The following is a 257,423-nucleotide window of genomic DNA, read 5'->3' as shown; positions in this document are numbered from 1 at the left end:
CTTACCACTAAGTACAGCTACTGAGTACAAAACTGAGGCTATGCGGAATACCCACAATTTCTTGCACTTAAATTATTTAATAATGTTTCCTTGGTCAGACGGAACATACTGTATGGGGGCATTTAAATAGTTGTTATTAAGAATTATGTATTAAGAATGTAGTATTATTTATGTTGTTTTCTTGCAAATAGATGTTTTGTGTGATGTCAGATTAAGGTAATCTCTGTCCTCTTTAGTCAAATTGAACCCTGTTAACAACACTATTTTCTACTTGTGCATGTGCAACTGAAGTACAGGCATATATGTATTTCTCTGGAGAAGTAAGTTTATTTAATGACTGACACAGAATCAGTTATAATAAAAACATTTTAAGGGGTGTTATTATACTGTATATCCTTAATTTGAGTCCATTCAATTAAAGTTTTTAAATTAAAACAACATTTAAAAGCAATTCAGAGTTCCCCATCTGTCGCTCTCTCCACGTTGTGTCGGAGAAGCGACACTAGGGGTCTCTCTTGAGCGCCGATATATACCTCTGTTCTATGAAAAAAGGCCAATGAGAAGTTGGCAGATGGTATTTGCATATCCCGCCCCCGGACATATGGGTATTTAGGCGGGGCAAATACGGGAGTTCATTCAGAAAATTTCTTTGGAGCCGATGGTCGTGCATGCAGTCTGCTGCGAGTCACACACCAGTTCCTGTTTAATCCTCTGACGCTCTGCATGCTGTTGGATCTGATGGCGCATAACAGCGGCTTTCTCCTTCCTTGCATGGCTGTGCATTGTTGCCCCTGGGTGCTTCGACAGCGCAGACAACTCGAAAGAGTTATTCTAAAAGAGTAATTTCGCTCTAAAAAGAGCAAAATACAGCGCGTTGAATGTCCTTCTCAGGACGCGTCTTTTTAAAGACGTTTTTCCGCCCCTGTGTAGTTTCTGGATGCGGTTGATTTCTCCCCACCTCTGACGGTCATGAAAACTGCCTCGCGTACCTGGGTTGCGATCACACGCAGGCAGCGTTTTTATGAATGGTCTATGTTTTCAGTACGAGAACATAGCCACGACAGCATTGCGGTCGCGGCTTTTTCTTGTAGTGAGAGAAAGCCACTTCAGCCGCCCCCCACGCCTTGCCTCTTTCCTACAGGATTGAGGCAGGCGCTGCGGGCGATGAAGACGATCTGGGGACAATGACGGGCTCTGTTTCTCCAGGTGAAACACTCGAAACCCCCCGCCTCCCCAGCACGCTTGCTTGTTTCCATCCAAGCTCGGGATGAGCATTCTCTCCAATGGGTTATGTTTTCAGCGTGAGAACATAACCGCGGCAGCGTTGCAATCTCTGCTTTCTCTTGTAGTGAGCGATGAAGACGATCCGGGGAGAATAACAAGCCCCCCCCCCCCCCAGTTCCTTCCCGGATGTGCATCCCTGCGCAAGGAGATCACCTCACTTTTACTCAAAGATGCGAGAGAGCCTGTCCCTCCAACCGAAATTAAGAAGGGTTTCTACAAAGCCCTTACTTCATTGTACCCAAGAATGGCAGCGGCTTACGACAGATCTTGGACCTGCGAGTTTCAACCGGGCTCTGTCCAAACTCCCATTCAAAATGCTCACCCAGGAACTGATTCTGTCTGGTGTCCAGCATCTAGATTGGTTCGCAGCGGTAGACCTGAAGGATTCAATTCTGCCACGACACCGACCCCTTCTATGGTTCGCATTTGATGGCCAGGCGTATCAGTACAAAGTCCTACCCTTCGGCCTGTCTCTGTCCCCTCGCGTCTTCACGAAAGTCACAGGGGCAGCTCTTGCCCCGCTCTGAGAAGCCGGCATACGCATAAACAATTACCTCAACGACGGGCTCATCTTGGCCCCCTCGCGAGAATTACTATGCGCGCACAGAGACCAGGTGCTTAGGCACCTCAGCCATTTGGGGCTTCAGAGCATCTCTTTTCTCAGCATGGAGTTAGACTCAGTCTCAATGTCAGCACGTCTCTCCAACGAGCGTGCACAGTCAGTGCTGAAATGCCTTCAAGCCAGGCACTGTGGTCCCTTTAACGTTTCCAAAGGCTCCTGGGGCATATTGCATCCGCCGCTGGGGTTGATGCATATGAGACCACCTCAGCACTGGGCTCAGACTCGAGTCCCGAGACGAGCATGGCGCCGCGGCACGCACAGTGTGAGAATCACCACCGCCTGCGCCAAACCTTCAAACCCTGGACAGACCTCTGCTTTCTACGGGTAGGAGTACCCTTGCAGCAGGTGTCTCGATGCGTCCTGGTCACAACCGACGCCTCCAAATCGGGTTGGGGCGCCATGTGCAATGGGCACGCAGCCACGGGCCATTGGAACGGGGCCCCGCTGCGCTGGCACATCAACTGCCTAGAGTTGTTGGCTGTTTTCTTTGCCCTGAGGAAGTTTCTCCCGTTAATTCGAGACAAACATGTCCAAGTCAGGTCAGACAGCACCTCAGTGGTGGCCTACATATATCGCCAAGGCGGAGTACGCCCCCACCACATGTCACAACTCGCCCGTCGTCTCCTCCTTTGGAGCCAGCAGCGACTCACATCCCCGGCAACCTCAATGTGATAGCGGACGCGCTGTCACGACAACGCTTGCCCAGTGGGGAGTGGAGGCTCCACCCCCAGTCGGTCCAGCTGATCTGGGAACGGTTCGGCAAGGCCCAGGTAGACCTGTTTGCCTCCCAAGAAACCTCCCACTGCCCGCTCTGGTATGCCCGAACAGAGGCTCCCCTCGGGGCAGACACATTGGCACACAGCTGGCCCACGGGGCTGCACAAATACGCATTTCCCCCAGTAAGCCTTCTTGCACAGGTGCTGTGCAAGGTCAGGTAGGACGAGGAGCAAGTCACCTTGGTGGCCCCCTATTGGCCCACTCGGACTTGGTTCTCGGATCTCACGCTTCTCGCGACAGCCCCTCCCTGGTGAATTCCCCTGAGGAAGGGGGTCTTTCTCAGGGATGGGGCACACTCTGGCACCCGTACCCAGACCTCTGGAACCTCCACGTCTGGCCCTTGGACAGGATGCGGAAGGTCTAGGCGTTGTAGACACAATCAACCAAGCCAGAGCCCCTTCTTCCAGATATCTTTATGCCCTAAAGTGGCGCCTGTTCGCAAATTGGTGTTCTTCCCAGGCTGAAGACCCACAGAGGTGCACAGTTAGGTCAGTGCTTGTGTTCCTACAGGAGAGGCTGGAGGGGAGGCTGTCCCCCTCCACCCTCAAGATGTATGTCGCCGCCGTCGCGGCTCACCACGACAGTCGTGGCTCTATGCGAGAAACATAGAGAGAAAAGAGGCCCAGCCAGGCTTGGCCCGTTCCCAGGTTGGCAAGCGTCACCTTGTTCCCCTCACTAGGGTAACCAGAAGGATTCTGATGACTTTAATGGGGCATTGGGGAAGGGTACGTGCAGCCTGATACCGCTGGTCGCGTTTGCACATAAGAATACCTGCCTGCTCCTGTATCAGCAGATCACGTACACGGCTCAGTGCATGGCATGATTGAAGTGGGACCCCTAGTGTCGCTTCTCCAACACAACGTGGAGAGAGCGACAGAAGGGGAACGTCTAGGTTACGTACGTAACCTCCGTTCCCCGATGGAGGGAACGAGACGTTGTGTCTTCCCCGCCACGTCGCTGAGCCGAGCCACTGTTGTGGCCGGACCATTTCCGGCTCCTCAGAAAAATCCTGAATGAACTCCCGTATTTGCTCCGCCTAAATACCCATATGTCCGGGGGCGGGATACGCAAATACCATCTGCTATCTTCTCATTGGCCTTTTTTCATAGAACAGAGGTATATATAGGCACTCAAGAGAGACCCCTAGTGTCGCTTCTCTGACACAATGTCTCATTACATAAGTATCCTAGACGTTAAGTGTACATGTATCTAGTTACTTTAACATAAATAGTCAATTTCATTCTATATGAACACCAAGTTATGTGAACTTAATTACACGGGTTTCGGAGATGCCATTCGGAGAACAATTACACTTTTCTCAACTTTCTGGACACAGACCCTCAAGATGCTGGACACAGCCACATACTGTATAGTAGCCTGATGTCAACATCACTCGTGTCACCGGAAGTTGCCAGGTCTCACTTAAAACAAATTAGATCATGTCACTTTGTTGCTGGAAGTCCCTGCATGTGCGCAAGGGGCTTCAGGGTTTTCAGTGTATGGTGCCCCGTGCACTGACTTTGTATCATGATTTGAACAGATGGAAGGAAGCATTTTTAGTGAATATGACTTTTCAGTCTTTTCAGATTTTTCAGAATACAGACATTTCAGTTGGTCCTCACACAAAGCTATTGCATGGCATCAGTAGACTTTGAATATCACACATTCGGACTAATATTATGGTGCTTTTTTGTTTTTTCTGGCACTTGGCAATCCCAGTCGCCATCCAGTTTTGTTGTATGGGAAAAACTAATTGTACAATCTGCTTAAAATCACCTTTTATGGTCCACAAGAAAAAAATATTATACAGTTTGCATTAGCAGGGTAAGGGCCTGGGCAACACTAGGACTGGCCTACTGGATTTTAAGCCACGAATGTTTTATCATTTTGTAGGTATGTCAGAAGTGCTTCTGTATTGAGTTGATACTAAAACATATAATATTTTAATATTTAAAAAATATATTTGAATATATATATATATATATACTGTATATATATTCTGAAATACAGCGGGGGTATTTCTCCCTATTTCGCGGTAGCCGGTACACAAGAGTTTTTCACTATAAAAACCACAATGTCCTTGACCATTTTAAACAGTGTGTCCACTATATGTGGAAAGTCCGATAAGAGGTAAGCGCCTTCAGTTTGCGTAATTAATCAGTCTGATGTGTCTCTCAGCTATGATGAGCCATAATGCTGAAGTTGTCTTTTTAAAGCTGTTTAAAGCTATTTCCTAGATTTAGTAGCGTAGTAGTAATAAGAGTGATCACGGAGTGCTGTATGTAAACACTGGCTGATGCGGATTCACTTTACGTCACCTAACTGGCTCATATTACACATAAAAATTATCTTTTGCTACCACTTGCTGGCATATCATAACATATATAATGTCCAAAAAATACATGTATAAAAACAGTAGCTCTTAACATATCTGCACTGCTCTTATACTTTAGTTTAGGATGCCACGAACACAAGCGGAGTGATACACACAGTGAAGCGTCGAAGTTTTGATGTTGTCAGACCATCAGTGCTCATGAAACATCTCTCGTCCAATCAGATTCAAGGACTGGAACTTACTGTTGTATATTGAAGAGCGGAGGGTGGGGCGCACGCCCAGTCCCCAATCAGCCTGATGGGGAGCGCGAGGGATAAAGTCGGCCGGTGACGAGAGAGAGAGAGAGAGAGAATTACGGGCAGCTGCCCTGTATGTGTTTGTGTGTGTCTTTTTATTTAATTAAACTATTATTTATATTGTCATGCCGGTTCCGGTCCGCCCGGGGAGGAGCGGCTGTCACCCGCTGGACCACGCCAAGGCGCATCAGAAAACTGGTGAGTGAGCTGCTTCTCTCTCTCTCTCCTCTCTCTCTCTCTCTCTCTCTGTCACTCCGTGCTGGCCTTTTCCCTCGTCTATTTAGTTTTTTGTTATTGTTTTTCCCCTCCTGTCTCCTACCAGGTCAAGGAAGGCAGGGATGACCAGCCGGCAGACGGGGCTCAAGGCACACCCCTCCCCTCTATGCCAGGAGGAGTGTAGAGCGGAGGGGTCAAGGCCGGGCTGGAATGATGCACACCCGGTCCCCAATCAGCCTGATGGGGCACGCGAGGAATAAAGGTGGCCGGTGACAACAGTAGGATAACATAATTAGTTTTATAGACTCATTACAGTACACACGCATCGTGTTGTTGGTAGCTCCATCACTCATGCATATGTGCATGCTGGCAAGATGAGCGATGCAAAACCCTCGTAATCTAAAGGCAAATCTAGCAAATATTTGTTCCACACAAGAATATATTTTAGCCTGTTTACAGCCTGTTATCTTCTATACTAATTTTCAGCACCCTATAAATTAATGATATAAAACTGTCAACTGTACACAATGTTCATCAAACTACAGAAAGCCAAAACAGACAATGTAGTTTACATTTACTACATTACTGTATATACAGTGCATTCATAAAGTATTCAGACCCCTTCATTTTTTCACAATTTGTTATGTTGCAGCCTAATGCTAAAATGCTTTAAAGTATTTTATTTTCTACACCCCATACCCCATCATAAAAAAAACGATTTTTGATAACTTGGCAAATTTATTAAAAAGAAAAAACTGAAATATCACATTGACATAAGTATTCGGAACCTTTGCTGTGATACTTGAAATTTAGCTCAATTCTATACTATTTGTTAGTATAATATTTATATATTTAGGGTTAAAAGCATGCAATTTCTGATCTTGTAGCATATCTGAAGCTGAGACAAATGTATGCTGGACCTTTTAATTTGAGTAATATTTAAAGATAACATTTAAACTTTTGTTATAATGTGTATTATATTACAATATTTAATCAAAGGATGGCCACATATGTATCCAGAGGTCTGGGCAAAGCCCCAAATATCCACTTACTCTGACCCACATCTGCGTGAGCGTGATGACGAAATGTTATGTTTTGGGTGAGCTATTCTTTTAAAACTTTAAAATTATTATTTACATGGTTATTTTTGTTGTTAAATTAAGACATTGAGAATCGCTGGTATTACATTTTCAAGAAAGCTTACTGATAGTAAAGAGGTGGAATAACATAAACAATATATATATATATATATATATATATATATATATATATATATATATATATATATATATATATAAATAAAATAAAAAACATTATGTTATAAAGTAAGGCAAACTATCCCTCAGTGGATCAAACACATTTTTTACATTGCTTGTGAGTAAAACATTCCCTATGAAATTCATCATCATGCTACGCAAACACACCTTTCAACCATATGGGTGTGTCTACAGGCCACTTCAAAAGAACATGTCATAAAAACAGTGTAATGTTCAGCTGCTGCATTAAGGAGTGTCTTATTTTATAAATGTTGGCTCATAAACAAGGGTGGACCTGTCCAACGCGTCCCTAATCTTCCTGACAGCCTCATCTCTTAAGCCCACTCTGTAATGGAGTCTTTGTGGGAGGTGTGAATTTTCTTTGAGATGTTTATCACCCTCACAGAGCTCATAGAAGGATCATAAAGATAACAAAGCATAGAATAAAGGAGCTCACAACCCTTCTGTGTTCTTGACAAGAAACACATTTCCTTGTAATTTCCTGTGAGAGTTTTAAAGTTTATTAATAAAAGATTTCCTCTTTGTGGTAGATGGTGTTTATGGCTCCATTGAAGTTGCCTTTCACTGCTGATGAATCTCTCATTATCAAGGATGACCAAGCTCTAATGTTTAAATCTCAAACTTAAAATCCCATTGTTTTTCCTTCAACCCAGAGGAAAACATAGCTTTACTCTCAGCTCTTTCAGAAATAGAAATATATCAAGTGTGACTTAAAGTGCGAAGCAGAGGGAATGAGTAATTTGTGCTTTTTGCAGAGAGTGGGCAATATACTCTTTCCTATTACCAATCAATTTGCAATCTCCAAAATCGACTATTTTGATATACTTATCCTAAGAAACATTACAAGAGCAAGCCAGTCAATTTTAACAGCGTTCCCAACCTAAATCTCCTGCTGTTCAAAATCTTGGTCAAGCAGCAGGTGTAAATTGTTTCACTTTGAGACCAAAACTGGTGCAAATTAAAAAAGGATCAATAATTACATCAGTCTCTGTTTGACTGGAATTCATTTGGGCAACATCAATTTGGAGACAAAAATAGCAACAGTTATTAATGAGCTGTGAATTTATTTAGATTCAAGATTTATATGAATATATAATAGTTTGAAACCACTAAAAATGACGATCAGAAAGAAAATATCCTGAGATAGTGGAGAATCTTAAATATGTCTTCTTTATAATTTTTTTTTTAATTAATTAAAAAAATGTTTTTTTATTTTTTATATTTTATTATTTTAAACAGTTTTGTTTTTCTAATTTGTTTTAAATAATTTAAAATCCTTTTCTTTTTAGTCTTTTTTTTTTTTTTAAAAGACTGATTATTTTATTTTCTGTGCTAACTAATCTGCTTCTGCCACACAAATATGGATCATAAAATTTTAATCACAAATGTTTTCATGGATCACAAATATTTTTATATTAAAAAAATGTAGAAGCCTCTGCCAGGACTTTCATGAGTCTGCAGGCATGCCAATTCTCCATTCCTCCCATTTGATTCCACAGCTGTACCTTTTTTCCTTTAGATGCTGATTAGTTGTGCAAACCTAATAGGGTGTATACCTACACCAGCCTGTTTGGCTTTAATTGATTTGTCTGAGGTAAAAATAGCAAAAGCTCTTAATAATTTAAGGAAGAAAAATTCCTTACTAGGCCCGAGCTATTTCAACAGATAGATTTATTTTATACTTAATGCTTATGTTCACAAAATCAAAATGATTTATTATATACTACAATGCATTGTCTCAAATAAGCATAAATGTTTGTGCATTTCCATTTTGTGCATCTTCAAAATGGGATGCAAAGAGATCACAATTCTCTAAAATATTTCACAAATATCTTTCAAATACCCTAGTAATACCTTACATACACCGATCAGCCACAACATTAAAACCACTTGAGACGAAGGTCCACAGGACACACATTTTGATGTTGCTGTCAAAGCAAATGCCTTTGGCAGACTTACTATTGTCTACTGCCAACACCACATACAGAAACTTTGTTAAACACCAACAAATCATTGCTTGTGATTTCAATATCTGTTGATTTGTTTTGACATGGTGTTTTAAAAGGAGTTTGCAAATGTTACAATAGAAACTATTATTATTTTATCATTGTGATTTAATGCATAGGCTACACATTTGTTCAAAACAATGAGTCTCACCTACAAATAAACAGACATTTTTTCTTTTACTGGTAACAGTTTTACTGTTTGTGTTGATTAGTTGTTTGAGTGGTCAAAATTATTTTGTTATGCAGCATTTACATATAGATTTATGCATTTGGCAGACACTTTTATCCAAAGCAACTTTCAGTGCACTTATTACAGGGACAATCCCCCTAGATCAAGCTGGAGTTAAGTGCCTTGCTCAAGGACACAATGGTGTTGGCTGTAGGAGTTGAACCGGAAACCTTCTGCTTACCCATTCTGTGCTTTAGCCTACTATGCCACCACCACTCTACACTGCAGCAAATAAGGAATTGTCATTAACTATATCCAAAATGGTCAAAAAAGACAGCCCGTTTTTATGTGACAGTATCATTTTCTCATAGGTGAGATGAACTTTAACCTGAATCCATTGAGGTAGCTGCTAAAAACACTGAAAGACTTATATTGGAACAGGCTGTACACCTAAAGACTGCTTTGCTGCGAAAAAAGGAAATATTTGTTAATGTAAATACAGTGGCCCATCATCCACAAAAGCATCCTGATAGCACAGATGGAGTTGAAAACCTTTTAGATGCACTTTGAAGATAAATATTAAAGAGTAAAGCCATGTTCACTAACAAACTTAATATATAGCAAGCTTTTATTAACATAATGACATTCATTGAAGAGCAATGTGTTAAACAGGCCAGGCTTTCATATGTTAATTTTTATTCTGTTTTTAATTTGCTTTATTTGTCTGGTTATGGTGTCTTCCTAAGAACTGCATAGATAAAATGTGTTGGTCCCACTCTAGATTAGGTGTCTTTAACAACACGTTACCTTAACACTATAGTGTATACTGTATAATACAATGTATTTATTGTGTTACTACATGTTGTTCTGCAAAATTCACATTTGCAGCATCTGAGGTTGAGGTAAATGTGTGCATTCCCGCAGAACTCCCGCAGGACCCGATTAGATTTCTTGTGGAGCAAGTTGAAGGTGGGAGTGAATGGTATTTCCATGAGATGTGAGAGTGTGCTGTCAGAAAATAGCCTGAAAAATCCAATGCGGTTATCTTTTTTTATTGTATTATGTAATTAATGCAAATAAATGATAATAATAATTTTATTTTGCTACTAATTTAGTTATGATAAGAATAAACAGAAAATGTAACGTAAAAATGTGCATACAGCACGTGTATCAAATAATCCCAAAAAATTCTCCCACCAATAAAATGTGAATCATACAACTTTATTACGACTCAAATAACGCACATTTCATATAGAAGAATTATTATAAGTGCTTGAACAAAAATGGAATCTTCACATTTCTGCTTTCAAACCCTTTAGAACCCTTGACTCACTGACTTCTATTTCAAGTGCATTAATGTAAATGAAATTTTGTCACAGGTGCATCATGTCACAGATGCTGTCAATAAAGCTTAAATTGTATCGAGGAATTGTATTTCCTTGGGACAGTAAGTAACCACCTTGCAACAACTCAGAGCACACTAGTAACTAACAAGCAACACCTTAGCAACCTAACCGCAACCTATTTAGTGTTTGTTTCTATTTCTCAAAGTGTCAGAAAAAGTTGACACCAACAGATTTGGCACTTGGTCAAGATATGAAGGATTGTGTCATTTAAATGTTTCCCATCACAGCTCTAATTTTAAAAGTGTTTTCTTGCATTAAATGGGCTCAGCTAAAAATAAAGCATATTGTTTTTTGGAAATGGTTCCCAAAAACACAAAAGGAAAAAGACACGTAAGCCAATGTCAGTATTACATAAACTCAGCTCCACAACTTCTCTCTAAATGTATAAATGTATCGATTTTCCAAAGACTGTATGAAAGGTGTATTCATAACATTATCCATCTCTGTAAATGTCCCTCCGAACAGCTTGTGCCCGGACAGACGGTAAATCAAATAGGCCTACACACAAAATCTCTTCCCTCAGAGGCCAGCCAGTGGGAAAATATAAGATACTGGCACATCAAATGGAAATGTACACAATGATGTCACTCAAATACAAGAATGTGAGTTAAAACTATAGGTAGGTGATTGACCACTAGTCATTCTAGAGTCCCCTCATTAGAGTGTGAGATCAAAATAGAATGAAGTTCAGCTTTGATGCAAATAAAGCAGCATGCATTGTGTAAACATTTGTAAACAGCGACTGAATGCCTCATTCATATCTGCAAAGTGACCATTAAGTCACAATAGATTTACTCTCTTCCATGCTTCTATGCATTACTTGATGCAAAACAGCCTCAGAACACTAACTAGTACAGACGTTCTCATTTTGTTACTTTGCGTACAAATGTTTTGCTTTCTTCAGGCAGGCGAAACATACTTCAAAGGACTCATAGTCAAACGCAAATCTCTCAAACCCGTGTTCTCTGTCTGATCGCTTGGAACAATAAAGCGTGAAGCTCAGAGTCTTGCTTGTCACACTGTGCTGTCGACGCACGGCCTGTAGTTGATGAAGCGGAAATGATCTACTGCACACCAGAGACCCAGAGTTGATAGCAATCATTTTCCCAAAGTCATTAGATGTCAGATATACATTCAGTCCTGCTCATTATGCATACATTGATTTGATGTTAACGATGCAGTGTCACGCAATACAATGCTGGACAGTGTAAGTTTTGTGGGTTAATAAATTGCTTTCCTGTCTCCACAGAACAGACGCTGCCTGAATATTAGGTGTTCGTTGTGGTCTTCAGCTTTCAATTGAAAATCATAAGGTCAAGATCATAAATTGTGATGAAAATTCTAGAAAGCAGTGAAATCCTTTGTTGTTTATTTAGAATTTGACTGAATATAGAATCTTGATTTGCTAACAAATATTAATAGAGCTGTTAATTGTTAAAAAAGTATTTGATAATTAAATAATTACAAAATAATTCCATATATCAATATTTGATGAGAAAAGCACTAAATGAAGAAAATAATTCAAGGACATTGCATTATTGTGGACAAGTAAAGCCAACATTACAAAAGTGGCTTCAGAAGTCAATATATTGGATTTCCATACCATTGAACACAAACCTATCACTGGCCTACAGTCCACAGCAATCCATTTTGGAATCAAGTTTGTTAGACTAAGGGTCCGTTCACATGTTCTTGCATCCATCGGCACTATTTTTAATTGTTGGTCTAGCTGCATATATTTCAAATAGATGTCTTGGGCTATTTTGTCTTGTTTTGCTGTTTCCCCCATAATTCTTGGTGTAGTGTTTGACAATCAATTAAACTTCACGGACCACGTCGCGAAGATAGCTCAATATTGCATATTGGCACTTTACAACATTAGGAAGATCAGGCCTTTCCTATCTGAGCATGCCACACACTAACTTCTTGTCCAAGCTCTTGTCATATCTAGACTGGACTACTGAAATGATCTTCTGGCAGGACTTCCTGCATGTGCAGTCAAACCACTGCAAATGATCCAGAATATGGTGGCACGTTTGGTTTTCAATGGGCCCAAGTGAGTGCAAGTCACACCTCTTTTCATCGAACTGCAGTGGCTGCCAATGGTTGCTCGCATCAAGTTCAAAACACCCCCTTTTAAGTCTATAACCCCCCCTCTGTGTCAAGAATGTGTCCTGTTTGAATGATTACTTCCCTAATCTGTGCTTTTTTTAAATATATATATATATATATATATATATATATATATATATATATATATATATATATATATATATATATATATTTAAAATAATTAATTGTAATAAATGTAACCTGTTTAAATGACAACCCTTCTAATTTGATCAGATCATAAGCAAACATGCATTATGTACGATGGAATTGCATTGTATGATTTCTTTTCCACTAAAATAGTCAATGTGAATAAATAGGTCCAACTTTTGTCTGGGATGTTTTAGAGAGTAATGGTATTGGAGAGACGTGTTGTCCAGCACAAGCATAGAGAATTCTGGGCACACAACCTACTAAACCTCTTGTGCAGCTTACAAATGGATGAACTGGCAAGACTGTCAGGGCCATTCTTTCAAAGAGCTGTCAAAGCCCATTGATGTGATGCACTGAAACCCAATAGGTCGAGCACTGTCTCACCTCAGTCTGCTGTGCAAGTAAAGAGCATATGTTTGTCTGCTGTTCAAGAGTAAACAATAGGCCTATGTCTGCTTTCAACATTACTGCCAGTTACATTATTCCTTGCCATGCTTAATGTCTATACAACATTATATAATATCTGTTCCAGAGAGTGATGTGAAATTATGCTTGATTTACTTTAACCAAAATGAAACTGTTTGCTTCTGCATGCCACAAACAGTAGTTTCTGATGACTCTCAAAGTATGTCTAAAATTGAATTTTATCCTTCATCGATACAGGCACAGAGGAATGATGTAACAAAAGAGTGGTTATAACAGAATAGTCTTATAAATAGTGATAAACATTTTTCAATGGAATAAAATAATGTAATCCTTGAATTCCTCAGCAAACTAAAGAAATGCATTAAAATATGCATTGGATCAATGACAATTAAAGAAGTCAGAGATGATGAAATGGAAAAAGTCTTTTATCAAAATGTGCCAAAAAAAATCTAAATGTATCAAGTTCTTAAAAATGTAATCGTTGTGTTTGTATTGAATTCATACATTTTTATTTTTATTTTTTTATAGCGTATAAAAAAGATTATGGTCACCTTCATGTAAAAAATAATAAAATATTTGACATGTGAGTAATCTTAAGCAATATTTTCAAATCATGTTCAAAAACACCTTTCTAGGTAATATCATGAATTTTCAAATCATGAATATCATTTCAATTTCTCAAGGGTTTCCCATTTGACATTTGACAACCTGAGATAAACTTAAAATTTAATTAAAGTATCAAATTACCAGACATTTAAGAGACTTACTGACCTTGACACACAGTCATGATGGTCTAAAGGGGCCTTCTCAGTGACATCATTTCCTGTATAATATTCGTGCACCATGCTTTTGGTAAACAATGCATGTGTAATTCTCAAAATATGCAGTTAAAATAAAACACACATAGTGACGTAACAATATTTGCATTGGCCTTTATTATATACACACATTGTTCTGTTCTGCAATGAAGTAACTGGGAAATCTAACATATAAATGTCATGCAAATCTCTGTTTCATTGTGAATAGGAAGCACTATAAATAATAATAAATGTTGTCATGTTTTTTAATGGGATTTTGTGCATTCTCTGGGGGACTGAATCTACAGGAAGTCCTCACAGCTGCTATTTTATTTGATGGAATATTCCTCTGATGTGAAGCCAGGAAGAACAAGAAACTGACTATTACTGTCAATGACATACAAAGCTAATATTCTGCACTCGCTCAGTATTAACTGATGGTATAAAATCTATACAAAATCAACCCTCACTAAATCACTGAATGAGTGTTGCATGTGATTTGTCTGCACAGGAAAATTATACTCACAATGCACTCCAAATGATAAAAAATACAAGCTGTGAATCGAATATCACAAACAATTGAAAACATGAAAATACTGTCATTGTTTTCTAACTGGTTTGCTTCTAATCAATGCAGATATGCAGCATACAAATGTTCCATTCCATATGTAAAAAAAATATATGCCAACACTTAAATCAACATCTAGTTCACAGATTGATATTTTCAGAATTAGAAGCAAATGTGTCATAGAGTAACAAGCATGACATTTTCAGAATTGTTCATATTTTACCTCTCAAAATAAACAGGACTTAATTACGGTCAGTCAAACATTGAGTGCCTGTTTTGTTACTGTCTATTACTGTGAGTCCAAACTGAAGAAACATTGATATACAAAAAAATACTAATGCATATGAATATACATTACGAATAATCCATGAAGGAGCAAACAAGACCTTAAACATACTAATCCATTATTAAGTGATATCATATATGGCAAACAGTACCAAAGGTTGCGCTAAGGTGTAAGAGGAATAGGAGACTGAGTGCACCAGAGTATCACCATTGCTTGCTGTATCTGAAATAAACATATATTTCAATTATGTCTAGTTGACAACTCTTTCACTGATTATGTTCGAAATAATAAGATATTCTCAAGGGAATCATGCATAACTGAGAGAGAAATAAAGCTGTCTTTATCATCTTCTATGTTTATTATATTTCCATGAACACAGGATCAAAGAGGGGACAGTGTACTGTTTTGTTTCATATACTTCTTCTCTCCTTGGAACCAAGTGAATAAAAATAATAGATTCGGGAATGGAAGGCATCTCTTCTCATTCCAAACTAACTGGTTCTGCTGTTTCAGGGGAGATGCAACATAAACTAGCAAAACATTTTCTCCCCTCCCTTGTACCTTTAGCCTGATTTGAATAATAATGAAAATATACAAAGACTAGGAATTAACCCTTCAGAACCATATTGAATGCAGACCCTTACTTGTGCAGAATGAATAAATAAAGAAAATACTGTATTGTTGATGCAGTTTAGTCATCATTTTATTGTAATAGCCCTGGGCCAATAAGGCTTCCTGTGTCTCTTATAAGATAATACCAAAGTTCGCAACACAGTGTTTGATTTATTGAAGCTGAAATATTAAGAAATGAACTCTAAATAAAAAATAATAAACAAGGTTTCTGATTTTAGTTGATGAAAATAACAGATTGCCCAGTAGATCCCATTTTAACATTTAATATCAAGATATTCCATACTGGTGAAGTAACTTAGAGACTGCTATACTTTCATTTTTAAGATGGCTTATAACAGTGGTTCTTCACTGGTTTTGCTTACGGACATTGATGTCTCATCTTATGGGACCCAAGACAGTACATGTTGGTACCACACTTGTTCATCTTGACAATCTCAAAACCTTAGTTTATTGTACCAAACATCAAACGTAAACAAAAATGTCCATTCAAATTAAACGTTGAAGTGTATTACTATTACATATATTAACATGAATGGTCTAGGCCCAACAATATGATATTGACTAAATAGGAAAATTGACAATTTTTTTTTAAAATTCAGATTACTCTCGATAGCTAATAATTCAGAGCACAAAACACATTGTGGTTGGCACAAACCATGCTTATTCTCATTGAAATTAACCTGTAGTTATTAGACTTGTTTCTACACTGTTTCTGGGATGAGGGCATGCCATGCAACCTATCCATGCTGGTATCTGCCCAATTTACCAATTCCAGATGAATGTGCACAAAAATGTTTATTGTTTGACTGGACACACAGCATTTGATGCTAACAAGAATAGATATAGGTTCCATTTTGTCCTTCCTTTTAAAAGACTTTGCTATCCTAACTATGCACGATTAGAGTTAAAAGTAAGTAAGTAAGTAAGTAAAAGTTTATTTATATAGCACCTTTCACAGGTATAAGGCCACAAAGTGCTTCACAACTAAAACATTTATATCATAAAATACACACAATAAAAGCATATACAGTACATGATCATATCAACCCACAAGCAGCTAATTAAAAGCCTGAACAAATAAATGGGTCTTTAGTCTGCTTTGAAGGCATCAACAGAGTCAAGAGAGCGCATAGACGGTGGGAGGTCATTCCACAACCTAGAGGCAACAGCATGAAAAGATCGGTCACCTTTAGTACGATAGCGAGTGCCTGGAACCATCAACAGGTTCTGATCCACAGACCTCAAAGCATGCACAGGAGTATAACGCTGAATCAAGTCACTAATATAGGGAGGTGCCTGACCATGCAAAGCTCTGAAAACTAAAACCAAAATTTTAAAATGTATCCTATAAGACACTGGTAGCCAGTGAAGTTCTTTTCGGATAGGGGATATATGAGACCTCCTATTTGTACGTGTTAAAATTCTGGCTGCAGAGTTTTGCAGTAATTGCAGTCGAGAGAGCTCCTTCTGGTTTAGGCATGAAAATAAACTATTGCAATAGTCTAAACGCGAAGACACAAAGGCATGAATGATAAGCTCCAAATCATTTTGTGAAACCATATTTCTAAGTTTCGAGATTTTCCTTAATTGAAAGAAGCAGTTTCTCGTCAGCTGCTTGCAGTGATGCACTAATGACATGTCTTTGTCCAGGATAACTCCCAAATTTCTAAGTCTTGGCTTAGCAGACTGGCCTAGATCACCCAAGTATTGTTTAATCCCAGAGACTGCAACCTCCGGGGCAATGATCAGTGTTTCTGTTTTGTCTGCATTTAACTGCAGGGAGTTATCACTTAGCCATTTTTTTATTTCCACAAGACAAAGGAGCAAGGAGTTTAACTTACAGATATCTGATGGCTTAAAGTAGCAGTAAAGTTGGATATCATCAGCAAACAAGTGAAAAGAAACATCACTGAACCTTTGTATGATCTTTCCCAACGGGATCAAATACAACAAAAATAAAACAGGACCCAGTACGGAGCCTTGTGGCACTCCACAGAGCAAGGCCGCAGACTCAGACCTAATTTGGTTAGCTGTAACACTGAAACTACGCCCAGATAAATATGAAGTGAACCACTGCAGAACTGACCCTGACAGCCCTACTTGGTCCCTTAATCTTTTCAGCAAAACCTGGTGGTCGACGGTATCAAAGGCTGAGGACAGATCCAAGAGAACCAGAACAGTGTGTTTTCCAGAATCAGCAGACATCATAATGTCATTTATATTCAATGGTGGAAATTGGCAAGATTCATTGGGGAACACTAGCTGGTGAATTAGGGGCATTAGATGTTTTGGATGGCTAGCTCTCAGTTTAGTGCTCTGAAATCAGTAATCATTAAATCATCGTAAAGAAACATCACCAGTAAGAACAGACAAATCTTACTCTGAATTCGGCGACAGCAGGTTGAAAGTTTTAATTCTAATTACTGCCCCCAGTGGCCAAAGTGGGAAGTGTATTTTAATGTATGGACATGTGTTAGCTCCAGATTCTTTGTGAAATATCCACAGAGGGGTGCCAAAAGTGAGCTTTAAAACAAATTGTTTTTAGCTGTCAATGATGTAATACAGTGAAGAGGAATGCCTATTTTATTAACTCTACCCCCAAACCCAAAGTTAAACCTAACCATGAGTGGCATAAAAATGTAATCTTAGAGGGGGAAATGAAACCTCTGAATGCCACTCATCACATCTGAACTCAATTACTCCCAAACCCAGGTCAATGACGCTGCTGACCCATCGTGTACTCAGTCGGTTCAGTTTGAACTGGAACTGTGACTTCCCCCCTATAAATTCACTCCCTGGACTTAAAAACAAACTATATATACTGACTTATAAACAATTACCTTTTTAGTTGGATCATTCAGTAATATAGCAGATATATCTGACTTTGCTGTTTGAGGAAGACACAGTTGGGTTCAGTCTCTTCATAAATGGAAAGATAAATCAGTCCTCCATTACTGGCTTCTTCTGATCTCAGATTGATAACACACTACATGGATAGAAATGTCTCTTTTGATAGGTCTGGTTCATAGTACCATTGAGCATTTTTGTTATGATACACAGTTTCCCATCGGAGAGATGATTGGTTGAGCTTGTTTTCTCTCCAGTGCTTCTCCATCGGGAGTCGAATGTTATCGCTTCATGCAGGAGAATGTCTGTGATGTATTGTCTTAGTTAGCTGCTAGACTACTGAGCTGTATCATTAATAACAGCAGTCCTATTACATAAAACAATGTTTACTGCTTAGACAAGGAACTAAAATAATGTTGGCTCCCTAAGGCTCAGCATACTTTTTTTTTTATAAGTTGCACATAAAAGGAGTTAACTACAAACAATATCTGTTTTCTTTTAGATATGTGTTGTTTAGTATTTAGTCTAACACTAACCTAAGTGATGATGTGGTTTGCATGTTAATATGATGCATCTGTTTTCTGATGATTATGGCAACATTTTGCATCACATCTTTCATAAAGCTGAAGAGTTAATAAAGGTTGGCTATATAAGGAGAGTTGCACAACATGTTTGGAGCTTGTTCCAAAGATCATATTTCTGCCTGACTTTGTTGTGAGGCCAAAAATTAATCCTTGTAAACAGCCTCTTGGTTTCTATCATATCATACATAACCATGTATAATAGAAGAAAAATAATATTAATAATAATTTATATTTAAAATTTTTAATTTATATAGTGTCTTTAAAGGACCCAAGGATGCTTTGCAAAACAGAAATTCAAATATAAACAAATTTCAAGCATGACAACAGATTTATGGGGATCAGTCAGTTGAAAACATAGTGTAAATAAGTTTTTAATTGGGTCTTAAAAATCTGGAGCGATGTAGTTTCACAGAGGTTTTGGGCAATGTATTCCAGAGTCTACCACCAACATTATATAGTCTAAATTTAGGTATGACAACCAAGTTTCCAGCACTGGATCTAAGAGAGCAGATGGAAACAAAATGATGGGTTAATTCTGTCAAATATGCAGGTGCTAATCCATGACTTGGACTTGACTAAGACAATAATTTTGAACTGTATGGCGGGGCCAGAAGGGTGGCATGGGGTGGCAAAAATTTGCTTTGCCACCCCACTTGCCACCCTAACTCGGACCCTGCTCGTGTCCTGGAGATGATGTGCGATAGTTTAGCCTGTCCGTGTCAAGCATGGTTCATAACAACGTTCCGCCCATGTCAGGGAGGACAGTAGACAAATCACCCCAAATAACAAGGATTATCGAATGGCAAACAGTATCAAAGGCTGCGCAAAGCAAGAGGACTAGGAGACTGAGTCAGATGAGAGGAGGATGCCATTTGCTACCTTTAAGAGGGGCGTCTCTGTACTTTGAAGTTGGCAGAAAACTGATTGAAAGGTTCATAAAGTTGTATTATTCCAAATGAGACTGTAACTGAGTAGCGACCACCTTTTCCAATATTTTAGCCAAAAAAGGCAGAAAAGGTCTAAAGTTACTCAAAACTGTGTGATCAAGTCCTGGTTTCTTGAGTACTGGAGTGACAGCAGCAATTTTTAGTCTAAGCGGTACATAAACAGTAACATGAGATCTGTTAATCACGTGGGTGATAGGTGAAATAATAGCAGACAAGGACTATTTAAGGAGATGTGTTGGTAACAGATCAAGCTGGAAGGAGGAGGTGTTTGATTTACCAATCAACTCTGCGACCAAGGATGTACTGGTAAGTGAAAAGGCCATGACGGGGTGGACCGAGGATGCAGGAGAAAATTTTGAGGGAGGGAAAGCCTCATATATGGTGCCAATTTTATCTAGGAAAAAGATAAATTGAGTCAGTAAGAGTAGCAGGTGGAGGTTTGAAAGTTTATTAATAGCAAATAAAAGTGTTCTGGGTTAACACTTGAATTTACTAATGATAGAGGATAGGTAGGTGGAGCGTGCAATGTTAAGAGATGATTGTATTTTAACATATGATTCAAAAAGGCGATAACATGAACATAAAGGCATTTCTTCTTGTACAGTTGTTCAAGATGCCTGCCCTTAGCTTTCATTAATCAAAGTTTGAGGGTGAACCATGGAGAGCAATGAGTGGCAGGAATGAGCTTACTCTTAATCTGGGCTAGTGCAGAAAGTACACTAGAGATGGCATCATTATAGATTGAGAGAATTTCATCATGACAGGACAGAGGATGGTAGAGAGGAGACAGAGATAGCAGCAGAGAAATTGGAATTGTTTATGGATTTTAGGTTATGATAAGACAGTGTTCTGTAGTTTTCATTTTAAGCCTTTCCGTCTTTGTGTGATTTCTGGATGCGGTTCATCCTTCCGCTTTCTCAACGCACCCATCTCCCATATCGGCCTATTCGGAGACACCGTTGAAGACTTTGCTCAGCAGTTCTTGGCGGTGAAGAAGAACAGATGGAGGCCATACAACAGATCTTGCCCTGACGTGGCACAAAATCCTGTATCCCGTCTACTCGCCCCTGCGAAAGCCCAGGCGGCTCCACCACAGACTGAGCTTAGTTCTCGTCCCCAGCGTAGAGGCCCCCACAGGAAGCTGACACCCCCCACCTCATGACCTGGCAAGAGGTCTAAGTGCTTGATGCAAGTGCAAGAGATCTAAGAAGACCTAAGTGCTCCTAAGCACCCCTGAGACAGACGACCCAAACATTTTTTTTTGTACTGTCAAAAAAATAGTGGTTTTCACACTCTTGTCACGTCGACCAGACACCGAGCACTCACAGCCAGGGCCCTCGCCATTGCAAGCCTGGCCGCACCACACCTACAACCACGGCCAGCCTGTTGTGACGAGTCTTGAGGATGGCCCAAGAGGCCCTCCTCCTCTGTCGCTAACCCGCCCCTATGTTGGGTACGCGGAGCAAGGTAAGTGCTTCAAGGTTCCCCTCAGCACAGCTGCCTCGGGACATAGCAACGCTCCTTGACGTGGTGTTGCCTGCTCCCCCACGCTTCTTGGACCGGCCAATCTTGGACCTGCGAGTTCTGAACCAGACCTTACACAGATTCCCATTCAAGATGCTGATGTGGAAACACATTTTGGCGTGCGTCCGGCATCAAGATTGGTTTGTGGCGGTAGACCTGAAGAATGTGTACTTTCATGTCTCGGTTTTACCTCGACACTGACCCTTCCTACTGTTTGCTTTCGACGGCCAGGCGTATCAGTACAAGTTCCTCCCATTCGGCCTGTCCCTGTCCCCTCACGTCTTCACAATGGTCGCAAAGGCAGATCTTGCCCCGTAAAGGGAAGTGATAGTCTGCATACTCAACTATCTGGAGGACTGGCTGATCCTAGCAAACTCTCGAGAGTTGTTGTGCACACACAGGGATCTGTTTCTCATGCATCTCAGCCATCTAGGGCTTCAAGTCAACTGGGAAATAGCAAGCTCTCCCCGGTTCAGAGCATCTTGTTTCTCGGCATGGAGTGAGACTCAGTCTCAATGATAGCACGATTCACAAGCAAGCATGCCCAGTCAGTGCTGAACTGCCTTAAGTCATTCAGGTGGAGGACAGTGGTTCCACTGAAAAACTTTTAGAGGCTCCTGGGGCATATGGCATCCTCGGCGGTGGTCACGGCGCTCGGGTTGATGCATATTAGACTGCTTCAGCACTGGCTTCAGACTCGAGTCCCAAGATGAGCATGGTGCCACGGCAGATATCTTGTGATTATCACGCCGATCTGCCACCACTTATTCAGCCTTTGGACAGATCTCATGTTTTTACGGGCAGGAGTCCCCCTACAGCAGGTGTCAAGATGCGTCGTGGTAACCACAGATGCCTCCAAGTCGGGCTGGGGCACCATGTGCAACAGGCACCTGGACAGGACCACGGCTGTGTTGGCACATCAACTGCCTAGAATTGCTGGCTGTACTGCTCGCCCTGCGGAGGCTATTGCCATTGATCCGGGGCAAGAATGTGTTGGTCCGGTCAAACAACACAGCAACAGTAATGTATATAAATGGCCAAGGTGGTGTACATTCTACTCGCATGTTACAACTCGCTCGCCATCTCCTCCTCTTGAGTCAGCAGCGGCTGAGTTGCTGCGGGTCACACACATCCTGGGCAGTGGATGGATGCGCTGTTGTGGCAGGCGATGCTCAGCGGAGAGTGGATATTCCAACCCCAGGTGGTCCAGCTGATTTGGAGTCGATTCGGCAAAGCACAGGTAGACCTGTTCGCTTCCTGGGAATCCTCCCACTGCCAGCTCTGGTATTACCTGATGGGGCCCCCCCCTCGGGACAGGCGCGCTGGCACACAGCTGGCCCTGGGGGCTGTGCAAATACGAGTTTCCCCCAGTGAGCCTACTTGCACAGACATTGTGAAAGGTCAGGGAGGACGAGGAACAAGACACCCTTGTGGCCCCAGACTTGGCTCTCGGACCTCACACTCCTTGCAACAGCACCTCCCTGGCAAATTCACCTGAGGAAGGACCTTTTTCTCAGGGACGGGGCACCATATGGCACCTGTGCCCAGACCTTTGGAACCTTCATGTCTGTCCCTTGGAAGGGACACATAAGACCTATGGCAGTGGTAGACACGATCCCTCTACGAGGCAGCTCTATGCCCTGAAGTGATGTTTGTTCATGAGGTGGTGTTCCCTGCAGTCAGGTCAGTGCTTTCCTTCCTGCAGGAGAGGTTGGAGGGGCGGCTGTACCCCTCCACCTTGAATGTATGTCTTGGCCGTCATAGCAGCCAACCACAATGCGGTGGAGAGTAAGTCCATAGGGAAACACGACCTGATCATCAGATTTCTCAGAGGCACCCAGAGGCTGAATACTCCCAGGTCACGCCTATTCCTCTCGTGTGATCTCTCCATGGTCCTCCTGGGCCTTCGGAGAGCCCCATTTGAGCTGCTAGAGTTAGTCAAGCTGAAAGCCCTCTCCTTGAAGACAGCCCTCCTGATTGCTCTCACCTCCATCAAGAGGGTTAGGGACCTGCAAGAGTTTTCTATCAGCGACACCGGCAAGTTCAGTCCGGCAGATTCTCATGTGAACCTGAGACCCCGGCCGGGCTGTGTGTCCAAGGTTCCCATGACCCCCTTCAGGGAGACCCAGCCCTGTTGTTGTTGTGTCCGGTGCATGCTTTGCGCATCTTATTGGATCACACGCAGAGCTTTAGATGCTCTGAGTAGCTCTTTGTCTGCTTCGGCAGACAGCGGAAAGGGAACGCTTTCTCCAAACAGAGGCTTGCCCACATGATCATGGATGCCATCGCTTTGGCATTCCAGGCCCAGGCTGTGCCCGCCCCTTTGGGAATATGAGCACACACTACAAGGAGTATGGCATCCTCGTGGGCACTGGCCAATGGCACTTCTCAACAGATATCTGCAGAGCAGAGGGCTGGGCAACACCCAATACCTTTGCAAGATTTACAATCTCCGGGTTGAGCCGGTTTCGAACAGGTATGTTTCAAACAGGAACAGCTGGCATAGTAGAACAGTAGCATGCAAATTCTACTTGCCAATTCTCATTGGCCTCATTGGATCTGAGGTGTTTTGGGGCTCTCACGAGCGACCCCTAGTGTCACTACATCGACACAACATCTCGTTCCCTCCATCAGGGAACAGAGGTTATGACAGTAACCGAGACGTTAATTACTGCAGCCAGGCCACCGCTCCTGCCAGTGAAATGGGGATTTGACAGGTGACAGTATCCAGGGGAGTCAGAAGGTTTAGTTCCATAAAGTCATTCGGTGTTTACCAGGTTTCAGTAAGAAATCATATATCGATATATATATTTGAACAGGTGTTCAAAATTGCAAAGTTGTTTCTTTGTTACATACTAGTACGCACACTACATTGTGGGTAAGATACATCTTTGACTAGAGGTGTGATAATACGGGTAGTAATGTCACAACGAGGACTAATTTCTGTACGATGGCAATGCCTCACCCATTAGACCAGATCATGGGAATCAAAGATGGAGAGGGTCAGTCATGTATCCACCAGCGCCTCGGAGACCAATGGATATAATGGGTCCAGAGAGCAATTTCGAGAGACTTACACACATTAAAAGTTGACACCATTTTGACAGAGATGACCAGAATGAGCTTTTACGGCCAGAGGTTTGTTATTGGCAGAGAACATCACCATACTCAAGCCGAGATGAATGACACTGAAGAGTTTTATAAACAAGCCATGCCACACCACATTAGCCAGGCCTGGATAGACACAACAGACAAACCCACACAAAGCACAGCTCAATGAGAAAGTGAAGGCTCACTCACCAGTAATGCCAAGTGGTAAGGTGTGTACTGTTGGACAGACTGGCAGAGGGCTCGCAGGGGACTGTGAAGTGAGGGAGTTGGATGTCTCGGACAGCAGGCAACGCATGTAAAAAACGTATTCAAGTTTATTAAGGACAGGTGAAGAGAAGTCACAAAAATAGATTGTGTTGGTGATTGTTATATCCAAACGGGAAACAGTAAGTGATGATGACAATACAGGTAAATCCAAAAAGTCAAAGTGAGCAAAAAACAAGGAGTCAATGAGACACAACAGCAGGTTGAGCACAGCATACACTTGATGATAGTATATCTGCATTGATGATTGAAGATTCAAACAGCGAGAGAGTGAATAATAAACAAGACAGTAATCCAAGCGTTCATGAAACAAAAAACAGCAAGGAAAACACAAAAAAACAACATCAATGTTGATGAGAAGCGGCGGCCAAGTTGCACACAGCGTACTTTTATTGGAAACCCATCAGAAAATCAGTCTGTACTCTGTCCACATAGTAAAATATGCTGTTTTTATACTGTAAATTAAAATTATTTTTTATGGTACATTAAAGGTCGCTATACATAACAAATTGCCACATAAAAAAAAAAAAACATGTTTTAATAGAAAGCAATATAAATGATATCTTCATTGCAACAAAGTTTTGGATCAGAGAGCAAATGGGCCTCTTCCACTATCACTGAAATTTAACAAAACGCAGCTGGCAACTTATTGTAAACAAACGTCACATTGGTATTGGTATTGGTCTAAGTTTCAATGACTCGACATGAGGTAAAAGTACATTCGAAAAAATTTAAAAACATTATGGATGTTCATTTCTCCACTCTCATAAACATTAAGATAGGCCAGGAGCCCAGCGTGGTAGGGAATCTGGAATGGTTCAGAGGCAATATCAGGCTTTACAAAACTATAAACAACATTGGAGAATGGTGGATCCTTGGTCTCAGAATGTTAACATGACATTCTTTCAACATGATGACAGGTCTGATGTGCAGCAAAAACATGAGCATTTTCCAGAAAATGATGCAGAGTAGAAAAGTGTCTATGAGAGAAAGCAACAAAGTGACTCACTAACAGCTGAAAAATAGACAATAAGCACAAATGTGTCCATCTTTTTTTGACAACATGAAGAGCTACATTACCTGACCATGTTCTACATGTCACATCTCTCATCGATTGTGATCTCTCTTGAGTATGTGAGGGCCATTAGCTGGATTCTTTGTGGAGAAAAACAAGACAAACAAGGCATCTCCACATCATCACTTAACAGGTCACCGTGTTGATGCTCTACTGGGTGATATAGTCCACAACATCAGTGCATTAACAGGTCAGATTCAGAAAAGAGACTGATATGAAAAATGAACATCAAACAGCCTAAGTACTGAATAACAGAATGATGCATATGGATCTAAACTGCATGAATAATAAAGTGACCTTCAGGTGGTCTACTTTTTAAAAGGAATTTCTATAGATAGAGCTGAAAATTCAATTTGACTTGTCAATACTTTCATTAAAAAAGAAAAGAGAAAATCTGGGATACAGTAATGCACTTACAATGGAAGTGAAAAGGGCCATCCATTAACATAAAATGCTCACTGTTTCAAAAGTATAGCCACAAGACAATATTCGTGCTAAAATGGTTTTTAGTGTGATAACATCATGTAATGAGACCTTAGTTCGTGGGCAATGGAGTAGTCAAGAGAAAATGAAGCAGGTTCAAGGTCAGTCTTTGTATTCTCGTTTTTTTAACAAACTCGACGGTAACCATTGACAACCAAAGAAAACGTCTTTAAATAAATCAAAGCACTCCAAAAAAAAAAAAACTCTCTCGGAGCGTGCTTGTTGAGCCTTCAGGTCACTCTCTCTCCTCACTGACACTCTGGCATCCCTTTTTGGTCTCCCTCCACATCACTATAACGAGAGACAGGTGTTAGGGATAATTGTGAACCAGGTGACGAGGCTTGCCGCACTCTCTCTCCCGCAGACAGACACATGACCACGCCCCCATGCCACATGCCCCAACCGCTGAAGAAAAGGTGAACGCTACCATGAGTCTTGTGTCGTGCCAACAGTGAAGCATCCTGAGAACTTCCATGTGTGGGTTTGCTTTTCATCCAAGGGAGTAGGTTCTTACAATTCTGCCCAAAAACACTGCCATGAATAAAGAATGGTATCAAAACGTCCTACAAGGGCAACTTCTCCCAATGATCCAGGAGCAATTTGGTGATGATCAGTAAATTTTCCAGCATGATGGAGCACCATGTCACAAGGCCCCTGGGAGATATTATTAGGAATCGTGGAATAAGTTTCCACTGTTATGCCGACTATACCCAACTTTATATTTCTTCAAAACCTGATTGGATTTCACAATTCTCCAAATTAGCAGAATGTATCAATGAAATGAAACTTCATTATACTCAATTCCAACAAAACAGAGGTACTAATTATTGGACCAAAAACCTCTAAAAACAAGATGCTAAAATATAATTTGACTCTCGATGGATGTACTGTTACATCGTCTTCAACAGCAAAGAACTTCTTGGTGTTATATTTGATACTAATCTGTCCTTTGAAAAATAATATTTCCAACGTTCATAGAACAGCATTCTTCCATCTCAGAAATATTGCTAAATTACAACACATGCTCTCTGTTGCTGATGCTGAAAAACAAATTAATGCGTTCATGACCTCAAGATTAGATTATTGGTTCAAAATGCAGCAGCCAAAGTGCTGATTAGAACCAAGAAATATGATCATATTAGCCCCATTTTATCATCGTTACATTGGTTACCTGTCAAATTCCGTATTCATTTTTAAATTCTGTTAACTACATACAAAGATTTGAATGGTCTTGCTCCACAGTACTTAAGTGACCTTCTACCATGCTATATTCCATCACGTTCATTACGATCGCAAAACTCTGGCCTGTTAATAGTTCCTAGAATATCAAAATCCACAAAAGGAGGTAGATCCTTTTCATATTTGGCTCCTAAACTATGGAATAGTCTCCCTAACACTGTTTGAGATGCAGACACACTCACTCATTTTAAGTCTAGACTAAAGACTCATCTATTTAGCCAGGCATACACCTAATTTATCCTCCAACCCACAATTAGGCTGCTTTAGTTTAGTCTACTGGAACCAGAAACCAGAAACATTGATCATGATTTATAACGCTGCAATAAATTGAATGGCATCTATACTTATATTATTTTATTTGTTTCCCTGTCTCAACCTCGGGACTCCTATACTGAGGTCACCAGAACTGGCTGAATCCAGCACCATTCCTGCTTCGTGTTGGACTCCACTGCTACTTGTCTCTGAGTGATGACGACTAAATGGAGCCGGTGCCAGCCAAACATCACTTCAGTCTATTACGATGGACTTCAGAGGATAAACTGATGCCAACTCCAACCATAAGACATGGGATACTTCATATGCCACTGTTTGAACCTTGGATTTAGGATGGACCACACCGAATCTCACTGAAATTACCGGCCAGGTTAAACTGCGTTTCAGATCCCTGAACTCTGCCTGCATCACCTCGGTCTATTGATGGACTACGATCTTGAAATGGAATACATAGACTAACAATTGCCAACAAAAGCATTCATCAGCCAATTAACAAGGACAATTGCATTTATGTGAACATCTGCAGTTAATCCAGGATGGACTTCAAAGACATTGGTCATTAATCTTAAAATTCAAACAAAATCGATGTTTAAACACTGACCCTTAACACTTACTTAGTTTAATCATTTTAAACCATGACTTTAACTATTCATAAGTAATATTTACATTATATTCATGATGTTAGCCAGAGGGGAACTGGCCCCCACAGGGATTCTGGTTTCTCCCAAGGTTATTTTTCTCCATTAATCAACATTTTATGGAGTTTTGTGTTCCTTGCCACAGTCGCCTTCAGCTTGCTCAATGGCGTTATTAATACAATTATTATTTAATTACTTATTTTTAAACATGATTAACAATCATATTTTATCTAATTACACAATGATGATTCATCGACATTATAGACATTACAGTTTTATCGTCTGTTAATGCCTGATCTTCTGTAAAGCTGGTTTGAAACGATGTGTGTTGTGAAGGTGCTATACAAATTAATATGACTTGACTTGACTTGTTATCCAATGAATAATTCCTTGTTATCAACCAGACTTTGATTTACCAGAAGTCTTGAAATGCAGACCTTATGAAATCATTCAGCACTTATTAAGTGTGACAATCTTAGTTTCACATTAATAATAGGTCTGAAATGCATTACACAGCCTGCATTATGTCAATAACAGGCAACATGGATGGATTTCAATCATCAAAGACATAAAAGATTTAGATAAGGATTTGTTAAACTGCTTGTTTAAATATTCCCTTGCTCATCACAGTACAGAAATCTTGCATGAAATGATTATTGTATAAATAATGGCTGACAGCTAGACTGTACTAAGCTGTTTATGTAGCAAAGAGCAAATGTTCCTCTGATTTAAAAAATTTAATTGTATAAGTACACACATATTTAATCTGCACATTTAACCCTAGAATTAACTAATCAAGAAAACAAGTCACAAATGCAATGCTGTTTGTTTATTAATAGAGATCGTCTAGGTTACGGATGTAACCTCCGTAGACATTGTGTCTAAGACGTGACACTAGGGGTCTCTCTTGAGCGCCTTTTGCATCTCTGATCTATGAGAAAAGGCCAATGAGAAATTGGCAGACATAATTAGCATGTCCCTCCCCCGGACATATGGGTATAAAGGAGGGAAATGCGTCTGTTTCATTCAGGATTTTTCTGAGGAGCCGACAATGAGGTTCGGCCGCAACAGTGGCTTGGTTCAGTGACGTGGCCAGGAGGACAGGTATTTTACATGCCAAAGCGACCAGCTGTGCCAGGCTGCATGTACCTAAAATCGTCAAAGCCTTCTGGTTCTTTACCCCCGACAGGGGGGAACAAGGCGACGTGCCAACCATGGGAGCAGGCCGTGCCAGCCAGGAAAAGAGTGGTGAAATACATCACATGGGCTTTTAGGTCACATGTGGAGAATGGCGCGGTGGTAGATCCTATCTCATTGGGAGGTGACCCAAACACGGCGACCGGGGGTCCGTGAGGACTGCCCAAGGGAGACGCGGGTCCGCTCGCAAGGGGACCGTACCGTGGAAAATATGCACAGGGGGAAAAGTCCACGTGGGAGTCCGTCCTGTGGAGCACCTATTCCAGTACAGGGTAAATTGAGTACCCTCATTGGTCTTGGTCGGCGAATTCCTCCGCTAAATTCACGGACCAGAGGGCTAGGGAGGAGTCATCCAGGGAGCCAAGTTCGTGGGATCTCCTGGGGTAAAGGTGCACTGTATTACCTCAGCGGAGGGAAAGGGCGCTATGTGCAAGCAGTCCACCCGGTCAGTTTGTCAGCGTGTACCGAGTTCTACCGGCCTGGACCTGAGAAAACACAGGATGAAACCGACTCAACCCTGAGATTGTAAAATCTCGTAAAGGTATTGGGTGTTGCCCAACTCGCTGCAACTCTGGCCAGTGCCCACGAGGACACAAAACTTCTTGTTGAGTGTGCTCAGACCCGCAAGGGGGGGGGGTCACGGCCTGGGTGTGATAGGCCAATGTAATGGCGTCAACTACCCAGTGTGAAAGCCTCTGTTTAGAGACAGCGTTACCAAAGCAGACAAAGAGCTACTCAAAATGTCTAAAGCTCCAAGTAGGTACGCAAAGCACGTACCGGACACAGCAACGAAGGGGCTGGGCCTGCCTCCTCCCGGGGCAGCGCTTGCAGGTTCACTACCTGGTCCCTGAAGGGAGTAGTAGGAACCTTGGGCACGTAGCCCGGTCGCGGTTTTAGGATCACATTAGTGTCTGCTGGACCGAACTCCAGGCAGGTGTCGCTGACAGAGAAATATGCAGGTCCCCGACCCTCTTGATGGAGGCGAGCGCGATCAGGAGGGCCGTCTTCAGGGAGAGGGCCCTGAGTCCGACTGATTCTAGCAGCTCGAAGGGAGGTCTCTGATGGCCAGAGAGGACCACTGAGAGATCCCAGGAGGGGAAAAGGCTTGGCCGGTAGGGATTTAACCTCCGCGCACCTCTTAGGAACCTGATAATTAAGTCGTGCTTACCCAAAGTCTTGCCGTCTACTGTGTTGTGGTGGGCCGCGATAGCGGCTACATACACCTTCAAGGTGGAGGGGGACAGCCTCCCCTCCAACATCTACTGCAGGAATGAGAGCACTGACCTAACTGCGCACCTCTGTGGGTCTTCAGCGCGCGAAGAACACCAATTCGCGAACAAGCGCCACTTCAGTGTGTAAAGTTGCCTGGTAGAGGGGGCTCTGGCTTGGTTGATCGTGTCTACGACGGCAGGTGGTAGACCAGTTAGATCTTCTGCCCGTCTAGGGGCCAAACGTGGAGGTTCCAGAGGTCTGGGTGCGGATGCCAGAGCATGCCCCGTCCCTGAGAAAGAAGGTCCTTCCTCAGGGGAATTCGCCAGGGAGGGGCTGTCGTGAGGAGTACGAGATCCGAGAACCAAGTCCGAGTGGGCCAATAAGGAGCCACTAGAGTGACTTGTTCCTCGTCCTCCCTGACCTTGCACAGCACCTGTGCAAGAAGTCTCACTGGGGGAAATGCGTACTTGTGCAGCCCCATGGGCCAGCTGTGTGCCACCGTGTCTGCCCCAAGGGGAGCCTCCGTTCGGGCGTACCAGAGTGGGAAGTGGGAGGTCTCTCTGGAGGCGAACAGGTCTTGAGTTGCTGCTGGCTCCAAAGGAGGAGACGACGGGCGAGTTGTGACATGTGGCGGGAGCGTACGCCGCCTTGGCGATTTATGTACGCTACACTGGTGGATCTGTCTGATCGAATCAAGATGTGTTTGCCCTGAACTAGTGGGAGAAACCTCCGCAGGGCAAAAAGTACAGCCAACAACTCTAGGCAGTTGATGTGCCAGCGCAGCGGGGCCCCTTTCCATCGGCCCACAGCCACGTGCCCATTGCACACGGTGCCCCAACCCAATTTGGAAGCATCGGTAGTGACCACCTGCTGCAAGGGAACTCCCGTCCGCAGAAAGCAGAGGTCTGTCCAGGGTTTGAAAGTTTGGTGGCAGGCGGGGGTGATGATCACACGGTGCATGCCACGGTGCCATGCTTGTCTCGGGACTCAAGTCTGGAGCCAGTGCTGAAGCGGTCTCATATGCATCAACACCAGCGGTGCGACCGCCATGGAGGACGCCATATGCCCCAGGAGCTTTTGGAAAAGTTTTAAAGGGACCGCCGTGCCCGGCCTGAAGACGGCGAGGCATTTCAGCACTGACTGCGTGCTCGTTGGTGAGGCGTGCTGCCATTGAGACTGAGTCTAACTCAATGCCGAGAAAAGAGATGCTCTGAACCGGGGCGAGCTTGCTCTTTTCCCAGTTGACCTGAAGCCCTAAACGGCTGAGGTGTCTGAGCACCTGGTCCCTGTGGGCGCATAGTAACTCTCGGGAGTGGGCCAGGATGAGCCAGTCATCAAGGTAGCTGAGTATGCGGATGCCGGCTTCCCGAAGCGGGGTAAGGGCTGCCTCATCGACCTTCGTAAAGACGCGAGGGGACAGGGACATGCCCGAAGGGGAGGACCTTGTACTGATACGCCTGGCCGTCAAACGCGAACCGTAGGAAGGGTCGATGTCGAGGCAATATTGAGACGTGGAAGTATGCGTCCTTCAGGTCTACCGCTGTGAACCAATCTAGATGCCGGATGCAAGTTAAAATGTGTTTTTGCATGAGCATTTTGAACGCAACGTTGCCATGGTCATGTTCTCGCAGTGAGAACATGAGCCATCCACAAACGCTGCCTTGGTGTGATCACAGCCCAGACACACGTGACAGCGCCTGTGGCCGTCAGAAGCGGAGAGCGCTCTACCGCATCCAGGAACTACACAGGGCATCTTTATAAAGACGCGTCCTGAAAAGGACGTTCAACGCCGCTGTGTATTTGCTCTTTTAGAGAAAATAACCCTTTTAGAGAAATAACTCTTTTAACTGTGCTGTCGAAGCGCCCAGGGGCAAAGCTGCACTGCCGTGCAGAGAAGGAGAAAGCCACTGATCCAACAGCAATCGCACTCAGAGATGGGAGGAACAGTGTGTGACTCGCAGCTCGCTGCATACACAACCGGTCGACTCCGAAGAAAATTTCTGAATGAAACAGACGCATTTCTCTCCCTTTATACCCATATGTCCGGGGGCGGGACATGCAAATTCTGTCTGCCAATTTCTCATTGGCATTTTCTCATAGATCAGAGATGCAAAAGGCGCTCAAGAGAGACCCCTAGTGTTGCTTCTTTGACACAACGTGAACTAACAAATAAAAGATAAGTGTCAGGTTACAAATAGCTTAGAGTAATGAAAGATATGATTTGTGAACGTAATAAAGTTTATGGTTCCATAACTAAAAGATGAATAACCTCCAGCCCTGATCATAATTAAAACTGCCCAATAATTGATGGCAGTCATTTGAGCTATTGGTGTTGAAATCCTTGTGTGTTTGAAAAGAGCTCCATCATGTTGGCCACATAACTATATTAAGGCAAGACCATGGAACACTGAGTCTTTACTATGAGCACAGTAAAACATAAAATGTAAATAATCCTAATAGCTAATAAACAAAAAACGATTTAGATCATTTAGACCAAACTAATTGTTGGTAATTTCACAAATAAAAAAATTATTTTAAGCATGACATGTTTTAAATATTTTGTTTCTACTGCAGCCAACTGTGAAAAGAATAGTTGAATAACACCATTTCCACTCCCTCAAGTAGAAGCTTGAAGGAAATTTCAGAGCTGCAGAGAAGATAATTTGCAAATAACAAATTCAAGCCATCACATTGCTTCAGAAGATCTGGAAAATAGAGCACGAGTCATATGATGATGTTTATTATGATGCACAGTATCCTATTTGACCGTTGATTGGTTGAACATGATTGGTTTTCTCCAGCACTGCTCTATCAGGAGGCGAATGTTAACTTATTGCCTCATGCACGAGAATGTCTCTGATTTACCTTTGTCCTTTTTGGAACTTGACAGCCCCTGTTCACTATACGCATTGTGAACATTCTTCAAAATGTATCCTTTTGTGCTGCACAGGGAAAAAAAATTTCATACAGGTTTGGAATGAGGTAAGGGTGAATAAATTATGACAAAATTTAGATTTTGAAAACAGTATAACAAAAAAATCTGTATAATTCTAATAGGACTTGCACAACACCAAATCAGATATATACATTTCTGAATTATTAGAGTGCTCATATAATTTTTCTTCTTGGCAGCCCCAGTGAATTAATATTGAAATGAATACAAATGTTAAAAATTATTGTCTCTCTCTGCATTCACCTGGGATCTCAGGGGATAATGCATTCTGTGGGAGCTCTGACCTTGGAATAAACAAGCCATAGGAAATATGGCTGTGGAAGAGGTCTCAGCCAAAAGTAAACAGCCAGAAGCTGTCTTTATTAAACACAGGGGCTACACATGGTGTTATATTTCATTTCTAGGCCTGACAGGAGGATGTGAGATAACTGGCAACCCCAGCGGGTTCATCCATGCTGCTGAAACAAAAAGATCCCTGCTGAGGAGTATTTAGTGTATGAGACATTGGCCCCATGCCTCCAGCCACACACACACACACACACACACATCACTGAATTCAGTACATTTGCACTTTCCATTTATAACAGTGACAGAAAAGCAACTCAGGCTTTCAAATGGCTGTCAGCTGGTGAGGCTCGCAGCTGGTTTATCTACATATTTTTGACATTTTTTCCCCAAAATTAATATGTTTTCCAATATGAGATTTGCCAACTTTATAGTGCATAATTATGTATAAAGGTTTAGGGTTACTTAATCATTCTTTATTATTATTATTATTATTGTTATTATTTATTATTATTAAAGTCATCTCAACTATGGAATAATAGAAAAGGAAATATGGGAATTATGTTGTGACTAAAAATATAAAAAAATAAATCAAAACTATGTTATATTTTAGCATCTTCAAAGTGGCCAAACTTTGCCTAGATTTTGCAGAAATGTTCTCTTGGCATTTTCTCAACCAACTTCTTGAGGTATCACCCTGGGATGCTTTTAAACAGTTCCCATCTATATGCTGGGCACATAGTGGCTGCTTTTCTTAATTATTCGGCCCAAGTAATCCATTTCAAAAACTTTCTTTTTTTAATCAAATTTTAGTTTTGTAATAAAATAAATTAATATGTTGGCACAATTATATTTTTGTCTACAAAACTAATTTCAAATATTTAAGCATTTGCCTTCAGATCAAAGGGTTTTTAAGATCATGAGAAACATTTCAGGCAAGTGACCCCAAACATGGTAGTGTACAGTACAAAATGTCCATTAACACTGCATTAGTCATTTTCTTAATCAGTATTTTTGTTTTGTTTTAAAAAACAAAATTTGTAAATAGCTAAATACAGTTAAAACAATAAATGTACTTTATCTAAGTAATTTGATGTTAGATGATAAGACTTGTTTTATGCACAGTGTATAGTATTGTTATGATGTATGCAGGAGGAGACAGACAAGGGGCTGGATCTACGTGCGGTTTTATTTTATAAATGAAAGTGAATACAAAATAAACAGGAACAAAAGAAAACATCCACGGGGGGATAAAACTGAAACAAAAACACGAGCACAACGGAAGAACACGGAACTAGGGAAACACATGGCTGGAACGAACACGGGAAGACAGGCAAGGTAGGCAAAAGATAGGAGCGTAAACATACAAACATCTACCAACAAGCATCAACGAACGACAAGGGATAGAGGAACAAACAGGGTTTAAATACACAGACACACTAATGACTAAACGACATACAGGTGAGAACAATGAAGTGCATGGGCAGTGATGAAGGCAGGGAACTATGGGAAATGTAGTGCATGACAATAGACAAGTGAAACACGGGGCAGACAACAGGGGATCGTGACAAGTATATACAGCATATATAGGAACATTATAGTAATACTGGGTAGGGCCTCACTTTGCACTGAAAACAGCCTCTATTCTTCGTGCCATGGATTCCACAAGATGTTGGCAGATTTGTCAGCTGCACATTCCTGCTGTGAATCTCATGTTCTACCACATCCAAAAGGTGTTCTAATGGATTCAGATCCGGCTACTGGGAAGGAACTAAAGAACAGTGAACTCATTGCTATCTTCATGAAACCAGTTTGTAATGAATTTTGCTTTGTGATCATGCTAGAAGTGGCCATTGTGGCAATGAGTGGATGCACATGGTCAGCAACAACACTCAAATAGGCTGTGGCATTCAAGAAATGATTGATTGGTATTAACAGGCCGAAGAGCAACAAGAAAACATTCCCCACACCATGACACTACTGCCACCAGCCTGGACTGTTGACACAAGGCATGGACTCATGCTGTTGGCACCAAGATCTGACCTTACCATCTGTGTGCCTCAGAAGAAATCAAAATTCATCAGACCAGGCTACATTTTTCCAGTCTTCAACTGTGCGGTTTTGGTGAGCCTGCAGCCTCAGCTTTTTTGTCTTGGCTGACAGAAGAGGAACCCGACTTAGTTTTCTACTGTTGTAGCCCATCTGCCTCAAGTTTTGGCATGTTGTGCATTCTGAGATGCTATTTTGCACACTACAATTGTACAGGGTGGTTATTTGAGTTACCGTGACCTTTCTGTCAACTCTAACCAGTCTGGACAATCTTCATTGTCCTCTCAAATCAACAAGGCGTTTCCGTCTGCAGAATTGCCACTCACTGGAAGATTTTAATTTTTGGCACCATTCTGAGTAAACTCTTGAGACTGTTGTGTGTGAAAATCCCAGGAGATCAGCAGTTACAGAAATACTCAAACTAGCCCATCTGGCACTGCAATAATACCACAGCCAAAATCACAGAGATCACATTTTCCCCCATTCTGATGGTTGATGTGAACATTAATGGAAGTTCCTGACCCCTATCTGCATGATTTTATGCACTGCACTGCTGCCACACAATTGGCTGATTAGATGATTGCACGAATAAGTAGGTGTACAGGTGTTCCTAATTAAATGCTCAGTGAGTTTCTTGGCTTCTTGATTTTTGTTCTTTTTTAAATTGTTATTCTATCAAAATTAGAGAGGTTTAAACTTAAGACAAAAAAAAAAAAAATGTGTCAATGGGGAATGAAAAATAAACTTAATAAAGTCTTTATTTTTACTGAAAAAAGAAATAGAAATACCGATTAAGAAAATAGCTTTTCGCACTGAAGATGTGAAGTTTTTTAGCAGCATGAAGTTGGCTAAAAGGCCTCACCTATTCCAGAAATGATGAGGAAAAATGTGATTGAAATACATTAGTGAGGGAAAAGTTACAAAGCTATTTCAAAGGCTCTGGGATTCCAAAGAACCACTGTGTGAATCATGATCTCCAAATGAAGAAAACTTACATAGTAAGTTGTTACACAGTCGTGAACCTTCCCAGAACTGGCGGGCCTCACAAAATTCCTCCAAAAGCTACGACTCATCCAGGAAGTCATAAAAAAAGCCAAGGATGAGATCCAAGTAACTGCAGGCCTCTCTTGGGTCACTGTTCATGACTCCACTATCAGAAAGACACAAGCCAAAAATAGCATCCATGGAAAAGTGGCGAGGTGAATACCACTGCTAACCCAAAAGAACATTATGGCTCGTCTGAATTTTGCCAAAACACACCTTGATGATCCTCAAAGCTTTTAGGATAATGTTCTGTGGACTGATGAGTCAAAAGTGGAACTGTTTGGAAGACAGGGGTCCTGAAATGGAACCTTCCAATAATGCTTGTTAATGAATAGGCAAACGCGATTCATTCCTGGTTTAAACGTGGGACGAGGACCCTGTTCACCCACTCTGGCGACATAATGCACATCAGCCACGACACAGGAGAAGGTAAACACACATGATTTGATGCACAAATGTCTGATGGAAGACACTGCTTGTCAGTATCAGCAGACTTTCCATGTTGTTCTTAATTTGCAGAGACTATTGTAAGTTAACCTTTAAGAGTTGATTTCCTCAAAAACGGTAGACTCTGCATCTATGTGGCACTATAAAAATATTACTTGGATTGTTTGAGCGATCCAGCCAGTCTGACACAGCAACATTGACAGCATTAAACCAGTGGCATGAGTTGTAGACGGCTATCTTCTCCACTGTGTGATGTCAATAAACAATGGTATGACATCATGCATGTCTAACATACTTTCTGGTAAATCTAAGGATCTCCAAGGTGTTCTGACTGTTCAAAGTCTAAAATCCTGACCACCTAGAAGCTTATGGAACAAAGCAGTATGTCCAGACATAAATGTGTAACTGTGTGAGTCATCTACCAAGTACTGCTTTAGTAAAGCTTTTATGGTAGTAAATCCATCTGGAATGTATGAGGTCACACTAAAAGACAAATAAATTAGCCTTGGTTTATTTATTTAATACAGTGCCTTTGGCATCGATATTTGTTTTGGTAGCCCACAAGGCCAGTTTGCACAACAGCAGTGTGGGATGCTGAACCTATTCTGCCTGACAGGAAGCTGTGGCTTACTCATACACTAATACAGAGAGATTAGCAGGTTTGACTTTTCTACATTTTACTTCTCTAAAAGTGATTCACACAAATATTCTTGTTGAATCCAAATGTTTATACACTGTCCACTGATAACAGCTATATCTGTAAAAATGCCCTAGCATCAGTCTTCTGTAGACCACCTACACACTTCAGTTTTCACTTTGTTAGAGAATGCTGCGAATCAATTCAATTCAAAATGGATGGTGTGATTTAAGAACAAGGACAAGGAAAAAAAAAGAGAAAAAAAAAGAGTCATCTTCAGAACCTCTCTTGACCAGTGAAAATTTCAGACAGGTTGGTGCAGTTGTACTTACAGAAATCCAATTTGCTGTATTCATTCTTGATTTTAAACTAGAACTGCTCTTTCCACAAATCTTAAGCGTTCCTATCCATCAAATGCTCCATCTGAGTTTCTCCAGTGAGCCCTCATTCTGACAGTAGAACTGTGGTTTGAAGAGCTGTTGTCTTAGAAAATCTGCTTGAGTCCCATTCAAAAAGGTCAGTGGTTTTCAACCTTTTTTTTATGAATGCCCCCCTACTTCATTCCTTTATTTTAGCCTATTTTTTTTGTAGGATTTACGCATTTCAAAAAAAAAAATAAATTGTATTTTGCATTTGCCCTTATTAAAATTCACATTTATTTATATATTTATTTTATAGTTTTTAACAGTGGTATTTGTAACAAGGCCATAGTAAGCACATGGAAGCATGTATCTTCTTCACTATCGTGGTTAGATGTAGCATGATTTCTATAAAACAAATTATGGCATTTTTGTAATTACAAGCAGTAGGCCTACTCTAAACACATGTAAAAACAATAAATACAAAATATTAATATTTATAAGTTGTAATAAAAAATAATTATATTCCCTCACTCCCCTAATGTAAGATATGACAAATTAAATAAAGTTGAAATAGTGATGTGATAATATGTAATATGTATTATAAATCTATTTCAACCTAAAGTACAGTTAGCGTTACTATAGTGAATCCAAGGGTGGTCATTTAGAATTCTGTGCCGAATTCAAATGGTTTCCGTGTCTCACTCCGTGCTTCTCACTGGTTCTCGCAGTGCTGCAATGATCAGATGTGCATGTTTAAGAGCTTGAGACAGGTCTGCGAGTAAAAACGCACCTGTTTTGCACTCCTGCTGCTCTGTCCATTGCCATATCCACCTACAGAGCCATACAGGTGCATTAGTTGAGGTAATGAGTGGGCTGTTTATTTTACGCTGCTAAACCAGATACTGTACTTCAGATGCATTGCTAGACTTCAGGATCAGATGAACCACGGTACAAATGCATACCAACCCATATAATGGAGTCTAGTTAAACATTTTATTGCAAACAGGAACTTGACGACTGATTTGATTAACATGATTGATAAACAGGCCCCATTTGTAACCTAATGCCCCCCTCTCTACTTATTTGTTCTCAGCGCCCACTTACATCCTTTGAATGCCCACTGGTTGAGAACCCCTGCTGTAGGTATTTTCCACACATAGACAACTATTTAAACTGTTAACTCTTTAAATTAAACTGGCCTTCCAGTCTAGATTTCTTTCTTTTTTTGAAGACCTGGAAATAGTAGATCTGACAGTAGTACATCCTGAAATAAGAAGCCTTTTTTACATTAATACCTTCACATTCAATGATTCGCAAGGACAGACGGTATATAACGGAAACCCTTTAGGAGCACTATAATCTGAACATTCCAGGCTCAAATTGCTCAAATTGAACACCATTTATCAACTATTGAAATGGCACACATGAAATTTGCCCACTCTAATAATAAGCTGAATAATGTCAGACAAGCAGAGTCGATATCTGGTCTCCTCCACATGTTCTGTTGTCTCTTTTCCATCATCCTTCAATGTGATCAAACCAAAGCCCCTCTGACATTTATGCCATATAGAGACATATAATGGGAATAATTGTGAGCCCATCCTCTGCCTTTTTGCTGCTGATCACTGTGTGAATCACTGCCTTTTGTCGGGTGAATGTATTTCATGAGACTTAATTTGCTGTCTTCCTGCCCAGGAGAGCAGTAAAATTAATCTATGTCCCTCTTCTCCCTCTTATTTTTCACACCTTCCCCACAATTACAATTTTTGCTTGAGAAAGGAACCAATCAGTGCAATGTGTAAGATCCTTTCTGATGGGATTGATAAACCTGTTTTTGGCAGTGGGTCAGTGCATCCATCCGGAGAGAGAGGAAGCGGTAAGGGCGCTTGCACTTGAGCTAGATTATGTCTAACACCTGTCTCTAATTCCAGTGAGCATGGGGAGAGCATCATATAAACAGCCACGCCACGAGCAGAGAGGGAGAGAGAGCCAAGGCACAAGGAATTCCATGGTGTCTGTGAAGCTAATGAGTTTGTGAAACTATGTAACTGTGAAGCTAATGAGTTTTTTGAAGCTGTAAGCATTGAAGTTGCCAATATATAATCTTACCTGTGCCAGGAGAAGCCTGTTTCCCTGTGTCCTGCTTTCATTCTGCTGTGGACCCTTTTATACTGGTGCCACAACCCGGGAATTGAAGTTCGAGGAAGTACACCCCATGGAGTCCTCCCAGTTGGCAGAGATCATCAAGTCCTTTGCTGGTCTACACCAGTTCCACCAACAATCCCTGCTTGAGCTCTGGCAAGATCAAGATTGCTGGTTTTTCGAGGTCCTTCGAGCTCAAGCAGAGGACCGGCATGCGATCCGGGGCCTTCTCAGCCAGGAGAGAGCCCCGGCTGCATCCCCGGACAACCACAGCCCCATGCCCCTGCCCACGCTCTTGAAGATGGGGGCGGAAGATAACCCAGAAGCATTCCTCGATCTCTTTGAGCACACCGCTGAGATCTGGGACTGGCCGCATGATCAATGGGAATCAGAGATGCCCTGCCAAAGCTGCCAGAGATGGCTCCGCGATTGTGATGTCGAGGGAATGATCGATCAGGTGGTACTGGAGCAGCTCATCCATTGGCTTCCATGTGGAATGGCAGAATGGGTCCAGTGCCACCGCCCAGCGTCGCTGGAGGAGGCTGTCCGATTGGCGGAGGACCAAATGGCGCCGTACCCGAGGGCGGAAGAGCCATCCAACTCTCTCTCTCCGCTTCCCCTGGTTTCCCTGTTCTCTTCCCCGTCCCATCTTCTCTCTCACTCTATTCAATCTCCCCAGAGCCTGTTCCTGCTCTGCTGAGTCCTGCCACTGAAGCCAATTCCCCGCACGTGGGGGTTTGCACCACCCACAGCATCAATGGTGCCCCATGGCTCTCCCCCTCAGGTGATAATATCTGCAGGTGCGGGTGTGGCACCTGGGCCGACTGCTGGAGTTGGGGGGATCCGGGACACTTTCGGGATCAATGCCCTTTGATGGAACTGGGGATGGTGGTCCAGATCCCCGACACTCCACATGCTGCCCCCGATCGGTCCGGTGTGTACTGGATACTGGTAAAAGTCAAGGAGGGTACTCACAAAGCATTGAAGAAGCGAGTGTTTGTAGAGCAGAGTGAAGTAGGAAGCTCAAACAAAGGAAGAGACAACCCAGCTCTTAATATCACGGAGCCATCGGGAAATGGTGTTCCAGGTGGCTCATTATAATCACATGGCGGGTCATATAGGGGAAAGAAAAATACTGAACCATCTAATCTTTATTGGCCGGGCATTGGCAGCGATGTCTGCAGGTGGTGTGTGGCTTGCCGTGAATGTCAGATGGTGAACCCGCCGGCCACCCCAAAAGTGCCATTGCGCCCCCTTCCACTGATCGAGGTCCACTTCAAGATAATTGGCATGGACCTCGTCAGGCCATTAGAGCGGTCAGCACGTGTTAGTCCTAGTGGACTATGCAATGTGCTAGTAGTGTTGTGGAGGCACTCTTCAAAATAATCTCTCGGATGGGGATTACGAAAGAGCGATTTAATAAAACCCTTAAAAACATGATTTGTAAATTTGTGCACGAGGATGCTAGAAATTAGGACAAATGGCTCGATCCCCTGTTATTCACAGTACGAGAGGTCCCACAAGCCTCCACTGGGTTTTCCCCATTCAAGCTGCTGTTTGGCGCCGCCCGAGTGGGTTGATGTCATAAGCGAAGCTTGGGAGGAGGGACCTTCAGGCGGTAAGAATTAAATTCAATACGTTCTTGATCTTAAAGCAAAACTACACACCTTGGGGCAACTAACACAGGATAATTTGCTCCAAGCTTAAGAACAACAGAGCCGATTGTATAACAGGGGTACTCGGCTGAGGGAATTTGAACCAGGAGATAAGGTACTTGTATTACTCCCCACATCGAGCTCCAAATTACTCGCCACGTGGCAAGGACCCTTTGAGGTCACACAGTGAGTGGGGGATCTCGATTATGAGGTAAAGTGAACCGATAGAGGGGGCGAACGTCAAATATATCACCACAACCTCCTGAAATTATGGAGGGAGGTGGTCCCTGTGACGTTAGTTCTGGAGAGGGTGAAGTTTGGGCCGGAGGTGAATACAAAACACAATCATATCACCCCAGTCACTTGCGGAGACCACCTCTCACCGTATCAACTCTCAGAGGTTGCCAAGTTGCAACAGGAGTTTGCAGACGTGTTTTTCCCTCTGCCGGGTCATAAAAAAACCTTATCATGCACCACATGGAGACCGAGCCAGGGGGACATAGCCATTTTTCTGGGAAGAATTGGATGCAATGCTTGATATGTGGGTAATAGAGGAATCCCACAGCGATTGGTCCAGCCTGGTTGTAAGCAATGGGTTGGTACGGTTCTGTGTGGGTTATAGAAAAGTCAATGTGGTGTCTAAATTTGATGCGTACCCAATGCCTCTCGATGAGTTGCTCGATCGGTTGGGCACTACTCGATTTTATTTGATACTGGATTTGACAAAGGGTTATTGGCAGATCCCCTTGACTCCAATTTCTGGTGAAAAAAAAACAGCCTTCTCCACAGCATTTGGATTACACCTATTTGTGAAACATCCATTAGGTTTGTTTGGGGCCCCTGCTACGTGTCAACGTCTCATGGACTGAATCCACAGACCGCATTTGGCTTAGACCGTTGCTTATTTAGATGACATCATAATTTACAGCAATGATTGGCAGCGGCACATGCAGCATCTGAGGTGGGTCTGAGATCGCTCAGGGGAAGAGCACCCAGTGCTGTGCATAAGCCACAAGTTCTCACTGATGGAGACTAAGTACAGCACCGTAGAAAAGGAGTGTCTCACAATCAAGTGGGCGGTCCTCACTCTCCGGTACTACCTGTTGGGGCAGGCTTTCACCCTCTGCTCGGATCACGCCCCACTACAATGGCTCCACCGTGGATCACCCGTTGATATCTGGCTCTTCAGTCATTTAAGTTCAAGGTGGTCCACAGACCGGGAGTGCAGATGGCTGTCGCCGGCTTCCTTTCCAGAAATGGGGGAGGGGCGATAGACAGGCCGGATGTCCCCCCAGCCTGAGTCCGGTGGTGGAGATATGTGTCAGCAGGGGGAAGGTCAAGCATCTGTCTGGAGAGAGAGGAAGCGGTAAGTGTGCTTGCACCTGAGCTAGATTATGTCTAAAGTCACTTTTCCACTGCACGTTACGTTCAACTCGCCTCAACTCTACTCACTTTACTTTTCTGAGCTTGCATTTCCACTTCAATTTGGTGCCACCAATTTGGTTGGGATTATAGGCTGCTTGTCATAGTTGCACCGCCTCAACTGCCTTGACAACATCTTAAACACGACACAAACTGACCAAAACAATAACACGACTGCTAGCTGTTAGCTACTATCTCATTGTGCTGCATAAAGCAGTTGTTGCATGGTGATTTTACACAAGTGTAACAGTTAAATTGGCCTGGATGTTTAAGAAGCAAGCTTCCAGTAGCTTGTCAACTAAATAAAGTTAAGCTTTCAAGCAGAGAATAGAGTTAACATAACAAAACATACCATCGTGGATCAACGCCAGTCCAGGGCACTCCCCCTGCCATTGCTCGCCGGTTTAGATAGCATACATTTTTGCGCACAGCCATTTCTTTTTTCACAACTCGAAAGTCACGTGAACAAATGATACTCTTATCACTGTTGCTAACTTTAAAACTAGCAGGTTGATGTCACATGTTGGAAATCCAGTGACGCTGGAAGTGACGATTCTCCCTGACCAATCAGTGATCTGTAGGATTTTGACATCACATATAGTATCAGCTCGGCTCGCTTGGAACCTCGACCGAGGTGGTACTAAAAAAACTATCAGGTACCAGGTTCTAACCACAGTGGAAAACCCCCAAAAAGCAAGCAGAGTCAAGTTGAGTCGAGTTGTACCATGCAGTGGAAAAGCCCCATAACACCTGTCTCTAATTCCATTGAGCATGGGGAAAGCGGCATATAAGCAGCCATGCCACCAGTAGAGAGGAAGCGAGAGCCTGGCACAAGAAAGTCCATGGTATATGTGAAGCTGAGTTTATGAGTGTTCATAACTGTGAAGCTAATGAGTTTGTGAAACTACGTACCTGTGAAGCTAATGAGTTTTGTGAAGCTGTAACCATTGAAGTTGCCAATTTAAAATATTATCTGTGGCAGGAGAAGTCTGTTTCCCTGTGTCCTCCTTTCATTCTGCTGTGGACCCATTTACACCGTTGATCCACTTTGATTTGCAATGTCCAAAGCATCCAAAGATTTCACACTGTAAGAAATGCAGTAACTTTATATCAGCATTCTTTTTTCAAATACTATAATATGTAAATTAATTTCTATTACTTAGAAACCCAAACAGCACACCTCTATTCAATGATAAAATTTAAGCTGTTGTTATTATTTAATAGTGTAGAGTTTTGGGATGTTCAAAAAAATTGGGATGTTCATAATTTTCTCACCCTCATGCCATCCCAGAAGCGTATGACTTTTGTTCTTCTGCAGAACACAAATGAAGATTTTTAGAAAAATATCTCAGCTCTGTTTGTCCTCACAATGAAAGTGAATGGTGGCCAGAATCCAGTTGGTTTTGGGTGAGAACAGACCAAAATATAACTCCTTTTTCACTTTCAAATCTGGCCATTGCAGTGTAGGCACGATAATGATAATGAGGCACGAGCATTGCCCCCCGGTGGCTGAAACGGGTAATTGCATTTTTTCAACAAAAAAAAATTATTGCATTGTTTAAAATAGATATTATAAATATTTTAAATAACACAAAACAACTAAATGGTGGTAGGTAATACATCTGATTTTATATACTGCTTTAGTAAACAAAAAAAAAATTCAGGGCTCTGGGTCATGTGATAGGCCATGTAATAGCGCAGTTATGTGGTCGGACTCGTTACACCAAAATATTGACATAAGGAGATTTTTAAAACGTAGAGCTCCAAATGACACAAATAGTCATTCATCGGGATCTAAGGATACAACACAAACAACAGTAACCGATGATGACGATCTGCAAACAGACACTGCTGTGAAATTGGAGGGAACACCGAGCAGCTCTGGATCAGCAGCAGCAGCAACCGCTAGCAGTCCTGACGTTCACTCCACGCCCACAGATGCGCTAGCTGCAGGTAACACCAACAAAGATGATCTTGGAGAAAAACACAGCTGTCCCAAATGTTTTAAATGTTTCATGAAGTAGGCTACAACAAAATGCGAAATATAACTTTGCCACAATGTGTTTCAAAAGTGGAGAGTATTGTGTGATTGTGTTAATTTTTCCCTCTCAAAATGTTTTAAATGTTCCATGAAGTACAACAAAATGCGAAATATAGGCCTAACTTGTTTTTTAATCCCTCTCATTACCACAATGTGTTTTGAAAAAAGGAAAGAAAAACTTTAAAAATCTTTTCGTTTTGGTTGAAGATAATATTTTAACAGTGCAAAAGTGGTCCACATTTCATTGATCCTAATTGTGTCCGAAGTTCCGAACGAAGATGCGATGCGAAGTCAAGTGGCTGTTTATGCGAAGTTCTACCGGTTTACAAATATGATTGTATTGTAGGCCTACTGTTTTTTCTTGGGTTAAAAATAAATATGTGTTTATTTAGCATGTTTGTTTTGTCCATATGTGCTAGTGCTGAGTTCCCCAATAGACCTTTTTCACAGACGGCGATGACGCGTTTCCGCCTTATGTAGCAGCGTAAATCTCACGAATATATGTTCTTTGCATTAAAAATAATAATAAAAAAATATATAAATAACGGTAAAAAATAATTTGAAAAAAAATCTCAGGAATATTTTTATTTTATTAATTTTTAAAATATTGAGAGTAAATTTATAACATTATGCTTTGTGTTATATTACCATGGAATTCGTTAAAAAAATTAATTACCACAGCTGTGAGGGGGTTTCTATTAAAGCTGTTGAGGGAGTGACAGTAAATTTGGCATCATCTCAAATTTTAACGTCTTATTCCACCACTCTCTATTTTTCTCCTTATATGGAAAGTCAATCAAACGTAATAGTTGATTTTTTCTTTTGGTCTTGGGGCAAATGGGTAAGTGAAAATAATATTTGCTGTGATCTCCCATTCACCGTTGTCGAAGTTTACCCTGCAATCGTTTACTTCCGCGTTCCAAAACCTGGAGTGTGAAAAAGGTCTATTGATAGGACATGCAGGTCCCAGCTGCTACAATTATTATTATTTATTTTTTTTTTTTTGCCCCCCCCCCTGGCTCGAATGTCAAACTCCGCCTATGGCTAGATGGCGCTATAGGAAATGTAATTGAGCTTGAAATCACGATCGCCAAGTAGACTGCTTGGTCTAGGATCACGACCCGGCCCCGCCCTCCGCCCTGCCACATTTGCATTTAGTAAATAAACAAGGAAAGCCACCGCAGACAATTATTATGACAGTTGTTGAGAGAATTCTCAATGCATCATGTTGCTTTGATTTTTCTTTTAACATTTTCTTAGCAATTCATGTTTTAAAGTGTAGTGGCATAAAAAGCAGCCCACCTGACATGGTCAACTAAATGGTGAGAAAATATCAACAACAAGCTTGGTCACTGTTCTCCAGTGCATCATATTAGCTTTTTTTTTGATATAGGCACACATAATGAGTGGTGAGAATACATCCTGTTATATGATGTACAGTATGTCTGCTGTTTGTCTGTTTACAAGCCACCTGCTGATGGCAAACCAACTTAGGAACCTAACCAATGACTGCTCAAAGGGGAATGTGGCTCAACACATCTTATTCTAAGTATGCACAATTGATTTGGAAGTGCGCACCAGGCTGTCTGTCTGTGAGAGAGGCGATTGAGATCTGTGAAAGCACTTTGCTTATACAATCAATTCTGTTAAACATTCACAAAATCTGTAGCTGTGTATTGTGGTCATAAACATCACTGTAGGTTTATTGATTTTGAGATCTGATGTAGAGAAAGTAAATGCATGAGGAATGACTGATGTTTTCATGTCCTTTATACAGAACACACATAACCAGGAATTGATTTTTTTTTTTTTTTTATGCAATTGTCTACATTTGCTGTACTCTGAACGTATCCAGACATTCTTTTCCAACTGCACATGGAACACTGATCATTTTTCTCAATCTAACTTTTCAGCTTAAATGAGTTCACATCTGAGCTGTAAAGCTGTACAATTTTGACAAATGTAAATTTTACTGTAAAAGAACAGATGTGGTTGCCAGAAAATCACAGTAAAAAATACTGTGACCATGTATCAGGCATTATGGAATGTTGTGTTGGTGTCTGCACTGTATATTTTACAGTTCAATACTATATACATGATTAAATTAAATAATGTCAATATACCAACACACTGCAACTTTGAAATTCTGTGTTGTACTTTTAAAATGTACTGTTAACCACCATGGTATGACGACTTAAATTTAAACATGAGTAGCCTTTCCAGGAGCAATGGCCAATAAATGCATATAGACAGTGCACATTGTCAGTCACACAAACACAAAACACCAAATACAACACTAAAATAATGCAATTAACATGAACTAAACAACATAAAATGTAACATAAATGAAACCCAAATGAAACGTACATTTTTCAAAATGTGATGGATGATGCAGTGACATCCAATTATTGTTTTTCACTGTAAATGTAACAATTGTTTACCATAAAGGTACATGTATTGTCTTGTTATAATATAAATACTCATTGTTAATTATGCAGTAAATCATACTACATTCTAATATATATATATATATATAATTACAATATTTTACTGTAAAATACTTTTAAATAAAATATTAATTTTCACAGTATATGGTAAAGTAATTACCAGTTAACCGATTAATAGTTTTTACTTTAGCATTTTTACATTCTTTATCCATTAAATTTCTACATTTATTTCTACTGTTGGTACTGTATGGTTTTGAGAAAGTGTTTTATAGTATTAGACAATGTAAACAGTGTGAAGCCTATTAGTGAGGTGCCCTTCATTTGGCATCAAAAAGGAAGGACAGGAAAACATTAAACTCATTTGCATCTTGCTTTCCAGAAATTATGATATGGAAATACAAACCAGAACATTTCCATATTTTACGTTGACATTTCTCCATGCAGAATCACAATTATGAATCACTATAATGTAACTGTATCGTTTATCTAAATAATTTCACTCAATAACTGATATAAAAACCACAGAGTAGCCAAAGTTACTGTGCCATCTATTAAGAGTCCATTTAAAATTCTGATGACTTCATTTTTTCTTTTAAATAATGGAGAAGCAATTATGCAACCAGCATATCAAATGGAAATACTGTGGCTACTGTGATACTTGCCCATATATACAGTACATTCATGCCATATGTTGGAATTCAAATATATGTCTTATATAAATTATTTGTGTTCATGCTGGCATTTTTTTTTAAAAACATTTATACCATTTTATCAAATACATTTTGATTTAATCACTTAATCACACAAATTTATTCAAAATAATATCACATGTAAGTATTCACAGCCTTTGCTCGAAATTTGTTGAAGCACATTTGGCACAAATTACAGCCTCAAGTTTTTTTGTGTATGATGCTACAAGCTTGGCAAACCTATTTTTGGGCAGTTTCTCCCATTCTTCCTTGCAGGACCTCTCAAGCTCCATCAGGCTGGATGGGGAGTGTCGGTGCACAGATATTTTCAGATCTCTCCAGAGATGTTAAATCGGGTTAAAGTCTGGGCTCTGGCTGGGTTGTCCCGTAGCCACTCCTTTGTTATCTTGGCTGTGTACTTAGGGTCGATGTCCTGTTGGAAGATGAACCTTCGCCCCTGTCTGAGGTCCAGAGTGCTCTGGAGCAGGTTTTCATCAAGGATGTCTCTGTACATTGCTGCATTCTTCTTTCCCTCGATCCTAACTAGTCTCCCAGTTCCTGCCGCTGAAAAACATCCCCACAGCATGAGGCTGCCACCACCATGCTTCACTGTAGGGATGGTATTAGCCAGGTGATGAGCGGTGCCTGGTTTCCTCCAGATATGACGCTTGCCATTCAGGCTAAAGTGTTCAATGTTTGTTTCATTAGAGCAGATAATTTAGTTTCTCATGGTCTGGGAGACCTTCAGGTGCCTTTTGACAAACTCCAGACAGTCTGTCATGTGCCTTTTACTGAGGAGTGGCTTCCATCTGGCCGCTCTACCATACAGGCCTGATTGATGGAGTGCTGTAGAGATGGTTTTTCTTCTGGAAGTTTTTCCTCTCTCCACAGAGAAACGCTGGAGCTCTGTCAGAGTGACCATTGGGTTCTTGGTCACCTCCCTGACTAAGGCCCTTCTCCCCTGATCGCTCAGTTTGGCTAGGTGGACATCTTTAGGAAGAGTCCTGGTGGTTCCAAACTTCTTCCATTGACGGATGATGGAGGCCACTGTGGTCATTGGGACCTTCAATGCTTCAGAAATTTTTCTGTACCCTTCCCCAGATCTGTGCCTCGATTCAATCCTGCCTCGGAGGTCTACAGACAATTCCTTGGACTTCATGGCTTGGTTTGTGCTCTGACAGGCACTGTTAACTGTGGGACCTTATATAGACAGGTGTGTGCCTTTCCAAATCGTGTCCAATCAACTGAATTTACCACAGGTGGACTCCAATCAAGTTGTAGAAACATCTCAAGGATGATCTTTGGAAACAGGATCCACCTGATCTCAATTTTGAGTGTCATGGCAAAGGCTGTGAATACATGTGATTTTTTTCATTTTTTATTTGTAATAAATTAGCAAAGATTTCAAACAAACTTCTTTCACGTTGTCATTATGGGTTGTTGTTTGTAAAATTTTGAGGAGAATAATGAATTTAATCCATTTTGGAATAAGGCTGTAACATAACAAAATGTGGAAAAATGTAAGCGCTGTGAATACTTTCCGGATGCACCGTATATATGACTTTAAATTCATAAATTGAAAACATGACCATTATAGAAGTATACAGTATATTCATCAAGTTTATTTAGTAATTGTTTTGCATACTACCCATACTTTTCATACTACTTGTGCAATATCTGTATATGGCAGAAATAGTAAGAGAAGTATGATAATATGCAATTCCGAACTCAGCTATGACTTTCTTTCTTCTGCAATCTCCACCTATGACCAGCCAGTAGCTGGCAATATGCACGAAGAATGTGAATCGATAAATATCAAAAGAAGATGAATATGGAAGTGAAAGTTGAGATTTATATTTTATAAATAACTTAAGTATTTATCTGTTTCTCACCCACACATATCATTTCGCTTCTGAAGACATGGATTTAACCACTGGAGTTTTGTGAATTACTTTTATGCTGCCTTTATGTCCTTTTTCGACCTTCAAAGTTCTGGCCACCATTTACTTGCATTGAATGGACCTACAGAGCTGAGATATTTTCTAATAATCTTAATTTGTTTTCTCTAGAAGAAAGACACACGTCTGGGATGGCATGAGGGCGAGTAAATGATGAGATAGTTTATTTGTATTTATTTTTGGCTGACCTATCCCTTTAAGTGTAAGGCCTACAGGGGCGTATATTCGATTGCGAAATCCATGTTTCGCAATCAATTTTCAACGTAGGATTAGAGATATAAATTGCGATAACGGAGTTATCTGTACCTGCAACTTATTACGTTATCATGTGGTGTTACGCACGTCTGCTGCGCTCTCTTGCATTTCCTTGGTGATAGAGCATCTGATTGAGGAGACTATTGCATCGGACGTTGTCTTCAGTTAAGGTGAACGTCAAACCTCACAGAATCGACTGACATTTGTCTGGACTTAATTTTGATCCATCTATAGGCTGTCTTGATTGACTCTTGCACAGGTGTTGAGTCACGCTGTCCTGATGAACTGTGACCGAATCTAATGCGCTGAGTAGGCTATGTGCTCGTAAAGAGTCTGAAGTGACTCATTTTGGATCATTTTGGAACTGGACTACCAGACACTCGAGACGGGACGTGATGATGATGATTATGCCGCGGATGCATTTAGGAGAGATTCCGATCCTCACAACTTCTTTATTCATTATGCGCAATGTAACTTTGTCAGCGAGATGTAACCCAGAATAAACGGCCAGCTTTGAATGAATGCTCCGTATTTTTAAACCTGGGATTCTTCTTTTATCCTGTTCAACAGACGTTCTCGTACACCTCGCAAGGATGCCCGATGTCCTTGCTCTTTACATTGGCATGGAGGTGCTCATTGCCCTTTCTTCTGTTATTGGCAATGTGATGGTGGTCTGGGCTGTGAGAATTAACCGATCTTTACGGGACACGACCATTTACTTCATCGTCAGTCTGGCGCTGGCGGACATTGCGATCGGAGCACTTGTTATCCCTCTGGCTATAACCATAAGCATCGGATTGAAAACTCATTTTTACAGCTGTCTGCTTGTGGCATGTACTGTACTGGTACTAACTCAAAGTTCAATACTTGCCCTCCTGGCTATTGCTATTGATCGTTATCTGAGAGTCAAGATACCAATGAGGTAACATCAAGATGCCAGTTTGTATTATTTACTTTATTCGTTTCACGATTACATTTTTTCTTTTCTGTCCTTCATTTTATATTCTCAGTTCTGTTTTGACTGATAGTATGAAATGCCTGTTATTATATGCCTGTTTTTGTTTTGTTTGTTTTTTTAGTTGAGATTACAAGCACTATTTCACAGTTTCGAAATTCAAGCTTAAATTGTGCGTCAATTTAAAAAAAGTTACACAAGTGGCCCTTTGAGGACAAATGTGTCATCGTCCAAAAACTGCCATATTTTCCACTTTCACTAATTTAAATATTTAGCTAACATCAGTCATGATCATTACTAACAAATATTCATTCATTTTTAGGATTTTAACCCTTTAAATGCCAGTTTGTTTACATAATGCCACTGTTGTTTCACACACACACACACACACACACACACACACACACACACACACACACACACACACACACACACACACACACACACACGTAGTGTTTCCATGTTTTATGGGGACTTTCCATAGACATAATGATTTTTATACTGTACAAACTTTATATTCTATCCCCTAAACCTAACCCTACCCCTAAACCTAACCCTCACAGAAAACATTCTGCATTTTTACCTTTTCAAAAAACATAATTTAGTTTGATTTATAAGCTGTTTTCCTCATGGGGACCGACAAAATGTCCCCACAAGGTCAAACATTTCGGGTTTTACTATCCTTATGGGGACATTTGGTCCCCACAAAGTGATAAATACACACACACACACACACACACACACACACACACACACACACACACACACACACACATTTCCCAATACACACGTACAAAACACACTCTCAATTGTCCTGCAGTACTCTATAATACAGAAAATAGGAAAAAAGCATGTATTTGCTCCATTGGCTACCAGGTGCCATCTGGTGGAAAATATTTACAAAAAAAATCTAATTTCTAAGCCAGGGCTCTGGAATGAAAGCATAACACCATATAATTTGTGATTGTATGCTTTAATGGCATACATTATTTATAAGGAATAATTGACAACGGACTGTTGAATTGTTGAAAAATAATGCACACCCGTGTTACAGCTCGGGTGTGCATTATTTTTCAACAATTCAACAGTCTGTCATCAATTATTCCACTTATACCATGGTTACCACACCTAAAGACATTTTCTGGTTCCCTTACGACTTCAGTCCACTTGACATTGCGTTACTAACGCATATGGGGAGTGCCTTCATACACAACCTATTTGAAGGAAGAAATTCACGTTAGAACTAGGAACGGGCTTTACTCGAGGACTTACTGGAGTAACACTTTAGTGCGTTTACACACGTGTGTGTGTCTGTGAGATTGTATTTGGGGGATCGAAAGAGAGAAACTCAAAAAATTAGAGAGGGTTAGGGCCGCGGGTTCTTCCACTATTGCTATGTGAGGTTGTTTAGGGCGAAATACATTGAAACATTAAAAAATATTTTGGATAATAGAAATTGTTGTATTGATTAAATAGTGGGGGTGCAGCTCTATTTGTCGGTCGCGACACGAGTCTCAGTGTGTGTGTGCGCGCTTGTGTAAGTGCGAACAGACCCATGGTTTAAAGTCAAGTCAAGTTGTATTGATGTATTATATACGATGTATTATAGGGACTGAGGTTGAATTATCAAATATCAAAATTACCCTAAAAGAGAGAAATTCCCCTAAAAATACACACCTTTGGCAAAAATTAATCTGTTGGCATTAACGCAGCCAACATGATCGAAAGAAAAAAAACCCCGAAGAAGACAAAACTGTCCCAAAGGTCATACAAGGGTTAAGACAGATTTAACCAATAGATAATTGGCTTTTTTTAAATTTTATTTTATGCATAGTTCCTGAATTTATTGCTGGTTATGGAAGTTTCTTTTAATTCACCATCAAACGATAACAGCCTAATTTCCTGCCCTGCCTTTTTTGTGTGAAGACAATGAAGCTGTAGTTCCATGTTTTACATAAGTTGTAAAACCAAAAAATATTCAAATGCATATAGATGACTCTAAACAAAGAAAGAATAACAAAAAATGACACTTAAGAGAGACTGTTGTACCTTCTTTCTGTGTCATGTCACAGAGGAAAAGATAAAAAAAGTAAATCGAATTCTAACATTCTTAACCTGGTTTGAGTTTGTGTGCTGTAATGAAACTGGACAAGTGCATAGTTATTTGCTTGTTTGACTTGTGCCAATTTGCCAGCTGAGTGGATGGCATCCTTCACTAGCCTCATTTGTGCTATCTGTAAAGACCTGCTGCTCTTTGTACAGAGAAGGTATTGTCGATGAATCTGAATGTGTGTCCGCCCTAGCAGAGTTTGTGTAGTGGATCACTGACCTTTAATTTCCATACGATTATTCAAAGGGATCTAAATTATTTACTCCATATTAAGAGGCTGTCATCCATGCATTTGCAGTTCCAAAACAAATTTTAAAGTTAAGACTAGGCACTTCCTTAAAAATAGACCTAATTTTAGTCATTAATGTTTATGCATACTTTCATATATTGCTTGTATTTTTCTTAAAGGTGCACTCAGTAATTTTTCCCCAATAAAAATGTTTTACTCCTTAAGGAATTCATTGTAATTTTTAAACATATGTATGAATTCTTAGACATCCAAATAAGAAGAAGACTCCAGTCATATCAGTAATCTTATAAAAGTTTTTTTTAATTAAACATTGGGAGGGTCCCTTCAAGGGGGGCTTCCATTTTAGGATCACGTGACCAGCCGAATAGCCTACTACTTGCTTAATCTCAGTAACCGCCCTGTTATTGGACACTTTCACTCAAGGATTAAATTAATTATGGCTCTCTGTATATAGTGAATTTCTGGCATCTGTAACTAAAAACTATTGATGCATCTTCCAGGACCTAGGGGTCAGTGTAAGTCCTTAAGTACTTAGTGCACCTTTAAGGATAGTTCACCCAAAAATGTTCTCATCATTAACTCATCCTCATGACATCCCAAATGTGGATAACTTACTTCTGCAAAACACGTTTTTATAGAAGAATATCTCAGCTCTGTTAGTCCATCCAATACAAGTGAATAGCTACCAGAATTTTGAAGCTCCAAAAAGCAGATAAATGCAGCATAAAATTAACCTATATGACTCTAGTGGTTAAATCCATATTTCCAGAAGTGATGTAATAGGTGTGGGTGAAACAGATCAATATTTAAGTCATTTTTACTTTTGTGCTGCCTTTATGTGCTTTTTGGAGCTTCAAAGTTCGGGACCAACAGAGCTGAGATATTCTTCTAAAAACGATTGCTTATGTTCAGCAGAAGAAAGAAATTCATACACAACTGGTATGTTATGAGGGTAAGAAAATTAGAACATTTTCAATTTTGGGCGATCTAACGCTTTAATTGTCAATTTTGAAAGTATAATTTCCCCCCCCCCACAGCTATAAAAGAGTGGTGACTCCTAAGCGTGCAGGCACAGCTGTTGTGGTGTGCTGGATGGTGTCCATTGTAGTCGGCCTGACGCCTATGTTGGGCTGGAACAATCTGGAGAAGCTACGGCAGACCAACGGCACTCTAGGAGCTGACCTTCTTGTAACCTGTGAGTTTGAGAACGTCATCAGTATGGAGTATATGGTCTATTTCAACTTCTTCGGCTGGGTACTGCCACCTCTCGTTCTCATGTTGCTAATCTACGCTGAGATATTCTACATGATCCACAAGCAGCTTAATAAGAAAGTCACTACCAACCAGACCGACCCTACTCGATATTACGGAAAAGAACTAAAGCTGGCCAAATCTCTTGCCCTGGTGCTTTTTTTGTTTGCTGTTAGCTGGTTGCCTTTGCATATCCTGAATTGTATCACTCTCTTCTGCCCTAATTGTGACAATTCCATGTACATGCTCTATATTGCTATCTTACTCAGTCATGGCAACTCTGCCGTCAATCCCATTGTTTATGCGTTTCGCATTAAAAAATTCCGGAATGCTTTCGTTAAGATCTGGAAACAGTACGTGTGCTGCACGGAGGTTACACGTTTGGATGATCGGCCCAGCCTTCGAAGAGATAGCAAAGAGAGAAGACTGCGACACAGCGACATCTGACTAAACACTAAACATGGTTTCTAGATGAGATTTTTTTTTTTATCTATTATTTTAGATGAATTCTTCAAGAAATGCAGTCTGAAAAGTATGCTGGCAGTTGCCAGAACTCAGAAGTCATATGCTATTGCAATGGAGAAAAGTGGATGTGACATTAGTGGAAGTGTTTCCTTGAAAAATTCAGTTTTCCAATCAATGGTGCACAGAATAAATGGCATCATTAGTGAGAGACCATTAAATAAATGAAAGTGGCCTCTTTCAGAGAAATAGCCACATGGTCCAATTGGCACTCACATCTGTGGAAAAAATATTTGTAATGTTCATTGTGTTCTGACTCACACATTTTAATATGGCTACCATAAAAGAAAGAGCTTTATGTATTGACAGCAAAAGAGCTCACAAAGTTTCAAAGCTGGCTTGAGATGACAACCAACTTCACCACTATTTTGCTAAGTCAGTTGCATAGCAGTCTTCTCATAGAGAGGGACACTTACCTTAAAAAAAGGACTATGTTTTTTTTTTTTTTGCTTTTCAAGACTGGTGCAAGTCCTCAGTTTTCAGAGAGGGAAGTAGACCCATGCTACATTAAGCAGACCTTTGATTGATCTTACTGGTCCAGATTCTGGTCCAGATACTAGAAATGTTTATTTTTGTTCTAAATGAAAAGGTCCATTGGTGTTACAAATGTAACCAAAATGACTGGCGTGTTACATTGTAATATTTGTTTTTGTGATAATTAAAACATATTTTCATCAGTATTAGAAATGCAGCCTTGGATCTCACTGCATAATGCTGAAATGAAACAAAAATGTAGATAGGTCTCTACACACTTAATATTTAGTGAGCCTGATAAAAGCTGTGCACCAAAAAACAGGAAGGAACTATATACATCTAGATTGAATGATACTGCCTGAGGTCTGATGTGCTTTTCTGCTTAATATTGAAGTGCATTGTTATCATAAATTATGCATAACCTGTGAGGGTAATCACAGTTGGATCATTCAAATGTTCAAGCGTCCTGTTAAAGGGATAGTCCACCTAAAAGTAAAAATAAATCTCTAATTTTGTCACCGTCATTTTGTTCCAAACCCATATGACATTGTTTCATTGAGCACAAAAGGAGCTGATAGAGAGGAAGTCATACAGTTTTGGAACAGGGTGAGTAAATTATTATTTTCATTTTCTGGTGAACTATCACTTTAAATTCAGAGCTTTCATTTAAATTGTTTATTCCTCTGAATGTAAGTGGACCTGAATTTGCAATGTTGTCACCAAGTGGTGCTACAACATCTAACAACTTGAGTATGAATCACTCCTGCTTTGAATGGACTCGTTATACTTTGCTGCTTCACAGTTTTGACTCTGCACCCTTGAAATAATGTGACAGTTCCTAATGCGTCCACTGAACAAAGTTGTTTTAATCTATTGAGTTGCTTGACCTTTTCAGAGTAACAAGGACTGCTCAATCTTGGGAAGTATACAAGACAGAATAAATTAATTCCACCTCTTGTGTGGTGCTTCCTCTTAAATTAACATTCCTAAACTTCCTGGGTTGGTCTTGAGGTAGAGATCAAAGCTTATGTGACCTTCTGAATTTCCGAATCTTGAATGTATTCAGACTACACAGATGACCCCTCTTTCTATGGCGCCCCTATTGGGGGTTTTCCACTGCATGGTTCAACTCGACTCTGCTCGCTTCTTTGGGGTTTTCCACTGTGGAGGGAACCTGATACTTTTTTTAGCACCACCTCGTCGAGTTTCCAAGCGATCTGAGCCGATACTAACTGTGATGTAAAAATCCTGCAGATCACTGATTGGTCAGACAGAATTGTCACTACCAGCATCACTGTATTTCCGACACGTGACATCAACCCGCTAGTTTTAAAATTAGCAACAGCGATAACGGTATAATTTGTTCATGCGACTTTCGAATTGTGAAAAAATAAATGGCTGTGCGCAAAACCACACGGTGGTTAATAAACGAGGGGCAGACGGTCCACTTGTTAGCGATGAGCGAAACAAAGTGTATCAGCTGTTGGCCACACGGCTACTACCACACTTACCAACAGTGTAGGGAAAAGTTAAAACAAATTTAAAGTGACTACAGAACTATCAAGGAAATGTGAAAGTGATTCAACCAAATGGATGCCATCTAAACCGGTGAGCAATGGGAGGAAGAGTGCACTGGACTGGCATTGATCCACGATGGAGGATGGTATGTTTTGTTATGTTAACTCTATACAAGCTTCACTTTATTTAGTTGACCAGCTACTGGAAAGCTTGCTTCTAAAACATCCAGGCCAATTAAACTGTTACACATATGTAAAATCACCACGCATCAACTGCTTTATGCAGCACAATGAGCTAGTAGCTAACAGCTAGCGGTCATGTTATTGTTTTGGTCAGTTTGTGTCGTGTTTAAGATGATGTCACAGTGGAGGTGGTGCAACTATGACGATCAGCCTATAATCCCAACCATGTTGAGGTGGCACTAAACTGCAATGGAAATGCAAGCTCAGAAATGTAAAGCAAGTAGAGTTGAGGCGAGTCGAACCGTAACTTACAGTGGAAAAGTGCCATATGTTTGTGCCAACCTGCCTGCAGCATTTAAAGGTGCAATTTTTTCCTCATTTAAAAACATTTTACTCAAAGACAAGAAATGTAATTCTGAAACATGTATACAATCATGGGCACTCACATCAGTAACATTAATAAAGCGGTTTTATTCTATATGGAAAGGGTCCCTGATGGGGCTGTCATGTTAGAACCAAATTACCAGCCCAATACTACTCCTTAATTTCAGTAACCGCCCTATTATTGGACACTTCCACCAATGCATAAAATTAATCGTGGCTGAATTTTTACAATGGCATCGGTATCCGAAAACTATTGCGTTTGAATAATGCAGCATCCATCAGGGCCGGATTAAACATTTAGGCTTTTGGTCACGTGCTGAGGGGCGCCAAGTCCAGTGGGGCACCATGCCATGGCATTTTAAAATGTCCATTTTTATTTGGAATGTTTATTAAAGTTTTCTAGTCTCATGAAAAAAATCAAAAGCACGTAGACGGTGCTGTCACGTGCCTGATGGGCCAATTACAGTAATTTATTATTACTGGATGAGAATTTTAAAAATGCTTTTCTAGATAGAGGCAGATTTCCATTCACAGGTATGAATCCTTGCAATGGTCAGTTTTGATTAAAAATCACTATCCAGTGTTTTAATGTCTCCAATAAGAAATAAAAACGTTCAGAGGTGTCAATAGAGGATTCTGTTTTCTGAGCTGTCAAGCGCCCCTGCAGGAGGAAACATTTGTCTCATCGGTATTTCAGTTAGTAGCTGACAACATCTGTAATTTCGATCAGTTCCTCACACAAAACTCGTTTGAATTTAGAAAACATGAAATATATCACATGAGTCATACGGAGTTTGGAATAACGACTCTGTGTAATTACAAGACACTATACAACATTAAATGTGATTCCATTAAACTCTGCAAAGGAATAGTTCACCCCAAAATTTTAATTCTCTCACAATTGACTCACCCTTATGTCATGTAAATGACCACCTACTGTGCAGTTGCGCAAATATAATGTATTATTTTACTTTGCTGTTGTTGTTTTTTTTTTAATTCTTTTTTCTCCAGAAGGCGGCAATATACACGAAAATAGTGCATCGCTAAAAAACAAAATAACAAATCTGACCTCTCGTGAACATCCTGGAGAAAGTATGAAAGAAAGTCATACACATCTGATATGGCATGAGTCAATTTTGAGATACATTTTTGGTTGAACTATCCCTTTAACCTTTTTTTTTTTTGAATGTAACAAAGTTGTGGAACAGAAAATCAGCATGGGACTTGTGGACATAAAAAAAAATCATAATTTAAAAGCAGCTTCAGAATGTATTATTATTATTATTATTATTAAGGGCCAATATTGTCCAATGGGAAATTATTTTGAGGGGATTTTTTTTAAACATAAAAATGATCACCATTTATGTTAAATAATAACTGAACCAATCCATTGATGTGCTTGATTCAGTTTACTGAAGCAGCCACCAAAGGGTAAATCGGTATGGTGCTGCCCTCTTGTGGTGGTAAGACCAAAACAAAAAACACTAAGGTTTATTAGAAAACAAATCAAGATAAAAATCAAGCAAGGAAATTTACTGAAAGAGGAACTTGATTAGGTTAATGAGTTTACACTATTGTGAATGAGGCCATAAATGAGTCACCTTGTTTTTCCTCATAATTAAATGATGTGGGAAAATAATAAAAGGGGACAAATTAGACAATTAACACAATAAATCAGTAAACCACTAAAATAACAGAACATTAAACAAAGTCTTTGCATGTTTAAAACATATACATTTTTGTATTTTATTAACCATTATCTGGTTTAGTGCAGGAAGTCCAGCAAATGAAAAGTGTCTTCTATAAGGCCACATCCACACTAATAAGCCTTCAGTTGAGAATGTATTCATTTTGATATGTATATGCCTCTTATTCACACTGGAATGATGATTTCCTTCACTGAAAATTGAGACTTTGGAAAATGCTGACGTTATGAAAAAAAAAACGTATTAGTGTGGACATGATGGCCTAATTTATTACACATTTATTACATTATGTTCAAATAACATACCAGCTTTAGTCCATTCACACACATTTTGGTTACAACACAATGTCACCACTCACCAGGGTGGGATGGAAGTACAATTTCTTTTACAATTTTATTGTAAAGACTTTTTTATAAGATAACACCATTTTAAAAAATGTATCCCTGCAAAAAAACAAAAAACAAACACCTTTCAGTGCATCACAGTATCATTTTCAAAAGAAAAGATCTGTAGAAATGGCTCTTCAGATTGCTGGTTTTGTGATTGTCTTACAAAAGTATCTTGAAACCTTGGGAGAGAATGATGTCCAATCATCTCAAAGTGTGCTTTTCTTAGAGACAGAGACCTGGTAATGGAAAATTAAACAAATGTTTAACAAATGTTTATGTTTAACAAAATCTCCAACATGCAACAGTTAATTTATGTGAAAGTGTCCATACTCTACCGAATCCTAAAGTAAAAAAAACAATATTGTGAGTGGTACATACAAAACTTCTTTAATGCTGGGGTATTTTGGGAGAATTCCAAGAGCATTACTATGCAGTAATTATAGTGTTCTGAGTGGTTGCTTACTGGCCCAAATCAAAAAGAGCCCAACCCCTAGTGTTTATGATATTTTCGTCTTCTAGATATGAATTCGTCCCTCCAAAGTAAGTCTAGATAGATTTTTTTTTAATCATTATCCACCATGAGAAAATAGTAAGTCTGATCAATTCAAAAAGTAAAAGTACACTTCTATAAACAATCAGCACATTTTGAGATATATTTATAAGTCCAGATTGAATTTAATAGGGTTAGGGGTTTGTTCAAATCCCCAACCCTCCTAAATATGAGCAATAATGATAGTGATGCTAGCCTTAGCACAACTAATACTGTAATGTTGATACATTCCTAAAACAAAGTGGTCAAGTACATTATAGTAATAATAACATTTGTTTTATTTGTATACCTCATTTCCAAAGCTCAAGGACACTTTGCATTCCAAGATATTATCATAAATACCACAAACAAAAGAATTGAAACAGTAAATAAAGGCAAAACAAGCAATTCATACATGACAGAACATTATCAAAACGGAGCAAAATAAAACAAAAAAGCATTAGATGGAGATCACTTCAAATATTTTCAAGTAGGCTTAACATATGGCATGTAGCCTATTTGGGTTATTCAAACTATAGACTAATTAGACTAACAACTGCATATGTTTCTAGTTTTCTGAGAAGTTCAGCAGTGATTGACTTGTTGTCATTTCAAAGCTTATTAGCTCAATGTACGCACATTTTAAGAAGAATGTTAATAACCATAATTTTATAAAATTTTATAGTAACTGGTTAACGTTTAGAAAGGAGGTCCCGGAATCCTGGATCCGGCATGCAAACACACCATGTCTAATCCATGATTAAAAATAATATTTCATCTATCAATACAAATCTGATAAAACAGTCCTTACCCAGCCACCCTGCTCAGCGATCCAGTTGGTCAGACGATTATTGACAAATCCAGCCATAGCCACCTCAATCACATTTGTCATATCAGGGCAGTTCTTTTTCATTACGAGTCCCAGTGTGACAGCAGCCTTGAGGAGTTGCTTCTCTGAGGCTACTTCTGCTCTCTCCACAACCCACGACTTACAAAGACTGTCCACACTATCAGCGAATGCAGTCACCACCTACAGGACACACAGGTGTCAAAGTGTTGCTCCAAGTCAAATGGACAGGAGAGTATGAACATGAATTCTGAAACATTATATGCTGACAACTCGGTGTTGACAATTCACACTTAGTCATGCAGTCATCACTTAATTCAAATGAATTCCAAGTAATCAGATCTAAACAGGAAATACAGCATACATTCTGTGATTGTTCAAGTTTCACTTTGACAGCAGTACTGTTGAAATGCATTTCATTTGCTTCCTTGAAACTAGTTAGAGACCTACAGATCCTTGCAATATAAGAATATTGTCCTGTTGTCTCAGAATCACTAAGTGATACAAAGTGTCATTGTCTACTAAATCTTATACACTGCAAAAAAAATTAGTACTTTTGACTTGTTTTCAAGTACAAACATCAAAACATTCTTCAAACAATATACATTTACTTAACAAGCAAAGTGGCATAAGACACTCTGAATTGGAAAGTATCTAACCAAATTTAGTGAGGTTTTTGCCTAAAACAAGAACATTTTAAATTGTGGTAAGAAAATAAACTTACTTAAAAGGGAAAACTAGTTGATTTTTCTTACCACCTTTGGCATAAAGCATAAAGTTGACTAAATTTGGTCAGATTTCTCAGGAAACAATCCTTAATATCTAATGCCATTAGACCCCCCCCCAAAAAAACAACAACAAAAAAACACCCTCATTATGAATTCTTGTTTTTTTTATTTGTGAAAGCCGCTAAAGTTCAAATTTTTTATTATAGTCCTATTTTTGACGTAAATTAGTTGATTTAATTATAAGGGTGAGAGGTTTTAAATTTGATCATTTGTATTAATGAGTTAATTAAGTTACAGATTAGAGACAACTTATTTTTATAAATGGTTAGATCTTTTTTGCCCTCATAAAAGGTAAAAACAGAAAATCAAATCCAGGGGCCAAATATTGCCCCTTAATGTAAAAATACATTTTTGACACCGTTCTAAACCCGTCTGTCCATGGAACACAAAATCAGGTGTTAGGCAGAATGTAAGGGACTGACAGACATTGTCACCATTCACTTTCACTGAATTAATTTAGCAGGGATGGAAAGAGTATTCATATTCAAGCAAATGTACTGTTAATATAGTTTGAGTAGAGTAAAATACATATCCTAAAAACTACTCAAGTAAGCGTAAAAGAGTAGCTCATTTAAAAGTACTCATGAGTAGTGAGTATTGAGTACTGAGTTGATATGTAAATTGTGTTGTGTAAATCTGTTGTTTATTGTAAATTGGTATATGTCTCGTCACTTTCATGACTGCTATGTTGCTCGGAACTGCACACAAGACTTTCACCTACTGTTGCACTTGTGTATATGGTCGTGTGACAAAGTGATTTGATTTGCGAAAGCTATGCCTCTTTAAAATAAAAACTCTAAGCTGCGATTTAAAAATGTAACACACAAAGACAAAGATCCCCCATTTAGCCTTAACAGACTGTAGGGGCAAGTGCTGTTAGCGAGCACCTATGAAGGCCGGAACGGTACACGAGGGGGTGGGTGGCCAGCACCACGCCCGACCGCCTTTGTCTCCCCAGTGGCGATGTTTTACACACCGCACCAGGTACTCATTTTAGGCTGAGTCGACCTAGGGGAGGCCCGGGACCGGTTCAGATAATCATCACTGGTGTTGGCCATGAGCGGGAATGGAACTCGGGTCGCCAGGTTCGTAGCGCGCTAACCGCTACACTACCGCTCCACCTACCCACACCCACACACACGACTTGATAACAGAAATTAAAAGATAATACATTATTTTCAATATCATAATGTATAAAACAATTACATTAAAATCAGTTTAAGTGTAGGGTCTAAATTTCCCTTAATCTGACTGAGTTATTGTTACACAAAAAACATGTTCAAAACATGCAAGGAATGCAAAAAAACCACTAAAAAAGGAAGGTCACTTGGCGCGTCATGTCCCGCACAATAGAGGAAGTACAGCAGTTGTTTGGTACTGGGGCAACATCATTTTCTTTCTTCAGCAGGACACAAATTAAGATATTTAGAAGAATATTTCAGCTCTTTTGATCCATACAAAATCACATAAATCAGCATAAAAGTAACCCAATCCATGTGACTCCGGTGGATAATCCATGTCTTCAGAAGAGATATGATAGGTTGTGTGAGAAACTGATTTGACTATTAATGCTCCTCCCTGCTCAATCAATCTCCACTTTAACTTTCACTTACTACTAATGTTTTGGTGATTCACATTCTTCATGCATATCGCCATGTGCCGAGCAGGGAGAAGAATTTCAAATTTTCTAGACTTAAATATTGATCTGTTTCTCACCCATCCATTCACTTGTATTGTATGGACCTACAGAGCAGAAATATTCTTCTAAAAATCATAATTTGTGTTTTGCTGAAGAAAGGAAATCATACCCAGTAAATGATAAGAGAATTTTCATTTTTGAGTGAACCATTTCTTTAAGTAGCACATGGGGGCCACATTGTCCTCCTTTTGAGATACAATGTTCCACATTGATTTAGTTCTTGTATCTTTTAAGCCCAGAAATAGTTGTGTTCTCCTTCTCAAGCATGATGTACCATTTTCTGAAGTTTGTGACTGGTGGAAAGTTCTACCTGAAGTATTGCTCTACAAATGTTGATACTTTTCTATCAAGCATTAGAAAAAACTTGATAAAGGCTAAGCATAAGTTTTTTTATCATCTCTACTTTCCTGGTAATTTGTTATACAAATTAACACTACATCAGGGGTCAGTATTATATATTTTTTTGTAAATATTATTATTAAGCCATGTTATTATATGACATAGCTATGACAGAGCACTGTGTCTCTCGGTGGCGAGAAGCAGAACGGCTGTGGGCGGCGCGTCTTGGGTGGTGTGGGCATCGGAGGAAAGTTCAAGTGCGGACAACAGTATGGTAATGAGCTTTGACACGGTTCGGCGGCAACCTATTGGAGTATAGAAGTGCTCCGCTCTAGCGAAGTCTAGAGAACACAACCGTGTAAACTTTGGTTCCCACCAAACATTAGTTCTGAAGACAAAATGGAGGAGAAAGAAACTGATTATTGCTGTGGCGGGTTTTCCCGTAATATATGACCTGTCCCTGTTTGCGTACAGGGATAAAAAAAATTAAATAAAACATGCGTGGACAAAGGTGTCTGAAATTGTTGGTGTACCAGGTGAGTTGATGAAGTCGATATTATGGTTTATATAATATTATGTAATAATATATTAAAAGATTTCATGAGGATATACGCTATTTGTGATATGTTGGCAAAAAGATACCAGTCGACATGTCTGGATGTTTTGCGGCCCCTATAAATATAGTTCACAAAACCGCCTATTTCAAATACGTCAAAGCATCCACGAATCTTCGATAGCGTTGTTGGCAGGGCAGCCAGAACGAATTGATGCTCTCGCCGCCTCTGGCCTGATCTTATCATGTGGCTTGTTGAGTGCGTTGCCGTGGAGATATAGCGCATGTGGAAGCTTCACACTATTCTCTGCGGCATCCACGCACAACTCACCACACACCCCACCGAGAGCGAACCACATTAAAGCACGAGAAGGTTACCCCCCATTTGACCCTACCCTCCCTAGTAACTGGGACAATTTGGTTGCTTAGGAGACAAGGCTGGAGTCACTCAGAACACCCTGGATTCTAACTCGTGACTCCAGGTGTGGTAGTCAGCTTCTTTACTCACTGACTACCCAGGACCCATCACCCAACCCTATTGATAACATTGCATTAATCTCTTACATCAACCCAATAATCTCAGTGATAGATAGCTAAATTACATTTATCTGGATATATCCAAGTGGTGGTGGTGTAGTGGTCTAAAGCACATAACTGTTAATCAGAAGGTCTCTGGTTCGATCCCCAGAGCCACCACCATTGTGTCCTTGAGCAAGGCACTTAACTCCAGGTTGCTCTGGGGGGATTTTCCCTGTAATAAGTGCACTGAAAGTCACTTTGGATAAAAGTGTCTGCCAAAAGCATAAATTAAAAGCATAAAATTAGAGGCAGGATTAAAGTTGATATCTGGCTTGAGCAAGCAAAACTCACATGATACAATAAAGCAATTGGCCTTTATCACTGCGAAAAGCCCTTTCAGGAGTGGCCGAGATTTTCAGGTGTTGAAATGTGTTTGAGCCATCCTCCACATCCATAACAGTTGGCGCCCAATCTACAGCTGCCATTCAAGTTTTTTTTACGTGTGATTTGATTTGACGGGAGTCACAAGACTCTCCCTAGCCAATCATGTTGATAAGAGTAAAATTAAATCCGGACAGGGAAGTAGCGAACACAGACGGTGGGAAAATAGCGCATTAAAAGTATAGATACAGCACTTAAAATGTACTCAAGTAAAATTATACAATTTTAAACTATTTAAAAAAAACAAAAAAAAGTACAATTCCTGGGAGAAACTACTTAATTACAGTAACGTGAATATTTGTAATTCGTTACTTAACACCTCTGGAATTAAGAGCAGCATCAACATTGTTCTAAATTTCTCCACTTGTGATTTATTAAGGAATGAAATTTATGATGACAGAATTGTAATTTTTGGATGAACTAACCCTTTAGAGACATTTCTTTTGAAGATATCTGTAGATCTTCCATTATGACTCACCTGATTAGCAGCAGCTTTCTGAACGTTCTTGATAAGTGGCTGGATCACTTTCTCGTCATAATCGTCACCCAGTTCCCTGAGTTTTGAAGCTATTGTAACTGGGTCAAACGCGTTTTCTGGAGAACAAATTATTTGGGTATTAATAGTGTTAACATTGAGTCCTTGTAAGCAGGGATGTAATAATTCAAGAATCAACTACTGAAAATCCCATTGTGGACGACCACTTTTCTGAATATTGAGGGGTAAGATCAATGTCCAATGAAGAAATATTAAATGGCTATATCCCATATATCCTTGGGACCCAAGAAAAGACAAGTTGGGATATCTCTCCATAAAGGACATTCTAAAACAAATTAATACATCTTGAAAACACGATGACAAATCAATGCTGATCAGTGGAAGTTCTCTCTTATTTTCCCAATTGAAGATGACACTTACCGTCTTCAGGACCATCATGTTCTACCATATCGAAATCCCGTTCATTTTGTAGGAGGCAACTTATAACAGCATATGTTTGTTGCTGGATGTCAGCGGGGGCCATTGCGCTAAACAGGAGAGCTATAACTAAATAGGTGAACACCGGGATATGCTGTGTCACAGTCACGTAAACGCCGAGGCCACGCCTGTATCTGACGGTAGGCTATCTTAAAAATGAATTTATGAACAAAAAAGCCCAAAAAACATCTATCTTTCTATGTCGGTTACGGTTAGCTTTCTATACGTCAAAATAACAGCAACGTTCATATTAAACAACACCGACTGATGGTTTTAGTTCTACGCTTTCATTTCTTCTCAGACGTCCACTGTATGTATGTTTCCAAACAGCGGAAATGTGTAGTGACGTCATACTACTGATTTCTATTTAAATGGCCAGAAGAGGGCGCTAGTGTATCAGAAAATATTGTTATTTTATTATCTTACGCTAACAGAGGCAACCACACCCCATGTAGCCTATCTGAAATAAAGACTTGAAAAATTGACGAGCCTATGTGGTTTTAGGATAGGTTACATATACAATTTTATCATGGCTGCGTAGCTGTGAGGTAACTAGTTGTTGGAAATAAAATCCCAAACAAACAAATAAACAAATTGAAAGATCTATGTAATGAACATGATACAAATCGATTCATTAAATTCAAATGTATAATCAAGTCTTGCTCAATATAAATGTTGCATTGAAACATTACTATGAGGATATACAGTACAGGATATATGTATATGAAAAGATGGTATGTAGATTTGTAGTAGTAGTCTGTGAATTTATGAAGGAAAATGTAAAAATGTTATTTACAAATAAAATACTTATTTTCCTCACCTGTTGTCCACTGAATACAGCATGGTTAGAAAATGTCATGTTGTGTTTCAAATCTAATATATACAGAAGTTATTCTGTACATTAGCATTGTCATTTGAATGCTCTGAATACTCTGATTTTAAATCTGAATTTTGTCTTGGAAAATTTGAGGCCATTAATGGTAAAGAAGTCTTGCATTGGATTTGCATACTAAATGACTTCAGTGCACTGCAACATTGCATTTTTTGATCATTTCAATAATTATCTATTTAAATTATTTTCCTGCATGTTTTTTTTTTTTGCCTTCAAACTTTTAATTTAGTCAACAGTATCTCTGTGTAATTAAAATGACTTATCAGAAAATAACAGAAAGAACCTTGAAAATATTATTCTCATTATTGCCTCAAATAGAGTCTGTTGGTTATCAGCCTGTCTGAATGCAGCTCTTGACGTCACCTTTAAGTCTAATTTACATTGTCCTGTTCATTATCTGTGAAGAAGTGTTGAGTATGTCACAGGTTTCTTGCATGGCTTAACAGTAATGGGGAACAGCAAGTAAGCCAATGAAGATGATAGTTCCTCAGGCAAACATGTGATAATGGTGTAAGCCTGCTGCTGACCCTCTCAATATCAATCAATATAGATTCTCTAGAGATTAAACTGGGCAAGAGTTTGTAAAAGTGTTCATTTCTTTTATTGATATTTAGTTAAGGCATCTCAATACAAAGCATTTCACAACCCACCATATGACAAAGATCATGTACAATAGAATTTGTTAGGAGCAAACATGCAAAATAAATAATATTAATAATACTTATAATAAGTGAAAATAATCCTAACGGTGAAAACAAACTATTAAACATAACATGAAATATTATCTGTTAATAATAATTTAGAAGCTGTTTTAGAAAAATTTATAATAATAAAAATAGAGAAATAACCCTAAAAGTAAAAACTAACATTAAAACATTAGTGGTAAGTTAGAATGTAATTGTTGTTTTTACTATATATATATATATATATATATATATATATATATATATATATATATATATATATATATATATATATATAATGGAATTTATATAAAAATAATACAAATAATGGTAACATCTTACAATAAGGTTCCATTCATTTACATTAGTTAATGGATTTTGGGATCATGAAAAACAATTAACAATATACTTTTACATCATTTATTTATCTTTGTTAATGTTAGCTAATAAAAATAAAATTGCTCATTGTTAGTTCATGTTAGTTCATATGGCATTCACTAATGCTAATAAATACAACTTTTGAAATTTACATAAAGAAACATTTGACATTTTCTAAAAGTATTGTTCATTGTTAGTTCATGTTAACTAATGCTGTTATTTTAACAAATGGAACCTTACTGTAAAGTATTACCTAAATTATATTATGATTATAAATATAATACTACTAATAATATCAATAATAATAATAACAATGGTCATTATATGCTAATTGACTGCCAATTCATCTGAACATAAATTATTAAAAATATCCCAACATACCAACAAAAATAACAAGAGAGAATCAAACCCAATCAGTTCACTAAAATTCAGGCCATACATGCACAAGTATTCCAATGAAATCAGTCTCTAACAGAATTAGAGACAGTATGTTACATATGGACAGTGTTCAAATTATGTGTTACAGATCTTGTGTCACTTCCTGTAATTCAGGTACACACATCCACTTCACTTTTTGAAGAAATTCAATCTTCATAGACGTTGGTCATTTTCTCTGCTGAGGATTGTAATTAATGGCTTATCGGACATTCCAAGCAACAAAAATAGATATATTTTCTTATAACATCATCTCAAGAAAGGGAAACGTACAGATGCACTGTATATTATTCAAAGAATGACTTCCTCATAGTAAAGTGCTCCCTTAAATTATTTCAGAGTAATTAATGCACATGAAAAACAGCAGACTTTAAACTCTGCAGGTCTATGCCATTGTGAAAAGAGGAAAAACATTACACCAGTAATTTCCATAATTATGTTTTTCACTCTCAGTCAACACTTAGTGAATTCTCCATTCACCAGCACTGCAGTGTTCAGTAACTAGATAATGGGAGAAATACAGGTTATTTTCCTTAATGGTTCATCATAAGCATTATCTTTGGACAGCACAGATCCAATGCTTACATTGGTGTCATACAGCACCGTCAGGCCTATAGGGAAATACGCAAAAAGCTTGAATCTCCATTTTGTGCTTTTCTAAATAAACACACGGGCCAACCTTCTCTGTGCTAATTCTGTAGAGCACAGCTTTTTATCAGATATTATTACATGCACAATGGCTTCCCTGCCAGAGGAATTGATATCACTGACTTTGCAAATTACAAAGAACTGATGAACAGTTTGAATAGCATGGGGCTGTCACTGAAAAAAGGTCATTAATTTAAAAGCACTGAAATAGATTAATACAACTATGGTCTCAAATGGTGTCTGGATCAGAGAAACTTCACATTCAGCTCCATCTATGGCTCCCAAGATGATCTATTTACCCACTAAGGAGAAATTCAGCTGTGTAAACATTGATGCTTTTATGACTCATTATTGCAGTCTTTTACAGTTTAAACAAACCAAGATGAGTAGAGCAGTTAGTATGAAGTGTGAACACGTATACAAAGTTTCAGTGTTTTAGAAAAGGTTACCCCATTGGATAGATCATACTGCTTGATTTCTGTGTTATAAAAGTCGACCTAGTCAGTGTATTGAAATCATTAGATGATATGCATAGTTGGTTTCAATTATCTCACTAGCAGTTACATTTAATAAGTTTTGATCAAGGTTCAGCATCTGGTTTTGACATTTTTTCTTTCATTAAAAGCAAACAAAGAAATCAAAAAATAATAATAATACATTGATGATTATCTTATGGGCAGGATAGTCATGAATGAGGTAGTCAACAGTCAAATTTTTGTTCTAGTTAAATAAACATGAAGAGCGAAATTATGTCCCAAATTGGACACGTGTGTAAAAATTAAATAGTTTTCTCAAACTATGGATATGAAGGAGAAATTAATCCAGACTCAAGAGTGGTCACACCAAAACATAATAATAATACAAAAAAACCCAATAACATTATATATAAAAATGCAAAAAATGTGTTAGTCTAGTAATTATAATTAGCTTTATATAAAAACAATAGGAGTCAATGGTACTCCCAATTTAGATAGCCAAGTAAACGTGGGTATGTGACTGTGTTTAAAAGATCTCTATGTAATAAATATGCTGAAACATTTAAGATTAAATTAACACTGTAAAATTATAAAAGCACGTTAATTTGAGTTTTAAAATTAGGCTAAAAAACACCAGACATACGATAATATAAGGGTGAAGTGTGTACCTTTTGTTTTTTTTTTATGTCAAAATACAGTCTAATATCACAGTTTATTGTTCATTGACAACTACAAGACCCATTCATGGGTTTACCTCCCCTAAAAGTGTAAACAGTGAGCCTCCCCAGCACTATCAAAACATTGATGATTATATTTTGAGCGTCCCGCTCAGCTCCACCCATCCTTTTCTATCTAAACCTATAACGTGAGTTTGGGGCATGGCTCCTTCTAGTAAACTCTTCAACCGGGAGAATATGAACGTCCATGGCAGACGTGTTACAGAGGACACGAAACTTAGCGTCACCAAAAATCGAAGTCTTGCTAAAAGACAAAGAGACAGAGTGAACATTTAGAGGGTGGAGTACTTTAAATTTTGGCATGTTACTTCTCCACAAGTAAGGTACACTCTGGTATTGCCACACAAGTTAGCTCATTACTGTTGAGCTTCGTAAAATTCGTAAGATATGTATCGCTACATTTACTAGTTACCAAGAACTATCCTACCTCTTGCACTAGATCCCCCACACTCCAGCTGCCATTCAGTCCAGTGTTGTATCAAATTGTATTCCCTGTCAGAATCTGTTTCCCCATTTGCCCCGATAGGGTATTGGGTATAGTTATGGTTAGGGTATGTAGGGTAGTTTAGGTAGGGTACAGTAGGGTAGGGTTAGGCTTAGGTTTGTAAAATGGTGGGACGCATTCTGACAGCGGAGAGTGTTACTGTCAGATACTGTTCCCCCCATACAGATCTGCTGGGGGGGAAACAGATCCCGATGGCGAAACCGAGTTTGACACAATACCCTCAAGGTTATAGGACAAGCCAATTCCTCTGCAACACTTTTTATGCTGTTTATGTTTTAGTGGTCTTGTTTATTACGAAGTTGAACATTTATCATTTAGTATGGTCTATTTGTTCATAGGGACTCAGAGAGTGCGAAAGGGTGTGATAAGCCTGAGGGGTGTTGGCAAAGGTTGTTTAAAAACATACTTTATTTTCGAAAAATTTCTGTTTGGTGCCAATAGTAGCGCAGAAACTACACACTTCACCTTTATGGACACGTGGTAAATGAAAAAGGATTATCATGCTTTGATATTGTGGCGACTTAAGCTAACTCTCTTTGTAACACGAAGCCTTAGGCGTTTTCAGAAAAACATCTCACCTTTGATGCGGCGTGTAGGTAATTAATGCCCCATACACAGTCACAGGGCTGAATGCTCATTGTTATTATACCCAGACAGGACTGTAATGTGCTCCATTACACAAGCTGCTCCATTCAGTCCTCTACTGGCAGAGTGTGCAGATACATAAGACAATCTTATTTGATTAAAAGCCTCTTGACAAAATTGAATTGGTGAATGAACTACAGTTGAGTGGGTGACACCATTCTGAGAACACTCCGGGTCTCATTCCTGCCATAAAGAGCGAGAGAATTAATACTGGCTGTACTGCATTTAGGCGTTGCACTGTTGCTGTGTCATGACAGTGAGTATGCGTATTGTTTTCAATCTTATATTCGAGTGAATGATACAGCAAGGCCACGATTATGAATCCTCTGTAAATACATCTATGCCGACACCATTTATATGCAGAAATGTCTGTGCTGCCTTTGCTTTGTTAAAATGACTCATAAAGATATCAGGGGGCGCTCCCCATAAGGCCCAAGGGGATGCAGGGCAGTGGGCCCTTCTTCATTCCAACAAAAGAATATGTGTGAGCCAAGTTGCAATGGTTCATGCAGTACTTGTGACCAGTCATGCAGACTCTTGATGCATCATAAGCCAACAATATGCTTGTTGCAGTTGTGCTTCTCTAGTCACTCTTGATAGCTATCCTGTTTGGAATTATTGGTAAAAATCCAGATGGAATTTTACATTTCTCATAGTCACTCATTGTACATTTCAATGATCGGAACTTAACTGATAGAAAATAAATGGTCCTTTCCACTCTCATGCATTCTTTCATAAACAAAAATGGATACAGACAGAGAATCAAATAACATAAACATTTTCCACAAGCAATGCTTAATGTAATAAATCAAATGTACACAGGCATGACTTGATACAAACTGAAAGCAATACAGATCTATAAAACTTCACCGTAACACACACACTTCTAGTTTACCAATGTGGAAAAATTTTCAAATGTCAAAATAGGGGACACTTGTCCCGATACACTGAGACAGCCACAGACAGGCACAAGTTGAAACCACAAACATCATCCCATTCCTCCTACTCTTCCTCCTCATCCACTCTTGTCAACCGATCCCCGAAATAAGAAACAGTCACAGGCCAAGATATATATATTCTTAAACAAAACATAACAAAAACGTTTGCCCTTGGGTCTGATTCTTGGACGGTCTCCAAGGAAAATGGGTAGACAATATAAAATGCACAAACAGAAACGCCACTGGATCTTGGAGTGCCTCGGAGAGATCAAACACACTGTAACAATGGGAGCTAAACTGTTACAGCTCCAGTACAGCTACCCCAGAATTGCAGACAGTGAGATGTTGTCTTAAACTTGCTTCCAGACTATGGATGGGCTCAGATCTGTGTGTGGTGTGTGTGTCCAGGAGGTGTATAAGGAGGCGGTGCTGGATTTGGTTTGATTCCCCGGCTCTTCATGTAAGAAATTAACTGGTCCGGAATTTCAGCCAAAACGTCTTTGGCCAGCCGTGCCATGCTCAACACATGGTTTCCCGTCCGGTCCATGTAATCCCGAAATGGCACAAACTAAAGGTAAGGAAGCATTGTTTTATTTTATATATTGATTTATTCATTCATTCATATATACATTCATTCTTCCCCAATTCAATCATCTATCCTTAGCTCATTCATCCATCCATCCCATATTAATTCTTTCACCTGCCAGTTCATTCTTGCCCCTTCATGCATCATCCATAATACCCCCCACTTATTCCTTCATAAAATAAGCTAAGACTGTCTCAGGAGAGAATTATCTTCAATTTGCTCGCAGTCTTTTTCAAGACTGTGACTAAGTAGGCTGAGATATCCTTATTACATGTAATGACAGGTTGCATGCAAGGGGGACCTACATAATGAATTGTATTGTAATAATGTGGGTTTTGGAGTGGAGCTGTTACACAAGAGCTCAGTCCCACAGTGACTGGATTAGTAATTAAAATTCTCATGAGTTCAGGATTTGATTGCTGAAATAAAGAGACATGGAGCTACAAATTACAGCTACTTAAAACCAAAAGTAGCATGCATGTAGTTTTTAACAAGCTTTCAAAGAGTATATTTTGTAAAAGACGTAAAGGACTGCTCATGTCACCTGAACAATATCTCGCTCTGCTAGTTTCCCTCGAGAGGAGATTCTTATGTCATCACCATCCAACTCAACCATAGCTGTGGGAAAGGACAGGAGGTTAACCAAATCATCTCAGCCATTTAATGGACAAACTCAAATATTCAAGAAATTCTAATTTTAAGAAAAATATAAATAAATATTACACTGTGTTACACAATGCACACACACACACACACACACCTTTTTTTTATTTTTATTATTGTTGTTGTTTATTGAGAATCTTCACCTGAAATCAAATATGCTGTAAAAATAGGTTTAACATAATGAAGTTTGGTTAAAAGAAAACTGAAACTGAAAAGAAATGACATTTGATGTTATGTCCAACCTGCACCATGGGCACCATATTCAATTTGACCAGCAGTCTTGAGATGAAGAGAGCAAGATTATCAGTGAATAACAAATACAACTTAAAGATGTAAAGGTGTAATTCAAACGTAATTGCAAAAATAAACATTGTTTTCAAACAGCTTTCCCTAATATCCCCAGCACACCCGTCTGCCATCTGCCGTCAATTGAAAATATTAACTGATAATCCCACCCTAAACTCACAGAGACTTTTCAAGGAAATGGCTTACTTCTAGTTGTCTCTGCATATTAAGCTGGAAAACATTTTAACATCGAAAAAGTTATACACTTTAGTTTTAAATTTTGGTATGATCCTCACACAAAGCAATCATTTGGACTACATTTATGGAGATTTTTTTGTCCTTTTTGTCTGTTACATGGAAAAATAACAGCAAAGGTGAGTTAATACTGATTGGATTGTCGGTAACACATTACAATAAGGTTGCATTTGTTAACATTAGTTAATGCCTTATTTAACATTAGTTAATGCTAGGGCTGTGTATTGATACAGATTTCCCGATTCAATTCAATTCCGGTTCACAAGCTCTCAATTCGATTCGATACAGTATCGATTCATATGGGTTTATTTCAGTTATAATGTCCCTTTTGCTTATATCTAAAATAAATGATTTCCCAGCTAATGCTGTACAGGGGACCATTTAACTAGGTACAATAGTAAAATATAAATGTTACTAATTATATTTTATTACTTTTTCATAATTTTGGTCACATTTTGGCTTTAAAAAAAATGAACAAATACATGTATTCAATCAATAAATAAGATATTATATTTCATATATTATTTTTGTTAGATATTTATTGTTAAATTGCATAATATGTACTATTTACAAGTATTTACATTGATTTGTTGAACACGTGCTAAATCCAGTACTTGTCAGGATAGAGACCAGGAGATCGGAGGTAAGTGATTCAAATACTGTTTTATTAAAGTGTCACTCGTGCAAGGTGGGTATAAGGTGAGTTTTCAGGTGCAGGTTTGGTGAAGATCGCTGGATGTACAGAGAACAACAGGTAATCCAGATAACTTCAATCATGGCATAATACTCAGTCTCAGTTCGTTAATCCATTCTTTCTTCTAGGACTGGTCGGAGCAACTTGGACAGATATCAAACATGGGCTTTCAGGAATCGGACGGGAGATCTGGAGATGGCAGAACAACAATGCAAAGGGTTAGTATTGAGTCAGGTAAGGAAGCGGAATACTCAGGTGTTCAGTTTTCACAGGGTTCACAGGATACGGGAGGAAACGGTCTGTTCCTGTTGGAGGCTTGACAAAGACTGGAATCGCAGTGAGTGTTCTTATGAGCTGGTTGATGAGGTAATTGATGATGACCAGGTGTGTGTGTTTAAAATTCTGGAGAGAGTGATCTTTGAGTGGTGGGCTGAAACGAGCTTGATTGATCCCTGACATTACCCCCCCCTCCAGAGTCCGCGCCAGCGGACCTTGGACCCCGACGTCGTGGAGGTCCCAGGGGCAAACAGGCAGTCCAGGGGGCAATGAGGGGCAAGCAGGAAGTCCAAGGTGGCACAGAGGGCAGGCAGGAAGTCCTGGGGGGCACGAAGGGCAAGGACAGGTTCAGGTGGTCTGGGGGCCGGCCACAGGGCAAGGATAGGTCTGGGGGACCTGGGAGGGGACCACGGGACAGGGATTGGGTCAGGGGCCCTGGGAGGAGGCCACAGGACAGGGGCTGGGTCAGGAGGATGCCACAGGTCAAGGACAGGTTCAGGTGGCCTGGGACCTGGCCACAGGGCAAGGATAGGTTTGGGGGACCTGGGAAGAGGCCACTGGACAGGGACTGGGTCAGGGGCCCCGGGAGGAGGCCAGAGGACAGGGACCGGGTCAGGCGGCCTGGGAGGAGGCCACTGGACAGGGACTGGGTCAGGAGGCCTGGGAGGAGGCCACAGGACGGGAACAGGGTCAGGAGGCCCGGGAGGAGGCCACAGGACAGGGACTGGGTCAGGAGGCCTGGGAGGAGGCCACAGGACAGGGACTAGGTCAGGGGTCCTGGGAGAAGGCCACACTAAGGGGACAGGTTTGGGTGGCCCGGGAGCTGGCCACAAGGCAAAGGCCGGTTCAGGGGACCTGGGAGGTGGCCATCGGACAGGGACAGGTCCAGGAGGCCTGGGAGGCAGCCTCAGGACAGGGACAGGTCCCGGAGGCAGAGCTGAGAGGGGCTCTGGAGACGAAGCTGTGGGCGGTTCTGGAGGCCCAGGAGGCGGAGCTGAGGGAGGCTCTGGAGGATCAGGAGGCGGAGCCGTATGAGGCTCTGGAATCTCTGGGTGAAGAGCCGTAGGAGGCTCGGGAGGCGGAGCCAAGGGAGGCGGATCCATGGAAAGCTCAGGAGGAGCAGGAGGCAGAGCTGAGGGAGGCTCTGGAGGCTCAGGAGGCGGAGCTGAGGGAGGCTCGGGAGGCCCAGGAGGTGGAGCCAAGGGAGGCGGAGCCGAGGGAGGCTCCGGAGGCTCAGGAGGTGGAGCCGTAGGAGGCTCAGGAGACGGAGCTGAGGAAGGCTCGGGGAGAAGAGCCGTAGGACGCTCTAGCGGCAGATCCCTAGAAGGCTCTGGAGTCTCTGGGAGCAGAGCCGTAGGAGGCTCAGGAGGCGGAGCCGTAGGAGGCTCGGGGAGAAGAGCCCTAGGAGGCTCGGGAGGCGGAGCCGCAGGAGGCTCTGGAGGCGGAGCCGTAGGAGGCTCTGGAGGCGGAGCCGTAGGAGGCTCTGGAGGCGGAGCCGTAGGAGGCTCTCGAGGTGGAGCCGTAGGAGGCTCTGGAGGCGGAGCCGTAGGAGGCTCGGGGAGAAGAGCCCTAGGAGGCTCGGGAGGTGGAGCCGCAGGAGGCTCTGGAGGTGGAGCCGTAGGAGGCTCTCGAGGCGGAGCCGTAGGAGGCTCTGGAGGCGGAGCCGTGGGTGGCTCTGGAGGCGGAGCCGTGGGTGGCTCGAGAGACTTGAGGGGTGGAGGCCAGGGAGGCTCGAGAGGCTTGAGGGGCGGAGCCCTGGAAGGCTCGAGAGGCTTGAGGGGCAGAGCCCTGGAAGGCTCGAGGGGCTTGAGAGGCGGAGCCCTGGAAGGCTCAAGAAGCTTGAGAGGCAGAGCCCTGGGAGGCTCGGGAAGCTCGAGAGGTGGAGCCCTGGAAGGCTCGAGAGGCTTGAGAGGTGGAGCCCTGAAAGGCTTGAGAGGCAGAGCCCTGGAAGGCTCGAGAGGCCTGAGAGGCAGAGCCCTGGAAGGCTCGAGAGGCTGGAGAGGTGGAGCCCTGGAAGGCTTGAGAGGCTTGAGAGGCAGAGCCCTGGAAGGCTTGAGAGGTGAAACTCTGGAAAGCTTGAAAGGCGGAGCTCTGGAAAGCTCGGGAGGCGGAGCTCTGGAAAGCTCGGGAAGTTCGGAAGGCAGAGCTCTAGGAAGCTCGGAAGGCGGAGCTCTGGGAAGCTCGGGAGGCGGAGCTCTGGGAAGCTCGGGAGGCGGAGCTCTGAAAAGCTCGGGAAGTTCGGAAGGCAGAGCTCTAGGAAGCTCGGAAGGCGGAGCTCTGGAAAGCTCGGGAGGCGGAGCTCTGGAAAGCTCGGGAAGTTCGGAAGGCAGAGCTCTGGAAAGCTCGGGAAGTTCGGAAGGCAGAGCTCTAGGAAGCTCGGAAGGCGGAGCTCTGGAAAGCTCGGGAGCCGGAGCTCTGGAAAGCTCGGGAGGCGGAGCTCTGGAAAGCTCGGGAGGCTCGGGAGGCATTGGCTCTTAGACGGTCACGGCTACTGGCACTGGCTCTTGGACGGTCACGGCTACTGGCACTGGCTCTTGGACGGTCATGGCTACTGGCGCTGGCTCTTGGACGGTCACGGCTACTGGCACTGGCTCTTGGACGGTCACGGCTACTGGCACTGGCTCTTGGACGGTCACGGCTACTGGCACTGGCTCTTGGACGGTCATGGCTACTGGCGCTGGCTCTCTGACGTCGGAGGCTAACGGCTCGCTGGCCGTGGCAGGCGTGGGCTCTGGCTCGCTGGCCGTGGCGGGCGGAGACTGGGGAGCAGAAGCCTTTCCTCTTCTCTTTCTCCTCCGGGCAGATGAAGTGGACTGTGCAGGCTCAAGGGAATCGACTGGTGTGGGGGTTTGTTTGCTGGTTATGTTGTGGAACACCGGCTCGGTGTCCACCTCCCCCATGGTGAACGCAGGATCCGCGAACAGTAGGGCGAGGTCAATATATTGAACCAGGCTGAGGGAACAGCAACCACCAGGCATACAAGAAGAAGTTGGCTTATTTAGCCCATAATGAAAAATGTCTTTAAGGGCTACCTCATTGAAGTCGACCTGATCTGCCAGGGCACAAAATTCCGCGACAAAAACCTCCAGGGGTTGATTCCCCTGACTGAGAGCCAAGAGCCGAACTGCTGGGTCCATAATGGAGATCTTTGATCTTTTTGTAGGATACAATTGAGATTGTTGTTTGAGGATGAGCGAGGATTGCAGCAAGAATCCGTTGCAATCTTCCGCCCGACCTGAGAAGGGCGCTGGTCGGGAAGCGGAGTTGGTGACGCACACCAGAGAGGAAGCGGGGTTTGCGGAAGTGCCGTCTTCGGGTTGTTTGGATTCACTGGCGGTGTTGGTCAAGCCTTCTGTCAGGATAGAGACCAGGAGATCGGAGGTAAGTGATTCAAATACTGTTTTATTAAAGTGTCACTCGTGCAAGGTGGGTATAAGGTGAGTTTTCAGGTGCAGGTTTGGTGAAGATCGCTAGATGTACGGAGAACAACAGGTAATCCAGATAACTTCAATCGTGGCATAATACTCAGTCTCAGTTCGTTAATCCATTCTTTCTTCTAGGACTGGTCGGAGCAACTTGGACAGATATCAAACATGGGCTTCCTCCCGTATCCTGTGAACAGGGTTCACAGGATACGGGAGGAAACGGTCTGTTCCTGTTGGAGGCTTGACAAAGACTGGAATCGCAGTGAGTGTTCTTATGAGCTGGTTGATGAGGTAATTGATGATGACCAGGTGTGTGTGTTTAATATTCTGGAGAGAGTGATCTTTGAGTGGTGGGCTGAAACGAGCTTGATTGATCCCTGACAGTACTGTCTCTTTACAAAGATGAAGGGAACGAGACATTGTGTCATGCTGAACCATATGGGAAATCATTTTCTGACGAACAAGTTGAAACCCATCTTTTTTATTTATTAATTATTTTTTTTCTCCATATATGCATGAGACACAAACTGACATAACAAGGATTTTCAGATACAAACCAAGGGAAACTAGCAGATACAAACTAAAGAAAAGGAAAACAAAGGCATATCGAAAGACGAAATATATGGAAAGAAACAAAATAAATTGCATATGGTGACACTGTTATCGACTGACATTATGAAATACAAACATGGTTCTATTTCAGGGTTTATGATAGATAGGAATGCAACAGGGAATCAGGTCTGTATATATTGGAAGAAAGGGGACCAAGTCTGATTGAAGGTTTCAGTTTTGGATTTTACAGATGCTACAAGTTTTTCCATATTGCAGTGCGTTGTTAGCAGACTGAGCCAGAGGTTTATTGAAAGTTTTGTTCTGTCTTTCCAGTTGAGTAAAATTGTTTTTTATTTTGTTGGCTACAAATGGTTCTAGGTGTTTAAATATGGCTAGTGTAGATAAGTCTTCAAGTAAAGCTACTTTGGGACACATTGGGATGCTAAGGCCAAGGATCTCCGATAGCCTGCTCATGACCTCTGACCAAAAGTGCTGAACTTGTTGGCAGAGCCAAAAAGCATGGAAATAGTCGTAGACATATGTTGGACAGTATGTACATTTGTTGTTCTTTATATATCCCATCTGGAAGAGTTTATGAGTTGTGATATGTGTTCTATGTATACGTTTATATTGAATCAATTGAATTTGACTATTACAGGACATGGAGTTTATATTATTGCAGTCTGATGTTGTGATCTCGGTGATTTTTTAATGGAAACTGCTATTGACTTACCAGCGGATGTTAATAATTATATATTTGTGACCGTAATTGATTTGGTTTTAGAAGAGAAAGTGCTTTGTAAAGAGGAATGTTACAGTTTTTTTTATATTCTTGAACCAGTTTTTTTCTTATTGCTTCTCTTAACATTATGTTTTGAAGCCTGGTTTGGAATGATGTATTTCAGCTGAATATGGCCAAAGGTCATGAACAAGCCATCATTGTATAGCTGACCCAGGCTGGTTACTCCTCTCTGACTCTCTGAAATCCCTTTCAGGGGTAAGGATGTATTGTCACCCTCAACAAGCAAATATTACAGCTTTTTCTACTTACATTACAACTTGCGGACTGTCCTTTGGGGATTGTTGTGCTGCACTAATAGAAAATGGATAGGTTTATTATTAATTAGAAACATGGGATTGTGCCACAGTGGAGTATAATTTGATGGTTCTAGACTACAGTTTAATAGGTTATGTGTATTCCACCAGGCATTCAATGTGGTATTAATGGTAATATTATCTTTATAACCAGGATGTATTTTTAAAGGTTTGTCTATGAATGCAAGCAATTTAATATTTAATTGTTGCATAAATATATTTTCTAAGAAAATTTAGGTTGTGGGTCCAGTGATAGATAAAAATTAGCTGTTGAGGAAGAAAGTAGGTATAAAGGTTTGGGGCCCTGAGTCCTCCATATTGTTTAGCTCTCTGCAAGGTGGATAGTTTTATTCGTTCTTCCAGTAAAACTAGGTTGCAAAAAAAAAATTTGGTTGCACTATTGAGAGAAGAGGTAATTTACTTTTGAAAGTATGTTCATTTTTATGGTAGACATGCAGACACTTAAGGATAATGGTCATTTGTTCCATCTGTCAAGGTTGTTTTGTATTTCTTGCAAAAGAGGAACATGATTCAATTTGAACAGATCGTTTATATTAGGTGAGATATGGATCCCAAGGTATTTGATTGTTTTAACTATCTGAAGGGGTAGTTCTTGACCTCAACATCTCAATCTGATGTGGAATCTCAGACATTGTAATGTTAATGGAGTAGTCAGACACCCTGGCAAAGTGGCTAATAAGATCATGGGCCGATCAGTTTGTAATATATAAAAGCATGCCGTCTGCATGTATGCTTCTTTTAAGATGGTATGAACAAGATTGACTTCCAGAAATGTTATGAGATCCTTGGTGAGTACCTCTTTTTAAAGGAAATGGTTTGAGATGATTACATTGGTTATGACTGCAATTGCTTTGTAAATTCTTCTTGTTGCCATGAAGATCCTGCCCGCTGACTCATGTATGTCAACGGAGAAGTTGTAGAGTGCTTCTAGACGAGAGTGATGCGCACAGTCTTGAAGGAAGAAAATTCTGAGGAATGGTGTTTGCACACCTGCTTATATAACGGACAGCTTCACACCTAAAATAGTGGGGCTAAAACACCATAGCCAAACGTATGATAGGTGTTATTGCAGGTCGTCGGAAAACTAGGTCGTTGTAAAAAGGATTTCCCTTATGCGTCAGCATGATGCAACATCGAGTGAACTGAATCGTAAGGGAACAACTTTTCTGTTAACAGTGCCTTTAAATGAGCGCATGTTAACTAGAGAGGACTCAAATTGCATTACCTCATCTGTGTGATGCATGAATAAAAAAAAAAATTGTGTAGTTGTTTTTGATCAACAACTGACTCTAAAGAACAGAAAGAGTAGGCTTTTACAAAAGACAGTATTCCGTAACAAATGGGTTGTGTGGATCTTGTCTTGGGCACAAATTACATGGAACAACTTTTACTCCCAATAGGACCATTTCATGACTAAACTACACAATTACTGGTGAATTGCAATTATATTCACTTTAGTCACATAGCACGAATTTTGGTTGCAAATGCGAGTGATTTCCTCACATTGTTGTGGAGGGTTGCGCATTTAGTGAAAGATCGATCTTGGGATTTAAGAATTGATATCGAGATCGTTCAAATGAAGATAGCGATTAATCGGAAAAACAATATTTTTATCCACCCCTAGTTAATACATTAGTTAACATGAACTCACAATGAACAACACTTATTTACAGCATTTATTAATCTTGGTTAATGTTAATTAATACATACGGTATACTAACATATTTCTTAACATTAAAAAGGTGTATAAGTTAACATTACTTAATACATTAGCTAACATGAACTAACAGTGAACAACAGCCTTTTACAGCATTTATTAATCTTGATTTATGTTAATTTATAGATATACACCAATCAGCCACAACATTAAAACCACCTGCCTAACATTGTGTGGGTCCTTCTAGTGCCGCCAAAACAGCGCTAACCCCCATTTTAGGCAGGTGGTTTTAATGTTGTGGCTGATCGGTGTATACACATGTGTATATATATATACACACACACACACACACACACACACACACACACACACACACACACACACACACACACACACACACACACACAGGCGGCCAAAGTTTGGAATAATGTATAGATTTTGCTCTTATGGAAAGAAATTGGTACTTTTATTTACATTAATAACGTAAACAATTACTATTACAATTTGAAAATTATCATCAAAAAATCCTCCACATGCAGCAATGACAGCTTTGGTATTGGCATTGGCATTGTAGCTGTCGGTTTGTCCAGATACTCAGGTGACATTTCACCCCACGCTTCCTGTAGCACTTGCCATAGATGTGGCTGTCTTGTCGGGCACTTCTCACACACCTTACAGTCTAGCTGATCCCACAAAAGCTCAATGGGTTTAAGATCCATAACACTCTTTTCCAATTATCTGTGTATGTTTACCCACTCTAAAATTGTCTTTTTGTTTCAAAATTGGACTTTGCAATTCTTTCCATAAGGCCTGCACCCCGAGTCTTCTCTTTACTGTTGATACACTGGTGTTGAGTGGGTAAAATTCAATGAAGCTATCAGCTGAGGACATATGAGGCGTCTAGTTCTCAAAACAGAGACTCTGTTAAGTGTTCAGAGTGTGTTAAGGCAAAAAGACAATGTTAAGCTTCATTTACAGAACCAAACAGCTTTCAATTGTGTTTGATATAATGGCAAGTGATTTTCTAGTGCCAAATTAACAATTTAGCATGATTACTCAAGGATAAGTTGTTGGAGTGATGGCTGCTGGAAATGGGGCTTGTCTAGATTTGATCAAAATCTATTTTTTTAAAATAGTTATGGTGCTGTTTTTTACATCATTAATGTCCTGACCATACTTTGTGATCAGCTGAATGCCACTTTGGTGAATTAAAGTATCAATTGCCTTCCGAAACAACAAAATCTGTACATTATTCCAAACTTTTGGCCGCCAGTGAATATATAGAACTGGATCACTGACACATTATTAAACTGCCTGCAGAAGTGTTTAAGCAGCCACCTTGGTATGCCCAAATAGAGCATCAATGACCGACCCCCATTTCACAGTCTCTGACCTGCGGACACAACAGTTGCATTTTGCCCTCTAGTGACAATCATGTTTAATTTGTATTTGCTCGGTTATGAGGGAGAAGATATACACTGATCACGATGTCAGAGCATTCACCTGCCCGGTGTTCAGTCTATTAGTGCAGCACAACAATCCCCAAAGGACTGTCCGCAAGTTGTAATGTAAGTAGTACAAGCTGTAATATTTGCTTGTTGAGGGTGACAATACATCCTTACCCCTGAAAGGTATTTCTAAATCACTCTAAATGACCGGGATTTGCTTGTTTTCATATTGAAGTGCTCTCTGTAGTCATACATGGATACATGTCATAAATACATGTTCACTTGCCATTTAAACCTAGCATATCAATTTAATTTGAACCAACTTTGCTTTGCGTGCCTCCCTCTCTGTGTGCCCGCTGCACGTATGATAGAGGGGGAGAGAGAGTGCACGCTCTAATTCAAGTCACTATGAGAACAAGGTACTTTTTGATGAAACATAAAAAAAGTAACTCTGAACAAACACATCGATGTTCACAACAAATAAGTCTGAAAATGTCAGTTTGTATCTTACTTCAGTTTCAGTGAACTTGTTTACCTTGAGCTGATCTGTTCGCCACTGAAGTTTGTTAGAGGCAGACTGTTTGATACAGATATACATAACTCTCTTGGGCTTAGAAACAGGAAAAATATCCAGACTTTAAATAAATAAATAATTACATGTGGACATTTGCGTTGTAGGGATGTACATGCAGATTTCAGAAATAAAATCAGCGATTGAATGACTAATGTTTACTCACTGAAAAGAGGTGATTTCCTATTAAGTCAATAGGGACATTGGAATGTTTGAGCATAGCAATATGGCAGCGCAATGTCTTCTCTGATATGACGTCATGAGCAATCCAGTTCTATATTATATGTCAGTGATTGGGACACCCTATGGTCTCGTGGACTTCGCGGGAATGCGCAAATGAAGTCCACGAGACGTAATGTTATCTTAAACACTTTTTTAATGTTAAGAAATGTATTATATTCTTTCGTATAAATTAACATTAATAAACACTGTAAAGAGGCGCTTCTTTGTTAGTTTACATTAACTATACAGTATATCTATAAATTAACAAACTAATGATGAATAAATGCTGTAAAAGGGTGTTGCTCATTGTTAGTTAAGGTTAGCTAATGCATTATGTAATATTAACTAATACATCTTTATAATGTTAAGTAATGTGTTAGTATATGTATTAATTAACATTAACTAAATGATGTAAAAAAGTGTTTTCAATGTTAGTTCATGTTAACTAATGTTAATTAAGGCATTAATAATTTTAACAAATTCAACCTTATGGTAAAGTGTTACCCCATTTTCATTGTTGAGTGAATTATTCTATAACTGTATTAAAAGTTACAAAGTCATTTGATGAAGTATTTCTGTGTGTCTCAAAACTACTCAGTGCCATAATTTCCTTAATTAACTCTCACTGCTTTGGCACCAGCAGGAAATAATTGGTCGCTGTAACAAGAGTGCACGCAGAAAATTCCATTACCGACTTCTCAAACAACAGGCCCTCTCCACATGACCTGCTAACCTCATCCAATAGCAACTCATCTTCCACCTCTGCATACGTAGTGTAAGCTGTTATTTCTGGACAATCTATTTCAATATTGACAAAGTCTCTCTCGACCTCCCAAGTGGACTGACTGCTCACTACATGCCCCGACATGATGGTACATTATGTGCTTATTACCTAATGCAATACGGTTGATAATTACATCTTGCTCAGTGATTACCTCATTCTGGGTCTCTTTAAATGATCCCCAGATCAATTATACCCCATACACAGCTCTGATCAAGAAAAACAATCATGTTAATTGCTTTTGGATCATTTGTTTGACAACTACTGCAAACAACTTCAGGGTTTTCAGCTGGGTTCAGGTAAAATTGAAGCCTTGAGTTATTGATTTGTTTTTATATTTTTGGGGGTTCTTTGCTAATGATGCATGGCAAATGTTAATGATGCATGGTGCCAAAATGTCAATATCATATTTATATTTATTTAAGTTGGCCAGAGGCATCTCTTTAGCGGAGACATCTCTGTTTCTCTTAATTTGTAGTCAATTAACAAAAAACATATCGATTAAATTTACATATCATGTTCATGCTATATATATATATATATATGACTTCATAATTTTTAAATCATATATATATATATATATATATATATATATATATATATATATATATATATATATATATATACACACACACATAAATATGATTTTTATTTGATTAAATGTAATACATTTACTTTCATTTTATGGCTCAAGGTGCAAGAATAAATAATTTCCCAGAGTGCTTTTATATTACCCCTAATTCTTCATAATGGAGCCAATCAACATGAAGCAAATGGATCCCATTCTCTTCTAGAAAAGATAGAAAAGATAATTGACTTACCATCAAATTCAGCCTGACCAACTCCAACAATAATGATGGACATGGGAAGCTTGGCTGCCTGATGGCAAAACAACAGCATTTCAATTCTCAAATTAGTATCAACACGTTTTAAGGTACAATGACAACAGTTGAATCTTAAGTCTCAGAATGGTAATGCAACTGTGTGTATCCTGTACACTAAAATAAAAACAACTCAAGTTATATTTGACTAATGAAAATGTGATTTGATTTTGCAATCTATCCATAACACAGACACTAAAAAAGATTAGAGACATATTACCAGCTAGACAGGTAAATATAAACAGCAAATGATCACAAATTCCATATCTGAAATGGAGCGATAAACCATAAAAGCAAAGATGTTTGTTTATGAGTAAATGTGCATGTCATTGATTCAGAGGAGACAAATATCTCATGGTGTTCAAGATGAGTCACTTGCAAGATGAGAAAATAATTTCATTTACCATATTTTAAAACAAGATGCATTATTGAGGTCATGGCGAGGCACATTTGGTGAAACTCACATGGATTCTTTGCATTGTCTTTGTCAATGTGATCATACAGTTATTTGGATGTAACAAATTGTTATCACTTTTTCAACAGCTGTTCCTTCTTTGTGGAAATTTTAAAGACTTCACACTGTGTGAGTAATACCATCTTGTTGTGGTTCGGTTTTATTGAAAATTTTACAGTTTGCATTGCAATGAAAACAAAAAATTAAAGGAACTTCCCAAGTACAAGCTGATTAGCATTATACAACAGTTCCCAACCTGTCCTCAAATCTGATTGGCCAAGTGGCATTGCAAGAGTGCTGATATTTAGTATAACCTTTAGCCTTTTCCCTAGATCTCTGGTATACAAGTACTGGGATGCTTCACTATTTGTATCATTCTGCTTGCCTTTGTTCCCGGATTTCCAAATAGTGGAATTTCATTCATTGCTCATTTTGATTTAATGTACTGATATTCACCATGGTGCAAAAAAAAAAAAAAAAAAAAAGTTGTGTGTTTGTGTTGTGAAATCATATTGAGCAATATGACTAAACTTAGATTAAAGAAGACTAAACTTTACTGAAAGTATATCTGATTGTGAGGCATCTGATCGTAAGAAGCAAAGATGTAAAAGCATAAATAAATGAGGATGTTTGATCTGTTTTTGGTGCTGTACTTCCAGTGATGGCAGCTCCCAATATTAATACCATCTTCCCTTTGAGATGTTCTCCAATAAAAACAACTTCCCTATTGTTCACCAGCCGGTTTTATAGACCAAACTGGAATTTTTCAGTCCAAGAAAATGAAAGCAAATAGACTATTACTGATGGCGAGTGTAAGTTGTCTCCCATCTACCACAATCTTTTTATTATGACAGTCGTGTCACGCTGCATGTCATAAAAGAGAGGCAGGGCACCATGAATAATTGAAGTTGTTTGCCCCATTTGTGCCATCCTCTTCTGACGTGATTGACAGGCCAGGTTTGAAGTAATGGGAAAACAAAACACTCTGTTAATTCCCCATAGTTTCCTTGACAACAGTAGAGAAAAAGCTCAGCACACATAGACATCATGCACACAGCTTCAAATCCACCCATCAACATATATGAACACACAAACGTACACCGTGTTTCAAACAAAATATGGATGCAATTCTAATTACTCTTAAAGTGTATTGTATTATTTTATTACTTAGTAATGGAGGTAAAAAACCAAGAATATGGTTGTCAGGGCCCACTTAAATCTTAAGATTACATACAATGTTTATCAGTTTATTTATTTAAATATATTTTTTTAATATGGGGAATAAGTGTAAAACATAGTTATATTGGGTCTTATGATCTTGACAATAAAGCCATGTTACCCCAAATAAAGTCATTAAATTGGTAGTCTGAGTAAGCCCCCCATCCCAAATGCCCAACTAATCTATCCCCCTGCCCACCCTAGTATAGCCTACAGGACATGGCCTGATTATTATTAAAATTCACCTAAAAAACCTTGTCTGATTACGACAACATTTCACTCACATTTGTTGACCCCCAATGGACATTACCCAGTGAAAATGCAGACAAATGTGAAATAAGGCATGTAATTACTTTTGCAAAGATTTTCCCATGTTCAGGGACCAGGATGCTTTGTCTCTTTATTGGAGCTTGATGGCATCTGGTAACTATAAACTATAAAATGTGTTTGCATTTTTGGAGTAATAATTCTTCTATATGAGTAATGATGTCTTATTTTGGCTTCCAAAGGAAAAAAATAAAAGCATATGTAACTTATGTATGACTTGCTCGACCCGCTCCGAACGGGATTCCAACCAGCGTCTCTGGCAAGGGAGGCGGGCACGCTAATGAGGAGGCTAAATGATACAGCCTCTAGTGTCAGTCGCTAGTGAGCCTCTTGAGGCCAGGGGAGTAAGGTTTACACATACCTCTCAACTATCATGTACCAGCTGGCTAACGTTAAACATACAAGCTTGAAACAATATGAGGGTGAGTAAACAATGACAAAATTTTTTATTTTTGGGTGAACTATTTCTGTACATCTGTATGAATCTACAAGTGTGTAAGGGAGGAAAATGCACCCTGTAGATGTCTAGAGCTATGACAGACAGTTTGAGGCTAAACTAATGAGGTCCATGCTTTAATGAAGGGTGCAAAATGCGGAATGGAGGCAATAATGGCATGAAATGTTGTCAGGGTGTGTGACTAAGGACAGGAACTTCTATTAAGGCTATCATCAGTCACACAGCAAGCAGGCGGTTCCATCTGACAAAGAGCTGTCTAATTGATTAATCCTACCATTTTTCATGTTACACATCATCTCTGATTGGTTGATGACAGACCTCTGCTTGCCTTTGAGCATCCTGACTTGCTTATCCTTCGAAGCCTGCCCTGTTCCAACATGACAAATGAATGTGCTCCTAATGTTGTTGTTTCTCATTATCGTTATCCAGTTAGACCTTATGCATGACTATTGTTATTCGTAAATAACATGTAAAAAAAAAAAATAGGCTGCATGCCTTCTGTTGACGGATGGGAGGATTACAGATTTCTATACTAATTATCAAAGACAGAAAATGAATATTCGTGGTTCATTAGAGTCTATCAGAGCCCAGCACAGAACACTGCATTTTGTTAGACTTAAAAGAATAGTTCAGCCCAAAATAACAATCCTGTATGTGTTTGTTCATCCTCATGTTATTACAAACTTGTATGCAGTAATTTCATATTTTGATGCCATGGTCTGTCAAGCTTCAGAAAATACCACATAAATACATGTACAGTACATACTGTATATACCATACAGTATGTATATATATATATATATATATATATATATATATATATATATATATATATATATATGGCATACAGTATGTGGATATAGCAATATATTACCAAAGAAGACATGGGGCAAAAAGTACATTATTTTCAGTTTTATGTCAAATGTCAGCTATATTTAGGGTTTCAAAATATGTCTTTCTCTACAGATCTATACACATACAGTATATATATACACACACACACACACACACATAACAGTTAGTTCCGGTCCTCAAATCTGATTGGATGAGAGACATTCCATGAGTGCTGATGGTCTGACACCATCAGCACTCCGACACTTCACTGTCGCTTGTGTTCGTGCCATTTTAAACTGAAGTGTAAGAGCAGTGCAGATATTTTAGAGCTACTGTTTGTCTTTTTTTTTTTACATGTATTTTTCAGCCAGCAGGTGTTGGCAAAACATCATTTTTATGTGCAATATGATCCAGTTAGGTGACGTGAAGTGAATCCGCATCAGCTAGTGTTTACATACAGCACGCCATGACTGCTTGTATTACTACTACACTACTAAAGCTAGGAAATAGCTTTAAACTTCAGCATTAAGTCTCATCACAACTGAGAGACACAACAGAATGAATAATTACACAAACTGAAGGCGTTTACCTCTTATCGGACTTTCCACATTGTAGTGGACAAACTGTTTAAAATGGCAGAGGATATTGCGTTTTTTATAGTGAAAGTGTCTTGTGTACCGGCTACCGCGAAATAGGGAGAAATACCCCCACTTTTCCACTGAGAAAGCTGATCTTCAGAAAGCTGACAGCATCTCTGCTTGGATGTGGCAAAACTGATCGCACAAACTCCATCTGCCCCCCCCTCTCACACACATCCATCCATCCATCCATCCTTGTTCATCCAACAACTTGTTAGAAACAGCATAAGCCGTGATACTATTTCTGAATTGACATTTTGAAATTACTAACGAATGCTTGGATGCATCATTTGGTTTGAACCAGCAATGGCAGAGTCTGATCTGCCGCGTAATAAAGTAGTTCCATGCACAAATGCGTTTTTATGACCGTACTCAGTTTTTCCTATTTTTTTTATTTACTTGTTCATTGAACTGTTGTATATAAGCAATATCACACTCGAAATCATGCTATATGACCTTAAATCAGCACTGCTGTGATTACCTATGACACGCGTTCCTCCAGCCGAATCACAGCAGTGCTGATGTAGGGTCATATAGCACTCTTGCTCATGTGATATTGCTTAAATATATACTAAATATCGTCCATTTGTGTTTCACCGAATTGTAACTGCATACAGGTTTAATGACATGGGGTTGAATCAATAATGGCAGAATGTTCAATGTTCAAGAATGTTTTGGTTTCCTTCAAGAGTCTGCAGTAAGAATAATGTTTAGTTCCACACAGCCAGTGTAGCTGGAGCAACCTAACAGACAGATCTGTAGAGAAAGACATATTTTGAAACCCTAAATATAGCTGACATTTGACATAAAACTTAAAATAATGTACTTTTTGCCCCATGTCTTCTTTGGTAATATATTGCTATATCCACATATGCCACACCACATGTCTCATTTTACATTTATGCTGAAACAGTAATGAGACAGCTTAGCAGTAGGATATTGTCAACAATTGTGGGAAGTGAAGGGATGCTGTTGAAACACCCTTAGATCAAAATAGCCTTCAGTGGGTGAATGTCCATTCATCTATGTCCTGTTTTTAAAAGTCAGAATCAAAAAGAGGAAGGTGACAGGCATACAGCTGCTCAGAGTAACAGCTTTCCTCATGAATGATACATGTGTCTGTCCCACTGAATCAAAGGAGAGAAGTAGGTCAGTGTTCCTCTAAGGTTTCTTGTGAATATTCCACACTGTGCTATGAAGCAGTATCTGAACATAGTATATGTGGCCCCCCTGAGGACCTGTAAAAGTGACTTGGACAGTAGTCCAATACATTTGCGATCTTACTGATAATGAGTTTTAGAAATGATTTAGCACTTGTAAGAACATCTTTCCCCATTATGTTGTGCTTGAGAGAAAAGTGCAGATTGCACTGGCACTTCAGATATAGCCCTCGTTTCTGACACTTATGCCCCAAAACACAGCGGAAAGACAGTTTGCAAACCTCAAATTGTGGCATTCACAAAATAGCATTTACTACTCTATAGTATGTAAATTATGATGTTTTTTTTTCAAATGCTGCTTTTATTTTGTTTTTTTAGCATACAGTGACTTAAAGGAGATCTAATGTTGTAAATGCCTCTTTTTGGGTGGAATCAAAACACGCTGTTTTCGTGTGCGTCTCTTTAAATGCAAATGAGCTGCTGCTCCCCGTCGTGACATAGCTCTGGTCTCCATGAATACATTTAGAGACAATGGTAAATTTAGCTGCATTAGCCGTGGAATCAGCTAACAAGCACATTCGGAAAGGCGATTTGCAAACATTCACAAAATATAAAGTGCGATACTTACATCTTCAGGATATAAAGCTGGAACAGTTGGTACTGATTCATGCTTGAGAATACAATTTTTAAAAAATCTTTATATCTGCTTTATATTGACACTCAATCACAAAGCTGTCCGGTGTAAAATGATTTGCACAAACATACATACATTTTTCTATGTTTTGGGGCACATTTCCTTCAAAACAAAACTTTTACAGCCAACAACAGAACACTTATGATGCTTAAGAAGCTGAGACATTATTCTTCTCACTGTATCTGTTTCAGCGAAGAAAAAAATGGTGGACTGTGTGTAGATCACTCAGGGGAGGATCTATGATAATAGAGCATAGATAATAGGTGGAGTCCATCACCAGTCGTGGGTGAGGCCTGCTCTACGAAAACCATTCATTTAGACACACTGTTTTTGATTAATCAAAATATAAGAAAGAGGAGTGGATGGACTTTTAACATTGTATTGTGGTTGTGTACACACACTGCCGACTCACATTTATGTACAAACATAAATGTGAATTTTGCATAATAGGTCCCCTTTAAATTTGGACTGTTTCTAACACAAAGCTATTGCATGGCTTCACAAGACTTGTAATATAGTGCTCAAGTTGCATGAGCTACTTTAATGTTGTAGTTTCTGTCCTTTTGAAGCTTAAAGGGATAGTTTACCCACAAATTAAAATTATCTTATCTCTTAAGACTTTCTTTCTTATGCAGAACAAAAATTAAGATTTTTATATAAAAAAAAACATCAGCTCTTTTGGCCCATTCAAAACAAGTAAATGGTGGCCATAACTTTGACGCTCCTTTTATACAAGAGCATATACTATATTAATAATATTTTATACTATACCAGCCCTCCTATATGTGTTCACGTGAGGACCGAGCTCCTCTTCTTTTTTAGCCATTCACATTTTTTGTTTTATCTCCACCTACTTGCAGTCTTCTACTACAAATAATGCAATAAATCTGCAAAAAACAGAAATAGAAAAACCCTTTTGAACATTCATAAGAGGGCTGTTTGTAGATTTATAGTAAAAAAATAAATAAAAATAAAAAAAAAAACACCTCTTCAAACCCACACCTATCATATCACTTCTGTGTTGTATGGATTAAATTTATGCTGCCTTTATGTGCTTTTTGGAGCTTCAAAGTTCTGGCCATCATTCATTTGCATTGGACCAACAAAGCTGAAATATTCATCAAAAAATGATTGTTTGTGTTCAGAAGACAGAAAGTCATACACATCTAAAATAGCAGGAAGATGAGTAAATGTTAAAATGAGAGAATAAACATTTTTGTGTGAAATATCCTTTTAAAAGCCCCCATTTTTGTCAAAGTATGGGCAAGAGCAGTGTCTCTCATTTTGCATTCCAGAGAAAAACATGGGTTAGAAACAGCATGAAGGTAAGTGAATGACTAATTCCTTTTAACATAGTTTACATTTTTTACATTTTAATATGGTAATTATTGGATTACTACAGCTCACATGACTAATCACACACCAAGACTGAGAAATAACATTTTCACTTGATTAAGAGATGCAACCACCAATATAGATTACAGTCTTTTTTATATAGATACAGTATATCCTGTTTCTGATTCAGATCAGATCAACTATTCTCTGCATTGCCAAGTAACATTCATTATCTTTAATTCATTAACTACATTTTGACAAATTTGAATATTCAAAAGATTTTTATTAAAATGTTCAGTACTAAATCTTATCTTTTGACACGAAACACAAAAACATCTTATGTTGTGAAACTTTATTTTTTACCTTGCATTCAGGTCTTAAATGACATGCAGGGGCGGAAACGTAAGTCTTCTTGGCAGATGTAGGCCACGGGGAAAGAGCAGCAGGCAAGATCTTAAAAGGAAGGTGTGGCTGTTCTACAAGTCTGACTAACAGTCGCAAATTCCCTTTAAATCCAGTCTGCTGGGAAGTCAGGCCTATTTATAGGCTGGGTGAATGACAAGCTTCACTGGAGACAAAACTGACCTTTTAAGCATGAATGGTGACCTTAATGCAAAGTGAGTCACCTGTTTTGCATGTGTCATTCAAACCGAGAATGATATTATTCTTATAATATATAAGCTATAATGAGATGTGCACCCAGTCCTGATGAGGCACATATCCTCTTTCGGTGGTCCTTTCAGTCCACTGAACAGTTTAGCGGTTTCTAAACGGCTATTCATGATAACACAGAAAGCAGGAGCACAAGGATGGCACTGGCTTTTGAATATGCTGGATTTTTAATTGAATTCAATTGATATTGTGTGCGTTCTTCTATGAAATAAAGTCGTACTCACATTTACAATGGCCTCTTTAGTCTGTGACATGTCTGATATGACCCCATCTGTGATGATGAGGAGGACATAATACTGCGAGCCATCTTGGACAGCAGATGCATAACTTCAGAGGGAAGAAAACAACAAAAATAGGTGGGAGAATTCTACAATAACAATCCACACAGTGGCCCCCAAAAGTACATTTAAGCCATACTTAAAAATATGTGAAAGTTTTTGCATTAGATTACAAAATATCAATTAAAATGGCATTTATTTCAAAGAAACACTAGAAGTAGATTTCAAATGATAAATTATTACATATATTGTTTAAAATTAAGACAAAAAAGCATATGGACACTTTCTGTTTGTAAAATGCGATGAACTGCACCTGTGGTTACTCTGCAAAGCTCTGCATCATTTACTCCCCATCCCAGATGTGTATGACTGTCTGCATTACACAAACAAAATATCTAAGCTCTGTTGGTCCATAAAAAGCAACTGAATGGGTGCCAGAATTAGAAGCTCCAAAATGCACATTAAGTCATCATTAAAGTAATCCATACTACTCCAGTGGTTAAATCCATATCTTCTGAAGCAATATGATAGGTGTGGGTGAGAAACAGATCAATATTTAAATCAGCTTTTACCATAAATTCTCCTCCCAGCCTTGTAGAGGGCGATATGCAGGAAGAATGCAAATGACCAAAAACAAGGACTTAAATATTGAACACTGGCTAAGTTCAGAATGGCATACTATCCTACTACTCTTACTACTTCTGCCATATATATGTCTATAGCAGAAAAAGTACGAGTAGTATGGTAGTATGCAATTCTGAACTCAGCTTGTTTCTCAACAGAATTGAAACCTATCATATCGTGTCTGAACACATGGATTTAACCACTGGAGAATTATGGGTTACTTTTATGCTGAGCTTACAAAATCTGACACCTATTCACTTGCATTGTATGGACCTACAGAGTTGAAATATTGTTCTAAAAATCTTTGTGTTCAGCAGAAGACAGAAAGTCATGCACGCCTGGGATGGCATGAGGGTGAGTAAATTATTTTAATTTTTGTGTGAACTATCACTTTAAGTGTCCAAAAAGTGTCCATATATATATATAATTTTTTTTTACTGTGCATTAAGTAAACTACTTTATCCACTACTCTCTCTAATATTGAGAGATTTGCTTTTCAAATCTCTCAAACCCATTCTACCATGTTAATACAACCCATCCTTTGTTTGTTTAAACAATTCTCTGCTTTCGACCAGTTCTGTGCAAGAACCCAAGGAACTGTGACATGCTTCAATTTAAAAAGTCTAATTACCACAGTGGATGCAGTGTAATCAGATGGAAAATGATTTGGTTGTGAGATATGAGGGAGGGGGTGGAGAGGTCTTCAGACAATTACTTGGTCTCCTTCCTTTTCTGGAAGCACACCCACTATCCATTTATATGACAATTAAAAATAGCTGCAGTCAGTCCTGAGACAATCTGTTACGACACCTATGTTGTGAGCTTTACAGTGGGATAACAAGCTTCCTTCATGTCAGCAGTGCATGTCAGTAACATTCTTTGTGTCAGTTTTTGGGCTCACGGAGGCAGCTGATGGTTTCAAGCTTAGCGTTTTGCTTTGATGCAAAGATAAAATTTTTGATGGAACATCAGAGTGAGTGTCACAATTTAAAGGCAAATAATTCATCTCAAGCATCTTCATCATATTGGTTTTATGGTGATACATAGACAAATTGCTCAGTATTTAAGATGTCAGCCTTGTCTGTTGTTCAAATGCTCAATCAGGCATATGCAGAGAGGTCGGCTCTAGGCGTTTGAGCCCCTGCCCTTTTGCTGAGGTGCCCCTAGTGGCATAAGGGGTGCAAATGCCACACAAAATGAAAACTTGCACACACACCCCAAAATAAATAAATAAATAAATACTATATATATATATATATATATATATATATATATATATATATATATATATATATATATATATATAGTGTTGGGTTCAAGTCCACCTTAGTCAAGTCTGAGTTTTTAAACAACTGAAATTGTAACCGTAAACTCAACATCAATGTTTTAAGCTTATTTTAAACTTCATAACTAAGAAAAACAGTTTGTCAATATAAATGTAACAAAAACACCTCTGTTGCCTTTCATATATATTTTATGATTTGTTTCCTGCTGAACAGACTTCAAAGTGGTTTCTGAATGAAAGGATATGCTTTAGGTGTATGATGAAAAAACTGTCCTTCAACACACTTCTTACTGTGTTCTGTTGACATTTTCAATTATTTGTTGCTTTTTCCCTCCACTCAAACATAGACTAAACAAAGTGAAAGCTGTGTGTCATTACAACCGAGATATTGATTAAAATTTTAATTTTCATTAAAACAAATAATTCATTTTCAATTTGTCAATTCAATTTAATTTAGTTTTATTTAAAATTATCCCTGTCTAAAGAAAAAATATATACTGAGATTTCTCTCTGAATCTTTTCTCTCTATCTGCTGCTGACTTATTTGGGAAAATACAGTACATACAAGCACTTGCTGATAAGTTACATCTCATGATTTCACTGCAAATGCTACATCCAAAAACACAAGAAAAGCCCACTGCTAATATTAGGTACACAATACAGGGCAGTTCTGCGTGCGGCTCGTGTACCTAAATCCCGATGCGTCTGTAAGCGTCTCGCAGAAGCTGCCGCAGAAGATCAAAAAATTATAATGTTTGATAATTGCTTGAGAGGCAGCCGAGTCTGCAATCAGTTAGAAATCTTTAAATACCAACCAAAGAAAATTTCATTGAGCTCTTCTTTAACCGCAAAAACATGGAGAATAATAATTTGAGTCATACATTTAACAGAATTGTCCTTTAAAAGTGTCAGAGATATAGGCTAAAAAAGACGTACATAAGTTACTCTGTGGTTTACAATAAAAATCTAATAAAATAAACCAGACACATTTTTAGGGGATTTGCTGAAGACTAGAATTAATTTATCTTCAAATAAACGTGTGATGCAACAAAATGTATTTTCTTCTCTGCAATTGATACCAGAGACAATAGCGAGAAAGACAAGGAGATTTAATTTAAGAAGAAAAAAATTCAGTGACCCTACCAAAAACCAGGACTGTCCTGTGTAATGAACCGGGACGTCTGGTCACCTCATTAAATTATGGAATAATTGTTAAAAAATAAATAAAATAGGCATATTTGTGGAAAAAATATCTAATATTTGAGTTACATAAAAGCTTTTTATTTGTTTTCTTCCTAATTGTCCTTGAAATAGTGGTCAAGAACCCCCGCCCACCCTAAAAACAAAAATGGTTTGGCCACTGATCAAAATTTGATGTTGTCATTTGATTTGAAGTTCAGTAGGCTAACGTTACGATCAAAATGCCCGGTCAGCACAAGTCTGGTGCTCAGAAAAGAAAAGAAAAGAGAAGAAGGGAAGAAGAAAATAGAGGCCTTCGAGATGTCCTAAACAAATATTTTAAAAAAGGTGGTGACGGAGAAGCTGGAACTAACGTTAGTAAAGTCAACGTAGAGCAAGGTAAGAAACAGCGCAGCCAACGTTTATGAGTGTTGTCAAAGACCCGGTACTTCGGTACCAAGTCGGTACTAATTTTGTTTCAAACGTCACGCCACGGTACCAGGTTTTCTCAAACCCGGTACTTGATGCGCGTGCATGCCCGAAGCGCGTGCAGTTGCGTCCTCTTCATAAAATTCCTGAGACATTGCGACCGGCGGTGCTGCTGATGTGGTGGCTGTAAATCCACTTGTTGATAAGAAAGGAGGAAAGAGACACATATGGAAATATTTTGGATATTAGCTCATAATAGCGACGCGGCGCGCTCGTTTTTACAGGCGCGCAAGTTCATTGTTGCATAGCAACGACAGACGCCACGGGAGAGCACGCGCTTGTGGAAAGGAGAAAGCGGTGCGAACTGCGCTCTCCATGATGACGAGGAAGTATTAGCAAAGAATTCATTGATTTCTAGCCCTTGCTTTACTACTAGATATATTTATGGAGATGAGAAATAAAAAGCCGGCTGAAATGCGTCACTGTTGGCATCGGTGAACAGATAATGGGCCAGATCCGAGTCTATTTTTGCTGCGCTGCTCATGCTTAATTAAAAGTGAAAGCACACTTTTGATGGACAAAAAAATAAATATGATTTCACACAAAAAGTGCCCAAAATGCACAGATTTTGCATGTCTAGTATGTTTTAACAAGAACTGCAGTATCTGGGCATGGGGGGCCCCATCTAAGATTATCTTGTCCCGGGCCCAGGCAAGACTGCTGGCCTGCAAAAAGGCATCCAAATATGCAGCAACTTGGATGCATTGATTTTGGAATTTAACTATCAATTATAATGACTACAATAATACCCAATGCGTTTCAGAGGTCATATCAGATTACATGCACACACATGCAACAGACAGGCAGCGCATTACTGATGAAACAAATGTGCACTTTAAATTAACAAAGTGGTAACACTTTACAATAAGGTTCCATTCGTTAACATTAGTTAATGCATTTGGTATCATGAAAGAAAAAAAAACCCTATATATTGTTTACAGCATTTAGTAATCAAAAATGAATTTGAATATGTTGAAATTAACATTAAAGAAGATTAATAAATGCTGTAAAAGTATTATTCATTGTTAGTTCATGTTATAATGTTGTTAATTAATGTTCAAGTAAATGTAGTTTGGATTTCTTCCACAAGATCAAAATTGTGCATGTCTACGTATATGAGCAAAATAAGTTAACTGTTGTTCTTTTCTTCCCCAGTTATGATATATTATGCTTATTGTGTAATATTTGGAGAATACACTTGAAAAGGTAGGTAATACTGTACTCAAGATCATTATTTGTCCTTAATGTGTAACACACCATTACGTTTTTCATTCTGTGAGCCTGCTTGGTTTAGAGATCAGACTTACCAGCCTGTATAGATGACAGATTTCATTTATATTTCATTTATTAGTTTAATAAATGTTCTTGTGATGATATGCAAATCTATTACATGTAATCAGCACTTACTGAAACTGAAAAGGTTTTGAACCTTCTTACAGTTGTGCATTTATGATATAATAAATGATGCATTTATTTTTTTATCCACAATTTAGTTTTTGAACCAGTGAATGTAACCTAAACCCAGGTGTTGGTCAATTTTCCTTTATAGTGCAAATGATCCCATCATTTATATTTTTGTCTTTAGAATTTTTTGGAAAATAATAATGAATACATGATAATTTAATCAAATTTCATGACAAATATTTTGATACATAAACAGGCCTACCTAATCCACTGATAAAAATGTCAAGTTATGCATTAAACATAGCACAAGACAACAAAAATATTATAGCAAAAAATAAATTGGGGTCACCTACCCAGTCTGATGGAGATTATACAACAACCCCCCACCCCCCGTTGATGTCAAATTTTGAAGCGACTGTCCTTCAAAAAGGTTTAGAGCCTCTGCCCCTTAATATGTCTCTTTATCTCCCTGTGCACAACTGTTCAAAAAATCTAAACAAAAGATCAATTTTACAATTCATGCTGAAAATATACATTGCATTCCGTAAAATCTTGCCGATATATAATTTGTATGCAAAGTGCAAATATGCTGACATTTTATATGGAAACAAAAACAAGAGATAATCAATTTGAATAGCAATTAAATTTGAAAACAATGGAAGGATGGTCAAAGGAAAGGTTAAATACTAAAGGAGCTCTTCATAAATGTCAATTTCATCATCAGTTATGCTGCACTGTAATTGATAAGCCTAATGCAACTGGAGATTGAACACACAGCGAAATGTACATTTAGGCAATCAAGAAATAAAATAATAATCTACATTTTGCCAAATCGTCCACTGGGAAAAAAAACCCCCAAACATATCAGTTACCACTAATCTGTGTATGTGTATGTTTAAAATGAGATACACCTGATTAAATATATATTATATATTTTTTGCAATAAATAACTTCAAATATTTTACTTGGAGTGGTAGTTGTGTTTATAAAAACTGCAGAAATCCAATGCTTGCTTGCTTTTTTTAAAAAAGAAAATATGTGTTCCATGTGCACAGTGACAATGCAAAACCAATTGTTGATTTAAAAAAAACTTATTGTATTTTAAACCTACCTGGCCACGTGATTTACGACAGGGGCAAAGTTGGTGGGCCCATACAGCTGGACGGTCTTTAGACTCTGATGGTATGCCTCCAATATCCCCTCAATACCATTACAGTAGGGGTTTTCAATATTGCCATTCTAAAAGACAGGACTCAATGGTTACATATGTGTCTCAGTTTTAAGCAAACAGCAGTTCAACAGAGAGACAATGTTGAGGAGAGAAAACATGGATTGTGTCAATCAATATGACAGCACTGCCAATTATAGTCATGCCCCATGCAATCTGTTCTTAGCATCATTAAACTGCTTCCAGAGCACCAATGACTACCCAAAATCATCTAATTGAGTTTTCTGAAAAGGTCCTAATGTAGTCCCTACATACTGTACAGTATGTGGACAGCCCAAAAAGCATACCCATTTTTACTTAATGAACATTTAATTAAAAAACCATGGGCATTAATAGGTAGTTGGTCCTCTCTTTGGTGCTATAACAGCTTCTAGAATGATGGAACATGGCTGCAGGGATTTTCTCCCATTAAGACACAAGAGGTCAGTGAGTTCAGACAATGATGTTGGTTAATAGGGCCTTGCTCAGTCAACGTTCTAATGAATTCAAAGGTGTTCAATGTGTCAGGGTTTGTGCAGGGAAGATACGATGTGAGGATTCAAATGCAGAACTTTAATTTGAAAAAAGAAGAGGATACAATGAAGGAGGTAAACATATGAAGAATAAGGTAACAAAAACCCAACAGCAGTATGCTGGCAACTAACACTCTACATACAAACAAGAACCAACAATGGAACAAGGAAAAAGAGGGCATATACACACACAAGGGCTAGCAAGACAACGAGGAACACATGTGATAAAATTTGGCCAGCAACAGAGACAAAACAAAGGAACTTTCAAAATAAGATCTCTACATGAGTCCAAAATGTGACAGAAACTCCCCTTAAAGGGCAGCTCCTGAAACCCCAAAAAAGTGAAAATGCCAATAGTTCACTGTGGAGCCGGTGACCAGGGAAGTGGCTTCAGGAAAAGGGTGGGGTCCGGAGGCCAGGGAGGTGGCTCTAGGAAGGGAGTGAGGTCTGGCAGTTTGGGTGGTGGCTCCAGAAAGGGAGTGGGTCCAGGAGGCCTTGGAGGAGGCCTGGGCTGTGGAACAGGGAATGGAGTTTCAGGAGGATGAGACTCAGTGGGCTGAGCCGCAGGAGGAGGAGCGGGCAGAGCCGAAGGAGGAAGAGTCACAGGAGGGACACAGGGAATTGGACGGGTGAGGTCAGTGGAGGCCACAGTGCAGATGGTGAGATCCGTGGCAGCCACTGGACAGGAAGGAGGTTCTGTGAAGGCCACTTGGGTGTGGATGACTTTGGCAGACTAGGCTGCGGCTGCTGAACAGGGGTCAGAAAACAGTGTGGAGGCACCTGGGAATTGGACAAGATCAAGCAGGCCATGGCCACTTGGGACTGGCGGAGCAGAAGCCACTAGGGACTGGACATCTTGGACAGGGCCCACTGACAAAGGGTCTGTCTTGGTGGAGGCCTCTGTGACCGGGAGTGTGGCAGCGGCAGGGGAATGGCCTACGTGGGAGTCAGTGCTGGCAGTGGCAGGGGAACGGCCTCCGTGGAAGTCAGTGCTGGCAGCGGCAGGGGAACGGCCTCCATGCCTGTGAGCGGGCCCTTCTCTTCCTCTTCCTCTACCGGACAGTCAGAAGTATTGCTGCTGAAGTGGCAGCCACCTCCTGGGAGTCAGCTGTGTGCTCCTCCGCCTCCTGGCGGTCAGCAGAGGACAAAGGTTGAGCAGCTGTTAAGAGCTGGGAGGTGGATCAGTGAAGTAGTGTCCTCACAGCCCGAGTAACATCTTCTCCTCCATGATTTTACTGATGCGACCCACCATCTCCACACTGAAGGGTGCCTCAGCATAAACACCAATAAGGTGGTTGCCCTGAAGCCAACGCCCTGGATTACAGCCGATACCGAGTCATGGGAGGCGGAAGTTAAGAAAATGCCCATCGCCTCCGCTGGGTCCATTTTGTTGGTCGGTTCTTCTGTCAGGGTTTGTGCAGGGAAGAGATGATAGAGTGGGGATCCAAATGCAGAACTTTAATTTGAACAAAAGAAGAGGATACAATGAAGGAGGTAAACATATGAAGAAAGTAACAAAAACTCAGCAGCAGTATGCTGGCAACTAACACTCTACATACAAACAAGAACCGACAAAGGAACAAGAGGTCATATACACACCCAAGGGCAAGAAAGACGATGGGAACACCTGTGATACAATTTGGCCAGCAACTCAAGACAGAAACATAATATTCTCCTAAATATGATTGTCTAAGGATTTTATGCACCTGTTAATAATGGATGTAGGTGAAATAACCAAACCTGTATTTATACAACAGAGTGTGTGAAAACAGAAAGACATTGAGACTCTTGCATCAACAACCTCTTGTGGACTAAGGATGTTCAGGACAAGAAGTTGAACATCAGCTCACTCACTAGGGGGAACTCATGAGACACGCATCCATCAGGGGGTAGTTTGGCTCCAAATCCCAGCGCTGGGAACATCTTGTCACTGTCATAATCCTGGATGATTTCCCCGACCGCCTTCAGAGCCAACGCGTAGGCATTCATCTGGTAGGGGTTCATGTAATGTAGAGATGTAGACTGGGATGGGTTACCTGGAAATAAAACAGCAAATCTGGATTACTCAGTTATAACACAACACAACACAACACAACCCTGTTGAAAAAAACAGCTTAGCTGGTCAACAGAATATGTGTGTTTTAAATGCTGTTGCCCCAACCAAGCTTCTTAAAGGTTTGTCCTTTTCCATGCAATTACACTAAATGGGCACTGAATCTTTTAAGTTTTATGAATGCAAAAGCATTACATTATCATAAATGTCGTCTGTACCATTTCAGATGCCATTTTAGTGAAATTTAAGTTGTTACTCACTGAAAATCTTGACATCCACCCTAGCTCTCCTTGGAAGGATTATTATATTTCATGAGAGAAGTAGCATTTTTCAGAACATGAATTGTTCTTTTGAGTCTTTTTAATGAATCTGTTGTTCAGGTTCACAAAAAGGGCTGGAATGATTTGTTCACGAATTGGGCAGATCTGGTTTTCAAGTTCAACTCACTAACTCAATGATCTGGTTCACCTCATTTGGTAAATACTAGGTTGTGTGTGAGCATGCAAATTTAGTGTCCTACTGTGGCAAAGTCAAAAACTCATTGGCTCAATGATTGCTGAGATCATTGTATGGCTTCTTATGACTTGAGATACAGTAAGCACATATAATCATATAGACCATTTCAGTGATACTTTTATGACCACTTTTGCTTCCATTTTAAAACTAGATAGTGTCAATCCCCATTTATTGTAATTTCATGAAAAAAGTAACACGCGCAGTCTTTGGAATTTCTGCTTTTGTGTTTCCATGAAGAAAAGGAAGTCATTGAATTAATCCTTTAACTAGATTAGCAAGCAAGACTTCCTTGGTCAAAAACCTTCTCCAGCTAAGATTTGCTGGAAACATCTTGGCTATGCCAGTTCACCAACTATACAGCACCAAACCAGCATTAACCAACATGGAACAGTGTGGAAATGCATACTGGCTTAAGTTGGAATTTTCAGCAGGGCCCACATTACAGATTTACTGTAAATAAAATATCTACAATCCATCAGATATTGAGAGGGCATTAATACAAGTCTTCTCAAATATTCTTCATTGTCAAATTGTGGTCTTCACAGTATGCCAGGATGTATACTTAAGAATCACAAATGAGCACTCAATGACTGTTGTCAAACTATTGATGTTCAGGGCTTGGAACAGTTGGGATCCAACAGTCTTTGAGTGATGGTTGCAATGTTGCTAAACTACACTTGCGCAGGCATCTATTTCCGTCCTCTCGCTACAGCGTTCTGAAAAAATCTTGCTAATTTACAAAATAATTCAAAGATTTTTGCAAGCAGTTACTTGAGAAAGAACAGTAATTATTTGAGCTTACAGCAAAAGCGCAGGGATGAAAATGATGGGGAGTCCCATTCACAGGCGGTTGGAGTAGCTCAGCCATTTGGGCTGATTTATGTAACCAGCGCACCTCACAGCATGGCTCAAACCCCTACACAGCTACCCATTCAGCTCGCAGCACAGGGAGCCACCCATTGACAAATAATAGGAATGTATTGAGCAACATAATCAATGGCCTCGAGCAGTCAAGTCTAGCTTTCAGAGATTTGTGTGATTTGGTTTGAATTCTCCAACATTTTAAGAGGTCACACACCATTCTCTCCACTTAATTACTTACCATTAGAGGCGGTGAAATCAATGGCCACAGTGAAATTGATCTGGGTCCTGGGAAAGGAGGCAGAAATTAGAAAAAAAAGAGTAAGCAAAAAGCAGTCTCTTCAGTGATTTTGTTGCCTCAGATGAGACAGGAACATATATCTGTGCAAATATACACGTGAAAACACGCACACAAAACAGGTGCTTAATCAGAACACACTCACTGCAAGAAAGGTGGAGCTCCATGTAGCAAATAGTAGCATTGCTGATTATTTTTTTTATCTGTGTTAACTTCTATCGGTGAATAGTGCTGTCATGTCTAGGGATGTGCAAAACTACATATTTTCAAAAGAAACTTGTTGGTAGGTTGCATGAACAACTAGTCTACTAATCATTTTTGTTTTAAGCCTTGTATAATTAGGCTAATTTTGAGTTCACCTGAACGTGAACACTTACATAAGTCCATGTGCAAAACTACTAGACATAGCACAACGGAAAGAAACAGAATGCAGGAGCTTCGAGACACAATCTTCTTTTAAACTTGGGTAATTAAAAAAAACTTTACATGTCGTCTTATAAAAACAATTCTCGAAGAGAAACACGCACACACACACCAGTGGGTGAAGGATTGTTTGGTTAGCATCGTTCCCTGCTGGTATTTTACATAACTACGCCATTATACCAGGCAAAAAGCATCCTTCCACGTTGCTGGCCATTCAAAAGTGTTCTGACTAAATATAATTGTTTTGGCTATTTTGCAATACAATAGTAAATATTTCATTATGTTGTCATAAATGTTTTGCCACTGACCTATTTATACAGTATATGTACAGTATATATATATATATATATATATATATATATATATATATACACAGTATGTTATGTAAAAATAGCATTTTAGCTTAGGGTACAGCTGACAATTTACACAAGGTTTATTTCTATTTCTTCTGCTCCAGACTTCCTTCAAACTTACTTCTCTGTCTGCTCGTGTGAATGTAACACGTAAGAAAGTGTTTCACCGCTGTTCAAATGCACTTTGGATCGCATCATTTATATGTATAAATGTTTTCCATCTGAAAGGACTAAATATTAAATGAAACAAATGACAATAAAATGCAAAGTAATATCTTCAGTAATCAAAATTATTTTTTAATGTAACTGTATTCCAATTACCAATTATTTAAATTGTAACTGTAATGGAATACAGTTACTTATATTTTGTATTTTAAATCCATAATCCCGTTACATGTATTCCATTACTCCCCAACCCTGTATATATACAGATCAGCCACAACTTTAAAACAACCTGCCTAATATTGTGTAGGTCCACCTCGTGCAGCCAAAACGGCACCAACCAGCATCTCAGAAGGCTATTCTTCTCACCACAATTGTATAGAGCAGTTATCTGAGTTACAGTAGACTTTGTCAGTGAGCAAAACATACAGTAAGCAGCAGTTCTGTGGAAGAAAATCCCTTGTTGATGAGAGAGGTCAACAGAGAATATTTATACGTTGGAATGGTATTCAATGGAAAGGAGGAGGCGAGAACCGGCTTGACAATATAAATAAAAGTTTTAATGATAAACTTAAAAGAAGACATAAACACACACACACGACGGACATGTCCGCTAACGATCTCTCTCTCCCGCACGGCCCTCTGCAGTCAGCCTTTAAACCTCACGGAGGCATAATTAGCCTAATACGGGACCGGGTGTGCAGCGGTTCTCGCTCCAGGCGGTCGCCAGTGAGCCCCTCCCCGCTCGCGGTCGGCGGTCTTAAACCCTGCTGCGTTTCAGCGGCCGGTAGGCGACTCCTGCACCCCTGGCAGCGGCCCTGACCGCTCCAGGCGGTCGGCTAGGAGCCCCTTCTCCCCTCGCGGTCGCCGGCCATCATCTTCTTTCAGGCAGCTGGGCTCCTTGTCCCCCTGCAGATGGCCGCGGCTGCTCCGTTGGGGTAGGCGAGAACTCTACCACGGCGTATCCCTCCTCCTTCCTGGGCTTCGGCACCAGTGTAACGTATTCAATGGAAAGGAGGCGGCGAGAACCGGCTTGATAATATAAATAATAGTTTTAATGATAAACGTAAAAGAAGACACAAACACACACACACATGACGGACATGTCCACTAACGATCTCTCTCTCCCGCATGGCCCTCTGCAGTCAGCCTTTAAACCTCACGGAGGCATAATTAGCATAATACGGGACCGGGTGTGTAGGATCACGACCTGGCCCCGCCCTCCGCCCTGCCACATACGTGTATACGGTGCATCCGGAAAGTATTCACAGCACTTTTTCCACATTTTGTTATGTTACAGCCTTATTCCAAAATGTATTAAATTAATTATTTTCGTCAAAATTCTACAAACAATACCCCATAATAACAATGTGAAAGAAGTTTGTTTGAAATCTTTGCAAATTTATAAAAAAGTTAAAACGAAATAAAAAAAAAAATCACATGTACATAAGTATTCACAGCCTTTGCTCAATACTTTGTTGAAGCACCTTTGGCACCAATTCCAGCCTCAAGTCTTTTTGTGTATGATGCTACAAGCTTGGCACATCTATTTTTGGGCAGTTTCTCCCATTCTTCTTTGCAGGACCTCTCAAGCTCCCTCAGGTTTGATGGGGAGCGTCGGTGCACAGCCATTTTCAGATTTCTCCAAAGACATTCAATCCGGTTAAAGTCTGGGCTCTGGCTGGGCCACTCAAGGACAGTCACAGAGTTGTCCTATAGCCACTCCTTTGTTATCTTGGCTGTGTGCTTAGGGTCGTTGTCCTGTTGGAAGATGAAACTTCACCCCAGTCTGAGGTCCAGAGCGCTCTGGAGCAGGTTTTCATCAAGGATGTCTCTGTACATTGCTTCATTCATCTTTCCCTCAATCCTGACTAGTCTCCCAGTTCCTGCCACTGAAAAACACCACCATGCTTCACTGTAGTGATGGTATTGGCCAGGTGATAAGAGGTGATAAGATAATTCAGGCCAAAGAGTTCAATCTTTGTTTCATCAGACCAGATCATTTTGTTTCTAATGGTCTGAGAGTCTTTCAGGTGCCTTATGGCAAACTCCAGGCAGGCTGTCATGTGCCTTTTACTGAGGAGTGGCTTCCGTCTGGCCACTCTACCATACAGGCCTGATTGGTGGAGTGCTGCAAAGATGGTTGTTCTTCTGGAAGTTTTTCCTCTCTCCACAGAGAAACGCTGGAGCTCTTTCAGAGTGACCATCGGGTTCTTGGTCACTTTGACAGGCCCTTCTCCCCCGATTGCGGCCAGCTCTTAGAAGTGTCCTGGTGGTTCCAAACTTCCATTTACAGATGATGGAGGCCACTGTGCTCATTGGGACCTTCAATGCTGCAGAAAGTTTTCTGTACCCTTCCCCAGATCTGTGCCTCAATACAATCCTGTCTCAGAGGTCTACAGACAATTCCTTGGACTTCATGGCTTGGTTTGTGCTCTGACATGCACCGTTAACTGTGGGACCTTATATAGACAGGTGTGTGCCTTTCCAAATCATGTCCAATCAACTGAATTTACCACAGGTGGACTCCAATCAAGTTGTAGAAACATCTCAAGGATGATCAATGGAAACAGGATCCACATGAGCTCAATTTTGAGTGTCATGGCAAAGGCTGTGAATACTTATGTACATGTGATTTTTAATAAAGTTGCAAAGATTTCAAACAAACTTCTTTCTCATTGTCATTAAGGGGTATTGTTTGTAGAATTTTGAGAAAAATAATGAATTTAATCCATTTTGGAATAAGGCTGTAACATAACAAAATGTGGAAATAGTGAAGCGCTGTGAATACTTTCCGGATGAACTGTATATATATATATATATATATATATATATATATATATATATATATACACACACACACACACACACACACACACACACACACACACACACACACTGGCAGCCAAAAGTTTGGAATAATGTACCGATTTTGCTCTTATGGAAAGAAATTAGTAATTTTATTCACCAAAGTGGCATTCAACTTATCACAATGTGTAGTCAGGATATGAATAACGTGAAAAATTACTATTACAAATTGAATTTGTTTTTAAAAACCTCTTAAACTACTTCAAAGTGTTCTCTTCCAAAAATCCTCAACGTGTAGCAATAACAGCTTTGCAGATCCTTGACATTTTAGCTGTAAGTTTGTCCAGATACTCAGGTGACAGATTTCCCATCCCATACTTCCTGTAGCACTTGCCATAAATGCAGCTGCCTTGTTGGGCACTTCTCACGTGCCATACAGTCTAGCAGATCGCACAAAATCTCAATGGGGTTATGATCCATAACACTCTTTTCCAATTATCTGTTGTCCAATGTCTGTGTTTCTTTGCCCACTCTAACCTTTTATTTTTCTGTTTCAAAAGTGTCTTTTTCTTTGCAATTCTTCCCCTAAGGCCTGCACCCCTGAGTCTTCTCTTTACTGTTGTACATGAAACTGGTGTTGAACGAGTAGAATTCAATGAAGCTGTCAGCTGAGGACATGTGAGGCATCTATTTCTCAAACTACAGACTATGTACTTATCCTCTTGTTTAGATGTACATCTGGCCTTCCACATCTCTTTCTGTCCTTGTTAGAGCCAGTTGTCCTTTGTATTTGAAGACTGTAGTGTACACCTTTGTATGAAATCTTCAGTTTTTTTGCAGTTTCAAGCATTGTGTGGCCTTCATTCCTCAAAACAATGATTGACTGGAGAATTTCTAGAAAAAGCGGTTTCTTTTTGCCATTTTTGACCTAATATTGACCTTAAGACATACCAGTCTATTGCATAACGTGGCAAATCAAAAACAAACACAAAGACAATGTTAAGCTTCATTTAATGAACCAAATAGTTTTCAACTGATATAATGGCAAGTGATTTTCTAGTACCATATTAACAATTTAGCATGATTACTCAAGGATAAGGTGTTGGAGTGTTGGCTGCTGAAAATGGGACCTGTTTAGATTTGATAAAAAAATTACTTTTTTCAAATAGTGATGGTGCTGTTTTTTTACACAGTAATGTCCTGACTATATTTGTGATCAGTTGAATGCCACTTTGGTGAAACCAATTTCCTTCCGAAACAGCAAACTCTGTACATTATTCCAAACTTGTGGCTGCCAGTGTGTGTGTGTGTGTGTGTGTGTGTGTATATATATATATATATATATATATATATATATACATACATACATATACATATACAAATATACTGTATCTACATACAGGGCTGCCGATAAGGGGGGACAACTAGACCTTTTGTCCTGGGCCCGGCTGGAGGTGGGGACCCACAGAAAGGCTGTCCCATTTTGTATAGCGCATCTGAGGGGCCAGTTCCCCTCTGGCTAACATCATGAATATAATGCCAATATAACTTATGTATAGTGCAAGTAAGTGTTAAGGGTCAGTGTTTAAACAAAGATTTTGTATGAACTGTAAGATTAATGACTAATGTCTTTGAAGTCCATCCTGGATTAACTGCAGAACTTCACATAGATGCAATTGTCCTTGTTAGTTGGCTGATGAAGGGTTTTATTGGAAATTAATTGATAGTCTATGTATTCCATTTCAAGAGTGTAGTCCATAATTAGATCGAGGTGATGCAGGCAGAGATCAGTTAGGTGCATCGCAGTTCAACCTGGCCAGTAATTTCGGTGAGGTCTGGCAATAGCAATAGTTCAAGGTTCAGGCAATAGCATATGAAATGTCCCATGTCTTATGGTTGGAGCTGGCATCAGTTCATCCTCTGAAGTCCATCGTAATAGACTGAAGTGATGTTTGGCTGGCACCAGCTGCTATTAGTCATCATCACACAGCAACACGTAGCAGTGAAGTCCAACACAAAGAAGGAATGGAGCTGGATCCAGCCAGTTCTGGTGACCTCAGGATAGGAGTACCGATGTTGAGAAAGGGAAACAAATAAAATAATATTAGCATAGATGCCATTCAATTTATTTCAGATTTATAAATCAAGATCAATGTTTCTGGTTTTGGCAGACCTAACTAAAAGCAGCCTAATTGTGAGTTGAAGGATAAATTAGGTGTATGCCTGGCTAAATAGATAAGTCTTTAGTCTAGATTTAACCTGAGAGTGTGTCAGCATCCCGAACAGTGTTCGGGAGACTATTCCATAGTTTAGGAGCCAAATATGAAAAGGATCTTCCTCCTTTTGTGGATTTTGATATTCTAGGAACTATTTACAGGCCAAAATTTTGCGATTGTAATGAACATGATGGAATATAGCGTGGTAGAAGATCACTTAAGTACTGCAGAGCTTGACCATTCAAAGCTTTGAACGTAGTTAACATCATTTTAAAATTAATACAAAATTTAACAGGTAACCAATGTAACTATGATAAAATGGGGCTAATATGATCATATTTCTTGGTTCTTGTCAGCACTCTGTCTGCTGCATTTTGAACCAACTAAAGTTTATTTATCTTGCTGGACATCCTCCCAGTAATGCATTACAATTATTTAGTCTAGAGGTCATGAACGCATGAATTAGTTTTTCGGCAACAGAAAGCATGTGTTGTAATTTAGCAATATTTCTTAGGTGGAAGAATGCTGTTCTACAAACATTGGTAATTAGATTTTCAAAGTACAGATTGGTATCAAATATCCCCAGGGGAAGCATATGCAATGAGAAAAGCAGAGGCCGTTAAACTGATCCCTGTGGCACTCCATACTTTACTTTTGTTTGGTTTGACAATTTCTCATTTACATAGACAAAGTGGTAGCGGTCTGCTAAATAGGACCTAAACCATGCTAATGCAACTCCACAAATGCCAACATAATTCTCTAGCCTATTCAAGAGAATGTTGTGATCTATCGTGTCGAATGCAGCACTAAGATCTAAAAGCACTAAAGTGAAATTCAGCCGAGATCAGATGATAAGAGCAAGTCATTTGTAACTCTGGTAAGTGCAGTCTCTGTACTGGGATGAGTCCTAAATCCTGACTGAACTTGTTCATATATACTATTTCTCTGTAGAAAGTAATATATTCATCCAGTTTAAGCCAGGTTTCTGTCAAACATAGCGCATCCAATCTATGATCTGTAATAATTTAATTAACAATTAGTGATTTGGCAGATAGAGATATAATGTTTAATAGCCCTATCTTTACATTATGTTTATTTTCAATTTGTTTGTTTTGTTCAAGTTTGAATGTAATCACATTTTTTCTAAATTATTTAGTGAGGGTATTGTGTTTGGTAGTTTGGGGAACAGACACAGTCTCTATATGATATCTAGGTGATACAGTCTCTATGTGTTGTAGTTTATGTGACCTGTGTGACATCTCAAGGTAGCTAGCAGACATTCGGATTAACCAGGTTGTCTGCTTCCTGACCTGGGCCCCATTTAGTCAAATACTATCATTATTAAGACTATGAGCCAAATTACTAGAGAGGAGAGCGGCACCTTCCATGGAGGGATGGAGTCTGTCTCTCTTTAGCAGGTCTGTTCTACCCCAAAAAGTCTTCCAATTGTCTATAAATCATATTCTATTCTCCAGACAACACTCAGACATCCAGCCATTCAGTGAAATTAATCTACTATAAAACTCCATCACCACAATGAGCAGGGAGGGGGCCAGAGTATATTACAGTGTCTGACATCGTTTTTACAAATTCACACACCTCTTTAACATTATCTCTAGTGATTTCTGACTGGCGAAGCTGGACATTATTAGTGCCGACATGAATAACAATTTTAGAAAATCTACGTTTAGCATTAGCCAGCACTTGTAAATTTGATTTGATGTCAGCTGCTCTGGCACACGAAATGCATTTAACAATAGTAGCTGGAGTCTCTATTTCCACGTTCCTTACAATAGAATCACCAATAACAAGGGATCTTTCAACATGATTCTCAGTGGGTGCATCACTGAGTGGGGAGAATAAATTGGAAACCCCAACAGGAACGGGAGTGTGGTGTCGCTTTGCTGAGCGAGTATGCAACCGAGACATCACCCAAATGCCCTGCTGCGGGGGCTCTAAAGCTGGAACCAAAATGTGTGTGTGGCTCTCTGTACTATCCACATTGGCAACAGTATCTACTGGCTTCTCTTTCTGAGCTTACTGACTAGCGTTCGGATGCGTGTCTCTAACTCATTAAACTTCTCTGTCAGCCTGACTAATTCCTTACATTTATCACATGTGAATCACTCACTGCTGATGGAAGAGGCTATTGTAAACATGTGACATGCAATGCAGGAAGAAATAACATGAGCGGAAGTCATGACTTACCATAGTTATTTGTTGTTGTTGGTTGTTCCTGAGGGGTCAGTGTTTGAGATCGAAGAGAATCCCTCACGCAATTGTTTGTTTTTGTTGGTTGTTCTTGATAAGTGGTACTTTGAGATCAATGCAATAATCCATGTAACACAGAGGAGAAAAATGGATGCGCGCTGTAAAAGCCCACAGATTACTTGCAATAAAAATAGAAAGCGGATGCACATAGAAAATGCACGCAGCTGAATCACGATAAGAGAATAATGTGAGTGGAAACCCGATGCGCACTGAAAAATGGCAGATGTTAAGGATTAAAGGCTGAAAACATATATATAAATAAGTGATGCTAAAAAAGCTAGCAGTCTACAAACAGGCTCGAGCTAGGCACCAGTAGCAACAGGTAAAATACACACAGATAAAACAGTAGAAAAGTGGAAAAAAATGAAAATGCGGTAAAATGACAAAGGATAAAAGACAAATGTATAAGAATAAGAATAAGCAATGCTAAGCAGGCTACAAAAACTCCTGCTTCAGCAGATAACAAATCATATTAGAATAAATAGAAATAAATAAATTATAAAATAATATTTTATTCAAAAGGTTCAAGTATACAATCTACTCATTTTCCTGCAAAAATAAATACATGCAGCTTTAAATATTAATTATTTAATTATATTAATAATTGTATTGAGCCAGATTCGCAGGGCAGTTTTCTCCAAACTCAAACTTTCGTCCCAGCAGAATATCTTTCTTTATACAAGCTCGCATTTACGTCAACATCCCTGCATTAAGAACATCCTTCCATAGCTTCTCCTGTTTGACACAAAACTACTGTTTACAATATGCTAGCTCTGCCTGCTAAATAACTCCCACTGGCCCCATAAAGGATGACACACTTGTAAGTGGTTTATCATCTAAAAAATAGATCATAGCAGCATACCTGTATGCTTTCGACTGACCGGACATATGCAATTATTGTCAAATCTGTTATATTAAGGTACCCTGAATTAATGTACCATAACATTAACATAAAACACAATCTTGTGCAAACTTAGCATCGATCAGATATACTCAGTGGCAAGTAATTGAGATGATGGAGCACTTAAAAAGGAATCATAGTGAAAAATTATAAAAGCATTATGAAAAGTAGAGAAAATTATATTATCTTATAGAATCTCAGGCTAATACATGACTCATGCCCTTGTGTAGCCCAGAGAGTAATTATCCTCTTTATTAATTAATTAAAATCAATTTGCACTCAGATCCCATTACGTATGCATCTCAGCATCAAAAATCAATTCCCTCATTTTGGGAATCTAGGTGACAGTGGAAGTGTCACATTTCCAGATTAGAAAATGTGACCATCTAGACCAAAGCAATTCCTGAGAAACACACTGATTATGTTTTATTAACACTGTTTAATCATACAGTACACGTAAAAGGAGCTAAATGAAACCAGAATTTTCATTTTGAATTTATCATTTCATAAACATGCCATTCCAAATTATAGCAAATCAAAACCTACTGGAGCAAATCATGAGCTACTTTCCGCAGTTGTTTTCTGTTGTTGTGGTGGCTGTTTCAGCCTCTGGCACAAGGTCATATCCATGGCCCAGAAATTTTATAGGCTGTGAGGAGGATCCCCTGCTTTAGGGGTAAGTGTAGCACTCTACATCAGTGGTCTGCTGGGATGGGGTAAACACAAGGACAAAAATCTTTGGAGATGCGTATGTCACTATGTGTCGCCCTTTCATTTGTCAGGGGAAGTGCTGAGGATGTCTAAGGAGTTGCGGGAGGTACAGGGATGCCCTGTATTGAGACAGAAAAACAACCTGTATCTTACTGAATGGCTTGGACAGCACAGATCATGCTGGAAAGACTATAAGTTCTGTGTTAAGGCTGAGAGATATAGCTAGAAAAAGTATATATTTTTATTTATCAGCCTTTTGATAAATATCTCAATAATCAGTTTTTCTGAGAACATATGCTACTATGATTAATAGCATGATAAACCTTTAAGGCCACCTATACACTACATTTGATGCTGTGACAGAGAATACTGTTAGTTTAGCCTAATTACCACAGCTAATCCAATACAACTGGCTTCACAACTGAGAATGCTGGAAGGACTATTGGATCAATGTCTTTTAATAGCATGATACATCGCATACCGTTACACTGCTTCCAAATGCAGCTGCATACATATTGCGCCACATTTTGGCATGTTGATCTGCAGGTTTTCTTAGCTCTCTCTCGCACACACACATTCGACTCTCACACTGCCCAGCGCTATCTCATCCGCCTTAATAGAAATGTCAAAACTGGTCTTGTGTGGGATGCACAGGTTGGCTGGAGACTCTGAGCACATCATAACAGGTTATCTGCCACTCAGCCATGAGCACTTCCATGCAGGTAAAGGTCAGCGCTTAATCAGAACACACTCACTGTAATAAAGGTGGAGCTCCACATAGCAAATAGTAGCTTTGCTGGCTAGGATCAAAAGACCACGACAGCCCCAATTATTATAATTTTATTTTTTACTTATTTTATTATATTTAATTATTATAGTTTTTATTCATTACTGCTGCATATGTTAATAAGGTCATACTCGGCTTCTGTGAGTGAATAGTGCTGTCATGTCTAGGGATGTGCAAAACTACACATTTTAAAAATAGACTAATTGGTAAGTTACCTGAATGACTAGTCTACTAATCAGTTTAAGCATTGCATATTAGACTAGTTTTGGGTTCAATTAAATGTGAACGCTTACAAACATTAAGATGCTTTGCTGTGCAAAACTACTAGACAGAGTGCAACAGAAAGAAACAGAATGCAGGGGCTTTGAGTTTTTTTGAGTCAAAAGTGCTGTGTTTTTAGGACCCTGTGTCAAGTTAAAACCTAACAGAAAACATGTCTCTAGATCCCTTCATTCAGTTGTGCTTGGTTCAGCTGTCTTTGAGCGCATTTGTGGAAGGACTGCTCTTGGTTTGACCAGGTCTGTTGTCTGTACAGCTGGAGCTGACTGCCCCCTACTGTCACAGATTAAAAAAAAAAAAAAAAACATCAAGGTGGTTAACTTCAATAAGTGACTAGTCAGTTGTTGGCTACCTGCTGACTAGTTGACCATTGTGACCCTTCCCTAGTCTGATCATTGCATTAAGCTTTGCCAAGCCTTAGGTTTGATTGGCTCTCCTCAGACTGGCTGTGATTTGATTGACTCTCTTCACGTAAGATCTAATATCAAACCAGAGCAGCTCAGCTCTGACAGACTCCACATCTGTCAGAGCTGAGCTTACCCATCGTCTCTATTGCTGTTCCATACCCAGTCACTTAGAGAGTAATATTTGTCAATAATGTAGAGGGTGCTTCTTACTAATTGGCAATTTCCTGTTTTCATTTAGATGAGGGCTTAATCAATTTATGGTCTGTCAGACCACTAAACAAGCTCACATACTGCGTACACCCTTAAACTTAATGTTGCAGCTTCATGAATTCTCATGCCCACACGCACTCTTGTTTTCTCAAAATTTCATTGTGTTGTCTGCATGTGTGCATGAACCTAAGGGTGGTTTACCGATGTTTACACAACCCACTGACAGTACCCCCTCTAAACCAGGGCTGCCTCTACACAGGAACTCAGTCGGAACTGACAGGGATTCACCAAAATGTCACTTTGCATTAGGCTCAAATCTTTGCCCCACTTTCCTCTCCAGATTTTTAAAATCTTTCACTATATTTGTTCTACCACAGTGGCCTTAGAAGACCACATTAGACAACCAATTGTGGAGTCTATACCAGTGATTCCCAACCAGCGATAGATACACTGTCAAAGAACAGTAAATGCAGTTAAAATATAACACAGATTCAACATTTCTGTAAAATGCATCAAAATGCACAGCAACACAATGCAAATCTGCAATAATTAAATATGGCAACTTTCCCCATAATTTAAGGACTTAATATCTACAGTAGTCACATAAAATGTGATTAAAGATGATATTCAGTATAATGGATATAATAAGATAATAGGACCATATTATTGGATTGGTATTGATAAAGGGGTACTTGGGGGGCATAAGTCTAAACAATGGTCTAATTATGCTTCAGTCACTCTAAAAATGCAGAGAATTGTGCTTTAGTTATTACAGCTTTATGGTGCTGTAATTGAAATGACATCAAACCAAAAAAAATTCAACCCTCGGTTTAGTGTGAAGAATGGAGTGTCCTTCCACTATTAGAACACTGAAGACGACAACACTTACACATTCCTGCACACTGCAATGTTTGTGGACTTCCATCTTTATTAAAAACTCTGGCATACACTTCCCTCTAAAAAGCACGATCTTAATTTTTCTTTCAGGTGAATGAAAGCAAATCAAAGTCTAGACGATTTGGCAAATGTGTCATGCACATGCCGTGAAATGAAAGAGTTATAAAGAGCGGAATGAACTGTATGTCAGTCAAACTGGATTATTTAATGGTAGAGATTATTTTCTAAAATATAAAAGATTTTTGGGGGCACAACGTTTTAATGTAACACATTTCATAACTAGAGTTTTACATTTTCTGAAGAAAATGTGAGTAATGGCACAGATTTGAGAATAAATCCCTAACCCCAAGTATGAGCAATAATAAAAGTTGTGCTTTCCCTATAGCAGTAGTTTATTACTGAATTACATTAAAATTCAATTGACAGTAAATACGTGTGTATAGCTTTTTAAAAATACAACATTGTATACTGTATGTTTATGACAAAACAGGAGACATGCGTCTAGGCTGATATTGCAGAAACCTATTCAAGGGTCAAATTTGAGAGAGAGTGAGTTTACATAACAAAGCTGGTGCTTAAAAAAACCCAATAATTTCAAACATTCCCACATCTCTGAGTTTGGGAGGTTTTCTCAGATCTAAAATTTTGATGCAAAGTGTGACATTCAGTCAAATAGCCTAGAAAAGCTTCAAGCAGATTGATGCAAAGGGATCACCCTGTCCTTTCTGCAAAATGTCAGACAGTTTAAGAGAACATCCACTCACTGCATTCCCTGACTGACATATCGTCAAGATCTTGGTGGCCTACTGCATCCTACAAAATACAAATCTTGCATGACTGGGAGATGCAGTGTGCAAATAGCATTCAGCACAGATTTTGTGGGCATGTTTGCTCAATTGCCTGATCTGCATGATTCCTTTAGTGAATTGGGCATGCAAATAACAGTGTGTGCCAAAATACAGAACTTTCAGAGGGCACATTTCATTCTTTGTGAATTCCCGCCAAGATCTGGGTGCATATTCTAATACTAAAATGATCTGTATGTTCTTTACAATAGACTCCCATGGCTGATTCAGATACTTCTAATTGCTATTTATTCACATTAAGTATGCACACTCTTGTTAGGAAACGTCACTACCAATATTTATCCATGTACCATGAGAACATTGCTCTGGGAATGTTTCTGTGGATTTCGTTAATCCCTGGTTGTTCTAGCATCTCCTTTTGGAGGATTCTGTATAGCATTGCTCATCTTCCGATCTCTTTGGTGGCTCTAGTTTTCATGTGATTTTGTTGTATTTTCCATGCACAGATTTAAGATTGTATATTATCTGCTTGCTACTTTTAATATAAGGCTTATGTGGAGTGACATGTCACACCCACAACGGTCATTGTCTCCTCTGATACAATCCGCTCTAACTCTCTGGACTTCTAACTCAGTAATCAGCTCATTATCAGTAGCACATGTGGACAATATCCCATTCATTAGGAATACCTCCTCTATTTCCCCTGCTCTTTGTCTAGTCTCCTCAGTGAATACTTCAGACTGAACTCTCTTCTTGCCAAGCTAAGTTTATCTATTTTAATTGTTTATACTTACCTGTTTGCTTTATTACATCTGTTTCATTGAAGTCCCAGTGTTTTGGGTGCGTTCATCTGCTGTCCTTCCTTCTTCATTGGTGAAAATAACGCATGTTGGATTGCACATTACTAACATTTGTGTTGCATTATTTACTTTAGGGAGCTATTCTACTGTGCTGAGTACATATAGATCACACAAACATATGCAGTGCATACTGTAGTACTGTGACTACAAAGATCTCTGCATTTTGTAGTTTAGCTACATCCATAGGTGTGTATTTCGCAAAACTCTTTGTTTTTACCACATGCAAGTCTCCGTTAAACTTCACTGAGCAAACGAGCGCAATTTAGAAAGGGTTGGGAGCACCATCATTTTGATTAAACTCAAGCAACATCATACAACACTTTCAGTTTCAATGTAATCAATTGTGTAGCTTTACATTTATGCATTTGGCAGACGCTTTTATCCAAAGCGACTTACAGTGCACTTATTACAGGGACAATCCCCCGGAGCAACCTGGAGTTAAGGGCCTTGCTCAAGGGCCCAACAGTGGCATCTTGGTGGTGCTAGGGCTTGAACCCACAACCTTCTGGTCAGTAACCCTGAGCCTCAACCACTGAGCCACCACAGCTTAATTCAATATGAATTAATGTAATCAGTGACGGTGTACACGCATATGTGCATAATTATGTATTTTTCAGCTGAGCAGAATTATTCATTCCTATTCTGGTGTCACAATTGCCCTCTACTGGGCTGATTTTTTTTGTCCCGTTCCATCCCTGATGGATCATTTTACTCTTTAATAAACAGTACTTTCTAAGTTTTAAAAGTAAAGGAACTGTTCTGCATATGTTTTGAAAGTAATAGTTTTAATAATAATAATAAAAAATATAGCTGCAAGCAGCAATAAGGGGTCAAGCCAATTATCGGCAGCATGAGCAGCGAAAGAAGCACTGTGACACATTTCAAGTTAGAATTCTGATGAATGCTGTAGGAGTAAAAGATAAAAAAACAAACATCTATGGCCTTGTTTTTTAAGATACACCTGTTCTTCTTGCGTGTACTAGTTGCACATTAAAATATCTATCATTGGCAGCACAAAAGTGCTTGATCATTTGATCATTGATAAAGAGCGTTTAATCAAGGTTGCACAGATGGTGTTAAGTGCAACATTGCACACTCTACATTGTTTTGTGCATTCTCAAGCACTTTGTAGGATTTTTTGGAAAAAAAATGGGAAAAGTCAGATTTACCACGTCAAATTTGTTGATGATTGGCCAATGGCTGCCATGTTTCTCAATATATGCAACTGTCCTCATGATCAGTGATGGCAACTCCCACAAAGACACTCAATGCAAAGACACAGCATGTAAATTTTGAAACGAATTGGACCAATGATTCTATATTTAGAGCCACTTTCACTTTTGAAGGTGCCGTATCCAAACTTATTAGGCACCTTCAGGGCATGGTCCTGATGACACATACAAAGTTTCGTAACAATGCACCTATGCCTTCATAAAATACAGCATTTTGCGACAGAATTCTGAACGCAGACACGCTAAATGGCCGACATGGCAAAATTGGGTATCGTTTTATAATTGTTGGCCAAAGCGTTCAGGAGTTAAAAGAGCCATTTTTGCAATCTCCTGACCAGAAGGGGCAGTGTGGCGAAACGCTGCAGGTGATCTCAAGGTATGATAGCGATGACACATACCAAGTTTTGTCACAATCTATCAAAGTGTTGTGGAGATACAGCATGAAGTCCATTTTGGTGTGCTCGCCGTCAACTTTGTGAAGCCATTTCTCAGGAACGATTTCAAACATAGAAATTGTTTTTATAATTTTTGTATAGCTTTCTCATGGTCGCTTCAAAATAATTTTGGTGGAAATCGGACAACAATTTTAGGAAAAGTAGTAAAAAAAACATGTTTCCTTAATTCAAAATGGTGGAAAATCTGGTCAGGCAGAAATGTATTGCATGAGCTCAGGAATCAGGGGGAACATAATTTTGTCTCAGGGACTTACAGTTCAAAAGTCATTAGCGTAAACATGAGTGAAACTTTGACTTAATGGTGGCGCTAAAGGTTTTGAATTACACACTCCAAATTTGCTGTTGTCCTTTCAGGGCTTGACCCCTAATTAATAAAAATCAAACCTAACTCTTTAGGCTTTGTTTTATGAAAGTGAATAGAATCATTCAGTACAGTAAACCAAACAAAATCCTTACTCCCTTTAACATTTCTGTTTCTTAAAATATATATATATATTTTTTTTTATTAAAATACAGAAAATTTGGCTATTTATCTGATTAATCAGGGAAAAATAATCAAAGATTAGTCGATTATCAAAATAATCGTTAGTTGCAGCCCTAAAATTCACTATTCACAATTAGCCATGATTAATTTAATCCAAGAGTGAAAGTGTCCAATAAAAAGACTGAGATTGAGTAGTATTCAGTTGGTCATGTGAATCTAAAATTTCAGTCCCTATGAGGGCACCCTTGCGCCATATACAATAAAACAGCTTTTATAAGGTTACTTATATGACTAGAGTCCTCATCTCATCTGAATGGCTGTGATTGTTGAATGGCTATGATAAGTTTCAAAACTATAACTCATTTCTTTAGAAGTAAAACTATTTAATGTGGAAAAAATTACTGAATGCACCACCAGTAAAGCCTAATATCATTTGGAAAAAATATAACTTGCTTTTGGCACCACTCAGAGAACATTTCACCTGGCAACTGAATCAATAAGTACAGCATTGTAAGTTTTAATGCTTTGTCTAAAATGTACGTTTTTGCAATGAGACCAGGTTGTCTTTTTTTACTTTGGATCTGCGATGTACAGTATCTTAAGTAATGAAAGATAATGGCAAGAAATCCATGTGTATTTATAAAATATAGAGGTCATGTGACTCATCCTATAGTATTTCAGCACTTGTGCAATTACGTTCTGTTCTCTACTCACCCTCCTCTGATGTAATCGAGGAAAGTCGACTCTGATTCCACGGAGAACGACAGCAGAGTCACCTGCATCAAAAAGATATTAAAAGAGACAAATGATTTTCAACAAAATGAAAAGCCAATAATAACATATTCTTTAGTGCAGATGCCACATGATGTTGCATGACAGAAACTGTCATAATATAACTTCCCTTGTTTCTGTTGGTAGGAATGAGGCAGTGAATGATGCGGGTGTTGGACCCTTAGGGAGGGAATGTTCTCAGGGTGGGCTCGTAATACAGAGCAATAAGGGGACTTTGGCACAGCCATCAATCAAAGTAAGACACTCACATCATTATCTTGCTGCGCAACAAATTCCTGCTTTCATATTCACTTCAATTTTCTCTATCCACCCACACTCCCTCTCTCTCTCACACACACACACACACACACACACACACACACACACACACACACACACACACACACACACACACACACACACACACACACATAAATGTTCACCTTTTCATTACGTTTGGTTTAATGTGTGTCTTGCCTGAGCTATTTTTTTCCCATTTAAACGTCAACTTCCATAATTTGTTGATTACAGAGAGAGACGTCAAGCGCTTAAACACAATGTTTTATAAGGACCTGTCAAAAGAAAACAGTGTCTTTGCCTCTACAAAGAAAAGCTCGCTCTTGTGTTTTTAGCACTTGTTTTAATTAGCAAGGGTGTAAAAAGAGATTCTCATTAATGCAGGAAGACAGTTGGAAGCTACCGTGCATGTCTTTGCTTTTCTCGTCACATAATTGAACACCGGAAACCACTGTAATTAAAGGTTCTGAATGTGTGTGCATGAATGCATGTGTGAGCACATGCTCCCCAAAACATGCACGTACACGTTTACATTTGTGAAACTTGTTGGTAAACTTATCTCACAGTCACCACTCACTGTGCCAGAATTTACATATTTTTTCTTCTTCATCTTCTTCTTTGGATTCACCACCTAGGAACAAACAGAAAATAAATTGGTTTAAATTGATAAAAACATTTTACAGTTTGAGAAAAAATTAATGCTAGGGTGCTGTGGTTCATTGCTAGGACATTGCTATGTGGTTGTTAATTTGTAATGTGTGGTTCCTTTGGTGTTGAAAGAGCTCTAAAATATTCTGGTCCCCAGATATGGCTCAATTCCCTCCTTTAGTATGTCTAATAAGTTTTTTTTTACCCAATTTATCATCCACCAAGTCCGCCTCTTCAACATTGCGTGGAAAGCTGGGACAGTGCCTAAGGAGTGGCAGAACGGGGTGGTGGTTCCCCTCTTCAAAAAGGGGGATCAGGGAGTGTGTGCCAACTACAGGGGTATCACACTTCTCAGCCTCCCTGGTAAAGTTTACTCCAAGGTGCTGGAGAGGAGGGTTCGGCCGATTGTCGAACCTCAGATTGAAGAGGAACAATGCCGTTTTCGTCCTGGCCGTGGAACGACGGACCAGATCTTTACTCTCGCAAGGATCCTGGAGGGGGCCTGGGAGTATGCCCATCCGGTCTACATGTGTTTTGTGGATCTGGAGAAGGCGTATGACCGGGTCCCCGGGAGAGACTGTGGGAGGTGCTGCGGGAGTACGGGGTGGGGGTCCCTTTTTAGGGCGATCCAATCCCTGTACGTCCAAAGCGAGAGCTGTGTCCGGGTCCTCGGCACGAAGTCGAGTTCATTCCATGTGGGGGTTGGTCTCCACCAAGGCTGCGCTTTGTCACCAATCCTGTTTGTGATATTCATGGACAGGATATCGAGGCGTAGTCGGGGTGGGGAAGGTGTGCGGTTCGGTGGGCTGGGGATCTCATCGCTGCTTTTTGCAGATGATGTTGTCTTCATGTCATCATCGGTCCGTGACCTTCAGCTCTCACTGGATCGCTTGGCAGTCCAGTGTGAAGCAGCTGGGATGAGGATTAGCACCTCTAAATCTGAGGCCATGGTTCTCAGCAGGAAACCAATGGAGTACGTACTCCAGGTAGGGAATGAGGTTTTTCCCCAAGTGAAGGGACAATGGAGCGGGAGGTTGGCCGGAGAATCGGGGCAGCAGGGGCGGTATTGCACTCGCTCTATCGCACCGTTGTCACGAAAAGAGAGCTGAGCCGAAAGGCAAAGCTCTCGATCTACCGGTCAATTTTTGTTCTTACCCTCACCTATGGTCATGAAGGTTGGGTCATGACCGAAAGAACTAGGTCGCGACTACAAGCAGCCGAAATGGGCTTCCTCAGAAGGGTGGCGGGCTTCTCCCTTAGAGATAGGGTGAGGAGCTCAGTCATCCGTGAGGAGCTCGGAGTAGAGCCGCTGCTCCTTTGCGTTGAAAGGAGTCAATTGAGGTGGTTTGGGCATCTGGTAAGGATGCCCCCTGGCCGCCTCCCTAGGGAGGTGTTTCAGGCACGTCCAGCTGGGAGGAGGCCTCGGGGAAGACCCAGGACTAGGTGGAGAGATTACATCTCCACACTGGCCTGGGAACGCCTCGGGGTCCCCCAGTCAGAGTTGGTTAATGTGGCTCGGGATAGGGAAGTTTGGGGCCCCCTGCTGGAGCAGCTGCCCCTGCGACCCGACTTCGGATAAGCGGTTGAAGATGGATGGATGGATGGATCATCCACCAAGTGAAAACCGTACGTCCAATCACTTACAAATGTAATAGACACTTCTCAATAAGATGAATGATTTGAGTAATCATTCATATTCGTAATCCATAGATGAATTGTATATTCATATACAAATTGTAATGCCTGTTTCACACTGCATGAAAGACAATATACATTTTTTTCTGCACCATATTAATAGGTTGGAGTAGGGGTTGGTGTAGGCCATTTTTTATTTTCCTGGTCAATGGCTGTGCCAACCCATCTTAATGTAATTCTTCCTCATGATAATGATCAGCGTGTTTTCATCAGCTGAATATGTGACTAAACACTATTACAGTCTGATGAGACTCACGCTTCACGTGAAAGCCATTTGTGCATCACAAGCCGATCAACTATTTAGCCCTTTTCGGTGAATCGCAACTGCAAAATCCTATAACTTTTTTCCACATTTAATTTATATTTTGAATAGACTCAGATCTTAAACCCACTATGTGGGTTTAATTTATCTCTTTTAATCATTTAATATAGCTTAATTTTGAGTATGACCATGGTTTAAGGATGGTGTACCTGTATGCTGGTTTGGAAATCTCAAAGATTAATAGTGGTGTTTCCCTTATACACGATGTGTTTGTTCTTAAAGTAAAAAGAAACAAATTAAACAATGTAGGCTATCTTTTGCGCAGCCTGACCAAATCAAAGTGTTTGCGTTTACTGGCATGATTAACCGAAAGTGAAACGCTGCCGGCTTGTGAGGCATGAACGGCTTGCACGTGCTGCACGTGCTGCATGAGTCCGTTGGGAATACTGCAGTCTCGTCACATTTTTACTTTTTGTTTAGCCTACCATTCAGCTCATGAAAACACGCTGCGGGATCATGAGGAAGGATTATGTCAAGATGTAGATTGGAATGCAGGTGTGGAATTTATATAAACAAAATAGTCTACTCCTCTTTCACCATTGCTGGTGTGCAAGTGATTACCCCAGCATGTGCCAATGCTGGCACACGTGCCATATGGGTTAGAGCATTCACAATGGATGATTGAGCCAAACAATGCTGTGCAGCAAGAGCATCCTGGCAGATCTCGTGTATTTGGAAACCTTTTCTTGAGCTCAATTCGGTCTGCACTTACCAAAATGTTAAGCATTGCCCCCAGTGGCCACAGAGGGAAGATAATTTAAATGTGAGGGCACGTGGGAGGTCCAGTTTCTGGGTGAAATGCCCAGAGGGGCACCAAAAGTTATTAGATGTAAATATTAAATACAGTGAAGAGAAATGCATATTTTCAGAACTGTACCCCCACACCCCAACCCTACACCTAACCATCGTGGTGTAAAAATTTAATCTTGGAGGGAAAATGGAACCTTCAACTTGCACTCATAACTGATTATGCAAAAGAGATTTTTTATTTATTTATTTATTTATTTTTTCAGGTTTAATCACACATGGAATTTGGCATTTAGTTTCCGAGAGTTCCTATTACATTTCTTTTTGTGGTTTTCAGAGTCAGTAGAAAGGTCTCTTTAGTGTTTTTATAAGTTTTTATAACTGTGACCTTAAATGCCTACCGTCTGTAAGCTGTTAGTGTCTTAACGACCGTTCCACAGGTGCATGTTCGTTAATTGTTTGTGGTTCATTGAACAAGCATGGAAAACATTGTTTAAACTATTTACAATAAAGATCTGTAAAATTATTTGGATTTTTACAAAAATATCTTTAAAATACAGTGTACTGAAAAAGGGACGTTTCTTTTTTTTAATATATATAAGCTTTGTGTGAGTGAAAATATTTGTTGTTATTATTTTTAAAACTTTTTTGTTTTACATTTTTATTAATGCATATTGTTCATTACATTTTTTAAACGAACACCCAAAAGAAAAGCTTAATTTGTTAACTTGTATTTTAATTTGAGTAATCAGGTATTCCATTTTTTTTGTGGGTTAGAGTGAACTCTACTTCAAAATTAGATTTCGGCCACTGTGGGCAGTGGTTCGCATTTTGGTAAGCACAGAGCGATTTTAGGTAAAGAAATGTCAACCTCTGCCTATTCAGTAAATCTGATGGAATCCAGATGATTTAGGCAGGTTATTTTTTTATATCTGACATGCTGACTCTAGTCTACGTAAATGTACGGTAATTATCGTTTGGATGTACATTGGCGGCCAAAAGTTTGGAATAATGTATAGATTTTGCTCTTATGGAAAGAAATTGGTACTTTTATTCACCAACGTGGCATTCAACTTATCACAATGTATAATCAAGACATTAATAATGTGAAAAATTACTATTACAATTTGAAACAAATATTCAGAACTTCTTAAACTAATTGAAAGAGTTCTCATCAAAAAATCCTCTACGTTCAGCAATGACAGCTTTGCAGATCCTCGGCATTTTAGCTGTCAGTTTGTCCAGATACTCGGGTGACATTTCACCCCACACTTCCTGTAGAACTTGCCATAGATGCGGCCATCTTATCGGGCACATCTCACGCACATGGTGGTCTAGCTGATCCCACAAAATCTTAATGGGGTTAAGATCCATAACACTCTTTTCCAATTATCTGTGTATGTTTGCCCACTCTAACATTTTCTTTTTGTTTTCCGTTTAAAAAGTGTATTTTTCTTTGCAATTCTTCCCATAAGGCCTGCACCCCTGAGTCTTTTCTTTACTGTTGTACATGAAACTGGTGTTGAGCGGGTAGAATTCAATGAAGCTGTCAGCTGAGGACCTGTGAGGCATCTATTTCTCAAACTAGAGACTCTGATGTACTTATCCTCTTGTTTAGTTGTACATCTGGCCCTTCCACGTCTCTTTCTGTCCTTGTTAGAGCCAGTTATCCTTTTGTCTTTGAAGACTGTAGTGTAAACCTTTGTATGAAATCTTCAGTTTTTTGGCAGTTTCAAGCATTGTGTTGACTGAGTTTCTAGAGAAAGCTGTTTTTTTTTTTGACCTAAAGACATGCCAGTCTATTGCATACTGTGGCAAATCAAAAACAAACACAAAGACAATGTTAAGCTTCATTTAATGAATCAAATAGCTTGAAACTGTGTTTTGATGTAATGGAAAGTAATTTTCTAGTACCAAATTAGCAATTTAGCATGATTACTCAAGGATAAGTTGTTGGAGTTATGGCTGCTGGAAATGGGGCCTGTCTAGATTTGATCAAAAATTACTATTTTTAAATGGTGATGGTACTGTTTTTTTACATTAGTAATGTCCTGACTATACTTTGTGATCAGTTGAATGCCACTTTGGTGAATAAAAGTATCAATTTCCTTCCATAAAAGCAAAATCTGTACACAATTCCAAATTTTTGGCCATCAGTTTACATGCAGTCTTCCACATGTAGATTTGATTACATGACTATCAAATTTGTCCAAAAGAGTCCTGATAAGCATCATATCATTTATGGTTGTAACTTGTTAGGGAAGGAAAGACTCAAAGAATTCTTTATGCAGCAGAAACAGTCAGTGTAAAAGCACATTGCTAGCCTGCAGCTTTGCATAAATGCACTGCATGAAACAGGAGTAAGATTGATGCTTGGCTTAGCAAGGACCACTTATAAATCTCACTGTTCCATTATCTTACACTCCACACCTTTCTTTGCCACTCTATTTTATTTCCATTCAATCTAAGCTCAATGATTCCCTACATTGCATATCACATATAGTTTGATGGTTATAAAAGCTGACAAGGAATTCTTGATAGGCTATCCATATTATTGACAAAATGAAGCTGGGAAAATGGATACAGTCAAAATGATTGTCTTTACATGAGAGAACGTCTGTACAAAAGAGAGCAAATAAAAGATATAATGATGCTGAAAAGCACACAAATGAAAGTGGAACCATCTAGGCGACCTCTTAGCTCAACAGGGTGAAATACAGAAGAAAGGACCAGCAACCCCCGGTCGCTCCATTCATCTCCAAACACCTCCAAACACAAAGCAATCAACAGCTCAAATAGACACTTGCAAGGAGATGGATGCAAGGATCTGGAAATGAAAGAGCTTTTGAAAATGTTTGCTGTAGTCATGACCCATCACACCTTCAGGTTCACTATAAACAAAAGATGTAAATATGAAGGCTATTTAACACAAAGTCATGTGCTGTCATAAAGCATGTTATTCTGTAATTGCACTGCTTCTTACAACTACTCCAAGAAACCCCCTAAATGACCTCTTAATTTCAGGCATAATCGGATCCTAAATCAAACACCAGAACTCATCCAAGGTAAATAAACAGACCTGACAACTTTTAAGTCTCAACCTTACAATTTAATACAATTCTGTGCTCCCAGAGGCACACTAGTAAGGTTCCATTTGCTCTAATTGCACAGCTCACAACAGCATTTTCACAGGCCAGTTTTATCTGGCATGAGATATGTTGGCAAGCAAGAACATATTAGAAGTACAGTATGGGGACAGGAAATGTTCTGATATCAGACAGCATCCTTTGGGAGGGGATGGTAAATCACTATAATAATTCACAATCCTGGGAACATGTTTATACTAATCCCTATCTGCATGCTTCCCAAAGGTATAAATTATTGTACTGTCCACATAATTATTACCACTGGAGAAAAACAAAGAAGATACATTTGAAAACCTGTTATGTGTGTGAAAACAAATACATTTCACTGTGTATATATGCAAAAATATATGTATAATGTGTGACCAAAATAAAGGCTTCTATTCTATATTTATAGGGATAGAGGTGGATGTCAATACGATAAGAGGGTAGGGAAAAAAGTGAATGAAAATTATAGTTAGGAATATAAAAAAAGAACTCCTTAATGCATGGAATATTTTGCATATAATAAAAATTGGAAAACTTTTTTTGGGGGCTGGGAGTATACGGGGTAGGGGGGAGGTTATTTGTGTGTTGTCTGAAAAATGAAAAAAGTTGTTCACCCAAAAATAAACATTCTGTCATCATTTTGTAACACTAATGTAAACTCGTATGACTCCATTCATGGAACACAACATGTGGTTCATATAACTCTATATTCCTCTGAAGTGCTTTAGCTCTTAAATCTCAGTTACATTCACGTATATTCAAAGTGTTCTTAAGTGTCTTATACCCTATCATCATTGATGTTAAATATGCTGTGAAATTGGCATATTTTGATGTATGCAAATTACATTTGAAAGCTACGGTAGGAGGGAAAATTTTCAGCAAATACTGGCTTTCGTTGTTTTCCTCATATCAACTTGGACTATAGCACACAAGTTTTATGAAACCCTTTTATAGGGCGTCTGTGGTGCTAAACTGAAGACTAAACTGAAACTATAAATGTGCACTACAATAAGAAATCAAAATCGCATCATAGAAAAAATTACTTTAGTTTTCGTATTTTCAATGATGATCTCTTTTAAAAATGCAAAGACTGGTTTTCAACAAAAAGAACCGACAAGCGGCTGTCTGATTGACATGTAAAAACCACCACAGTTCGCCTGAATATGTAATGTTTCGAACTAAACAAAGACTGTTTATGTGCCATTACAATGAACAAAAATGAAACAGAAATTGAAAATCAACAACGAACTAAATAAATATTGGAAATTAAAAAATTATTATAAAGCTGCCCCAGATCCCAATCACTTTCATTGCATAAAAAAAGAGAAGCCAGGAAATTCTGCAAAATTACTTATTTTATGTTCCGCAGAAGAAATTCATATGGATTTTGTAATAACATGAAAATACATCAAAATGTATTTTTATTTTTAAGTGAACTATCTCTTTTAGACATTCAATGTCTCTGAATAAATTATATTTGCAAAGTGCTTCCTGTGCGTTACCATACAGAGGTAAGTAGTGGAAAAGTATGCAGTGTTGTTGTTGACATCTCACCTCATATATGTTGAACTGGCTCTGACCTCGGGCTAACTCTCTGTAGCTGGTTGTGAATTCACCAATGAAATCATGGCTGGAATTTAAGAAAGATTGCAGAAAATCGTATGTATCATTCCATCAAAAACGTCTCATTTTTTGCTCTTCACATGTAAGACTGAAGCATTGATACTGATGTATTTCCTTTGAAAGCATTTATAGGATGCCACTATAGAAATAAAAATAAAATGAATCATAACAACTTAAAACTTTTGGGGTGCATTTTGGATAAATGCTGCAAAGTTATAATACTGCATTACAAAGTTAACACAATTTTGCCACTGTTATAATTAAGTGTACATGTACATATGACTTGATTTTGTAAAGTAGCCTTTCCAGCAAGCTAGGAGCTGAAATTTGAATAGTTTCATGTCAGGGCAGTGTCCACAGACTCACAATTTGCATTAGGCTACGTCTAAAATGCTATTTAAATATATATATATATATATATATATATATATATATATATATATATATTAATTAATTCCTTTTTAAAAAAATTTACAGTTTTGCTACAGTGGGTTTTTGAGGGTTCAACACATCAAAAGTCAGTTGTCAACTCACCTTCCATCACGGTCCCAGTCATACACTTCAATTTTGATTGTTCTGGAAAACAGAAAAAACATTGTGGCATCCAGGTGTGTTTGACAAATCAGTTTATAACTGATTACTTTACAGCACTTTCAAACAACTGTTAATGATGACAAAAATCAGCCTTTCCCAGGAAATAATAAGCATTATGTTGTGTTGATTCATGAGGTATTCTCCTTGGTTAATCATTTGAAGAATTGTGTGTAAGACCTTCATTGAACTTATTTCAGCGCAAATTGATTGGTCTCTCGTTGCTAAAGGCTAAATTGAGTCATCTTTCTCAATTACACGAAAACAGAGTGGGTTGGCGTATGTGTCCTGCGGCAGGTGCTTGCTCAATGGCTTATATCAACAAGATTGGGGGAAGAAAATATACTAGCTACTGCCCATATTAATGTGGATGAACACACTCTCCTGAAGCCTGCTCATTAGCACAACCAATACTTCCGCTTGTGCACTGAGAGGCTTTTCAGAAAGCTCAGATTAGCAAGAAATCTTCTCTTGTTTACTTCCTTTCTGCTCATTATCCAACACTTCCACACAAATCATTACAGCCGTTATTAGTAAAAGTGAATAATTCTTATCATTAAACTGACAACATTAATGCTCAGAGGAAACAACAATTCTGGAATACGAGCACAAATGTCCTCAGGTGACTGCATTGGTTCTGCTGAGTTGTCCTGATGTTCACTTCAGGTGAAGCTAATGAGTGGGCTAATATGTCCCTTGATGTCAATTTAAAAAGTGTACACTGAGCAGTTGCAGTGGTAAGAAAAAATATGCATCTTTCCAATCTGAGAGATATGGAGGGGAGGGCTATAGAGTCTTTCTTCACACTAAGCTATTGTACTGCTTAAAAGTCTTAATTTAAGTGAATAACTGTTATAATTACATTGACAAATTCAATATTCCAGTTCACAAATGAAACCTTTTTCTTAAGCCTGAAAATAGCTAGAGTAAAGCTGATTTGCCTACATTTCAATAATGGTTACTGTTCATACACGTACATGAATACTATTAAATCGAAACTAAGTTTTTGCTTATGAAAAAAGTTTTACACACAGACATGAATAGCATTTTTTTTTTTATATTTTGAAAAATACTCTCACATGAGATGAAGACTCTAGTCATATCAGTAACCAAATAAAAATAAAAACCAAATAGAAATAATTTTACATGGAGCAGTTTGCCCTCTTATGGGCACTGCCATGTTGACAGTACTCTGTCATGCAATTGACTGTGTTACTACCACTATTAATGACAATAATAATAACATGTTTACTTTATAAAGTGCATTCAGACAATGCTCAAACATAAAACTAGGTTACATGTTAGCAACACAAGCAAACCGAACAATATAAAAACACATATATATATATATATATATATATATATATATATATATATATATATATATATACTACAGACAACAACGCAGCCCAAGTCAACAGTATAGTCCAGAATGATGGTATCAGCGGGAGTGTGATCCAACAGACAGTCCAAAAAGAATGAGTGGAAATGAAAATAGTAAATGTCCAAACAAGGTGTCATGAAACAAACTGCTATGTCCTGCAGCTCTCAATGTGTGATTTAAAATATCAATCACGAGTACATGGAGATCTACAGCGGGCAGAGAGCTTGCAAGTTGCGGCTGCCTGTTCACAGTCCAGCACGGAACAATGTGCAAAATAGTTGGGATTAAATCCAAGAACGTTAATAAAAGGGATGTTTGTAGTATGAGACGGAGGAAAATACAGACTAAAAGTAACAAAACAGAAGATAAACATCTTTGGTGTGAAGCGGCACAAACTTCCAGTAAGCACCTTTAAATCAACAGAATCAGCTGTATGTGTGAAGTGCCTTTTGTTTAGAGGACACTGCATTTCTGGAATAATAGCACAAATTAATGTCCAAGGGTGAGCGCAATGGTTCTGCTGAGTTATCTTGATTTTTAATTGAGGGAGGCTTGTGAGTGGGCTAATATGTCCCTTGTAAACAGCCCACTCACTCAACCCATTTTATAAGTATTGGAGGTGATTCATAAAGTACATGTTGTTTTCCCAGCTTGAAAACTTTTCCCCCCAACTGTCATTTGACTAATAGGCAAAAGATTTGCCCACCTTACCAGCATTGGTGGGTATAGTAGCCAAAAACTGTACTCAAGTAAAAGTACAATTACTTTAAATAATTACTCAAGTATAAGTAAAAGTGCTAACATAAATAATTACTTATTTATGTTAGCACTTTTAAAAGTAAGAAAGTATACAATTAAATGAGTACTCAAGTAGTAACTCGTTACTTTAACGAATGACTTAATGGATGTTAACTCCCTATATTCCATTACATAATACACTTTTAACATGTATTACAAAATTATAATTATTATTATTATTATTATTAATGGAAATTATGTCATCATTCACCACCATGGTGTTCCAAACCCACATGACTTTATTCAGAGCAACACAATAAGCAGATTTTAGACCGAATGTTAGCCTTGGTTAACATTTACCATTTATTTTTTTTCTCTATATTTTGAAAATCAATGGTGACTGTGACTGTCAGTCCCTAATATTCAGACTAACATCTTTTGGGTTCCACAGAATACAGAAGTTCACAGGGTGTTGGAGCAACATGAGGTAAGGGAAATGATGATGGAATATTAAATTATGGCTGAGCTATCACTTTAAAGGGGTAATTTACCGCTCATCATTTAGTCACCATCATGCCATCCCAGATGTGTATGACTTACTTTCTTCTGCAAAACACAAATTAATTTCCCTATCTGTTACTCACTCAAAATTGTGTTGATGTAGTGACACTAGGGGTCGAACTTGGGAGCCCCAATCTCCTCTGATATTTGAGAAAAGGCCAATAAGAATTGGCGAGTGGAATCTGCATCCCCGGACATACAGGTATAAAAGGAAACGGCTTGCATCCACACATTCAAATTTGTTCTTCAGAGCCGATCAGTGTTGAAAGCTAATCCACTGGCATTCCATTCACCTCTATGAGTGTTTAAAAGGCTGTTGGATACAGTATATGGCCCATTTAGAGTGCGTTCACCCTTCTCGCACAGATAAGTGCAGAGAACACCCCTGGGTGCTTCAGCAGCAACACTAAAATAGTTTATTTTCTCTAAAAGTGTAAGCACTGATGGAAAGTGTCTTTATATAGATGCCTTTTTGTTTATGTGCAGTTCCAGGGTGCGGTCCTTATCTCTCTTCCTCTGACGGCCACATTCACTGTATCACGTGTATGGGTCTTAGTCATGCTGAGACTGTGTTCGTGGATGGTTCAAGATCTCACTGCGAGAACTTGACCATGATGACGTTGCGATCGCGGCTTTCTTTCTTTCATAGAGGGATAGCCACTCCAGCCGCTCCCTGCCCTAGTCCTTCTGCTTGCATTCACAAGGCACGGCGGCTAGCACTGGGGGCAATTTGGAGGCTTCAATGGGAGCATTTCCACCAGGTGAATCCCCACAGATCTCCCATTCCCCAGCATGCTCGTTTCCACTAGTCAAGTTCATGGATGAGTCAGGCAGCTCGCCTCAGGATGGGCTTAATGTCTCAATCGGGGCGCGAGATGAAGATGAGGTGTCAATCACTGCATTGGAGAGCAGGCTTTTTCAGTCTGATGCTGAGGACTCTGCCGGGCTCCCACCATCTGGTGCGATCGCCTAGTCAGAGGCAGACGCAGAACTGATGGCCATGCTTGCCCGGGCTGCCGTGAGCATCAGGTTGGAGTGGAAACCTCCACCCTGCCCTGAGCGTTCGTGGCTGGACAATTGGTTCCTGGGTCCAGAGCGCCACGCTCTGCCACAGTTCCTTTCTTCCCGGAGGTGCATGAGGAGCTCACAAAGTCGTGGTGGGCACCTTTTACTGCCCGGTCCCGTTTCATGAGTACACGGAGGTTCCTCAGGTGGAGCAGGCGGGGCTGGGCAACACTCAATACCTTTGCGAGAATTTACAATCTCCATGTCGAGTCAGTTTCATCCCGCGTGTTAGCAGGTACGAACAGGTAAATATGCTGGCAGCTGGCTGGGTTTACCACTTGCACTCAGCACCCTTCCCCTCCCTGAGGGGATAACGTGCCCTTTTTCATCCACGAGAGTTCCTGGGACTGGCCAACCCTGGATGTGTTTCCTCCCTCAGCACCCTGCGGCAGTCAAATTAGGCAGAGGAACTCAATGCCAGGCTCTGTACTTGTGAAGTATGCCCTGTCAGGTCAGCTCCTGTACTTGGGATAGGTGCTCCATATGTAGTGGTTTCCTGTCGGTAATCTCATATGAGGTATTTTTCACGGTACAGTATCCCTGATGGTAAACCTGTGTATTCCCCTGGGCAGAACACTGCTCTGCCACCAGTCGCTGTGCTTGTAGAGCTCCTCCCTTCCAGGTAAGACCTACCGCAAGGGACTGCTTTCAATGTGTGGTACTTCCCAGTGGGTAAGTCAATGTGATGTGCTCTCCACATGTTAACCTCCCTTCAGGCAGGATGTTGTCTCTGTGGTGTCCTTTCTCCATGGGGGAAAATAATACCTTGCCCGGCGCAAATATATCTTGGTCCCAGCTAAGTGAATTTTAATTTTCTTAAAAAAACGAAGAGAAAAGGCTAAAATAGCTGATGCAACATATTCCCATTGTAAGTACGTCTTACAATACATCTTACAATAGTCCCCTCCCCCACCCCTTGGGGTATGAGGGACTATGCAACTTATGTTATGATGGGGCTGTGTGCACTTGTTACTAGGCATGTGGTAGCCTGAATGCATCTGCACCGCCGATCCACATAACACAGTTCAGCTGGTTTTGGTGTTTTATATAGGGACCCCTAGTGTCACTACATCGACACAATGTCAAGTGAGTGACAGATAGGGAATGTCTTGGTTACTGTTGTAACCTCCGTTCCCTGATGGAGGGAATGAAACGTTGTGTCCCTCCTGCCACAACATTGAACTAACCGCTGAAATGTCCGGACTCTTATCTCTTTTATACCCATATGTCCGGGGGAGTGGCATCCACTCGCCAATTCTCATTGGCCTTTTCTCAAATATCAGAGATGTTTAGGGCTCCCAAGTTCAATCCCTAGTGTCACCACATCGACACAATGTCTCATTCCCTCCATCAGGGAATGGAGGTTACAATAGTAACCAAGACGATTTTTAAAAGAATATATCAGCTCTGTAGTTCAGTACAATGCAAGTGAATAGGTGCCTAAATTTGTATGATCCAAAAAGCAAATGCAGGCACCATAAAAGTAATCCATATGACTCAAGTGGTTAAATCCATATATTCAGGAGTGATATGATAGGTGTTGGTGAGAAACAGATCAATATATATATAACTTTTTGCTAGAAGATCTTCTCCCCACCCAGCATGGGGCGATATGCAGAGAATAATGTGAATCACCAAAAACACAATAAGAATGTGAAAGTGATCTGTTTCTCATCCACACCTATCATGTCGCTTCTAAAGATATGGATTTAACAAATGGAGTCTTGTGGATTACTTTTATACTGACTTGATTGATGTGATTGTGTTTTAGCTTTAAAAAGTTGGCACCCATTCACTTGCAATGTATGGACCAAAAGAGCTGAGAAATTCTTTAAAAAATCTTCATTTGTGTTCTTCAGAAGAAAGGATGTCATACACATCTAGGATGGAATAAGGGTGAGTGAATATTAAGACAACTTTCATTTTTGGGTGAACTATCCCTTTATGAACTCTTGTCAGATCTGGATGAAAGAGGTTTGGAAAACTTTCAAGTAATTATTACAGTGAAAACATGAAAAATGTCCCACAGGGAAATATAAACCAAAGCAAGATTTTATGTAAGTTTTATTAATGCCTAATGTCCATATTTCATAGCTTTTAGTTGTTAATTCAGTGTAGTTACAGTTTTCAGTGTCAAAAGAATTTAGATCATTAGTAGAGGTGTATTAATGTGCTAAATTTACACAAGTAACTTTTTGGAAACTCCCTAAATGCAGAGAACGCAGCTTGCATAGGGCACCACGAGTCTGTTCGCACCCAGTTGTCAATAACGCAATCAGCAGAGCAAAAGGCATTTACACTTAATGTGGATGTTTACATGGATTTATACATTTAATCAGACAAAATTAGGAGCGATAGTTTCCAGTACACCTGCGAGGGTGCAAGGATGCATAAATACTGCTTATGATATGCGGGACAATGCGCACTTATATATTGCTGCATTGATTTAAAAATGTACACTTAAAAACTGATGTCACAAGAGCCCATATTTACAGAATCACACTGAAAATGATCATCACCATGTCACAGAACAGCACAGCTTGCACTCAGCACCTTTTCCCTCCATGAGGATATGGTTATTCACATTCTTCCCACATTATCTTTAGAGCCAAACCTTACCTAAGTGCTGCCTTAAATTGGAGCTACAATTTTAATCTTGAAATATCCATTTGTCTTGGTGTTAAATTAAGGCATTGAATGACAAAACTATTCTTTTTTTTTACTGTGCTGAATGAAGAATATGTTTCACTTATTTAGAAGAGCATGACGCTGCAGCAGTGATTGACTTGTCTTGAGTGACAGTCTGTGTCAGCGCACGCCGCTGTGGGAACATCCGCTGTTGTAAAAATCCCATTCAGTAATCTCTCAATAAATTACACATTAATTAAAATTAAAACCAGTAATGTAACAACAGGAACGCTGCCCACTGTAACGAGGTAAAAGTACCAAAATTTCATTAGAAATGTACTTGAGTGAGAGTAAAAAGTACACACTTTTAAACCTACTCAAAGTATTTTTTTCCCCAAAAAGTTACTCTTGTAGCGCATGTAGCACATTACTACCCACATTTGCTTACCAGTAAGGCATAAAAATGCTCATCCTTCTAAAGTGAATACAAAATATCACAAAATCTCCTGTAGTCAAGGAACTAAGGTATCAAAAATACTCTCCCTCCATGGAGTTGTGGGTGTTAGCGTCCTTTGACGTTCGTTATCTTGAAAGTGGTGAATCAGCACCTCTCTGAGCATCTGCCACCTGCATGTCATGTTCTTTGACAGTAAGAAAGTACAGCCGCCAAGAAGGCTCCCTAGGCAGCTGTCTATCAGGCCACACAACAAAAGAGGAGAAAATAGATTGCGCTCTGAGCCCAAACAGCGAGGGTGGGAGGTAGGGAAGGAGCTTTGCAGAAGGGGTTGAAGACTGGAATACAATCCTGGGCTGTTTTTAATTCCCTTGCATTGACCTCAAACCAAAATGTCGTTTTGAGTTCCTCATTGCTGCAGGCACTGCTTTAACATTTGAGGGAGGGAAATTTTGTTGTGTGGGATGCTAAATCCACATGAAATGTCAACATTGCTGTTTATTGAAAACTTCTACCAGTTTCATGGTAAAATATTCATTTGAGTTACATTTTCAACTCAGCATCACAGTCGTTGTAGTCTAGTGAAACATCACAAGTGAAAATTTGCATTCTCTGGCAATGTAGAAATTTTGAAAACTTAAAAATAAGCACATAGCTTCCCTGCAGTTTATTCTTAGCCTTAAGAAGAACATCTTTGGTTCATTTAATCAGTGTCTCAAACTGATTAATACAAAAAATGTATTAAAAATTTAAAACATGGAGATGTGTGGAGAATGTTTCAAATCTGCTTTCTATAGGCTTGAAATACAAGGGATGCACACTGACATCTGTTTTAATAGGCTCTGGAGCTTCTTACTGTCTAAATAAATGGTGTGGTCCATGTATTTAGGGTTTCCCCTTTAGGATCTTCATTCTTAGAGATTGTAGCACTCCTTTCAGTCCAAAGCAGACAACCGCCTGCAGTGGCATCACACTATAATTTAATTTACGTTCCATATATATGTGTGTGATATTTTTTCACTGTGAATATACTTTTTCCTAATCCAGGTAAATGTGCAGAGACCGTTCATTGGTTTGTTTCTCTGAAAAGTGTAAACCTCATGGTTCTGTGGCACTTTGAACATTGTTATATTTGAGCACCATTAGACAGCAACATTGGCTCAACTAATGGAGTTTCGGGAGGGACTACATATTTTTCCGACCAAGACGGGGAGAGTGTTTGGAAAACCTTTATTATTATCATCAAAATATTAACAACAATTGCTGGACCACAAGTGACACCAAACAGAATTGTAACAATAATGATTGTTTACAAACAGGTTTCCCAAATTTCCTATTGCCACTTCCACCCTGTTCATCTGCTATTCTTTGTACAAACTAGTTAATTACTAGCTAAACTGCTTTTTGCAGGTCGTCTAAACTCTTGCTGTGTCGGGCTGGTTTGGATACTCATACAAACAGAGCAATGTATTGATAGTACCACAGAACTACAGTGTTCACACTCTATAAATGGCTTTTTTTCTCTGCACATTAAACTGAGATTGGTGTAAGTATTTTAACATCTGAAAAAAAAATAAAAAATACACAATTCAATTTGAGAGAACTCAAGAACTGAATAAAACCAGCATATGTAACATTCACCTTGTCTCGTTTTGCCCTTACCTCTTCTTTGCCCATTTTGTCCCTTTTGGTCTTCTGTAAGTTTTACTTTCGTCCCTTATTTAACTCCACAGTCCCCTTGTTAGCGTTCATGTTCTCTGTTATTAGTTTCACCTGCACCCGCCCCCTCTGGCTCTCGCACTCGCTCACAATCATCAGAGTATTAGTTTCACCCGCACTCGTTCTAATCACTAGATTATTAGTCTCACCTGCGCTGTTCGTTTTCCCCTATATATACGCTGCCCTTTCGCTTCACTCTTGTTGGTTATTGTTTAGTTTACCCCTTCGCTTTGCCAGCTCTAGTGTTCCCCTAGCTTCCCCTGTCTTTTCCTCTCGCTTGTCTCGTCTCGTTTGATATACTCTCATTCCCCGGCTTCGACCCAACGCTCCCCTCGACTACTCTTCTGTGGATTTGCCCCTTTGATATACTCCGATTCCCCGGCTTCGACCTCGCGCTCCCCTTGACTACTCTTCACTGGATTTGCCCTTTTTGTACTGTTGCCTGCTCTGTTTAATAAAGCAGTTTTACTCCGACATTGTGACTGTCTCGTCTTGTGTGTGCGTTACAGAATAACCAACCCATACAGAACAGTCACAATGGATCCCCCGGTGGATTTTCGCAGCTCAATAGAGCGGATTTTCACAGCACGTTCTGCACGAGGATCTACGGTTGGAGACATGACCATGCGCTCACGGCCCAGGGGCAGCAGGTACATACTATTTCTGATTCATTTCACCCTGTTCCACCTGTGTCTGTCCCTGAGCCCGTTGATGCTCTAAACGCATCCGTGAGCGCCGTAAGCTTTCCACCCCGGAGAGGTTTGATGGCTCTTCGGACGCTTGCCAAGGGTTTTTTATGCAGGGCAGCGGTTGTAGAACTATAAACCTTGCCCTTAACATTATGGACCCAGCGGCCCAACTCTTGGTTTTGCGTCAGGGGAGTCAACCCTTGGAGGCTTATGTGGTAGACTTTTGTGCCCTGGCTAACCAGGTGAACTTTGATGAGGTGGCTCTGAAAGACATTTTTCAATGTGGACTGAATGAGCCAACCTCATCGTTCATGCCTGGTGGTCGCTGCTCCCTCGACCTGGCTCAATTTATTGACCTTGCCCTACTGTTCGCTGGTTCCTCATTTACTGTGGGGGAGGCAGACACTGAACCAGAGTTCCATGCCCCTGCCCCAGTCTCGAAGCATGCCACGGCTCTGCCGAGCTCTGTTCCGCCCTCAGATCTTCCACGGCTCTGCCGGCCTCTGCTCCGCCCTCAGAGTCTTCCACGGCCCTGCCGGCCTCTGCTCCACCCTCTAGAGTCTTCCACGGCTCTGCCAGCCTCTGCTCCGCCCTCAGAGTCTTCCACGGCTCTGCCAGCCTCTGCTCCGCCCTCAGAGTCTTCCACGGCTCTGTTGGGCTCTGCTCCGCCCTCAAAGTCTTCCACGGCTCTGCCAGCCCCTGCTCGGCCCTCAGAGTCTTCCATGGCTCTGCCAGCCTCTGCTCGCCCCTCAGAGTCCTCCAGGGCCCCGCCTCTCGAGCCTCCCAGGGCCCCTCCTCTCGAGCCTCCCAGGGCTCTGCCTCTCAAGTCTCTCGAGCCTCCCAGGGCTCTACCCCTTGAGCCTCCCAGGGCCCCGCCTCTTGAGCCTCCCAGGGCTCCGCCTCTCGAGTCTTTCAGGGCTCCTCCCCCTCTCAAGCCTCTCAGGGCTTCGTCTCTCGAGTCTTTCAGGACTCCTCCCCCTCTCCAGCCTCTCAGGGCTTCGTCTCTCGAGTCTTTCAGGGCTCCTCCTCCTCTCAAGCCTCTCAGGGCTTCGTCTCTCGAGTCTTCCAGGGCTCCTCCTCCTCTCGAGCCTCTCAGGGCTCCGTCTCTTGAGTCTTTCAGGGCTCCTCCTCCTCTCAAGCCTCTCAGGGCTTCGTCTCTCGAGTCTTCCAGGGCTCCTCCTCCTCCCGAGCCTCTCAGGGCTCCGTCTCTCGAGTCTCTCATGGCTCCCCCCCTTAAGCCTCTCGAGCCTTCCAGGGCTCCGCCTCTAGAGCCTCTCGAGTCTTCCACTGCCTTTTTCCCCGAGCCTCCTACGGCTCCGCCTCCCGAGCCTCCTATGGCTCCCCCTCCAGAGCCTCCTACGGCTCCACCTCCCGAGCCTCCCACCGCTCTGCTCCCAGAGACTCCAGAGCTTTCTAGGGCTCCGCCTCTCGAGCCTCCTACGGCTCCGCCTCCCGAGCCTCCTACGGCTCCCCCTCCAGAGCCTCCTACGGCTCCACCTCCCGAGCCTCCCACCGCTCTGCTCCCAGAGACTCCAGAGCTTTTGAGGGCTCCGCCTCTCGAGCCTCCTACGGCTCTACCCCCCGAGACTACAGAACCTGCCAGGTCGTCGCCTCTGAAACCTCCCACGGCGCCACCTCCCTTGGCTCCACCTCCAGAGCCTTCCAGGCCTCCGCCTCTAGAGCCTCCCACGGCGCCACCATCATTGGCTCCACCTCCTGAGCCTTCCAGGCCCCCGCCTCTAGGGCCTCCTACGGTGCCGCCTCCATCGGCTCCGCCGCCAGAGCCTTCCAGGTCTCCACCTCTAGAGCCTCCGGCGGCACCACCTCCCTCTGCCCTGTCTCTTGGGCCCCCTATGGCACCGCCTCCTGAGCCCCCCGAGCCTTCCTCGGCGCCGCCTCCTCAGTCTTTCGGTGCCCCGCCTGCCGAGTCTCCCACGGCTCTGCCTTCCAGGACTCCGTCTCCCAAGTCCTCCACGGCCCCGCCTTTCATGGCTCCGCCCCCAGTAACCGTTCCTCTTCCCGGACTTCCTGACCCTCTTCCTGTCCTGTGGCCTCTTCCCTGGCCTCCTGACCCTGTCCCGGCCCTGTTGCCTCATCCCTGGCCTCCTGACCCTATTCCTGTCCCGTGGCCACCTCCCAGGTCTCCTAGTCTAGTCCCTGTCCTGTGGTCACCTTCCAGGCCCCCGGACCCAGTCCCTGTCCTACAGTCGCCTTCCAGGCCCCCTGACCCAGTCTCTGCCCTATGGCTGCTCCCCAGATCTCCCGGCCACCCGCCTTTCCGCTATGTTCCCCCAGACCTTGCCTTCATTTCCCTTTGTGCCCTCGTGGACGTTCTTATTGCCCCTCGTTTCCCCCTTGGACTGCCTGTCTGCCCCTCGTTGCCCTCTTGGACTTCCTGCCTACCCTCTGTGCCCCTTGGACTGCCCTCATTTTGTTTTTGGGTTTTTGTGGGTTTTCTGTTCTGGGGTTTTGTTCGTTGGGATCGTCTGGTATCCGATCCCTTGAGGGGGGGCTATGTAACATTCACCTTGTCTCGTTTTGCCCTTACCTCTTCTTTGCCCATTTTGTCCCTTTTGGTCTTCCGTAAGTTTTACTTTCGTCCCTTATTTAACTCCACAGTCCCCTTGTTAGCGTTCATGTTCTCTGTTATTAGTTTCACCTGTACCCGCCCCCTCTGGCTCTCGCGCTCGCTCACAATCATCAGAGTATTAGTTTCAACCGCACTCGTTCTAATCACTAGATTATTAGTCTCACCTGCACTGTTTGTTTTCCCCTATATATATATACGCTGCCCTTTTGCTTCACTCTTGTTGGTTATTGTTTAGTTTACCCCTTCGCTTTGCCAGCTCTAGTGTTCCCCTAGCTTCCCCTGTCTTTTCCTCTTGCTTGTCTCGTCTCGTTTGATATACTCTCATTCCCCGGCTTCGACCCAACACTCCCCTCGACTACTCTTCTGTGGATTTGCCCCTTTGATATACTCCGATTCCCCGGCTTCGACCTCGCGCTCCCCTTGACTACTCTTCACTGGATTTGCCCTTTTTGTACTGTTGCCTGCTCTGTTTAATAAAGCAGTTTTACTCCGACATTGTGACTGTCTCGTCTTGTGTGTGCGTTACAGCATAGCTGTTCACCAGTTGTGTTTTGGATGCTGGTCCACAACACCAGATGCTTGTTTGCCAGATTTCCAACAAGGCTTTTTGACTAATTTAACGGGAAAGACTCAACCTTCATTACCATAAAAAAACATACTGGGGTTAATTTCCCATACAATGACATAACTCTCAGCTTAACCATCATAGTACATTAAAGGAATTACCTAGTCAAGACTGTTTCCTGAAACCATAGTAACTATGTCGCACATCCATCGCTCAAACCACTTTGGTTCAACAATATAGAGCTGCCCTTAATGATTTTATGCAGGGGTGGAGTAATAACTTATGTGGATATCACATTATAATGGCTCATTTAGAAGTACTCCAGAAAGCTGTTTAATGCATGAAAGCTGCTGAAGATACGAAAGCGAAGTGCACTACATAATGCGAAATACATTGCGCTGCAATAGTGGGGTTCTCTTTCTAACACTCAATCGGTATCTCACTATGGGACTTCTTATCGATATCGGAAGCGCCAGTGACACCCTGTCTTGTCAACGATTGACTGACCAATCACTGGAACTATCGGGGAGTCCCACCACCCCAATATAAACCGCAGCTACCTGCAGCTGCCTCACTATCGCTCTCTTCCCTGTGGAATATTTCTGAAGGTGTCTTTAGTCAAAAAGTCACTTTTTGTGATTTAATGTTGAACAGTTCACAGATGGAGCCGCAAGGTAATGTCTGGATGCAATATTCCTCTGTGTTTGTTGAGTGGCTTTTATTTTCTGCAAGAGAGAGAGAGACAGAGAGAGTAAACTAATTTGTTAAGGTGAGTTTTCTTTTTCCTCCTTCAGTGGAAACACTTAGCACTTCTCCATGTTTTTTCTCTAATTTTGAGGCGCTCACCCTGCTCTACAAAAGAAGGAAAAAGAGTTTACACACTCGCTATACTGCTCTGTACTATGAAGTTTCACATTGTGGTGGGCTGAATGTATGAAGAGGGTGCAGACTCTAGCATGGCCACATCCAAAGTGTCATAGGACCCTGTGGGGAAAGGCCATCTTCCATTACTGCATTCATCTTTCCCTCGATCCTGACTAGTCTCCCAGTTCCTGCCACTGAAAAATGCCAACACCATGCTTCACTCTAGGGATGGTATTGGCCAGGTGATGAGCAGTGCCTGGTTTCCTCCAGACATTATGCTTGCCATTCAGGCCAAAGAGTTCAATCTTTGTTTCATCAGACCAGAGAATTTTGTTTATCATGGTCTGAGAGTCCTTAAGGTGCATTTTGGCAAACTCCAGGTGGGCTGTCATGTGCCTTTTATTGAGGAGTGGCTTCCGTCTGGCCACTCAGGCCTGATTGGTGGAGTGCTGCAGAGATGGTTGTTCTTCCAGAAGGTTCTCCTCTCTCCACAGAGAAATGCTGGAACTGGATGTTGGTCACCTCACTGACAAAGGCCCTTCTCCCCCGATCGCTCAATTTGGCCAGGCGGCCAGCTCTAGGAAGAGTCCTGGTGGTTCCAAACTTCCATTTACAGATGATGGAGGCCACTGTGCTCATTGGGACCTTCAATGCTGCAGAAAGTTTTCTGTACCCTTCCCCAAATCAGTGCCTCAATACAATCCTGTCTTGGAGGTCTACAGACAATTCCTTGGACTTCATGGCTTGGTTTGTGCTCTGACATGCACTGTTAACTGTGGGACCTTATATAGACAGGTGTGTGCCTTTCCAAATCATGTCCAATCAACTGAATTTACCACAGGTGGACTCCAATCAAGTTGTAGAAACATCTCAAGGATAATCAGTGGAAACAGGATGCACATGAGCTCAATTTTGAGTGTCATGGCAAAGGCTGTGAATACTTATGCACATGTGATTTATTTATTTATTTTTTACATTTTTATTTGTGATAAATTTGCAAAGATTTCAAACAAAATTCTTTCACGTTGTCATTATGGGGTATTGTTTGTAGAATTTTTAGGAAAATTATGAATTTAATAAATTTTGGAATAAGGCTAAAACATAACAAAATGTGGAAAAAGTGAAGCGCTGTGAATACTTTCCGGATGCACTGTACATGAACTATAACACTATCAAAATACTCCATTGTATCATCACATGCACAATGCATTTTTTATAGTAAAATTATTATAATAATTCTTATATCTTATAAGAATCTTACAAAATCTTATAAAATTGATTATTGTCTGATGTAACCTTTAAAATGTTTGCTATGATTTGTAATCAATTTGATAACTGATAAATTAGTGTTTATGATTTTTAATCTTGTATTATCCATATTGAAATAGTCAGCTATATATCCAGAGCAGATATATCATGTTTGATATACAAAAGTTTGCCTTTCTATGAGGAAAATAATGGGTGAATTCATTTTATCATTATAATCTGTTGTATTTAAGATATAAAGTCCATGACTAAAACATTGGCCTTTTTCCGAGCGGGGAAATTAACAAAATATTACACAACCAACTAATAAATAACTCTGAGGAGTTGATCATGTGACATAGAAAAAGACACTTCTGATTGGATTCAAGACACCTTTGGGGTGCGGCAACTTGGGGAACGTTGGGGAAATTCTCCCCGCCTTGGACCTCTAGAGAAGGCTCTCCTGTTCCAGCAGACGAGTTTTAATGTTTTCACCACGTTCATTTTCAAGGAAAAAAATTCACTTGGGACCACGAGGCACCACTCCGGTGTCCACTTCAGTCTGCAAAATCTCTAGAATGTAGAAGTTGCAAACTTCAATAGCCTCCAGGCTCCGCTGGAAGTTCCATCATCAATCCAGCGTGCATAGCCAATTTTTGCCAAAATTTAACCTCCAACTTCTAACATAAACTTGCACAAGCCAAAGGACATCAAGAACTTCAACGCCAAACAATGTAAGGCAAGTACAGTCCTCCAAACCTTCGCTGAAAGAGCTGCCATTTTTTTTTAATATAATTTATGTAACTCAATCACAAATCACACCATATTAATTGAAGTATTAAGGGTTCTGAAGGCATGGTTTAAGGACTCCATAAAGTTAATTTTACTGTTACAGATAATTTCATTCATTCTCTGTCAAAACTCATTCATTAATCTGTGTTAAATTCCTTACAAATAAATTGTTTCTCATCTGATCATTTGTCATTTATCCTACATTTATTGGTGGCTAAATGTGTCCAAGATTGTTAAACTAATTATTTACATATAAAATCCTACATATCTCCTTTTTTCAAAGAGGGAGTTCAGTTTCTCTCAGGATGTGTCTCCGGCTGCTGGGCTTGATGGCCTCAAAGGTGGCCATAGCTCCCCTGGGGTTGTTGTGAATGAGGGAATTTCAGAACTGGAATGCGTCACTGAGCTCGGGCTATCAGCGCTATCTCAGTGGCAGAGTGATTCTCTCGTCAGAATGTCTGAACGCTCTCTGTTGGGTTTGCTGTCGAGAGGGAATCCTCTGAACAGGTAATGGAGGCTTCATCTTCAAATGGTGAGCCTTGTATGGCAGAGATTTGGGCATCGCATCATTTTCCCTCTGGTGAGCCTGATTGGGCCGAAGCTGCGGAGAGAGTGAGGGAGTTCCGCCATTCACTAATAGCACCAAACTGGCCAGGAAACTGGCCATTGGTACCGTGGTGGGATCTGTCCATGGTCCTGAACGTGCTGTCTCAGCCCCCTTTTTAACCATTGGAGAGAGTTTTGTCAAAGTTGCTCTCTTTAAAGACAGCTTTGTTTCTCGCTCTCACAATGGCTAAACAAGTGAGTGAACTACATGCTCTATCGGTTCACTCTTCATGCATGTTGTTCACCTAAGGATGTCTAAGGGTAAATCTTAGGCCAAACCCAGCATTTGTGCCAAAGGTGAGCGATCCGTCAGGTTTGTGCCATCCACTGCATTTTACCTTGGCATAGGAAAAGAGACTCCATTGTCTGTGCCGGTTTGTGCTTGGCAAATGTATGAGCAGAAGTCAAGGGCTCAACAAGAGAGTAATGAGCTTTTTATTTCAAGGGGTGACCCATAAGGGTATACCTCTATCTCGTCAGCACCTCTCTCATTAGGTGTTGGATGCAATTTTGCTATGTTACAATATTATCTGCAAATTATCTCTTATCTGCAGACTCCAGAGGGGCTATAAGCACACTCCACTAAGGGTATGGCTACATCCTGGACACTATTCAAGAGCATTTCAGTTCAAGAGATTTCTGCTGCGGCAAACTGGTTCTACACATTTCTTAAGTTTTATAGACATATAGAAGCCACAGATCCTTCAGTGGCTCAGTCTGTCCTTGAGGTGGGAATGCAGCAAAACATATAACAATATAATGGGAGTTACATTTGTGGATTTATATCCTTCTCTTTCTGATCTCATCTCTTGGATATCAAAAAATATGATATAGTACAGAGTGGATGTTCAGCATCTCTCTGCCTGTCACGTATGCTTTAGCAATTATATCTGCAATACAAGTTGTCTACATGCTATAGTTAGAAAGATAACTTTAGGTTACTCACATAACCCTGGTTCTCTAATAACATGAAGTGAGGTATCTCACATCACTACTGTCCTTGCAGTTCACATAGAGAAAAGATGTACAGAGAATGAGGCAGCTGCAGGTAGCTGTGGATTATATTATCTAGTCTGTCAATATTTGACAAGACAGGGTGTTATTGGTGCTTCCGATAACGAGCACACCTGAGGCGTCCCATAGTGAGACACCTCACTTCATGTTATCAGAGAACTGGGTTTATGTGAGTAACCAAAATGTTCCTTCTACATCAGACTTTGGGGTTCCCTCGACACACTCGTCAGCACATACACACTCTTTCAAAATAAATGAACGTCACTTATGTGTTAACATAAACAAATAAAAGCCATGTTTCTGACAGAAACAGTGTGCGACAAAGCGCTTGATCTTAACAGCCTTTAATCACTTAAATGGCTGCACTCACGTTTACTTGAGGTTTCAGAATGCTGCTTTTTGCAAAACCCCGCAATAGGCCATTTTCTTAAATGCATGTGAATGCGGTCAAAGCGTTGACAGAATGAAAGTGTAACACACGTTAAGGTTCGGGTATGGAAGGAGGAGACTGGGAGCAGTGGCATGCTTCAGGTAGTCTTTTATTTTCTGCCTTATGTATACTTGAGTACAGCCTTTTCTGTCCTTTTCTTATTTCAGTCAATGTAACAAAACACTCAGTTAACATCAACTTCTCGAAATCTTCAAAAACAACAAAACTATAAAACGCACACAATAAGGCATGCCAGTCGCTGCACACACCTGTCGTTCTGTCTCAGCTCTCTGGCGTGTTTTGACTGCTTTTGAGGTCTCTCCCCAATATCACTATAACAAGAAACAGCTGTTAGAAATTATGCCAACCAGCTTGACGGGCCACACCACTCCCTCTCTCCCACAAACAGACAGGCGACCACGCCCCCATCCCCACAGAAAGATATATATATATATATATATATATATATATATATATATATATATATGGAATGAAAGCTACAGAAACCTCAGTGAAGTGAAAAGATGTCCACACAGCAAGCAACTACAAAGTGTCATGTAGAAACTACAGTATGCTTCTAACAACAGGTGGAAAACTGTAGTTCCAACCACACAACTTTGCGATGCTGTTTGCTAGTGTTAGCTGCAACTACGATTTCAGGAACCACAAAATCATTGAACTATGTTGGTAATGATGGAACTTGGAACCATAATTGGCTAACAATGCTTATGGGAAACGCACCCCTGGTCAACCCGTTTTACAAGCTACTCTAAGTTTTACTAGTAAACACGCAATGCTCCACCAGCAAGACTAGCACCAAAATAGCACTTACCAGCTAATGGTAAGACCAGTATGCTGGATCAACTGGTCCTTCAGTAGGGAAGATGGCAACTTTTTAAGTAACATTTTTTTGTCTCTTCTCTTGAATGTGGGCTCAATTAAATGTTGTCAAAAAGCCTCAGTTTTTGATTTTGCACAGCATGAGTCACATTTCTGAACTGCATTGCAGTGTGGTGACTGTCATGGAAAAATTAACCCTGGAGAGAAGCTAGAGCAAGCACAAGCAAAAGCTTTCCAATAATTCCGTAATCTTATTGGTCACGACAGAGTGGTGACCCTTTCTCTATAAAATGTGCAAGGGGTGGGCAGAGCATGTAGTCCTTTCTAGGCATCTGTAGGTACAATACTGTAGCTACTCAATCAAGTGACACTGGCTCTCCTGTATCTGTTCTCTATATGGCCAGACTTTCTATCTCAGTTCTGTTGTCAAAACTATTTATCAATCTTGTACTTGTATCTCAAGCATTTATCTTGAGGCAAGTGTAAAGTTAAGCACTGACATTTCATAATTCCTTTGAGGCTTAACAATTCATAGTCAGGTTAGTGTCCGCCACAGAAGGCACACCCACAGTCCATTCACTGACCAATTGATGAATATTGCATACAAAAATGAGTTTCTAAATTATTTCAGTTCTAAATGATTTCCTAGCTTTATGCATCTTTCGGGAGATGGGAGAACATCAGTCTGCCTGGAAACAAAGATGTGTTTACAAGGTACTGGGTTGATATGAGTATCACTTTTTGCCAAAGTATGCCAGGCTGGTGGCTTGAAATCTTTTAAACAGGTTTGTTTGAGGTGCGTAGTGGCAAATAAATTAAATATCTATGGGCAAAATTATTTTTTTCTTCCACTGTTGTCGTTTTGTTTGAAATAATCAGTACTTGTTACTTTTGGACAGAATTTCTGATTAAAATGTCTATGCACATTTACATTAATTTCTTTAGCGTTTTCTTTACAGACTGATCGACACTGCAGTGATTGCAGTGAAAAAAATGATTTCTGTGCTGGTCTATTGTTGTGTATTAACTTTATTACACAACAATTAGATTAATCTCATCTGTCAACAGTACAAAAATTAGGAGTTGGTCTCTTTACATGTTGTCAGAATATTTATTACTGTCTAAGTGGGCTGTTCTTGACTATAGTAAGCAGCAAAAAGACTTTATGCTGATTGTTAAGCCTTGCTACATGAGAAAACAGTAATAAAATATAATAATAATAAAAAACAGGAACAGCAACCAAAAGTAGGACATAAATTCACACGAATAGGACAATAAGTAACATTTGTCTTTACTCCCAAACTATAACCATCATACATGCAGTGTGTTTAGGCTATACATAATGAATTATCAGTACAGAGCCATAGCAGTTTAATCAAAGAATTGAAAAGCCACTGGTGGTCTGTGTGTCTTACCTGTCGTAGTCTCCATTGCAGAGAGCTCTGACTGGGATGGTGAATGGTTGCCAAACAGGATTCAGGGTGTTCTTCACCACCTCTGTCTTATGGCAGATTGTAAAACTTCATGTTGAGAAAACAGAGAGAGACAAAGACATGGAGGCATGACATTTCTCCTGAGGAAACTCTAAATGCGACTGACATCAGCCACTTGCTCTGTTCATCTGATTGCGGTTATATCTGACCATATTATTATAATTATTTTCAAAGTTAAAGAAGTATGAAATCAGTTCATTACTAATGTTTCACTATGTTTATCCTGCTTGTTTTCAGACTGTTGATATTACTGGTGCAATACAGGATTCAATACGAAGTCCTGCTATTCGTTTTAAAGCAGTTTATGGTATGGTGCCTGGTTACATCACTGAGCTCATAAATTTCCATTTTTCATGTTGATCGTTATGATCTGCCAATCAATTACTTTTGCTATCCCCAGGTTGTGCTTAAAGCTCAAAGCAGATCATGCTTTCTCTGTTGCTGGTCCAAGGTTGTGGAACGTCAACCACTTGATCTTCCACTACTATCTCTATTTTTAAAGTGCATTTCTTCAACAGGTACTTTTATGTTTGATGGGGTTTTTTTTACAGAGTGACTATATTCGCCCAGGTGTAAATAGCATCTGCAACACAGTGCAGCTATTTTCACCCCAAAAGTTTGGTGAAACCATAGGAATATACGACAAACTAGACCATAGATGTCAGTGCAGTGAATGGGCAAAAGACGGTGTGAATGTGTAGTATTGTCCTAGCGACCTCAGTTTTGTCCCACATTGTTTTTACAATCCAATTTCCTGTTTCCACTCTCAATATTTATTTTAATGCTACTAACAATAATACATAAAAAATAATATAAAGGTAATATAACCAGGGTTGGGGTGCAAATAATATGTGCCACTATTTGCACTGGTGTGTAAATAAATATACCATTATTTGCACCAGAGTGCAAATAGAATCTGCCTATTTTTTTTAACTTAGAATACTTTGTAAGAAATGAGACAACAGTATCATTGAATTGAAATCTGGGATATATTATATGTTAAAAACATTCAAATTAAGATAACAGAATATTTTAATGGTGCGTCATTTCTACTCAAGCTGTATTTTTGACAAATGTTTTAAGATTAACACAAATATAATAAAGTATTGTAAAAATTTGAAAACATTATTTAATTGTGTATATTTACTATATTGTTGGACATTGTTAGTAGACAAATTAAATAACACCCTAAACCTTTTTTAAGCATTGTCTGACTCTTCCAAGCCTCTGTAGAGACTTTTTAGTTTTCCACTGTTTTCTCTCTCTCTCTCTCTCTCTCTAAAACACAAAATGGGCAAAGTACATCAAAGCTCTTAAAGCTTGACACAATGGTCATTTAAGTTAAGAGGATTTGACGTGGACAGAAGGCCTTTTCCTATTGCCACAGAGAGCCACTTCTAGACCATAAATTTCCCAAAGAACAGCTAAACGTTTTGTCAGTATTACAATATGGGGAGTGGGTTGGCGTTTAGAATCATGGGAAATATGCTTTTCATATTTCCAATTGATGTTCATATTGTGGCTAATACAAAGCATCTTAAAGGAATAGTTCACCCAAAAATTTTAATTGTCATTATTTTCTCACCCTCACATTCTTTCTTCTGTGGAACAAAAAGGGAGAATTTTCAAAGAATATCGAGGCCACTCCTCTTTATATAATGACAATTAATGAGGACTGGTGCTGTCAATATGCAAAATGTAAAAAAGAAAAAAAGCACAAAAACAGTATTATAAATGTGGTTCATATGACTCGACGTCTTCTAAGCCATTCAACAGCAATTTTGTGAGGAACAGACAAGTTGTTATGCAGTTCAAATCTTGACATCTGCCTTAGTTCCCCATGGAGCCCTCATGAGATTTCATAAGAAATGTAGCAATGTTTGTGAACAAATATATCTTTTGAGTCTAATCTTTTCAATTAATAAATTCAGACACTTTACAAATCCAGTTTGAAGAATTTGTTTACGAATCAAACTGATACAAATCTTGAGTTTATCTCAATGGCTCAATGCTACATTTATACACGCTGCTGAATGTGGCCCAAATGCTATTTTTTTTTTTTTAGGTTCTTTAAATGTCATTGTAGATATAGCCCATATTAGATACTGGTATGAACAGCTGATGCTCCTAAACTGACCCGTGTGTGTAGAACACTCCCTGAGCATGTGTATAACAAATACAGACATGTTTATAATTATAACAATATTCACTGTAGGTAAAAAATATTGTTAAAATTATATTAAAGACCAATCTTAATAATCCAATAATATAAGCAATTGGAGGAAGTCACATTGATGGCTAATATTGTATTTACTGTATATGTCATTTGCATTAGTATAGTGGAATTTAATTACTATCAAAACTCAAGAATGTAATATTACTTATGAGTAAAATACACAGGAAAAAGGATATTACATATATGTAAGGCACAGTAAGAAAATAGGGTTTTAGAATTATTTTAGAATCGCATTCACATTTGGATAGAGTTAAAGAAAATCTCTGTATCTTTTCCTGCACATTTATAATATGTGTAAAATGAATGAATCACTCAACCAAACTCTTGAAGCCTTTAATTTTATTTCCTTAAATCTAAACAAAATTTGTTTACAAGAAAATATATGGAAAGCTATAAACCATAAGACGCCTATATAAAGTACACAGTAAATAAAATGCGCAATGATGAATGTTGAGTTAGATTAAAATAAAAATCACATTAAATCTCACTACAGTAGCTATTAACACTGAAGGCACTGAAGAAATCGGATATATATCTGCATTATTTTCACATATAAAGTGGCCCAAATCAAGTTTGAAAATGTCAGATTCAGTGTGGATGTGAATGTTCACACTGTCATCCATTCAACAGATCTGTGTCACATGTAAGCAATTTTGTATTTAATTTATGATGCTTTTTTTTCATTGGGGGTCTTAACAGCTCCATTTCTCATTCAATTTCATAATATGGAAAGGAGCTGCCAGGATATTCTTCTGAAATTCAGCCTTTGTGCTACACAGACAAAAGAAAGTAATATGGGTATGGAACGACATGAGGGTGAGTTAACTATCCCTTAAAATAGACATGGGACACTTACGTGCCATCTTCGTTACTTCTGTAGAAGACCATGAAGGGATCAGATTTCCCAAAAAAGTCCTTTTTGTCCAATTTGTTGGCACAGAACTGCATGGTTGCGCTGTCCTAGAAAGAAAACCCCCAACAAGTTTAAGTTCTGTTTCAGTTTTTTCTTTCAGTGTTGACAACAAGAACACAAAAAGTGCAATGTACTGTATTGTGCATTCTAATGATTACAATGCAGAGAGAGATCCAAAACTCTTTTATCTAATTCAGCTGGGAGAACAGGAGGCTCATTACAGATACTTTGTGATGTTGAAGACAAAAGCCCAAAAAGCAGCTAATGAAGTCTGCACACAGACTTTTTGGACTGAAGCTCTATTCTCTATTCCTAAAGATCCCAGAAATATGTCAAAAATGTGTACATCAAGGGTTGTATCTCTTAAACCACTTAGAAAATGTGTGCTGGTCTCTGATCAGTTTCTGCTTCACCTGTCATAATGAATATGACCATTTCTGGATCACTAGTTTCATGCTGTATTGGATGATAAGTTTGGAAGTGAATCAACTCATGCTTGTAATTTTTGCATTGGCCCTTGAGATCAAAGGTAAAGAACATTCAGTGTGGAAGATGTGTCTAATTCAACAGGAACAAGGTCATTTGATATTCTTAATTGCATTCTTAAAGCAAACATATAATGTTATATAAACCTTATAAAGTTTTTTTATCATTATTTTTTTTTTTACCTGAGGTCCACTTATGCTACTTTTGCGCCAAAACCAGAAATAACGTTATTTTTCATCATGACAATTTTCCAGCCACTCTCCATCCCTTAGTATTATAACAACATTATTTTGCTGCTCTGCTTTTAAGACTTATGTAAATGCCCTCTTCACATTAACAATGAGCAACATTGTTGCGCTTTTGTGCACTCAAGTACTGGCTTGCTGTTGGGTACTACAGTTTGCCCTGCTTTAACCGCCTCTTTGCACAGGCTGCATTATATTGTGAAAGCTGGGCTCACTAAATAGCCAATGCTCAAATGTGCCAAACATATATAAGTCAGAATGAAATGATCAAGGACCAGGAACGTTCAGAATGAGTAATTTTTTTCCAGCTTAGTTGCACTTAGTTCTTCCTACCTGCCTGACGTCATTGGACTTCCTGTTGCTGACGGCACAGCACGCATGCTGCACGAGAGTTTGTTTGTGGCCTGCTTAGCATTGCTTATTCTCAAACATTCAACGTTATAGTCATCATTCATAGTTATATCCTTTGTCATTTTACCGCGTTTCAGGTTTTTCCACTTTTCTCCTGTTTCATCTGCATATATTTTACCGGTTGCTGCTGGCACCTAGCTAGAGTCTGTGTTTGTAGCCTGCTAGTTTTTTAGCATCGCTTATATATCTGTTTTCAGCATTTAATCCTTAAACATCTGCCATTTTTAAGCACGCATCGGGCCCGTATTATTCTCTTATCGCGATTCAACTGCGCGCATATTCCACCTGCATCCGCGTTCTATTTTTATCGCGATTAAACTGCGTGCATTTTTAAATCCAATAGGATCTCTTTCTCAACGGTGATAGCAGCAGTCATGATAGCGGACTGTTAGCAAGATCTCGTGCTCTTCGCATTGAAATTACATCACTTAATGTGTGACTGCATCACTCAAGGCCAGCTAGAAGGCCTCGACCGGGACATATCCTAAAGACCCCACCCACCAAGAACAAATAAATCAATCTGATTGGCTGATGAATCTGACAATCTGACTTTAGTTGCCCATTCATTTGCACTGTTGAGGGATTCTGTTGAAATTCTGAAGGTCTGACGGGGTGGAGCTCAAACTCACATGCTGCTTTGGCTTCGGGCATGCGATTTGCGAGCTTTGTTTGTAAGCATCAAGGAATAAATTCTGACTGGATAATCTTTTTGTTTTTCTCTATTCGTTTGTAGATTAATTAAAAGTGGAAAGCGATTAAAAATTACATTGCCAAAAAGGTGATTGAGAATTAAAGGATGAAAAATATAAATTTATTTGGCATGTTAGGCCAGCAGAGAAGGCTTTGCTGGCCCCGAGAATTCGCCACTGGCAAATCAATAAACAATAACACGACCGCTATTGTTGCATGCTGATTTTAAGTAGAACAGTTAAATTGGCCTGGGTGTTTTAGATGCAAGCTTTCCAGTAGCTGGTCAACTAACTAAAGTGAAGCTTTCAAACAGAGTATAGAGTTAATTTACCATCCTCCATCGTGGACTCTAGCCGTGGCTGAGTCAAGGGCACTCTCCCTCCCATTGCTCACTGGTCTAGATTGCCTCCATTCAGTCAAACCACTTTCACTTTTCCTTGATAGTTCTGTAGTCACTTTTAAGATTTATTTTATTTTATTTTTCCCTACACTGTTGGTAGGTCCGGTGGTAGCCGTGTGCTGCCAACAGCTGAGACACTTCCTGAAATACTTTTTTGTTTCGTGTCATTTCATTCGTCACTAACAAGAGGAATGTCTGTGCCTCGTTTATTGACCACGGTGTGGTTTTGCGCCAGCCATTTCTTTTTACAATTCGAAAGTCACATTAACAAATTATACTGCTATCGCTGTAGCCAACTTTAAAACTAGCGGGATGATGTCTCATGTTGCAAATCCAGTTGCTGCTAGTGACTATTCTCTCTGACCAATCAGTGATCTGCAAGGTTTTGACGTCACATTTAGTATCGGCTCGGCTCGCTTGGAACCTCCAAGTACTATCCACAGTGGAAAACCCCCAAAAAGCAAGCAGAGTCGAGTCGAGTTGAACCGTGCATTAGAAAAGCCCCATAAGGGTATCTTCTTTTAGCCACTCTGATATCCTTATTCAGTGTGTTCCTGGCCTGATTGTACAAGACTTTATCACCAACTCTGTAAACATTCTTTTTGGCCTGACAAAGCTGCCTGAGCTCTGCTGTAAACCATGGTTTGTCATTGTTGAATGTTAAATAAGTCCTTGTAGGAATGCATATATCCTCAAAGAAACTGATATATGATGTCACAGTTTCTGTGAACTCGTCCAGATTGGTGTGTGCAGCCTCAAAAGCACACCAATCAGTGCAAAGCAGGCTTGTAGTTCTGCTTCAGTGGTCCATGACTTTATAGTCTTTACTACAGGCTTAGCAGATTTTAGTTTCTGTCTGTAGGTTAGAAAAAGATGAACCAGACAATGAACAGATAGCCCCAAAGCTGCTCTAGGGACAGAGCAATATTCATCCTTTATTGTTGTGTAGCATTGATCCAGTATATTTCTGACTCTGGTTGGGATTGTAATGTGCTGTTTGTATTTGGGCAATTCACGTGTGAGGTTTGCATTGTTAAAATCTCCAAGAATAATAATAACTGAGTCCGGGTATTGTTGTTCTGTGCCTGTGATTTGATAAGCCAGCTGTTGCTGCACTCACACACATGTTTGCTAGAATATAAACACTCACCAGAATAAACGAGGAAAACTCCCGCAGCGAGTAGAAATACTTCCAAATTAGGATAGCACTTCTTTAACGTGGTTACATACATACACCAACTTTCATTGATGTAAAAGCATGTTCCACTGCAACTCGTTTTCCCTGTTAAATCTGCTCTGAACAGCCAGGCATATGTAACACGCTGTCCGGAATGGCTTCACTCAGCCAGGTTTCTGTGAAGCACCAGCGTGCCTGCACGTCTCCCTCGTCTGCGTCTCGTGAACAGCACAGCTGCGCCTCTGACTAAAATGTCTAGCAAAGTGTCAGAATAGTCAAAAACCAGGAAAGGATTGTCTGGTATAAACTGCCGAATGTTTATCCCTGGTAAAACTGATTGGAAAAACATTACTAAACACAGGAAAACAAACAAAAACAAGATATAGATGAGCCTCATCTGAAGAGTCGAGGAGGAGGCGTTGCTGCAATTTACAGAAGTTTTTGGTGTTACTCAAAGGACAGGATATAATTTTAAGTCTTTTTGATTTATAATGTTTAATGTGACTGTCAGATACAGAAGAAAGTATATCTGTCATCTTTTGCCCTTGCTGCTTACAGTATATAGATCACCAGTGCTGTATTCTGATTTACTTCAGATAGTCATATCTAGTAGTTACTGTGGATAGAGCTTTAATTGTTGGTGATTTTAACATTCATATAGATAATGAAAATGACACATAGGGATTAGCATTTATCGATATTCTCAATTCTCTTGGAGTTAGACCAAATGTGACAGGACCAACTCATCGCCACAATCATATGCTAGACTTATTTCTGTCATATGGAGTTGATGTACTTTGTATGCTGCGATCAGCTAATGTTACTCAATCTAGATTTGATAAAAAATGACTTTTTCAAATAGTGATGGTGCTGTTTTTTACATCAGTAATGTCCTGACTATACTTTGTGAACTCAAATTAAGCCTTTCTGAACTCAAAAACTTTATATACAGATGTTATAGCCTAAATGTAAGAGTGTTACATTTTAAAATTAGTTGTGTTGCACTTCCTGGCCAGAAATGTACTTCTACTCAATTCCGACAAAACAGAGATTCTGATTATTGGACCAAAAACCTCTCAAATTAAGCCACTAAAATATAATTTGACTCTCAATGGACGTACTGTTACATCGTCTTCTACAACGAAGAACTTGGGTGTTATAGTGTAAATTGTCAAAAGGTTGGTAAACACCATTCTTCCACCTTCCATATTGCTAAGTTAAAACACATGCTTTGTTGCTGATGCCGAAAAACTATTACATGCATTCATGACCTCAAGACTAGATTATGTAATGCATTACTGGGAGGATGTCCTGCAAGTTCAATAAATAAACTTCAATTGGTTCAAAATGCAGGAGCCAGATTGGTGACTAGAACCAAGAAATATTATCATATAGCCCACTTTTATTGTCGTTATATTGGCTACCTGTTAAATTTCTTATTAATTTAAAAATGTTGTTTGCTTTGAATGGTCTAGCTGCACGGTACTTAAGTGACATTCTACCACACTGTATTACATCACATTCATTACAACCGCAGAATTCTGGCCTGTTAATAGTTCCTAAAATATAAAATTCCACAAAAGGGGGTAGATCCTTTTCCAATTTGGCTCCTAAACTATGGAATGGTCTCCATAACACAGTTCGGGACACAGACACACTCACTTAGTTTAAGTCTAGACTAAAGACATACACCTAATTTGTCCATCAACTCACAATTAGGCTTCTTTAGTTAGGTCTGACTGAACCCTCCGCACTCCGCCCTGTCACAAACAGTGCATCTGAATGCCCCTCTGAGTATAACACATCCCTGATATAAACTACAGCCTCTTCTCTGCATCACTACACTGCTGCCACTTCTGCCCCAGAGGTGTGGCACGGCATTAGAAGTGTGACTGCCTGAGTGTACAAGTGATATGACTTTGTTCTCTAAGCAATAAGATAATTCCTCTAGCAGAGGTTGTTAAAGTGATGTCCACCATACACTCCTAATTTTTGTTGCTTGCTCAGTCTACCTAATGAAATGACATACAACAATACAATTCTTGAAGAATTGGTCCAACAAACAAGTGCAATTGATTTAAATTGAAATAAAACAGAACTTTATTTCTTTACTTGCGTTAGAAGAAATATATTTCTTAGTGTTTAATAATTTGGGGATTTAGAAGAGTGTTGGTGTTATGGGGCTTACCATTGTGATGAAGAGTGGAGCGTGAGCATAGGTTAAGTATGTTGATAAATTAAGAGTATACTGTATATTAATTTACTCCAAAAGTAAAGAACCCTTATTTACATTTCCAAGTTTGGAACACAGAAATAAACTATGACATGGTAAACGTTGACACTGGTCTATAGGAGACCATAGCAAATACTATTGCTGAAATGGGTCAACTAAATTCTTCTGAAATGGGTCAATGCTAAAATGATAAATTGTCAAATGGCTTCTAGTAGTTAGATAAATAGTCTGCTCTATGTGTTAATTTTCTCCTCATAAACCCCAGAATACAAAAGACTCAATATATCTTAGAGCTCATGATAGCTTCCATTGTTTGTTCTTGTCTGTTACAGTAAAAGCGTCATGTCTTCATTTTAGTCAAACAATGGTTTTACTCATTTACTAATTTTGTCAACATTTCAGCCAATCACAGTTTAGTTTCCTTTCTGTTTGAAATAACAGACTAAAACCTTTCCGTTTGGTAGCAAAAGTGAGATTCTCTGTACTGCCTTTGATGATTGACACCTCTTAAATGAAAATGTCTGAATTTTTTCATTCTCCTGCTCTCTGTTCAAAGAGCTCCCTGGAAATCAATTTTCACTTCCCTGGTAAAGATATGCCATCTCAGCAGCCTCTCTTGGAGGAATTATTACTTTTTTTTTTTTTTACTTGTCCCTAAGGAAAGTAGTGTTGATTTAAGAATGCAATTTGTCCACAACAAAGTAATATAAAACATGCAAGACAAACAAGTATTTTTCACACCTGTTAAAGACAACATGAAGTGGTATTTAATAACTTCTGTTAATGTGTATGTTCAGTTTAGATTTGATTTGAACAAACTGGATTTGATTGGATCATGAAAAGTGTATTGTTGGTATATTATTTTACCCTGCCCACATGGATATGTCAATAGAAAAGTTGTTTCAGAGGAGGAGAAAGTTATTATATTTTGAAGAAAGATTAGGAAAATTTGCTTTTTCAATGTTTAATTGTTGTTGTTTATTTTTTATTTTTTTGCAAGCTATGGTAGTGCATGGGAACTCCAAAGCACCTGCCAGCGACCGTTCAGTTGCTAGTTGCTTTTATTTATTTATTGTTCTGTATTATTCTTCTTTTTATTACATAGAATAATATGCACTGATGAATTGTGCACAGTAAGACCAAGAACATTAATTGAGAAAGTAAATAGGGTCAAAACAAAAGCTCTTAAGAGTACATCTTGTATTGCAGATTACATCCTCTTAGATAGGCTGGACTCAGGCATGACTAATCTAGAAGCAGATGCTAAATAGCCCTGCTATCTGTAGAGCTGTGGTGTCAGAGCACTGGATAGCTCTTAGTAAACATATCTTGTTTTTGTCTTACGGCATGCAGAATACTGATGATATGCTAATAGACTTTTAACGCTGATTAGATTGGGTTCTGTGTTTATCATACACAATAAAAGTCTGCTTCAAATGCAGCATGCACACTTGCTACTAAGGGTAATTCCTAGACTCCAAAAAGTCTCTGGGCACTTAAGTCACACCTAAAATGTATAAATGTCATTGTAGATAAGATAATATCAAATCAAGTGGCATCAGAAGTTCATTCCTGAGTCATTTTTAGAAATACTTTGGACCAACGAATAATAATAATACATTTTCTTAACAATATTTTTGTCTCGTTTTCCAGTAAAATATGTATCCATCCTTGAAAAAAAAATATATTTACTTGAGAGGAAAACTTGCATATTAAATTATGACTTATTTTCAGAGAATATACTGTATCTTGAATTCAATTGTATTTTCTAATTTCATTGATAAATAGTTATTAATTAAATTTTTTGGATAAATCTAACAAAATTTTGTGAGGTTTATACTTAAAACAAGAAACAAAAAACAAGAAACTGAATAATCTCTTAAAACATGCCTTTTCATCTTGCAATAATTTGTTTCACATGTAATTTAGCAAAGTAACCACATGAGAACACTGCAAAAATTACTTTCTGAGCTATTTTTATTATTACTTTTGGTAAGTGAGGATGAGAGCAGGCTTCACTCAGTGTATATAATGAATTTTAAGAGTGCTGGCCTAAAAGATAACATATAAAATGGAAAAAGTGGCCGCACTATGCATATATTGCACACTGAAGAAGGCACACGCCGAAACACGTCTGTGCAAAATAAACAATATATGCATATTGCAGCCACTTTTTCCATTTTATATATTATTACTTTTGGACCAACTGAACAAAAATTGTTAATCAATATTTCTGTCTTGTTTTAATTACAACTTTTTTTAAACCTCATTGAAAAAAAGATACATTTTGAGAAGCAAACATGCATAATAAATTAAAACTTGTTTTCAGAGAATATATCTTTAATTAAGTTTAATTCTCTTAACTCAAGGACAAGTATTTTTTTTTATTGTTTTAAGCATAAATCTAGAATAATCTAGTAAGGTTTATACTTACAACAAGAAAACGTAATTTATCAATTAATTAAGAAACATACAGCACATGTAATTCAAGTCATATTCCCTTGAAAACAAGCCTTAATTTCTTACATTATTTTGTGTCACAAATATATGAGCAGAGTAACCACATGAGAATGGTGCAAAATCTTTTTTATGAGCCACTTTTAAAACTACTTTGGACCAACTAAATATGTGTGTGTGTGCACAGTATTTCTTTCAAATAAATGCCACTTGGTTGGAAAATATGCTAATACAGTTAAATTCAAGTATTTGTAAATGTGGCTTAAATGTCTTGTTGTTTGGCCACTGTAGATTATTATTTTATTCTGGAGCTGTTTTAAAAAAAGACTATCCTCTTTCCTCCCCAAACATCTGTTACTGTGCTATAATGACAGTCACCCTTGTTTGAGCACAATACCCCAAACCTCATCCCTCCAGCTATTCAGATAGTGTGGCATGGCAGATGAGAGCTATCATGTCCCTTCTATCACCCTCCCTTAAAAGGCCCAGTGGCTAATGATGCCCTGGTGCCTTTTCACATGACAACCTTCTGGAATCTGCCAGCGCAACAGGGACATCACACTTTAAGGGCAGCTGTAGGGCTCTCTACTGTGCCACTCTCTAGAAATCATCATTGACACCAGATAAAATGAGGCAGAGGTATGAGTGGAAAGTTCCGGACGCACATGGACCGAAATGTGATCTCCACCCACATGCCCCTTTACAGCTACAAATAATGCCACTCAATCTGTGTGATGCCCCCCAAAGCCCCATACATATAGTCTGCATTTCTGGATATGAGAGCTATAAAGGGGACCGGAGCCTGACATTCTCCTTTAGCCTCAAGCATGGAAATGTGGTCAGATATGCACAGCTAAAGCTTATTCTGATTAGAGCAAATGGCAGATCACTCAGTGTCTCCTCTAACACAGTGCTTTTCAACTAATTTTGCTTCAAGACCTAGATTTTAGATTTGGCATTTGAACTCCAGTATTCTGGTGGAAACACAGAAATTGAGGACAAACTGTGCCCCTATGTTGCTGCAGTGGCGTGGAGTATCACAACAGTGTGGATGTTTTTTTGTGTGTGTGTTGTGGACGACTCTGGTTTGATTCCAACTTTTGTCCCACTTTTTCCCATCCTGTTTCCTATCTCTCCGGTATTAATATTTCCTTTAATACTACTTATAATAATAAATAAAAATGAATATAAAGGTTGATTTCCTCGCAGAGATTTGGTCACAGTGAAGGTCCAGAAGTTGAGAGAAGGGTTTGATCCAGGTCAGATTATGGTTTATATGGTAATATTGAAATATAGTAATATTGAAGTAACCATGTTTTTTTGATGGAAGCCAAAGTTATAATTCAATTAACCATGGTGTTACATCAGTAATAAGGTGTTAATATAGTAACTATGTTTCATTTTGAGGTTACTATGATTTTACTACAAAATATCAAGGTGATAGCCATGGTTACTGTATTAAAACCATGTATATTTTTTGTTTTCACTTAGGGCAAACAAAAGTTGCTACACCTAATGTAAAGAGTATCTATTGCTGTTTGTACTCAGTGGCTACATGGTGGCGCTTGTCCAGAATTCAGCACTTCAGGAGGAAAAACATTTGAAATAACGCATCGATTTCCTGTGTGATCATGTTGTTCTGCAACCCTACCAGAACAGACCTGCATTTTTTTATTCACAAACCAACAGATGAGAACCACCATTTTAAATCACACTTGCTAATGTTTGGTGACTGTGATTTTACCAAGCACAAGACATGTTCCTGGATTAACTTCCTTTTTTGGCACTTTTACCTTGCACAGTTTTCAAGAAGATGGAGATGTCAAGCAACCTGTCCATGTTTGCATTTAACTAATTTGGCTAGCTTCTACCAAGTGACAGATGATTCTTTGCAAAAATATCACAAACACAGAGTTTAATTGGATGCCCTTCCTTTGTCAGTAACAAAAGACATGGGGAATATGGTCTATGCATTTTGAATGTCTTTGAAGTTGTGCACATGCACAATAGCATTAACACTGGTGGCATGGTGGTGGTTGTCTGGAATTCGGCACTTTATTTTAGCGTCAATTTCTTGTGTTGGTCCACAACCACATCAGAACAAACATGCAAATTTTGACCCACAATCCACCAGTCGAGAACCATTGCTTTAGATATTACTTGCTGATTACAAGATCAACATCTTTTGTATTATATACTGAACGACCATCATGTGACAGCTGTTATACCCATCACATGCTTAAAACTCATTGTTCAAGACAGAGAGATTGAACAGACTCTCACTGAATCTGAACTTTTGTATTCTCTTCTAGCTGGACACAAAACTACTGCTTTTCTCCCATCTCCAAAGGCACAAAACTAACTTTCCTTGTTTCCTTGTGTTACAATGCATAGACATATATCATGAACTTTAACACTATCACAAGACTCAATTGTACCATTATTTTGCACTACACAATGCAGTCTATTTTACTAAACCCAAAAATAACAAATTCATCTTACATTGATGATTATAACCTGATTGTACTCTTTAAAATATGTGTTATGACTTATAATCACTTTTATTACTGATAAACTGGTGATTAGGATTTGTAATCTTGTATTATCCATGTTGAAATAGTTAGTTGAAATAGTTAGTTAACCATTATTCAGAGCAAATATATCGTGTCTGATATGTGAAGGTTTGTCTTCATTTGATTTTTATAAGAAATAAAAAAAAAGATATAAAATATATTAAAACTTTTTCGAGCAGGAATTTTAAGGAATCTTTACACAAAGGATTGTAAATCAACTTTGAAAATTAGGGAAAGAGGTAATCACATGACATCATAAAGACACTTCTGATTGACTTTTGACCAACCAAAAGGGTTTAAATGCCATGCCGAAATCGACCCTCCTACTGCATCAGAACTTCAAGATCATAAAAAAACATCCACAAGCCAAGCCAAAGGAATTCAAAGAACATCAACGGCAAATAACATCAAAGCCAAACAACGTAACGAAAGTACGTCCTAACTTTCACTGAAAGTGCTGGTAATTTTTTTTTCAATAATTTGAGTATCCTGATCTCAAATCACAGCGTACAAATTAAGTATTAAGGGTTCTAAGGGCAAGGCGTAAGGACTTCCTAAAGTTAATTTTCCTGTTACAGATGATTTCCATTCATTCTCTGTCCAAATTCATTCATTAACCTGTTCATGTTTGTCTGATGTGTGTTAGTTTAGTTTTATGTTGTAGTTTAGTCAATAAAGTTTTTTTGTATTTAAAGAGAAGTTGACTGTAGTGTATTATGATAAATTAAATCATCACTTGAATTTTAAGATCCATGCTCTGTACTCAAACAATATTTCAACATATTTGTGAAATTATTTTCAATGGTCATGAGAATAGTATTACTCTAAAAGGTATGCCATATATGCCAGTTCAACATTAATTCTTTCTATATTCCCCAAATTAAGCATAATTACCTTCTTGAGCTAAATTCCTTGCATATAACTTATTACTAGATACAACGTGCCTGTTGTATTACATATTTAATGGTGGAGACTTTTTCCCTACATTATTTTGGTGGTCAAATGCGGCTAAGATTCGTAAACCAATTATTTACAAATAAAATCCTACATATTATTGGTGATGATACACAGGCATATTTATTTAAATTGTGAGCAGATTGCAAATCACTTAGTCTTTGTGCTGTATTTTATATTTTCCTTACATGTGCATGAGTAATATCTACATCTGACTCAAAGTGAAATTGAGGTATATATTCTGCTCTAAAGTGGCATTGAAATCAGTTCAGAGCTGAAACAAGAAGTCAGCTTTGTGTGAAATTGAGGATAATTCATAAGCAAATGATGTACAATTGAAGTCCGCTATATCGCCAAGTGGCATTCAAGGCTTAATTAGAAAGAGAGGCTATCTGTTAATATTGTCTATCATCTTGGAACTTTTATACGCTGGAGTCTCAAAAGAAACAAGCTAAAAATAATCTAAAAGAGGAAGATCATTGTCATCAGTATTGTCAGTGTCCATTTCCATTTCCTCTATTCAACACAAGAGCCTGGTAAACCTTGCTAAGTGAGGTGCCAGATAACACAGCGTGATACTGCTTAAAGAGAAATATGGACCCTTGAACCTGAACTTTGTGTTAAATTTTCCTCTTTAGAAGCCTATTAAACAGATGGTACAAATGTTCAGGGGTACAGATCTTAGGCTGTTATTCTGTATTCTCGGTTTGATTGCTTGATCCAAACATGAGTTCGATTTTACCTCTTCTGGTACGTTTGAGTACCACTGTGAGTGCAAGCAGCAGCTGTTTGTCACTTTAGCAAGGTAAAAACTCTAGAAGATGCCAGTTTCACTGATTTAATGTCATGTTTTTATCCGTTTACAAAGGATTTTACCATCAAAACTTCACATATACCGAAAAGCAGAAAATGTTTTCTGCCGCAGGTGCGTTGCTAGATATGCAAGGAATGCTAGCTGCTCTACGAAGGCAATTCATTATGTTTGTGTTTTTGGAAAACTGCTTTCACGCCAACCAAACGAGCCAAACTCTTATGAAATGGGCTTGAGTTTGCACCAAAGGCTCTTGTGAGAAATCCCCTTTAACTCACTGAGTTGGACTGAATTCAAGATTTGATCACTCAGTTTACTCTTTTTAATGATTCTACCAGCTTACTAGAGGAATTATCAAGAATCATAAATAAAGAATTTAAGATGGATTTTTCTATTGTACAGTATGATGGTTCAGCATAAGAACCTCAGATCTCACAACTCACATGCTCAGTGCACTGACAATACAATGCTATGTTTGTTAGATGCTTCTCTAAAACAATACATAAAGCACACCTTAAGGCAAGTTTGTCACACGGTGTTAGGGGAAACACATTACTAATAAATGTAATTGTAAAGCAGTCAATGGAAAGGAGGAGGCGAGAACCGGCTTGACGATACAAATAATATTTTAATAATAAACTTAAACAGACACCAACACACACATGACGGACATGTCCGTAAACTATCTCTGTCTCCCGCACAATCCTCCGCAGTCAGCCTTTATCTCTCTCGGAGGCTTGATTAGCCTGATAAGGGACCGGGTGTGTATGATCACGACTCGGCCCCGCCCTCCGCCCTGCCACAGTAATGTCATCAGTTTGCTTTTTGGAAGTAACGGGTAAAGGTTTCGTTACATACTTTGCTCCTAACTTTACTCCAAACACTACAATCAACTATAATCATCTATAAATGTCTAGCTTGTCTATGCACATTAAACTGTGATTAGAAAAGTACTTTTACCATCAGAAAATCTAAAGGGGCAAGGATGGATTATTCTATAAAACCTTCCTTGGTTTTTCCAGTGGTCTCTAATCAATTTTATGTGCTCGAAAGATGTGTAAAAATTAAACACTTACTTTTTTTTCACACTTGTGCCTTTAACGAGGAAGGGAAATGAAGGGGCCTGTGATTCTTCTAGAGCACAGAAAAGGGATCTGGGGCATAAGAGTCTGACCTGTACAATTCATGGCGCACACACATTAAAGCTTTGGTGTGTTAAGTACAGGCAGTGGAGAAAATGAGCTACAAATAAATACTCCTATTGATCTGGAGAGCAGGGAGCAAAAAGAAAATCCTTTTGAAATTGTAATGAAGGCACTTCACATGAACATTGTCCAGTCACAGTCCTAACAAGAGAGCAGTGCACATGATGTGGAATTCTATAGTATCACAAACACTTCACAATGAACCATTATCCCATACAGTCAGACACACAGACACTCTAATGCTTCCGTTATAATGGAGGTAAGAATTATTTTTATTTTTTTGACAGTAAACTACTGTCTTTAAAATCATAAGATGATGTGAATTTATCTCCATAACAAAAGAGCTTTCTTTCTTGTAAAATTCATGAATTATTGGCTTATTAAAGTCAACATGAAAGGAATTTTGGACCATTCTTCCTTACAGAACTGCTTCAGCTCAGCCATATTTTTAGGATGTCTGGTGTGAATGGCTCTCTTGAGATCATTCCACAGCATCTCTAATGGGTCAAGGTCTGGGCTCTAAATGGGCCACTACAAAAGTTGGATTTTTTTTTTTTTTAAAGCCATTCTGTAGTGAATTTACTTATATGTTTAGGGTCATTGTCATGCTGCTTCACTCAACTTTACTGAGCTTCAGCTGGTGCACATCCACCCTGACATTTTCCTGTTGGATATCTTAATAACATGGGAATTCATTTTCCCCTTGATAATGGCAAGCGGCCCAGGCCCCGAAGTAGTAAAGCAGCCACAAATCACGATGCTCCCTGCACCATACTTCACTGTTGGGATGATGTTTTCAGTTGGTATGCGGAGCCCATTTTATGCTATATGTACAGTTGTGTAATCTTCCCAAACAAGTCAATCTTAGTTTCATCAGTCCACAAAACATTTTCCCAGTAACGTTGTGGAGTGTCAAGGTGGTCTTTGGCAAACTTCAGTCAAGCAGCAATGTTTTTGTTGGAAAGCAGCTGCTGCTTTTGTGGTGTCCTGCCATGGACATCATGCCTGTTTAATGTTTTCCATATTGTAGGCTCATGAACAGATACGTTAACCAGTTCCAATGATTCCTTCAACTCTTTAGCTGTCACACTAGGGTTCTTTTTTTTTTTTTACCTTATTGAGCATTCTGCTGTGTGCCCTTTGAGTCATCTTGGCTGGACCACCACTTCTAAGGAGAGTAGCCACAGTACTAAATCGTCTCCATTTATAGACAATTTGTCTAACTGTGGACAGATGAATATATAAGCTCTTCGGGATAACTTTGTAACCCTTTCCAGCTTTATGCATAGCAACAATTCTTGAATGTAGGTCTTCTGAGATATATTTTTTTTTGTGAGGCATGATCCACTTTAGGAGATGCTTCTTGTGAATAGCAAACTCAAAATGTTAGAGTGCTCATCGAAGTCAAAGAAGCTCTAATCCACACCTCCAATCTCGTTTCATTAATTGGATGCTTGGTCTCCCAACAGTGTGAATTTTTGAATGTTATATTCAAGATGTACAAGAACAATACAATCATTTGTGTTATTAGGAAAAACAGATTGTGTTTGTTCATTATTTTAACCTAGATGAAGATCAAACCAGATTTTAAGACTAATTTATACATAAATGCAGGTTATTCCGAAGGGTTCACATACATTTCCTTGCTTATACACTTATAATCATATGTCTTCATTAACTTTAAGTATGATAACAACTATTTTAAAGACCTCAGTATTAAAGACAAGAGGAAATCTATATTGTTTTGCATGGATGAAATTCATACACTAGTAATTTATTCTGAGCTTTAATAAGACAAAGCCTTTTTAATTGAAGGTCACAGAATAAATTGGTGGCATCTGCTAAAACATGTTTTTTGTTCCATATCTTCGAAGAGAGAAAACAATTAATGCAACACATGTCTAAAAACACATCGACTGACAGACTCACCCTGCAGTTTCCAAGCTCCTCAGCTGTTAAGACGATAATACCGCAGTTCTTCCCTGGTATGCCTCTGAAATGGATAATAAAGATTACATTAAACTATTAGATGTTTAACTCATAACTAGTTATTATAGCAGCTGTAATTAAATAAGAAACAAGCCAAAACTGCAAACACAATATGGAAATAAATGTTGATGGTGTTTTTTAGACAGAATTCCATTTTATGCTAGTTTCAGGCACTGAAATTCCCAAAGCCAGTGACTTAAATTTAAGTTGGTATTTAATTTGATTCAAACTTATCCTCAATTCAGTCATTTGTTTAACCACTTTGGGCTACAAATTCCACCTCATAATACCAACTTAAAGCTGAAGTATGAAACTTTTTCAATGTAAAAACACTTTATTGTTTCCCAGCTTAATATACAGAGCAGCTAAAAGTATAGTAAGCCATTCGTGGTTAATTTTCTTGAAAACGGCAAACACTGTCTCTCTGTTGTGCTATAAAAATGTCTCTGTTTGTTTTGAGTGGCCCATCAAGCCAGATACAGCCTCAACCAGTGGCATGAGTTTGAGACAGGACTGTCTGTTTGATCATCTAATGTACTGTAAGACATAGAGGATGTATTTGGAAAGACGTTTTAAAAACATCTGACCCAGCAACTGACCCTTTTCACAACTGTGACACATTTCTGTCTTATTTAGCAGCGTGATTTCAGCACACTTTTTTGGAAGGTTTGGTTGTTAACATGGCCCCATTAGGTATCTGGTAGATACCATAACTACACCATTTGGTTCCAAAAAAGCAGAGCTCCATTGACATCCAATTCAAAATTATCTGTATATTCTAACAAAATGTTCACAAGCAATAGCTACTGTAATTTATATTGGTAATTTTTCATTATAGTATAGTAGATGTCTTACCAGAGCCCGATTTTCATAAAGACGGTTAACATAGGGCATGCTGTTGCATTCTGTCTGCACTATTTTTAAAACGGTTAGTCTACCGTATGAATACGTGCACCACTGACATTTTTAGTCATTATGAATAGCATTAAGTATATGGGTAGCTCTGAGAAAGTGGCAGTCATGTGATATTTTACATGCACACAAGCAAAATTTATAGCCAATGAATAAATCTCATTCCGAACAGCTGTTCAAAGTTGGCAACCCTGCAAAAGAAGGTTGTGGAATTGGGCACTACAGATCGATCATATGTGCAACCCCACATTCAGGTTCAAGGCACTTTGCTCAACCTCCCATTAAAATGGAACACACTCCCTGAAATGCATAAACTGTTTCATTAGCATTGACGTCCTCCATATGGTAAGTTCTCCTTCAGGATTCTTTGTTTGCAATAGAGGCAGATGTAGGCAGTCTGTGTAAGTGTTTTGGACATGTGTTCACAGCTGAAAACCATTTCGAAAGATGTCTTTTTTTCTAGCTGAAAACCATAATGGCACCACATGACTGCAGTCGGCAAACATCCTTCTCTCTGGGATAAAATTGCCATAAAAAAAAGTTATCTTCTCACAAGATGGACAGCCTCAATGCCAGGGGCTTGTGCCATCAGTGGAATACAAAAAACAATAAAGACAAACAATCAGTTCCTAAATTATTTAACCAAATTCATTTACAACAACAGTCAGACCTCAAAAGCCCAATGAATGAGGTTGTTATATGGGCAAACTGACTTGTTATGGACGGAATTGTTCTGAAACCAGAAGACCTTCCTCAGCTATATTCAGGCCAAATTCAGTGACACCAAATTAACATGAATTTAATATCATCATTATGATCTACAGCTCCCAGAACACATCTGAGGTGTGTAAATGTTACCTGTATACCTCTTAAAAGAACAAGATAATTGCATACACATTTTAAAAACAAAAAACAGATAACAGTAAAAGCAATGTTATTTTTCATTAAACAGAGCATTTATGGTTCAGCAGAATAACAGAACTGGAATCCTTCACTGTTTGTCTCACTCCCATTTTGTGTTTGTGTTTGCAGCATTCCAGCCAGATTGCCAGTCAGTGCATTGCTCTGCGACAACACAATGGTCGATCGTGCTTTGGCTTCATTTGGAGCTATTTCGTAAGTAGAGCAAAAATAGAATAGCTGGCCATATTGTCGAAAAATGTAAGTTACTTGAAATTAAGTTGTTGTCTTTGGAAAACCAAACCCCAACCAACTACACAAAAGCTTCTACCCACAGGCTATAAGACTGTTAAAGACAATCTAGTCACTGCTCACATTACTGCCAATTTGTATACAGTGATGGAAATGGCCGAGATTCAATGGGGGGACTCTAGTTGTTTAATTACAGTTGCCTTTAATTACAGTAAAGGCATTTATAATGTTACAATTGACTATTTCTTTTAAAATAAATGCTGTACTCTTCAAACTTTCTGTTCAAGAATCCTCTACTTGCAGCAATATAAGAGTTTAACAAATAAAGCTGCTAGTTACTGTGAGGAGTCTGTTTCTCAAATGAGAGTCTCTGGTATACATGCCTTCTTGATGTAGTGCATCTGGGTTGTCCACTAATCTCTCTGTATCAGTTAGATCAAGATTGTTTTATTCTTTCAAAACAGAAGTGCATGGAATATCTCTCAAAAGAACAATAGACTGATGAATTTGAGGAGAAATATGTTTCTTTTTGGTGATTTGTATAACTGAAATTTGGCTTGCAAGTGTAGATTAACTTAAAAAAAAAATGCCAGTGTACTCTTATATTGTTATTTCCACACCGGTAGCACAACCATTTTATTTGATCTAAAAAGAAATGTTACTTTAGTACTAAGTTAACACATTAAATTATGTCTTAAGGATTATGTGACATATTTTCTTCAGTAGACTGAATGAGAGCTGAAAATGGGGCATTGCCATCATGGGTAAAAATATACTTTTATCATAAATAAAACAACAGTAATAATAAATTGCAGCATTTGTAATGTTTTTGCAAGGAATTGGTCAATTGAATGTATCTGAAGTGAAGAGAAGCATCTGTTTTGTTTTATTTATGTATTTATTTTTTTCAAAATCAAAAAAGTCTTAGTGTTCTAAAACCTTTGATTGGTGGTGAGTAATGGTTGAACCTGAACATTCTGAACACATTTTTTTTTTCTTTCTTAAAAAAATCTACTGAATATTTCCCTTCATTTTAATGAATGGGCATTTGCTGCAAGCCAAGCTAAATCACGTCCCAGCATTGCACGTGAGTGTACGTCAAGACTGCAGAACAGACGTTCTTGAAGAAGAATACCAATACAAATGGCATATATTTGTGCATTAATTACACATACTGCATTACTTATGTATTTGTGGATGGTTTTATGAGCAAAGGAAACTGTATATTTGTACAGTCTTCTGGTGCTTAGATTTGTGATTTGAGCGTGTGGATCTGTTTGTTGATCTGTTGCGTGCAAGTGTTCTGGCCACACGATAGTCAACAATGCACAATCACAGACGCAGCAGATCCATGCATTTATATGTGGAACCCGCATAGCTTCATCTCCCTAATAAATGTAGCCAGTTTGAATGGGAACACAGTTCCCCCATGAAATTCACTAAGGGAACTCTGTTTCCCCGCATTCCCCTCTATATCCTGCCCTGTTTGTATAACAACTTTTTGAGATATGACACTAATCCTGTGACTTGTTTGTTAATATTAGGACTAAAATATCTTCAATATAAAACATTGTGCCAACTGTGCAAACTATAGTATATTGTGTTTACTATCCTTTTAACTGTAGGCTGTATGAAGGTAAGAGAATGGCATTTTCTCCTCTGTTTGGGCGAAGGTCCCACAGGTGCATGCTCAGACTCAAGTGTTAGCTAACTGCTTCATTACTCACCCCCTGGAACAACAAGTGTCATAATTTAAATTGTAGAATTTTTACAAAAGGGCCTTGAACAAAATAGCGAGGAATGCTTGTCTGGAAACAAACAGCACAGTGATTCTTGTTGCCAGTTAGTGAGATAAAGAATGTATTTTCAAGAAAAAGTTTACGCAAAAAATAAAATTCTGTCTAGATGAATTATGCATCATGTTTTTCCAAAACCACACTACTTTCATTTTTATGCAAAACACAAAAGGAGGTTTTAATAAATATTGCAAGCTGTCTTTTCAAAGCAATGACAGTGGATAGTGCCTCACTATAAAGCTTAAAAAAGGAGCCAAAAGTCTTTTAAAAGTGGTCCATGTGACCCCATATTATTTGGTAAGACACAACCCAAAATGTAGGTCAATTTTCAGTAAAAGAGAGCATTGAGAGAAGCTCTCTCACAGTGGCTTATGTGCTCACGAAAGAACGCTGTATTTAGCTCTCACATAAACACAAACATTTTACAATTAGATCAATCAAATAGACCAATAGTTATGAACACAATATCCAACTAGAAAAAGTTAACATGTATTTGAAATGCTAAAGACATGTTCCAAGAAGGCAAATCTATGTGCTGAGAAGTAAATCTTGCAGCAGTGCAGATCTGAATGCAGGGAAATGATTCCATCATAATGCCACGCAGAGTTTAAACAGGGGAATTTACAGATGATATATATATATATATATATCAGTCAGTTATATTGCGTTTGCCTAATTAAAGTTCTCCAAATATATATTGAAGACACATCTCAAACTTTCATTGCTTTGATGATTGAAAGTTGCCTTTTATTTTTTTAGAGAACTTCGCAAAATGATGTGGCTACCTTCACACACTATGCTTAAGATGATACAGTATATTGCCTCTATCGTAGGTTTGTGCCATTTAACTGTGGTGTTTACTTGAGGCGACATTGATACACTTCACGAAAACTGAAAAATGATCATGTGATTCATGACTTGAAGCTGTAAGCTCAGGGGGTATGTGAACCCAGTGTTCAACCATCTGTTTAGTTTCCTAACAAGTCATCTTTCAAAATCAGAAGCTTTAGAACAGTGGTTCTTAATTCTGGTCCTCAAATACCCAGACACTGCACCTTTCAGGTGTGTTATATAAGGGGGAGAATCAACACATCCAGTGCTGGAGTACTCCAGGATCAGGCTTGACAACCACTGTTCTAGAAAGTCGGTTTGTTTGTGTGCATTTACACCAACACCTTGATCTTCATTAGCTTTCTTTTACTTTTACTTTGATCTCAAAGGAGATTTAGATTTAAGTCTTTTCATGAGTATAAATCTCATTACCCTAGGGTGTGTCATTATTAGTAGCATGCCAGTTGAGTACATGTGCATTCATAAAATATGTCATTAGTTGCAGAGTTATCATGCTGTTTGGAATCCCAGAAGAACTTGAATGTTCTGTGCACAACTTCCATAATAAAGCCTGAGCTTGACTTATATATTCTCTTTGCTCCTCTCTGGGACTTGGAGTGATTTCTAATAAAATGTATATGGACTTCTGTACTTCCTCAAAACCCCAGAGCACACACTCACTGACTGGCTCATGGCTTCCCGTTTTACTGCCTTTGTTCTCTTCAGGAACCAGAGCTCGTAATTACAAACCCAACAGAGACAAAACTAACAAAGGGAGAAATGTAATAATGGAGGCAGCATCTTGCATATTCATCTCATATTTGCCTTGGGAACTGTCGAGATGTGTGGGGGTGAAAGCATTGTGTAGAAACTTTCTTCAGAGTGTGCAAAGAGAGATAATTTGAGTTTCCCGTAGTTATTAGAGCTTTTAATAAGGTTTACTGGAAATGCAAATGGTGCGCTGTAGAATATCAAAAACAATTGCGATTGCCTTTGCAACACACAAATATTTAAATGAATTAGCGGTGTTCTTTGACACTGTGTAACCTCTAGTGTGTAGGTGGCCTTAGACATGTTTGACCCATTCTCACTTCCAAAGCATCAAATACTGACTCTTGTGCAAGAGCCCTACTCATCAATATGTAGACACCAAAAGCAGCATTCATGAAATGTTATGGTAAGATTTTCATTTCATTTGAACACAGCAACACTTGTGATTAAAGTTTAATCAGCAACATTTACAGTATCAGTTTGCAATGGTTGAAGTTTATTCCGTTGTTTTCTTTACACATTCCGCTCTGCTGTAGTGACCTGTTTTAGTTGTATTCCGATAGCTTTGTGTGAATAGCAGATCTAAATTTGAGTCTTTATTCAATGTTCGCGGTTGCACGGTGTCCGCCATAACAAATCTCGCTCTTGTTTTAACATTCAAAAACTGCTGCCTGAAGAATTGTTTCGGCACAGCTTTGATGTCAGCGATGTCAAACGGCAGCAGTTATTGCATGTCTCAAGACCGATTGCAACGGGCTCAAGTTTGGATGTATCTTATGAATGAGATGGGACTTCCTTCACTGAGGGGGAAGATTTTCAGCTATCATATGGTTTGGGATACTTCTATAGTGTGTTTTTATTCCTTTTTTGGAACAAAGTATTGTGACTGTACTTGCATCTGCTTGCTACATCTTTTATATTGTTGAGAATTGGTTAGGATTATGCATCGGGAGATGTAAAGTGCGCAACAATATCTATATAATAATGTAAATGAAATTATTTTATATTCAAATCTTTTTTATCTTTTATATTTTTGCTAATTGGTAAGGTTTAGAAATTGGGTTGGGTTAGGATATCTAAAATATCAATATGATTGCATAATTTACCTAAACTAATATATTTATAAGTTTAAAAAACATATTGCGATTATACACACAATAATATCCAAAGATTGACTGTAATGCCTCCCTTATGAGACTGCCCTGGGCTTACCTGCCATGTCAGGAAACAGCTGCTTTTGACGTCTGTATAATGACACACTGTGCTCTTGAACAAGTGCCTTATGAGTAAGAATGGGGTTGTCAGGTCGTGATCTTGTCTTGATTGATAATAAATACTTGCAAGTAAAAGTATAGAATGATTTCAGCACTGCTGTACTGCCTACGTTCATGAACACGCTTACAAACAACATCTGGCTGTTTTTTCTTGTATTGTCCCTTTTTCACTTTTAAGGAAGAAGTCTCAAGCATCTTTGTAGAGGCAGCTGCCTTCTGTTCACCAGTTAGCACATCACAGCATCAACATAAGCCTCTCAAGGCATAAAAAACCTACAATAACTCACAGTAATGGGTTTCGAATGTAGTGCCATGCCTGCTCTGTTGGCTAGCTCGCTACAGAGCGAATAATGCCAAAGGCTGCTTCTGATGGAAGTTATGTGATGCAGTTAACAGCCATAATCTGATCTCTATGGAGGGATTCTGCCATTTTCAGGCTGAGAAATGGGGCCTTGGCACCCTGGTGGTGGTACATCTACACAGCAGGTCTACATCCAAATGAAAGGCTCGTAAAAAATGGAAGCAGATTTTTCAAACTCACAGGAGTGGCTCATTCATCATTTGTTGAAACTGCAAAAAGAACAGAAAAGGTCTAGAAGCGGCTGTTATACATTTATGTATTTAAAGATACAGTGGATGATTCTCCAAACAACAGGTGTTACAGCCCTTCGAATTGGATAATGTCACCAAAAAATGATAAAAGAGTGCCATAATATACTCACAGCACTATCTGAATAGGATGCTGTGATGCATTGTTGAATTTTGCTCTCGGCTAGCACACCTGTGCAAAACAAGCATACTTGAATAGGTACTCTCAGTCAATGGGATATTATTATAATAGTGAACAGGAAAGTGGTTCAATGAGTAGTACTTCTCACACAAATAGCGTCATGCAGATTATCAACACAAGATTCCAGCTATAATTGCAGCCCAAAGCCATTACGTCAGCATGACTTGTCGTTGCCATGCAGAGAACGTGACCTCTGCATTGATCGAGGGACAATTGCTGCATGGAAAAGGGTGCAACAAAGGTATTGAGATTGTGGAAACATTCAATGAGGAAGGCGATATGTTCCTAATGCCCAGTAGGAAACCTGTTTGTTTGCACCTCCTGTAATTTCACGGGTATTTGCAGAATAATTTGCAGTGTTGCACACTCATGCTGACATGATTTGATTAGCCAGTATGTATAATGAAATATCTTGGCAGTGGCCAAAAGGTCACCAGTCATTTCTTTAGATGGCTATTATCCATTTGCGTTGCACACAGTGACGACTGTCCCTCATTTCAGAACGAATTAGCAAGATAAACCGCAGCATTCACAACAGATTGCAGGGTTTAAACCAGCATCAAACATTGTTTCTACACCTACAGAGTGAATTTAATTGTCCCATTTATTTACTGAGTAAATGGGTTCAATATTTGATACCGTCACTATTTTAAACACCTACCGAAAGAGCAACTTTCTTCTTTGTTGATGAATGAGTGACCATCAATGTTGTAAGGTGTCACTTATGGCAAATATCCTAATGAAGCTAGAAAGAAATAAGTTTACTTTTTCCAATTACCAGGGTTTGGACGCAGCTTTTTGTGCAGTCATCGATAATGGACACAGCAGGTCTCTGAGCTGTGTTTCCATCATTCAAACACTTGGCTTAATGAGTTGCGGCTGAGTTAGCCTGTCGAGAAAATCTACTTTAAACCTGCTGTCATAAGAGCGATGTGGTAAAAGAGACAACTTAGCAACTCACCAGTATATTCAGCCCATGTCCTGTTTATACACAGAGACAAGAAAATACAAAAGAATTGTCACAACACTGATTGCTTTCCTCTACATGCCATGGAGCAACAGTCATAGTAAGGACTCCATAAGAACATTAAAGAAAACCAATGCATTCTTCTTAGTACCTCTGAATAGAAATGGCTAGAGTGATTGGTTGCCTTATTGTAATCGTCTGATAGACTACATGGCCAAAAGTATGCGGACCCCCAAACACCGAACCCATATATGCTTGTTGAACATGTTAGTAGTGGGTTTAGCTGAAATGTCATTAATTTAGAATGAGGAGTCCACTTATTTTCCCATGGTGTATCCACTTTTTTGTCTAAGGTTTTTAGTTGGGAATAGATGTGGGTGTGGCTTCCACCAGAAGTCATTTATCACTGGCTAGACAAAAACAGACATTTTAGGTACCATTTACAGAAGATATTTGATCATATGTGGTCAGTGCTAAATACAGGTGTAAATGGGGTACAAACCTTTTTGTGATCGGATCACAAAAAGCAACATAAGGAGGTAGTCAACAGGGAGTCGATGAACACATCACATTTGAAGGGAAAGCGTGTGTGTGTGTGTGCGTGTTTTTGTGATTTACGAGGACAATTTTGTAAGTTACAAACTGGTAATTACAAGGTTATTATGCTATAAATGTGATTTATGAGGACATTTCTAGTGTCCCCATAATTCAAATCGCTTAAAAATCATACTAAACAATGTTTTATTGAAAATGTAAAAATGCAGAAGGTTTTCTGTGAGGGTTAGGTTTAGGGGTTGTGTTAGGTTTAGAGGCTAGAATCTATAGTTTGTACAGTATAAAAGTCATTATGTATATGGAAAGTCCTCATAATGATAGGTAGACCAACGTGTGTGTGTGTGTGTGTGTGTGTGTGTGTGTGTGTGTGTGTGTGTGTGTGTGTGTGTGTGTGTGTGTGTGTGTGCGTGTTATTCTCTCAAAATGTACAAAGCAATCGGATTACCTTAGATTCACAGTTTATGCAGAAAAATTGTGAATTATACAAAATTGCAAGCTACTGCAAATAATGTGGACATCGGTTGAATTTGTATAAATTCTTGCAACAACAAATTCCTGGAGGGACTGGTTAATACTGATACTCCACTGAAATAATGAAATAACTTTGTGTTTTACTGAAATTTTGCGTTTGTGCTAAGAATACATTTTAATTGCATCTTGGAAAAACGGTGCGCCATGTTTTTTTTCCTTTGCGTCTTGTAATTTATGACTTTTTGGCATTTAATTATCATGCAGTAACACACTGACAAAGTAGTGATGTACAGTATGTCATTATTATTAGTGATACTCCCTTTGAAATCCCAACACATCTAGATGTATGAATGACCAATTACAGAAGTACCAATACTGCAGCGAAATAATGAATGTATTTACGGCACAATAACAACAACTGTTTTTACTTTTTAACGGAGGTAAGGCCCATTTTTTGTGCATCAGGGGATGTAGGAAAAAGGCATTTAAATTCCTGATTATATGTACATTACAAAATCACACATTTACATTTGTCTACATAGAAATAGATAAAGTGGGTTTAGTGTGTTATTCAAATATTTTAATGAAGCTATTCTTGCAGCAACCCTCCAATGACAAGCTGACTCATTGGCAAAGCTGCAGGAAAACTCTTTCATCTTCAGTGTTTCATCTTCCTTAATTATCCGTTACTTCCTTTCCTGAAAAAAGAGTCTCACAGCTGAAGGTTTAATATTTATCTGTCCACAAAATAAAATCTAACATTAAGATATTATTAGTAGGAGGTTTGGGTTGTTTGAAAAATTTGTAAGACTTTGTGTCTGTTTCAAAACCCAGCATTTTAAGACATCATAGGCACTCTCCTGATGTGAAGCCTGTTCCAAAAGGAGGGCATCTTAATTAAGCTGCCTCCTAAGATCATTCTCATTTTGGCCAAATTCTAAGGTAATATTGTATGTATCCTTCCCCAGGTATGCCGTCCCAGAATGCACTGTAAACTAACTATTTTACCCAAAATGTGTGTGTGCTACTGTATGTATATTTATGCTCATTAAAGTCTTTAAAGTCATAAAATCATTCCTCTCGTGTCACCTGTATTGAAATCAGTTGCTAATCATGTCTCCAGTGTGCATTCCAAAAAATAAATCAGTTTAGATGCTGCCATAGTAGGCAACTGCCTGGAGAGAGCGAGGTAGCTCACTGAGTTTTGGAACAGACCCTTAGTTAATAATTTTGTTGAAGTATAGGAACTTGGTGGCCATTTAGGCAAAAGGAAATGACAATCAAAAAAGCCTTTTGCTGTGAGCTGTTGTTAACAAACTATTAGAATCAAGCTGCACTTCAAGGTAGGTAAAATCCCATAGGGACCAGAATACCATTGAGACTTAAGAGTGTGATCTTTAGACTTGTGCTAGTTAGCAACCACCTAGAAACTACCCAGAACACCCTGGAAACCACATATAATAAAACAGATATTTCAGACTCCAGAATCTGATTGGATTAGCGGAATTCGAACTCATTGTCATGCGTGTACATTTTGTTGTGTCCACCAAATGCTTTATGTACTGATCTCAGTACATATTCTCAGTACTGTGCTGTCATTAAAATTTTAAAATGTTACTTTGATGCATGGAGTTATGTGACAAAACAACATGGACCCGATCTCTGTGGATTTTGTCTTTGGGAGAAACACCAAAGACATTACATTTGGTTTAAAAAAATAAATAATTATTATTTGTTTAAAAAAGATTTTGCACTGAAACCTGTTTTTGTCAAAAGAGTAAAATCTCTAGCTTCATCCAATATACAATTTAAAACATTTCAGCGATTTATCACAAAACAGCACATTGTTAAACACAATGATCTCCGACGAGGACTATAGGACTAATTTACCTTGTTTATTTTACCTTGAAAATGTTGCTTTCAGAAGCTGTATACAGAGCTATGATGAAAATAAGGTGCCTGTAAAATTGTTCTGAGATCAGTGCAATCAGACAACACACTGTAGGTTAAGTTATCCACTTAGGGTGCATGGGAGCAAGGGAGCATCCTATAGTTTTCTTATGCAGCCAAGTGCATTCACTCCAAACTTCTGGTCAAAAGTTCAGCTTCAGTCTGCAGATGATGTTTGGACCATTCAACATGGTTGGAAGACATGCGACAATGGTAATCAGTACTTGGATTTAATTTCGAAATTAAAATGGATGGCAGTGATTGGATGAACTTGTCTGTTTGACAGTGCAAAAAGAGAACACTGAGATTTTGATGCCAAACTAGACAAAACTTTGTTCGATAAAAGTCAAATCAAGTCAAATCGTTTTTATTTTTTGTTTAACATTGCCTCCGACAATTCAAGAAAACGTATCTAAGTTTAAAATAGATGTGGAATAAATCTGTAAACTAAAAACATAAAAGAGGATTCATTAATTAGGCCTGTTGCAATTATTACATTGTCTGATATTGAAATCTGATATATAGCAATATACAAACAAATACAATTAGAGTTCATATATATTTTATTATTTATCTACAAATTTAAATTCCACAAGTGTTTCAAAAAATATGCTACATATATGAAAATGGCAATTTTTTCATATTTTTAAATATACGTTGCATATATGTGACCTTTTTATATCAGTAAAAAACATTTATGAACATTTATTTTCAGCATATACGTTTTTAGCTTACATTGCCATTTTCAATCTCGTAGTCTACTGCATAAAGCACTTCAAATTCTAATCACATTTTACAACAGAACTAATGGGAATTTTAAGTAAATTTTAGGGATTATTTGTATAAACTCTGTTTTTGTATCTCATTCTCAGAACTCAGGGCGAAGATTAAACGCTAGCTGTGATGTATGTGTGTAAATTGCAAGATACCTCAACTTATGAGAATTCTTGCAATTGCAAGATCACAAAATCCTGGAGGGACTGATTTTTAGGGAAACTATTTGCTCTTCAAAATTTGTTGTGTTTACTAGGTGCTACTAGTTACAAATCAAAAAGGGAAATTAAAACTGCACACAGCAGTCGTGTGCGGGTCTCAGGAGTTTACTGCTGAAGTGTGGAATTTCTATTACACTAGCATCACCAAATTGAATTGCTAAAATAAATATTTTTTTAAACAGATTTACGAATACACCCGCAATATAGACCCTCAAATTTCACTCACTCCTGATATAGCTTGGTAATTCAACCTCATTGCATTTTAAGAGGCACCAGCTGCATCAATCAATGGACAGAAACACCAACAACAACATCCACAGCACCTTGCAGGCAGATAAAACAAAAGTATTGACCAAAATCTGCTTTACAGTACAAACAAACTCATTGACCCTCTGTGCCATGCACATGAATGGCCCCACAAGCAACCATTCATCACAAAGGTACTTATTAGGAGAGGGAGAGAGCTGAAAAAGAAAGAGAATAAAAAGATGAATATGTTAAAGGAAGAAAAGGTGGCTCTAAAGAACTAGTCATTACTCTTCTTCCTTTACAAGAACTACCATTACGGTCTACCACTCTGTCTCACTCTCACTCTCTCTCTCTCTCTCTCTCTCTCTCTCTCTTGCATATTGGTCCTGTCATCTTACCCTTACAGTTGGACAATCAAGGAGCCGTGAGTGATGGAAATCATATCTTTCATCACACTACAGAGTAAAGCTCACAACTCGCTCCCCAAGCACTCCTGTGAGTGCGGATGGGTAAATGTTAACTGGAGGTAACTCAGTTGCTACAGTGGGTTCCAAAAGTCTCACACTTAAAATGTATAATTTACAAATTGTATTATTAACTAAACAATTTGAGTGAAAAATACATTGAAAATAAACAAGAATTTCAGTTTGGTATGTGCCCCTCAATGGTTTTAAACCCCAGATTTTCAATGTGGTTAGAGACTTTTGGAGGCCATGTAAGTAGATAATAATGTGAAGAGAGAAGGAACAAGAGAAGCCCAGAGAGGAATGGATTGTGGGGGTAGTACATGAAGTCTTCATCAAGAAACGCTCAGGTAGGTCACATGATCATGTCTCAGCTGTTTATAGCCAAAGGCCAGCAGGAGGGACGCCTATTATCATTAGGGGGTCATCTTTACTTCTGCAGGTGTGCAGGAACCCCCCGCCATTTCTGCTGTCGTTTCAATCTCCCCTACAAAGTTCGGAGGCTTTTATATAGAAAAATAACTGTCACATTCAACACCGGATGAAAGCATGAACGGAAATAATTATAATGTTATAATTATTTATAGCTAGATTCTCTGTTATAGCTCAGGAGACTTGACTCAGGAGAAATAGTTCCTCCCACAATTCTTAAATTTTTTTCAATTTACTTACAAACCTGTGTTTTTTGTATAACCATGTATGGGAAGATTTTCAGTGAATAATAATATAAATTAATAAAGCTGTGTTAGATTCTTAAAAAATTCTCCATTTGTTTTCTAAGGGTAAACAAATGAAACAATTGTTGACATCCAGAAAGAGTACAGAGTCAATCCAAATGCAAAGACTATTGGGGCTTTTCCACTGCACGCTACAACTCGACTCTGCTCGCTTTTTGGGGGTTTTTCCACTGTGGATAGTACCTGGTACCTGATACTTTTTTTAGTACCACCTCGTCGAGGTTCCAAGCGAGCTGAGCCGATACTAAAAAGCCTGCAGATCACTGATTGGTCAGAGCGAATCGTCACTTCCAGTGTCACTGGATTTCCGACATGCAACATCAACCCGCTAGTTTTAAAGTTAGCAACAGCGATAGCAGTATCATTTGTTTACGCGACTTTCGATTTGTGAAAAAAATAAATGGCTGTGCGGAAAACCACACCGTGGTCAATAAACAAGGTGCAGACTGTCCACTCGGTAGCGATGAGCAAAACGATAAAGTCTCTCAGGAAGTTAGCCGCATATGGTTACCATCAGACCTACCAACAGTGTAGGGAAAAGTAAAAAAAAAAATGTAAAAGTGACTACAGAACCATCAAGGAAAGTGGACATGATCTAAACCGGCGAGCAATGGGAGGAAGAGTGCCCTAGACTGGCATTGTTCCACGATGGAGGATGGTATGTTTTGTTATGTTAACTCTATACAAGCTTCACTTTATTTATTTGACCAACTACTGGAAAGCTTGCTTCTAAAACAACCAGGCCAATTTAACTGTTACACTTGTGTAAAATCACCATGCAACAACTGCTTTATGCAGCACAATGAGCTAGTAGCTAACAGCAAGCGTTAGTGTTATTGTTTTGGTCACTTTGTGTCATGTTTAAGATGATGTCATGGCAGTAGAGGCAGCGCAACTATGACGACCAGCCTATAATCCTACCCACGTTGAGGTGGCACTAAACTGCAATGGAAATGCAAGCTCAAAAAAGTAAAGCAAGTAGAGTTGAGACGAGTCGAAACGTAACTTGCAGTGGAAAAGTGCCATATTCGTCTTTAAAGAGTCTGATGAGAAATTATGAGTTCATATTAAAATCTCTGACTTCTGATTGCAAACTTTGGTATGTGAGCACAGTTTGAGACATTGTTGAGATCTCTTCTGAAATACTCGAAGTGACATGATTACTAGGGTTTTAAACACAAGTCTCAATTTTTCCTCCATTTAATCCCAATGCATTGTAGAAGAAACAATGGAGATATTAAAGAGATCTCGTTTGTGATTTATTTATTTTTTTCATATGAGATCAAATGAGTAAGGCTCTGTTAGTTCACAGAATGCAAAATTGCACAATCTTAATATTTTCCAAGCTTACCTTATATTTGCAGCTTTAAAGCTTTAACGTCTTTCCGCTTTTTGACAGTTGTGATAGGTGGATTCAAAATGTAATATAAAGCACATCCTGGACTTCTCAGTGTAGAAACCAGGAGCAATAGAAACGAGGTGCAAACAAAATGCCATCTCTTTCCTGGAGCTAAAAATATTCTCCTTATCAAACTCAAACGCCAAGCTGAAAAGAGCTTGTTGGAAAGCCAGTGAAGGTTACTTATTATGCAGTTGCTTTAATACACATCTGCATATTGCAGATACACAATAACAATCCTCAAAGGAGCCGCCACTATCTAGGTGAGGTTCTAATATAGCTGGTTGCTATACCAACAATGAGGTGTATCACTTGTGACAGTGTTTGTGATGTCTCTTGTGATGCAGAGAGGAAAGTCTCAAACTTTCAAAAAACATATGTAAAATCTCACACATTACATACAGAGTTCATCAATCATAATCTGGAACAAATACACTGCATTTGACGGTGTATGCTCCTAAAAGGCATGCACATGAGGAGCATGTTTTGCTTCATGATTTTGATCATAAGAGAAAGATATGGTCTTGATGCTAAAAGAAATAGTTCACCCAAAAATGAAAATTATTTAATTACTTACTCGCCCTAATTTCATTCCACACCTGTATGTTGTTATATATTTATTTATAGTTTTAACAACCGTTATGTAACTTTTGCCATACAATGACAGTTCACAGTGACGGAGGCTGTCATGCTATAAAAAGAATACTATTTAAATAGACCATGTGGCTTGTGCACTACACTAGAGGTCTTCTGAAGTCATTCGGTCAATTTGTGTCTGAAAATAGAACAACATTTAAGTAGTTATTCATTGTTAAACTTCACCTCCACCAAAGCTTGCATCGTCAATGTTGATTTATTTTTTTATTCTCGACACAATCATGGGCTAGCATCAAGATTTAGGGGAGGGCAAGATTATCAGTGAATAATAACATAACGTTATGTTACACCTGTGGTCACCATGAACTGTTGATGCATGGCAAGAGCTGCATAAAAAATCCACAAATATGTATTTTTTGTGTGTTCAAGAAAACACAATAAAAATTGTGTTTTGAGTGAACAATTCCTTTAAACACTGACTTTCTAAATGATAGCATTGGAAATAAGATAACTCTTACGCATATCTTATGCATTAACCAGACAGAGAGGCACTTGAAAAACAAAACTCATCCAAAATCATCTGTTCCTTTGCTTTCATTTAAGCTGCTTGGAAAATGCACAGCAGAAATGAAGAAGGCTCATGCGAATATTACATTTCCCTCATGAAACCCAAATCAGATGGCTAATTTCAGATAAAGGTCTCTCACAGGGCATATGGATTGTTTTGGCTCAGTTTGTTCCTAACAAATATATCTTAAAAATGGCTGCTAAAACTGCAGAGCAATTCTGCTTTATGATGGACTTAAAATTCACAGGAAGAAGACATTAATGTCTGATAATCATAAGAAACGGTCATACACTTTTTTTTATTTATAGAAATTATGCATTTTCCACAGAAAACACAAATAAAATTATTCCTATGTAGGGTTTTTTACCCCTCAAATGGGCTATCAGACTTCTTTATAAAAAAAGGCAATCCTGCCTCAGTTTGCAGGAAATGATGGGAAAGTGGATTTTCATTAATGCACTTACAATGGAAGCCTTACACTAAAGAGTCATAAAGAGTTTAAAAGAATATGAAATCTGTATTTTTGCTGAAGCACTTACATGAATTGCTAAGTAAAAATATTATTAAAAAAAATTGTAATTCCTGAGGGTGGAGTTTGCAGCATATAAACAGCGAATTATGGCTAGTTAAGTCACATCTCTTACAGACTGATCTCACAGTAAATAATAATTAAAAAAATGATGTTGAATTTTATTGATCTGTGCTTACTGAATGTTAAAGCTCTGGCCCCTGTGGCCAAAGCGGGAAGTGTTTTTGAACATAAGGACACGTCTAAGGTCTGGACTCCCCATTTTCTCCCCAGCAAAGGTCCAAATTTCCTAAAAGTGAGAATCTACCTACAATAAACTTTTTTAATTTTTATAAATGAACTGTTTTTCAGATGAGACATAAAACCGAGGTCCTGGCTCTTTCTGGTCATTAAAAAAAAACCCAGGACACTTCTTGTAAAGAGGAGGGGTGTAACTCCGGTGTCCTTCACAAAGTCCCCCCCATTGGCCCTTATCAATCATGACCTCCAAAAAATCCCCCTCCATTAATTGTCTGTATCACTCTACTCTCTCCTCTCCAACAGCTGGTGTGTAATGAGAGTACTGGAGCATTATGTCTGCCATCGCATCATCAAGGGGGATGCTGAACACTGGTGGTGGAAACATTCTCATAAGAACTCATCTATACTACTTACTAGTAGTTTCAAAGTTGAATTTGCTTTTCCTTGCCATACATGCTAGATATTATGACATTTTTAATACATTTTCACAAAATGAAATGTTTGTTTATTATGAAAGGCTTGAAACATGTTGATTAATTAAGCTAATTTTAGACAGGAAAAAAACATCTAAAAGATGCTACGGAAGCTCAATGTCATGTCACAAATCTGGTTCAGCTGAACTGTCGGAGCCGTATCAGACACATGAATTTGGATTCACTTTGCTTTATTCTCATTTTCTGCAGTGTGTTTTAGCGAAAGGTGTCGGTATCCATCTATTGCTGCTCACTGTATTTCTTCCCTACAGTCTACTGTCATTGAAATAACTGCGTCTGCAGCTCTGCGTGGCACCTCATGTCTGCTCACATGCAGGACGGTGAAGAGAGAGGCAATGCACATAGAGTGGGAAAGGGTATAAATGAAGCATGTTTGGACTCCAAAGTGTGGTGAGGTGGGGCAACCGTTGTTACGATATCTCACAGAGGACCTGGACCAATGTCCGCTGATTGGTGACTGCTGTGATACAGTGAAGAGGAATGCATATTTTATTAACTCTAACCCCAAACCCCAACCTTAAATCTAACCATCAGTGGATGGTTTTAGAGGGGAAATGGAACCTCCAAATCACGCTCGACAATGATTATGCAAAAAAGATTACTTCCTGGTTTCAGCGAGGAACAAGAACCCCCGTCAATGCATCAGTCGTGACAAAACAGAATGTAAACGCACTTGAACTGATGCAAATTTGTCTGATGGGAGATGGTACTTGTCAGTGACTGGATAATGGGGCAGAGGTCAGGGTACTGAAGCAACATGCCAACTTCCTGCGTGATCATGTTGTCCCTCACTAGTACAGTATCCTTGTGAGAGTATCATGTGAAAGTAATTGAAAGTAACTCTACCAGGTTTACAAGGCATGACATGTGCAATCTTGCACAGACAAGATTAGTAAGCAATTCTATCATACTAAATGTCAATTATTATCGTGTGATAGAATTGTGAATATCGATTATTGATCTGCACTTTAATTTCTTGATATATTTTGAGGCATTGATATATTAACATTAGCAGACATTTAAATTAGAAGCCAATTTGGGTGTTTTCCAATTCTCTGTCAGTTGGCCTTCCATTAAATGTAGTTATTTTCACCTCTATCACATCTACATTTGTGCAGCTGGTGTTTTACATGTTGTTTTGTTGTGTGTAATGTTATGGCAGATAAATAATTGGGAGTTGGGAGAGTTGTGGGAAAAGATAGGATGTTTGGCGTCATTTTGGATAGGCAGAATTGCCATACTTCGGGAACCCAACCAATCTAATATCCCATATGAACAGAAATCATGGAGAATGACAGGGATGTGCAGCGAAAGGCAGTAAACCGGTACAACCAACAATTGCGTAAGCTTTGAACCCTAGGAAAAATTTATCAATTCATTCGCCACAGGCCAAGAAGCTAACAAACTGTGTAGCTACATTTATAGTTAGAGATATACAGCCACTTAACATGGTGGAGAGTCTCTTTTTTTAAACATGTTAGAGGAAATAAAAATGGAGTTACCCGGCCACTCACTCATTACTAATGTTGTGTTGAGAAATATGTATGAAGAGACAAAGACATAAGCATCTTGAGAAGGCCAAGGGTATCTCTCTTACTACCAACCCCTGGACCTCACAAGCTACTAATAAGTACTGATAAGCCTTAGTAGGTGATGTTAGGATTCGGTGTAGCAATGAGTGATTTACACAGTATCTGAAAAAATGGCGATAGATAGATAATCATTGGGGAAATTTTCTGATCATCAATGCCTGAAAAAGGCATTGATCCCAAGACTAGTGTTTGCACAATCAATGACAAATACGATCCTGAGGTTGCATTTTGCCCTTTAATATTACACTTAAACTGCACTGATGGTTAGGTTTATGTTTGGGGATTGGGTTGGGGGTACAGTTTACATACACAAATATGCATTCCTCTTTACTGTATTACAGCCAGTACAGCTGGAAAAAAAAACTCACTTCTATACTTGCTTTTGGTGCCCCTCCATGGACATTACACCCACAAAATGGAACACACCCATATGCTGGCTTTGGCCACTAGTGGCAGTGTTTCGCATTTCGGTAAGCACAGACTAATTTTAGCTAAAGAAATCACATGAAAGCACATGCTTCCATTAAAAGTGTATATACTGTTGCTGTTTTTGTTTAATTTTTTAAAGGGAACAAATCAAAATCATTTTAGACCACAGTTCACCAGAACCACAGATGGAATGTAGCTTTATAATGTCATCTTTAATTTAAATAAATTATAAAACTGGACATATGGAACATTTGCACAGTTTGGAATTCTGGTGCATAATTTAAACATAAAGCTGAATACAAAAAGGTCTTATGTCAAAAAGCTGGCAGTTTCAAATTCTCATATCTCAAATCATCTTTATTCATAAGAAAAGGTGCAAAGGGAATTTGCAAGCCAATAGCAAATAATGAGTTACATTCAAATAACTGCCAAGAAGAACATGAGTCACAGGAGTGATAAAAATCTATTAAATTAGCTTTGTATTCAACACTTTCAACAAAAAGTTGTAAGTCATGAACACTGTTGTCCCATGCCAGTGCACTAATTTAAACTTTGTATATGTAATAGGTTTGAGTTGAAACTAAGAAAAATTCAAGTTAAGAGATGCTAATTGCTGTCATTTAGCTGCATCCTATTACTCAGCCAGCAACACTGGCTTTGAATTTCAATTAGTGTGTATTTTGAATATGTGACTAATTACAGGTCATACATAGTCATATAGAAGCTACAAATCCAACTCAAGCCTTGTCCTCATTTTATGTTGCATTATCTCTGGTACATGAATGAATTCCATTTTCAGCCACAATATCATTTTTCTTTTTCTAGCAGTGTTCAATTTTATAACTGATCCATTTTTTTAAACGGCATAAGATCATTTGACTGCCATCTTTGGATCTTCATCTAATTGGGTACGTCACGATGTCTTCTTTATCGCAATAGTCCTTAATCTTTCTCATATTAGAATGCATCATAGTGCATTAACACATTTTGAATTATCTATAGAGGAAAATCTTTGTTAATACAAGTGGAAGTTTCTATCTAAGAGAGGTCAGTTCACATACATCTTACTATTAATCAATAATCAGTCTCAATGAATGTAGCTGAAATAGACAACCAGTTCCCGAATTGATCAGAGGAGGTTGTATGTTAACCAAATTTACATTGCTCTAAAGGGCTCTTTCAAAAATATTTACAAAAGATCTGATGAATTATAAAAGTCTGTTTACTTCCAAATATAAAAAGTCCAGTGGCTTAATATTACAGATATTACAGGGAATCTTGAAAACACTCCAGTTATTACCTATTCAGCTAAAAAAATCAAAAGCTGACAAAACAAGTATGATTCTGTATATCTTCAAATGAATCCAGTCACTTTATGTGATCTCCCCGGTGCTTGCTCAGAATTGCCTCGCAGTTATTGCTTGTTACCTTTACTCTAGCTCGTTATTCATCTGTCAGACTAGCACATACACAGCCACACTTGATCTCTAGCATTTTTTGCACTGAATATGCTCTGTGTGTCCACCCTTTCTTCTTACAGGTCCCCTTTCATCATCAAACCTGGCCTGCACCTCATAATTAATGAGAGGTCCAATTTCCTGAAGATTAAAGGCAAAACAATTAAAAGCATAGGAGGACAGGGAGTAAAAAATTGAGGAGGAAATTCAAAAAGAAGCTTTTGTTTGCTTGTTTGGTGAACTGCATTGAGGTGGTTTTGAAAAATAAAAATTAACCCAAAGAACAGTTGCCCACAAGGAACTACACAGAATTCAAGGCCAGGAGAAGTGACAAGAGCTGTTTTTTGGCTTTAGTAGGAAACATTTCTCTACAACAAAATGTGCAAACAGTTGATCAATCAATGTAGTAAAATAAGCAGTAGGCTATGTAGTACTACAAAACTAGGTTTTCTACATATGCCTGGGCCATACCAGAGACTATTTAGCAGAGATGGGCCACTTCTATTAAAATGAATGGGAGAAATTGGAATGCCCAACCAAGAAGCTCTAACGGTCAATGTATGTAGAAATTAAGTCTCGACTTACAGGTAAAAGAGCCAATGACCTTTTAGATACAGACATCGCCTGTCAATCAACTTGAGAACACGCATGCGCCTCACCTATACAAGCCGAGAACATTTAGCTTTTTTTGTGTAATATGAGGTAAAGCACCACCACTTATGATACTAGTTTTGTCAGATTGTACTGTTGACTTATAATATGCTCTTTGATCGTAATTTTGGCCAACCGTTTTTGAGATTTCTGTGTTCTTCCGTTCAAGTACAGTAGATAGAAGCTGCACTGGCATGACTGGAAATAGCCTCCTCAGAGCGTTCCAAAGATGTCCGACAGTGGACTGACTTGCTATAAAATCTTTGGCCATACTCACCACCAAAATGCTATTGTGTTGTGAGTGGTTGCCCAGCCATTATTATGAGGTTGCTAATGTGTTCTGTGTGTTTTTAGAGAATTGCTATGCAGATGCTAGGGTGTTACAGGTTGTTGCTAAGACATCACTGGGCTGTTGCTAGGTTGTTAGTTCCTGACTAAGTCTGTTCTCTAGAAATGGCCCAGGTTCTTCCTACAATGTAAGTATATTTAATTATTTTGCTTGTTTTCTCATCTGCAAGGCAAAAATCCTACATCTGATTGCATAGAAAATTGAAAGCATACCTCTACTCTGCATGATTCAAGGAATGATATATGCATGTATGGGCAAGAGGCATTAGTTTCATATTGAAGATTAGTACTTTGGGTTAGGAGCTTGTTCAAATCTTTAAACCTACTGTAAGTAAAAGCAACAGTAATAGTGATGCTTGCCTAAGCAACAACACATATAAAACACAGACAAATGGAGAGACAAAGAGAGAGGTACTGTAGAAATGTGAACATGGCAAGAGTCTTGAGGACAGAAGGTTGGCTCTTCTAAACGAGGCTGTATAAATGGTGTAGGAGAGCTTATTAAACCATTGAAAACAGATTGTCGGCCGGCCTTGAGCTCTCCCCTTGAGACTCAGACATATGTGTGGTAAGAGTTCTGGGATTGGCTGGGTCCAGGAAGGTTGAAACGGACACTAAAAACCTCTCACACCTTCACTCTTGCTGCCTCTCCATGTAATTACACGGTGACATTTACATATATTGCACCACCTAATAGACCTCATTATGGGGGAGGGTGGTCTAATACTTAAAGTAAGCTTCCTGCCATTTGCAGATGGAGCTCATGCAAAGTAAGTTAAAGTACACTAATTGCAATACTCACGGGATACCTGGCAGCTCAATGTGGGGCAGACCTTAAATAACCTTATATAAGAGAGGGCTTGAAACTCTTATTTAAACTCAGACAAGTTTACCAAAATCACACGGGTATAGCTAATGACAATCAGCAGTAGGGATGGGCACAAGTAGTTGACCATAGAGTACTCGCAAGTGAAAACAATGATCAATCATGAAAACACAATAAATGCGTAAATTAATGTTTATAGAATATATAATCTTGCAACTTCATGAAATAAACTTTACACCGATTCAAGTCCTATACCAAACAACACAACATAAATCCTTCCAGAAATGCATCCATATCTTCGTTTAAAAAAGAAAAATCCTTAAACATTTTGTGATTGCTTACAATGGCATTGGGGGCGGGAACTTACGGTCCACTGAGACTGAACAGCTTTTTCAGAAACTGTTACTGTGGTCAAGCAGGAGCCTACTATGGCTTCGAAAACACACAGTGATGTGAGGATACACTTCATCAAACATTTTACAAAACACAGTGCAGTGCAAGTTATGCAGCACAAAGCTGTCATACAACTTTACCACAAGTACAATGCAGCATCACCTCGCATTTAAACACAAAATGTCGAACGAAAACGAAGATGCTAGCCAGACACGAAAAACAGTCAGACGTACATGCGATGCTAGCAGAGTTGAAAGAACAACACAGCTAATAGTCAAAATCTTAGCCAAAGATTTACTGCCTCTAAGTTTTGTTGAAGGGGATGGATTTAGAGAATTAATGAATTACATTGAGAACCAATATGACATGCCTTCTCGCAAGACAATCACAGCAAGAATAGACACTCTATACGAAAGGAGTGCTTCTTTACTTAAAGACATCCGATCGAAGCTAGAATGGATTGCTATCACTACTGACTCGTGGACCTCAATAACTACTAACTCCAATATAACACTAACATGCCACTACATCAGTGAATGGAAAATTCACAGTGCAGTATTAGAAACACACAGTTTCGATGAAAGACACACAGCTGTGAACATAGCTAACTATCTAAAGGGTGCAACAGAAAAGTGGCTGTCGATGTCTGAGAAAGAGTTAGCATGTGTTCATGATAACACAAGTAGTATGGTTCTGGTGAATTGAGGTCTTTGGGAATCAGTGCCTTGCTTTGCCCACACACTTCAGCTTGCAATTAATGAGGGCCTCAAAGTTGCTAGTTTGAGCCGTGTGTTAGCTGCAAGCAGCCAATTGGTTGCACATTTTCACCACAGCACAGTAGCCACAACGTCGTTCAAGCAAAAACAAAAACAACAAAACCTACCCAAACACAAACTGATTCAGTGTTGTCGTACACCCTGGATTTCGGTCTGTGACGTGTTTGAACACCTCCTCGAACAGGTGGGGTGGGCTGTGTCAGCTATTCTCTCAGATCGTAATGTCACGAAACTGTCAGATGCAAGGACACTAGAGCTGACAGATGAGCACTGGCAAACTATTGAAGATTTGACACCAGTGCTCCAGTCTTTGAAGTGTGCCACATCTGCAATGTGTACTGAGACACATGTGGGCATTTCAATGGTGTATCCATTCACAAATAGCCTTAAACCCAAGGTACAAACATCTCAAGATTCTTGAGCCAGAGCTTCAACAGAGAGTAAAGAAGAAACTGCAACAGCTTTGTGACACCGTTCCAGACAGCGTAGGTGCTGCCTATCATGGCGACGTTGAACATGGAGACTTTCAATCTGGGGCAGCAACAGCTCTACACATTCTGTTGGGAGAGGATTATAGCACCAGTGATGTCTGTTTGCAGCACAACGAAATCAAGAGCTACCTCAGTGAGCCATGCATCACCCTAAGCCAGGATCTGTTACTGTGGTGGCAGGTAAATGAGAAAAGGTACAGAAAGCTGAGTGTCCTTGCTCAGTGGTATTTGTCCATTCCTGCAACCTCTGTACCAGTGGAACACGTTTTTTCCACCGCAGGTCTAGTTGTGAATAGACGGATTCGGCTCGGATTTCACCTGAGCATGGAGGCTCATCTTTTTAAATAAAAACATGTAGGCTAGCTGCATAGCCTGAATGAGTCAGAATGTGACATTAATAGCAGGGATGTGTTAAGTTTACAAATATTAATCGATGTGTTAACAGTGGAAGTAAAGTTTGCATGAAATTAATACCAGAGATACCTTTTTTCTCTAGAGTACTCGAGCTGTCAATATGACCAAAATGCCCATCCCTAATCATCAGTTAAGCCCTGAAATCTGTTGATATCCATATCACGGGGCCTCTCTAATTAAAGAGGTTCTCAGCCCAAAATATTGTGCTCCATCATCAGACTCCATCTGGATGGACAGCCATTACCAGGGCCAATAATGGGTAAACAAAAAGACTAACAATGCTTTTTAGGAAACAAAAAACAAAAACAGGCCACAGATGAATGCTTATGCTAACATGTCCCTTGCCAACAATAAAACAGCCAAGAGAACCAAGCCAAACCAAGAGCCAATGTTCCAAGCATCAAATGCAAGTAAAAATTGGCTTTGGCGAGTAAACAACACAGAATTCGTGGAAATGGCGAATTCACAGTTGGACCCCTTGTGCCTGGCACAATTAATATTGAGCTATCACGATCCACTGAAAGCAGAGGGTAAACAGAATTTTAAAAAATATATATGTTTTTGTACATTTGCTTTTGATCATGGCAGTAGTAATTCATCATAATAATGATCAAATGATTGAGAAGAGCATTATAACAGGGCATATATCCAACTGGGTGGCATAGTCGAGTGTATTTTAAAGAGTGACATTTTAAAGAACTGACACAGGTGACTGGATCACAGTTGTGGAATGATGCTGTACAGTCCCAGCAAGGTATGCAAGATTGCAGTGGTCTACTGCATCCTCCTTAACCCAGCACTTTACACTGACCCGCTGGACATATCGTTTTACCATCTTGTAATCACACTGCTATTGCCCAGATGTGCTCTCTCTCTCATACAGAAATAAAACATCTTGACACAGAATTACAGGATAAGATGAATAGTATACTGTATGAACGCAGAGGTTTTATACAGAAATGTGCAAATGAAATTACGTTTAAATGGGTATGGGTCTGTAGAGGTAATGGTATAAATATACAAAATAAAATTTAAAAATAGTGCTTTTTCATATTGAAAACGTATTGCACCTACTGTATACTTTTATACTGTATTGCACTAAACTGTAATATACTGTACCATGGCTTTACTAAACGTCATGTGAATACGTCTTTTAGGTGCTTTGTCTATGACAGTATGATCTGTGCATCTGCGGTTAAAAAAGTAGCTTAAATGTAGCAAGCTACTTTTGATGTGTAGCTTGTTGTGTAACTTGCTACTTTTTCTGGTGTAGCTTTTAGCTTAGTTTATCAAATTTTTCTGTTGAGTAGGTGGTAGCTTAGCTAGCTAAATTTTTTGAGGCAGCTGTCTTTGGTTTCAGATACTTTTGTAACACTGTATGTTCTTGTGTATGGTTCCCTCTTTTTTATGTGTCTATTAAATCATCTGACAGTATTGTTTGTGTCTGCATACAAAAAAGTTTCACAATATGTCCTGTGTTCCCTATCTGTCACCAACTCGACGTTGCACTAGCCAACGGTACCTCTCTAGTAGACATCTGTAGAGCAGCGAGCTGGGCAACACCCAATACTTATGCGAGAGGTTATAATCTCCAGGTTTAGCCAGTTTCATCTCGTGTGTTGACAGGTATGAGCAGGTAAGTGTGCGGGCAGCTGGCCGGGTGTACCACTTGTGCACGTGTGCTTTTTCCCCACGGCTGGTGAATTCGGCGGAGGAATTCAAAGCCGGGCCCAGTATGTGTGCTAGTATGCCCTGCACTGGGGTAGGTGCTCCACATGTGCTGGTTACCTGTGGTAACACCTTGTGACGTATTTTCCAGGGCAAATCCATGTCTCCCTTCGGCAGGCTCCCCCCTGCCTCCAGTCACCGTGCTGTAGATTTCCTCCCCTCCGGGTAGAACCTACCACAGGGCTTCTTCCACATGTGGCTAGTAAGCTCATGTGACATATTCGCCACAGGTTAACCTCCCCTTCGGGCACGATGTACTGAAATTTTTTTTCACTTTGTGGGAAAAAAAGAGAGCAAAGGTCGTGGCTGGCGCGGCCTGTTCCCATTGTAGATACGTCTTGCAAGTAATATAATGTAAGATATAACTACTTGAATAAATATCTAGACTTTTGTATAACGAAACATCTCTTTATGGTTCTACTACACACATTTAGAACAACATAGAATGGCAGTGACAGCTAGCCAGTGTGCCCTCATTCACTTCCTGGTTCAGGGCACTGTAGATCAGAAGATAGATTGACAGATTAGATATCTACATTTTTCTTTTCTTCACGTTTCTTAGTGTAATGAGTAAAATGGCATGTTTACCTTTTTAAATGAATATCATATCCTAAAACTACATCAAATGATAGTCATTTCAAGGAATATACTGTAACATGTTGTTGCATGGGGGGCGTGGCCATGTGTCGGTCTACGACCCAGGTGATGAGCCTTACCTCTTTCCCTCTCCCGCAGACCTACACATGACCACCCCCCACGCCACGCCACATATCTGTTGTTGTTTATGCTATGGGACTTGCTATGTTTTGGGGAATGTTTGGGTGTGTTATTCATTAACATTTAAATGTAATTGGGGTTACAGTTATGTTTCAAGATCAGTTTAATATTAATTATGTTGTTTTATGTTATGAGGTTAATTTTTTAGGTACCCTGGGTGAGATTAGTGTTCCTTTGAGTTAAATGTGATCCTTTTGGTATAGTTGAAGACAGATACATTGATTTCTTATGCAAACATTAGATGTGATCATTGTTGCCTTTTGACAACAGTTAAGTAATTATCCTTTGGGATTAGTCATTCATATCCAGTTAATTTCCATGATGCATTAATATGTGAGTTGTGCAGTTGCCAATATCTTCATGCAGCTTCAGATTCACAGAGACAGAGACTGGATAATCTCATTAGATGCACATGACACATAGACCTATGCTGATTGTTTCAAATAAACAAGTGAATAACAATTCTATAATTCAGCTATTATAGGAACAATTTTATATTTAAAACAATTATGCAAAACACAGTTTAATTGTCGCTAAGCAATATTCAAAATTCACCCGCCTTTGGCAGGTCTGGCAAAAAGGTTCATTTTGGACACTGAAAATGAGCCAACACAGCTCTATTGTTCCACCTGTGATTAAGATCCTACTTACCCAAGTGGTTTCTCCAGTCGGCTGGCTGGTGACCCGACAATCTCACCCAGTGTGCAGAACATCTGCCCAAGAAAGTCCTAGATGGGGCAGGTAAGGATCAAGCACAAGAAGTGGTAAGAGCTTATCACATTCCACAAATCCCACCGCTCCGCTCTCTTGTTATAATAATGAATTGAAAGACAAAGACATACGTAAAGTTCAAGAGGCTTCTGGGAAGAAGGGCAGCCATGTGTTCAACAGAGCACAGCATGTAACAGAAAGCACAAGACACAAATACAATACATGCCACACAGACGACATACTGTAGCAGATGCTTTTGTTAATGGTCAAACCAGGGAAGGGAGACATGGAGAGGTTTGATTAGTGACACCCTCGTGAATGCACTGCATGCACTAATGAGTTGTGATGAAAAACATAGGAATATGGGGAATTTGTAAATAAAAATATCCAAATAATTTTAGGATCAAATGGTCATATTGATTTTCTTCTGTGGATGGTTTTGCTTTTTGCTTCCACATGGCATCAGAGAGTAATTGTACTAAATGTTTATATAACAATAGTTATTGTCACTATCCAAAAACACAGTCCTTTAGGTTTTTAATGTGGATTCAAAAAGTTGTAACAAAAGAAGTTGTATATACTGTAATTCTACATGAGCTCAATCCATGACTAATAAATCTACCTCACTGGTGGATCCAATTGAAAGAAAGATGAATTGATATATGATATCTAAGGCAATTTAACAATAATCAGTGCAATAAACTGAAAGTTACAATTCAATATGACTTAAAAATGTCTTCCCCTGCCCTGAAACTTTTAAAATATATTTGGATACTTTTATTTTTTTAAATGTTGATTTGCATTTAAATGTTTTCTTTCAGGTTACATGAAGGTCACATTATAGTACTACTTACGTGTTTGGAAAGGTCGGGACTTTTAGAGTCAACATCATATCTGAATTAAAGGGAAATACAAATATTTTAACCTATTTTCTTTGTGTGGCTATAACAAATTGTTGAAATGGGTGGCTAATTAAAAGATAAGCCATAAAAGACAAAAACAAATTAATGGTCACAAAAACATGCTCAAACACACACATATAATATATGCCTCTCAATTAGAGGAATATTCTGTCTTCAATAAGTTAACCTCAATTGACAGCATTTGTGGCATGATGTTTATTACCACAGAAAATAATTTTGACCCTCTTTTTCTTTAAAAAATCAAGAATCAAGTTTACGGTATGACACTTAGTATGGAGCTGAATGGTGTCAATTTGTAAATGCTAAAATACTCACTGTATGAAATGTACAGCCACAAGACATAAACAGTATGTGTGTTATCATGATTAGTGCGATTTTTTTTTTTTTTTAGCAGATTATTTCATGATCTGGCAAACTATTTTAGAACATTCCTGTTGTTTACATCAAATGGTGTACAGTCATGACGGTGACAACAGGAAAAGGAAAAAGGTGAGAGTGTTTTCCAAAAGACAAAGACTCAATCGCTCACTGGCACTCCCAAGGAGCGGGATCAGAAGAAATAACTCACAAATCAAAGCGCAGGTTCTGCTTCTCCTCAAAGAAATAGTCGAGGATGTACTTCCTGACAAAGTCTGGATTTAGCGTGTTGTCAATCACCTCCGTTCTTCCAAACTAGAGAATGGATTAGGGGATAGTGGTGGGAGAGATAGGGTCAGAAAGGGAGGAAAGAGGAGAGGGAGAAAATCAGATTGGATTTAAAGAACAGAATGACATCAGAGTAATGGAGTACAAATTGGGAGATGAAAACATTGGTGCAAAACAATGTAGAAATCCTCCTCCTAGCTAAATCCCATCTGATATTTATTTAACATTTATCTTCCAGGTTAGTTCCTGGAGAGAAGAAACTTTTTTTTAATATAGAGAGAGACCTAGCCAAAATGGCAGTACAGAACACTACAACAACAATCTTTGATTTGTGTCCTGACCTAAACCATTTAAAGACAAAAGAGTTTGCCATTACAGAGTGTGTTCCAAGAATAAGGGGCAGTTAGGTTACAAAATAGGACATGAAATTAATTTGAGCTTTTTTGTTTCTTTCTTTTTTTCAACAAATGATCCGTAAAAGGTGGTGAAAATGTTGATCGTCTACCTCAGGAGGTCAAACGAAATAAAATATATTTGTTTTATTTTCTATTCAAGTTTTGCGATCCTGAATCTACACGTTTAAAATGCCTGAATACAGTTTAAAATCCTGATTTGTGTAATTGTGTCATTTTCTAACAATAAACATTAATGAACACCAAAATTAAAGAGATAAAAAATATACAATTAAAAAAGGCTTTACGAAAAACTATGCCAGAATGGGTTATTAGTTTGCAAATATCACTCAGCAGGTACTAGCTAATTTGCGACAAAATGTTGAATTTAAATGATTGATACATTTATATTTCTCATGAATTAAAGAAAAATGTTTCTTGATAATTTTTGTTTTATTTTACAATAAGTGGCTTGAACGGTAATAGGCTAACAGGGTTGAATAATTGAGCTTCCCAACTGCAGTCAGTCTCAATATATATATACACACATACATATATATATATATATAATTTAAATATTAACACATAATATTTAGAACAAATATTGTTCTAAGATAAGACAACAAACCAATTAATGCTTTATAAATTAAGGTGTACCAATGAAACAGCCTGTGTAGTCCATCCCGGCCTAATGAGAAGTATGAGTAAACGTATCTCACTTTGTTTACCAAAATTAAAACCATTGCCCTCAGCAGCTGAAGCAGGAAATAGTATTGAACTTATGGACAAATATGAGCTCCAGTTTCCCATGTGAAAAGTCCACAGAGGGATACTAAAAGCTTTTTGTATTTAGTTGTAAATAATGCAATACAATGACGAAGAATCAATATTTTATTAACTCTACCCCCAAACCCCAACCTTAAACCTTACCATTAGTGGAGAAAAATGTCATTTTAGAGGGAAAATGGAACATCTGAATGGTGCTCGTCATTGATTATGTGAAAGTGATCATTTCCTGGTTTCAACATGGTACCCAAACCAAGGTCTATGACATCATCAGTTGTACCACAGAACAAGGTGAACATATTTGAACTGTAGCAAACATGTTTGATGAGAGAGCTGGTGCTTGTCAGTAACTCAGAAGGATGTCGGTGTCAGGGTACATTTAGTTGCAACATGCCAACTTCCTGTGTGATCATTTTGGTAAAAGATGAAGAAATCGTAAAAATGGTACGAGTTGACTTTAATTCCCATTGAGAAAAATAAACGAACCAATGAACAATTATTTTATGATTTTTAATCCCATAAACCAAATTAAACATTTAACCCTTTACTCAAACCCTAAACATCAGGGATTGGAACAAAACGAGGGAACAAATCTACTCTCTCCTCCTCATTTATTTTCTTCTCTAACAACGTACTATCCTCCCGAGACTCATCTAAAGCAAAAGGGTTGGTCTGCTGAGGTGTGCACTCTTGTGCAGTGAAGGGAGAGTTTCAGCGGAACTACAAGTCACTGTTGCCAGCATTAATTACAGCAGTGTGGCCATCAACCTGAGAGCTTTGAAGACTGGCGACAATTGTCTGCTTAATAAGGCGGGGCTTTGGCCAAATGCTGTGCAATATCCCTCCAAAGCCCAGCTATGGGCACACCACTCCATCATTAACCCCTTTTCCCCTTTAAAAAAGGACAAAATAATTGGACAGGTCCCCTCCCCTCCTTCTAAGGCTAAATGTGCTATAAGCAAATTGTGTCCACCTTTTGACACTGAAACGTAGTACAAGTGACATATTGTTTTCCCCGCTTACGGGGTTGTTGACTGTTCATGCAATATCATTTGGCCATAAATTATTCAGTGTCACAAAGAGTTTACATAAGATAATAAAATGCCAGCAAACATAGACTTTTTCAAGCATACTGTTTTTCACAGTTTACACAGAGGGGACTTCTTGAAGTTATCACCTTTGGTCAGAGCACTTCGGCAATATCTAGAGTAATTCATGGTCTATGTTAACACAAAAATGTTATAACAGGCTTATTACATGTTATCCAAGATAATATGCGTTGCAACCTCTTTAAAACATTTTTTATAAATTATACATTTATTATATTGTAAAATATAAATATACATTATAAGAATTAGAAATGCATTAATTATAATAGATCATATTACATTTTCATGTTTTCAACTCTCTCTGTTTTTAAAAGTCTAAGTCTGCTAAAACCAAGAGTAATAAGAGTAAATGTTCTGCTCAGAAATGACATACAACCAACAAGACTGTTTAAATAAATTTGTAATTTTAATACATTCTAGCGTTCAAGCCAACTGCAAAACCTTGTCAAAGTGAAGCATTCACTTTACTTACGCAAGAGTTACCAGCTTTAATTGCAGCATCCACAAAGAGCTGTCAACCATCTAATGAATGAACTTAATTAAAAAGCAAGTAGTTTGCTGTTGTGTTGGTTGAAACGAATCATTAAACTGCTCTGTTAATTTTAAATCAACAAGCTAAAAGCTATATAAAGCTATATAGATAATTAGTAAAGTGTGCAACTGCTATAATCCCTCTGAAATAGCAAGATGGCAGGCCACTCTGTAGGCCTTATAATAAAGTTATATGTTTCATTTTGCACAGGAAAAACTAAAAAGTATTTGCATGTAAGTAATCAAACGCTAGATTTGCAAGAACCTTGTCTGGACTGACAGCTTCGAATTATAATTAAACGTTTGTTGAGAGAATATGGCAAACTGTTTTTGACTTGATCGTGCTGATGATTTTGAAGCATTGCAAGATAAATTTCACCTTGAAAAGAATCAATGTGCAATTGGTACTCTACTGTTAGAACACACTTAGCGTTCAGCTAATCAGTAAGGACTACAGGGCAACCGTTATGACACTTAATTAATACTCATGAGCCAAGCTGATAAGGTTTATAATGTCCCCATCTCCCCATAACACACACACACTTTTCAGATTGTTCCAATGTCCCTCAACTAAACAATACATTCATAAACAGTCTGGGTTATCTAATTAAAAGAATGGTTCATTTCAGCCTATTTAGGCCTATATGAAATTAGCATAAATTAACAATAGTGTTGATAAAGAAGCATTCACAGAGCAAATATACTTCAAAAACGTAACATTCTGGGCTGACGGTTCTGTCAGAAAGGCTCTAGTTCAGAGATTTAATTGACAGTGGATAGTATTTAATGAAAGTGCTGGAGCCTATACAATAAAAAAAAAAAATCCCCCAAACCCTTTTTAATGCGTGAAAAGAGTCAAGCCCCTCACAGCAATTTGAAGAAAAGATCATGCTTGTCAGATCTGTCGAGCACAACTGCACATGTGTGTAGCACACCAAGAGATACACAGTAATAGTGAACAGAACCAGCACAAATCATACCTTGCTGTTCTGAGTGAAAGTGTGTGTGTTTGTATTTTGTATATTTATATTTGTATTTAGCGTTAAAGACCAAAAGTGACGCTTTATCAGACTGGTAGATGAACTTTAAAATAAGAACATTGGCAGACTGATCAGATTGTTTCCCTCATATTGTATGGGGATTTAGGTATGTATGACAAATAGATCAAAATGTAAATATTCAACTTTGCTGTTGCTCACAAATCAAATATGGCACCATTGAAGTGAACACATTGGTCATGAAGCATGCCAATGCCATTTGGCCTCAATGGCGTATAGTACAAGAGTTGTATGAAATACTTTTAAGAGGGTTTCTTTATTGTTATTTTGTAGCTTGAGACCGCCAGTTCCCTTTCACTTTCATCACATGGAAAAGAGCAGCCAGAATATTCTAAAAAAACGAAAGAAAGTAATACTGTACAGGCTTATAATGGCATGAGTGTGAGTAAATGATGACAGAATATGAATATTTGGGTGAACAATTCCTGCAAGCGATATGTGGTTCAGATAATATTCTCAAAGCAACACACAAAAGCTCCTCAACAAAAAACTAAAATCACAAACAATAGGTATAACAAATCATTCAGATCATCTGACTTCATTAATAGCAAGTCTCTCCTGTTATTCACATCAAATCAGAGCAGACTGCTTATAAAAATGGAATGGAGAAATATGAAAAATAACAGGAGTTAATGCTGTGGCAAGCAGTCTTCACCTACACAAAGATCTTCAAATATTCTGCAGGTGTATGAGTCTGACCCAGCTTTCAGTTTAATAAAAGTCAGTGTAAAGGGCAAAAGCTTCTGTTGCTGGATGAAAAAAGTCTTATTCGTCTTTAATTTAAGATAAGATGTTTATGTGTATATATGACATTCTGTGATATTTTGTTTTAGTTTCATCTCAAATTAGCATTTCACGTGGCAAAACGAGTCACTTCTGGTTGCATTTAAAGGAATAGTTCACCTAAAAATGCTCACCCTCATGTCGTTCCAAACCTACATGACTTTCTTTCTTCCATGGAACACAAAAGTACATGTGGCCCTATTTTAAAAGTGTTATGGCTAAGCACAGCCATATGCTTTAAGTCATATGCACAAAGTCAATGTGCAAGGCAATGAAGTTTAGGTATTTTCATGCAAGCATGCACTTAGTCTAGGCACAAGTGAGTTTGGAGATATTGTGCATGCAAAGCACTAACGGGCTGTGTCAAGTGCAATCTAATTCTGAGGTTCTTCTCTGGTATTTGCACTGTCTGTGTCCTGTTATATACAGTGGATATAAAAAGTATACACACCCCTGTTAAAACAGTAGGTTTTTGTGATGTAAGATACAGTATTAAACAAAGATAAATCATATCAGAATTTTTGCACCTTTAATGTAAATATTACAACCAATGCAATGCCACTGAAAACCAAAGTGACACGTTTCAGAGAAAAAATAAAATAAAAATAAAAAACTTGAATAAACTAACTGCATAAGTGTGCAAATCCCTGAATACTTAGTTGAAGCACCCTTTGTTTTTATTACTGTTTATATTTAACAAGGAATTTAGTCCAGATCTGTCAAGGGCATTTCCAGTGTACGGCCCTCTTCAGGTAACTCCCACAGATTTTCTATAGGATTCAGGTCTGGGCTCTGGCTGGGCCATTCCAAAACATTCAACTTTTTTTGCTGAAGCCATTCTTTTGTTGATTTGGATGTGTGCTTTGGATCATCGTCATACTCAAGGGTTAAAGATCTCTTCATTTTCAGCTTTCTAGCAGACGCCAGAAGTTTCTGTGCCAAAATTGACTGGTTCTTGGAGCTATTCATGATTCCCTCCACATTCAATAAAGCCCCAGTTCCAGCTGAAGAAAAGCAGCCCCAAAGCATGATGCTGCCACAACCATGCTTCACCGTGGGTATGGTGTTTTGTTGGGTTTTGCTGATGTGCTGTGTTGTTTTTGCGCCAAACATACCTTTTACAATTTTGGTCAAAAAGTTAAAACACATTTTTCTGGATATAGGTTTTCGCTGGGCTTGGATGTTTTGTTTTTTTATTTCGTCAGAAAAGGCTTGGTCTTGCCACCCTGCCCCATAGCCCAGACATATTATGAATACGGGAGATAGTTGTCACAAGTAGGGAGCAATCAGTACTTGCCAGAAAGAGCTGTAGCTCCTTTAATGCTGCTGTAGGCCTCTTGACAGCCTCAGTTTTGTCTTTGTATTCACAACAATTTTGGAGGGTCAACCTGTTCTAGATAATGTCACTGTTGTGCCATACTTTCTCCATTTGTTGATGACTGTTTTCACTGTGACTCATGCAAGGCTGGACTGGTAATCTGGCATACCGGGCATTTTCCCAGTGGGCTGACGCACTTTGGGGCCGATCAGGGACGGACTGGCCATTAGGGGAACCGAGCGGGCCGGTGGGTTGGCCACGAATCATTTCCCTGTCAGGACAGTATCTAATTGGCACAGCATTAGCCAATTAGCTGTTCTTGGGAAAATTACATTGGCACTACAATTTGCTCATTGCACTTAATTAAAAAAAATATGCTCTTGCAAATAATATTTACGTATTGGTCTTCTATCCTTTCAACTCATGTGGATTGTCCTCATAAAGGCATTCAGAAGGTAAAATGCCGAAAAACATTTTCCAGATCACCAATAAAAGTGCAAGCTTATTTTAAGAAATGCAGTGTTCAAAACACAAAAGCAAAATACAGCAGCACCCAGCAAGACAATCCTCTTCTGATTCATTACCTTAAATTGGAAAGTGTGGAAAATGACATTGTTATAACAACACCACTCGCTAAGAAATAACACTCGTGCAATGTGTGGAGACAGAACAGAAAGCGGTTGCAAAGGAGCTGAGTGTTGCTTGTTAGTGATAAGAAATTGTTTGATGGTGAAAAACAAGAGGAAGAACGAAGAAGCACCAGCAGACACACGTGATTGGACAACACCAGAGATCAAACTACAGCAATACGCAAAGTATGTGTGGCTCAGGTTTCACCTACATTGAGGGGACCATATATGTCCCCACAAGGATAGTAAAACCTGAAACATCCAAAATAAAGGTTTCTGCGAGGGTAAGGTTTGGGGTAGTGTTGAGGATAGAAAATATAATTAGCCTATTATACAAATAATAGAAGTCAAAGGAAAGTCACCACAATGAAAAACAAAGCACAGCAAAGATTGTGTTAGCTTACCTCTCTCCATTGCTTGGTCTCCACTCCTTGGGTGTACAAAACACACACTGTGAGAAGGACAAAAATAATAATTAGTAAAAATAAGTGGCATTATGTTGAAGTACATAAAACACACACACACACACACACACACACACACACACAAACAAATTACATTTGACATTTTTTTAAATGATTATTATTATTACTATTATTATTATATCTATGTTGTTAGTTTATTGATATATCGTTTTAACTAAAAGCAATGGGGGAAAACAACACAAACATTAGTAAATAATGAAGTTGATGAACTCTGTGATGTTTTGTGTAATTAGTTTGAGCAATGGCTAATTTTCTTATGTAAATAATCAGTAACATTTTATTCATTTTAAGTTACTGAGCTTGACAAGACCATATGTCTTAGACAATAACTCAGTGATGGGTATTTGCCCACTAATTCATCCTCTCTCCCTTTTCTCCATCTCTATTTGTTTAAGTCTCTGTTGTTTTCAAAGGTTCTCTTTGAAACTATTGCGCATTTGAGTTCATGTTTCATTTAAGATCTTTGGAGACACACAGATGCAGATGAGAAGATCTCATCAGAATCACACTGATGTTTGATGAAAGGAGAAAGACAAAAGGGAGAAAATGAGTGGGGGTTGCTAATTAATGCAGAAAGAGTGGAAAATGAAGAGACGCAAAGCTTAGTTTCATCTTCATTGGCTGTACTCACATGGATCGGATTTGGAGAACGTGTCTCTGTCTAAAAGATTCCTGGGGAGAAAGAAAAAAAATAAGATTAGTATAATTTTGACAGCACGATTAGAGCTATCAGTGACACATTGACATTTGCTGCTTTACTGAAGAGGCCTTTTGACAAATTCATAAAACTGGCTGTTAAGAATTCCACAAAAAAAGAGATTTCAGGATAAATGTTCAACATAGCATGTTTGCCGTAGGGTCCGTCACAACACTAGGGTGATTTTCACACTATGTTTAACATCTTTTTTTTTTTTAAGGCCACTTTTAATTCTATGTTAACACTGTTCACACTTGAATGGAGGTTAGCACCACTTTTAACCCTCATTTATTTTGAATATTTTTGTAAATGCTGATCTCCTGGAATTTTCACGCACAACAGTCTCTAGAATTTACACTGAATGTTGCCAAAAACAAAAAAACGTCCAGTGAGCAGCAGATCTGTGGACTGAAATGTCTTGTTGATGGGAGAAAGGTGTCCTTGGTTGTTCCTGGCAGGCTACTCAGCATTATAGGTTCTGATTAGGGTGAAGGTGTGGTTATGGCATCTGCTGCCTGCCAGGCACATTTTTACAATGGGTGAATCAACACTAATGTTTAAACATCCATTCTGTTGAGTTGTGCTTCATGTTTGTTTAAAGGTACCAAACAAGATAATATAGGATTACATTAACCCAGGATTGAACCTAACCCTGGATTTGTAATTTGAAGTGTGAAAAACCCATTAGAGCTGAAGTTTACATGACAGTGCCATGCTATTCTTTAAAGTAACCAAGTGTATCATATAAATACCATGGTACATACATTTAGTAATCATTCAGAACCACAGTATACTGTACCATCGTTCGGCCAGGCCATAACAAAGAGATTTTCTTCTCAACAGATGCTCTTATTCAATAAAATATTAATTCATCCAGATATTGTATACTTTCACTCCTACACTCTAGTCACCAGTCAAGCAATCTTTGGTATAAATGTGTTAAGTATATAATATGGTGTTTCATGAGACGTTTGGAGCAACAGATTGTTGTTTCTATTTCTAAATGCAACAGATCTTGGTGTACATCCTACATGAGGATAATTTTAGCCGATAATAACGGTAGTCAGGCAACACATTTCTGTGTTGCTGAGGTGTTACAGTATATCTAAGTCAGAGTGCAGGTTACAAAATGCACTTTATAGAAAACATGCATTTGCAACAGATACATTATCTTCATTCATGTCTTAATTGCATGTTCATGACTTTATTCTGTTAGTTCAAATATCTCATTGTATTATGACACTAACATCATGCTAGCTGGAAGGTTACACTGGCCCCACACAAAGATGGTTTTCATTGTTTTAAATTATTTAAATGGGAATTAATAGGTGGTTTCCCTATCAGCTTCCACACTATATGTTGGAAAATGGCTGAGGATTTGCTGCCATTTAGACACAAGAGCATCAGTGAGGTCATACCCTGATATTGGGTGATGGGGCCTGGAAAATAGTCGTTAATGGAATTAAAGGAATAGTTCACACAAAAATGTTAATTCCCTAATCTTTAACTCACCCTCATGTCATCCCAGATGTGCATGACTTTCTTCTGCTGAACTCAAATTAAGAATTTTAGGGGAATATTTCAGCTTAGGAGGTCCACACAATACTGGTGAATAGTGGCTAAAACTGGAGGAGGTCCAAATATCACATAAAGGCATCAAAAGTAATCCATGGTGGCTCAGCAGTTAAGGCTCTGGGTTACTGACCACAAGGTCAGGGTTTCAAGCCCCAACACGCCTTATCATGGCTGACCCTGCACAGCTTAGCAGGGATATGTGAAAAAAAAAATTCACTGTATATATGCAAAACATTTATGTATAATGTGTGACAATAGATCAATTATTATATGACTCCAGTGGTTTTATCAATATCTTCTGAAACAATCCCATTGGTTTTGTGTAAGCACAGACCAAATTGTAACCTCCTTTTCACAGTTAATCTTGCCATTGCAGTCTCTAGGCATGATCATGATTTCAAACTCGATTACACTTCATAGTGCTTGACGCATGCATAGAGCGCTAGATGGTGCTATAGGAAGTGCAATCAAGCTTGAAGTCATAATCACTAAGGAGACTGCTGTCAAAATGTATAGTAAAAATGTAATTACATTTTGATCTGTTCTAACCCAAAACTGACTTGATCACTTCAGAAGACATTGATAAAACCACTGGAGTCTTGTGGATTACATTTATGATGCCTTTGTGGTATTTGGACCTTCAGAGTTCTGGCAACAATTCACTTTAATCTGGACCTACAGAGCTGAAATAGTTTTCTGAAAATCTTTATTTGTTTTCTGCAGAAGAAAGAAAGTCAAACACATCTGGGATGACATGAGGGGGAGGGAGTAAGTGATAAAAGAATTTTCATTTTTGGGTGAACTATCCCTTTAAGGGGCTAGCCATGCCGTTAATAACAAAGGGTTGTCCGTATACTTTGGCCTTGTAGTGCATTTTAAAATTGACAAAACTTTAAGGTATACAGGTTTGGTGCTCTCCAGATATGAAAAAACTTGATCTGCTGAAATAAACGCTGAATGCAGATATTGATTCCAACATTGGTGTTTCACTTCTGTTAATACAAACTACAAGATTATGGGTCTGCCTCATTCCCAGTGGCACAACTGTCAAAATCTAAATCAGAGATGGCATTTCTATTATGAGAGAACACACACCCACACAGACAAAATCAGATGGACCCAGGCAGTGTAGCGGTGATCAAAAGGAAATGTGTGGTTTTCATATCCCTAACAAAGCAGCTGTGATTACAGGTTCTCATCAGTGAGACTCGCAAGGCATCCATCTCGAAATGCCCTCACCGTACATCATTCATTCTTGTGCTTCACCTCATCTGTGAGTCTACAGGAATCTCGCCACTCATAATTCTTTCATCTGCCTTAATCAGCTGTGCTTATACCAACTGCAGATGAAAATTACCATGTTGGACCGAGACAGCAGAAATAAAGGAAATGGTTATGATAACAGACAGAGCAGAAAATATGTGCCTTTATTTGTGCTCTTTCTTCGTATTCTTGTCTTAATTGTTCATTTTCTGCTTCTTCGTTTCATTATTTACAGCACTTGTCAGACTGCGCAGTATTAGTTCTAACAGTATTAGTAATAACACTATTAAACCTCTGCAATTTCTGCAATTTGTATATAATTTATAAGTATATAGTCTTAGGTGTGTCTATTTTTGTTTTGTTTTTATGACTATTCAGAGTATAATTTCTGTGCCACTAGCAGCATCAAGCAAAATTGAAAAAATAACGCTTCAAAAGTGTTAGCCCCACCCCAAACTCATGCCACGCCTTGCAAGCACTCAGGGGTGACTTTCCCTCAAGAGAAATTAACTAGCTAGTCATGACAGTTTCCCAAAACCATAGTAACTATGCCGCACATCTGTTATTTGAACCACATTGGTACAACAATATAGAACTGTCAATAATTACTTTACTCAGGGGGTGGAGTAATAATTTGTGAATATTTCTAATTATAATAGCTAATTTACACATACATCAGAAAGCCGTTTAATGCTCAAAAGCTGCTGAAGACACAAAAGCAGCATGCCCAGTGTAACTCTGCATTGTGTAAAGCGTCAGAACCATTGTGCTGCAATAGTCGGGTTTCCCTCTACATCAGACACTTGAACATATACGCACATATGCATTCTTCAAAAACCTATAAGAACACCACTTGTGCGTTAATATGGACATTTAAACCCTGTTGTCTGACAGAATCTGTGCATTAAAGTGCTTTCTCTAAACAGCCATTGATGTTCTTAGAAACAGTACTCAAAGCTTCCTCTCCAGTCCAAAAAGAGCATCTATTATTTCCATTCTGCAAAAACGACTCATTGTGAAATTAGAAAAGGGGCTCATTTAATAGTTCACACCTCTACAACATATGTTGTACATCAGTGTACCACCAGTACATTGGTACAACACAAGTGTAACAAAAGTGTAACAAAAGGTTTGTTGTTGGGCAGACAAAGGATGAAGCGGCAGCCGGATTCCACATTCCAAGAGAGTCCGATTTTATTCAAATAAACAGCTATCTGTTTCCAGCGCAAATTGAAACAAGGTTCAGCTTTTCAATAATAACAACACAAAATACAGCTTTTCAGCCAGCATAAAACAGCACTCAGTTAATAGCCACACAGTCTCTTTGTGTGTGCATCAGCCTCTCTTCCTGTGGACTGGCTGTCTTTAATCTTCCCATACTCTCACTGTGAACATAGAGACAGTGATTAGTCACAATTCATCTCAGGTGGATGTCCTTACCACTCCCCAGACGGGCACTGGACCACACCCTCACCTCCACACTATCTTAAAAACTGATAATTACATTTTTAATTATAATGTAATTAATTATTCTTACTATAATGATTAACTTCCCTGAGTTGGTTATACACATGCCCAAGGAGTGCTAAACCCATGCGGGTCAGTTTAGGATTGTAGGCTGTTCAGACCAGTGTCTGATACTGTCACAGAGCGAGACAAAGAGACCCAATAGCAGAGGATCAGTTCAAAGTATTTATTAACAATAAATAGCAGCTTAAAATATGCTGGCAAAGAATGGAGAACCCAGCACCGGCTGCAGTAGCAGGAGGAGAAGCTCAAGGATGCATGATGCAGATCCGTGAATGGTGTGTTCGTAGGCGAATGTGTGCATCGTGGTAGTCAGGAGGAGATTTGAGAGGAATCCTCCATTGAAGATTCGTGAGTGCAGAGAACAAGTGTACAGCAAACTGGGAGGCAACCACACTCACCGACATGTGGGCAGAGATGGGCAACCAAATAGACACACGAGACAGGACCAACTAGGCAGAGAGTGTGAGGAAAGTTACTTCACACCAAAAACACTTCAACACTAAACACATTCATTAATCTAGCAAAGAACACAACACACAAGGGGATTAAAATAAGCAGGAACAAACAAGGGACAGGTGCCACTCACCAGCTGAAAGTTAGCATGATCAGCGTTCCCATGAAAACAATCAGGGTTCCCATGGAAACGCTGATTCCATGTGCCAGTGGCACCTGAAACACATGAGGGAAAAACGACAACACAATTAGACCTAAACTAACAGAACATGGAGCATGAGTGTCCGGATCTCGACACAAACTGAAACCAAACCATACAGGAAGTCATGTTCCAGATACCATGCTCCGGACACAAAACAAGACTGACCGAAGAGCGCACAGTGGTAACTCACAAACGGACATGTGCACTCACACTAAGAACGTACACGAAACACAAGGCATGGGATGATGATGTCACGGTCCCGTCATACAAAACCCAACCTGACAATGTGACAGGACAGTGTCAGATATGGGCTACATTTAAAATGTCACATGAATAACCAAACAAAAAAATCAGATTTGAGCAGAAAATCAGATCAGGGTCACATTCAGCTGCGGTGTGAACGCAGCCTTAGTGTCTAGCTTAAACAGAAAATAATGTTGTGTCATTTCTGGATCCTTTAAATAACATTCTGAGTCAACAAATTTTCTCAAAGAACATGAAAAGTTTACCTGAAGAAACTCCAGACGTGTTGTTGATATCGAGCATGTCTCCATGAGAGAGAAGATGAAAGTGGATTGTAGTTTAGGTGCTCACAAATATTTCCTAAGCGGAAAGTTCGGGCATATTGGATCACTCCTATTATAATCAATGAAGCTGTTAGCGTTGTTAGTGCATAACTTGCAGACAAGTTAATGTTATTTTTTTTATTGTAAAAAAACTTTCTTTGTGTGTCTCTTTCTTCTGCAGTTGCTTTTGTACTACTCGAGCTACTCTTAGAACGTTGCAGTGCGATACTGATGATATTGTTGAGTTTTGTGAGACAAATTGCTTATGTTCCTCATTTGTTAGTCACTTTGGATAAAAAGCATCTGCTAAATGACTACATGTAAATGTAAATGAATTACGCAGCTTCAGTCATTATACTGGGGCAACATATAGTCACAATTAGAGCCCATAAAGAAATACTCTTACTGATCTGCTATACTCTACCTATGAAAATTCCTATAAGTTGGCAAAAATATCATTCACCTACCAGAGATAAGATGTAAGCTACAGTTGTTCTTACTGCACATATCCAGCCTTCTCGCTTCACTACAGTGTTTCATGTATCCATCTGTGGTTGCTCTTTTGGAAATCTAAGCATTTTAATTTCCATTAATTCCAGGCACCCAGGGAGCATCCAACCACCAAACAACATGACCCACATTTTAATAATGACATTCTATTACAATCGTGTTAACCTTAGTATCGTAAATCGTGTAAAAGTTACAATGAATGAAGCGCCTCCCACAGTTGTTTTACATGAGTTTGATAACTAACCAGAAGATGTTACTTCCTTAAACAGATGAACGGTGCATGAAATGATCTATAGTCAGCAGCTTTTATTGCAAAATAAACAATATTCAGGACTCCAACATGGAGCGAATTGTGCTTATTACATGGTTACTTACCAAAGAAACGCATAATTCCTCAAGAAATACTGATTTGAGATTAAATTATTTAAATAGGGTAGGCGAATGCATAGCATGGACCATAACAAAAAAACAAAAGTAAAGTATATGATGAAGTTAAGACTTCAGTAAAGTGAAGAAAGGCTGTTTGCTTTCTCTTCTGTCTCATATTAGCCTTGACGTCCTATATTTTGGCCGTAATAAACCCATTGGGACACCCATTTTCCCGAAATTGTGGCAAATTTATCAAGGGAGACCCCCTCCCTCAGATGAACAGGAAATAATTTGAGGGAGATTCCCCACCCAGCGAACATCCCTTATTTCCTGACACGGGAGGAATATTAAAGCCGGCAGATCAGACAGGGAAAATTCCAGGCTGACTGTCCATTGTAATACTCTACAGCTAGATGTACATTAATTAACCTTTCACAGCTCATCTGGACAAAAGTGTTATTTTATCACCAAATCTTGTATGACTGATTACTATAAAAGGAGAAACAGTTTTCTACTGTTATTTCAGCCAAACAGCTGTTGTAGTTTGATTTTGTGCTACACATAAATTAGGACATAAATATCAATGACTGCGTGACTAAGTGCTTTTAGTGGATTTCATAAATCGCTTACAAATTTAAAACATGTCGTTCTTGGAAAGTTTGTTTGTTCGTTTGTTTGTTACAGTTCCACATATGTTATGGCAGATTATCTGCAATGATGTTAGTCAATCATAACAGTGGGCATGTCTTAAAGCAGTAGTACACAGAAACAGAGCATTTCAGACAGAAGGTCAGAAACAGGTCATGTAAAAGTCATTTATTACTACTTTTTTAGTTTGTTTTTTTTTGCAAAAAATGAAACTTTACTAACATTATAAGTCAACATCAAGGATGAAAAAAATGCATGACATTACCCCTTTAAACAGCGTTTGCATCAAGTTTCAGAATGCTGCTTTCTGCAAAAACCCAGAGTAAGCGGTTTTCTTAAGTGCATGTAAATGATGTCTTGACAGAATGAAATATATACATTGAATGAAAGATACAGAAACCTCAGGGAAGTGAAATGATTCCCACACAGCAAACATACAACAAACTATGCTTTTAACCACAGGTAAAGCACTGTAGTTCCAACCACACAACTTTGCGATGCTGTTGGCGAATGATCATTGGAACTATGGCTTCAGGACCCACTAAATCGTTGACCTATGTTGTAAGGATGGAACTTACGACCAATAAGAAACATTTACTTTAGAAGCAACATATCAGATATTTAGACTTGGTTTCAGAGAATATATTTTGAATATACACTCACCTAAAGGATTATTAGGAACAGCATACTAATACTGTGTTTGACCCCTTTCGCCTTCAGAACTGCCTTAATTCTACGTGGCATTGATTCAACAAGGTGCTGAAAGCATTCTTTAGAAATGTTGGCCCATATTGATAGGATAGCATCTTGCAGTTGATGGAGATTTGTGGGATGCACATCCAGGGCATGAAGCTCCCGTTCCACCACATCCCAAAGATGCTCTATTGGGTTGAGATCTGGTGACTGTGGGGGCCATTTTAGTACAGTGAACTCATTGTCATGTTCAAGAAACCAATTTGAAATGATTCGAGCTTTGTGACATGGTGCATTATCCTGCTGGAAGTAGCCATCAGAGGATGGGTACATGGTGGCCATAAAGGGAAGGACATGGTCAGAAACAATGCTCAGGTAGGCCGTGGCATTTAAACGATGCCCAATTGGCACTAAGGGGCCTAAAGTGTGCCAAGAAAACATCTCCCACACCATTACACCACCACCACCAGCCTGCACAGTGGTAACAAGGCATGATGGATCCATGTTCTCATTCTGTTTACGCCAAATTCTGACTCTACCATCTGAATGTCTCAACAGAAATCGAGACTCATCCGACCAGGCAACATTTTTCCAGTCTTCAACTGTCCAATTTTGGTGAGCTCTTGCAAATTGTAGCCTCTTTTTCCTATTTGTAGTGGAGATGAGTGGTACCCGGTGGGGTCTTCTGCTGTTGTAGCCCATCCGCCTCAAGGTTGTGCGTGTTGTGGCTTCACAAATGCTTTGTTGCATACCTCAGTTGTAACGAGTGGTTATTTCAGGCAAAGTTGCTCTTCTATCAGCTTGAATCAGTCGGCCCATTCTCCTCTGACCTCTAGCATCAACAAGGCATTTTCGCCCACAGGACTGCCGCATACTGGATGTTTTTCCCTTTTCACACCATTCTTTGTAAACCCTAGAAATGGTTGTGCGTGAAAATCCCAGTAACTGAGCAGATTGTGAAATACTCAGACCGGCCCGTCTGGCACCAACAACCATGCCACGCTCAAAATTGCTTAAATTACATTTCTTTCCCATTCTGATATTCAGATTGGAGTTCAGGAGATTGTCTTGACCAGGACCACACCCCTAAATGCATTGAAGCAACTGCCATGTGATTGGTTGATTAGATAATTGCATTAATGAGAAATTGAACAGGTGTTCCTAATAATCCTTTAGGTGAGTGTACTTTAAATGTATGTGTAATGTTGTGTATATACACACTTGTTTATACTACTGCCAGTGCAGTAAAGACAGAATATACTTCTATTCAAAAAATATTCTCTTAAAAGGAAGTCTAGATATGTTATATTCTGCTTAAGGATTTTTAGATATTTTAAAATATAATTTTTTTATATTATATTCAACTGTAAAGGGAACATAAGGGAAAGGAGGAGGTGAGAACCGGCTTGACAATATAAATAGTTTAATGAGAAACTTAAACAAAAGATACAAACACACACAATGGACATGCCCGTAAACTATCTCTATCTCCCTCACAAGCCTCCGCAGTCAGCCTTTATCCCTCTCGGAGGCTTGATTAGCCTGATAAGGGATCGGGTGTGTATAATCACGACCCGGCCCCGCCCTCCGCCCTGCCACATTCCTCCCTCGTTCTCTCAGGCTGGGGAGCCCCCGGCATGACGTACAACCCCCTTTCCCTAGGGAGGGAGGTGTCTTCCGCCCCGTCTGCCGGCAGGTCATCCCCGTCTACCTGGATGAGGGAGGGGACAAGGGAAGGGAAACAGAAATCATTAAAATAGGGGGGGGGTCCTTCCTGTAACATCGTAGTAACCCCCATAAAAACACTGTAAAATTTAAAAGAGAGGGAAAAGGCCAATGTGGAGCGGCAGTGAGAGAGAGAGATGGAAAAAAAAAACTTGCCAGTTCTCTGATACACCGTCGCATGGTCCTCGATCACTCCTCCACCCTCTCAGGTGGACGACAGCCACTCCTCCCCGGGCGGACCGGAGTCAGACCCACGACCCCCGGCGGACAGAACCTCCCTCCGCATTCCCGGCGACTCGTGGGGACACTCCTCTGCCCCTGGCAGTGGCCCTACCGCTCCAGGCGGTCGGGGAGACACTTCCATCATCCCCTCGCGGACAGCAGTCTTCTTTCGACTCTCTACGTTTCTGGGGGATGGACGGGCTCTCCTCCGCCCCTGGCAGCGGCTCCATCGCTTCAGGCGGTTGGGGAGTCCAATCACCACTCGCCTCGCGGACGGCGGCCGTACACCGTGTTAACGCTCCTGAAGTTAATGTACATTATTTTAAATTTGTTTTAGATATTTATATTGGTGTGCCCTAGAAGTTTATTAAATTGATGTGGTTGCATCAACAATTGTGTTTTTCATCTCACGTTTGCTTTTATAGCACTATCACTTAGGTTTAGGTTTAATGTAATGGGCAGGGATGTTGGTTTTGTGTATTTAAATCTCAAAGAACATTAACATTAAAACTCTTACTTGTTTTACATTTCACACTTGCTTTTTATGACATAACGGGCTCTATTTTTGTGAGAGCACAAAGCGTACGCAACATCTTATCCAATTTTCACAAGAGCGCTAATTCTAAGAGCAATTTTTGTGGTTGGGAGTGTTTGTGGTATTGTGGGTGGATGCACGCAAACTGTGGGTGTATTGTATGTAATGAAGTGGCGCAAAGCGCAATTTGCTCTTTTCCTAAGAAATAGGTTGTTGTGCTAAGACGTGAAGTTTAAACTCATTTTCTGCATTTGCAGTTTATAGATTTCACAAGCAGGTAGTAATAAAGTTCATGTCTAAACTTTGAAAATATAGTAGAACATCAAATGTCCCTCACAATCACAGTTGAGGCATTTTTTTAAACAAATACTTATGAGATTTGTGTTAAACTATCTATAGGTCATAGTTTATTTTTCAATTATTATTGTTATTTTGATTCTATTTTCATGTAATTTCAATTTTAAAATGTTGGTTTAATTTTTTCATGTTAATTAATACAATTTTTCAATATCGACTGGTAGAAGTGAAGTGCATGCAATACAATCACTGTTAATACTAACCATGATTTCTGTGTCAGATGAAAATTATTAATAATACTTACATTCTCTATAATTTAACAGAGCCTATATCCAAATTCTGATCAGAATCACATTTTCCATGCGTATGAAGAAGTGTGTCACTGTCATAGAAATATGCTGGGCAATCATCAACGATGCAGTTAATGCACAAAAGAATGTAATTTAAAATTCTTCTAATTCATTTTACACAGTCCATTTACACGATCCACTTCTTATGAATGTGCTGTCTTGGTTTATATCGCTGGTGCTCGAGGGAATGGACCATATAATAGGATGCAGACAGTGGAATAAAAACTTTAGAAAACCTCTGAATTAAATTGCAGCCCATTTGCTGATTGCGCTTGCAATTTCGCCAAACATACTTGCACCTAGACTTTGCACGAAAAACCAAAATTTCATGGCCATGCCCACTGACTTTCGCTTATGACTTATGGTATAGTGCTAAGCTTAATGCCAGTGCTCTTAAAAAGGGTCCTATCAATTACTGTAGTGTTAGGTTTAAGGTTTAGAGTAGGGAGGTAGGTCTTTATTTAAAACTGAATAGAGCACTGACCTTTAAAACTCATCTGCTTGGAAGAACATTTAACTCGCTTTTAGTGCCACACAGAGGACATTTCACCTTGGAACTGCAGCTATTCATGTAATGAACTATATGATGTCATTTTGCAGAAATTTTGCTACAGCACTGGAATTTCCATCAGGAAATGTACAACTATTTTTGTTTTGTTCTTCTTTCATTCACTTTGTGCTTATATTTAAAATATGGAAATTCATCTTCCCTGCTCTTTTATAACTGGTTGCTCAGAGGTCAAATATCACCAACGTTATTACATTTCTTCAGAGGTGGGAGCAAGTCACACATGTTCAAGTCACAAGCAAGACTTGACTCAAGTTTCAACCACAGTACTAAAATAAATAGAGGTTAATTTTTTAAATAAATATTTATTTTTGCTCTGAAAAGATGAACTGATATAAATATTGTTACATTCATTTTTTATATGAATTTTATAACAGTAATGTGTTATACTATATATATATATATATATATATATATACACACAGTGGATATAAAAAGTCTACACACCCCTGTTAAAATGCCAGGTTTTTGTGATGTAAAAGAATGAGACAAAGATAAATCATGTCAGAACTTTTTCCACTTTTAATGTGACAAATAATGTGAACAATTCAATTGAAAAACAAACTGAAATCTTCGTGGGGGAAAAATGAAAATTAAAAACCTTACAATAACCTGGTTGCATACGTGTGCACACCCTTTTATAACTCGGAATGTGGCTGTGTTCAGAATTAACCAATCAGATTCAAACTCATTAAATAGAAGTCATTACACACCTGCCATCATTTAAAGTGACTTTTGGACATCCCTCCAAAATTGATGAAAAGACGAGAAGAAAACTGGTCAGGGAGGCTTCCAAGAGGCCTACAGCAACATTAAAGGAACTGCAGGAATTTCTGGCAAGTACTGGCTGTGTGTTACATGTGACAACAATCTCTCGTATTCTTCATAAGAATGGGCTATGGGGTAGGGGAAAAACATCCAAGCCCGGCTAAAGTTTGCAAAAACAAACATCAAGTCTTCCAAAAGCACGTGGGAAAATGTGTTATGGTTTGATGAAACCAAGGTTGAACTTTTTGGCCATAATTCCAAAAGGTATGTTTGGCGCAAAAACAAAACTTCACATCACCCAAAGAACACCATACCCACAGTGAAGCATGGTGGTGGCAGCATCATGCTTTGGGGCTATTTTTCTTCAGCTGGAACCGGGGCCTTAGTCAGGGTGGAAGGAATAATGAACAGTTCCAAATACCAGGCAATTTTGGCACAAAACCATCTGGTGTCCTTTAGAAACCTGAAGATGAAGAGGAAGTTCACCTTTCAGCACGACAACAACCCAAATCCAATAAAGCATGGCTTCACCAGAAGAAGATTAATGGTTTGGAATGGCCCAGACCTGAATCCAATTGAACATCTGTTGTGTGATCTGAAGAGGGCTGTGCACAGGAGATTTCCTCGCAATCTGACAGATTTGGAGCACTTTTGCAAAGAAGAGTGGGCAAATATTGCCACGTCAAGATGTGCCATGCTAATAGACTCCTACTCAAAAAGACTTAGTTCTGTAATAAAATCAAAAGTTGCTAAAGGTGCTAAAGGTAATAAAAGGTCAAAAGGTGCTTCAAAAAAGCATTAGTTTAAGGGTGTATATATATATACAGTGGTTTAAAAAGTCTACACACCCCTGTTAACATTTTAGACCTTTAATGTGATCTATAACATCAATCAATTCAATTCATCAATTCAAAAACAAACTGACATTTTTGAGAAAAAAAAAAAAAAAACTCACAATAACCTGGTTGCATAAGTGTATATATATAATAGTAAATTGCGTTAATGAACATGCACAGTATTTTTATTGTGGGCACTTAAAAATACTGTGAGTACTTCTATATACCTTATTATCTGAACTGTTTCTATTTTTAGAATTAACCAGTTAAAATGTATAACACTGCATGTATGCTGTGTAAAAATGCAGTCAGATTTTCACATTGATCTAACAAAAGATCATTAAGCAGATGGGCTGAATGAAAATGCAAATTCGCTCTCTGACAGTAAGTGACGCTTATTGAACAGCAGAAATATAGCTGTGTGGCAGCGGGGGCGTGGTCAAGTGTCCGCCTGGAGAGAGAATGAGCGGTAAGGCGCTTATACCTGAGCTAAATTATGCACCTGTTTAACACCTGTTTCTGAATACAGTGAACACGGGGAGAGCGGCATAAAAGAGCGACATAGCCAGCAGATCGAGAGCCTGGATCAGAGAGAATTATTATTATAAAGCTGAAACCATATGTGTGAAACTGAAAGCTGTCATCTAGCGTGAAAGCCCAAATAAAAGACTACTCACTCGAGTTAAAGGAACCTGTTGATCGCTGTCATTCGTGGAGTCGTTACAAGCTGTTATCCTGGTAACGCCTGTACACAAAGCAGCCCTGTGCTTATAAACAATACTTTATTAGGCATTGTAAGATGAAGTAAGATGAAAAGAAAATGCCATCGAAACTTTTCTGAAGACAATCAGTTCCCTTCAGCGATACATTTACACTCACCTAAAGGATTATTAGGAACAGCATACTAATACTGTGTTTGACCCCTTTTCGCCTTCAGAACTGCCTCAATTCTACGTGGCATTGATTCAACAAGGTGCTGAAAGCATTCTTTAGAAATGTTGGCCCATATTGATAAGATAGCATCTTGCAGTTGATGGAGATTTGTGGGATGCACATCCAGGGCACGAAGCTCCCGTTCCACCACATCCCAAAGATGCTCTATTGGGTTGAGATCTGGTGACTGTGGGGGCCATTTTAGTACAGTGAACTCATTGTCATGTTCAAGAAACCAATTTGAAATGATTCGAGCTTTGTGACATGGTGCATTATCCTGCTGGAAGTAGCCATCAGAGGATGGGTACATGGTGGCCATAAAGGGAAGGACATGGTCAGAAACAATGCTCAGGTAGGCCGTGGCATTTAAACGATGCCCAATTGGCACTAAGGGGCCTAAAGTGTGCCAAGAAAACATCCCCCACACCATTACACCACCACCACCAGCCTGCACACTGGTAACAAGGCATGATGGCTCCATGTTCTCATTCTGTTTACGCCAAATTCTGACTCTACCATCTGAATGTCTCAACAGAAATCGAGACTCATCAGACCAGGCAACATTTTTCCAGTCTTCAACTGTCCAATTTTGGTGAGCTCTTGCAAATTGTAGCCTCTTTTCCTATTTGTAGTGGAGATGAGTGGTACCTGGTGGGGTCTTCTGCTGTTGTAGCCCATCCGCCTCAAGGTTGTGCGTGTTGTGGCTTCACAAATGCTTTGCTGCATACCTCGGTTGTAATGAGTGGTTATTTCAGGCAAAGTTGCTCTTCTATCAGCTTGAATCAGTCGGCCCATTCTCCTCTGACCTCTAGCATCAACAAGGCATTTTTGCCCACAGGACTGCCGCATACTGGATGTTTTTCCTTTTCACACCATTCTTTGTAAACCCTAGAAATGGTTGTGCATGAAAATCCCAGTAACTGAGCAGATTGTGAAATACTTAGACCGGCCCATCTGGCACCAACAACCATGCCACGCTCAAAATTGCTTAAATTACCTTTCTTTCCCATTCTGACATTCAGTTTGGAGTTCAGGAGATTGTCTTGACCAGGACCACACCCCTAAATGCATTGAAGCAACTGCCATGTGATTGGTTGATTAGATAATTGCATTAATGAGAAATTGAACAGGTGTTCCTAATAATCATTTAGGTGAGTGTATATAAAATAGTCATAAAAGTATTGCATTCCAGGGCTTTAGTTAAAGTCTTCAGAAGTCATAATCACTATGAGAGCACTTGGATTTCGTCACGAGTCATTCTGTATATTTTATACTACTTGTGACTGCAAATCTGCCTGTTATGTTTTTATATTGCCAACAAATGGTTATGGTATATTGTTGACTGTTGAGATGGTTTAGAAAAGGCACACACACATTTAGAGGCAATGTCGGGTCATTTCAAACTTGTCGTGCTACAAAACATGAGATTAATCGTGAATAATTTGTATTTACTTACAACCCTCAAACATTTGAACAGTAATTTTATATATTAATCTTTCTGGATAATGAAATTATTTACTTACCTTTCCTTGTGTTTTTTGAAATGTCTGATGAAATTTGAGGTTGTGGTGGTTGTATCTGTTACTTTTTTATTCACACGGTCCTATTCTAAATCTTTATATCGAAAGGAGATTATTTTGGGAACTCGACAATCATCTGTCATTTTGGCGTGTTGTAAGTGCAGCGTTAACTGCGCAGATGCAGATCAGTGGTGCTGGCAGACTTACATTTTTGCATATGAATTAATTGATGTCTCAATATTTTTAAACACATTTCATTACTCTTTATAATAAGTTATTGAAAATAATAATAATAAAAAACATTCAAGTCATTGTCGAGTCATGCAGTTCAAGTCAAGTCAAGTCTCGAGTCACTGTTCTCAAGTCAAAGTCAAGTAATTTTCTTTATTTAGTCAAGCAAGTAACAAGTCCTTAAATTTGTGACTTGAGTCAAGAATAAAATGCAGATGACAGAAAAGGTTAAGGGAAACATTTACAGATCAGAGTGAATAAACTCATTCTTTACTCATAACCATCCATAAAACTCATCCCTGCTTATGCTCTGAATATTTACTCAGTTAAAACCCCTCATGTCATTCCCATTACAGTTCAATCACACTGACAGTGGGCTGCAGCAATAAATAAGCCATTCATTTTCAAATGAAAGTTGGTTATTTGAGGCTAAATGAGTGTCAGAGACCCTTTCCAATGTGACAGTTGAGCAGAATTTACAGTAACTTCCTGTAGCTCAACCTGTACATCATCGTGTCATGGATTAGATACCCAGTGAATGCACTAGCAGCCTGCCAGATCCATTAATGTAAAACGTAACTTTTAATGTTACAGCAATGTAATGTGGCGACTTCCAATGAGAGTGCAGACAGTGAATCTCACATAATCAGCCTCAAGTGGATACAGCAGTCGTGTAAGAACACCTACCAGCAACCAACAAGGGTTTAGGTGCGACTGGTTAGCACTGGTCCACTTAGACCCTGGTGGTAGATGTCGTAAAAACACCATTCTGAGGGCAAAAATCATCTTGCTTCATTGACTAACATTCAAAAGTAGACATGTAATCTGATGAAATCATTTGGCAATATTCAGGTTGCGTACTTTCTGGAAAGCCTGCACCAACCAAGCTATTACTGCCATTGAGATGAAAAGGAATGCTAATGGATAGCTCTCTCCAGGTATTATAGTCAGAGACTATTTAGCAGAGATGGGCCACTTCTATTAAAATAAATGGGAGAAATTGAAACAGCCAACAGATGTAGATAGGAAGTCCCACCTTACAGGTAAAAGAGCCTGCCAGTTTTTAGATACAGACTTTGCCTGTCAATCAACTCATGCACATTAGCTGGGCCCAACAAACTGATAACATTTTAATTTTAGCATAATCTGAGGTTAAAAAAAAATAATTTAAAAAAATTGCACAATTCATGATCCCATTGCTGTCAGATTTTACTGTTGATTTGAAATATGTTCTTTGATCGTAAACTTGACCAACCATTTTGGAGATTTCAGTCTTTCCCCATTCATGTAGATATGAGCTACACTTGTATGGCGCTTGATTACATAGAAAGAAAGCTGCCAGGGAGTGTTCCAAAGATGGAACTTTGTAATAGACCTCTTAGGTAACCAACAGTCAGGGTTGGGGAGTAATGGAATACATGTAACAGGAAAACTTATTTAAAATACAAAATATAATAAGTTACTGTATTCCACTACAGTTACAATTTAAAACATTGGTTATTAGAATACAATTACATTCAAATAGTATTTTGATTACTGAAGAGATTTCTTTGTATTTTATTGTCATTTGTTTCATTTAATATTTAGTCCTTTTAGATGGAATACATTTATACATAGAAATGATGTGATCCAAAGAGTATTTGAGCAGCGGTGAAACGCTTTCTTGTGATGTGTTACATTCATACGAGCAGACAGAGAAGTAAGTTTGAAGGACGTTTGGAGCAGAAGAAATAGAAATAAACCTTGTTTTATTCAGCTTAACATGTGTATTTTGTTTTACTGTACTGCAGAGTTTTCTACCAGTGCTGAAGAAGTACATCATCATGTCATGGGTTAGATACCCAGTGAATGCACATACTGATCAAATGTATAGCTTGAATGCACCAGAAGTCTGCCATTTAGAATACGTTACTGACCTTGACTAATCTAATGGAATACATTACAATTTACATTTTACAGCATGTATTCTCTAATCTGTAGTGGAATACATTTCAAAAGTAACCCTCCCAAACCTGCCAACAATACAGTGACTTGGCAACCTCCAGCAAATTAATTGCTGTTAGTGTGAAAGTGTTTTTATTTATGTGCATACATAAAAATACTTTGAAAATAACAAAGCATTGATAACATGAGAGAGAATGAAGCATGCTTATTGTATACTCTGTTGCCCTTTTCCAATTAGACTCAGAGATTTGAATGAATTTCAATGAGAACATGTGAAATGTTGTGCTGTGTCCAGAGAACCTTTTGAAAACACCAGGAAGCAGGTGTGGATGATTGCATTCAAAAATGACACTCTTTGCTTGGTGAGTTTAATTTCGGTTACTCATTCGCATTTCAATGCCCTATAATTTAATTAACTTCAAGTACTGTCCTCTGCATACCAAAGAGCAAATAATCAGCCAGATCTTCCCTGTCACGCTTGTAGAAATGCATTGCAAAAGCTAGCACAAAAGAGAAGACACTTTTTAAGACATAACCAAACAAAGGCTCCCTGGTTTTACTGCTGACGCTATAAAATTTATTGCTAATAGTATCTGGCAATGAAACCATCTTTTAGAGCAATAGAAAAGAAATCAATATCAGATAAAATACATTTCTGAGGAACACCCTCCCAAAGATGAACAGCTATTCCATTTCGTTGTGACAGTTGATCATGGGTACCTGCTGTTCTGCAATAATTGCTGACTCTATGACAGTAATTGCATAATTAAATTCTATTCATGTCCTTGTCATTACACCTACAGTTTTGAAAAATCACAATGTCTTGTCCAAAGCTCAGCTAAGATTTCTTCTCTCTCTCTCCAGGCTCTGGTGAATTCTATAGGAGGTTTAAAGGAACAATATGTAACATTTACATTTTACATTTACATTTATGCATTTGGCAGACACTTTTATCCAAAGCGACTTACAGTGCAATTATTACAGCGACAATCCCCCTGGAACAACCTGGAGTTAAGTGCCTTGCTCAAGGGCACAATGGTGGTGCCTGTGGGGTACCAACCTTCTGATTAACAGCCCTGTCCTTTAGCCACTACGCCACCACCACTCCAATAACATTGATATCAAGAGTTTAAAATGGGTACTGCAGTCCAAATTCAAAATATTGGAGAGCGTTGTCTCCCTGGGCCCCTCCTCCCCAGACTCCACGCAGGTTGCCAAGTTGAGGACACGCAACAGGAATGAGCAAACTGACAATGGCAAGCGACATGTATACGTTTGCAATGTTTTTATTGTTTGCAATTTATAAACCAGCTCGTGTGGATTTTTTATAATTCTGTCAATGTTAGCTAGATGTATAGCTGGCTTCCATGGCTGCAGTGTGCCGTGTTGGCCCGCTAACTTGTTTCAAAACAACCCAGGCTGTCAAAATACTATTGGGAAATGGCCAGTGGGCGGGAGCACTTAGGTCAAAACACAAACAGAGGTTCCGGCCCGGAACGGACATTTCAAAGTAGAAAATACTGGCTGTAGCATTGTTTTTGGAGAAGCCAGTAATTCAACTTAGCATGTTTCCTACATTTCTGATAACATATGATAATTGTATGCTTTAGTACAGTAAATATATGACATATTGCTCCTATAATTTTAGCCATTAAGAACTGTGAGATGAAGCTGAATGTAGTATGATTATAGCGGTGAGTCCCTGTCTCAAGAGCAAGAAATAACTCCTACATTGTTTTCCACATATCTGTATCTGTTCCCTGTTTCCCGGTGAAATTTAGATATCCCACACAACAGCCAATTTGATACTCAGTGACACTGACAAATGTGCTGTTGAGAATTTATTAAAGATTTATCAAATATGTTGTTTAATTTCTAAAAGGTTATCTCAGGTCTGTCTTGATGGGTGGACTAATTGGACATGTCTGGAATGCCAGTATTATGAGTTCTTGTGGCAAAGGGAATAATTGTATTGTTGTTGAGTGTGAAACAGTCTGATCATATCACAATCATATAAAATAAGGCCGTTTTGGGGGGGTATGTGCCTTCTAAGATCAATGCATATGTACAGTACATCATATGTGCAGTCTATTGCCGGAGACAGTAAAATTGACTTGTTCCTCAGTATGCATAAATGAACAGGAAACATTCCTGTCAATTAAAACATAGACTAACCTTATTTTAGAGAAATAATACTCACACAATTGAGACAATTGTTAGCATCCAGTAAGAGTACAGATAAATAAAATGAATGTCGATAGCATACCTCATACCTTATATGGTCTTGAAATCATTTGAAATGTTTCTTTTATCCCAAGCGAAAAGAAGCAGGGGACTTCAGCCAAAGTCTTAATTTGTTCTCCATTAAACCTCATTGATGTCTTGGTGAAACAATTGACATATTAATGATATCACATATGTTTTTTTTTCCTATGGGTAGACACTAGGTTGAACATAATACAGAATCATCCTTTAACACAGAATCAAAGTGGTATCCTTGCTCTGGGACAACAGTATATTATGAGATATCAAAGTGGCAGTGTGCCTGTTAGTTGGCATGTGAAATGGACAGCAGACAGTTAATGAATCCCAAGGGAGCCAGGTATATTAGAGTAGCTGGGTAGAGTGTTGTGAGGGAGCAGTTTTGCTTTGCCACCTCAACTGTCAGTGAGAGTAGGAATACAATAAAGAACTGAAGGCTCTCCCACAAGAGAGAAGATACTGACTGCTCGAGAAAAGATGCCAGTTCTATTTTCTGCAGCTTTCTTGCTTGATTTCACTTATTTTATCTCATTGGTTCTCTCCTACCATATTTCTCTCTCTCTTTCTTGCTGTCTCTCTCAGTCTGTCACCTTCTCTGTCTCTATCTGGCATCAAACTCCTGACACTATGAGCTCCAAGGCTTTGATCTTTAAAATACAATGCTCGCCCCTCCTTAAGTCAATGCCCAGGAGTCACAATCGTCTGTGTGTGTGAGTGAGCGAGTGAGTGAGTGAGTGAGTGAGTGAGTGAGTGAGTGAGTGAGTGAGTGAGTGAGTGAGTGAGTGTTTGTGTAAACGGTCACTGAGACTTGCATGAAAAATATAAAGAAATGAAGTAAAAACATCTGTCTAATTAACATTTTTAGACTAGACTGCTTAAAATAGCAAGGCGGTAATACAACTAGGTGCATACAGTGGAAAAGAGGGGCATGAATATGGACATGCATTGCTGTTGGTAATGTAATGACATGTTAACTATAAAATAAAATTTCTCATGGTTCGGTTTGTACCACGGTTTTAGGGTCATGTTTCGGAACGGTTCGGTATACTTTGTTCAGAATAATCTATTGGTAACAAACACTTCAACAGGTTTTCCTTTACTAAAATTCACCACTTCTTTACCACAGTAGCCACAGTTTCACCATGGTATTTGTAGTAAAACCATTTTGACCCCAAAAATAACATGGTTACTGTCATGGTTCCAATACTATAGTAAAATCATGGTTACTATATGGAAACTACAGTATTACTGATGTAAAACGATGGTTAAAGCAGTCATTGTTTCTTCAGTCATGGTTACAACAATATTACTATAGTAAAACCATGTTACTATATGGATACTACAGTAGTTCAGCATAAAACTATAGTAAATTTAATCAGAACCATGATTTTAGCCAAGAAAACAATGGTGACAGAAATCATGGTTATTACACTAATGATTACTACAATATTACAATAGTAAAATCATGGTTAATTTTCATTAAGGGTCCTTAAATAATCATTAAAAAAAATATCTAATTATGAAATTAACATGCGTCAACATCAGATGTGTCATTGAACTTGAGATGAACTATGGGTGGCGAACCATATGGTTGTTGTTGTTTTTTTTTTTACCAGGAATCCTTATAACCCTACTATAAAACTAATAAAATATTTCAATTTCCATATTTAAAATGCATATATTTTATTATATACTTTAGGGTACAACAACAACAAAAATCCTCTCCGAGTGCACAATGCACTTGCATACACCTTCTTATGAGCAAATACGGTCTCATAACAGTAAGGTGGTACACATATTATATACAAATTACACATTATATACACAGTATTCACAATAAAATTTGAAAGTTGACTCAGAATATATGTACACCCTATTGGAGATTTCAAGCCTTGCCACTGATCTGCATCACAAAACCAGTAAACAAAAGACTTTCCTACAGTGACAGACTTCCAAATTAGGAGCACACTCTCACCATCCCAAATCGGTCCCCTTAATCTCAAAGCAACAAAGCTTTGAAGTTGTGTAAAATTAGCTGCAGGCAAGCACATTTTCTCCAGTTGGATCAGAGGAAATGATGTAATATGTTTCAGCATATCAAGAATGATGTATCAATTTGAAATCTGGATCTCTAAATAGAGGAGGCCTTCAGGGAGAGCTGACACATGTTTGAAGGGTGTGAGTCTATGTTAAGGAAACATAACTCTTTAATTTTTAAACAAAGACACAATATCTGCATCTGGTATCACCGGACCACAAATTTAAGCTTCTGGCCAAAAAGACAATCCATTATTATCCATTATAATCCAGAGCAATGTTGCTTCAGCGACATTTATTTGTATGTTCCGGCATTTGTGCCAGCTCTTACTGTTTTTGTTTTTCTCTCTGCCTCGTGTTTCACAGGTGGAGCCATCTCGCGTGTTCAGCATTTCCATGGAAACGCTGAAAGTTCTCGCTGATCACGGCAATGATTTACTCACCCGTTCCACCTGCTTCAATCTGATTGCACTTCCTACTTATTCCTTGTGTTTCCCCTCTTTCTTCGGCAGTTTATTATTTGCTGTTGAATGTTAACTGTGTGTAGTTGGAGCTTGCTCGTGTCTCTGTTGGTTGCCTGTCTGTAGAGGTGTGGTTACCTTCCTGTTTGCCGCTACCTTTGCAAAATCCTGTTGCCCAATTCCTATGGAGGATGATTCCTCGGTCTCTGCCCGCATCTCGGGGGAGAATATCTTCTGGGCTTTGCTTCGCACCACACCAGCTTCAACAGACTCTCTTCGGATTGCTCCTGACTTCCACAATGCACACACCTATCCTACGAGCACACTCTTCCCTTAGCCCATTGAGCGGCTCGCTTTAACTCTGCTCTCTACAGCTGGTGTCGGGTGTGCCTGACCTCATTCTTTGAGAACTTTTGTGTTTAATAAATCCTTTTGAACTGTCACCTCTGAGTTTGGGTCCCTTATCTCCCCTCACCCTCTGACAGTATGCCACAAAAATGTTTCTGGAAATGTTGCTTTGGAAAATTCCATAAAGCCTCTGTGAAGAAGGTGCAATTGCAATGTGTTTAGGCATTTTAATTTAAAGTACTATATGAATGACATACAGTAAGTCTGCATGACCGCTGAGTATACGCTGCATTGTAGAATACAATATGCAAACATAAAGTACCAAAGTAAGCTAGCCTAGCAGCATATAGATTTGTAAAGTTTGCAGCATATTCATATAGCTTGACCTATCATTTAGGGATCAAAAATCAATTATACTACATACTGTAGATAGACAAATGTGAAAAAAAAACTAAAATTACTCAAATGTATTTAGTTACACTTCCTCAAAAATTTCACATTTCTAATATCACATCAAAAGCCAAATCCGTGAAAGAGATTGGAAGATAAAAGAGGCTTTATGGAAACCTGCATAACAACTTTAAGCATTTATCAAAGCAACATTTTGGTGGTGGATGGATAAACATCAGTGAAGTTTCCTTGTGAGAGTGTGTTGTGAGAACTTACAAAATGTTGGTATTGTTGGCGGAAATGTGTTATTAAATTTAAAATGGATATTCTGATCTCTTTATACATGAGACTAGAGTTCTCTGTAAATGTATACAGTTTTCAAACAACAGCAAACGCACCCACAACCTTTTGACATAATGTCTCTCTGTTTTTGCATAGTTCTACAAGTAGAAGTGTGAATGTGGGTGCAAGGTGTGATTCTTATTGTGATGTAGACAATTGAAATAATCTTTGGGAGCAATGTTTTGCTCCCTCATTTACTTCCTGTTTTTCTGATGCTTTTGCCTCGGTAAATCTTCCATTTAGGGAGTGAGCTGGGTAATTAGGAATGATTAACTGGATGTCTAATGTGCATGTAATGACACAAAGTAACCCCCCCCCCAAAAAAAACACTGTTATATTACACGCTTAATGGATTCCTGAAGAATGTTAAAAACCATGAGGAATATGTAGTCTTAATGTTATTTGCAAGCTCTTTGTAAATGCTAATTACATTTCGCTCTCCAGGATTCTTGCATTATAAACCGACTCAATTAAAAATGACTCTTGAGAATAGCTCAACAGTACCTTGAAGTGTTTTATTTATTTATTTATTTTCGGCTACTACAGCAGTCCAGCTAAATTGTAGTGAGTCAGAGCACAAGATGAATTCTCTTGTGATTTAGCACCACTAGGCTAACAGCATGTGAAATCTGGGCTCATGGGATGATCTGTTACATAAAACAGCCCTTTTCCTGCCTCTTCTCTCTTCTCTCCAAGAAGTTATTCCGTGTAGCTTAGGGATGCCACCCGTCCTGTAATATATGAGATCGTCCCGTATTAAAAGATCAAATGTTGCATCCCATATCGAGTAAATACTGGATGCGATTTGTCCCGTATTTAATCTGATCAGATGGTGTAATGGTAAAAATCATTCCAGATTGTAATTTAACTTTGATATAAAAGGTGGAAAATGTGTCTATGGTGATAAGGGGCTGACTAAAAAGTCCACACACTGTGCTAAACTGTGGATCTTGTTTCTTTATAAATGTTCAATAAAATCTAACAATGTATGAGTACAATCAATGAGTCATAAAACAAATTAATGAATAAAATAAATTAAAATAATTTAAAAAATAAATAAAAATACATTTAAACCAAATAAAATGTATACATAAATAAGATAACGAAGACAAATACTCTAAACAATTTAAATAAATATATTTTTAACATAAAATATATTTTATTTTTGTTTTGTTTTTATAAGTCATGGGTCAGGAAATTTTATTTATTTATTAATAATGCATATTTACTCAACGTATTTATTGCTAAAACTGTGAAGGATGTGAGAGGAGAGACAAGGCAGAGTAGGCACACGCTGAACTCAGCGAACAACATGTTGAAAATGCACTATAAACACATTTATCAGCACGATCTTTTACAATAAAGGCTTTTTAAGTCAACATAAATTACTGTACTGAAATACTCTCTCGTTGACTTAAAAAAGACATCTTGATGCAAGTTAGGTAGTAGTATAAGTAGTAACAGCACGCAATACTTCCAATGTGTAAACTACATTTAATGATGGTTTAGTGTACAGTACAATAAAGTTCAATTACCCACTCTCGATAAACATTAGATGTTTTATATTCATCATCCCAGCAAAAAGTCCATGTAGTAATCCAGAAATCACTATATTTCCAGTATAGTCACACAGTACAGATGCGATGGGAACTGAAAGCGTGTCTCCCCATGAAGTCACAAATAAACACATGTGAAACGGGTGATTCTCATTGGATACTTTGTTTATATGTTATTTCTGTTAAGGGAATTGTAACATTAGCGTAAGCCTCTGAGTAGCAGGCTAGTAAGGCTGAAACGTTTAGTCGACGTTATCGACAATGTCGACAATAAAAAAATTGTCAACAAAAATGTCATTGTCGAATAGTTGTTTTATCTCATTTAACGTAACATGAGATCACATTAAACAGTAATGATGACGGGTGAGAGCAGCACTGCAGCTCACATCTGACTGAGGAGGGGGAGAATTACACAGTCCAGATGCACTCTAAACTTTCGAAACCGCTTCAGCTCATGTACATCGCAAAGTACAAGGGAATTATACAAAAATACCAAATAAGTAAATACAGAAGCACTATCATTGTGGAATAAGTGGAGTTGGTGTTCTTTAAAGGAAACACCCTGATGTTACATCTTAAATGTAGTTTTAATGCATTATAGCTTTATTAAAGTTCAAAGATTACAGAAGCAGGTCTTGAAATTAACTACAATCTCTGACTCTGGCATTTCTCTGTGCGGTTAGCGCCTCTTCTATGAGTTGCGCGAATGTCCCGATCTAAAGGAAAAACTGCATCCGGCTGATACACACTCTATTGCGGGGACACTCGTCACTCAAGTGCGCATGCTTAATGCAGCTAGATTAAAACACGATAGCTTGTGACTTATTGAATCATAATATATGTCACTGTGCATTTCTTATCGTGAAGAAAATTGGCAATACGCAGCTTTATTAATACGAGAGTTTTTATTTTCTGTGAGAAAAAATCATTACAGTTTAATGTGATCTCATGTCACGTTAAATGAGCTCAAACGACAATTTTTTTTCAACAAATTTTTATTGTTGATGCTGTCAATAACGTTGAATATGTCATGTTCACTGTTGTCTTTTGGTTTTGTGCTTTTATGTTAAAGTTTAGTTTAGTCCTCTTTGGTTTTTGTAGTCCTTTGTAGTTTCATTTTACGATTGGTTTCCCACTGATCATTTCTCATTCCCTAATTGTTTCCCCAGGTGTTCCTCATTCCCTTGTTTGTTCCTTTTGTGTATATAAGCCCTTTTAGTTTCCTTGTTTCCTTGTTAGTTCTTGCATGTTTTGGTATGCTCTGTGCCAGGTTTCCAAAATGGGCTTGACTTTGGTTTCACTCATACAGAGAGTATTCTCTTCTGTAAGCAGTTGTATGAACAAAATAATACAATTGTCAATCCCAAACACTGACTTTTTAAGTATAGCCAATGTGACTGGAACACAGGCAAAGAGCACCCGTTCCTGCCCCTAAAGTGCCTCTAATCACCAGCCCTCCTATAAACACACCGCCTGAGCAGCAAAGTTAGTGAGGTGAGATGGAGCTGAGCTCCATTCGCTCCATTAGAGGACTATTTTAGTCCCGGGGATGGAGACAATGTCCATGGTATGGGCCAGCTGACAGAGAGAAGCTGTTTAGGGTGAGACTAGTGATATCTCAGAGATGGAGGTCCATTAAGGGGCAGGGCAGTGATTTGACACCAAGTAGGGCTGTGGGGGGTTGTAATATAGGACTGATTAAAATGCCCTCTGAATAACAGTCATCTTTTGCCCTCTGGCTGTTGGGTCACTGGCTCTATATCAGTGTTGTTCCTTCCCAAGTACCTTTCCCCACTGTCTCTGCCTAACATAACCACACACTATTCCCTTTAGTGCAGGTTCTTTGCTTTTCATGCACCAGTGCATGTACTATGTGAATGGTTTCACATGCAGTACATATGTCCACCTCCAGTGCACTGAGGTTTGTTTTAAAACATTTATGGACAATTGAATATTATCAGCACATCCCTATACTGGTAAAACCTTTGCTGCCATCACACAAGGTTATTGAATGAATTACCAGACAGGAGAAATAAACCAGAGTATTTTAAAAGTGTTTAATGCCTGTCATGAGTTTGTTGCAAGCCAAACTGGGAATATGTTGTACCAGGACTGAATAGAAACATGGGGATAATTTGACACAGGTCTTGGCAAATTCTGAGAGCTTTCTAGAACAGCTGTAAAATCCGTTGTTGGAATAAAGAAAATTGTTTGCAGCATGAGACAGGTGAAAAAATTAGTGTGATCTGAAATTATTTAAACAACACCAACAACAAGAAGCTGAGGCTTCAACCAACAGAACCTAACACTATGTCCTAACCAGGCATGACAAGTTTCCAGCAACTTTTTCTGTGAAAATACTGTGCAATCTGGCAATGTCAGCCAATCAGAACATAGTTGATGTTTAATATTAAATATGTTAATATTTAATATAATAAAGTGGGATTTAGGACCAATGAGTTTACAAAGTGGGTGGGGCTAACCAGTGCAGCGCCACATAAATAGAAACGGTCAACAAAATGTCCTGGTTAGGACAAAAATTCAGATTTACATGGAAGAGATAGCTTTCATGGATTGTTACCTTATTATGTATTGTTAGAATTTACTAGAATCTAGTGTGTAGGAACCCCTAAAGATGCACTCAGTAATTTTTGCTCATTAAAAAGGTTTTACTCCAAAATAAATTAATTGTAATTTTGTATACAATTATGAGAAGTCACATGAGATGAAGGCTCCAGTCAAATATCAGTATCATATAAAAGTGGTTTTAATCTACATAGACAATGTCCCCTCATGTTGAGATCACATGACCATCCAAATACTACTCACCTAATCTCAGCAACCACCCTGTTATTAGACACTTTACATTTACATTTATGCATTTGGCAGACGCTTATTACAGGGACAAAAGTTACCAAGTGCACCATTAAGTATTTTATTCCCACATACTGGGTCACCTCAAACACAATTGAGCACTCAGCCTTTCAAATTATAATCTTTTGACCGTGAGCAAATACAAACAAGTTTGACACATGCACACTACTACTGCTTTGTGATACTGTTTTAGTCGAGTCAACAGCAGGAGCATATGTTGACGATGTGCACAGGTGAGGACTGTCAGCGTGTTGGAAAAATCTGAACAAGCGGACATTCAAAATTTGAAACCGTTCCAATCAGCAACGTGGACAACCAAAGTATACTTTGGCCTTTAGTCTCCAAACCTGATATGAAACCTCCCTGGGATAATCTTATGACATTAACAAAAATCTTCTTTTAAAAAGTTAAATATAATGATGTTATTACAATTTCCTTTCCCTCACTTTGTGAATGTGACAGGGCGGAGGGCAGGGCCGGGTCGTGATTCCGCACACCCGGCCCCTAATCGGGCTAATTAGTCCTCGAGAGGGAAAAGGCCGACCGAAGTTAGCAGTGTGACAGAGAGAGATTTACGGACAGCTGTCAGACACATGTGTGTGTGTGTGTGTCTCTTTTTGGTTAAGTTTATAATTAAAATATTATTTATATTGTCATGCCGGTTCTCGCTGCCTCCTTTCCATTAATCCCTTTTCAATGAAGAATTGTGAAACTTCACCCCCTTTTGCAAAAGCCCTGGTTTCTCACATCAAACATCTCATGACAGTTCTGAAACTGATGTTATCATTGGAGGGTTGGATCAGTCAGAACCACATCAGACATAATATTAATAGGTTGAGTATGACATCTAAGCCAATAGAGGAAGAATTGCTTGTTTCTGCAAGAGCAATTGATTGAGTCATTTACTCATCAAACAAATGAAACATCAAATGGCTGAGAACAATAAATAGATGCACCACAGAAGAGTGGTCCAAAGAGCTTGTCCGAAAATGTACCATCAGTACAATTAATGCTGTCAACATCCTCTTTGTCAGTGTGGATCGAAGAGGAGCATGATAAACGCCTGACTGCCTCTTAACACAACAGTTTGCTTGCAACAAAACTCTTTCAGATGAACTCACTGAGCTTGTGCACCCACACATCTTAAGTTTCAGGCTTGGAGGCAAGCCACTGAAGATGGTCTCAGTTCAACCTTTGAGATTTACGATGCAAATTATGTGCATTTTTCACAACGAATTATATACTGACAAGAAATACAGCAGCATATGGGGATGTTTGTGTATTGCCATCACTCTGAATGATCTCTTTATTTGCAATGAAGATTAGAACTGATATCCAAGGCTATAGTGCATGACTGATTATGTTGCCCAAAAACAGGCTCAAAGTAGGGGCATGCTCTTGTAATGGATATTTGCTAGATATAATTTGCTTCAGCAAAAACAAAACCCTCCAATTCCCAAAGCAATTATGTCTCTGATCTCAAGAGAGACCAGTGCAGTAATATGCCGTAGTTCCCAATATTTCTGTTAAAATCATTTTTAGAGTAGTGACCCAACCACTTGTGAGCATAGGCAATCTTCCAGTCCAGTCATACCACCTCATTCCTGCAAAATCTTGAGAGTTAGAAAGCTTTCATATTTTTCTGCCATTGGGGAATACTTGCCCTCTTCTTATGCATGCTAATGCTGCGTTTTCAACAACTACACAACCCAGTTGATCAATTCCATGGTGCAATTTGTGGTTCTTGGAGGCCTAAAAAAAACTCAATGTGCGCCAGGCACTGGGAACTCGAGCATTGCAAACAGAGCTGGGACTATCCATATCGATCTGGATGCCCACACAGTATGCTTTTCCCACCATCTATTTAATTATTCACTCCAGCCAGCTGCCCTCCAGGGCTTTCTTTGCAGTGTGTGAAATGTTAGAGGTTGCAGAGGAAAGCCCGGCCAGTACAGGGTGTATCACTTCAGAACTGTTGCAGTCTCCCTCTCTGGAGGAACAAAGTGAAACCATATCACCTATACGGTAGGCTAACAGGAAGCAACATAAAAACCAAAGTGTGTCATTTTTTTATGTCTAAATACTAAATCCTGTCTTAGCCTAATATGCAGAGAAAACTGCAAGCCTTTTGTAGGTTGATTTACCTGAAAGTGTAAAACACTGTGGCTCTGTGGCCCTAACAAATCATTGCTGTTTGTTTGAGCATTCTGGCCAGGGCCTTGTTTCCCAAAAGCATCATAAGCATATGTAGAATACAGCTTACGATTCTTCTTAGTTTTGCAGATTTTTAGGCATAGTAACTTAAGTAGTTCTTGAAAATGCATGTAGATTTACGAGTGCTCTGGTGTAATCGTACAGGGTTAAGAGCATCATACGGACATAGAATTATGCAGACACCTGCAGGACAATCACAAAATTACACCTAATACAATTGAAGGGATAGTTCACCCAAAAATGAAAATTATCTCATTATTTACTCACCATCATGCCATCCCAGCTGTGTATGCAGAACACAAATTTTGATTTTCAGAAGAATATTTCAGCTCTGTAGGTCCATACTATGTAAGTGAATGGGTGCCAACATTTTCATGTCCCAAAAAGCATATAAAGGTATCATAAAAGTAATCCATGCAACTCAAATAGTTTCTCATCCACACCTATAATATCACTTCTGAAAATATGGAATAAAACACTTAAGTACTTTTTTGCTTGAAATTCTTCTCCCTGCCCAGTAGGGGGTGGTATGCATGAAGAATGTGAATCACCAAAAACACAAGAAGAAGAATGTGAAAGTGATCTGTTTCTCACTCACACCTATGGCCCTGTCCCAAATGGCACACTCCGGACTTGTGGACTTCCTCGGAGTCCAGACTTCGGTGACGTCATGTAGTGCAAACTTATAGGGCCCCTCGCGCAAGTCCACAAGGGCGCATTGAGAAGTATTTTTGGGACAGACTCGATCGTGAAGCGTGGTTATTGTTGGACAGGAGCTGCAGGTTCGGTTCGGGGAAATATGCTGCCTATTGTTGTTGTTTTTACTATTGTGTTTGCGAGATGGCTTGCCATGCAGAGAAATCACATTTATACGCTCCGACGTCGCAGAAGACAAGATTATTTTTCATGCATACAAATGCTGATGTTATGCACGGAGGAAAGGGTAAGCAAGTAAATGTTATTGACTTTGTAGATAAACATATAACTTGTCAAAAGTCGTTAATGCATTAAGTCATTATTATTTGATTTACCGTTTAATTTTCTTTTTTCTTTATATACATATAAATATATGTATTTTATATTTTTTATGTGTACCCTGTTTTTTTTATGTCGTTTTTAATTTACAGGTTTAAATATCCATACTTCACTTACATATGACTCAGTAAAGCCCTGCCATTCGGTTCTATATAATGAATCGTTATGCGATCAGCCTATTATTCAGCGCGCTATTACTATGTTTGAGACATCAACCACTGGTCGATGACCATAATGTTTGTATAAACTGTAGGTAACAACTGGTAAAATGTACACAGTCATAAAAACCATAATGATACTTACACTTAAATATTTTCTTCTCAGCCATGTTATCAATTGTCTGTGTCCGTGAGCGAAAGCGCTCTTCACACCAGTTGTCTGATTGGCCTTTCGCAAGGACTCCTGGGTACTTGAAGTGCGTGAAGCGTGGATCTATGCGGGCTTCGCGGAAGACCGCTTCAAGGGTACAAAGGGGGCGCTGCTGAGCACACTTCAGAGCGTTAAAATGCTAAATGGGATGGCCTACGGACTCGTAGACTCAGCGAGCACGCGCAATTTAAGTCCACAAGACCGAAAGTCCGCATGAAGTGCGCCATTTGGGACAGGGCCTATCATATCACTTCTGAAGATATTGATTTAACCACTTGAGTTGCATGGATTACTTTTATGCTGACTTATGTGATTTTTTGGAGCTTCAAAATTTTGGAATACATTCACTTGCATTTTATGGACAAAAGAGCTGAGAGATTCTTCTTAAAATCTTAATTTGAGATCAGCAGATGAAAAAGTAATTCACATCTGGGATGGCATAAGGGTGAGTAAATGATGAGAGAATTTTCATTTTTGGGTGAACTAATCCTTTCAATACCTATAGCTACACTTTGTGCTGAGACATAAAAATTAAGATCATATGTTTTATTTATTTGTATTTAAACCGACAAGGCTAATAATAATAACAAATAATAATAATAATAAATAAATGTATAAAATGGATTGTCAGTGTGGATGAATAGATAAATAAATAAGTCAACAAATGAAGTTATTTGTGCGGATGAGTTGGTCACAACAAAGTGGTGGCATGATTGTTGCAGAGAACTGAATACAATATATTAAAATCAGAGAGAGAAGGGAAAAAAAGTCAATGACTTGCTGTCATGCATGAAAATCAACCAAATACTGGCTCATCGTCTTTGACACTCAAGGGAGCTCTCGCCTGAACCACACGTTGTGTATGTCCACACAGGTTTTGTAGCACTGTTCTTACTCACTTTTGGGAGTAACATGAAGACCTCCCTTTAAATGGTGAATGCAATTTTGTGAAATGCATGTAAAAAAAAAAAAACTCTTTACTGCTCAGATCAATTGTTATTGGGTAACAATGCCAAGTCTGATAGAATAACATTTGCTTAACCAATAACCTGAATTCAGGCTGTTCGGGAAACACGTTTGAAACACATGATAATGTCATTTGTGTTTCCATTTAGACATGATAGTGCTGAAAATCATTACACACTTCCGCTTTATTTCCATTTCACATGAATTGTATCGATGCTTCAACTTTCAACTTCAAAGTGTCATGATCCTCTTTGACCTCCATGCGAAAAACACTGCAGATAGTACATTTTTATGTTATCTAAATATTAAAATAACTTACATTTTTATGTGATGATCGATATTCTCAATACAAAATCATGAAGTTGATACTTGAGGATTGATCAACCTTCATATAACGTGGGACTATGGGTAATGGTGTAGCTTGATGGTTCGCTAGACTGAGTTCAATGTTTTGGGGAATGTTGATACGAGTCAAAGGGCCTTTAGAATTAGTTTGATTGCTCTTGTCATCAAAACCAACAATGCAGAGTAGGTTGTACCTATACAGCATTGTGAGTTGCCTCAATACTGCACATATCCATGCGTAAAGAATGAGGCATGAGTCCCAGAACAGGAAAGTGCACCAATGCGTGTGGCGGAAACATCTCTACAGCACCTGCCAAGTGCTTTCCATCCTCTATGGTCTTTTCAAAAGAGCTCTCGCTAAATGTGAAATTTCGCTCTCTGTAGAATGGTTGTCTTGTCCCCAAAGCTTTTCATTATATGAATCTGCTTTGAGGGTCTTGCTAGCTCTCTTTCTAAGCTTTTTTTTAAATAACCCCTGCCCCTAGTGACTGTCACAACTCTTATCTTGGCTCCACAAACCGCTTTTTTTCCAGTTCCTTCTCACATTTTCTCTTTCTCGATCTCACACACACACACACACACACACACACACACACACCCTGAAATCTCCAGCCTATGAGTCTCATTTATAAAACATTCTTGTGAATTTAAATTTCATCAAACATAAAACTCAAAGAATGTGCTCCATACACATACTCTAAAGAATTTTCAGATTAACACATATGTGTGAACTCTGCTTTTCGAGCTGCTGGAGAATTGTTCTAAGCTTTTTGTTCTGACCATGACACTCGTAAATCACATTCAGTGTAATCCTCAGCATATTGATCAGATAAATTAATTTAAAGCCAAAACCACACACTTGCTCTCGAAAAATAAATGTGAGATTTTTATGATAATTTTTCCCACCAGCATTAACCTACTTAAGATATTGCAAAGGAGGCACATGCATTGGAGACCAGGCAGTCCTCCATACATGTTAATGGTCAATAAATCAATGAAGGAATGTTCCGGGTTCAGTGCAAGCTGAAGTAATAACCCTGCAAAAAGTTATTTCAAAATTGTTCAATTGCTGTCATGACTATGTAGTTAGTAAACCCTAACTTATATGCGTATAAAAAGCATAAGGACTCCGACAAGGCACATGACATACTAAACGCAAAGTAATTGGAGAAAACTCCCTCACAGGAACTACGTTACTAACGCATAACCACCAGAGGTTCATCCACCTAGAACAGTAGTCCCACTGCTAATAAGATTCTTTTGGCAGCTGCTTTAACAAAAATACAAGCAAAAATTTTATACTTTTCCATTCTAACTGCATTACAGTCTACACCGAACGTGAGCAATGTGTTGCGTCAAAAGCTCATTGATACCATTATGATTATTGAAGTGGTCAACACTTGAAGCATCCATTAACCTTAACTTGTTTTGAACCTGGAACATTCTGTTAAATCATTAATGGAGAGTTCTGGGAAATATTTGAATCTACATATTGTTCTTTCTTCAGTAATAAGACCTTATTTATGATCTAAGTAAAGCTAATGTTCTTTAAATCTTCTAAGCATCCTGTTCATTTATGTGCATCTATACTACTACAGACTTGAATTGGATCTGTTCTACTAAGAGTAATATTAGTTACTCCTACACTGTGTGCAATATTTCTCTGATTTTGTGAAGTGTGCTAGGAATGTGATTCAGAATAAACCTTTAAAAGGTTGTACTTGAGGCTTCAGTGGTACAGCAGATCAACTCAAGCCTTTGATGCACAGCTTGTTTGAGATCTTTCTCCAAAGACACTAGTGCTGTTGATACAGGTCTGTGGCCTTGGGCACACAGGGTCTAACTTAAACCTTCACTGCAGTTTCAGATCTCAAACTGAGAGAAATGTATATATTTGTCTCACCATAATCTCCAATGCCATGGGCAGACGAGAAACTTTAAACTAGAAAAATAAAAAAGTACAACTATCCCTTCTTCCTACTTTAAAGTTTGCAGCATCCTGCAGGGCAACTTTTTTGTTAAGTCATTTTCTGAAAATGTGTTAGACCTGCAAGTTCCATTTAAAAAAACTACTTGGCTCAATCTGAGAGGGCATGTGCCCCCAGTTTAGATATGCATGATGCTTCTGCGAACAATTGACTTGATACAACTGAAAGACAAAATTTCAACTTGTTCATAACCTTGCAGCTGTACCCAGCATGCTTTGCCTTCACAAGTGGATTCATTCTAATAAAGCAAAACCTAATGATGCTAATTCATCATCAAGCTACGGGGAACACAGCGACAGCTCACGTGACGAGCCCCGTCAGGGAACATATGTTGCCCAAACTGAGCACAATCATTGGTGAATATGATTCAGCATGCCAACATGCCACATATTACCAGGCAGACTGGTTGAGGCACAACCAGAATTGGCCATTATCATCCTAAACCATAAAACAAATTAATCGTTTAACAATGCTAAAAGTTTATGAACAATTCCACATCACTGAGCATGTGGTTTAATGATACAACCTCCACCTTCGTTTCAATTAGTAAATACAATCTGGATTAATCAGTTTAAAAGGATTCATATAAATGACACTAAATTAGCAACCATGACATTGTGTGACTCAAAGAAAAACTTTTCGGTTATAGGCTACCATAAGAGATTGTAGATTGTAGTTGCTCCTATTCAAATACTTAAGATATTTTTGACAGGGAATATTGCAATATTTATTATTATATCTATATCATGATAATATGACATATAATCACATACTCTTCCAAAATCCTATTCTGAAAAAGTATAATTGCTTTGAAAAGTTTTTGAGGCTTGTTTAAAAAAAAAAAATCTAAAATGTACATGTATTTGGTCTTGTTCCATTGATTTTTTTTCACTTTTTGAAAGTATAAACTTCACTCAAATTCATCTTGATAATGCATAAGACACACTACATTTCTATTTGTAAGGATATATCAAAAATAAATTCTGTTCCTGTTTCTCAAGGTGTCCCCCAGGGTTCTGTACTTGGTCCTTTGCTATTCATCACCTATATGCTTTCTCTCTAGGTCACATTATTCGCCATCATGGCCTCAACTTTCACTGCTATGCTGATGACACTCAACTTAAGCACATTATTATACACTCAACTATTAAGCACACTGCCCCATTCCCACATGTTCCCTCTCAGAATGTATTAAAGACATCAACTCATAGATGATCAGTAACTTTCTAAAACTCAACACTGATAAAACTGACGTACTGATATTTGGGTCTCCAAGTGTTTTATCACATCTCCCTGATCAGTTGGTCAATATTAAGGGTGCCTTGGTCAGACCTTCTGCTATTGTTCATAATCATGGCAATATCATTGACCTCACACTCTCTTTCCATGCTCACATCTCTTCTCTCAGAAAAACTGCGTTTTATCATCTACGCTCCATTCTTAGCAACAAAATTGCAGAAATTCTTGTTCATGCCTTTATTAATTCTAGACTTGACTATTGTAATGCCCTCTTTTCTGGCCTCCCGACTAAAACAATAAACAAACTACAATTCATTCAGAATTCAGCAGCTAGCATTCTCACCTAGTCAAATAAATTCTCTCAAATCACTCCCATACTTTGTAGGCTACTCTGGCTACCAGTCTCTTATCGTAGCCAATATAAATTTGTCCTTACAACATTCAAAGCTTTACACGGTCTTGCCCCATCATACATCACTGACCTTGTACGCTGCTAAACCCCACTATGCTCACTCAGGTCATCTGATTTGGGCCTATTATTCATTCCACATTGCAAGCTGGCCTCACTAGGTGGTAGGGCTTTTTGCACACTTGCCCCTTTGATTTGGAACTCTATCCCTCAGACTCTCCATGATCACACCTCCATACATGATCTCAAAACATATCTCTTTGACATTTGCTTCTCTGACACTTTCTTTTGTGTTTTTTTGTTTACTCTCATCCTGTAAAGCGACCTTGAGTTAGAAGAAAGGTGCTATATAAAATAAACATATAATAATAAGTCAAGTGCACAAAATCTGACAAATACACAGATTAAGAATAGTATTTTGCAGTGCCATGGACATGCTTTCAAATTACGTGCTCTGAACTACTGGATTATTTAAATTCTGCCATATAATTCCTTATAGAGCAAGACTACATTCAGCTAAAATGCTTATATGTTTAAATTAGCTGAACCACATCACTGATTTTAAACCCTATGGTGTCAAGATCCTTTCTTCCACCAATAATTCAATTGTAACGTTTGAGACTCATTATCAGACTATCTCTTTAATTCTAGACTGGACATGTCTCTCTGGTGGTCTTAAACCAGTCTTCATACATATTCAGGTCCTTCCATGCTCCAGCGCCTCTAAGCCAGGTATATGCCTAAGTGTGTGCCTGTGGCTGCGACAGACGGAAGCACTGGGGCGTCCCACTGTCCCACACACATCCAATTCTGCCACTTCAGCCAGCAATCCGTTCAGTTTCATGGTTCTCTCACTCAGCTATGGCTGTTTATCAGCTCAAAAATGGGTCCACGTGACAGGTTGTCATCTGGTCAATTCAGCCACGAAGAACAGGAGAAAGATTCTTTTTCTGATAGAGCAAAGGAAGAGTCTCTGAAATGAGTAAAAGCCAGATGAAGCGTTACATTATTAAGTACATTAAAAGCCAAAATAACCGAAAGAAATTACACAAAAATCTTACAAACCTTTCAAACTTGGGCATATCAACAAACAACCTGATCCCCTAGAATGAACGTTACTCTATATCAGTGGCGGGCCGTGCATTTAAAGTCTAGGCCTTCAGTGTGATTCATGCCATTAAGAAAACAGTTTCAAAATGAATACGACAACCTATGCCTTTGAGCATAGTAATGAACTAGTTCAACTAGTAATACCAATTGACATTTTAAAAACACGTCCATGCACGAAAGCCAGAACTTGAAACAACACTTAGTGCTCAAGCAAGCCCAATTTTAACTGCAGCATGACTGTTTTGTTAAATAAATGTCTCATGAAAAGACATTCAAAAATCATAATTTTTCATATGAATCCACCAAGGAGGTCTATAATACCTGGAATAATATTTGCGATTTAAATGTTGCTTGCAATACATTTTGTTGCGTCAGGGTACACAGTTATTCTGAGATTCTACAAGATTTAATATCATGTAATGTGTAAACTAACTAATTTACCAATGTTACATAATAAAGTGAATGTTTATCACTTACTTTGTTTATCTCCCTGAGTGTCGACATGTTTGTGTGACATCATGCCCCTACATCTTGGTGAAATCGGAGTTGAGAATTTCTGCATGAGCCTACAAGTTGTAATTCTGACTTCAAGATGCATTACATTGCACTTTTCCTAGTAGGAATTTGTAAAATCCGACTTTCCTAGTTGAATGGAATGCAGCACTACTTTTCATAACTTGATCTGACACTGAATGCTTAAGCAGCCTAATTTACTTGAAGTGAAACTCAGCCCCTCCTTTCCTGTTTAATAAATGAATCACACGGTAATGCAGAACATCTTGCGTTTTTAAATCCATAAGGATCTCTTTCTCAATGGCAATACCAGCAGTGACAGCCAACTTGATCTTGCGTCTTGTGCTTTTTTGCTCATGAATTACGTACATCACTTAAAGCGTGATTGCATCACTCAAGGCCAGCTAGAAGGCCTCGACCGGGACAAATCCTAAAGATCATACCCACCAAGAACAAATAAATCAATCTGATTGGCTGATGAATCTGACAATCTGACTTTTGTTGTTCATTAATTTGCACTGTTGAGGGATTCTGTTGAAATTCTGAAGGTCTGACGGGGTGGAGCTCAAACTCACGTGCTGCTTCGGCTTCGGACATGCGATTTGTGAAACAGTTGTCACGCTTTGCTTGTAAGCATCAAGGAATAAATTCTGACTGGATAATCTTTTTGTTTTTCTCCATTTGTTTGTAGATTAATTAAGAGTGGAAAGCGATTAAAAATCCATAGGCAAAAAGGTGATTGAGAATTAAAGGATGAAAAATATTTATTTACTAGGCATGTTAGTCCAGCAGAGATGGCTTTGCTGGCCCTGAGAAATCGCCACTGCTCTATATACATTTTAGCAAACTGACTTTTACGTTACACTTCCTACGTTTCACTGCAGTTCCCTGATGAAATGAACACTAGAGGGGCTACAGCAACTGTGCGTTTTATTTATTGTCAAACAAACCGTAAGTACAATGGCTGACTTTATAAAAACGTATTACTCACCCCCCGCTTTGATATGATACCAAAACACTTTTACTTTAACGTATGATTTGAAAAACGAAACATTTTACAGACTGTATTACAGACCCACCTACATATAAACAATTATTCCAGTATCGTTAGCTTGCTTGGGAGCTCACCTGATAGGCCGTTGGACTTTGGATTCAATGATCATAGTTTGATTCCAGCCAAAGACTCACAAATGTGAAAGTGGCATAGAAGCGACACAAAATTAAATGGCTGCTTCAGTAAATGTGTTTTTTCTTTTTTTTTTTTTTTTCCATTTCGAATTTGCATTTGAAAACACAATCAGTTAGGATTAGGTGTTGGTTAAGGGTAAGGATGTCTGTTTTGTTAAACTCTCATTTATCTTTTTGGACACAATTGTTTAGGTTTAGGGTAAAGTTTTAGGTTAGGGAGGTATGTTTTACTTATTAAAACCTATCTAAAATTTACCTAAAAAACCCCATGTCTGATTACAACCTCATTTCACTTTGTTTTGGCACCCCTCGCTGGACATTTCACTTGGAAACTGCAGCCAAACGTGTAATGAAGCACGTAATTGCAAAATTGCCAAAATGTTACAATGCATATGTAAATTTCATGCGATCAAGCTGTCTAAAAACTATTTTTTTTTCCTGCAAGTCCTCATTTTAGCAACCCAGTACACCCATAAATACCTGTGTACCCTAAAGCAACAATATTTACTTAAGAATCTGACAAAAACCAGGGGATCAGGAATGGTACCTGTTAGCACCTGTTGGTAGATGCAGAACTACACTCTCTGATGCCAAAATTCATGATTCCCACTGATGGCCATTCAAAATTATTCATGAATTCTGATTAAATAAAACATTAAGAGAAAATTTTAAATTGCAAATATTTGATAACCTTGTAGCAGGTCTCGCATGTGAGGTTAAATTTATTTCTGAATGGTGAAAACATTTTGTAATACATAATTATATTGATGTTGAATAATGCCATTTTTAATTTTTGTTAAAAGCCAATGTGGTCATATTATGTGTTCAAAGACACCAATATCGCTCTTTATTAGCTTGATGGGCCAAGTTATTGCAAACTGATAGTCCAATTTGCAATATTAATGTTTGTAGCACATCTCTACAGTAAAGCAGGAATTTCTCAAAAACAAAATTATTTAGAACCTGACTTGACACAGATTCTCAGAGAATTGTTTCTACAATCACTTCTGTAAGAAAACAATCATTAGAGTTGAGTGGCTCATGAACACACTCACTAAAAATGATTCACTAGAGAGCTCTTCTGAAAAAAGTCAAGTCTCTCCGCCGGCATGGCAACCATGACCGAGAAAATGAACAATTAGATGAAGTTATTTACGGCTTCTCTGGCACATCTATCAGAAAAACCATTAAAAAGCACCAGTCAGCCATACTGAACAAATATTTGAGAGAGGCTGAGTCGTGATTGACAACTGGCATGTGTCTGCACATGTTAGGATACAAGGAACATGGGTCAGACCTCTAAGGATTAGAAAAATCAATGTTACTTGTGATCACAACAGGTCAGGTTGTACTAGTTCTCCACTGGGGTTTCAACGGTTGTCCCCACTTCTGCCTTCAACACCAATCTTTCTGTGATCCTTATTGGGAACGATCTGCCACTGACCAAAATTCCTGTAAGAGGTTCAAGTAATCTATTGCACTTTCTTGGCTTGTGCAATTATTGTGTTTTTTTTTCCTTGTTTACCACCTCAGTGCTTTAGTGGACAGCATCTTCATGGCAGATTGTCTGTTGAATATGTTTTTTCAGTAGAGTGACTGTTGAATGTGGGCAGGCGGTCAACATTGCTCACCTCAAAGACACCCTCTGACTCCCTTTGTATTATTGCTTCAGACTCTCTATCCATTCCATTAATCTCTCTTTTTAAATCTATATCTTTTTTCTAAATCTCTCTCTCTCTAGAGGCTTAAAAGTTTGAAAGGTGCCCACTTGGTTCAGTATTTAGCAGAGGACGGCACAAATCGAAAAATATATTTGGGGTTACAAATAGGAGAAGTGGAGCGCAAGCAATGCCACCTGCCTCACGGAACAGCATTGTCCACCACCCTGCATACCAACCTGCAGAGAGACTATTTAATGTAGCAGAAAAAAAGCCAGAGTTCATGAAAGTCTCAAGGGACCTTGAAGTAAATAGCAGAACTTTCAGGGTCTGTTCCATAATATGAAGTCCTGTGAGATGCAAAATTGTAACAAAATCGATCAGTTGCAGTTTCTTTTGAGCAGCAGCCTGGCCCATTGTCCTTGTGATAAGTAAGTTCAGTTGCATAAAGCATCTGCTAAATTACTAATTAGTAGCTTAATTACTAAGTAGATTAATTAGAACAGAGTAAGACCTTGTACCAAATGGCATTCTCAGTCATGAACTGTTGGGTAGTAGACCACTGTGAAGACTGCACCAGCGAGCACATCAAGGGCCCAAATGGTGCATCCTTGAACATCCTTTTGAACCATAAAATGATGACTGGGATACCCTACACTGTCATGGACTCCACAGCCATGCAAGCAAAGGCACGGAGACTGCAGGTGCTCATAAGTGCAGCATTTGGGACAGGGCCAATGAGGCACTTGCATAATACTTCTGCTGTTTGTTGTTGGTTAAGATTATTTACCCACCCACATCATATCTCTGTGATCAGACAGCAATGCTGCTGATTAATAAAACAGGTGTTTCAAAATCCCCATTGTTGACAGCACTTGAAAAGTATTGAACTCTGTGTGGTGTAATCTGGCTTCCCATTATCCAGCTACAGTAATCCCATCCTTATCTCACACACCCTGAGCATGAGAAAATGCATTACAAGGATTTTTCTCTGACAGGTTTTTGATGCCTTAGCGTTTTGACAGGGATTTTAATGAGCAAACTGGTAATTCACAGTAATTACATGAAAAGACAGACCGTAATTTCAATTTTCCCCAGAAGCCAGGAAAGAATGGTGAATCACTGTATATGAGAGGTTTGAAGAGTGAACATGAGGAGCAGAATGGGTCCGAGAGATCTGTCCCCAGGTACACACTGACATTTCACGAAGGAATATGTGCATTGTGATTGGCTGTTGGAATCATCAATCATCTTACACCACACCTTCCACAATGCACACAGAATATCGAAGCAGAGAGGATCTCTTGAATGGCAAGGGCAAAAAAAACCTGGCATGGTCTCTGGTGGTAAATATCTGAGATGTGATGTCTCATTAAATTTTAACGGCAATGCATCTGAAAATTGCAGTTTACAGAGTCCGTATAAAGAGAATCAAAAAAGAAAAAAGTACAGGGACTACACCCCAGAGCCCACCTTACAAAAACATCACAGCTTTCCCCTTATTTCAACCCTGCAACCCTACAAACACAAATCAACATAATACACAAGTTTAATTAATCTTCGCGCCACATCCCTTTCAGGTTTTTCCCAAAGCTGTTGAATTATTAAAGGGCTACGATTATAAACAGGACATGTCTAGTTACAGTAGGTAGAAACAAAGAGATAAACCAGACCTACCAAGCATGCAAGCTCAGATCTCAAAACTATATTGTATGTATAGTAAAGAAAATGAGCTCCAAACACCTCTTAGTGCTAAACAGGCACCAATTAGAGATTTGGAAATGTTATATAAACAAGGATGGGGGAGGAGTGATTGGTTCAGATTACGGAGAACGTTAATATTTACACTTAAAGAAGTGACTGAATCAATTCTTAATGAAGTATGAAAGCTGTATGAACAGAAATGGTTGGCATTTGGTAACAGGCTCCTATGTGCATTGAAATTAGTTCAGCCATGGCAGGTGTACACAAGGGAATCATTTGATTGGTGTTCCAGAGAAAGAAGCCACTGCCATTTCATGCTCAACATCTTAAGTCCAAAATCATTATGGCATATGCACAAAATGAGCACTTCTCAATGATAATAAAAAAGCTTAACTTGAAGGATGACCATGTGATCCAGGCTCCTAACCACAAGGCATCTCTTTAGCTTACAAACACATAACCATCAGACGACCAGTCAGCTGTAATGAAATGTATTGGCTGGACATTTGAATACAAATTGGTGAAATCCATTATAGGTATATTCTGCCGATCCCTTTGTTTGTCACCATATGACAGCAGCTCTCAGCCATGCCCTATGTGACAGGAGTGTCAATTAATGTCTCCAGGGTAAATTAATCTCCTGTTTCATGGAACCAATGGAATGACTTTTATTCCTCTCTCTACTCCTCTGGCTGAAATGTGTTGATTCCTACATTCTGCTCTACTGCCTGAAGTCACGTTCAATTCATTATTGCATCCAACAATCCAAATGTGTGATGAATTAATCTCTATTAATGGCATGTCCGGTTAGCAGAGTAAAATGTATTTAATATGATTTCAATAATATTGTGTAACTTCTAAGGGTTTCCTCAAGTAAACATCAGTCAAAGATATATTTAAGCCTTTTTATAAAGATTTATGCATTTAAATTTCATAAAACATTTCCATCAAATTGAATTGTGTAATCTTTCACAAAATCAAATAAAACTTAAAATATATATAAAAAATATATTACTCAGTTCAAATGCTGAAATATGTAAATCCTAAAAAACAAAATATTGTGTGCATTTGCATCACAATTGCTATATTAGGCATGTCGCCAGTGGTAGAAGGCTTATGTTTGTGGAGAACATTAACATAGGTGCTCAGAGATAACAAATGCTGCTATTATAAAGATGTGTCAGGTCTTTTAAATTAAATGAGTATTGGACTTCAGACAATAGATTTTACACTTATTTTTCATTGGTATTTGAATCGCAATATATCCTCGGATGCTGCAAATCAATATTGTCCACTAATTATTAATGGCATGTTAGAAATAAATGCAGGGGTAGACAGAAATAGGATAAATGATACACAGGTACAGATTGCCATAAATCACCATGCAAATGTGCTCTCTCTCTCAGAAAGTAACTTTACACCAGACAAATCAACCTGACATGAAATAATTGTGCTTATTCACAGAGATACCTTTGCATTTGTATGCAATTCATCATCACCATTGTACAGTGAAATTCATACCTAATTTTTACATAATGTCTTTACAAGAACAAAACATGAAGACTCCTATATCCATCACGTCATTTGAATATGCATATGAGTCTAAATGCATTGAGCTGGGGCAAGGAGTCATGTTTCTAATCTTTCAGCTTTGAGTTATACGTTTAGTCTTTTTGCAATGGGGAGGTTGAGATTAGCACAAATAAGCAGTCTCTTAATAATGGACTTGGTTAGTGGCTGTACAAATCAGTAAACTGTAAATCAAATTTAGTTCTCTGCACTGTATGTGATTAGGATTGAATATGCCAACACTTAAAGAAAAGTCGGAGTTGAACCATGTTGCACCATGCATCTAATTTGCATTCATTTTAGTTATGAGAAAGAGTGTGTGCATAGGCAAGGGAGAGACAATCAATGTGCATCCACTCAATACAGACAGATCCTTGGTTTGGAGCTTCTCTTCTATGTAGAGATAGAGTTTGTTAAGCCTAGAGTGAGCCTCAGCTCAGCATAACAAATGAATAAAAGAGCAGTCCACATATTGTATATATTTATCACATAATATTTTCGAGCCTCTCAACACATTAAACTCTCTCGCACTTACACATATTCCTACTAATAAAACAATGCACTCGTATCTTGTAAACATCAGCGTTAAAAAAAAATCAGTTGAGTGGGTCGGTGATACTTGCTTATATGCATTTCTTTTGCATTTTGTCATCATTATGTTAGGCTGAACTAAAGGAAGACATTATTTGACATTTTAACACTTAAAACAAGCATTAACCATTTTCCACTTTGGTTGCATGCAAACGCAACTATCCCCACCCATATCCAAAACTTCCAGATGCAGCTCTCCATAGAAAATTCACTAGTGACACGAAAAAAAAATACGGATCTACGCAATCACTGTCGAATGCATTGATATACCGTTGTCTTTCAGTGCTATTCAGTACATGGTTTGCGGGTTTCATGCACAATTGTCACATTCACATTTCTAATGCATTAGAGTACCATTCACAAAGAAAAACTTTTCTGCGTAAAACAGCCCCATCACCATTTGTACATATCTGAAATGTGATTGCACGTTAAGAAAGGAGCATTTTGTGATACACACTCATCTGTGTTCCTCCTGATGCGCATGTGGTCAGACGCGAGTCGCCGCACAGCGATCTTACCTGCACGAAACTGTGATCTCCACTTTGGTAGCGGGGATGTCGCCCGTTAACGGGTCGAACTCGTAGACCGAAGCCATGTCCTCCAGTTTGTCCATGATGTCTCCTTCCATGAGCGCGCGGGGCTCGCGGCAGTTCCACGGCTCGCGAAGCCTGGCCCCGAGGACGCTTTCACGGTCCAGCTCGGACCAACCCGGAGTTAACAAGACCAGGGTATTGATAAAGAGCCGTTACCTCAACTCAAGAAACTTGACTGGGCTGAAAAGTCAGGGGAAAGTCGCTTAAAAGTGTGGTAAAGAATCACACTGCAAGGCGGTGGTCAGCTTCCGTTCATCACGAGAGAAAGAAAGGAATCTTTTCTGTACATCAAGTGTTCAACACGTGCACACGTTAAAGAGCACTCAGCGCTCTCCACCCTCTACCCTACTATCTATAACACGCCCCTGCGTACTACAGCCCTCTTCACTACACTAAATATAGGCTGTTTGCTTTGGCGTTGGGGTTGAACTAAGAGCTGAATCAAAAATCTGTCACTAATATGGTCAGCAAGTGCCAAAAGTAACATTTGAATGTGGAATATTAAAGCATCTGGAGTCCGTGCGTTACAGTTATTTTACAAGGGGCAGAAGCTGTTCATCATAAAACCACTTTAATATTGTAATATCAAGGTAACGCATAGTCTCCCTAGTAGCATAACCAATGTGCAAATGTTTTATTTTTCCTTTTTGACGCTTAAATAAGATTCACAATGATTTTTCACAGCCTAATCATTTTTATTAAACACAATCAAAAACGTCTCGTGATTTTTTTCTTAGAACTCTAATAATTATTCCACTAAGTTATATTTCATTAGTTTAAATGTTGTAGGCTGTGTGTGTGGTTGCCTGGCAACGTACAGTAGCAATTTGGTGCATAAAAATAGAATTCTGCTGATATGCGGTCACAATTTTGCCCTTTTTATTTATTTATTTATTTATGAGTTTAGAATTCGGAACTATTCGTTCTGTAATATTGTTTTGCGTTTAGGTGACATTAAAAGGAATTGGCTTCAAATTAATATTCTGGGTTCAATACAAGTTAAGTTCATTTAACAGCATTTGTGCCATAATGTTGCTTTCCACATGTAGCCTATTGTTTGTTTGTTTGTTTGTTTGTTATTGAGGTTAGCAACAACGAAAGTGAAAGGGACCAGTCCATAAACGTTAAAATACACACCGGTTCAAACAAGTATGGCCACAAGATGTAAACATCATACATTATTTTAGTGTTACTGCATGTCCAATACTGGGTTTACAGGGTTTCGTTGTCAGTCAATATCATGTTAACATGTTTACTTTTTAAACGTTTAAATGTAGGCCTATAGGGATTGTCCTATTCACTTCTATTGTAAGTGACTTTTCGCAATGTTTGCTTTAGAACATAAATAAACAAATGAGGGACAAGTCGAAATCAGTATTATTATTGTTATTTATTTATTTATTTGTGGAAATCAACATCATCCGACAAATGCTGTTAACTGAGCTTAACTTGTATTGAACTCTGAATATTATGATTATTTTCCTTTAGTGAAAAGAATAGACCTACGCGATAAATATAATCAGTAGTCAAATGCGATCTCATTCGTTCAGCATGAATGACTAGTCCGACGAACATGAAACAAGCAATTTGATTTTAATAATAATAATACTTTTTTTAGTTAGGCAGGAGAGCTCCGAACTCGCATTGTAGAAGTGTAACTGAATTCAGCACCACCATGTGTGGACAGCTCCACAGAGCCAAGCGCGAACAGGATGTGTGTGTGTGTGTGTGTGTGTGTGTGTGTGTGTGTGTGTGTGTGAGTGTGTGTGTGAGTGAGTGAGTGAGTGAGTGAGTGAGTGAGTGAGTGAGTGAGAGCGTGTATTTATCACTTTGTGGGGACCAAATGTCCCCATAAGGATAGTAAAACCCGAAATTTTTGACCTTGTGGGGACATTTTGTCGGTCCCCATGAGGAAAACAGCTTATAAATCATACTAAATTATGTTTTTTGAAAATGTAAAAATGCAGAAAATTTTCTGTGAGGGTTAGGTTTAGGGGTAGGGTTAGGTTTAGGGGATAGAATATAAAGTTTGTACAGTATAAAAACCATTATGTCTATGGAAAGACGCGCGCGCGTGTAACATTTTTACTGTTGATAAAATGGTATCCTGGTATTTTAGACTAATCTTTTGTAAAATACATAAATAAATAAAAATAGGGCCAGTATTAATGATAAACCTCTTTCTTTTTATTTGGGATTGTAAAAATATATATATTTAATTCATATGTCCTTTCCTTTTTATGAAGGAAAAGTTGTTTTCTCAGGATTTTGACATTACATTCACACAAAGTCCCGTTCTTCTATATTTGCTGTGTAGTCACTGATCCTTATAGCTTCTTTCAGCCACATCTCACTCTACTCCAGGATTGGAATCTATTAAAAGCAATGGTTTTTATTCCTTTTTCCTTGGACGACTTAAGTAGAATTGTCTAAGCTCCTGGGGGAGAGGCAGGAACCACTTTGGAGATCAATGGGCATGGAAACAGCCTAGCATTGGCACAGAGAGTACATTCCCCACTCCCAACCTCCCTTTCCCTATCCTCTTTAAAGTGAGTCATGATTTTGAAGGCCACGTTAAAGCAAGTGGGCATCCAGATGGGCATGTGGGTGAACAAGGACGTGCAGATGTGCTTCTGATGAGAGGCTGGTTGTTTGTGCACCAGATGTAAAATATGTAGTGAAAAGCGAATTTTACATCCAATTGAGCTTCATGTGGTGCCTTCAACACCAAAGCAATGAGGAGAATTGAGATTCAACTCTCACCCCTGTCAAAGACTAACTAATACCCACTGCCAACAAAACCAGTACTGCTGGTTTTTACGGTGGTAACACAGTGAAGCAGAGATTCAAATATGGATCTCTAGCCTGATAACCGGGACCAGTAATCGCAGCAGATGGGAAGACTAAGCTGCCACTAAGGACAAAGGGAGGAAAAAAAGAATGTTTTCCATAATGTCGGCCAAACAGCACCAATCACCGTGATTTGGGGGCTTTAATTACTATGTTTCAACCACATTGCGTTTAAGGGACCAGAAATAGGCTATTCTGAGTGCAATTAAATGCTGTGAATTGAAGGGGTGAGGGCCAAATGAAGACCCTAGCAAAGTCTTGATAAGATGATTAAAAAGGGTGCAAAAAGTTCCAGGGATGCACTTCCTATCCTGATCAGTGTCAAAGCCAGCATTTGTATGACATCATATCTATTGTATTGCCATCTTTTAAATAGGAGACTAAGATAACAATCTAACAGTGATAACAGCTCACAGGTGCTCAAAAGGCCATCAACTGCTGGCAATCGTCTGCCAAACACTCATGAATAAATTACATCTCCAAAAGCCAGAGCAATTTTTGCATCTTTCTGTTCTCCCACCAGTGTTTTTCCAGTCCCTGGCAAAAAATAAAAACATAAATAAAAATCGGTAGAGGGCTGTTTCAAAAGAAGTCCCTTCCTAGGGCCTAATCTCTGCCAAACACAGTGCACTCGACTAATCCAAGCATGTGTTGGAAGCTGGGGACTCTGGGCTGTCTCCTTTCATGTATTTGATGCTAATACTCGCAGCCCTGCAGGCAGCTGTTGGCTCACTCTCAAACTCCATTAGAGAGTAAAGGTCAGTCTCTGGGGGCCTCCTGATGCTGAGAGAAGAACTTGCACTTCACTCTTTGATAACATGTCTGTGCATGTTATCTCAGCAAGAAGGTAATGTTTTACCTCAATACCAGATGAAAGGTTGCAGGAAGTGCCATCATTATATTGCTTTTCCCAGCTCCACTGGTGGTGACATATTTCTGTTTAGTTCTCTCTCTAGAGCGAGAGAGACTATACTTGCACGGGTGAACAAAGTTAGTCAAGTTGGCA

At 39.1% G+C, this 257,423-nt stretch overlaps 3 protein-coding genes across 4 annotated transcripts; 1 reads left to right on the top strand and 2 right to left on the bottom strand.

Annotated features, from left to right (window-relative positions):
* The first annotated feature begins 51,265 nt into the window (after positions 1-51,265).
* On the top strand, positions 51,266-56,717 carry LOC127632942 (adenosine receptor A1-like). Its single transcript, XM_052111786.1, has 2 exons — positions 51,266-52,062; positions 55,493-56,717. The coding sequence occupies exons 1-2, from the start codon at positions 51,662-51,664 to the stop codon at positions 56,151-56,153; spliced, it is 1,062 nt and encodes a 353-aa protein (XP_051967746.1). The 5' UTR covers positions 51,266-51,661; the 3' UTR covers positions 56,154-56,717.
* A 2,913-nt stretch (positions 56,718-59,630) lies between these two features.
* LOC127632912 (bcl-2-like protein 15) lies at positions 59,631-67,906 on the bottom strand. Its single transcript, XM_052111745.1, has 4 exons — positions 67,513-67,906; positions 67,075-67,190; positions 62,222-62,440; positions 59,631-61,117 (listed from the first exon to the last, which is right to left on the bottom strand). Exons 1-4 carry the CDS (start codon positions 67,613-67,615, stop codon positions 61,088-61,090), a joined length of 468 nt encoding a protein of 155 aa, XP_051967705.1. The 5' UTR covers positions 67,616-67,906; the 3' UTR covers positions 59,631-61,087.
* Positions 67,907-73,841: 5,935 nt separating this feature from the next.
* Positions 73,842-253,781, bottom strand: LOC127632731 (copine-5). 2 transcript variants are annotated; one of them, XM_052111475.1, is made up of 20 exons: positions 253,493-253,781; positions 208,003-208,043; positions 207,291-207,337; positions 200,204-200,307; positions 199,567-199,606; positions 198,653-198,729; positions 170,319-170,382; positions 154,691-154,794; positions 151,521-151,625; positions 131,865-131,906; positions 131,262-131,337; positions 123,742-123,795; positions 122,811-122,872; positions 105,778-105,824; positions 103,961-104,142; positions 101,478-101,605; positions 95,332-95,434; positions 87,259-87,316; positions 75,037-75,110; positions 73,842-74,474 (listed from the first exon to the last, which is right to left on the bottom strand). In XM_052111475.1, exons 1-20 carry the CDS (start codon positions 253,600-253,602, stop codon positions 74,286-74,288), a joined length of 1,707 nt encoding a protein of 568 aa, XP_051967435.1. In that variant the 5' UTR covers positions 253,603-253,781; the 3' UTR covers positions 73,842-74,285. The 2 variants fall into 2 exon arrangements, with proteins under 2 accessions (XP_051967435.1, XP_051967436.1); XM_052111476.1 differs by lacking the exons at positions 198,653-198,729; positions 199,567-199,606; positions 200,204-200,307; ... (1 more) ...; positions 208,003-208,043; positions 253,493-253,781 and adding an exon at positions 185,644-185,755.
* Between the last annotated feature and the right edge of the window lie 3,642 nt (positions 253,782-257,423).

The sequence above is a fragment of the Xyrauchen texanus genome, chromosome 39 (assembly GCF_025860055.1).
Source record: "Xyrauchen texanus isolate HMW12.3.18 chromosome 39, RBS_HiC_50CHRs, whole genome shotgun sequence".
NCBI lineage: Eukaryota > Metazoa > Chordata > Actinopteri > Cypriniformes > Catostomidae > Xyrauchen > Xyrauchen texanus.
This window is presented reverse-complemented; position numbering and strand designations above follow the sequence as displayed.

Bases quoted from the DNA above. Each gene is read 5' to 3' on its own strand.
- LOC127632912 (XM_052111745.1), bottom strand. From the start codon at position 67,615: ATGGCCCCCGCTGACATCCAGCAACAAACATATGCTGTTATAAGTTGC. The intron at 67,191-67,512 runs GTAAGTGTCATC...TTTGTTCTCCAG, and splicing joins ACATGATGGTCCTGAAGACG to AAAACGCGTTTGACCCAGTT. The intron at 62,441-67,074 runs GTGAGTCATAAT...TGTGTCCTGTAG, and splicing joins AGAAAGCTGCTGCTAATCAG to GTGGTGACTGCATTCGCTGA.
- LOC127632942 (XM_052111786.1), top strand. From the start codon at position 51,662: ATGCTCCGTATTTTTAAACCTGGGATTCTTCTTTTATCCTGTTCAACA. The intron at 52,063-55,492 runs GTAACATCAAGA...CCCCCCCCACAG, and splicing joins AGAGTCAAGATACCAATGAG to CTATAAAAGAGTGGTGACTC.
- LOC127632731 (XM_052111475.1), bottom strand. From the start codon at position 253,602: ATGGAAGGAGACATCATGGACAAACTGGAGGACATGGCTTCGGTCTAC. The intron at 131,907-151,520 runs GTAAGACACACA...TCTGTTTTCCAG, and splicing joins TGCAATGGAGACTACGACAG to AACAATCAAAATTGAAGTGT. The intron at 75,111-87,258 runs GTAAGTCAATTA...CCTTTCCCACAG, and splicing joins TGGTCAGGCTGAATTTGATG to CTATGGTTGAGTTGGATGGT.